Source organism: Chaetodon trifascialis, chromosome 18 (genome assembly GCF_039877785.1).
Source record: "Chaetodon trifascialis isolate fChaTrf1 chromosome 18, fChaTrf1.hap1, whole genome shotgun sequence".
Taxonomy (NCBI): domain Eukaryota; kingdom Metazoa; phylum Chordata; class Actinopteri; order Chaetodontiformes; family Chaetodontidae; genus Chaetodon; species Chaetodon trifascialis.
In genome coordinates this window covers 646,280-934,637 of record NC_092073.1, presented here as the reverse complement: position 1 = coordinate 934,637, position 288,358 = coordinate 646,280, and the positions used below count along the sequence as shown (strand labels likewise).

Below are 288,358 nucleotides of genomic sequence, written 5' to 3'. Positions count from 1 at the left end.
ATGGAACAACTGAGCTCATGTGTTTTGTTAGAACAAAAAGGAAGGATTTACCCATAAAGTATTACAGTTACAATCAGACAGTAAGAAACACACATTCAGAAACTGATAGGACTAATACAATCCAAGTAAATTGAGTATCCAGAAGCATGCAGGTCTACTGTATATACAACAGACCTAGCTTGATATTTGTCTGATAAAGGAACATGTTGCCAAAAATCTTTGATGAAATGAATGAAATGATATTATATGTTATGTAGCATATTTATGTTGACAGTGTCAGATATGCTATACTATCAGTCCAATCGAGACAAACAGACTATTACTGTTATTTCATAACTGTCCGCGCCAGTTCTGCCATTATTTTGTAGTAGTTTGGACATGAATAATAATATTTTTCATGCCGAATCCAGCAGTCACAAATTTGGAATTGCTGCTTAATATTGTTGCTCAATACCAGGTGTGATGTGGAGCAGTAGATTGTGGTGTACAGTTCTTGCATCAGCAGTTGTCTTAAATTCAACATGGTTGCCCTCACTTCCTTCTTTCAAAGTTTTTAGTTTATGTGAGTAAGGTTTAAGTAACAGTGTTTCTGTTTATGGAATAGGCTTAAGGCTTGTCATTGATGAAAGCACAAACCTATATTGACAAATAACCACATCATATAATGACTGATATTAAAATCAGAACATGAGATTGTGTAAAGTGTATTGATTCAAATACTTTCAAAAGTAGATATTTTTGATTATACACAATTACATTTTTTTTTTTATCAATGATTCAATATGTTCAGAATGGGAATTTTAATCTGCTGCCAGTGTATCATAAAGCACTTCAAGTGTTACCAGCTTTCTTGCTATCTTCACAGCATTATATCAAGAAAGAAAGAAAGAAAGAAAGAAAGAAAGACAGACAGACAGACAGACAGACAGACAGACAGACAGACAGACAGACAGACAGAAAATAACAATTGCAACAATTGCATTTAGAATTACCATGAATATATATATATATATATACATGTTTTTTTAATTTGCTTAAATATTGTTTGTTTACAGGAAGCGTACGGCCCTATCAGATTTAGTAGTGAAGGGTCCCTACTGTATGTGTCATTCTGCCCACAGCCTCCAACATGCACACACACAAACTACTCCTTCCCTTCACCTCCATCACTCTGTGACAGCACTACATTAACATAAACACATCAGCTGTACATAATGTGTTTGTGTTGTAATGGTATAAAGAGATATCTGAGCTCATACAATTTCCCCATTTCATTCATGTCATTGTCCAAAGCCACTTGTACTGAAGACAGTGATGATGGCAAATTGGAGAAAATAAAACATCTTATTCATGACGGAAGATTTGTAGAAGGATTGGGCCACGAGGTTTGTAAATAGCTGAAGGCATGAATGTGTTGGTGCCTAGTCAGCATAGATGATGAATCCAGAGAAGGTGCTGTACTTGTTGTTGTTGCCCCCATGAGCTTTGCCCCCATCTAGTTTAATGTAGACCTCATCTCCTGGCTCCAGATGCAGCACAGCACTGTTACTGGCATAGTCATAGTTCTGGTCCGCATCCTGGGCAATGGCACTGGCACGCACCTGCAGGAATGGACATACGTAGACAAACATGCACAAACCATACATGTTAATTACACATCAACCACAAAAAGTCTAAAGCCCAGACAATGGCTATTAGAAGCTGAAATATTCATGACATCCCATATAGGACAGTGTTACACTATGTCTACACCTTGGTTCTTTCCACCACATTTTTTGTAGTCATTCAGCCATCTGTAAGATGTATATACGTATCTATCTAGACTGAAAGATGAGCTATACACGTCAAAATGCTTGATGGACAGCAGGATGTGGCTGAACAGAACCACTGGACCTGGCTGGAGTTGACCAGGGTGCTCAAGGTGATCAACATTCTGACTGATAGTTTTGTCCTCAAGGTGTCACAAGAGGAAGGGCCAACTAATAATTACAATGTAAATGGTTTAACCTCTGAGGAGATTAAATGGGTTCAGTAAATGTCTCCCAAACCATCCACATCCATCAGATTTTGATTTGATTTGATTTTTTGATTTACTGTGTACAAGAAATATGGGAATTTTGGCATGATGGTGGTACAGATATTAGAATTCATTCTGTGGGGCTTGGTGACCTTGTGTTCAAGACACAGTTTTTGTCTGGGGAAGATTGCTGTAGGTCATACCTCTCTTTCTTCCCATGTTCCCTGTCTGATTATTTACTGTCAGTATCAATAACAATAAATACATAAAGAAAATTATCTTGTCAGTAGTTGTCATGATGTCTTGCTTATGATCATTCTGTCGTAAGACGCGAAAAACGCACGAAAATTTCCCATTCAAAGTAAATCGGACGAGGCGAAAAAAGTGAAAAAAAATCGACCTTTTTCAAAGGACTACTGCTCCAGCATACGTTCACCTAGAGACACCATTCCAACTTTAAAATGTAGACACAAGTCTTGTGTATTGGTGTATCACTGTTCAATGACCATGATTGTTTTGGCAGAAATTTTGAGATTATAATGGGTGTGTATTGCACGGAATGTTCGTGCTAGAGTGGAGGAGACCAACTGCCAGAGTGGAGAGATGTTCTGAAAAGTGTCTGAAATTTTGTCTTTCCACGCTCCTCCAAACCACAAATTTCACTCTACGCGTGGAAAATTTTCCAAAGTTGTAGTGCCGCTTGTGCTGATTCTCACAATGTGTCTGGCTAAGCAATAGGACTTACGATGTTTGACTTCTGAGCCTCTGAGTGCGGAGAGTAACTCTGACCTAGCCCATAAGGTCCATTACAAAGCAAAAACAGGAGAGACTAAAATCCACATTTTTGACCCCAGCAAAAAAAATAAAGTGAACAGAGTGTACAGCAAAGCCTTGTAGCTTTGATGCTGAAGAAATTTCGGCAATAGGAGTTTTGTTGTTTGTTCGAGGGGTGCGCAGAGGCCAAATTTAGATGTTTCTCAGACCCTCACAGAGCCAAAAGGGCTCATCACCACGGCAACTGCTGGCCTGACCTCAAGTTGCCGTGGCAACCTCTGAGCCTCAGTGCCTCTCTGAGCACTCCTCTGCCACACACACACAAACACACATATGTAGCTTCAGCTGCAGCCATGCAGCTGATTCAAATGATCAGCTCCTCATCAAGCTCTGCAGTGGCTTGATAACGAGCCAGAGCCGAGCCGATTACTGGTGAGTTTGAAATGTTAGTAATGTAATGAGTGATGTTGGCCTGTTAGAATTAGCCACAATGCTAACATGCTAATGCTAACCTGAGGTCCTATGAACTTGTTGGTGCATACAGGGTTGGATTTTGATATCGGGTTGTTGTGCTAATATGCTAATGATTAGCATGCTAATGTAAACATGCTAACCTAATGTTGTTTGAGATCTATTCAATGTGTTGTTTGACATGCTAATGTTAGCTTAGCATTAGCCACTGTTAGCATTGTGGCTAATGCTAACATGAGGTCCTATGAACAGGTTTGACTTTTGATATCAGGTTGTTGTGCTAATATGCTAGTGCTAGCCACACACCCCGGCGTTTGCGCACTGTATCACTCTCAAAATTTCCCGCCAGGGGGAATTTGTCTAGTTGTATTTATGTATTTAAGTGTAAAACAAATCTTGGCTGATCACCTGCTTCAGCTCATTCACATAAGTGTAGATTCAAGTGTATCATTTAATGTGATCATGTAGCATTACATCCATATACACAATACACAATATTGTAAAGCAACTTCTCGTCTGTGAAATGTTATCCCCTGTACAATAGTGTTTCTTAGTTGTGGCATTTCTTTCATTTGAACATCCAAAAGCAGCACAGAAATCTAGCATTTTGTACAATTTGAACAGGACAAAACAACTCAGACAACTCAAGAGAGTGGTGGATACACATTTCACAAGTCTGAATCTACTGTACAGTATACTTTTTGGCATGTCAATGGCATTACATATACATGCAGGTCAATGTCAATGTGGAGTCATGTCGTGCATAATTAAACTAGAATAATTATAGTAATTCAGGACTTACACAGCTTCTGTCTGATGATTCATCAAGCTAATATAAGATGCGGGTGGTAGAATGTGAGGAGAAGACGAAGGAGGAGCCAGGCCCAGAGTCAACCCACAGTGCCCTGAACCTCCAAGTACCACTGTCTCCACCCCTAAGCACAATGTCAGACTGCTGTCAGATGAAGTAGCCTGCAGCTAGTAAGGAGAGAAAGTGGCTCCAGTTTGATGAGGATATGGACAGGATCCTTTAAGCCTCAGCCAAAGGTGATGTTGACCAATGACTCCAACTCATGTCATCAATCATCATCAGTACGTGATGTGTGGGGATGTGTAAAGCAGTTGTTCATAGATCAGACAGTCAGTGGTTTAATCCCTGGCCCCTACAGTCTACAGGTGTCTTGTCTTTGGCAAGATACTGAACCAAAAACTGCTCCTGATAGTTGTGCCATTGTTTTGTGAGTATGGTTATCACTCCAAATGAGCAGGTTGCACCTTGAGGGCAAGATACTGAACCCCAAATTTCTCCAGATAGCTGTGCCATTAGGGTGTGAGTGGGGTGTGGTTATTGCTCCTGATGAGCAGGCGGCACCTTGAGGATGGAGATGAGGATCCTTATACTCAGGGAAGAGCTAAAATCACATCTACGGTACATCATCAAGAAGAACTTTGTTGCTCCCTGTAGAGCAGAATGACTTAAGAGGAGAACCAGAAATAGGGCCAGGGAGTGGGCAGCCTTTATTACAAACCCATGTGGTTTCACCTAGCAGCTGCAAAAGTTTCCACTTTTCCAGTGGACGTCTAACATGCTCAAAAGAGAAGGTTGATCAGCACCTCAACAACTTCTAAGGAGGAAGGAGCATGAAGTGCTAGTTGTTAGGGGAATGCAAAGCAATGATAACAATAGCAGACCCCGCCACCGAGTTCGACGTCAAGGAGCCTACTCTGCAGGAGGTCCTCAAAAACACAAGAAAAAGCACAGCTCCAGGACCTAGTGAAGTGCCATACAAGGTCTATAAGAGGTGTGCCACGCTCTTCCACCATCTATGGAGGCTCTTCTCGGTGACCTGAAGAAGGAGAAAGGTAGCCTAGCAATGGAGAGTTGCTAGAGTGTCTGGTTCCCAAAAGGGGAGAACTCTACAAACACTGACACTGCATGAAAAACCACATTTTCGACCCGTAAATCCCCGCGAATTTCGTTGATTTTCGGCAATTTACGGCAAGTTTATGGGGAACTTCGCCGGATCGTCGGAAACGAACCATCTGTCGGCGGGGGGCGTGGTTAATCGCGCCTTCGCGGAGGTGTGAATAGCTCTAATTAGCACATGAATGCTACCGACGTTGATCTACTCAGGCTGGCCTGCTGACTTCACAAACAACCATTGAATGATTCCACAGGCATTTTAAAAGAAAACCATCATGTGATTGGATAGCAACTCCAATCACATAAGTGAGTGATCATGTGATTGGATGACAACTCTGCTGCTATTGGTCATCTGTGCACCACAAATAATAATAATATTAATAATAATAATAATAATAAATACATATTAAATTAAATACTCTATAATCAATTAATATATTAAAATTTGTTATTATATTGTTATATATATATATATATAATATAAATGATATATATATTTTATTTGATTGATGATTCATTGATTTATTTGGCGATCCACCTTCTACACTACCACACAGTAGAACACAAAGAACACAGTTGACAGAAACATTTTGAAAAAAGGCTTTAATGAAATCGTGACACACACACACAAAAGCAAGGAACTGTGCAGAGGGGTTCACTGATAAGAGTCTCTGGGCTGGGCCATGCCGCTGGTCCATGGTGCATGAAAAAGAGTCTAAGGCCTCTGGAAATGCTTCTTTGCTGCCTCTGGGTCATACTGAGGTGGCGCCTGTAGCTTTGAAGGGGACTCGATGTGAAGCCTCTTGCGGTGTGTCGCCACATACTTTGGGTCGCTCTCCAGCCGATCTTGCAGTGTCTGGCAGAGTTTGGAGAGCTAGGACACTCCTTCTTGCTTCCAGCAGCTGTATATACAGGTGTTAATATAATATTAGTACTGCTAAGAAACAATAACACATGATAACATATGTGAGCATGTTTGTCAAAAACAATGCAGATAATAAATAAAATTCTGCCCATTTTTACATTGTTGTGAAAATAAAACGGCATTCATGGGACTCTTACCCGCTTCTTTCTTTTTCTGCTGCGAGCTGAACTCTTCACAGCTGCTGCCTGAACTGAAAGAGCTGCCTAGGCTTACCTGAAGCTCCTCTGCACCGTCTCATAATATGTCTTACAGGCCGCTGGAAGAAAATATATATTGGTTTGAAATAATTAAGGCAGGCTTCAGTAAAAACAACAACAAGAAACAACAGAAAGGGTTTAAAAGACTGCTGTCCACACCATCCATGTCTGGACTCCCAGTTAAAGTCGCCATCAAATATGACGTCACCGTTTCGTTGTGGGGCGAGTTTAGTCTGTAAAACACAAAAAGTACAAAGAGGTCATGCAACGTTTACATTTACTTATATTCTGCAGAATATTTCCTGTGCATTTTATTAACTTACCCCTGCTCAGGTTCATATCGCCTGTCCGAAGACCGAAGACGACGTCCGGCCATTGTATGAACAGAGTTAAAGTTTAGCAGGACGCGAAACGTAACTGTTCTAATCCAAGCTCGACTCGCCTTTGCAGACGCGCCAAGGTCATTTTCTGCCGACATCATTGCGTCAGAGGAGGCGTCCAATCATATGCGAGGTCGCGCTCTCGGAATTTCTCATGAGACCATTTTTGTTGCGTAGAATGAAAAACATGCTGTGATTATACTTTGATTTTCTATTTTTGTACCTGAATATTTTATAAAACATGTAAACTTCTTTAAAGTGACATAATCGAAAAAAAGAAAAGTTACTTTGGTGTATTCCCTTTTTATTCCTACTTAAAGAATCATCAGTGGACTTACCCTGCTGGAATTTTGCAAGCTAATCATACAAGCATTGTTCATCTGGTGTTGTGGTGGCAAAATGCGAAAAATTGTGACCAGTGTCCAAGAACTGTAGATGCTTTAATTTTCACAATTTTGATTTAGCAATTTAAGTGGAAAATTAAAGACCTTTGAAAGTCAGGACACTTATCCTGTATGTAACCATCCATCCATCCATCCCTTATCTATACCGCCTATCCCTTTCGGGGTTGCGGGGGGCTGGAGCCTATCCCAGATACAATGGGCGAGAGGCGGGGTACACCCTGAACCGGTCGCCAGCCGATTGCAGGGCCACATGCAAGGACAGACAAACAAACATTCACACTCACACTCACACCTACGGACAATTTAGAGTCCTGTATGTAACCTATAAAATCATTTAAACACACTTTTAAATCCTCATGAAAAAAAAAATCTTTGTATTCTGTAGGCACAGAACACACACACACACACACACACACACACACACATACACACACACACACAAAAAACATTTACATTTGCATTTTAACACCTCATGGTCACAGTGGCTGAGAGAGAACTTCCACGGCAATTTACAATGATGGAAATTCACGGAAATGTGGCTTTTCATGCAGTGTGAGTAATTCAGAACCCTCTCATTCCTCACCACTGAAATCAAGGTATTCTTCAGTATTGTTGCCTGATGTCTAACAAAGCACCTCCTGAAGAACTCCTTTATAGACACAGATCACAATACACATTACCAATTAAACTGTTTAACTGTGAAATGTTTTGTTTTTTTGTTTTTTTTTGGTATTCCACATTTTCCCCAGTTTTTAATTACCCCTGTGCCACCTTGTTTGAAATGTGTTGATGGCAACAAATTCAGAATAAGCACAGTAATTAGTGAAGTTGATGAGGTAAAACATTTATGTACTGTTTTCAATTAAGTGTATGTCACTTTCCCTTTTATTTATTTGTTATACAGTGTCCCAACTTCTCTGGTTTATAGCACCAGCTCTCTGGATTCTGCTGCTGTATTTTTAACTTATGAAATCACCTGCTGACTGTCCTGCTGATAATGGAATGGGAAAGAATGGTTTCATATCCAAAATTGAAGGACAAACTTATCTCCACATTATCTACCATTCTACTTTCAACTTTCTACTTTCACAACATTTTTGGTGTTGAAACCTATGCTTAAGTTTAAAAAGATCCTTCACATCCCTCTTGTGGATACGCTTACATGGAACGCACAGATTTGCACAGCTCCCTGAGTTCCTCGTGGAAAAGTAACATCACCTTTGCTTTAAGTAACGCTGTAACCCTGAGCTGGGTCTTCCAGCTGAATTAATCAGAATTCACTCGTGTTGGGTATTGTAACTCTTAATTATGAGAAGATCCTTCAGCAAGATTTACAAGCAAAATGTTTGAGTATTTTTAGTGTGTCAAATACATTGCTTTATTAGAACTTATTACTTGTTCAGCTATCTAAAAGGTTAAAGTTTAGAAATAGATCAGCCTCCTCCAATATTCCTGTTCAGCTCAGGTGGTTCATTTCAAAACTTTTATACCAAAGTGCTGAAGTGTGGAGAGGGGAGTGAGAACACTGCAGTGTTCACTGCAGTGTTCAGTGTTCACTCATACGCATACGCATGCGTATGCTGTCACTGCCAATGAGTTGAACAGAAGTTCAACAGTAGTTTACTTGACAATTGTAAGTGATGTATCCATTATTACTGTGTTGACTCTTTTGGTTGTTTGGAGGGGTATATTAGTGGCTTATAATAAAGCCACTACTGCAAATCCTGTGAGACATGAAAATTGAGAACTCCCCTTTTAAGACGGATAAAATGTGATGATCCAGAGGAAATGGTGTTCGGATTTTTGAGACCATTTCAATTAAAAATGACAGTTTAGTCAGAGCTCCAGATTAAAAAGAACAAAAGTACTTTACCCTGAGATTCTGGTCCTGTGTAGAAAGATTTTCAAAAATTTATTTTGGTTTGTTATGTGTATATATAGTCACTCCAAAAAAAAAAAAAAAGTACTTCTGAAAATGTAACCTAATAACTGACTATTTATTTTACAAAACTTTACAATTGTTACATTTTAGTGAAGATCAAATCAAATCAAACTTTATTTATATAGCACTTTTCATACATATTAAAATGCAACACAAAGTGCTTCACAGGATTTAAAAACAATATAAATCAAAATAAAGCAACAATAAAAACCCATCCCTCCCACCCTCCGTATGTACAAACACCCACCCTCAACTACATGCATACACACACGCGCGCACACATGTGCACATACACGCACATACACACATACATACACACACACACATACACATTCTTACTGCAGACGATAGCAGGGGTAACGAGACATGGCAGGGCACTAATGACTGAGGAAAATGCCACCTTTGGGGTCGTCCACACCGAGAGACATCTGGGCCCACCCGAGCCCGACAGACTGGTGGACCCCACACCAAGGTAGGGAGTCCCCCAACCAGCCGGGCCAAGAGGGCCCGAGGACAGCGCCCCCTGCAACAGATCAGACACATCTCTCAGTGTGGAGGACCCGCCGAGGAAACACTGGAATTAAAAAAATAATAAATAAATAAATAAATAAAATAAAATAAACATTTAAGAGAAGAAAGGTTCATAAGACAATAAGTAAAGTAAATAAAATAGAGTAAAATAATACAACATGTAAAACATGAACATTGAATGAAATAAGATGAATAAAGAAAATAAATAGATAAACTATAAATAAACTGAGTAAATGAAATAAATAGTAAATAGTCATGTCGTTAAACATACAACTAAAATATGATAAGATAAGAAGCCTGATTAATGGAATGAGATAATCAAACATATCAATTGAAAGCCTGATTAAAAAAGTGAGTCTTGAGCCTCTTTTTAAAAACATCAACAGTCTCTGCAGCCCTGAGGTCTCCAGCAGGCTGTTCCACAGTCGGGGGCCATAATGACTAAAAGCCGCCTCCCCGTGTGTTTTAGTTCTAGGTGTGGTTAAGAGGCCGGAGCCGGAGGACCTCAGGGTCCGCGAGGGTTGATATGGTAAAAGTAGGTCAGATAAATAAGAAGGCCCGAGACCGTTAAGACATTTGAAAACTAATAAAAGAACCTTAAAATCTATCCTGAAACGCATGGGGAGCCAATGCAGCGATTTTAAAACTGGTGTAATGTGCTCCCGCCCTCTGGTCCTCATCAACACATGAGCGGCTGAGTTCTGTAGTAATTGAAAATTTGAGATACTCTTTTTGGGAAGACCAGAGAGCAGGGCATTACAATAATCTAAGCGACAAGAGATAAAAGCATGCATCAGCACCTCCGTGCTGGCCTGAGAGAGAAACAGGCGGACTCTGGCTATATTCTTAAGATGGTAAAAACCTATCTTTGTTATGTTTTTGATGTATGGAATAAAAGTAAGCTCAGAGTCAAAAATCATGCCCAGACTTTTTACAGAATGTGTTGGTTTCAGATCTTGTAGTTTTGGTAAAAGTTTCTCTCTCTGGCCTGTCTGTCAGACCTAGAGGAGGAATCTGTCCTTTTTTGCTCTCCAATGCAATTATGACTTATTTTTTTCCATTCCAAAATCCAAAACCTGTCACGCTCTCCACTTATCACGTGCGTTCTGCACTCAGAAAGATATAACCAGAATTAAGGGATGTCTGTCCACAGAATACATGGAAAAACTTATTCATGCATTCATTTTCAGTAGGTTGGACTATTGCAATGGAGTCTTTACTGGCCTAAACAAAAAATTAATTAGGCAACTACAGCTGATTTAAAATGCTGCTGCACGAGTCCTTGCAAACACCAGAAAAATGGACCATATCACACCAGTCCTCAGATCACTACATTGGCTTCCTGTGAGTCAAAGAATAGACTTTAAAATCTTACTGTTGGTCTACAAAGCATTAAATGGTTTAGGACCAAAATATATTCTAGATTTATTAACTCCATATGAAGTATCCAGACCTCTCAGGTCATCAGGGACAGGTCTATTGTGTGTTCCCAGAATCAAAACCAAACAAAGTGAAGTAGCTTTCAGGTCTGCACCAACTGTCAGCTCATTTAAATCAGGGTTGAAAACACTATTATTTGCTACAGCTTTTACTTAAAGTAAATATATTTGCTCAATGATTTTAATCATTCTAAATGCTAAATTATTGTCTTTTACTGGCTTCTGTTTTTAATTTTCCTTTAATTGTATTTTATTTTGCTTCTGTAAAGCACTTTGAATTGTCTAGTGTATGAATTGTGCTATATAAATAAATTTGCCTTGCCTTGCCTAATGTTCCATGTAAACATTATCCACACCAGGGATAAGACTCATAACCAGGATAGACATAATATGTGTCCAGGGGCACCCAAAACTCCAGCTATGTAACCCAGAGTGACTCTAGAAAGTTCAAAAGATAGCCTGTAAAGATAGATAAGCATCTACAACCTGAAATTAAAGTAAGGGTGTCAAGCCAATCAACAGGATAGAGATCAGGACGAATCCAGCCATTTAAACAGGTACTACCTATAAATCCAGATCTTTGCTCTTGCAGTGACAGCTGTCACAAGTGAAACACTCACAGTCACTCACAAGAATGAGCCACTGAGGCACAAAATATGCAAAAACAGCATTTTTTTTCCTTTTTCTTTTTTGTGGCAATTTTAGTGACATTCTGCAGGTGAACCACATCTCTTCATTGCTGCTGTTTTTTGAAACCTTCAGTATTTTGTTAATGCTTAAGTTTTTGAGTGCCTGTTGTAAATTGTATCCAGACCATCCTGACACAGATCCACACAGACATCCTCTCTGGGACATTGTATAAAATAATAAAAAATAGACTTAAACCAAATAGGCTCTCAAGTCTCACGCATTGGGCATGAGACACACGCATTTCAACCCGCTCACACGTTCACACACCACACCCTGTATTTCTCATGCAAAGAAATTACCAGGATAACGCCCACCAAGTTGCTTTGCTTTCTTTTTACAACAGTGGAACAGGTAGAGGAATTAGTGATGTGTCGGTTGCGAATGAAACGGCTCTTTGAAATGGAAAAAAGGGAACACTAGGAACAGACAGGTCTGGAGGATCGTAACACATACAACACTTACAAGCCTGACTACAGCTAATATATATATAATAACCTACACCGTAATAAACTAAATATAGCCAATGCCACTGATTCAGATCATATTTTTTCTTGAACATATAACCAAGATTTTCTTTAGCAAAAACTGTACATTACACATTTATTCACATGAAACATTTTACAGATATACAATAAAAATCAATTGACCACAGTCATGAATATTTGTACAATGGAAATACGGTGCAAGTGAAGGATTCACTAAATCCAAATTAGAAAAATGTGAATACAGATGTTGACATTATAGAACCTGTGGAGAACATAATGTTTTTTCTCAGGCGTTACAGGCATTATACAAGCTTTATGAGCTGGTGCTGGGGCTTCCTTGGGTGGAAGATACGTGTAGTCATCCCATCATGTGTTGTACTTCAGATACGTCGGGCAAACTGCCCCCCCCCCCCCCCATGGAATTTTCGCACGTAGCTGGTGATGACCTCCTTGTTGTGGGTTATGTTTTTATGTTGATTTTCGGGTTATGTTGTTGTTACTTTTGTTAATCACTCTCTCTCTCTCTCTCTCTCTCTCTCTCTCTCTCTTTCTCTCATTGCCTGCAGTGGAGGTGTGGCCTGGCGGTGCTGCCTCTCATCTCCGCACCTGAGGCTGATCTCCACTCAATTGCCAGTGCTCTTAAGCAGTGTGGCAGCATGAGCACACTGCCAGATTGTGTGTGCTTCTTGCCACGACTTTCCAGCCATTCCATTTTGAATGGAAGACAGCCTTCAACACGCCGCTCGGTCATTTCGAGTACTTAGACATGCCGTTTAGCCTCACAAACGCCCCAGTCGTTTTTCAGGCGCTGATGAACGACGTGTTGAGGGACTGTCTTAACCGATTTGTGTTTGTGTATCTTGATGACATTTTAATTTTTTCTCGGAACACTGAGGATCATGTTCAACATGTGCGACTTGTGCTGCAGAGACTTCTTGAAAACCAACTTTTTGTTAAGCCAGAGAAGTGCTCCTTCCATCAGCCTTCGGTGTGTTTCCTGGCCTTCATCATCGAGGAGGGGCGGATCAGAGCGGACCCGAGTGAGGTGCAGGCGGTGAGTGAATGGCCTACCCCGGCCAATCTTAAACAACTGCAGTGTTTCCTTGGTTTTGCCAATTTTTATCACCGATTTATTAAAGACTTTAGCCGTGTGGTAGCGCCACTCACCCGTCTTGCCTCCACCAAGCTAAGGTTCGCCTGGGCGGACAAGGCGGAACTGACGTTTAACCGTCTTAAGATTTTGTTTACCACTGCCCCTGTTCTTACCCAGCCAGATCCGTCCAAACAATTCATTGTTGAAGTGGATGCCTCGGACACTGGAGTCGGAGCTGTTCTCTCTCAGCGGTCGACCCCTGACCAGCACCTTCACCCCTGCGCCTACTTCTCCCGGAAATTGAGCCCCCGCTGAGAGGAACTACGACGTGGGGAACCAGGAGTTGTTGGCAGTCAAGTTGGTGCTGGAGGAGTGGCGCACTAGCTGGAGGGGGCCGAACAGCCCTTTTTGGTTTGGACAGACCACAAGAACCTGGCGTACATCCAGACTGCCAAAAGACTGAATTCACGCCAGGCCAGGTGGTCTATGTTTTTTGGCTGGTTCAACTTCACCTTAATCTATTGGCCAGGCTCTCGCAATACCAAACCCGATGCCTTTTCCCGGCAATTCACGCTGGCAGAAGACGACAGGGAGGAGGAGCCAGAGACCATCCTGCCAGCTGAGCGAGTTGTGGCGGCAGTCTCCTGGGATGTGGAGGCGGTGGTTCGCAATGCGCTCCAGGCTGAGCCGGATCCAGGTGGCGGACCTCCCCACGCCGCATTCATTCCTGCTGCGGCACGCTCCCAGGTCTTGCAATGGGGGCACTCTTCCCGGTTGGCTTGCCATCCTGGAGCGACCGGGACCCTGTCCTTTCTGAAAAGAAAATTATGGTGGCCGACCATGGAGACCGACGTCCGCGAGTTTGTGGCGGCATGTACGGTGTACGCCCAGGGCATGGCGTCACATAAGGCTCCCTCCGGTCTACTCCAGCCTCTCCCGGCTGGTCACACATCGCAGTGGACTTTGTCACGGGGCTGCCACGGTCTAAAGGTAATGATACCATCCTAACCATAGTGGACCCTTTTTCCAAATCGGTCCATTTTGTTGCCTTAACTGGGTTACCATCAGCTAAAGAAACGGTTGGCCTTTTAATTCAACAGGTTTTCCGCATTCATGGAATCCCTGCTGATATTGTTTCTGACCGAGGCCCTCAGTTTGTCTCTCAGGTGTGGAAGGGGTTTTGTGCTGCTCTCAGGGCTACCTCCAGTCTCTCTTCAGGTTATCATCCGCAGACCAATGGGCAGATGGAGCGTGCCAACCAAGATTTGGAGGCTGCTTTGCGGTGTGTGGCGGCGCTAAATCCAGCAGACTGGGCTGAACAATTGCCGTGGATCAAGTATGCGCACAATTCCCTCACCTCCTCGGTGACCAATCTCTCCCCCTTCGAAGCATCGTTGGGAATCCAGCCTCCACTGTTCTCAGAACAGGAAATAGTGACAGCAGTGCCTTCGGTACAGGAGCACATGCGGCAGTATCTAGTAGACTGGGAGGGTTACGGCCCGGAGGAGTGCTCCTGGGTTCCCAGGAGGTTCATTTTGGACCCTGGGTTGATTCAGGACTTCCACCGGTCTAACCCGGGCAGGACTGTTGGGATGCCGGGAGACGTCCCTTAAGGGGGGGGGGGTACTGTTATGGGTTATGTTTTTATGTTGATTTTCCGGTTATGTTGTTACTTTTGTTAATCACTCTCTCTCTCTCATTGCCTGCAGTGGAGGTGTGGCCTGGCGGTGCTGCCTCTCATCTCCACACCTGAGGCTGATCTGCTCTTAAGCAGCGTGGCAGCATGAGCACGCTGCCAGATTGTCTGTGCTTCTTGCCACGACTTTCCAGCCATTTTTCCTTGTCTCTCGCTATTGCTTAGGTTGACTTTGTTCCTTGTTGTCTTGTGGTTTCTCTTGCTTTTAGTTTTGTATTCTGGTTCTGGTTTTGCCGTTTCTTGTATCTTTTTTTGTTCCTACCCGCTCGCCACGGTGTAGTGATTTTTGAGCTGACTTTGTGTTATTATTATTGGAATCATAACACTCCTCCTCCTCTGGATGCTCATTTTGTGAAGACACCTCCAGCAGGATGTTTATCTTTAGAATCTCAGCTCTGTACAATGATGGGTCGACTAAGATCTTCTCCATGATCATATCCATTAAATCTACCCTGTGCAATACACAGACACACAAACACACACAACAAAAGTGAATCACTTGTATCATTTATTAGATTATTCAACAACTGTTAATTTAGTGACATTTTGCACTTTAAAATTTGTAGTTTCTCAGGTATTTAAGTGTGTATTTTTTTTATTTATTTATTGTGTTAAAAGTAAAGAGTTGCAGTACTTTGTGTCATGTATAATATAAATGTTTATTTTTTTGAGGGAAAAAAAAGAAGTTAACACTTGTGGCCTCAGTCTTCATTGGTTTGGCTCTGCACTCTCCCTTCCTGAACTTTGGAAAGCTCTGTGTTCTGGCTGCTCTGATTTCTGCTTTTGTGTTTCCTCAGGGCTGGAGCGTGGCAGGGGCGGGGCCAATCTTCTCTGAGGTGAGCGGTGGCTGGACACACCTGTATCTAATTGGGCTCATCAGGACTCTGCTTTTTTTAAGCTGACTTCTTCCACCACTCTGGTGCCAGATTATTCTCGCACGTGTCTCCTGTGTCTCGCTACAGACAGTTCTCCTGGTCCCTGCCACGTCTCTCGGAAAGACAAGTTGTGGTCATCTTGTGTTATCTCTTGAGTTCATCTTTTGTGCCAGCCTGAGAGCTTTTTCCCTTAATGGTGATTTTTCGTTCTTTTGCAGCGGTCGCTGAGTCCTCCTTAAGCTGAGGCTTTTGTGTTTGGTCAACCTGAGAGCATTTTTCTCCCTAACGGTGATTTTGGTTTAATTCCTGTGCGCTGTTGAGTTGATTTTTCCCCCAGCTTTGATTTTGGTTTTTTATCTGCCTGAGCTGCAGTTTTTACCTGTTCGGAGAGTTTTTTGTTAGACAATAAACTGCTTTACTACTACTCTGCATCCTGGGCCCTTGCATTCCTTGCTGCCATAACAGCTCTGTTTGAAAAGAGGATCCCCTGATGATGTGGTGGCTTGTCCTCTACCAGTGTTCTTGTTGTAATGCAGTGCACCACAACATTAGTCCTTGCAGGACACAGTAGCCTAGACAGCTGTAACAAAGGTACTGTATATTGTTATGATAACAGGGCATGCATAGGAGTAAAACCTGACAGCACCGTTACAGTGTAAATTCAAGCAAAAAAGGCTGCAACAGCTCACTGCTACACTTCAGTAGCAGTCAACAGCAGGTAACTGTGATGATGCACTGGCCTATATAAAAAGAGAGAAGTGACATCAACTTTATCTGACATGTATAGTTATGCCAACAGCTACAGGCAGCGTAGAAAGGATCACTCATAAATAAACTTCAAGAGAAGAAACTCATTGCACAGAATGGTTGGCTTGGAGTGTAAATTGTGCTGTGATGTAGCAGTCTCAATAAAACACTTGTTTTGCTCTAGGCTATGCTAACATATTCCAGTTTAGAAAATATTTCCAAATACATTATTTCCATAAATTCCTGAAGCTTAGCCTCTTCAGTACCAGGCCTATTTTGTCTGCCTCTTCTCCCAAATGACCTACCCAAAATAAATAGAGTATATCTTCACAACTACAAGGACTGTATGAATAATCTTGGTCTCAAAGAAAGCCAAGACCTGTGAGATTACTACAGAATCAAAATATATGTTACTATGTCAGAGTAAATTCATCTTGAACACCGTAGAAATTATTAATTAAAAAAAAACCCAAACATTATTTTGAGTAAAAACCACCTTTAAATCATGTGATGAAGGCCAAATTCTTCAACAAATCAGTAAAGTCATATCTGATGAGTAATGCCACATTGTTTTGTGTTTCCATTAGGGATAGTACCTGGTACCCGGTACTATTTTTAGTACCTGCTCTGGTGAGGTTCCAAGCGAGTAGAAGCGATACTATATGTCTGACGTTAACAGCCTGTTGGTCACTGATTGGCCAGAGAGTGTCGTCACTGGTCTGCAACGTCCAACACCAGAAAAACAATCCCACCCCCTCCATTGTAACGCCGGGCAACAGCAACCACTGACTTTATTCTTTATTCTCACTCGAGGGAAATGGCTGCTAGTAAAATATCACCGTGGTCCGTCAACGAAGTCCAGACTTTTCTGGGTTTGGTGGCAAATGAAAGAATATAACATCGCCTCGATGTCCTCCGTTGTTTGTCGGCTCTGTTTGCGTCGTGTACAAATTGACGTCATGGCAGTTTCACGCAGCCGTGGTATGACGACCCCGCCTACGTTGAGGAGGTACTATGAAGTACTCAATTGTAATGGAAACTCAACCAAACCAAGTAGAGTAGAGTAGAGTAGAACCGAGTCGAGTAGAGCTGGAACTGTGTAATGGAAATACGCCATAATTGTGCAAAAGTACATGCCAAAATAATGAACCTGAGCAGTTTTATGGAGGTTTTCCCACAGGCGCTCGTGTGAGCGGAGTACTGTTATCTCTCAAGGGTTACGGCCCAGAGGAGTGCTCCTGGGTTCCCAGGAGGTTCATTTTGGACCCTGGGTTGATTCGGGACTTCCACCAGTCTAACCCGGGCAGGACTGTTGGGACGCCGGGAGACGTCCCTTAAGGGGGGGGGTACTGTTATGGGTTATGTTTTTATGTTGATTTTCCGGTTATGTTGTTACTTTTGTTAATCACTCTCTCTCTCTCATTGCCTGCAGTGGAGGTGTGGCCTGGCGGTGCTGCCTCTCATCTCCACACCTGAGGCTGATCTGCTCTTAAGCAGCATGAGCACGCTGCCAGATTGTCTGTGCTTCTTGCCACGACTTTCCAGCCATTTTTCCTTGTCTCTCGCTATTGCTTAGGTTGACTTTGTTCCTTGTTGTCTTGTGGACCAAGTAGAGTAGAACCGAGTCGAGTAGAGCTGGAACTGTGTAGAGCTGGAACTGTGTAATGGAAATGCGCCATAATTGTGCAAAAGTACATGCCAAAATAATGAACCTGAGCAGTTTTATGGAGGTTTTCCCACAGGCGCTCGTGTGAGCGGAGTACCGTTATCTCTCAAGGCTCTCTACCAATCTTCTCTGTGCAGCCGTTTTCTTTTTTCTGTTGTTTTTACCCTTTTTACCCTTTTACCCATCCATCTTTTTACCCTTTTACCCATCCTAACATGATGCTTTTGATAATGAAATGGTGGATCTGTGAGAAGGTAGCAGTATATCTGGTGGGTGGAGAGACACCGCGGAGTTGGGGAGGGGGCTGGTGGCTAGTGGGGGGAATATGCAAATATGCCCACTTGTTACGTAACAGTAGGTGCCAAATTCGATCGGCTCGTTTGGAAGATGCAGGCAGGGTGCTTTCAGAGACCCGTATCTCACTCAAAAAAGCATGGATGGTCTTATTTCACACTTTGTATGCAGTACCAGAGACCCCAAATAACACCCCAAATCCCAGAAAAAGTGAGTTTTTCATAATATGGGACCTTTAACATCAGATCTCTGACCTCTAAAGCTGTTTCACTAAATGAGTTAATATCAGACCATAATATTGATTTATTTTGTCTGACTGAAACCTGGCTGTGTCATGAAGAATATTAGCCGAAATGAAGCTAAACCTCCGAGCCATATTAATACTCACATTCCTTGAGGCAGTGGCTGAGGTGGTGGAGTTGCAGCCATTTTGGACAAAAGTCCTTGTTATACACACACACACACACACACACACACACACACACACACACACACACACACACACACACACATTTTTATAATCTGCTAGAAGGGAACGGTCAATTTTGACTGTTCCGACAAAGGTAGGTAACAGAAAATAAGGACAACAGGACAGTTAAATTTTCTCTATTTTCTGAGGCGACTGAGGTCCTTCAACATCTGCTGGACTATGCTCAGGATTTTCTATGAGTCTGTGGTGACTAGTGCTGTTCTCTATGCTGTTGTGTGCTGGGGCATCAGGGTGAGGATGACGGATGCCAACACCAAACTCACCAAACTGATCCGCAAGGCCAGTGACGTTGCGGGAATGGAGTGTGACTTTGACAGTGGTGTCAGAGAGGAAGATGCTGACTAAGCTACGGACAACGTCTCACACCCACTTCATGATGTGCTGGTTAGGCACAAGAGTACTTTCAGTGAGAGACTTATCCCACCAAAATGCATGACTGAACGCCACAGGAAATCATTTCTGCCTATGGCCATCAAACTGTACAACTCCTCCCTCTGCATGGCCCTTGGACTTTTTCATTCCCTGTCAGATCATTCATATTTATACTGCTGTTCACTGCTGACCTAATATAATAATCATGTGCACATTGTAATTACTCTGTGCAGTAATTCAACTTGTGTAATATCCAGGCCAGCTGACAGTCTTGTCTGGGCCCGGGACAAGATAATGTTAGATGGGCCCTCCCCTCCACCACCGCCGGGTTTTTTTGTCACTAAACATCACCAGTTATGTTTGATATATTGTGATAATGCAATAAATAAGGTATTTTATACGAGGGGAAAATCTTAGCTCTCCATGGCAGCTGAGATTTTTGTTAAATATGACATTTATATACTTGTCACAAAGGACCTGCTAATATTATTAAGAGTTGTGCATACACATTTTCTAATTCTTATACATGCAGGAAAAATAGACCAGGGAAGAATAAATTAGGCATTTTAGGAGCGGACAGCTCCCGCTCTCTCTCTCTGTCTTCTCTGTCACCTGCAGCCTGACTCCGCTCCACCGTGACACTGACACACCCCCTCTCTCTCCTCTCTGTCACCGGTAGCGTCACTCTGCTGCTCCGGACTTGATCCAGAGTGACACAGCCCCTCTCTCTCTTCTCCGTCACCGGCAGCCTCATTCTGCCCCTCGGCTCCACCGTGACACAACCCCCCTCTCTCTTCTCCGTCACCCATAGCCTGACTCCTGACACCTGACTGCTGCTCGCTCTCCCTCCTCTCTGTTTCTGTCAAAGATAACATGTTTTGTCAGGCTTTGTACAAGCTAGGCTAATGGCTGTTAACATTAGAGATAGTCAGTTAGGCTGCGTTACAAGGTTGGCTGCACTACTTACCTTGCTCTATTCCACTCGTCCCAGCTTCACTGTCGGGACATTTTTTAAAATATTTGTTTAGAATATTTCTCAACCCTTTGTTGTCCTCTTCTCTTTTTCTCTTTTCTTTCCTTTTCTGGGCACCGGACTTGTGCTTACCAGACATTTTGATCGTAGACCCGCGTGCCTTCTCAACTTCAAATTAATAACGTCAAAGTTTGATCTAGGCCAAACCATTTTTGTGTTTGGGGTGGGAGGGTTCATGATCACTATTTCTCAAGGACAACTAGGAGAATACAAATAAAAAACTGTAATGTGATTGAAATAATAGTTTTCCACAAATAGGACTATTCTGACATTTTTTTAATTCCACAATTTAATGAGGGCCCAGTTGTGGGCCCCCCTCTCCCTGGGCCCGGGACAGCAGACCCGTTTGTCCCCCCCTATCGGCGGGCCTGGTAATATCCACTGTCATACATTTACTTATTTTTTACACTGTTACATAACTTATTTTTTGTAAATACATGTTAAATCTTTTCTATCTCTTCTATTCTTGTAAGGAGCACCTGTAACGCAATTTCCCCTCTGGGATCAATAAAGTATTTCTGATTCTGATTCTGAAACCTGTCACAGTTGGAGACTGTTTTTTACCTGTCGACTTTCAACAACTAATTTCAATAATTTTGTCATCAGAATCGTCAACCTGTATTTTAGACCCCATCCTAACTAAGCAGCTTAAAAAAGTTTAACCCTTAACTGGCTCTTCTTTATTAGACATGATCAATCTGTCTTTATCAACAGGCTACGTACCATAGTCCTTTAAAGTAGCTGTTATAAAACCTCTTCTTAAAAGCCTACTCTTCATCCAGGGGTTTTAGAAAACTACAGATCTATACACAACCCCCTTTCTCTCAGGAATTCTTGAGAAAGCAGTTGCTATTCAGCTGTGTGACTTTGTACACAACAATATTTTATTTGAGTGCATCATAGCACAGAGACAGCACTGGTTAAAGTTACAAATGACCAACTAATTGCCTCAGAAGGGAGTTATCTTTGATAAGGATATGTTCTTTAACTCCCATGTAAAACAAATTTCAAGGACAGCCTTTTTTCACCTGTGTAACATTGCAAAAAACAGGCACATCCTGTCTCAAAATGATGCAGAATAACTAGTCCATGCATTCATAACTACCAGGTTGGATTATTGCAATTTCTTATCAGGCTGCTTAAATTTGTTGCTGAATATTCTCCAATTGCTCCAGAACACTGCAGCACGTGTTCTGACAAAATGGAGGAGAAATCTCTTCTCCAATAGTAGCCGCTCCCTGTAAACTTTAGAATTGAATTTAAAATCCTCCTCTTTACATACAAAGTCATAAATGGTCAGGCACGATCTTGAAGAGTTCGTAGTACTTTATTACCCCACAAGAACACTGTGTTCCCAGAATGCAGGCTTATTTATGGTTCCTTAAGTCTACAAAAGCAGAATGGGAGCCAGAGCTTTCATCTATCAAGCTCCTATCCTGTGGAACCATCTCCCAGTCTTTGTCCGGGAGGCAGACACCATCTCTACATTTAAGAGTAGGCTTAAAACTAGATGAAGCTTCTTGAAGCCCTGAAGCCTTCCAGGCAAATGGTTCAGAAAAAGGTTCATTTCTCAAGGCTTTGTGTGCACACAAACCCCCCTGCTGGTCAAAGACATACTTAAACATACTATCCATCCATCCATCCATCCATCCATCCATCCATCCATCCATCCATCCATCCATCCATTTTCTCCCGCTTATCCGGGTCCGGGTCGCAGGGGGAGCAGTCTGAGCAGGGACGCCCAGACTTCCCTCTCCCCAGACACTTCCCCCAGCTCTTCCGGGGGGATCCCGAGGCGTTCCCAGGCCAGCCGAGTGACATAGTCACCCCAGCGTGTCCTGGGTCTTCCCCGGGGTCTCCTCCCGGTGGGACATGCCTGGAACACCTCCCTAGGGAGGTGTCCAGGGGGCATCCGATAAAGATGCCTGAGCCACCTCAGCTGACTCCTCTCGATGCGGAGGAGCAGCGCCTCTACTCTGAGCTCCTCCTGGGTGACAGAGCTCCTCACCCTATCTCTAAGGGAGCACCCTGCCACCCTGCAAAGGAAACTCATTTCAGCCACTTGTATCTGGGACCTCGTTCTTTTGGTCATGACCCAAAGTTCGTGACCATAGGTGAGGGTTGGAACGTAGATTGACCGGTAAATCGAGAGCTTCGCCTTTCGGCTCAGCTCCTTCTTCACCACGACAGACCGGTACAGCGACCGCATTACTGCAGCCGCTGCACCGATCCGCCTGTCAATCTCACGCTCCATCCTTCCCTCACTCGTGAACAGGATCCCAAGATCCTGCACTCCTCCACTTGAGGCAGGAACTCTCCCCCAACCTGAAGGGAGCAAGCCACCTATTTCCGGTCAAGATCCATGGCCTCGGACTTGGAGGTGCTGACTCTCATCCCAGCTTCTTCACACTCGGCTGCGAACCGCCCCAGTGCATGCTGAAGGTCCTGGCTCGACGGTGCAAACAAGACAACATCATCCGCAAAAAGCAGAGACGAAATCTGGCGGCTCCCGAACCAAACCCCCTCCGGCCCCTGGCTGTCCATAAAAATGATGAACAGAACCGGTGACAAAGGGCAGCCCTGCCGGAGTCCAACATGCACCGGGAACAGGTCCGACTTACTGCCGGCAATGCGGACCAAGTTCCTGCTCTGGTTGTACAGGGACTGTACAGCCCTGAATAGAGGGCCTCCAACCCCATACTCCCGGAGCACCTCCCACAGAATGACGCGAGGGACACGATCGAATGCCTTCTCCAAGTCCACAAAACACATGCGGACTGTTTGGGCAAACTCCCATGAACCCTCAAGTACCCTGTGGAGGGTATAGAGCTGGTCCAGCGTTCCATGGCCAGCACGAAAACTGCATTGTTCCTCCTGAATCTGAGGTTCGACTATCGGCCGGATTCTCCTCTCCTGTACCCTGGAATAGACTTTACCAGGGAGGCTGAGGAGTGTAATCCCTCGATAGTTGGAACACACCCTCCGGTCCCCTTTTTTCAAAAGAGGGACCACCACCCCAGTCTGCTAGTCCAGAGGCACTGTCCCCATCTGCCACGCGATGTTGCAGAGGCGTGTCAACCAAGACAAACCTACAACATCCAGAGACTTGAGGTACTCAGGGTGGATCTCATCCACCCCCGGTGCTTTGCCACTGAGGAGCTTGCGAACTACCTCAGTGACTTCAGCCCTGGTGATGCATGAATCAACCTCCAAGTCCCCAGTCTCTGCTTCCTCTACGGAAGACATGACAGTGGGATTGAGGAGATCCTCGAAGTATTCCTTCCACCACCCGAAAATATCCCCAGTCAAGGTCAACAGCTCCCCATCTCCACTGTAAACAGTGTTGACAGAAAGCTGCTTCCCCTTCCTGAGGCGCCGAATGGTTTGCCAGAAATTCATCAAGGCCGACCGGTAGTCCTCCTCCATGGCCTCCCCGAACTCCTCCTAGACCCGAGTTTTTGCTTCTACAACCGCCCGAGCTGCCGCGCGCTTGGCCTGCCGGTACCCATCAGCTGCCTCAGGAGTCCTATGAGCCAGCCAGGCCCGATAGGACTTCTTCTTCAGCTTGACATCCCTTACTTCCGGTGTCCACCACCGGGTTCGGGGGTTACCGCCACGACAGGCACCGCCGACTTTACGGCCACAGCTACGGATGGCAGCATCAACAATGGAAGTGGAGAACATGGTCCATTCGGACTCAATGTCTCCAACCTCCCTCGGAATCTGGTCGAAGCTCTCCCGGAGGTGGGAGTTGAAAACCTCCCTGACAGCGGGTTCTGCCAGACGTTCCCAACAAACCCTCACGGTACGTTTGGGTCTGCCAAGTCTGTCCCGCTTCCTCCCCTGCCAGCGAATCCAACTCACCACCAGGTGGTGATCAGTTGACAGCTCAGCCCCTCTCTTTACCTGAGTGTCGAAGACATACCGCCGAAGGTCAGATGATACGACTACAAAGTCGATCATTGACCTCCAGCCTAGGGTGTCCTGGTGCCACGTGCACTGATGGACACCCTTATGCTTGAACATGGTGTTTGTTATGGACAAACTGTGACTAGCACAGAAATCCAACCACTCGGGTTCAGATCGGGGAGGCCGTTCCTCCCAATCACACCCCTCCAGGTATCGCTGTCACTACCCACGTGAGCATTGAAGTCCCCCAGCAGAACAATGGAGTCCCCGGTTGGAGCACTTTCCAGTACCCCTTCTAGGGACTCCAAGAAGGCTGGGTACTCTGCACTGCTGTTCGGCCCATAGGCCGAAACAACAGTGAGAGACCTATCCCCGACCCGAAGGCGCAGGGAAGCGACCCTCTCGCTCAGCGGGGAGAACTCCAACACATGGTGGCTGAGCTGGGGGGCTATAAGCAAGCCCACACCAGCTTGCCGCCTCTCACCGTGGGCAACTCCAGAGTAGAAGAGAGTCCAGCCTCTCTCAAGGAGTTGGGTTCCAGAGCCCAGACTGTGCGTGGAGGTGAGCCCGACTATCTCTAGCCAGTACCGCTCAACCTCCTGCACTAGCTCAGGCTCTTCCCCCACAGTGAGGTGACATTCCATGTCCCAATAGCCAGAGTCGTTGTCCAGGGTTTGGGTCGTCGGGGCCCCCACCCATGACTGCCACCCATATCACATTGCACCGGCCCCTTCTGATCCTTCCTGCGGGTGGTGGGCCTATGGGAAGACGGGCCCACGTCGCTCCTTCGGGCTGTGCCCGGCCGGGTCCCGTGGGCAAAGACCCGGCCACCAGGCACTTGCCAGCGAGCCCCAACCCCAGGCCTGGCTCAAGGGTGGGGCCCCGGTGACGCCAATCCGGGCGACGTACGCTTCCTTTGTTTTTTCTCTGTCATAAGGGGCTTTTGAACCGCTCTTTGTCTGACCCGTCACCTAGAACCTGTTTGCCTTGGGAGACCCTACCAGGGGCATTAAGCCCCAGACAACATAGCCTCTAGGATCATTTGGGTGCTCAAACTCCTCCACCACGATAAGGTGTCGGTTCAAGGAGGAGTAAACATACTATATATACATATTATACGTCATTTTATCTATTTGTAATACACTCTAGACTATATATATATATATATATACCGCAATGGACCCACATTACACCCATTTTACAGTTGCTGCATTGGCTCCCTGTCCACTTCAGGATCGATTTTAAGGTTCTTTTACTAGTTTTTAAATGTCTTAAAGGCCTTGCCACCTCTTACTTATCTGACCTACTTTTACCAAATCAACCCTCACGGACCCGGAGGTCCTCCAGCACCGGCCTTTTATCTACATACAAAAAGCCAAAATTAAAACCCACAGTGAGGCAGCATTTAGCCACTATGTTCCTCACCTGTGGAACAGCCTGCCTGAGAGCCTCTGGTTTTCAGAGACTGTTGATATTTTTAAAAAAAACAAGGTTAAAGACACACCTTTTTAATCAGCCTTTTAACTGACCTTAAAATTCTTCTTACGTTCTTAACATTTGTCTTATGTTGCCTTTTATTTTGTTGTTTTATATTCTGTAGTATTTTATCCTATTTAATCTACTTTATTTATTATCTTATGTACTTTTCTTACTTTAAATTATTAATTTATTTTGATTATCTTATATCATGCCTTTAACTTTTAACTGTAATGTTTCCTGTTTCCTCAGGGGGGTCTTTCACACTGAGAGTTGTGTCTGGTCTGCTGCTGGGTGTGCTGATCCCATGTTCCTTCGGCCCAGCTGGGCGGGGGGCTCCCCACCTTGGTGTGGGGCTCCATCTGTCTGTCGGAGTCGGGGGCGGGGGGGGGGGGGCGACCCCTGTGGTCATAGTCTGCGATGACTCCTCTCAGTGTGTGTGTGTGTGTGTGTGGGTGTAGCCGTGGGTGTGCATATGTACATATGGAGGGTGGGAGGGATGGGTTTTCTCTGTTTTTATGTTTTCCTTTATCATGTTTTTCACTGTTGTAAAGCACTTTGTGTTGCATTTTATCATGTATGAAAAGTGCTATATAAATAGTTTGATTTGATTTTATTTGATAAATCGCGCCGATAGTCGAACCAATTCCTGAACCAGCAGGGCCTCAAACCTCACCAGTGACGTCACTCACTCTAAATGACACAAGCGTGGATCCGCACTTCACTAAACACTTCTGGGATTTCTCGACACATGCTCCGAAGCGTTGGCACGGTACAACCCATCACTTAAAACTTTCCTTTTTGATAAATCTTATAGTTAGGGCTGGCTCAGTTTTGCCCTGGACCAGCCCCTAGTTCTGCTGTTATAGGATTAGACTTGTGGGACCTCCAAAGATGCACCAAGCTCCTCTGTTCTTCTCTCCTCCATCTGCACGCTTTCATGTCCTACCAAGTCGTGTTACTAACGGAAGATGTAGATGAAGAGTTTGTTCTGTACCAGCTCTATATGGAAAGTGTTCTGAGACAACTTCTGTTGTGATTTGGTGCTATATAAATAAAATTGAACTGAATTGAATTGTACTAGTCTTATTAAATCTTAGTGCTGCATTAGACACCATTGACCATGGTGTCATGTTAAAGAGACTGGAACACTTCAGTGGCATTAAGGGAACTGCTCAAAACTAGTTTAAATCATACTTTTCAGATCAATCTCAGTTTGTACAGAGTAATGAGGACTCCTGTGTACGCTAAAGACACTCACAGGGTTCTGTGCTTAGACCAATTGTGTTTACCCTTTATATGTTTTCCTTTCAGGAACATTATCAGGATTCTTATACCCTTCCTCAAATTTTGATGTAAATACCCTCAAATTGAACTGAAAGTCTGCACTTCAATTTCATCTCAATTATTTCATTTCAAATTAATTGTGGTTGCGTACAGGGCCAAAGTTATGAAAACTGTGTCACCATTCAAATATTTCCAGACCTAACTGTATATTACATAATTACGTAATAAATATATCATAATTGTATATACGATCCTATATATACTACATATTGTTAAGAATCTATTATTAGAGCTGTCAATGTTACTGATAGTTGTCACTGCATTTTTGTCCACCCCCTGTCCACACCCAGAGCCTGGTTCTGCTTGAGGCTTCTGCCCATTAAAAGAAAGTTTTTCCTTGCCATTGTCGCCAAGTGCTTGCTCATGAGGGAACTCTTGAGTGTCTGTGGATAAAGAGTGTGGTCTGCACCAGCTCTGTATAGAAAGTGTCCTAAGACAACTTCTGTTGTGATTTGGTGCTCTCTCTCTCTCTCTCTCTCTCTCTCTCTCTCTATATATATATATATATATATATATATATATATATATATATATATTAGTGCTGGCAAACATATCACGTTATTAACACGTTAACGCAAATCAATTAATGTTCATTGTGACCTCAACTCAACTCGACTCAACTCAAACTTTATTTATAGAGCACATTTAAAACAACCGGGGTTGACCAAAGTGCTGTACAGGGTAAAAGGATAAATTATAAAATGACCCAAACAATGCAGCAATTACTATAAATAACACAATAGTAAAAACATAAAAACAATGCAGTAAAATAGGATAAAATAAAATAGAATAGAATTAAAATTAAATTAAAATCAAAATTTTGCCAGGAGTCCACTTAGACTTGATTAAAAGCCAGGGAGAAGAGGTGTGTCTTTAGGGAGGATTTAAAAACCTCAATCGATCCCGCAGAGCGGATGTGCCAGGGCAGGTTGTTCAAGAGCCTAGGGGCTGCCACCACAAAGGCTCGGTCACCTTTAGTTTTTAGCCTCATTTTTGGGGTGGCCAGTAGCAGCTGATTTGAGGATCTCAAAGTTCTGGCAGGGGCGTGGATACGGAGGAGCTCAGTCAGGTACTCAGGAGCTAGGCCATTGAGAGCTTTAAAAACAAACAATAGAATTTTAAAATCAATTCTGAAAGCAACCGGGAGCCAGTGCAGCGAAGCTAGGACAGGGGATTATGTGGTCACACTTGCATTTGCCAGTGAGAAGACGGGCAGCTGCATTTTGTACCAGTTGCAGGCGGTGCAAGGGAGAGTGGTCCAGGCCAAAATACAGAGAGTTACAGTAATCCAATCGTGTGTTGATAAAAGCATGGATTACAGTCTCAAAGTCTTTACGTGGCAGGTACCCTTTTACTTTCAATAAGATCCTCAAATGGAAAAAGCTGTTTTTCACGACCAAACTAACCTGGCGATCAAATTTCAGCCTGTCATCAAATATTACACCAAGATTTTTAACTGATGACCGGATGTTTGTTGTAAGGGGGCACAGAAAGCCAGCTGGAAAGTCTGCTGGACCACCTCCAAACATTATGATTTCAGTCTTGTTTTCATTTAGATTCAAAAAGTTTGCAGTCATCCAGGATTTAACATCGTTTAAACAATCAAGTAATGTCTGTACAGAGTAATTAGATTTTGATGTTAAAGGCAGGTATATCTGGACATCATCGGCATAACAATGAAAAGAAAGATTATAATTCTTGAAAATTGACCCTAATGGTAACATATACAGCAAGAAAAGAATTGGCCCGAGGATGGAGCCTTGGGGGACCCCAGTGGAGAGAGGAGCTGACGATGAGGTGAATTCACCTAGCTGCACAGAAAAACTCTGATCAGTCAGGTAGGACTGGAACTACACTCTAAAAGGTAATAACTATGCTTACTTAAATCATAATAGTGTACTTTACTTATCTGTCCCTATCTTGTTGATTTAACTCATGGAATGTAAGTATGTACTCATTTTTCCTTAAGGAGGTTTAAAACTTAGTTCATTTGAGTAAACTGGACTTGTAACATTCTGTTCCTGGAAAGAACAGGCTCAGCAGAGCACTTGCGCATGAGCAGTAGAAGAGAAGTTTCCAGAAACAGCGGTGGACAAAAACGTGGGAAGAAAACAACATTTTCTGGGTCTTGTGGTAAGTTGTTCAAAGTCTTTCAATTATCAGCTATAATTTCATTACTTACAACTAAATTTTTGGCAGGACATTTTTTTCTGAACATAGGTGTTACAAACATTTAGCGATAACTAGGCTAATGCTATTGTTAGCGAACATTAGCCAAGGCAGCTAACTAAAACCGCCATTATCATGTCATTCACACGATAATTTATAGCACATAAATGATGTGATCATGATGCAAATGCGAATTTGAAGCAAAATGACAAAATAAAAGAGATTATGGTCATTTGGCGGCAGTAGCATGACACTGTGTTTCTCGAGACCTGAAGACCAGGCAGGCTGGCTGACCGACCAATCTCTTCTTGACCGGCCCGAGATGCAAACACCCCGCGGGTGAAAGCGGAGCGGCTGGTTATGCTCCAGCCCAGTCTCTCCTCTCTGGTCTCACACACTCTCCTCTCACACACACACACTCTCTCCTCTCCTCTCCTCTCCTCTCCTCTCCTCTCCTCTCCTCTCCTCTCATACACACGCCGCTCCGCCATTGTGTTTTTTTTTTTTCCGCTTCACCCGCGGGGTTTTTGCAGCCCAGGGCCGATCAGAAACGGCAAAGGACCGACTAACTGGGCGTCTCGGTCCCGCTGACCTGTGACGCACCGCAACTGCGAGAACTACAGTTCGACCGGTGACTCTTTTCTGACAAGAAAGTCAGCGAATTAAAGGCAGAGTAGGTCGGGCTGACAGCCAATCAGAGGCAGAGTAGGGCGGGCCTTCACTGAATAGTGGCGTTGAAAACAGCTGGTACTCTTGTGACAGCAACAGTGACGGGGAAAAGAAATGTAAAGGAGTGAGAAGAGTGAGAGAAAAGCGGCGAAAGTGAGTCAATGTGCCATGGCTTGTGCTAATATATAAATTGTAATGTACAATTAAATTCTAATGAAGCTTAAACAATTGATTACCCCTACTATAACTCTTTCATTTTGTTATTCTGCTTCAAAGTAGCATTTACAAATATTGTAAATGAATTTGGGCAGAGCATGCAGGGCAGAATGACCACAGCCCGACCTGACTTATTGCTCAGAACTGTATAGCTGTGGTCATTCTGGATCTTAGAATGAGCAAAAATGGCAATAAGAGATGTCCTACTTGCTCTGCCAAAATGTATTGACCTCAAATGTCTTCACTTAAAGTATTTGAGCCATTTTTGATGCCATTTTTGTGACCTTTTTTTTTTTTTTTTTTTTACAGCTTGACGACAGATGTGAAAAGACATGTGAAAAGAGAGGGCAGTTACTTAAACATTATAGATTGAAACATGGTGGTTACACAAGAACATCACCATTACCATGTGTTCATAAAGAGTGCCCCTGCACATTCAAGTCCTTTAATGCTCTTAAGGTACATCTATCAAGAGCACACTCCCAGCTTGATGATCATTGTGATGCCACAAAAAATGTGTTCCGATGTCAGCTTTGTGACTTCAATGAGCCATGTGTAGAAAAAGATTTTTTTTCCACACTTAAGGACACATATCTGGATGCACCAAAAAGTACAGTGCCCTTACAGGGATTGTAACTTTGAAACCTGCGTCTACACTACATTTAATGCCCACAAAAGCAGGAACCATGATGGCAGACAGATACATAGCCAGTTGCAGTTCAAACCGGAAATTTTAACACATACAGAAACTTTGGGTGAAGTTGTCCAAACTGAAAATGAAAGTGACATTGAAGACGCAACTGATTTTCAAGAAGAGGATTTGACTGCAGATAATACTGATGACTTGGAAAGGCAGCTTGAGCATAATTTGGCAGCCCTTTTCCTTAGAATGCAGACCATACTTAAGATATCGGAAACTGCTGTGCAAGATGTAATACAGCAAATAAGGCAGATAATGGATCTGTCAAAACCTTTGCATTTTTCTGCTATTCAGAGAGTACTCTTGAACTACTATCCTAATGCAGACATGTCTATTGCAAGAGAAATAATAAGTGCAATCTCAGAGAGTGATGTCATTCTGAAACACACTCCTGCAGAAGAGCCTCTTACATGGTAAAAGAATTTAAAATTGTGGAACCTGTTTATTACAGGTGAACACAAGCAGTCAGTTGTCTACATACCTGTCCTTAAAATGCTTCAGACTTTGTTGAACAAAGATGAAATCTTGGACAAAGCTCTCACAGTTAGCAATGGTGATGTGCAAGGATACAGTACCTTCAGGGATGGTTCACGTTTCAAAGAAAATCCTTTACTAGTGGAGGAAAATTTTCAGATTGCCTTGGCACTTTACATTGACGATTTTGAGGTTGCAAACCCTCTGGGGACCTCTAAAAATAAACACAAAATCTGTGCAGTATATTGGGTTCTAGTAAATCTTGCACCCAAATTCCATTCCTCTCTTAGCTCAATACAGTTAGCTCTTCTTTGTAAGACAAACACTGTCAAAGCATGTGGGTACTCTGAAGTCCTTCATCCACTCCTTCAGGATCTAGTGCTTCTTGAGAAGCATGGTGTATATGTGGAAAAATTAGGCTCAAGTGTCAGAGGAACAGTTTTGTATATTGCAGCAGATAATTTGGCTGCTCATTCATTGGCAGGATTCCATGAAAGTTTTGTCTCTGATAAGATTTGCCGCTTTTGCATGGCTACACGGCAGGACATACAATATAATGAAGTTAGGTCTGGTCACTTCTGCTTGAGAACAAAACAAGACCATGACCGGCATGTGCGGGAAGTCCAGCAGGATGCCCAGATGGCAAAGCAATATGGTGTCAAAGGGAGCTGTCCTTTAAGTGTTCATTTGGAACACTTTCATGTTGTTGATGGATTCCCCCCTGATATCCTCCATGATTTGCTTGAAGGCACTGTTCCTTCTGAGTTGTGTCTTTGCATTCAGGACTTCATAAAAAAGAAGTTCTTCACACTGGAGATGATGAATCGTGCCATAAAGGAATTTCCCTACACACATTCAGACAAAACAAACCAGCCTCAGATAATTTCTAAAACATTCCATGCTAAAGGGACCATTGGTAATGGTCATGAAAACTGGAGCCTGATCGTACTCCTTCCCCTGTTGATTGGCCATTATATCCCTGAAGGAGACAAAGCATGGGAGGTTTTACTGTGCTTGAAAGACGTGGTTGAGTTGGCGATGTGTACAAGGTTTACTGAGGAGTCACTCCACTATCTGGATTTCAAGTTGTCAGAGCATAGAACATTACTTCAAGAGGCATTCCCTCACTACAGACTCCGTCCAAAACATCATTACTTGGAGCATTATCCCCATCTAATTCAAGTATTTGGACCACTTGTAGATGTGTGGACTATGAGATTTGAGGGAAAACACAAATTCTTTAAACAAGTAATTCGTGGAGCCCACAACTTCAGAAATGTTCCTCTGACTTTGGCTGATAGACATCAGAAGATGATGGCTTACCATTTAGATTCTGCTTCATTTTTTAAACCAGCATTGGAATTGGACAAAGCAAAGAATGTCATGATTTCTTCCCTCCCAGACAATGTGCAGCAGCATTTGTTGCCAAGACATGCACCTCAAAACACAGTCCTTACAGCAACATCTGTTAGCATAGATTAAGTATGCAGCTGACATGGTGGTGTCTGTTGGTTCATGCGCAGGCCTTCCAGAATTTAGGCAGATTCAGCAGGTTCTGGTTGTGGATACCAATGTTTTGTTCATTTGTAGACAGTTGTTTGCATGGTATCACGAACACCTTAGAGCTTACGAAGTCTGTAAAAGTAGCTCAAGCTTGCTTGTAACCGAGTTGAAAGACTTCAATGATGTCTTTCCCCTCTCTGCCTACAGAGTGAAAGGCCAGTTGTTTGTGACCCTGAAGCATTACATTTTGTGCTGATGTCATGTTTTATTCTTTCAGAACCATGGACCAGTCCTGGCCAGTGAGGGTAGTGGTTGCTGAAAATGACATTCGAAAAGTAACTTTCCACAAAAGACCGGATACTTTGGAAGAGCTAATAAGCGAGTTGAAAAAACGACTTCATCAGCAATATGACTTCATGCTTCACTATGAAGACCCAGAGTTCAACTATGCTTTTTGCAACCTCACGGATATAACTGAGCTGCCTGATAGACCAACGCTGAAGATTGTCTCTCTGGAAAATGTAGTTGTAACATTGTCTGTAGCCAGTCCATCATCTTCAGCCAGCGCATTGTCTTCAGTATTGACTCTGTCTTCACCTGGGTCGTCTGACACAGAAATACTGCCTCACACTGAAGAGACATCACCAGTGACCTCACGTGAACCATGGCCTTCTACATTTGAGGTGCCATATTTCTCTGTAAATATTGAATATAGACTGAGACAGGGAAACCTAATTTATATGAGAGATGGCACACGCATGTCAGTTTCACGAGACATGAAGCATGACATTCTGCAGAAGCTAGCTGAGGAGATGTACAAGTTCTTGGCTTACCCTCAAGATGAACACTTCACCACTGTTGCTGCAGTACTGATCGCTAAGCACCCGTGCCTTGCTGAGCCAGGGTCAACCACGGGTTGCTATGGATGGAAGAATAGTTTGAAATTCAAAATGGGTAATCTCCGTTCCAAACTTCGCAGATGTGGAATTGCAGATTTGTCAGTCAACAGCAATAAGAGAAAACAGCAGAATCCAGAGGGGGAGCCACCTGGAAAAAGCCTGAAGAGACCCAGAAGAAGTGAGACAAACTTCCTGCCAGATTTTCCACAGGGTCAAGATGCATCAACACTTGAATGCTCTAGACAGCTGCTTGAAAATGAAATGAAGAAAAGGTTCCCAAATGCAGTTCATGTGAATCAGCTGATGAACCAGACCTTCTCATTAAGACGCAAAGAAATTGTGGAAGAGCAGCCCCCTTTGAAACGGATGTTGGAACGATGGCCAGCTCTTTTCAGAAAACAACAGGTAAGCAAGCAAGTATGCTAATAAATACAGGATGTTTCATGCTAGGGGGAATAGGTTCTACATGATGCAAAACTGTCTGTCCCATTCATAGTTTGTATACGATAATATTGTGGTCAACTCTTAACTTGGTACAAAATGTTTTGTTTGTGTTCTGTTTTGTCCTTGAAGGTCTTTGCAGAATTCACAAGAGTGGCAAGTAAAGATCTTGAGCGGGACTTCTTTGAGTCCTTGGACCGCCATACCCCACGTTTCCTTGAGATCTTCAGATCTAAAACTGGAATAATTGGAAGGACACTTAAGGAGATCCTTTCCCAGGTTGAAACAAAGGTAAGCATTCCTTCTCATTTTATATAAGTGCAAGAAATCGTGCAAGTTGTTCCTTTCTGACAATGTTCTAGTTTCCACACACACACAAATACCCTGCTAACCAGCTACTGACTATGGCACATATTTGCCATACAGACATGAAAGTGATATTGACCTTATAATCTAGCTCAGCAAGACAAGCAAATACGTTTCCTAACATGTCAAACTATTCCTTTAAATAACTTAAGTTGGAAAAATATGATGCAGTTTCTTCCGAAAATGCTTTTCCTTATTTCACTGTTTTTCCCTATTGTAGACCCATGATGTCGAAGCCATGAGGACTGCTGTCCTGCGATGTCTTCCAGTTTTCCTCGGGGATGATGGAAGTGATTTTTTCAAAGTCTGTTTTGTAAGTATTGCATATGTAACACTCTGAAATCAGACGCTGTTGTTTCAGGTGTTTTGGGGGGTTTATTTTCATGCAACACACATATCTGTAAACACACAAACAGATAAACACACACTAGTAAAGTTGTAGCGAGTATAAACTGCTAAACTGCAGCGACTCAGACCAGACCCCTTGAAGGTTTTGCACTATGAAGCCAAAATTTTCAAATTAGTTTTTAACCTTCCTTTATATCTGCAGGACACTGATGCCATCGCAGATGTCACACAAGTTCCTGAATGGGTCTTGACTGTTATACCTGAAGACAGACAGCAGCCAGGTCCACATGCCCTGCACCTTGAACCCTCCAGCATTGCTATCATACTGGAAGGTAGTATCGTCATGGATGACATTGGAAGCCACGCACAAGCTTTTTGTGTTACATTTGGACTAATATACGCTCTTCATTTGGATTATCCAAAAAGACTAAGGAACACCTTTGACTTCATTCAGAGGGTGATGCTTAACCTGGGTGTAGGCAACCTGAGGCCAAAACGTCAGAGCTTGAAAAATGCTCTTTTGCAGTAGGTGGGTGTACTGCCGGCAGATCCTTAAAATGGCAAGGGATCCTGAAGCATATTGATTTGAGTGTTAAACTCATATATCTGCAACTAACCTCTGCAAAGTTAAGTTACAGTCAGTCACAGATGGATGATTTTGGTTACTTGTTATACTTTTAAATTTAGTGTCTCAGTCTGTGGGATGGAGGGTTAATCCCATCTTGATTAATCTAACCTAGTTTGTGAAGTCATTTTGAGAAGTCAGACTCAGGGAATGAGTCAGACGATTGCAAAAATTATTGAATTTATTTGTTGAATTGTTTGGATTTGCTTAAATTATCTTGCGTTCTAGATAACTCAGACCATACCAGCATTAATACACCTAGTTTGATAGTGACCCCAAAATCTTTAGGGATACTTCTACTGCAAGTTGTTAATGGCCATGGAGCTTTGGGAAATTCAAATACCTAGATTGCCTGTATAAATCCACCTATTTTTGCATTTTGTTTTGTTTATTGCATTTCAAGCATATGCATTGTTTGTGGTTCATTTAACTTGAAAGCTGGCTGAAGCTTAATTGAGTATTGGTATTGTGATAAAAGGAGCCTTGTTGTAGTCTTAAGTAATGTCAGAGAAGGTTTCTACATCTGTTTAGAAAGATTTGCTTATGAAAGATTATTTTACAAGGCTTACATTTTTGTTTTTATGGTGAAATTTCATTTGTTTCCACAAACAGTGGCCTTGGCTTAAGATGCACAGAATTACATTTTGTTCAAATAATAAAAGCCTGCAGACTTATCATTCTTTGTTCTGCTTACTTGATTTTTTTTAGTGCAATTGGTTTCCTAGATTCTACTGAGTAAACACAACTGTTCAGTTAAGTCAGACTAACAGAGGATATCTGCACAAGTTGAATTAAAATTGCTTAAAAGTTCTTCAGGGTTGAAAGCGTAATTGTCATCCAGAATTCTAAGTACATCACCAGAAATGATATAGTCTGCGAAGCAGTTTGAGGGTTAATTGTGCGGAGACAACGCATAGAAGCACGGGTCTTAGCCCAAAAGCAAGGGACTGAAACAGTGAAAAGCACTGGCAGATGATCAGAGGTACACACCGATTCACAAATTTCAGTTACACACACAGGTAAGTCATATGATAAAACCAAATCTAAAATATGTCCTTTCTCGTGAGTTGGGTCTTTAACACATTGAACAAGATTAAACGATTCAATGAGGTTTAAGAAATCATTGACCTGTGGTCTTGATTCACAGCAGACATGAATATTGAAGTCTCCAGAAATTAAAAAGTGGTCATATTTCACAGTGGCACCTGACAGAAAGTCTGCAAAGTCACGCATGAAGTCCTTATTGAATTTTGGAGGCCGATAAACAACCACAAACATAGTGGAGAAAGAGGAGGGTTGAAGCTCAAAAGTTTGCAGTTCAAAGCTGGAGTAGGTAACAGATGGGATAAGACGGCACTGAAAACTGGATTTGAACACTGAAGCCAGACCACCACCTCTGCCGGTGCTCCGAGGGAAGCTGAGGAATAGACAGCCGGGAGGAAGGAGCTCAGAAAGTGGTGTGCACTCACCATCCCAAAGCCAAGTTTCTGTCAGGAGCATAAAGTCCAAATCCCGTGAGGTGAAGGAGTCATTCAATAAAAAAGTTTTGTTTACTAGTGACCTAGTATTTAGTAAAGCCATGCGAAGATTGAGCTCCTCAGTAGCCGGTGACGCAGCGCGTTTCAGTGGCCGAAGGAGCTCAGGTGTAACGCCGCCTCTGCGGGCCTGGAGCTGGCGGCACCGGTGTGGAACCTCCACGGCCAGGTTAGAGGGAGTAGCAGGAAACTTCACCGGGGCCGGGCACAGGTTGGGCAGCATCGGGAAGCCAGCGATCAGAGGACTCAATCCCGTCAGCGGAGGCAGCAGCTCGGGGAAGATAGGACAGATCCAGCAGCCCCTCATGCGCAGTGAGCGATTCACCGCAGGGAGGTGGCATCCGACATGGAGGAGACGAGGATCAGATCCTCCAGAGGAGGCCGCCAGGTAGGCCTTGAATCTCACGATCACACCACCTCGTTTTCTGCGTCTTCTGAAGTGCTTTTTCCGAGGAGGAGCGCAGGGATATCAGCAAGCTCAGGTGGGAGACTAGTGTGTTGCTTTCCCAGTCCGGACTTGGACAGTAATAGCGACTCACTGAGAGCTTTAATGTTAAAAAGAGCCTGGCGATTATAGACAATCAAAGTGGAGACATCTTGGCAAAATACACAAAGCAGTATGGTAACTGCGAACAATATGCGGAGCAGACGAGGGAGACGAGGCTGACGGCTTGCCACCACAGGCGCCATCTTGCCACCACAGACTCCAGGAGCTAGTGAACTTGTAGTTTTTTATAAGCTGTGGCCACTGCTAGTAACATCAGAGAAACTACAGGATCCGATTGTAAAACGGAAACAAAACAATAGGCACGCCCCACACACGTATTTGGTTTTGCCTGCTGGCTAACTGTGAAAGAATAGGCTACCGGTTTGTGTGGATGTCAAGTGCAAAACGCGGAAATGGATGCGAACAAGATTCTAAATGGAAAGTTTAGTTTCAAAAAGTTGCAAGATGGTTCGACTAACAAAACCAAAGTTATGTGAGTGTATTGTCGGGGTGAACTGAGTTATCACCATAGCACATCCAGTCTGATACCACTTTATGGCCAAACACACAGCGAATGCGAATTCTCCACCGCCTCCTGGTACAAAACCATGCGACAATGGATGCCGCAACTAAGAACAAGCTTACTGCAGCCATAGCCAATTAATGTTCATTCTTTCTGGAGAGAAATAAGAGACTGGCCTCTGGTGAATAAATAGAAGAGCAGTATAGTCTGACTGCTAGTATGTTCAAAGGAAACTTAAGAAAGGAAAGTTTGAGCCATAGTTTAACTGCACTATAGGCTGAGTCCTAGTTTACAATGATGTGCACTTTGTAACTTTATCTTGTATCACCCTGTTTTGATCCCTTAGAAAGGCTTGTTAACGAAGTATTTTTTTTTTTTTTTGTCATCTGTTTATTGACAGTGTTAAATTGTGTGAGATTTTGCTTCAAATGTGAATGACTGCTATATAAACATATATATATATATATAAACTGAACGTGAATTGTGCATTGGAAATGTTCTTAAACTTTTTGACTATTTGCCAATGCAGTTTTTCACAAAGTGGTGAACCTCGCTTCATCCTTGCTTGTGAATGACTGAGCCTTTTCAAGGATGCCTTTTTCATACCCAATCATGATGCTATTATCTGTTACCAGTGAATCTGTTTACCTGTGGAAAGTTCCAAACAGGTGTTTCAACAACAACTTTCCTAGTCTTTTGTTGCCCTTGTCCAAGCTTTTTTGAAATATGTTCTAGGCATCAAATTCAGAATGAGTGTACAGTTAAGAAAAACAATAAAGTTTATGAATTTACACAATAAATATCTTCTTTGTACTGTGTTCAATTGAATTTGGATTGAAAAGGATTTGCAAATGATCACATTCTGTTTTTATTTACGTTTCACACAGCGTCCCAACTTTTTTGGAATTGGGGTTGTGCTATTACTCACATCCAAATTTGAATCGTCTGCAATAAACTGAGATATTAAGGAAAAAATGGTATTTGCTTTCTTATTAGTGATACAGTGTAGACAAATTTGTTCTGTCTCTCATAATGTGCTCAAAAAATCAGAGAAACTTACGGAATTTGAATTAGCAGCCTCTAAGTGCAGCCACGTCTGTCTCTGCTCCTCATTGACTCCAATACAAAGATTTTCTGAGAGAAGCAGAACAGACCCCTGTTTTAAACTCGCAATTGTCTGCAAAATATTTCGTGTAGAAACACCAAAAGCATACCAAAGCGTTCAGGAAGTCCTTACAGCGATGATGGTCTGTGTTTTTTTGCTGACAGGAGCTACTGTTCTCTCAGGATAAGCCCAAACGTGAGAGCAGTGCAGAGGCAGAAAATGGCTCTTTTTCTCCACTTTTCTGACTGCCCCTCTCTGTCTACCTGGGGGGGCCCTGTCGTCAATGGCAACCAGCTCAACTTGCCGTGACAACCTCTGAGCCTCAGTACTTCTCTGAGCACTCCTCTCCCACACACCCAAACACACATATGAAGCTTCATGTGATTACAGATACACACACAGAGAGACACACACAAACACCAACACACATGTAACCAGGGTTAAAATCCTCAAATGTGGCCCAGTATACCTTTATATCATTTACAAGGATCTCATGCAGTGTTGTCTGTGGTGTTTAAGACAAACACAAACACACACAGGTGAAATGTGTGTGTTTCTATGTGTTTTTTTAATAGCACTGCAGTGCTATAGAGGTCAGTGTTCTGTCTTTAGTACTGGACACTGACCTCTATAGCACTAGCCACACACCCCAGCGTTTGCGCACTGTATCACTCTCAAAATTTCCCGCCGGGGGGAAATTTTCTAGTTTTATGTTTGTAATTACAAAATTATTTGTGTGATCAGAGTGCCTGTGTAATGTGTATAATACATAATGTGAGGTAATACAACTTTATTCTGTAATTTCAACATTTAAAATACCTATAGTTATATTTGTAGTTTAGTTTAATGTTTCTGATTTCTGCACTGTATGACAGATACTCCAAAAATATTTAGCTACTAATTCATACTGGTTTACAGATGCAGCAGCCTCGAAATTCCCCTCCAAGCCAGAGGCCATCCAGCTCCCAGCCGGCTCCCAGCCGGCTACCAGTCCCCCCCTTCTCTTGGGGGTGTGCCCAGAATCCACTATAAACACGCCTCTTCATTCAATTGCAGGGTGTCACCAGGAGATGGCGTGTCCCTCACAGGAACACATCTCAAGGGCAAAGATTTTTACTCCACTACATTCATCTGCTTTAGTAGGCTTATTTGTAGTTAGGCAGTCACAGTTACTCAACTATTTTACGTTGATTATTTAAATCAACTTAGAAAAATATTTCTCGAACAAAGTCTTAAAAAAGTCATAAATGTGTGTTTCCATCAGCCTGTTTTAATGCATATTTTCAATTTGCAAACAGGAAATTCCTAAGTTTTTCTCTTACAATATACAGTATGAATTTTTTTGTGATTGTTGCGATCAAAAAAAACTCGTCTAAAAAAGTTGTATATAATCACTTCCTATATGATAATAACCATACTTCACATTACAGAACCAGTCGAAAAGATTCAGTTCCCATCTTAAAAAAAAAAAAAAGTTTTAACTTGAGAATGAGAAGTCATTACGAAATCATGTGGCGGAGATTTGGCGCAGTTGGTAGAGCATCTGCCCCATGTATGAAGTTCTCTGCAGCGGCTACGGAATCGATTCCGTCTTTCAGCCCTTTGCTACATGTCATCTTCCCTCTCCTGAACCACTTTTATGGCTGCTCCTCAGTTGTCTGATACACTAAAGGCCAAAAAGCCCAAAACATAACTTCGAAAAAAAAAAAGTTACAAAATCATTCCTGAGTCATAAAAGTGATGTAGCTTTACAAAACAGCCTGTGACTCCAAGAATAAACAAGCTCCATCTGTTTACATAGAGTTTGCTTTTGATAATTATCAACAAAAATGATGACCTAATTTTACTTTACATGCGCTGGAACAGAGACAGAGCTGCAGGAGCAGAGCGCGTCATCTGGAGATTCCAGGGCTGCCTATGTTTTCCGCAACAGGCGCGCGGCTCTCGGCAAAAATAGACCAGGAAGCGGCCAGTAGACAGTCATATTAGTATTGGTTGAATATGCGCTAATTTTTGCGATCGCAAGATTTCCTGGTCGGACTGATAATATACATTTTGATGCATGAGGGAGGTGGGAAAGTTGGCTTATCCATAAATGTAATTAAGTGTAATGGAAACATTTAGTGAAGTCTATAAAGTAGCCAGCGACACAATATTAATATCTGTGGCACAAATTGGTTTTTAATTACTGGAGGTACGCGCTCCCCTCAGCCCTCCACCTATTTTACTGGCCATAGCTATTCTGTGGGACAGTGGGGGCTGGGAGCCTGTTTGGCTGGCGACCATCCATTGAGTTAGAACAAAGGATACACTGTAATGCAAATAATGACATTTCAGCCAACAACGCGGCAGGCTCGACACTACACATGCCTGACAGAGTGACAGACAGGAGAACATCATGATGCCCGTGGTGATGATGCGCGATGTGTCAGTGAAACTACAGGTTTACTCAGCTCTGAAATGTGCCGGGAGTTAATTGCTTCAAATGCACAAATGCAGTGAAGTTCACAAACCACCAACAGTTTATAGAATAGAATGGACTGTCTATCAGTGGCCATTAGAGCAGCTCTCTAATAATTAAAATAGATGTCACACTGTGCGGAAGAGCTTAATAAGTTAACAAGAGATTTGGCCACGACAGCTGAAACAATGAAACAATTGGATTAATACTTTATCCAAAATCGGGGTGCAATATTGCATGCCACGGATTAGATAGATACAGAAATCATCATCTGAGAAATACTCATGATACTGATTTCACTGTTTATTGGCCGTTGTCATGTGTGTGTGTTAACTGATTGGCCAATAAAAACAAGTAGATTGGCCCATCTACATCGGCCCATTGGCCCTTTATGCCCCACAACATTGTTTTTTTTCATTGGTCTGATTGGCCCATTAGGATTATTCATGATTGAATGTAGGTGTCCGTGCGGGGGATGAGGCTCGCTGGCTGCGGAGGGAGAGTTGATGTTGTAGTAAGAACCTGTCTGCCTGGTCTAACATGATGAAGTCATGTTGAACATTTCCGTTTCCCAAAAAAACATTTATTTGAGGTGCAGCGGCACAATATTAATATCAAACACGTGTGCACAACGCCTGACGTAAAAAAAATGCATTCTTGGTGTGCTTCTGAGTACTATGTTTACCCGCGACTATAACTTTTTTTCAATAGTTACTGTTTATATTCATTGCGTGAACAGTCTGAAAAAAGAGACAGAGACACAGGAGGACACAGACAGTCACACAGACAGAGTGATGAAAAAGATTAGTGATAATTAACTACAGTATATTAAGCCTATGATGTTGAACATCGCAGTGCACAGTGCGAGCCGTCTGCTGTGCTCCACAGCCGCCTGTGAAGGCGAACGAAATCTGGAACCTTTCAGCCCAATGACATGACTTTGAAAGCACCAAGTGATTTGTTTTAACGAATTTCGTTAGATTAAAATATGTAGAACTGTAAAATATCACTTCCGTGAGGCTGTTCAGTCAGACATTAACAGATCACAGGCTGAAATTGGCATTTCATCCTCCCGTCCCTCCCTCTTCAGCGCACTGTAAATGATTTCTGTCCAGTAATATACTGTACACACACATACAGGACTCTGCGTATTGCTGGTCACCGCATCAAATAGCGACCCGCAAATCTAAAATGCGCTGCAAACAGGAAACCCACCAACTGAAAAGCAGAGTGGCTCCGCGAATCAGGCAGAGTATTAAACATTTAACTGTTTAGCAGTTCAGAATGCTAGAAAAACGCGACGCACAACTTCTGTTATTCATGATTAATTTTCTGGGCACAAATCACTCGGCACGCAGAGATGCGCTGGGAGCCTCTCCAAAGGTGGAGAGAGATGTGGAAGAAAAGGCAGGATGGGCAGATGAGCAGATCCAAGAAGTTTGTGAACGAGCACTACAATAATGTGGATGATTAAGCATAATTATATTTAAAAAACTGCACAGGGTGCTCTACTAGACAAGCAGTTTTTCTTACAGCAGTGGAGGCTATGTGCAGATCTAATGAACGACTCAGCAAAGCTGACACGGTAACCAATTATAATGACTGCTCCTCCTGGTGGACTGATCGAGCGAGTGCAGGTAGGGGCGTTACGAGTTGGACTATTGCTGAAAACAAGCTGCCATGTTCATAGTATTATTTCAGTCTAAGCATTCGATATTTCTACGTATGAACATAATTCTAATGTATGTGTATATAAAATATTTCCATTTTAGAAGTACATAATAAGTGTACAGCTGAGATGATAGGGTTTCAGGTAATCACAACCATATTTTGACACAATTCTAGAACTTTTGGAAATGTATCCAGAATGGTTGCACTGAGAAAAACAAATGAAAGAAAAAAGAAAAAGATGAAGTGTAAAAAATGTTTCTGTCATGTCACCTCTTTACGCCACTTTTCTTCCTACTTCAAAACAAAAAAGTTGTTCAACTGAACACATCCCTAGAGGCCTGGAGAACTTCTGTTGTTGTTGTTGATTGGTGTAATTGGAATTCTTATGATTCATCTTCTCTTTTACTCAATCATAAGTATTCACTGTCTTAAAAGCCTAATGAATAACCATGTCATATGATTAGGTGTATGCGTGTGTCATAATCTGCTGACCATGACACCACGAACAGTATGCTATTATGCACTGATTAAGTGAACCTTTTGTCCTGATTGTACAACACATGACATGCCTATTGTGTCACCCTGTTTACAACGGTAATGTATTGTAATCAACTTCTCCTGCTTCTGACACATGAGGACCAACGCCCACTCACTGGAGTGATCCAGAGAGCTTTTCTGGCACACAACCTTGTCTTTCTGGTGAGTACATTCGGAAACGGTAAACGATCCTCACCACCTGGGATGTGTTGTAATGTATTAACAGGGCAGGTTTTGGAAACCGCTGTACGATCAAGGAAGCTTTGGATCTGGGTTCCAGGGGGGCAGGTTTTGGAAACTGTTGTAGAGTCTGGGCCTCTTAGGTACAGCCCCTGTGCACATTAATAAAGCTTTGTATGTTACTGTCAACTATCGTTTAGTTTTCGGTTTGCAGTTCTAAGAACACAGGGGGTTAGAATAATTTTACATTACACTCTCATTAGTAAAAAAAAAAAAAATTATGTATATCTATATATCTATATCTATCTATCTATCTATCTATCTAGATAGATAGATAGATAGATAGATAGATAGATAGATAGATAGATAGATAGATAGATAGATAGATAGATAGATAGATATACATATGGTGGGGAGTTTAGGCCTGACGGCCTTAGTGTCATCTGGGTATGAACAGTATGTTATTATGCACGGATTAAGTGAACCTTTTGTCCTGACTGTACAACACATTATGATGTGCTCATTGTTCTGATGATAGAACAAAGTCATCCTGTCTACAAAGAATGATGCATTGTATATAATCTAACAACTTCTCCTGCTCTGGGCCCTTTCTTGTCATCTCACACTCAAGACTGCAAGAAGGGAGCCCGTCTGCAGGCGTCAGAATAAAGACAACAAACGACTCTGCTCTTTTTCCTACAAAATTGCCAGAACATTGCCAGAGCATGCTGTGTGTTTCTTCTGCATTTGTTTGCAAAGTTTGTTATAGACTTCATATTGTTTTTTGTACTTACGTGTTTGCACTTGAACTAAATTGACTGAATTTGCTGCAGCATGTTTCCGAATGGAAAAGTTATGTTCCATTGCTGCACATTTGCCCTTGTCGGCCACCGTTCTGTTGGCCTTGGTGAAGGTCTAAGCTCAAACACAATGAGGACATGCATTGCGTCTGTTAGTGAGACTGACACTGTTATTCATCGAAAGTGCGTTGACAAAACAAGATAATGGTCATTTACAGCATTTTTTAACGGCAGATCAGTTTGAAATATTGCGGGGAATCAGGGAACTAGAGGGAGCAGCCACAGGGAACCAACTCATTTCATTGTGTCCTGCTGTTCATTCATGCCATGTACAGCATAAAATGAGATGGGTTGCTCATAGAATGATTAGAAAGGCCAATTATTGTCTGACTTCTTCATTAAAATGATACGTTTTTTTTGCTGGCCCCAGTATTGAGACCTGCATGAATAAACTGTATTTAGTGCATTAGTACGTAAGTTACTGACCGTGCGTGCAGCCTGTTGCAGTCGCTCCTGTTTGTTTCTTAGTTTTCCTAACTTTTTTTGCTTTATTCTTTGCTATATCGTTTGTATTTTTATGACTGACATCTTGAAGCTGTGCCCTCTCCAAACATGTTGGCTGAGAGAGTTATGGTCTTGATTGTCAATGATTCCATCAGTGGCTTTCAGACTGTTCGGGCTGACTGGGATTGCACCAAGAGTGGTAAGCATAAAGGAGGGGGCTTGCTGTTCTAGTCAACGACTGATGGTGTATACTGGTCACATTACCATCAAGGAACGTATCTGTTGCCAAGACATTGAACTGTTGGCTGTTGGGTTCAGGCCATATTATTTTCCCAGGGAGTTTTCACATGCCATTACTGTAGCTGTACCATACCCCCCTCTGCCAACCCAGCATGTGACGTCATTCACTCAGCCATAGCCCGTCTGCAAACTCAACGCTGGAGTGCATTCATCGCTATCTCGGGTGACTTCAACCACGTCACCATGGCAACAACATGGCGGGGTCTGTATTTATATCAGGGATGCTTGGTGTCAAGACGCTGTGGTGATTTGTAGACACTGTTCACCCCTCGTGGATTTTATGATCATCAAGTGCCGGCCTCTTTGTTGCATGTCCTGTACATATAGCAGCATTGACAATAAAGTTGACCTGACTTGACTTGACTCATTCATTCAGCTCATTCAGCAACAGACTGATCCATCCCACTGCACCACAGAGTGACAGAATTTATTTTATTTTAGAAATAAGTATCTACATTTGCTCCTTCTAATTCTTAAGTATATATTACATTTCTTGTTTTCCATTTTTATTCAGGGGCTCCTTCTAACAAAACAATATCCATTTTAACTAGTGTAGTAGTTTGAACCATTGTTCAAACTACTACAATAATTTCTGTCCTGTGGGCTAAGACCAAGGACTACAGACCTGTGGCACTGACCTCCCGCATTATGACCTGCGATCTTCAGAGGTTTTCTGATGACTCTGCGATAGTTGGATGCTAGGGACAACTTTGTCACATGGTGTGAGCAGAACCATCTTCAACTAAATGTGACAAAGACTAAGGAACTGGCAGTGGACCTGAGGAGAACCAAGGCACCGGTGACCCCTGTTTCCATCCAGGGGGTCAGTGTGGACATTGTGGAGGATACAAGTACCTTGGGGTACATATTGACAATAAACTGGACTGGGCAAAGAACAGTGATGCTCTCTACAGGAAGGGCCAGAGTCTTCTCTATTTTTTGAGGCGACTGAGGTCCTTCAACATCTGCCGGACTATGCTCAGGATTTTCTATGAGTCTGTGGTGGCTAGTGCTATTCTCTATGCTGTTGCTTGCTGGGGCAGCAGGCTGAGGATGGCGGATGCCAACAGAGTCACCAATCTGATCCACAAGGCCAGTGACGTTGCGGAAATGGAGTGTGACTCTCTTGCAGTGGTGTCAGAGAGGAGGATGCTGACCAAGCTACGGACAACGTCTCACACCCACTTCATGATGTGCTGGTCAGGCACAAGAGTACTTTCAGTGAGAGACTCATCCCACCAAAATGCACGACTGAATGCCACAAGAAATCATTCCTGCCTGTGGCCATCAAACTGTACTGTAACTCCTCCCTCAGAATGGTTCACTGCTGACTTAATACAATAATCATGTGCAATAACCAACAGTGTAATTACTCTGTGCAAAAATTATTCTAATCTATTACAGTATATATGTATAATAACAAGCCTGTACAATATCAGTATACTATAGTTCAAAAACAAAGCACACACATTTACTGTATATACTCTTTTTCTTATCTATTTTTGCCATTTTGTCTATGTTTATATTTGATAGTTTTCAGCATATATATTTTGTTTTTTATATTTTGTTTTGTTTTGTTTTTTGTTTGTTTTTTGTTTTGTTTTGTTTTAATTTTTTTTATCCTTCTGACACCCAGCCTATTCATTTGTGTCCTCTGTAGTGGACATTTGTTTTTGGTCTATATCTTTTCACTCATTTGAGCTAGTAAAGCAAGGTAAAGCAAGGAAAAGCAAATTTATTTGTATAGCATATTCATACACCAGGCAATTCAAAGTGCTTTACAGAAGCATAAAAATACAAAAACAAAAATAAAATACATCCATCCATCCATCCATCCATTTTCTATGCCGATTATTCCTTTCAGGGTCGTGGGGGGGCCAGAGCCTATCTCGGCTGTCAACGGGTGAGAGAGACAGGGTACACCCTGGACCGGTCGCCAGCCGATTGCAGGGCACATACACACAACCATTCACACTCACACTCACACCTAGGGGCAATTTAGAGTCACCAATCAACCTAATGAGCATGTTTTTGGTCTGTGGGAGGAAGCCGGAGTGCCCGGAGAGAACCCATGCATGCACGGGAAGAACATGCAAACTTCACACAGAAAGGCCCGACCCGGGAATCGAACCTGCAACCTTCTTGCTGTGAGGCATGCACACTACCTGCTGCGCCACCGTGCAGCCCAAAATAAAATAAAATACATTTAAAGGAAAATTAAAAACGCCAGTAAAAGACAATAATTTAGCATTTAGAATGATTAAAATCATTGAGCAGATATTTTTACTTTAAGTAATAGCTTTAGCAATTAATAACGTTTTCAACCCTGATTTAAATGGGCTGACAGTTGGTGCAGACCTCAGGTGTGCAGGGAGAATGTTCCACAGGTGAGGAGCATAAGAACTGAGAGCTGCTTCATTTTGTTTGGTTCTGATTTGGTTAACACACAATAGACCTGTCCCTGATGACCTGAGAGGTCTGGATACTTCATCAACTAGTTTTTCCATGTCTTCTTTGGACAGACATCCCTTAATTCTGGTTATATTTTTCAGGTGGTAGTAGGCTGATTTGGTAATGAATAAATAAATGAAATAAATAAATAATGAATAAATACAATCACTTCTGTCTTATCTGCATTAAGCGGAAAAAATTCTGGCACATCCACTCATTGATTTGATGAATACACTCACTCAGTGAAAGTAAGGTACTGTAGTCATGTGACAACACAGAAATATAAAGTTGCGTATCATCTGCATAAGTATGATAAGAAATATTACGATGCTACGGGCAACATGTAGATATTGAAAAGAAGTGGTCCGAGAATGGACCCTTGTGGCACCCCAAACATCATCTTTTTCGTTCAGACACATGCTCACCAATTGACACAAAGTAGTCTCTATCCTGTAAAGAGGATTTGAACCAGTGTAGTACAGTGCCAGTAAGTCCCACCCACTTTTCCAGTCTGTCAAGAAGTATGTCCTGATCAACTGTATCAAAGGCAGCACTGAGATCTAATAATAATAAGACTGAGGTTTTGGAAGCATCAATATTCAGATGTATGCCATTTAAAACTTTTATAAGTACAGTCTCAGTGCTGTGGTGTGGATGAAATCCAGACTGAAATGCATTAAAAAGATTGTTCTGCATCATGAAAGCATGCGTTTGTTGAAAAACAACCCTTTCAATCCTTTTTCTTTCATTTGATATTGGCCTGTAGTTACTTATTACTGAAGCATCCAGATTAGTTTTTTTAGGAGCAGTTTTCAAGGCCTGGGGAAATTGACCGGACTGAAGAGAATTATTTATTATCTGCAACACATCTGGAGCTATGCAATGAAAAACATTTTTAAAAAAGTTTGTTGGCAGAGTATCAAGGCAGCATGTTGTGGATTTTAACTGTGATACAATTTCTGTCAGCCTTGTATTATCTAGAGGGTTAAAATGTGCTAGATTAACTGGAGAACAAGAAGGCACAGATGGACTTATCATTTTGCCTCAGCTGAAGCTGCACACTGTTTGTCTTAACCTTGAAATTTTACCTGTAAAAAAGGCTGCAAAATCATTGCATGACTTGTTGGATAGCAGTTCAGGAGGGACTGATGCTGTGGGGTTTGTCTATCCACAACAGAAAACAAAGTGCGGGCATTATTACAGTTTCTGTTGATCTCTGAGAAGAATCCTTGCCTTGCCTTCTTTAGTTCATGGTTATAGGTGTGGAGACTGTTTTTGTAAATCTCATAATGAACCTGGAGTTTGGTTTTTCGCCACCTGCGCTCTGCCTGTCTGCAGACTCTTTTCTGGACTTTGACCAGTGTAGTGTTTCTCCAAGGTGTCTTTTTCCTTCCTGACAAAACTTTGGTCTTAATCGGGGCAATGGAGTCAATAATAGTCTTAACTTTGGAACTGAAACTATTTACAAAGTCATCAGTTGAAGCTGAGGGCAGTGTCGGTGATGGTATAAAAGACTGAGTGAAGACTGCACAGGTGTTATCATTAATATAACGCTTTTTGATTACCTCTGTTCCACTTTTGTTAAGAATAGCAGTTGTCATTTGAAATGACACAGTAATGATCAGAAAGAGCAACATCCGTCACCACAACCTCAGAGATATTAAGCCCTTTGGAGATAACCAAATCTAATATATGCCCTTTGTTATGTGTTGAATGTGTTACGTGTTGAGATCCAGAATGTTTAAAAGTTCTTTAGCACATCTATCTTTGAGATTATCAACATGAATGTTGAAGTCACCCACTAACACAACACAGTCAAAATCAATACAAACAACAGACAGTAGATTGGCAAACTCATCGGAAAACTTTGCATTGTATTTTGGGGGTTTGTAGATGGTTATGAAGACTGATCGATAGGGAGACTTTGATTGAATGGCAACATATTCAAAAGATTCAAATTGACCATAAGAGACTCTCTTGCATTGAATGCTATCATTAAACAAAATGGCGACTCCACCTCCTCTGATGCATTCTTACTTCGCTTATGAAACTGAAATTTGGAGGGGCTGACTCATTGAGAACTGCTGCGCTGTTATCATGTCCTAACCAAGTTTCAGTTAAAAACATAAAATCAAGCTTGTGCCTGATGATAAAGTCACTGATTAAGAATGATTTGCCTGCCAAAGACCTAACATTCAAAAGAGCTAACTTAAATGTGCAAAAAAGTCCAATATGCCCATGTTTTAGAACATACTGTGGCTGACATGGAATACATGTTAAATTCGAAGATGTGATGTTTCTGGAGAGATGGACCGATCTTCTCCTCCTACCTATTGTGACATGAATCAATGAAGCTTCCGGCACAATGGGCCCTGCCTTTTCCTTGGAAAAGTCAGGCATAACATTTGCCTTAAAAGCTGGACCCAGAACACATCAGTTACCAACACAAATAGGTGGCTGTGCTGGGCTCTTACAAGGGGACTGGAGTAGGTTCAGATCAAGCCATGGAGGGGGTGATGGTGGTGCCCGTCGGCGCTGTGGTGGTGGAGGGGGACAGGGTGGTTGTAGGGGGCGGGGTGGAATTTGGGGGGACAAGATCCCAGATGGGCAAGGAGTAAGCTTGATACCAGCGCTGACAAGCTTGTTCATTTGGTCGGTAAACTCCAGCAGGGGGAGGAGGGTGATGGGATACCGAGTGAAGATGATGAGCTAGATGGAGTTGGGCAGTTGGAGATGGTGACCTTGGGGGAGATTTAGTGGTTTGAGTCGGTGAAACCTCACGAGCAGTGGCCCCTGGTGGAGGACATGAGGCATCCCCTTTTTTTGCTCTGGCACTCCTCATGGTTAGAGCATGCAGGCGGGGGGAGAGTTGGTTCTCCTTCATGTTTTGGTGTTTGCTGCTTTTGTTTGGATTCCTCTTGCCTCTTGTCCTTGGGAGTGAGAACAGTTTGATGCAGGAAGAAAGATAGGTTGGAGGCAAAAAGTTTTACTCCTGACTTGTTTAGGGAAAGTCCATCTCCTTTGAAAAAATGTCTGCAGTCCCAGAAAAAGTTAAAATTGTCAATAAAATGCACTGAGTGGACATCACAGGCAGTTGAAAGCCATCTGTTTACTGCCAACAATCTGCTGAATCTCTCTCCTCCTCCTGTGACTGGTGGTAAGGGCCCACTGAAGAAGACTTTGACATTCAGAGAGCTCACCCTGCTGAAAAAAGTCAGAGAAACCATTAGGCACATTCTATTGGTTTCTAATGGTTCCTGGTGGTTTTGTAATGGTGTCTAATGGTTTCTAATGGCTACTTATGTTTTCCTAATGGTTCGGTTTGTTTTTCTAATGGAATTCTATTATCCCCTACACAAATCTACAGGACTTTAACTGGTCCCTTTAACTGGTTCCTACAGGAGTCTAATGGTTCTTACGGGAGTCTGATGGTTCCTACAGGAGTCTTAATGGTTCCTACAGGAGTCTAATGGTTCCTACAGAAGTCTTTGTGGTTCCTAGAGGGGTTTCTATACCAGTCTAATGGTCACTATACAGTGGTCTAGTGGTCACTACAGGGTGTAGTGGTCTCTAATAGTTCTTAATGTGATGGAGGAACACAGATGTTACAGCCTTCTTTGGCAATCACATCTGTGATTCCCAGTGGGTCCTTGTGTAGGCAATACAGTACACTGCAAAAAAATAAAAAAATAAATCTAATTTTATGACAATTGACTACATTTTTACAGTACTTTCTGTTTTTAAAAAATAGTACAAAAATCTGTAAAATTGCAGACAATATCTGAAAATTAACAATGTGCCTGTTATTTATTTAAGTATTTTGACAATAATAACAAATACATTTATTTCTATTTTTTTTACAAAAAAATGCATACAATTTTATGTAAAATGACAGTAATTATCTGTAATTAAATATGTCGTTTGTTATATAACAGTTTATGTCCATACTAACATTCTAATGTTTTCCTCTGTAATTTTAAGGTAAATCTTACTATTTCTAATATTTAGGCGTAATTTTACATTCAACCTGTAATTAAACATGTAGCTCGTTATATAAAGGTTTATTACCATACTTACAATCAGACATCTTTCTCTGTCATTTTAAGGTAAATCTTGCTAGTTTTATATCTATGTTTACTTTTACATTAAAACTCTGTCATTAAATATATAGCTCCTTATATGAAGGTTTATGACCATACTTTTGGTCTTTAAGGTGTGTCTATCTATCTATCTATCTATCTATCTATCTATCTATCTATCTATCTATCTATCTATCTATCTATCTATCTGTCTGTCTGTCTGTCTGTCTGTCTGTCTGTCTGTCTGTCTGTCTGTCTGTCTGTCTGTGTGTGTGCGTGCGTGCGTGCGTGCGTGCGTGCGTGCGTGCGTGCGTGCGTGCGTGCGTGCGTGCGTGTGTGTGAAAGAAAGAGGGAGAGAGAGAGAGAGAGAGAGAGAGAGAGAGATGCTTATGTAATTAAATGTATCAGCCTACAAATAAAACTAAATCATTCATTTATTTTCTTTATCATCTTTTCTTGATAAAGAAAAAGATACCATGTAACAATTACTATTGGCTGTCTCACCATGTTGCTTTGAACATGAATGGTTAATGTGGCTGTCATCAAAGAAACTGGCCCATGACAACTGTGCACGCCTTCTTTTTGAAAACACGTCGGTTTGAATGGTTCGGGCGCACAATCATCAGCGCTAGTCAGTTGGTCCACTAGTAAGGCTGTCACAACTATGTCGACTATCAAAATCGTCAACGACTAATTTAGTAGTCGAGGCGTCGTTTATTTTATGGAAGCTTTGTTTTTCTCTCAAAACTGCTGCTGTACCCTCCGCTGCCTTGTCTGCCTGTCTGTCCTTGACGCAAATGCACAGTAATGGTAATCAGCGTCAGCCGTGATGTCACCGGAAGTTATGCCAGACCAGTATCATGTCTACCTGGCAACGGAGCTCTAAAGTTTGGCAGCATTCACAAAAGAAAAGCATGTGCAATGCAAATATGCAAGGCAGAACTTGTCTTCCATGGCAGTACGATGGCGATGCATGAGCATCTGAAAAGGAAGCACGTTGTTGTGGCTGGTTCAACTTCTGACAACGAAGAGGGGCAGTTGTCTAGTTAAGCTAACTGGCTACGTAAACACTGAGCTACTTACTTATACTGATAGCTGTAAACGTTAACACTAACGACGACGATTTCATCAGCCTTTCCACACATATGTGTTTGCTGTAACGTTATAACGGTGATATCGTGTTTGAATAGGAAATGTTTTCTAACGCTACCTTACAGTGCTAAGAAAAAAAAAAAAACGTTCCTCTTCAATGGATGCATTTGTTTTGTTCCTTTTTCAGAGCTCATATGGTATTTTCTGCTGTCGACATGTAAAGACTATTTTAATGAATATAAAAAATAGATGCTATTGAATATTATTACATACCCTATCTTTAACTAGTTGAGAACAAATAAATTAGTGGGACAAAGAAATTTGTAAACATGACCTGTCCTGTCTCTGTCCTCTCTGTCTTTGCAAAAGGGAAAATGCAGCATCTGCTGAGATCCAGAACTGCCTTGGGAGTAGCTGTGATGTATTGTGGGGTTGTTGGTTTCAGCAACTCCACTTCAGGCCTTCATTCAACCTGCAGGTAGCACCCCTTTTCTATTTTCACTCACATCCAAACACATGTTGACACATGATATGATTCAGTTACTCAGTGGTGTGAAATATTTTCAGTTTGATCTGAACTTTGATGTGTGCAGGTTAGATGGCAGATAACATGTGATTGTGATTAAATATACAATTCTTAAAGTAAGTGCCTGTATTATACACAAACAGGGCTGCACAATAAGCTGAAAAAATCATATTGCAGTGTTTTTTGACAGATTGATTAGTGGGAATGATTATTTTTACATCATAATGATATGACAGTTGTTGGCATCTGTACCAAACTGACATGTTTTCTAACATCTGGAGAACAAGATTTCTATTCCAGAGCATCTCTGCATCATTTTTGTCACACATTTGACTGTCATGTCATCAATCAAAAGCTTGCAGCTTCTGCAGTTTGAATATTGCACTTGGCTACATTGCGACTTTGATAACATTTTTATCAACTGTGCACCTACCCCTAGTCGCCCCAGTGCTGTGCATCAGTGTGTAAATGTGTGTGTGAATGATTAGGTCTCCCTGATGAGCTGGTTGGCACCCTGCATGGTAGCATGTATGCACTTAATTACACAGAAATACAGTATGTGATGTGGCTTGTGCTTGTCTTGGAGAGATGTTGTAGAGGTGTTATTTGGCCTTTGACTTGTTATGTACGTGTTATGTAGGTTTATTTCTGAATATTTTTTACATTCTCATTTCCAGCACTGATAACTGCTAATGATGAGAAACTTGCTTGTGTTTTTTTTAGATCAAGCATTTGAACAAGGTTTACATGGGGGAACAGGCACCCAGCAGAGAGACAAGTCCTCCATTAGTAAGTATCAACTGCAGTATATAAGACAAGATATTAATCAGTTATTAGTAAGATCAATATAATCCACTATCCCTTACATTGTGACTGAGATCTGTATGTGGAGACAAATCTGTAAAACTTTAGGCTGAAAAAAAAGTCCAAAAAATTTACAATTCACACGGTCTTTTCACACTTGACTTTTGCTACACTTCTGCCATGGTAGATCTGCAAATAAAATGCAAATTGAAATCCTACTAGGACTTTTCAGTGAATCTTACTGTGTCCTTTTTCCCTCCCCCACCCCCAGATGCACCAAAGATCCAGCTGATTACTGGCAATTTGGAGGAGGATTCTTCTTTATCTGCTACATTGCATTGTCACTTCTGGTACAGATTCAATGACCTTTTGTAGTATGTTTTGATTTTACTTAATAATACACTGTATAGTGGGGGTTCTAAATTAAATGACCTCAAGTGATAGTACCACTAACAGACAAGATAGACACATGGAGAAATACAATTTTTAATTTTTAAGTTCTAGTTCCTTGAATAACTGGTTGATATTGTTTACATCTGAAGGAGTTGTAGAATCAATAGTGGTGTACATTTTATTTGTAATTAAGTTTCCAACCTCACTTTAATTGAAACATTGAAAATATTTAGATGTATCTATTCTGTATTTCCTAAGTATGTTTTCAGTTGAGGATTTTTCACAGTAACCTTTAACATGATATTTTTAGTCAGTACAGTAGTTATAATATTAAATGTATTACATTTAAACTGTAATTCTACAAAACTGAATTATTAAATATTGCAGCTTGTACTTCTGCAGGTTTTTAACTTTATTTTATATATTTAAACATTCAATCTAAACACAAAGACTGCAATTTACAGATGATTTTAATCTTTTTTTATGCAGTTTACAATCTTGAGCATGTGCTAACACACTTAATGGAAGGTGTTAGATTGTAATAATTTAGACAAAAAAAATTGTGTACACAATTACACATATGTATAGGCATGTCTCTGGGGCCCAGTATTAGGACTCTGCAATAATTTCTGTTGCAGCGGTAGGTTTCTAATTGTTTCTAAGTAGGTTTCTCAGTGTGTTTTTCTAATAGTTTTTGATCCTAATGGGACCAGTTTTCTTATCGTTTTACCTCCTAATGGAACCAGTAGCTTTCTAATGGTATTACATTCTGATGGGACCAGTAGGTTTCTAATGGTTTAACAGCCTAATGGGACCGTTAAGTCTCTAATGTTTTTATATCCTAATGGTACCATTAGGTCTCTAATGGTTTTACATCCTAATGGGACCATTAGGTTCCTAATGGTTTTACATCCTAAAGGGACCAGTAGGTTCCTAATGGTTTCCTCCAATGGTTCCTAATGGGGTTCCAATTCCCATTAGACCATTAGTAACCTAATGGTTCCTAATGATTTTTTAATGGTATTCTACTGGATTTTTCAGCAGGGCACTGCATTTAGCAGTTTACCTAAATCTCGTTTGAGCACTTCAGATTGTCATTTCGCAGTATCATTTGCCCCTGTGTGCAGTACAAGGTATTTCAAAGTTGGAATTTCTGCAACAATACTGAGGATTCTGTCAGTCATGTTGGAGACTGTATCATCAGGAAAGCACAACACTTTTGTGTTTCCACTGTACATTCTTCCCACATCTTTAATAGCAGAATCACCAACAACCAGAGTCTCAGGACCAGTCAGTAGCTTTCCTTGTAGCTTTCTATCTATGACCTCCTGTCAGGCCTTACCCTTCTCTGTGAGTCCGAGAAGTTATCCAGGTTTTCAGTTGGAGATCCAGGCTCCTGCAGTAGTGGAGCAAACCGATTTTGTAACTGCACACTAGTTGGTTTGGGAGCTTTGTTGCTCATCTTCCCTTTTATCCACAGCTGTGTTTTACTCTGCATAGGTGTTGAGAAGGATGATAACACAGGCCAGCCTGTCGCATCACAGATCTCTGGGTGCTGGGTTCTACCTGTTGGACGTATCCCCATATCAGCTGATTTACTCATGGGCTTTGCCCCGAGAGCATTCCAGGGAGGACTAATACTGGCAGATTCATTGCCCGGTACACAGCCCTTTGGTTTCGTGGGAGCTGTATCACAGCCAATTAGCTGGGTTTTAGCATTCTCCAGTCCGCTGTTTTGAGTCAGCGGCAAAGTGCTGTCATTTCCACAAGGTTGGTTCACTTCTGCATTTATTTCCAGACGCTGAACTTTAGTTTCCAACACTGCAACTTACTGCAGAAGTTTGTAGAGGTCATCTGTGGAGAAAAGAGGCATCTTGGTGCTAGTTAGCTTTAGCTGCCCGGCTTTTTCTGTTGGTAGGTCGAAGCAGGTTTTTTCTGTCGGTAGGCCAGAGCACAGTGTATCCGTGAAATAAACTGAATTGAATTGAAATATCAGAGGTCGCAAGGGTCATCCACAACTTTTAAATATTTGTCCATAAACTATGTCTTTAGATGTCCAATTCAGCCAAAAATTAAAACTTTCAAGTTTAAGGAAAATTAAAATAAATACAAAAAACAAGATGAGAAATCACAAGCCAAGACAGAAACCAGCTACCGGAGGAGGAGTTGTCAAGGTGCTACCCTGCTAACTCCTGGTGGGCTCAGTCGAGGACATCCTGGACTTTCCAATGATATCTCATGTGTTTGGGTGGGATGAGGGGAACTTTGTTTTCATGCTGAGACAAAGTGGAGACTGCAGCAAAATGCAAATGCCAGGAAAAGAGAAAAGATAAGTCAAATATTGTTAAGATATTGTTTTTTAACTATTGTAAACATATATTTTCTTGTTTATGAACATGTCAGGAATCATAAAATTGGAGTCAGAGTTTACTTAAACTTTTTGTTAGGAAAAATAATAGCAATGTTATGAATGTTTAATAATGTAAATTTTGTTCAGTAGTTCAACAAAAGATACAGGCCAAATGGATTGGCATTTTTGTTTTCTTGTCAGCCTATTATGATTTCCTTGTGTTATGATAAAATTGTTCTGTTAGTCCACTACAGTGGACATGCTGTAAAATATAAACTAAAAATATTTTTACAAAATTGTGAGTTGTTGTTTTAGCTCCAAAGAGGCAGGAAATCACACACACAAAAAAAAAAAATTAAAATGAGAGATACTTTTTTTCCTAGGTTCTCAGGAGGATATATACAGGTGCTGGTCATAAAATTAGAATATCATGGAAAAGTTGATTTATTTCAGTAATTCCATTCAAAAAGTGAAACTTGTATATTATATTCATTCATTACACACAGACTGATATATTTCAAATGTTTGGTTCTTTAATTTTGATGATTTTAAACTAATATAACTCCAAATTTCAGTATCTCAGAAAACTAGAATATCACTTAAGACTGATACAAAAAAAAGGATTTCTAAAAATGTTGTCCAACTGAAAAGTATAAACATGAAAAGTATGAGCAGGTACAGCACTTAATACTTAGTTGGGGCTCCTTTTGCCTGAATTACTGCAGCAATGCGGCGTGGCATGGAGTCGATCAGGCTGTGGCACTGCTCAGGTGTTATGAGAGCCCAGGTTGCTTTGATGGTGGCCTTCAGCTCTTCTGCGTTGTTGAGTCTGGCATCTCGCATCTTCCTCTTCACAATACCCCATAGATTTTCTATGGGGTTAAGGTCAGGGGAGTTTGCTGGCCAATCAAGAATTGTTGGTTCTCTGTAGATAAAAGAGCTTGGTCTGTACCAGCTCTATATGGAAAGTGTCCTGAGACAACTTCTGTTGTGATTTGGCGCTATACAAATAAATTGAATTGAATTGAATTGAATTCAAGAACAGGGATACCATGGTCCTTAAACCAGGTACTGGTAGCTTTGGCACTGTGAGCAGGTGCCAAGTCCTGTTGAAAAATGAAATCTGCATCTCCATAAAGTTGATCAGCAGCAGGAAGCATGAAGTGCTCCAAAACTTCCTGATAGACAGCTGCATTGACCTTGGACCTAAGGAACACAGTGGACCAACACCAGCAGATGACATGGCACCCCAAACCATCACTGACTGTGGAAACTTGACACTCGACCTCAGGCAACGTGGATTCTGTGCCTCTCCTCTCTTCCTCCAGACTCTGGGACCTTGATTACCAAAGGACATGCAAAATTTAGACCACTCAGCAGCAGTCCAGTCCTTTTTGTCTTCAGCCCAGGTGAGAAGCTTCTGACGCTGTCTCTTGTTCAGGAGTGGCTTGACACAAGGAATGCGACAGCTGAAACCTGTGTCTTGCATACGTCTGTGAGTGGTGGTTCTTGAAGCACTGACTCCAGCTGCAGTCCACTCTTTGTAAATCTCCCCCACAGTTTTGAATGGGTTTTGTCTCACTATCCTCTCCAGGGTGCAGTTATCCCTATTGCTTGTACACTTTTTTCTACCACATCTTTTCCTTCCCTTTGCCTTTCTACTAATGTGCTTGGACACAGAGCTCTGTGAACATCCAGCCTCTTTAGCAATGACCTTTTGGGACTTGCCCTCCTTGTGCAAGGTGTCAATGATCGTCTTTTGGACAACTGTCAGGTCAGCAGTCTTCCCCATGATTGTGTAGCTTACAGAACTAGACTGAGAGGCCATTTAAAGGCCTTTGCAGGTGTTTTGAGTTAATTAGCTGGTTAGAGTGTGGCACCAGATATCTTCAATATCGACCTTTTCCACAATATTCTAATTTTCTGAGATACTCAATTGGGGGTTTTCATTAGTTGTCAGGTATAATCATCAATATTAAAAGAATACTTGAAATATGTCGGTCTGTGTGAAATGAATGTATACATTATACAAGTTTCACTTTTTGAATGGAATTACTGAAAAAAAAAATTCAACATTTCCATGATATTCTAATTTTATGACCAGCACCTGTATATATATTTCTTTCTTCTATTTTATTCTTGTAAGGAGCACCTGTAACAATAATAAATAAAGTAATAAATAAAGTATTTCTGATTATGATTTTCTGTTATCACTCGTGACCACAGGAGTCGCCAAATCGACCATGACTTAAATCTTAGGGATTACAACTTTACAATTACAATTAGTCATTGTGGTATAATTTTTTTCTATCAGATATGTGATGACTTCAGAAACAGCTGCATTTGTGCTGAGCCCTGAGCAGAGGCATGTTAGGCTTATGCGCATTTCTTACCAGGGTTTTCAGGGACTTCCCTATAACTCATACCCAGGTGTCTTTCTGTGCTGTGAACTCAATCTCAACGTGATCTTACTGTCTCACAGTAGCCTCATGTATTCTTTTGCAACCCATAATTGTGTGTTTTATTATAACTACCAATGAATTGATTATTCTTATAATGTCACCATGGTTTTGATATAATCCTGAAGTGCACTTAATGACAATACTATTCTGTATTATGTTCTTATTACTTTTTATTATGCTTTATTGTTTATTATTTATATGCAGCTAAGACATAATGGTATCTAGAGTTGATAAAACTATTTTTTTAAAGATCAGATAACCTTGAGAAGAAACATAATGGTGAAATTTGGGAGGAGAAAGAGAAAGGAAAAAAAGGCATGTCCTGACATGCCCTGTGGCTGGCCTTTTGCTGAGTCAGCATTAAGATAAAGAAAAAAAGGAAAAACCAAGGCAGATCAGCTGCCAAGAGATTACCTAATGGTGTATCAAATCATAACTATTGGACAATACTTAAGAGGACGCCCCAGAGGCGTGGTTAAAAAACTAAATGTAAGACAACGCCCAGATCATCTCAAACCAGAATATGTCTGGTGCATCTCATGTGCACTCGAACCTGTTCTCCTTTTCTGTCGACATTAAAGTCTTTGCTTCCAGACTCTCTGACTCCTGTTGATTTTTACTGAACACAAGAAGATTTTTCTGAACAATTGAACACAGTTGAAAATGTAATTTTTGGTCCATGTGGCAATACAATACATCATTTGGCAGACCTTTAAGTAAACTTTAAGTAATACACTATCATAAAAATGTTCCATTATCAAAAGAGAACATACTCTTTATGCACTAGAATTGCTACTGTCAGAGTTATTCTATTATATAGTATTGGAATATTTTTACCAATGCATAAACATGGTAGCAACATTTCAATACTGCAGCTGGTCGTGTTGATCATATCTTTTATATGTACAGTTTTAATCTACAAAGTAACTACAGCAGGTAACCATCTGTCAAATGCAGACTGTTACATGTGGCAGCTTGTAACTCAATCAAGTTATCAGTTATCAAAGTTGTATCTCTCTATAATCTTTTCCCAGTGAAGAAATGCCTTTTTGTCACTTTTCTAGCAGAAGACACATTTGCATCCTCTACTCATTTCTTGGAATTTCAGGACAACAGACTGAACATTGTATCCGACTTAAAGGATATCACACAAGCCTCAAACTCGGCATAAGACGAATCAGCATATACACAGACCTCAGTAAAGACATAATTCATCTTAATTGTATTTTCTTTATTTGTTGTTGAACAAAGTGCAGAGTTATGGACCACATGACATCTTGCAGTTTTGGAGGAGGTTGATGGAGCATGCTTTACAGTACCAAGAAAACAAAAGGCCACTGAGCTTCACTTTTATCTGGCAGTCCGGACATAGGTAGTCCGTGACTTCATCATCAATACAGATACCAAATAGTTAATTATTAAAGAACAATTTATGACAGTGGTCCATTTTCAGATTTTAAGGATAAATTAATTTAAAGTGGTGGAGTTCCATTTTCAATCTGATCTGATATTAGCAGATTTTATTATTATTATTTAAAAAAAGAAAAAAAAAAACATGTTAAATGAATGAAGTAAAATTAATTAAACAAGATCCTTTGCTTTTGATTGTTCAAACTCAATAACAGTAAGATGGGCACAACTTGTTTTAATGAAATCAATTGAGGTCACATTTTACAAGTTATTTTAATATGAATCATAAATCAAGTCAATGATGGGTAGTCATGTGTTGAGCACTTACACAGAAATGTGTGCTTACTCCAACATGTTTAAAAGTCTCCCCAGTAGACGTAATTGAAACATGTCTTTCAGCATCTGATTTGTCATGGTGTGCAGGTCTACTGGTTTAATCCCGGAGATGTTTGCTGTGTTCTGTGCAGTCTGCAGCAGCATAGTAGCAGGCTGACAGGGAGAAGGGATGTGCTTGGCAGTGCGACACTGCAACACTGGTTTGCCCCATGGATTAGGTCTGATGTTGACGGCCTGATCACGACAGAGATTCACAGAGAGCAGGACACTGTGATGGAACAGGCACACAAGAGAGGAGACAGGAGGCAGCAAAGGGCCTCTGTAGGTACCCAGACTTTATTATTATTAATACTGTTGTTATTATTATCATGAATACATGAATAGCAGTAATAGTTGTACCAGCAGAAGTAGACCTCAGCCCCATCCTTTTGTTTGTTTGTTTGTTTGTTTGTTTGTTTTTGTTTTTTGAGGCACAAGCATTCTACTTTATATGTGATGACTGTCCTGTGCCATATAGAGAACAAAGTGTAAAGTGTAAACTAATTTTCAGATATCCAGTCCAGGTAATATTCAAAAACCTAAACTATCTAAACTGGAATGGAGCTGTAACTCATTTAACAGGAAGCTTAGCTACACACATTCAACAGAAAGCTTGCAACAATAACATGGGGTGTTTACCACAGTGTAACTTTGCAAAATGTATATTTGTGTATATATTCATTTCTAATAATCATCATCATCATAAGAAGAAGAATCATAATAATAAACAACGCAGATTTCTATGTTATGTGATAGCCCTTGACCCGATATGTAACTGAACATGCAACCATCCACCGTAGCTTTGTAAATATGATGGAAGTAGACACAACGTTGCTTGGCACAATGAAGGGAAAAATGTACTATTAAACAACATCCAGATGGAATTGTTGATGGGAGCATTCTGTACAGTTTCAGAAATTAGGAATTTTGATATCATACCATTCATACTTTACTTTTAGCCTGAAATATCACCTCAACCCAAAGCACTGGCTACCTTTGATAACCAGCTCAATCATGAAATAGATTGCAGGCCAATTTTGGTGGGAGAGGACATGGGGTTAATAGAGGTTTTACAGATTGCCTCCTCTTTTGGATTGCATCTAAAACTTATAAACCGTCATTGAGAAATACAATTGTGTCCAAAATCCAGCAGCTTTATGAGACTGACAAGAGAGCAAATTATGTGTTGGCGGAAGCCAAATATGTTGGGATCATGGGACCTCCATAAACAATTACCTTGGTGTGACTGCACACATTATTGACAATGATTAGAAACTTCAGTCATTTGCATTAACCATGCTGACAACAGTCACCAGGCATTTTGTTGATCCTTGAGCTGAACAGTTTCTGTCTGTAGCAGAGGCATGGGGAGTTCAACATAAGGTTAACTCAGTTGGAACAGACAGTGCTCAAACATGGGAGCTGCAGCAAGAAAGCTTCCCTTTGAACATATGTCTTGTATTGCTCACATTACAGAGAACGATCACTCTTTTGCCTTGGTGACAAACAGGTTTGTTGACACGTTGGCAAAGTGCCACAAGATACTGTAGTGGATTTTAAACACAGCCCTATCAATACGGAGGAATTACACCAGCAGTAAACTGAACTTGGGCAACAGAGAGATGAACTGATACAGGATGTTTCAATAAGATCGTATTTGTCGCCAGCCATGATCACTCATCTCCTGAAGAACCAGAGTCTCTATAGAGTAGAATCCATCAGCATGGAAGCATGCCCACTGCAGTGGTGGTCAACTCATGCAGGGGCCCATCTACAGCTGTCTGCCCTGGCTCGCAAATATCTGAGAGACACTTTTCTCTCTTGCAGGTAACATATTTCAAACAAGGAAGGCAGCGTTGAACTCTGAGAATATAAACAAGCTAGAACTCAGTGATTTGCTGAAAGAAAAGTAAGAAGCATTGTGAGGCCAATGATAACAATATAGTAATAAATCAAACTGTTATGGCCTGTGTTGCCACAGAGATTCTTACTTGGTTGGGTTTATTTTGTCAAATAAATAAATAAATGGAATTGAGGTCAGGACTGTTATTTTTAGATGATCTTTATGTTCAAAGATGAAATGAAAATGTCATGCCCTGGATCTGAAATTGAACACTATATATATATATATATATATATATATATATATATATATATATATATATATATATATATATATATATATATATATATATATATATATATATATATATATATACAAATTAACACATAAACAAACATAAAGTAATTTCAGTTGTTGTTGTTTTTTTTGTTTTCTTTTTTTTGGGGGGTGGCATTTAAAATATAACATATTGACAGGCATTACAATGTCAAGGATAAAGTGAGAATCTTATGGACTTATTTCCATCATGGGTCTTGCTGAATCATTCCTCCATTAAAATGCAGAAGGTCATGTTTTTTATTGTAATGGCCTTTATTGCATATGAAAAGTTTAAAAAAAAGTTCTGATAGTATAGGAAATACAAGAGATATTGACCTTAAAAGTTTATAATGTATATTCACTGATCCACTCACCTAAAATCCATTTGAATTGAAATATTTTTGAAATGCTTCTCTCGGCAAATATTGATGCATGCATCTATCTATCTATCTATCTATCTATCTATCTATCTATCTATCTATCTATCTATCTATCTATCTATCTATCTATCTATATGTTTATTGGATGAGAAAGAGAATGAAATGATGGAGAAATATAAATTCAAACCCATTAAAATCACAGGGAAATTGCCACTCTTGTTCTGATTTGATGAAATTTGAAAATGGCTCAAGAGAAACAAGATTTAATGAAGATCAAAGTAATGAAGTATCAAAGATACAAACGCTGACAGGCTCTTTAGCATTGCTGTTCAGTGGAAATCATTTTAAAGGTTTACAAACAGGTCAGGGGAACTCTAATCATTCACTGTCAAGTTTCAAGCCGCACGCTTCAAGTTTCAAATTATTATCATATGCACAAAATAGTGAAGCAGTTGTTGGCAATGAAATTGATTCTCTGGCATCCCTTCAACAATGGCCCAAGTGCACAACTTAAAATATAGGAATAAAATAAAATGTATTATTTTCTACACTTTTCAGAGGTTAATGAGTGCATAGAGGGAGAAATATTTCCACCCTCTCCTAAGAATGACAGTAACTTCCCAGATTCTGACCTCTGACAAATTAAGCTTGAGCTTTGGTCCATGTTCTCATTGTTAGGGTTTAGTTTGTTTGTTTGTTTGTTTGTTTGTTTGTTTGTTTGTTTGTTTGTTTGTTTGTTTGTAAATCAAGCTTATAACCTGTTCAAAGTGATGTCCCTAGATGCCTCCCTTATTTATTACTGAATTAATAATAGCAGTTGGTACATGCCTAAAGTGTAACTGCAGAATTAACTGTTCCATTATTATCAGTTTCTGTCTGATCAGAGATATGTAGAGACTTCATGTGAATTAAACTGTCGGTGTCAATTCCATGAACTAAAACAAACACTGTAGTCTCCTACAGCTAACCATGGAAGCGCGTGCAAAATGTTAGACTGTGTCATCAGTGTTTGCTCGGAACATTTTGTGTTACCTGGTTGTTTTTGCACAGATCAGCCCACATGCTGGTGCCGTCCCCTCCGCGCATCAGGACGTGGTATGTGAAGAAATAAATCCCAGGGATGGAGCAGGTGAACTTCCCGGTGGTCGGGTCATAGTGGTTTCCCAGATTGGTCACCACGTCGTCGAATTTGAGCACCTCGTAGCCCTCGTGCTGCTTTTTCAGTCCTGCGTAAAAGGCAATCTTGGGCACGGTGCTGTAGGTGGCCGCGCTTATTGCGCCGGCAGCTGCACTGGGTCCCGGGGGTCCTGGTAAACCAGGTCTTCCCTGTTCACCCTTCTCTCCAGGTGGCCCGACTGGACCGACCGGTCCCGGCTCCCCGGGAGGTCCCCTCGGACCCGCCTTACCTGGACGACCTGGTTCGCCTTTCGGACCTTGAATAAAAGTTGGTAAAGACTGCACGAGGCTGTTGTCTCGGACCGTGTCCGCCGTGGCGGTGCTGGTCGGAGATTTGGTGCCATACGGGTCGCACACCATCCTACAGGTACCGATCATCTCGTAGTGCGCCGCCGTTCCCGCTGAGTTGACCAGAACCGGGATGAGGATGACCAAAACCAGAACCATAACGACCCCCAGGACCCCCGCCGCCACCAGTCGTTTCCTGCCGACCAGCCGCGTCAGGGCAGGACGATCCTGTTGTCTGCTTTTGGGTGAAATTTTGCCGCCTGGAGAGGTAACCCTTTCAATATTAAAAAAAAAATGTAGCGGAGCTACACTTTGTTAGTAATCTTTCTAAACTTTTCAAAGCAGTGTCCCCCTCCCCCGGCGTCCACGTCCCTCTCCTTTTCACACTTTTCACTTTTTCTGCTGATGCGCAGCTTCTTCAAGTCTCTCTGAACGTTAAGGACTTCACTGCGCCGTGATTTCCAAAGCCACTGGATTCAGCATCTTTGAGACCGTGTCAAATCGAGATATGGGGTCCGGCCCCTATTTGATCCACAGGTCCCGAACCACAGTATTTGTAATGGGGGGGGGGGGGGGGGGGGGGGATGATAACGGTGAGGATCCTGATGCTGTGCTGTCCAATAGAAACAGGGCATGTCCCCCTAATATGGGGATGGGGAGCCTGTCTAATCTTGCGCTTATCTGCTATATATATATTTAAGAAGATTAGTTTCTGTTTGTTTTTGTGGGAATCAAGATATATCTTAGTTAAAAAAAAAAAAAAAACTCTTCTTTTTTTCTGCCGTTTCTGTGTATAGTTGTCGCTAACTTCAGTCAGCTCAGTCAGTCTGAATGAAAGGATGAAAGATTGGATAATTTGGTGCCCGCGGAGTTAAACAAATCTGAATAGGATATTTGGAACCGGATCTAAATTGGAACCTGCTGGTACCCATCTGTACCTAAATCTAGTCCACAGGCAGACCGACGTTCAAATTAAGAATCATTTAAAGCTGGAGACTAGAGACTTACGAAATTGCAGAAAGTTACGAAATTATGCCACAAGGAGAAAGCAGCCTCATTTAACAGGCCTCATGCCCACGGCAATCAGGCGTAGAAAAATATTGTTCAGGTGACCTGTAAATAGATGTATGTCAGATATTTGAGTCATTATTTAAAAATGAAGAACAGTCAAGGGTGTAAGTTTGGTTTTCACTTCGGTCACTATGCTCATTGTTCTAATTCTTTGTCCATATGTGTGCATACATATGCACAAATAGCTTGGTTTTGCAAAAGTTTACTTCATTCAGTATGTATCTGCCTGTATAACTTACTTAAAACAGGACGTGTTTCATATGAATTTTTGTCTAATTTGAATCAGATTTTACAAATTGTGTACAATTATATAAGTATCTATAATTTAAATATACATTGCCTATACACGTTTACACTTAATTGTGTAATAATTGATATTACTAATAAAGTCAAACATGCTAATCTGATTTACAAGTCACAAGTATTTTTACTTCAGACAAACATTTTGCAGATAATAATTCTGGACATGTACTTATTTATTATTATTATTATGATTATTATTATTATTAGTAGTAGTAGTAGTAGTATCAATTTATTTATTTAATTGCATTATGACTGAGGTAAAGGTTTTGGGCACTTATATCAGTCTTCATTAAAGAAGGGCCCTTTTTGCAGTCAACACTCAAACCTGGTAACTCTGTATAGACCTTACACATGTAGACTTAAAATGACAAATTCCTTTGAGACTAAAAATAGTGGTACAGTACCGACAATTCAGTAGTGCTTCATTTTGTCCTATACCATCCACAAATAAATCTATAAAAAGATCATTTGTATTATACACGAGGAGAGCACTGAGGTGATGACAGTGTATTTATGGCACTTTAAATAAAACTAACCTTGTCTTCTCTGGATTCATTAGGCCTCCAAACATCCACTTATTGAGAGTCCCTGAAAATGAGCTGTGGAGGTAACGGAGGATCATTGGATTGGCATCTCACTCAATATCAGCAGGGTAAATGATGAATTGCTGAGGAGGACTTAAAGGAGGCACAAAAAGGCAAGAGACTTGACAAAGTAATAATGATAATAATAACAACCAGGGGGCTATAGTGCACCGCCCTCCTTAGCCACACGAGAAAAAGACAGAGAAAAGAGTTTATTTTGCCGGTCTAAGTCTTAATATTATTTTCCAATCAGCAGCCTGAATATCACTTTCCTACCAGAAGCCCCACCCCCTCAGGGCGATTTCAGTCAGATTGAAAATCGCCCCAGGTGCTATCATAGACTTACATGTTGACATTCTTTTTTTCAATTTTTGGACCCTACAATTCATTTCTATGGGCTCCAGGAGGGCTTGCCCCAGCGTGATTTCGTCATACACACTGATGTGTGCTCAGACGATACACACAGCGCGCGCACGTGTCGGGACTCAGGAGACTACAAGATCAACATGGCTTGCAACTGTAACATTGGCCTTGCTTTCCATGGAGAGAAAACTTGTCAGGAACATGCTAAGAGTACTGTAATACTGTACTGTAATACTGTAAGAGGGTAATTGATCACTGCCCTACTATCGGCTGGCGACCGGTTCAGGGTGTACCCCGCCTCTCGCCCGTTGACAGCTGGGATAGGCTCCAGCCTCCCCGCAACCCCGAAAAGGGATAGTCGGGTATAGACAATGGATGGAGGGTAATTGATCACTTTGCCTGCTTGAAAGAGAGGCGAACAAAACTTCAGTAGCGAGTGTGTTATTTATTATCATTTATTATTATTTTTATTATTATGTAAATAGTTGTATTGATTGCATATTGCCAGCCAAATACTGTATATACTGAATATGTTCTGGAAAGATTTGATTAATTACAGTTTTGATGATAGCATAATTTGATTTGATTAGATAATTGCTATGGCATCCATGGTGCCTATAAATTGTAGACTGTGTTAAACAGTGATTTCATGGGCAAACTAGTAGATGACAGTGTATCTCTTGATGCCACGGTGGAAGTGTTTTATTGTGGAACCTCATTTATTGTATTTGAGACATTTAACTTGATATAGCTATACAAAAATACTCAACAGTATGTACAACTCATGTCTGGTGTTGCCATCTTTTGGTTGAACAGGTAAACCAAATTAAACAATACAATGTAACACTGTAAAGTTAGCTATCGAACTTTTATTTATTATTATTTTGCTCATTGAACGGGGCATCTTAGCCATCATTGCAACAGTTTCCCCCCTTGAGAAATTTGTCAGGAGCCGCCACTGATAACAACGATAAACTTTACTTATTGAGCACTTTTGAAAAATATGTGCTTCACAGGCAAATAAAGCAAGATAGATAAAAAAAAAGAAAGTAAAACTAAATAAACTATTAAAAGAGAGCCACGCTAAAAAAGATTAAATATTTAAGTGGTAATGCAAGATGATAAAAACAAGTATGTATATTCAGATATGCATAAGTAAATACTTGCAGACACGCAGGCTCATACACATCTCTGCATACATGATGCATCAAACATACAGAGTGTATATATATATATATATATATATATATATATATATATATATATATATATATATATTAGATCTGTCAAAAATATCACGTTATTAACGCGTTAACACAAATCAGTTTTAACGGCATGATTTTTCTTAATCGCGCGATTAACGCTCTTTGTGACCTAGTGAACTTGGAGTTTTTTTTAAAAGCTGTGGCCACTGCTAGTAACGTTACAAAAACTACAGGATCCGATTGTAAAATGAAAACAAAACAATAGGCACGCCCTACGCACGTGTTTGGTCTTGCCTGCTCGCTAGAGTGTAAAAGAGTAGCCTGCCAGTTTGTGTGGATGTCAAGCGCCAAACGCTGAAATGGATGTGAGCAAGATTCTGAATGGAAAGCTTAGTTTCAAAAAGTTGCCAGATGGGTCGACTGACAAGACCAAAGTTATCTGTGTGTATTGTCGGTGTGAACTAAATTATCACCACGGCACAACCAGTCTGAAATACCACTTGATGGCCAAACACATGGTGAATGCGAATTCCCCGCCACCTCCTTGTCAAAACAAGGCAACAATGGATGTCTTTCGACAGAGACACTAGCGGAACAAATCAGTGCCGGGCTGGGGGTGGGGCACATGACCGGGCCCTTTAAACCCAATAAAGCTCAAGTTAGCATCACTTTACAACATACACATGCCCGCAACAGCAGGGCTTACAAGCACAGATACTGCATTTTTGACACAAGGCTGAAAGCCTTCAGTAAGGCCAAGGCCACATAGCACACCTGCGCAGAGCGTGAGCGTGGCGTTACAGCATGGTTTTCATTTTGGCGTCCATACAAACAGGTTACACTGTCCACACTGCCAACATGAGCAGCATGAGAGTCGCGCAAGTCCTGCGTGGCTGCTGCGGTGCATCAACTAGAGATTCCAAGGCTCGCCGCAGTCAAATCAGTATCATGTGAGTATTTCACAGCGATTACAATGTCTGTATCTGCATATGTGACACACATGACGAGAAAATACACAGTATGAGAGGGACAGAAGTTCTCCATCATCTCTACTCCTTTCCCTCTCTCTCACTCTCTCCTCCTGAAGCTCAGTCCCTGTTCCAGCGCATGTAAAGTAAAATTACGTCATCATTTTTGTTGTCGATAATTATCAAACGCAAACTCCATGTAAACAGATGGAGCCGACAGTTGCTGCGCCGCTGCAGACACGCAGATGAGACGCAGGATATGTGAACAGGAACACGCACGCGAGACGCAGCAGCTCAGCAATGCCATGCACAAGCTCTAGGCGTGCTGTGTATGAACTGCCACTCATGTTTAGCTTAGTCCGTAAAAATGCTCCACCTAGCTTGCACTCTGTTGACAAATGACTAATGATTACGTGGTGGACAGTTGATGACGATTTTACCCAAAATACACTTAGAGACAATATCGGTGATCCACTTGTAAATTTGTACATAATGAAGTTAAATGTGAGAGTGAAAATAAAGCCAGTCATGTAGCACGTCATTTTATTCAAATTTTACACCTATGTGACTATGTGACTATACTTCTACAATTTGAGCTATGACCAAAGCTGATATCTTCAGTATGGTATAGGGGGTTGTATAGAGGTATGACACAGCTGTTAAAATAAATCACTAAAGCTCAATTTTGCTGGCCTGGGAAATGAGGCTGCCGCTGTACTCATACAATCTGAGCTGTCACACCACTTTCAGCAGGTGAATTTATGCACTCTTGACAGCCTGACACAATCTGCAAGGAACTAATCACCTCACAAAGACTGTGTATGAGCTTGTTTTGTAAAAACAATCATACACAAAGTATTTCTCTGAATTTCTGCAGTGGTGATTTAAACTGCTCAGAACATCACATACGCATCTACCGAGCATCATTGATGTCAGTTAAGCAGATTTTCTTCACAGCGCTTACTATGTAGGTATCACGTAGTTTGTTTTGCTTTTGTTAAGTCTTATTATTGCAAAATACAGTTTTTTGTGGTGTTTTATTTCATATAAGGATTTTTCTCAGTGGCATTCATTTCATAATGTCACTTTTAGTGTTGTGGCAAACCTTATAAGGCTTACTGTATTTGTTTATGTCACTGTTTATTTAAAGAGGATTTACATCGCTCTAATCATGTCTCCTGTCTATATTAACCATGTGAGAATTCTTTCTCATGCAAGCGCAAAATATGAGATAAGTGACAGTCCTTGGTGTTTTATAGTCTTGTTTTGATTTTCCTTCAGGTGTGAGGAAATAAAATAAAAGCCTCAGCCACATTGGACATTTAGTTTGAAGAGATGTCGGCAGGGATGGGGTCATGATCAGAGGTGCCTGTCACCTGATCGGCCAACCCAGGTGTCACCCCACTACCCTAAACTATGATTGGCTATCTGCCTTATCAGATGTGGGACCTTAGTTTAAACCAGTTGTTTGGTTAGTAAGCCAGACTTTTGTTTATTGTAGTTTACTGAAGTGTTTGCAAGCCAATGCAAGGACAGGCAAATAATTTCAACAAAAATTGTTTCTGCACTGACGGCCCTTCATATTCAGTGCACAATTGCTGGTAAATCAATGAAATTACTGCACATTTTGGCATTTTAATCTTTGGTTACTACATTTGTTACTAAAGTTAGCAACACCTATCAGACCCTATCAGCACTCCTGATTTTAATGAATGTTTAGCTTGCTCAAATTAGGTAATGTGGCTATCTTGTATCAAGCAAGGTTGTTCCTTGGTTAATTCAGTCATTGCACAGATCGTTTTTTAGACAGTGCAGGTGAATAATCACTGCAAAAAGAAGATATTAAGATATTACTGCAAATAGCCCATTACCACAGATATTTTTCTCATGAAGAGTTGTCATGTGTTGACAAATAATTAATTTGAGCTACAGAGGCATTTACACATTCTTTCCTTCAGCCACTCATCTTCACTCTCTCTGTTTGTGTGTGTGTGTGTGTGTGTGTGTGTGTGTGTGTGTGTGTGTCTGTCTGTCTGTCTGTCTGTCTGTCTGTCAAGGAACAGTCCTAATACAGTAGAAGAGGTAGAAAATGGCTCCCAAGACTGCACAGCCTTGTAGTGGGACCAGCTCTAGGGACAGAGGGACTGTTACTGAAAACAACCAAGACACATGAAATTGTATTTATTATCCTTTGCACTCAAAACTGTTTCTTAGGCCAGCTGCTTCTGTACGACCACAAAACTATGGTCATTTTAATAGCTGTTATAATACAGTGATGAATAACCTAAATTTGTTTCCCAGAAAACATGGCCTGTAGACTTGTGAGTATGTCCCAGAAATGATGATCATTGACACAATAACCACCTGGTCTGTTCACAGTAACACATGTTAATGATAACATGAGTGTTTAACAGCTCTGTCGGTCTCTGAACTACATCATATTGACAGGTGTTCCTAATTTTCTGTCCTCCCTATGTACATACAAGACGGGAATAAAATATTGGAAGCAACTCTGAATATAATGCAGCTCAGTACAGCACCACTGACAGCTCAGTACAGCACCATCTTATAATATAAATCGAATTAAAATTAAATAGAACTGAATTAACATTAAATTGATTATTAACCTTCAGTACAATGCATTTCAAATTAAATAATTTTTAGGATTTTAGAGTGCTGACTTCCAGTTTTCATCTGAGGTTACTTATTATTTGGTAATCAAATTCAAAGAATCTGCAATCAAGTCCGACCACTTTATTTAGGTTTATGGTAGTGCTGTCAATAATCTTGCGTTATTAACGCGTTAATGCAAATCAATTTTAATGGCGTAATTTTTTTTATTGTGAGATTAAGACTATTTGTGACCTAGTGAACTTGGAGTTTTTTATAAGCTGTGGTCACTGCTAGTAACGTTACAAAAACTACAGGATCCGGTTGTAAACTGGAAGCAAAACAATAGGCACGCCCTACGCACATGTTTGGTCTTGTCTGCTCGCTAGCTGTAAAGGACTAGGCTACTGGTTTGTGTGGATGTCAAGTGTGAAACACTGAATTGGATGCGAACAACATTCTGAATGGAAAGTTTAGTTTCAAAAAGTTGCCAGATTGGTCAACTGACAAGACCAAAGTTATCTGTGTGTATTGTCGGTGTGAACTGAATTATCACCGTAGCACATCCAGTCTGAAATATCACTTGATGGCCAAACACACAGCAAATGCGAATTCTCCGCCGCCTCCTTGTCAAAGCCAGGCAACAATGGATGGCTTTCAACAGAGGCATATGGATGGTATTATGTTAAAAGGAAACTTAACAAAGGAAAGTTTAAGCCATGGTTTAACTGCACTGTAGCCTGAGCCCTAGTTTACAATGATGTGCACTTTGTAACTTTATTTTGGATCACCCTGTTTTGATCCCTTAGAAAGGGTTGTTGAAGGGGCTTTTTTATAACCAAGTATTTATTTTTTTGTCATCTGTTTATTGACAGTGTTAAATTGTGTGAGATTTGATTCATTCAAATGTGAATGACTGCTCAAAGTGAGAATGTTGGTGTGAAATATAACACTACACGTTGTTGTTTTCAATTAAAAACATGTGCACAAAGCAAGCCACTTTTCCATTTTGATAACAGTATTAAAATGATAATTCGAGAGATTTCAAGGGACATTTAGAATAGAAAAAAATGTGCGATTAATTTGCGATTAATCGCAAGTTAACTATGACATTCTGAGATTAATTCAATTCAATATTCCTTTATTAGTCCCACAAGGGGAAATTCCAATTTACAGCAGCATCAATAAAGTGTATAGAGTATTGAACAAGTGCAATGCAAATTCAAAACAAGTATACACACAAAAGAGTGGGATAAAAGAATAATCTAATCCTAAGAAATTGTAAATAGTATTTACAGATTGTTATGCACTGATTATTGCACAGGTTATTGCACAGATTGTTATACATATTATTGTGCTGATTACTTGGAGCAGTTTCTGTTGTACACTCTGACGGCTGCAGGAAGGAATGACCTGCGATACTGCTCCTTCACACACTTTGGACACTTTTTAATCGCGATTAAATATTTTAATCGATTGACAGCACTAGTTAATAGGAACTTGTCCATTTACAATTACAATAGTCATTTGGCAGATGCTTTTATCCAAAGTGGTGTACAGACACCACTAATGACACAGCATCGGGGGCAGTTCACGGGTTCAGTATCTTGCCCATGGATACTTCGGCATGTAGACTGCCAAGGGCAGGGATCGAAACACCGTCCTTCTGATAGGCGGACAACTGCTCTACCTCCCTAGCCAAGGACCCAATAAATTGTGGTCCTCTGTAGTCTCCTAAACAGTTACAATTAATACATCGTTCATTTGATATTTTACATCTGAAAATATTCACGAATTGAAGATGAGAATTTGCATTTGAAATCTTAGTTACTATTTAATTTCTGATTTTGTACTGGAGTAAGGAGCCAAATTAACAGAATTCATACCAGTGGCCATGTATGTATGTATGTATGTATGTATGCATGTAAGTAAATGTGGGTGTGCATTCTCACTTCACCAATCTCTAGCTCGTGAAAACGTTTGGGAAACATTGGCTTTTGGTGTGTATTTATGTCCTTCATTGTATTAACCTATTAATCTTTCTTTACCTCTCCCAGTTCTCTTGACAAAACAGTGAAAAACAATAGACCATGATATCTTAATCACTTGTCTTGACTAGTTGGCTGGTCCTTCTGGCTGTGTGTTAAACTGGTTTTTAATTTACATCAAAGGGAGAAAGTTTTAGTCAGTCTTGGAGATCATGTGCCTGAGAAACATGACATCTGTTTTGTGGTTGTACAAGGGAGGTGCCTAGGTCCATTACTGTTCTCACTATATGCGCTGCCAATGGGGAGGATGTGCCATGCAACTTTCCAGCAAGTCCTTAGATGGATCGACAAAGCATGGACTTCAGTGACAACCGAAACCATCCTGTCGGGATTCAGAAAGGCTGGAATAACTGGAACTGATGCAGAGTCTGACGATATCCTTGCAGAAGAGGAGACGGTGCTTCATCCTCCTCCGGAGTTGGCGGAGTTGTTCAGGAGCTCTGATCTAATAAATGACATAAATTCGCAATCAAAAAGATGTTGATGATGAAAAACTGATTCATGCCTTTATTTCAAGCGATTCCCTGCGCTAGAGCTGCAGCTATCCCCTGAGCCAGAGCTGCCTCCAGGTTCTGAGCCACAGCAATTCACTGACCCAGAGCTGTAACTGTGTTCAGATACTGCTGACCTGCAGTATCCCTCAGCAGTGGGGGTTCATCAGCGACCAGTTCCCCTGGCCTCGCCATGTGCATTGCCGGCCCCAGCCCTGCTGCCCTGTCTTCAGCCTTCAGTCCTGCTGTCCCTTCACCAGCGTCCAGTCTTACTGTCCCGTCGCTGGCTTGCTGCTTGGGTTCCCTGCTACTGGTTGTTAAGACACCTCACTAGCCTTTAAAGGGATTTGCCTTCACCACCAGACTCCAGAAGGGTCTGCCTTTGCCTCCGGTCTCCAGAGGGGCTCCGCCTTTGCCGCTGGCCTACAGAGGGGGAGCCCCCATGCTATCCGCCTGTTACATGCACGGCCCCCACCCTGTCTTCGGGCTGCTTACCTGAAGTTTCCTGCTCCATCCATGTTTAGCCCCTAGGCTACCTGCCTGAGGTTCAAAGCTCCACTCGTATCCAGCCCCCCATTCTTCAACTCCTTGACCACTTTCCTCCAGAATTTTGGTGCTTTTTGGTGCACTCTTTCAATAATTCTGATCCTGATGAAATTCATGAGTACTATAGATTCTCAGCTGAGAGAATTTTTTTTGTGTGTGTGTCTCTTTCAGATCATTTTTACACTTGAAATGTTACACAGCATACCATCCATATACTCAAAGAATGATGAAGGCACATAAATCGTAGACCGCTTTGGATTAAGTTTTTAATGCCTGGTCCTGATTTGCTGCCAGGTTCATTTTATACTGCTGGTATTGAAACTATCGATTAGAATAGTACAGATTTTCCCCATTGCTTGAACACTATTGACATATACTTAGGCCAAAGTAACAAGCTTGAAGTTTATGTTACTTTACCTGAAACACAGTGTAACCAAAGTGCTGCTTTGCACTTTAGTTGCAATTCTGCAACACACTTGCTCCTTTATGAAACACACTTGCTCCTGCACACTACACACTATTTCATTAACAAGACACTTCGTTCATAAATGAAATCTCAGAGTACCATTGGGAAAACACATCCATTCAAAACACAAAACACATTGGGTAATTGGAAATACTTAGACAAACACCTGAAAATACTTACTTACAAAACTGAACACCAATCAGCCAGCCACAAATATGCCTCAGCTAAGCAATAGTTGGCTAACGCTCCTTTTGCAACAAAAAGGTCTTTCTTCATTCTACTGCTCGTGTGATGATTGACCTTTTCTTTGCAAAGACAATAAAACCTTGTCGGCCGGCAGAAGTCTCTATTTCATTCTTCACTAGCAGCAGAGAATTTCCACAACAATTTGGTGTCAGAAGTGGGACCCCTGAGTGATCGTCTGGGACGGAACACGGACAATGACCGGCCATCCTGGAAGAAAAAGACTTTCCAGTCTCCAACCTCAAATCCTCTTCTGAGAAGGGAGGATTGTCTGTGTTCGCCCCGGATTGTTACCGCTGGTATTCCATGAACGTAATTAAGCGAAATTCATCTGGTGAGCACTGAAATATTGACATTTTAATTTGTTTTCTTCACCAAAAAAACAAAAAAAAGAGGGGAAACTTTTTATCTGGTTTTTAATTTTGGGATGTTTGTATTGACTTTTAAATTTAGGGTTTTAATTTGGCTAAATATTTCTTATTTTCATTTTATCCACAAGTCGTGTCTGAGTCCAGAGTAGACTCAGAGGTCAAAGTATAAAAACTTTGAGGGCTTTTTACTGCTTGTGGCAAGAGATGAAGCAGTCCTTACAGAGACGTCTGTATTGTAATTGTCGTGCATGACCTCCGCAGCTGGTATGGGGAGTAATGGCTCCGTCAAGATTGGATCTCCGGAGGGTCCGATTGTGTATCCACAATCATGAGAAGGAAATATGGGGATAAAAATTTGAAATATTAAATGTCTGGACAGTTGAGTTTGGATTCCCAATAGGGGGATCCTTCAGTTTGAAAAACATACTAACGGTAGAAGTAAAACTGAGAGAAAAAGAACAATAAATGAGAAAGAAACTTTATGTAGAGAAAAAAAAAATCTAGAAATTATAGATAGTCAAAAGAATGTTTACAAATGTGGACAGGGGAAACAGAAGCATGAAACAGGAAAATAATGCAGAAACAATTACCCTTTTCATGCGAAAAAGTTGAAAACTGATGAAGAACAAAATTTACGCACAAAAATAACACCAGACTTGCAGATCTCTTCTTTTTTGTTTCCACAAATGGCGGTTTTGAAGCTGTATCCAGACGTCAACGGCAACCCACCAACTCATACTTCAACTCCACCACCATACAACCCTGCGATGTCAAACGAAAGAAGATAAACAGACTCCACCATGCGACAACAAAACACAAGCTGGAGCAGAAGGTGCAACGCTTGTTTTCCATCCATGGACTTCTGCTGATTTCAAATCAGCCTTTCAACATCCAGCCAACCCTACAGCATCAAGCAAAAGGATGGTGAAAAACCCTAACGAATATCTCACTCGCCTGACAGAGGTATTCACCACCTACAGTGGCCTTCAACTGCCTGATGAATTGAGCAACAATTCAGATGTGTGGGAAATTCATCAACCAGATATTGCATCAACTGTTACAATGTGATGTGTACACCATGGATCATTCGGTACCACACATCACACTTGCAAAACACACATCAGATAACTGGGAAGATTTGGGCCCATTTATGAAATCATGTCTGCAAGAAACATCTGATCAATATATTTTATTTTATTTTATTTTATTTTTGCCAACACTGCAGTGCTACTCTAAGAGTTTAACATCTGTTGTGTACACTCAAAGAACAACCCAGCTGGTACCAAAAAGTGCTTCCAAACCTTTTTCTTTTTTGTAGAATTTCTATTACAGCCCTACAGCAGGTCCTAAGACACTGTGGGCTGTCAGTAAGTATGATGTTGGCCTCATCAAAACTGTGAACCTGTTGTCATCACTCCAAAATCAGAATTTAGACCTTGCAAGGCGCAATATCCATTCAAACGAGAAGCCATCGATGGCATAACACTGGTTTTTGAGTCTCTTAAAACAGCAGGAGTAATTGTTCCCTGTGATGACTCTCCAGTACGTACACCTTTGTTCCCTGTCAAAAAAAAAAAAAGAGAGAGATAAAGATCAACCAACAGAATGGTGTTTTCCTCAGGATCTGCAAGCAGTAAATGCAGCAATCCAACCCAGAGCCCCAAAGATTCCAAATCCTTATACCACCTTGTCTCAGGTTCCACCCAATGCCAAATTCTTTTCAGTGGTGGACCTTTCAAATGCTTTCTTTAGTGTTCCAGTACATCCAGACAGTCAATTTTGCTTTGCTTTCAACTTCAATGGGCAAGGCTACACATTCACTCGCCTGTGCCAAGGCTGCTCTGAAAGTCCCACCATTCACAATGAAGTTCTCAGACAAAGTCTTGAATCTCTTGTTCTCTCTCCAGGCACTGCTTTGTCACAGTATGTTGATGACCTTATGATCTGCAGTTCAACCGAAAAGCAGAGTGAAGTCGACACGGTGAAACTCTTGAAACATCTGGCAAATAGTGGTCACAAAGCCAGCTTGTCTAAACTTCAATTTGTCCAGGAAAAAGTTGTTTTCTTGTTTCGCCTCCCTCATTCATGGCAAAGGTCTACAACCACAAGACAAGATCACAGGGACTCTTGAAGTGACACAATCTTTTGACAAACTAAAACTTGCCTTACAGACCACTCCAACCTTGGGTCAACCTGACCCTTCCAGACCTTTCACTCAAACGGTAAATGAGAAAAATGGAAACATGACTTCTGTTTTGTTGCAAGATCATGGAAATAAACTACGCCCTGTAGCTTATTTTTCTTCAAAACTGGATCCCGTGGCTGCAGGCCTCCTAAGATGTCTCAGAGCTGTGGCTGATGCTGAAAAGGCAGTTATGGCCTCCAGAGACATAGAGGGTTACTCTGATGTAACTCTACTGGTTCCACATGCTGTGTTCATGATTTTACTTGAACAAAAAAAAAAACTTCTAACCTCTCCACAGCACGATGGCTAAGATACAACACTGTTTAGAAATGTCAAATATCATTGTCAAAAGATGCAATGATTTAAACCCTGTCACTCTCCTTCCCACACCAGACGATGGACAAGAACACAACTGTGTTGCTGCCCTCCAACAGGTTTCCTCCCCACGATGGATCTCCAAGAAACACCATTAACTAACCCTGATTTGGTTGTTTTTTGTAGATGGATCTGCTTCACGTGACCCACAAACTTGTCGCAACAGAGTTGGATTTGCTGTTGTAACTAATCATGAAACTCTTGTCTCAGGTTCACTCCCCTCTCACTATTCTGCACAAGCGGCAGAACTGACATTATTTGACAGAGGCATGCAAACTGGCAAGCAACAAGACTGTAACTATCTACACTGATTCTAGAGACGCATTTGGTGCTGTGCATGATTTTGGCACTCTATGGAAATACAGACAATTCTTCAGATCTGGCGGAAAACCCATTCTCCATCATGACAAGGTTGCAGCTTTCCTAGATGCCAGTTTGCTACCAAAGTCAATTGCTGTTTGTAAATGCCTTGCTCATACTAACAACTCAGATTCTGTCTCCTCAGGAAGCACAAGAACTGATGGTGCTGCAAAAAGAACTGCAACCCAACCCACTATCCTTGAGTCACTGTTTGTTTCAACTCCAGTCTCTATTTCTAGCTTCCTTACAGCAATACAGTCCTTTGCCACACCACAAGGAAAGATGCAATGTGGTGGGGACCTGATGACAAACCTTGCCTCCCTAAACATTTCTTTCCTCACTTTGCAAAATTGACACACGGGTTGGACCATGTGTCAAAAGGGGGGTTGTTGGACGCCGATCATGTATGGTTTGTGCAACACATAACGCACGTAAAACCAAAACACTCACACACACCGCTCACCCACCACCAGACAGACCAAACATTTGATGGTGGATTTCATAGAATTGTCACCAGCAGAAGGAAAGAAATACAGCTTAGTAATGGTTGACATGTGGTCAAAATGGGTTGACATATTTCCCGCAAAACACCAAAACAGCCAAGTAGCAGCAAAGGCTCTGTTAACGGAAATTATTCCTAGATGGGGAATACCAACTAAACTGAGCAGCGATAATGGCTCTCATTTTGTCAATTCTGCAATAACCCAAATTAGTGAATTTCTTGCCATTGACCTCAAACAACATTGTGCATATCACCTTGCCAATGGAGGTGCTGTCAAACGAGAGAATGGCACACATGAAAGCAAAATTGGCAAAATGTTGTGAGGAAACAGGACTGCCTTGCACAAAAGCTCTGCCCATTGTTCTGATGCACAAGCACATGAGAATGAGAAAAAGATCCAGAGTGAATATGAGTCTCTTTGAAATTCTTTTTGGCAGACCTGTAACCAGGCCACTCCCCTCCACTGGCCTATGTGAAAATGACATGTTACAATATTGCAAAAACCTATCTTCCACTCTGTCTCTCATCTCTCAGCAGGTAAAATCAGCCCTTCCAACACCAGCTTCCACACTACTCCATGACTTCCAACCTGGCGACTGGGTAGTGATAAAGGACCTAAGAAGGAGGCACTGGCACTCCAAACACTGGCAAGGTCCATTCCAGGTGCTCCTGACAACACATACTGCTGTAAAGATCACTGAGAGCAACGTGGGTTCACGCCAACCACTGCAAGAAAGTCCCAGAGCCAACAGAGGGACTCAGCTGCCAACACAGTCAATGCAAGGACAATCAACGCGAGGACGGACAATGCGAAGATGGACAACGTGAAGACAAAACAAGAAATAACTCTATCATGTTGAGCGATGCTGATAGAGGCCTGCACTTCCTTGTCTTTGCAACTGCCATGATGATGCATTTTAAAATCTGTGTGAATTAATGTATCGGATAATTATGTTGTGACTTTTTTTTTTCTTTTTATTTTACCTTTCTTCTTCCTTCTTGTTGTTTTTCTGTTTTTTGTTTTTTTGGGTTTTTTTAGTGATTAATTAATAATCAAAAGGGAGGAATTGTAAAGATTTCAGGTCCTTTTGTGCTTTAAATTGTGATGTCTAGACCTCTTAACACCAACATACAAAATCCTGAGGGATGCCTCCGGTGTTAGCCACCCCCTAGGGTGTCGGCTGCGATACCTCCAGCAGACCCAAAAGACGTGTAATCACACTTTGGGTAGGGGAGGTGCTCCTAAGGTATAAATGATTAGCTCTCCCCAGGCTCGGGGTCTTTCTTCATTCTACCGCTCGTGTGATGATCAACCTTTTATTTGCAAAGAAAATAAAACCTTGTCGGCCGGCAGAAGTCTCTATTTCATTATTCATCAGCAGCAGAGAATTTCCACAACAACTCTCAAAAGCCTTTCGTTTTCCACTTATTCAGAATTTTTTGCGCATCTGGCAGTGTTGGTTTGAAGAGCCAGCTTCTTGTCTCACAGTTTCTCTGCACCTCCTTTTCGTTTTCTCTCCATTTTCGAAGATCCTAACAGATTACTTTATCGACGCAAAAGAGGGAAAGTATTTCGTGATATGATTGGGCGAGATGAGCCCTGTCACGTGTCAGTGAAGAAAATAATCTATGGGCCGCAGACCAGCGCGTGTCGAGGGCCGGCTGGTGGTTATGAACAAACTCTTGCGCTGACTTTTTTTTTACCGAATGCATTACGCCGGCAGGACCAAAGCGAAAGCAGTTGGTGTTTAACGATGTGAGTGGGCCAGCTCAATGTCAATCAGGCTGCTGATCAACTGTCTTGTATTATGGACCGGTAAGACCAATCTTTAAAATAAAAAAAAAGTGGCTGAGTATTGGCCCAAATGGCACGTCGGCCCACCGGGAAAATGCCCGGTATGCCAGATGGTCAGTCCGTCCCTGCTTGAACACTATTGACACATGCTTAGACCAAAGTAACAAAACTTTAAGCAACACACTTGCTCCTGCACACTACACACTATTTCAGCTACTGTAAGTAATATCTGGCTAATGCTCCTTTTGCAAAAAAAAATATGGAAGTTCTGTGAAACATACAGTACAGCATAGTACATAATACTGTAACATTGAGATGTTACCCTAAACCCTAAACAGACGAGACACGTGGGATGGTGTATTGGCGCAGTTGGATTAAGTCAGGTGGCACAGCAAGCAGTCTGCAATTCTGCAGTTATTATATTTGCATTCAAATTGTTGTTCACACAGACTGTATTCAAGATCGCAAGGAGCGGGTGACTTAATAAGGTGCATTTATTGCATACAAATGGAACATGCTTGATTACACATTGGCCTTCAACCACACAGTGTGCATTGTTCTGTGCTGCACTTGATTTTCTCGGTTTAGAGAAGAATTTCACCAAGCCATTGTGGTAGGGGAATTTCCTACACATAATTGAGATTCTCTCAGTTATAAATAATTTAAACATTTAACAAACATTAAACAGAGAAGTTTTTTATTCGTTTTATTATAACAGAGATACATTCATTTGACAATGTCTAGGGAAAAATGAGCCCCTAGTGGTTCTAGTGGAAAACTAGCCTAGTGTCTGTGCCTGTGTTATTCTCATCATTATTGCTTACCAAAAAAAAGAAGCTCAATCAGAGCAAAAATAAAAACTTACCATGGGGAGTGTGGTGAGACCAAGGGCTGTATTTATGGTTATTAAGCCATTCGGGATCCCAGCAAGATGTTCTGTGTTTAGCTGTATTATTTTTTTTGACTGGGTCACCAGTCGGACCGGGCCCGCGGTCACCCGTCGGATGGGGGTTGGCAATCGGAGGCAGTAGGCACAAGGCAGGTCCTCGAGCAGCCCCCCTCTCTACTGCAATCTGCCCCCTTTTCTTCCGTCTCACCTGCACCTGTCATTTTTTTAGAGTTGACTCTCCCTTCATTTATTTTCCTTGGCTCCGAAGTCTGGCAGAAAAACTACTTTATATTAAGACCCTGTTTACACTTAAGGAAAACGCATATGTTTTCATGCAGTCTGGCCTCTCGTTTAGACGCAAACAGAGTTTTTTTCACGGAAAATGATCATTTTTAAAAACTCCGGCCAAGGTGAAGATTTGGGCGTTCAAACTGGGTTAAACAGCGCTTTAGGTTCCGAAATGTCACAACATGTGACTGAATACTTAACGTCATGTGAGCAACCTATGTTTACACTCGCACTCATAGGTTTGGCATAGTTATGATGCGCTCAATGTAAACGACAACATTTTTGAAAATGAAGTTGTGTGCACGATGTTATTTTTGAAAACGGAGGGGCCAAAATGTGCATTTTCCAAAATACCCTGTAATGTGTAAATGTAGGGTAAGTTGTCTGTTATGGTGTAAGATTGCTGTCAAAAAGACATGTCCATAATTAAAGTTAACAATTTGTGTGTCATAAAAGTTGTTTTACACAAAATTCTGCTATCATATACGTGAAGCTGTGAAATTGGGTTCGGGTTGCGATTGTTTTTATATGAGTCTAAAAGCTGTGAGTGCAAAGTCTTGAGAATACAACTCATTTTTCTACGAAGTCCTCACTGTGAATACGAATTCAAGTTTACGGGTACGACTCGAAAAGTGCTGAAATGACGTCACTGAGGTCACAGTCAAGTTGCAGGGGAAAGTAATCGATCGGCAATTCCTCCAACTGCACATGCGCATGTCCCCGGCGCAAACATGCAGGGCAACATCGCCAGCCCCGGAGAGACTTCACTGGCAAAGCTACCGGTTTTTAACTTTATTTTACATATTTAAACATTAAATCTAAACACAAAGACTGCAAGTTACAGATGATTTTAATCTTTTTTATGCAGTTAAAATCTTGAGCATGTGTTAACACACTTTATTGAAGACGTTTGATTGTAATAATTTAGGAAAAATCTGTAAAATAATGGTATTTTTCTGCAGAACCTTTTTATTAACCATTTTATTTGAATTAGATATATTATTTTGGATATTTTATTTTAATTTTGGGGTTTTTGTTTGTCATTTGACTGTTTTTATAAGGTGTTTTAAGGTTTATTAAAGGTGTTTGATTGTGAAAAAATAAATAAATAAAAAAAAAATGAAAAACCTGTAGAATAATGGTATTTTTCTGTATAACTTTAAGCATTGTCACTTTATTAAAAGTGTTTGATTATAATCATTTAGGGGAAAACGTAGAATTACGTTATTTTTCTGTAGAACTTTTAGCGTTGTCACTTTATTAAAAGTTTCTGATCATAATAATTCAGGAAAAATCTGTAGAATAACGATATTTTTCTGCAAAACTATTAGCATTGTCACTTTATGAAAAGTGTTGAACTTAGGAAAAATCTGTAGAATAACGGTATTTTTTTGCAGAAAAATTAATGAGAATTTCAGTGTAATTTTACAGTGTATCCAGATTAATTAAGAACTCCACAATGTGCAGTTGTCACATAAGAAATAAGCAAGAGAAACTGGGAGTGCATATGATGCATCACTGTTGCTGTAATAGTTGTTTTATATTCTTGATAGCTCTTTATTACAACTACCCATTCCTCTTGGCTGAATTAGGCAACATTCAATCAATTTTTTTGAGGAAAAAAGTCAAAGACACACAAAGCACCCCTTTATAGGGGAACGTGCACAAAGCGTGATGAAGAAAACTTGGGTTAACACATAAAGTTGATTGTGATTCCCAATGTTTTTGACTGGGATTTTAGATTTTGTTGAACCAACTCATGAAAAGGAAGTCTGGCTATGTTGAACTTGCTTTGTAGTATACCCCCACAAATACAAGAAACACTGACATAAGCACAAATTTACAAATCTCATGGGCACAAATAAACACATAGGCTAAGGCACAAGTAGAAAATCAATGCCATCAGAAAGACTCAAAGGCTAGGGAATAAAAGTAAGTTTTTAGTCTGGACTTAAAAAGAAGAGTGCGGGAGTAGATTGGATAGGTAGGGGGCTGCAACAGCAAAGGTGTGGTCACCCCTGAGCTTAGGTATCATAGCCCCTAGTCACATGACCTGAGGGCCCATTTAGGACTTTGTAAACAAACAAGAGAATCTTAACAGATTTGAACAGTACACTTAAAAAAAAAAAAAAAGTTGGGTGAACTCTGCTTCAAGGCAACAAACTTTGATAAAATTTTAAGTTGGGCAATTACACAAAATATTTTGTTTTCCTTTTGAGTTTGCTAAACTCTGAATTCTGATTAACTAAAATCTTAAGTTGTACTAATTTATAATTTTACATTGTATTAACTTTTAATCCTTACTTCTACTAACCGTCCTGTAAGTTGTAATAACTTAGAATTTTACATTATAATAACTGAATTCTTACACAGAGATTCCACTTTAAAATTCCGCACTACAGTAGTTAATAATGTAACAACTTTATCATTTAGAACCAATAATTTCTAATCAAATGTATAAATAACTGCAGATGCAACATATACATTCAAAACATTTCTTTTATTTTTAACAGTACCCTCATCAAATCCCTTCCAACAGGGCCAAGTAAATGCAAACTAATGAGACCCAATTATGCCAGTCCTAGCAGTCAATTTGTGCTACATTGTATACTTGTGAACTTTGAGATTGAGTAATCTACCCCAAGATAAAAGATCAAACATGAGTCATGTATAAGACCATACAGAACAAGTATGATACACAGCTATGAATCTAATAAATCTGTTAACAAGGTAACTGAGCGCTTCCGGTCTTAAAATAATCAACAATCTGTAACACTGCTCAATACTATGTGTCAGTTTACAAACAGTGAATCTTAATATGTAATGGGTTCAAGAAAAACCCAATAATGTGCAAAATAAATGCGAGAGTGAGAGTTCAAGGTACAGTCATGGAAAAAATGATTAGACCACCCTTGTTTTCTTCAGTTTCTTGTTCATTTTAATGCCTGGTACAACTAAAGGTACATTTGTTTGGACAAATATAATGATAACAACAAAAACAGCTCATAAGAGTTTAATTTAAGAGCTGATATCTAGCCATTTTACATGGTTTACTTGATAATAACCAAAATCATTTAAGTTCTTACATCAATAGCTATGGCATTGTACTGCCAAAAACAGTGCTTTTAGGCATTCCATGTTTTCTTTCCTGTCCGTTAGTCACATGATATACACATTGGCATGCTCTACACCAGCTTCTGACATTGTTCTGCTGTCACTGCAGCCCATCCCTGTTGCAAAAATTCAAACAAATTTGCTTTGTTTTTGGGGTTGTGGTTCTCCATTTTGAGTTTGATGATGTTCCACAGGTTTTCAATTGGATTTAGATCTGGTGATTGAGCAGGCCTCCTCCTTGAACTGCCACCTTATCATGGTGGAGGAGTTTGAGTACCCGAATGATCCTAGAGGCTATGTTGGGTAGGGTCTCCCAAGGCAAACAGGTTCTAGGTGACGGGTCAGACTAAGAGCAGTTCAAAAAGCCCCTTATGAAAGACATTCAATCAAGGAAGCGTACATCACCCGGATTGGCGTCACCGGGGCCCCGCCCTGGAGCCAGGCCTGGGGTTGGGGCTTGCAGGCGAGCGCCTGGTGGCCGGGTTGCCCACGTGACCTGGCCGGGCACAGCCCGAAGGAGCGACGTGGGCCCGCCTTCCCATAGGCCCACCACCCGCAGGAAGGATCAGAAGGGGCCGGTGCTATGTGATATGGGTAGCAGTCGTGGGCGGGGGCCCCGACGACCCAAACCCTGGACAACGACTCTGGCTATGGGGACATGGAATGTCACCTCACTGTGGGGGAAAGAGCCTGAGCTAGTGCGGGAGGTTGAGTGGTACCGGCTAGAGATAGTCGGGCTCACCTCCACGCACAGTCTGGGCTCTGGAACCCAACTCTTTGAGAGAGGCTGGACTCTCTTCTACTCTGGAGTTGCCCGTGGTGAGAGGCGGCGAGCTGGTGTGGGCTTGCTTACAGCCCCCCAGCTCAGCCGCCATGTGTTGGAGTTCTCCCCGCTGAGCGAGAGGGTCGCTTCCCTGCGCCTTCGGGTTGGGCATAGGTCTCTCACTGTTGTTTCGGCCTATGGGCCGAACAGTAGAGTAGAGTACCCGGCCTTCTTGGAGTCCCTGGGAGGGGTACTGGAAAGTGCTCCAACCGGAGACTCCATTGTTCTGCTGGGGGACTTCAATGCTCACGTGGGTAGCGACAGTGATACCTGGAGGGGTGTGATTGGGAGGAACAGCCTCCCCAATCTGAACCCGAGTGGTGTTCTGTTATTGGATTTCTGTGCTAGTCACAGTTTGTCCATAACGAACACCATGTTCAAGCATAAGGGTGTCCATCAGTGCACGTGGCACCAGGACACCCTAGGCCGGAGGTCAATGATCGACTTTGTAGTCGTATCATCTGACCTTCGGCGGTATGTCTTGGACACTCGGGTAAAGAGAGGGGCTGAGCTGTCAACTGATCACTACCTGGTGGCGAGTTGGATTCGCTGGCAGGGGAAAAAGCGGGACAGATCCCGAGGGAGGTTGGAGACATTGAGTCCAAATAGACCATGTTCTCCACTTCCATTGTTGATGCAGCCGTCCGTAGCTGTGGCCGTAAAGTCGACGGTGCCTGTCGTGGCGGCAACCCCCAAACCCGGTGGTGGACACCGGAAGTAAGGGATGCCGTCAAGCTGAAGAAGGAGTCCTATCGGGCCTGGTTGGCTCATAGAACTCCTGAGGCAGCTGATGGGTACCGGCAGGCCAAGCGTGCGGCAGCTCGGGCGGTTGTAGAAGGAAAAACTCGGGTCTGGGAGGAGTTCGGGGAGGCCATGGAGGAGGACTACCAGTCGGCCTCGAGGAAATTCTGGCAAACCGTTCGGCGCCTCAGGAGGGGGAAGCAGCTTTCTGTCAACACTGTTTATGGTGGAGGTGGGGAGCTGTTGGCCTCGACTGGGGATATTGTCGGGCGGTGGAAGGAATACTTCGAGGATCTCCTCAATCCCTCTGTCATGTCTTCCGTAGAGGAAGCAGAGACTGGGGACTTGGAGGTCGATTCGTTCATCACCGGGGCTGAAGTCACTGAGGCAGTTCGCAAGCTCCTCGGTGGCAAAGCGCCAGGGGTGGATGAGATCCGCCCTGAGTACCTCAAGTCTCGTCGCGGTGCGGTCACTGTACCGGTCTGTCGTGGTGAAGAAGGAGCTGAGCCGGAAAGCGAAGCTCTCGATTTACCGGTCAATCTACGTTCCAACCCTCACCTATGGTCACGAACTTTGGGTCATGACCAAAAGAACGAGGTCCCAGATACAAGTGGCTGAAATGAGTTTCCTTTGCAGGGTGGCAGGGTGCTCCCTTAGAGATAGGGTGAGGAGCTCTGTCACCCAGGAGGAGCTCAGAGTAGAGGCGCTGCTCCTCCACATCGAGAGGAGTCAGCTGAGGTGGCTCGGGCATCTTTATCGGATGCCCCCTGGACGCCACCCTAGGGAGGTGTTCCAGGCATGTCCCTCCGGGAAGAGGCCCCGGGGAAGACCCAGGACACGCTGGAGTGACTATGTCACTCGGCTGGCCTGGGAATGCCTCGGGGTCCCCCTGGAAGAGCTGGGAGAAGTGTCTGGGGAGAGGGAAGTTTGGGCGTCCCTGCTCAGACTGCTGCCCCCGCGACCCGGCCCCGGATGAAGCAGGTGAAAATGGATGGATGGATGGATGAATGAAGAGTTAACTTCCAGCGCCGTACGAGCAGCAGCCTTTTACAGTAGCTAGACTCTTAGGAGTTTTTCTTATATTTTCTCTTTTTACGTGCATCTTTTTTTATTCTTTTAGTTCTACGAATTTGTAAATATCTGGCACATCAGAGATGCTAAACATGTTAACTCTGGTGCTACTTCGGAAAGGAGGAGGGCTGGCAGTGTTTGTGAACAATAGATGGTGTAACTCCAGGCACATCACTATCAAAGAGCAGCACTGCTGCCCGGGCATTGAACTGTTCGCTGTATGGTCTGAGACCATATTATCTGCCGCAAGAGTTCTCACACGCCATAGTGGTGGCTGTGTATATTCCTCCCTCCGATGCAGCCTGTGATGTCATCAACACCGTGATCAGCAGGCTGCAGACTCAGAAACCACAGGCCTTCTTACTGATCTCTGAGGATTTTAATCATGCCTCTCTGTCCTCCACTCAAACTCCATCCAGCATGTCACTTGTGACACCAGAGACAATAAAACACTGGACTTATTCTATGCCAACACCAAGGAGGAATACAAATCATCACCCCTCCCTCCTCTGGGAAGAGCTGATCACAACCTGGTTCATCTCCTCTACAAGGCCCTTGTTAACAGTCAACCAGCTGTGTCCCGCACAGTGAAGAGGTGGTCTGACGAGGCTGAAGAGGCTCTGAAGGACTGCTTCAAGACAACCGTGTGGGATATATTCAGTGACTCTCATGAGGAGGACATCGACAGCTTGACAGACAGCATCACGGACTACATAAACTTTTATGTGGAGAACACTGTACCCACCAGGACTGTACGGTGTCACTCAAACAACAAACCCTGGATTAACCCTGACATTAAGGCTCTTTTAAAGGAGAAGAAGAGGGCTTTTAAGTCAGGAAACAAAGAGGAGCTGAAAACTGTTCAGAGGGAGCTCAGAAAGAAAATCAGGGAGGGGAAGAACAGATACAGGAGGAGAATGGAGCTGCAGGAGAACAACACCAGGGGAGTCTGGAGAAGCCTGAAAACAATTTCAGGCCACCAGAAGACAAACTCTCAGGCAGCTGGGGATTCAAAGTGGGCAGATGAGCTGAACACCTACTTCTGCAGGTTTGAGGATGCATCTGCCCCTCCCCCAGCGACAACAATCCTGCAGCAGCCCTCCTTTGATCTGTCAACAATCTACCCAAGTACCCCACTGACCGCCGCCCCCCACCACAGTATTCAGCTCACCACCACCAACGCCACCCCCCACTGCCCCTCCAAGCCCCTCATCCATATCACAAGACACTCAGTTCCCCTGCTCCAACTTGTCTCTCACACCTCTCCAGCGGGATCATTGGACATCTGTTCAACCTGAGTCTGAGGCTGGGAAGGGTGCCGCGACTCTGGAAGACGTCCTGCGTGGATGCGGATAAAACCAAGGAGCTGGTTGTGGACTTCCGTCGGCGCCCGCACTCTCCCTCATCACCAGTGAACATCCAGGGAAGGGACATTGAGATGGTGACATCTTATAAGTACCTGGGTGTTCATCTGATCAACAAACTGGACTGCATTCATATGATCACTGCACTTTATAAAAAAGGACAGAGCAGACTTATCTGCTCAGGAGGCTGAGGTCTTTTGGGGTGCTTGGGGCACTCCTGAAGACCTTCTATGATCCTGTTGTGGCCTCTGCCTTGTTCTACGGTGTAGTCTGCTGGGGGAATAGCATCACAGCAGCTGTCAGGAAGAGGCTGGACAAACTCATCAGGAGGGCCAGCTCTGTCCTGGGATGCCCTCTGGAACAGGTGGAGGAGGTGGGGGAGAGGAGGATGACAACCAAGCTGTCCTCCATGACAGACAATCACTGCCACCCACTCCAACACACACTCACTGCACTGAGGAGCTCCATCAGTGATAGGATGCTACATCCAAAGTGTGTGAAGGAGCGGTATCGCAGGTCTTTCCTTCCTGCAGCTGTCAGACTACACAACAAGACCTGCTGAAAGTAATTTTTTGATAATTTATCTGTAAATCATCTGTAAATTACCTGTGCAATAATCTGGGCAATAACTGGTGCAATAATCTGTGCATTTATCTGTAATTTATCTGTACAATAATCTGGGCAATAACTGGTGCAATAATCTGTGCAATTCATCCTGTACATAACAGTCCGCAAATCCAATTTATAATTTAAGATAATGCTTATTTTTATTACACTCTTTTGTATTGCTGTTTTTTACCTAATTCTATCTTTTACTGGTGCTGCTGTAAATTGGAATTTCCCCTTGCGGGACAAATAAAGGTATATTGAATTGAATTGAATTGAATTGAATTGAATTGAATTGAATTGAATTGAATTGAATTGAACTGAATTGAATTGAATTGAACTGAATTGAATTGAATTGAATTGAACCTTAGCCCAGTCATCAACAGTCCAATTCTTGTGATCCCTCGAAAAGAGTAACTGGGCCTTCCTCTGCCTTTCGTTGATGAAGGGCTTCTTCCGTGCCCTGTGTGACTTCGAACAACAGTTGCTGAACAAGTCACATTTCTCGACAGTGCCCACTCATTTTTAAGGTCCCTGGAGGTCTGACAACGATTCCCGACACAGGAACTGATGAGTGCACAGTCCTCATGGGGTAGAAAGACGTTTCCTGCCTCGACCAGCTAGCAATTTGGTAGTACCATGTTCGGCTTGCTTTTTCTTGGTGTAATGAACGGCTGTCTTGGAGATCTTCAGTTTTTTGGCTACCTGTCTCTAACTCATGCCAATTTCCAGCAGTGCCTAGATGGCTGCTTTTGTGGCTTCACATAATTCTTTTGTTTTAGGCATTATGTGAAAGCTGACAACTTCTGAGTTGTGCTATGGCATGAATGTAATTTGGAAACCACTCTAGGTCTTTGCATGTGCAGTGCTGCTTATGACATGAAATGGCCTCTTATATACCCTGGGAATACAATTAAGCTTAAGCATGTCAAATAAGACATACAGTATTATGGAATCAGTTGCATTTTTTTTGTTGTGTTCATTGTATTCTTCAGGTAATATACCTTTAGTGGTATCAGGCATTAAAATGAACAAGAAATTGAAGAAAACAAGGGTGGTCTAATAATTTTTTCCATGACTGTACTGAGAGTGCATAATAGGAAGAGTAAATTAACATGGTGTTGGCTGGACAGAAGGGATTTTTTAGAGGTCAACAATTCCAGATCCAACATTATCAGCTGACTTGTGGATTCACTGAAGGAGTTTGTTTTTGAGGGATCTGACCCTTGCAGAGAGGTCTGTACCAAGTTCCATGAAAACCTTCTAAACAGTTTCAAATGTATACCTGAGATCTTTTGGGTGCTTAAGGTTTAAAGCATAGATCAGTCCAAAGAGGTAAGCAAAAGCAGTTGGTGGGTCAGGGGCATCTTGAAGGACAATCTCCTCTTCCACAACAACAGCAACACTCGTGACACTTTGAAGAGCTGTGCTGTTATCCTCCAACAGAGTGAGGCCCTTCGTCTGCTCCTCTTCTGGGTCAGTGTCTAGTGTTCACCACAAGACATAAGTCATTAAAATACTGCGAATCAGAATAAGCTATTACTCTAAAAAAATAATTCCAAATTACTGGATAAACATTTTTTCCAAATAGAATTAATTATGAGTTTGACATATTACATCTATTATATCTATTCTGTACCTCATAACCAAAAATTGAACACCATATACACATCAACTGACATCAATTAGGCTAATTAAGCAGTAAATTGGACATTGGGAAAGATGAAGGGAACAACGACAGAGAGGTAATGGTTGAAGTCAATGTTAAATACAGCATTATAAATACATTGTAATAACATATTTACAATTTTTATTCATAACCATTCACAAGACAGTTCATGAAGAGCTTTTCCTGATTGTCACGGAGATACAAGGGAAGGCCCTTGTTTGCCGATTTGCAGTGATGTCAGATGTCTGAAACAAAGAGTTGCATGAAACATTACAAGACATACAAAGTAAGGTAAACATGCAAGCAGCTGTCCTCTTCCATATCCAGAAAATTCCTGTTGATTGCATGTCAAAGGTTTACTCCTTTTAAATGGGACAGGAAACACTTAACTGGGACAGGAAAAACTTAACTGATCAAACTGTAGTCATACATTTAGGTCATTAAAACTGAAACTGACGGCAGTGGCTACAGCATGCACTGTCTTGTGTGCTTGGGGTCTGTGCGCGGACAACACCATCTATTAGTCAGAACCGTTACATCGTCAGCCATAGAGCCGGCGCGTTTATGGGGCATGGCTAAAAAAAAAAAGCTTGCTTAAAAAATATTGTGGCATAGATATTACATAATAACTACAATGATAATTTCAGTTCACTTTCACATTTTCTACAATAATAAACATCAAACAATCAATTAATATAATTAATAAAACACTCATTCAATTCTAGAATACCAGTCAAAAACTATTTTCAATCCATGTTAAATCTCTTGTGAAATTCACAAGAATTTCTTATGGTGCATTTCCATTACACAGTTCCAGCTCTACTCAACTCGGTTCTACTCTACTCTACTTGGTTTGGTTAAGTTTCCATTACAATTGAGTGCTTCATAGTACCTCCTCAACGTAGGCAGGGTCGTCATACCACGGCTGCCATGACGTCAATTTGTACGCGATGCAAACAGAGCCGACAAACAATGGAGGACATTGAGGCCATAGATATACATAGAAAGGCTAGATGGCTGATGGGACTTTCACCGGCGCCATCACCGGTCGGCCATCTTACCCAGGGGGACTTTTCCGGAGCACTCTCTCGTAGTTGATGGAAGGTGAGCGACCTACACAAACAAAAATACCCTTAACTTGCTGAATCCTTGACGGATTTACAAACGGTTTGGTTTATTAAAAACCTTATTAACGTGGCTATGATTCAGGCCGCGCAGACCTGTTGAAATTGCAGTTTTTCTTTTCGAAAATCGCTGCATAGTTGTGTGTTTGTTACAGCCATTTGCAAGGCTGCAATCTGGGAGTTTCAATTATTATATAGGTTTCCGTGAGACCAATAATAATTGTATGACAACAACATATTTTGTCTAAATGACAATTTGTGTGGATGCAGTTGGGTATTAGCTAGCAAAGAAACAAGAGGTTGTGAATGAGACATGTGAGCCACTTGGACTAAGTAACCTGGACTTAATTCTATACAGGTGGGAAAGGCATAATTACTCCTTCGTTTTAACATGATTTCCAAGCTGTTTCATTAGTGAAATATATCCTCGATTTAGATTTATTGTGATTCAGTAACTGGCTGGCTTTGTGTTTGCAGAAATATCCCCCTACAGTACAAGATGCCACACTTTTGTGCAGCATATGGATGCTCAAACGAACATTCCTTCAAAACAAGAGCCCGTGGAATCACTTTTTACTCGTAAGAAATGACTTGAGGGACATATTTAGGATAATTGTTGCTAACTTAGTGGATTTGTACTTGTATAATACAAGTTATTTTGACCCTGACGTTTTAGAAATGTTTCTACCATTTGTTTACATAATAATCATTGAATATTTCTTTTTCACATTTCTTTTAACGTGTTACTGTTATTTAGGTTTTCATAACGGCATTCAAGCATAGGCTACATGAATTACCCCAACAATATCATAATTTAGCTCAGTATTTTTGTCCTTACCATTAATGCTAAAGGTAAGAAGGGTGTAAAATGTTGTCAATAATTCATATATCTTGGTATCTTCTCATGTTTTTAAGGTTTCCCCAAAACGCAGAGAAGAGGAGGCAATGGGAACTTGCTCTAAGAAGGGACGGTTTTGAAAACCTGCCCATGGACCTGCACCAGGATGAGCCTCCACCTGATGTGAGTATTTGTACACAACTAAGAGCATCGTATGGCTTATCATTAAATCATTTATCTCAGTGGTGCCCAGGAAGGGATATGATGGTGTTACTTGAAGAACCCGATATTATTTGAGATGGTAATCTGTTTAAAAGGATTGAGAACCACAGGCTGTCACTTGCTCATGTCACTCATACACTTTTATGAATAAGCATGCACAAACTATAACAAGGTGAAGGGAACCTTTACAATCAAAACTGGCAATTTTGTCTAGAGACCCAAAACATAATTTCGCCTTTAGCCAAGCCAATTTATTAAAATCAATTTATTAGAAGAGCACTGATTTGGGTTTTATTTTGTAGATTTAAAGAACACAGCATTGTCTTGAACTCAGCACTGATAGGTGAACATGAATTGTTAAAAAGTTACCGTTAATACTGTCCTTATTATTATTATTATTATTATTATTATTATTATTATTATTATTATTATTATTATTATTTATATATTTTTCCAAAGCCTCAGGCAGCCACTGGAGAGAGGAGAAAGAGCCTGAAGAGGAAGGCCCTTGACCACCTGTACGCATTGCCTTCCTGCCCCAAGGCTATAAAGGCCAAACTCAATGCAGCCTTGTGACAGATGCTGAATCTGCCCGTAAGGACCAGAGCTACCACCTGCTGACTCTGAAGAACAATGGAGGTCTGGTCATTCCATCTGAAGGCACAGTGAAAGTCGTCAGGGCAGCAGAGTGGATCGTTCGCCAGGCAGCAGCAGATTCTAAACGATCACAGCCCATCAAAGTGTTGGAGGTCCTCTACATGGTGCGGAAGGATAGGCTCAGAGGATGTGTTTTTGCTCGGGGAGCATATCAACGATACACGCTATGGCATCAACAGTCACCACAACACACTGTTGACATTAGTTGTGTCCCTGTTTTTTAAACTAAGGCTGCACCACATTGCTAAAATGACTACGCTTAGCCTACAGCAAGACAATGTGAGACAGAAGCTCACCAAGACAGTCCTTTTTAAGGGGCAGTAGCTCAAACTGTCCATGCACTTGTATATATGTTGGTTTTGTATATATGTTGGTTTTTGGTGCATGTTGATTTGGAGTGAATGTTGAATGGTTTAGAGTGACTGTTTATTTGGAGTGAATGTTGCATGGTTTAGTGTTACTGTTGGTTTGGAGTGAATCTTGAATTGTTTTGTAATTGTGCGCACCTGTTAATAAAAGAAACCTTGATGTCATGTTACTGAATGTGTGTTTTTAAAAATTTATAATAAAATATATGTAGGGTAGAACAGGTAAGATGAACAAACCATCCCCATGATCTTTAAAACTATACACATGAGTTGTCACGAGACCCTAAAATAAGAACACAAACATCATTTCCAACTGGCTGTGGAATTCTTTGACTTCTGTGGTATAATTATTTTTTATGCTAAAGCAAATGGAACCAGGTCTAAACTTATACATTATGCATGTTAGTGATATTCAATGTATAGAACTATGTGAATCATTAAGCAAAAGATCATTCTGAATCATTAAATTAATTAGGTTTTATCAAAACGATGGTCATGGGGCAAGATGAACCAAAAGGTTGGGGTAAATTGCCAATATGAATCACAATTCATATAATGTACATACATTATTCAGGTTAAGTTTGAAATATCATGTGGGTCAACTTACCCCTTTATATTTAATATATGTATTAATTAGAAATATAAAATATCAAACTATTAAATGTTTAACATAAACACTGACGATTTAATTTCACTGTATATGTGTGCAGCTATGGCAGGTAATGGTCTACTATCTACTTTTTTAATTTAATATGAAAGTCCATGGTTATAATTATCCGTAAATATGCAATAACATAACTACATCTCTGGCGTTAATAACAAATTAAACCGTTTAAAAATTGGTTGAAAATTGAGCAAGTTACGGTTAATTAAATAGTACATGCTCCATAGGCATTAATGTTATCAGTGAGCCAGCAGCCCCTAGGTAAGATGGCCGCCGCGTAGCGACGTCAGCCCTCATTGGCTCACAGCGTCTGTAAGCTATCTAGCCTTTCTATGTATATCTATGATTGAGGCGATGTTGTATTTTCTGCTCGGTTTGTGGCTTTTTAGTCTGGACCTTGTCGAGAGACCACGTTGATATTTTACGAGCAGCCATTTCCCTCGAGTGAGAGTAAAGAATAAAGTCAGTGGTTGCTGTTGCCCGGTGTTACAATGGAGGGGGCGGGATTGTTTTTCCGGTGTTGGACGTCGCAGACCAGTGACGACACTCTCCGGCCAATCAGTGGCCGACAGGCTGTTGACGTCACACATATAGTATAGCTTCTACTCGCTTGGAACCTCAATGTGGCAATAGTCTCCTCACAGCATCCTCTTTTATCGGACCATCATTTAATAACTTTTGAATTCATTTTACCAGACTACCAGCCAGTAGGCAAAAATTCTTAAACCAGACTCCTGTTTGATAGTACTGTAGCTAAATTTAAGGATATGATCCCACCAGTATTTAATTCAATGCCATGTCTCAATACAACAGAGGATTTCTATGCTAACGTTAGTCCCTCCCAGATTGACGGCCTGGTTGATAGTGCTACAGGTTTCGTTGCGAATGACACTTGACTCTATTGCTCCCCTAAAAAAGAAGGAAATTAAACAGGAGGATAGCTCCATGGTATACTCCTCAAACCCGCAAATTAAAGCAAACTTCACGGAAAATAGAAAGGAAATGGCGTTCTACCAATTTGGAAAAATTTCGGTTCGCCTGGCAAGACAGTCTTAAAATATACGAAAGCCCTCCGCAGTGCCAGGGAAGCCTATTACTCTGCACTAACAGAGGAAAATGAGAGCAATTCCAGGTTTCTCTTCAGCACTGTAGCCAGGCTGACAGAGAGCCATAATTCTGTTGAACCATGTATTCCTTTAGCTCTGAAGAGAAATGACTTCATGAGCTTTAATGATAAAACTCTAACTATTAGAGACAGAATTCATCGGCTCCTGCCATCAACAGGTACTGTTTTGTCTTCAAACACAGAAACCGTAGAAACTGTTACTCAGTCTATCGCAGTTTTAGACTGTTTTACTCCTGTCGACCTTCACCAACTAATTTCAATAATTTCATCATCAAAATCATCAACCTGTATTTTAGATCCTATCCCGACTAAGCTGCTTAAAGAAGTATTACCTCTAATTGACTCTTCAGTATTAGACATGATCAATCTGTCTTTATCAACAGGCTACGTACCACAGTCCTTTAAAGTAGCTGTGATAAAACCGTTACTTAAAAGCCTACTCTTGATCCAGGGGTTTTAGCCAACTATAGACCAATATCCAACGTTCCCTTTCTCTCAAAAACTCTTGAGAAAGCAGTTGCCAATCAGCTGTGCGACCTTCTAAAAAAATAATAGTTTATTTGAGGATTTCCAGTCAGGATTTAGAGTGCATCATAGCACAGAGACAGCACTGGTTAAAGTTACAAATGACCTTCTAATTGCATCTGATAAAGGATTTGTCTTTGCACTAGTCTTACTGGATCTTCGTGCTGCATTTGACACCATTGACCATGGCATCCTATTGCAGAGACTGGAACACTTGCGTGCGTGCGTGCGTGCGTGCGTGCGTGCGTGCGTGCGTGCGTGCGTGCGTGCGTGCGTGCGTGCTGACTAATACCTTAAATGTGTTTTTCCCACAGAGGCACATGGTAACATGTGGTACCATATAGAGCACATTTGGAAAATGTGTTTCCACATGTAGTTAATATGTGTGGTAATGTGGAGTGCATGTAGAAAACATTTTACCATGTTGCAACATATGGAGCACATGCGAAAATCATGTTACCATACCATACCCTACCATCGCCACACCCCCAACTAGGACCAACAATTTCCCAAATTCAAATACAAAGTTTATGGTTTTAAGGCCCCCAATACTGTTACTTGAAACATGGAGTGGCTTCTTCATGTTTTCAACTTACGTATTCTGCAAAAAAACAAAAATCACCAATTGTTTACACAACTTGCACTGGGCCAACTTGTTGCTGGTTTTCTCCTGGCAGGTCACATATGTGAGAAATACTGCACATTTTCAAGGTTTCACCATAACATTTTAAACAAGTGCAGTAATTTGAGTACTGACAAACACAAAGGTTCGGCATTATTGAAAAATGATAAATACATATAGAATCTGTATAACGGCAATACATACACTACAAAGATGGTAGGCATTTAAAAGTATTTTATTGACTGAATGAGTTAGTGAAGCTGGACTAAAGTATGACATAATGACACCAGATGTAGTCTTGAAAGTAATACAGTACTGTATGTATTGAAAGAACTCTCCAAGATTAAGAGTCTCTTGGACATGTTTCAGTTGGCCAACAAGGGATAAGGTAAAGACAAAGTTAGCATTTTTCATTAGTTCATTTTTGTCAAATACCTAATGGCAAGTCTTGCATGCATTGTTTTCCAAAGCACAAAAGCAGTTGGGCCAATATACATGAAAATCATATTTCCCTGTTTTGAAAAGTTTTTTGAGCAGATATTTGGTGGATGGCAAGAGGAAAGTTTGTGGTAGAAGAAGTATCACAATTTGGAGAAGTGTTTGCAGACCATCTTGTGTCAATCCCACTGCTCCAGCAAAAGCCATCAAAAGTGGGATGGTTTGTCCAAGAGTAACAGATGCTCCTCTGTACAGTGGGGACCTCATCATGTCATCATTAACCTGGAATAAAAAACAGGATCCCTATTAGTTACAGCTCCTGTAATGTGGTTAAAGTAGGAGATGTGATCGAACCATTTGGCCTCTTGGCAGCAGAGTCACTCCCACCCTCTTTCAGAGGCAGTATGAAATGTTGTGACATCATAAATTAAACTGCTTGCTATTGGCAGAAGAACCAAGAATCTGGATTCCAGCTGTGAAGTGTCAGGGGGCTGCTGTAAAATATTGACTAAATATTGACCCTTGGCTCTATGATGGCACGATATTCAGAACCAGTGGTTGTTATGAGTGTTATGAGTTATTAGTGCATTATCAGAAGTTGTCATTATTTGGAATCCTGCTCAGCCATTCCCAGTGCCCATTCCAAGCTAACTATGGTACAAGGACAAAATGTCTGATGGCTCTACTGTGCAAATTTGGAATATATTATAATAAAGATTATCCAACTGCATGTAGTGTGAACCACAACAGCTCATATTTTACAGGAAGTGATTGAACTTCAACAAGGATTTGATTCATATCTCTAATCAGACTGGTTTGTATCAAAAATGATCCTACCATGTGTTCAGAGTCAGAAGTTGAGCCGTTATCACCACCATCATCACCATCACCACCATCATCGTCATCCATGCTGTTGAGGAGGTGCTACAGAGAGGAGAGACACCTATAGCTATTATTAGTTAAGTGAAACACTGGATTTAAATTGTTGTGTTGAATCAGTTTCTGTGAAAGGGAAAGGATTTAGAAGTTGATATGCAGTATTTATACAAAATCATCATATTGATAATCATGATGATGATGATGATGATGATGATGAATAAATACTGTAAATCAATTTCTAGCCTCGTAAGCACAACTACTAGTCATGTTTTCTGTCCTTGGTTCTGAGAGGTCCCCCAGAACATCATGTTTGATTACTCCGCTTTGAAAGTGAAAACTTAAAATGCAAACTCACCTCGAAGTCAGAGTCCAAACTTGCACCCGTGCCATTGCTGTTTCTGTCTGTGTGGTCATCAAGGGACTACTAGGAGGAGACAATTATTTCAAAGTGGGGCTAAGTCTTAATCATTATGAGAATACACATGAAATAAAGAATGAGTGAACCCACTTTTTCAGGTTCATTGTTCATCCTCCCCTGTTCCTCATCGCTGTCATCATGGGTTGCATTAAAAAAAAAGAAAAATAAACAATTTAAAATAGTTAACTAACTACTTGGCTTCATAAGCACCCCTCATGTCGTATGTTAGATAACATGACTAGGCTGACCTCTCAGAGCAATGGCAGAAGACATGACGTGTGCTTATGAGGCCAAAGTGATTTCTGAGCTGTTAAGCTGTTTAAAATGCAAATTCACCTCGAAGTCAGAGTCCAAACTTGCGCCTGTCCCATCGCTGTCAGTGTTGTCATCAAAGGACTGCTGAAAAAGAGGGGAAACAATTCTGTTAAATCACCACATGGCCATCTTGCTAGAAGCTATAGATGACACACATGGAGACTTTGCAAGCCCGCTGAAAAATCTGATTGGCTTTGCTTTTACTGTCAGTTGCTGAGGCAAAGCTAAGTAGACCAGAGGTATAAGCTACGTTAGCAAAGGGACAAGAAAGCTATATATGCGCTAATAAAGTGGATAGAAGAAAACAAAGTAAGTGTGGGATTGGAGAGAAATGTGAAAGACAAAAAAATGTTAAGTGACCCAAAGAGGATTGGCCTGGTGGGGGCGGTTGGAGTAAAGCCACCTAAAGGCGGCTGGAAAGCTTTTCCGGCCCAGATACTCAGTGTAAAAGGTAAGTGAATCAATTATGAATAATTCAACGTTAGTGCTATAAGTATTTATGATCAATTGCACCCATCTTATTATTACTTCAATTCAATTCAATTCAATTCAATTTTATTTGTATAGCGCCAAATCACAACAGAAGTTGTCAGGACACTTTCCATATAGAGCTGGTACAGACCAAGCTCTTTTATCTCCAAAGAAACCAACAATTCCCCCATGAGCAAGCACTTGGCGACAGTGGCGAGGAAAAACTTCCTTTTAACAGGCAGAAACCTCAAGCAGAACCAGACTCTGGGTGGGCGGCCATCTGCCTCGACCGGTTGGGTGAGAGAGGAAGAGCAAGAGAGGGAGAGTGAGACAGACAGAGACAGACAGACAGACAGACAGACAGACAGACAGACAGACAGACAGACAGACAGACAGAAATGCAGTCAGAGAGAGAGAGAGAGAGAGAGACAGACTTAACTTACTGTTAAGTCAAGCAACAAAATGGTAACGTAAAGTATGGGTCTGTAGGGAACTCGTTAATGTTGCATCTCCATTAGGTTGGCTAACAAACTTAGCTAGCAAGATACTGTGACCGCTAACCTAGCTACAACGTACAGATTACATTATAACCTCACACTATCATATTACTAACAGCTAGTTAGGCATTATTGAATGTGTTAGCTAACTTCGCAATAAAATAACCCCTAACATTGCAATTTTCTGATTCATTACTTTGTTATTGTGTTCAACGTTGAACAACATTTTCTGATTCATTATTTTGTTATTGTGTTCAACCTTGAACACAATAACGAAATAATGAATAGGAAAATTGCAATGTTTGGGGTAAAGTACTTTATCCTTTATTATGGCTAACGCCGAATTTAATAAAACACCCTATCAGTTATATATATATATATATATATATATATATATATATATATATATATGTGTGTGTGTGTGTGTGTGTGTGTGTATACACACACACACACACACACGTATATACACACACACACACACACACACACACACACATATATATATAATCTTTCAAACAGCTCGAATTTCTACGTACCTCCTGGTTTAAGAGAGGCCAAGTGGTCGTTTGTTTGTTTTTTTTCCTTTTTTGTTCTTTTTTTTTAGAGTGAACTCTTCTGATATACAAAAAAGTGATTCCTTACCTTCCATATGTTGTAGAAATCCAGACTGGGATAGTTGAAGTTGAAGTCAGTTTCCTAATATGGAGAAGTTCCTCTCGAGCAAAAAATACATCAACAGGACTTGTCCAGGACGGGGAACGAGCATGTTGAGGGCGATTATAAATGTATGCGAAATGGGAAAAAAACCTCCTCGCACAGGTGATCGCTCAGATTGCAGGCGATGCTACCACAACGTTATATCAATATTCTTCGTTCTTTAAGAAAACTGTTTCGTTTTATTTCATGGCTTTCAGGCAATGGGCTGCACGGTGGAGCAGCAGGTAGTGCACGTGCGTTCGATTCCTGGGTCGGGCGGGGCCTTTCTGTGTGAAGTTTGCATGTTCTTCCCGTGCATGTGTGGGTTTTCTCCGGGCACTCCGACTTCCTCCCATAGACAAAAACATGCTCATTAGGTTAATTGGTGACTGTAAAATTGCCCCTAGGTGTGAGTGTGTGTGTGAATGGTTGTGTGTTTGTGCCCTGCGATCGACTGGCGACCGGTCCAGGGTGTACCCCGCCTCTCGCCTGTTGACAGCTGGGATAGGCTCCAGCACCCCCGCAACCCCGAAAGTGATACGCGGTATAGAAAATGGATGGATGGATGGATGGATGGCTTTCAGGCATGCAAAAAAAAAAAAAACTACTACAATGCGAAGCTCTAGGCACCAATCACAGCCCAGCTGTTATCGCGTTGATAGCTGTGGGCTGAGCTGTCTCTGTGAGCTGTCAGTCGAGTGGTGCTGTGAGTTGATTTGAGAGAATTTAGAGAAATAAAGTCGATTAGCTAGTAAGCAATAGTAACGTTAGTGTTACTAGTAACGTTACTCGGGACACGTTGGTGGATGATGTTGACGTGGAAGCTGTCCAGGACGTACGTGTAACGTCAATGGCAGTTGTCGACTCACGGGCCAGCTAACCTTAGCATAACGTGAGCGTTAGCAAAAGTTCGCAGAAGTTAGCAATAGTAACGTGAGTGTTACTACTAAAGTTACTCCGTACACGTTGGTGGACGATGTTGACGTGGAAGCCGTCCAGGACGTACGTGTAACGTCAACGCCAGAAGTTGTCTACCCACGGGCCGGCTAACATTCGCATAACGTGAGCGTTAGCCAAACCGCGGCCTCAGAATCGAATGACTGGGAATCCACCGCTCCCGCAATGTTAGAATCTGCCCCCCCCCCGAGGAGGCACAATGACTTGAGTGGCCAGATGGTCAATCCCTGCTGCAATTACTGTTATGGTGCTTTATTGTAAAACAGAGCCTTGAGGAAATAAGAAAGGCAGAGTGTCAGTGGATAGAGAGACACAATATGTGGACTCCAGAAAAACCAAAGGTATATTGTTACACTATTGTTGAAATAGTCAGATCTAATATTTAAATTACTTACTCAATAATGAAGGTGTTATTGCAGGATGTTCAAGCTCATTTATACTCCCTCCTGTCCTCTCCTTTCCCTTGCAATTTGCTTGCTGTTTTGTCAGACTACAGTTGCCACTGAGGAAAGTGGTTACTCTGATGATGAGGATGACACACCTCAACGCCAGAAGGTACAGAAATGCTGTCCAAACATATGTTCATGTTCTTGTTACTTTTTTTTTCAGTTACCTTTTATTTAAATTATTTGGATTGCTTCAGTTGTGACATAATTTACTGATGATTTGTTGTCTATGTCATACATTCATCATTATGCTTTTACAAACCTGAGTATGGATACAACTTTTGGGCAGTACACATGTTACTATTCAGTCTTATACTCATCACCGTAACTGCTGACCTTTTACACCCTTCCCCCACACTTGTTTTTCAGACTTTTCAGGAGGACCTATACAGGACTCCAAAACGACCAAAGGTAAATGTAACCGTTCATCTTATTAAGAGTACAACTAAGGTTCTGTTTTGTGTGTAGTTGTTTATTTTATTCATTTATTTTTTAAGACAGTAGAAACAGTGTGTAAAATAGGCCGCAGCACCCAACTGATTGTTGTCAGAGATCTCAGTCATGCTGTGGCTAGGCAGCAAACTAGGCAGCAAATAAAAGCAGAAAACTAGGCAGCAAATAAAGGCAGAATCAGCAATTAAGGAAAAACCAAAAACTGTTTACTTACTGATTTTCTGCCTGTTATCGTCAGTACTTATTAAATTAATTGGTAGTGCCATAAGTGGTCCCAGCCCAACACAAATCATGTTGCACATCCTCTGAAGTCTGCGGATTCCAAAAATATTAGTATATTCACTCAATGATCTTCCTGTCATCAGTAATGTTTGCCAAAGTTCAGGTTTCCATTCAGTTTGAATGAACAAGTGTGCAATTTTTCAGACCTGATTTTGGTGTTGCACTTGTTTGTTTAATGACATAGAGAAAGCACTTTGCTTGAAAACATTTCAGCAGGATTATAGCACACTTTCTCCACTTGTACCAACCAGAGCATCAGATAACAGAGAATCACAGATTTTGGGCTTACAGTATATCACGAGATACTACCAAAGTTCTCCATCCATTTAAGCCTCTTCTTTCTTTATCTTCTCTTTCTCACCTGATCGAGGGACTACAAAAATGACCTAAAGGAGCTTGAGGAGAGGATAAATGACAAGGATAAGGAGATCAGGCGGTTGCGAAGGTTGAATCTTCAACTGCAAGAGCATAAGTATGGAGGGGATCCCTTGCAGTAACCTTGAACCTGTTTCCATGACATTATAATACTAATGCTACAACTATAATAACTGACAACTCAATTAGTGATTTTGAATAGGTAAGTGTTCACTCTTTGATTTAATTGTAGGGCTAGCAGACACAATCACAAAAACTGTGAAAGACACTATACAGGCAGCTCAGCCTGCCCCCAGCCACCCTGTGCCTTCTAGCAGCCACAAAGGTATCACTTACATAGTCAGGAGAAGTAATTTCATTTGTGGACCATGCAGTGTTTCCCATACATTCATTATTTTTGGCCTGCCCAAATCCTCTTGTAAGCAATGAATTGATCATCTATACTTAAACTCTGTGTCTTTTCATTTCTTCTAATTAATGTTTGGTGATGGCACGCTAGTTGCCAGCTCCTCTCCCCCCCAGAACTGAACACCAAAGAGCCAGAGGTGACTTTAGTGTCAAAGGAACAGTATGGCGGTTGTCTGGACCTGTTTTGTCACGTATTGTGTAGAACGACCCTTTCTACTGTCGCTTTAAAAAGTATCACAAGGCCATGTGTGACGATTGCATCGCTAAAAACCCATCTTGACAGAAATGTTACAGAGCAGAACTCCTTTTGAGTGAGGTTCAAAACGACACCGTGAGATGACCCCGGCGACGGCAGAGTTCATAGTGAAATATACGATGCCCTTCAATCCACATATTTACAAATTACATGTTTACAATGAGGCTTTGCGTTATCTCAATATGCTGTTTTAACTTTTAACTTGTTGTAAATGTTACTGTTGCTGCTCTCGAAACAATTAGTTATAGTTAAAATTGTAGCAGAACTGGCCTCTAACTGACCTTCTCTTACCCTTTCTGCATTCCTTCAGAAGAAATGGAGTTGTAAAGCATCCCAACTTTCAAGAGCTATTGACCAGTTGAACTGTTTACAGGGAAGGTGTTAATTTCAGAGACAAGATGTCTGGACAAGAGACATCTCCTCCATGTTATCTTTTCAGGGAAGCCAGGGACACAGACACCTCAACATCAAAGGTGGCCTTCTCCTCACCTTCTCCTCACTACGCTAATTCGCTCCTGATAGCCCCATGGGAGATCAAGACAATAAAACCGTCTGGAGAGACAAATGCCAGGCTCCAGAGGAACCTCCAAAAATCAGATAATGCTGATGGGTTGTAAATTGGACATTCTTGAAGCAACTGTGGTATATGTTTGCTTTTTCTCAATACTCCAGGATAACCAAACTTCTATGTTAAACTTAACTTTTGATGTTTTCACCCTACAGGACTCATTGTACGCATAATATTAGTGTTTTCCCAGTATCTCTAACCTGAAGTATGACAAAGTTGTGATTTTAACTGTTTTATAAAGTTTGTCTGAATTGTCACCGTAAAACCATACTGCCATCCAGAGGTTCCTAACCGTCAGACTGAATATGCTTGACTTGACACATTTATCGATAAGTAACCGTAATCGTGATAATCATTTTTTGATTTTCAGTCTTAGTTCTTTATTTCTTTATCTTTATTTTTGTGTTGGTTATACCGTGAGTCATCATACATATTAGGATGAAATTGTTACCATGATTATCTTTAATGTTGTCATACAATCATTGGAATTGCCTAATGCATGTTGTGAACAATGTTGAGTCATTGAATGTCATTGAAAATCGTCCATTCAAAATATATATGATTGCCCATAGTGAGAAGCAGATGAGCCCCTTGTATGAATCATTGATTAATTCCAGCTCCATGAGGCGAGATTACATTGTGCGTCACAAACCGTCTCACGTGTGTGATGGCCTGCCCATTAGACACGCCCGGGAGCGAGATTTAAATGTCTGCAGCTGCAGCATGAATTCAGTGCGTGTTACTCTGTCTTGTCAAGTTATGTTCTAGTTTAGTGCGCGTTACTCTGTCTTGTCAAGTGATGTTCTACAGATGTAGCGGCCTCGGAATTCCCCTAATCTCGTGCTGGGGCCCTGGTGGGTCCGAGACCGGTCCCTGCTCTGCAGTAGGCAGGTTTGTGACTGTAATGAGATCCCCCGCAATGACGTCATCGGCGCGGGGCCAACTCGTAACGCCCCTAAGCTCCATTTGCGGAAACTACCTGCACTCGCTCGATCAGTCCACCAGGAGGAGCAGTCATTATAATTGGTTACCGTGTCAGCTTTGCTGAGTCGTTCATTAGATCTGCACATAGCCTCCACTGCTGTAAGAAAAACTGCTTGTCTAGTAGAGCACCCTGTGCAGTTTTTTAAGTATAATTATGCTTAATCATCCACATTATTGTAGTGCTTGTTCACAGACTTCTTGGATCTGCTCACCTGCCCATCCTGCCTTTTCCTCCACATCTCTCTCCACCTTTGGAGAGGCTCCCAGCGCATCTCTGCGTGCCGAGTGATTTGTGCCCAGAAAATTAATCATGAATAACAGAAGTTGTGCGTCGCGTTTTTCTAGCATTTTGAACTGCTAAACAGTTAAATGTTTAATACTCTGCCTGATTCGCGGAGCCACTCTGCTTTTCAGTTGGTGGGTTTCCTGTTTGTAGCACATTTTAGATTTGCGGGTCGCTATTTGATGCGGTTACCAGCAATACGCAGAGTCCTGTATGTGTGTGTACTGTATATTACTGGACAGAAATCGTTTACAGTGCGCTGAAGAGGGAGGGACGGGAGGATGAAATGCCAATTTCAGTAGTATAGTATACATAGTACCCAGGAGCACACCAAGAATGCATTTTTTTACGTCAGGCGTTGTGCACGCGTGTTTGATATTAATATTGTGCCGCTGCACCTCAAATAAATGTTTTTTTGGGAAACGGAAATGTTCAACATGACTTCATCATGTTAGACCAGGCAGACAGGTTCTTACTACAACATCAACTCTCCCTCCGCTGTCAGCGAGCCTCATTCCCCGCACGGACACCTACATTCAATCATGAATAATCCTAATGGGCCAATCAGACCAATGAAAAAAAACAATGTTGTGGGGCATAAAGGGCCAATGAGCCGATGTAGATGGGCCAATCTACTTGTTTTTATTGACCAATCAGTTAACACACACACATGAAAACGGCCAATAAACAGTGAAATCAGTATCATGAGTATTTCTCAGATGATGATCTCTGTATCTATCTAATCCGTGGCATGCAATATTTCACCCCGATTTTGGATAAAGTATAAATCCAATTGTTTCATTGTTTCATATTTTAAAGTATTTCCACACAAAGCTGGTGGCAGACAGCACGTTATGCACGTAAATAAATAAATATAAAGGCGACTAGTAAATTGACAATAGACATTGAAAAGTTTGTGATCCTTCTCTAGGCTGTGATATTTTGTTGATTCTTCATAATTTCCGGAGTAAAAAATGCATTCTTGATGTGCTTCTGAGTACAAAAAAGATGCACATGATTTAAAACGCTTCACACTTAGACATCAGAAGCAAACACAGTTTTGCATCACAGAAGTTTACATTTCAGCTGTCGTGGCCAAATCTCTTGTTAACTTATTAAGCTCTTCCGCACAGTGTGACATCTATTTTAATTATTAGAGAGCTGCTCTAATGGCCACTGATAGACAGTCCATCCTATTCTATAAACTGTTGGTGGTTTGTGAACTTCACTGCATTTGTGCATTTGAAGCGATTAACTCCCGGCACATTTCAGAGCTGAGTAAACCTGTAGTTTCACTGACACATTGCGCATCATCACCATGGGCGTCATGATGTTCTCCTGTCTGTCACTCTGTCAGGCATGTGTAGTGTCGAGCCGGCCGCGTTGTTGGATGAAAAGTCATTATTTGCATTACAGTGTATCCTTTGTTATAACTCAATGGATGGTCGCCAGCCAAACAGGCTCCCAGCCCCCACTGTCCCACAGACTAGCTATGGCCAGTAAAATAGGAGGAGGGCTGAGGGGAGCGCGTACTTCCAGTAATTAAAAATCAATTTGTGCCACAGATATTAATATTGTGTTGCTGGCTACTTTATAGACTTCACTAAATGTTTCCATTACACTTAATTACATTTATGGATAAGCCAACTTTCCCACCTCCTTCATGCATCAAAATGTATATTATCAGTCCGACCAGGAAATCTTGCGATTGCAAAAATTAGTGCATATTCAACCAATACTAATATGACTGTCTACTGGCTACTTCCTGGTCTATTTTTGCCGAGAGCCACGCGCCTGTTGCGGAAAACATTGGCGAGCCCTGGAATCTCCAGATGACGCGCTCTGCTCCTGCAGCTCTGTCTCTGTTCCAGCGCATGTACAGTAAAATTAGGTCATCATTTTTGTTGATAATTATCAAAAGCAAACTCTATGTAAACAGATGGAGCTTGTTTATTCTTGGAGTCACAGGCTGTTTTGTAAAGCTACATCACTTTTATGACTCAGGAATGATTTTGTAACTTTTTTTTTTCGAAGTTATGTTTTGGGCTTTTTGGCCTTTAGTGTATAGGACAGCTGAGGAGCAGCCATAAAAGTGGTTCAGGAGAGGGGCGATGACGTGCAGCAAAGGGCTGCAAGAGTGAATCGAACCCGTAGCCGCTGCAGAAACTTCATACATGGGGCGGACGCTCTACCAACTGCACCAAATCTCCACCACATGATTTCGTAACTTTGGGCTGATGCTTCTCATTCTCAAGTAAAAACTTTTTCTTTTTTTTTTAGGAAATTCCTAAGTTTTTAAAAACTTAGGAATTTCCTGTTTGCAAATCGAAAATATGCATTAAAACAGGCTGATGGAAACACACATTTATGACTTTTTTAAGACTTTGTGCGAGAAATGTTTTTCTAAGTTGATTTAAATAATCAATGTAAAATAGTTGAGTAACTGTGACTGCCTAACTACAAATAAGCCTACTAAAGCAGATGAATGTAGTGGAGTAAAAATCTTTGCCCTTGAGATGTGTTCCTGTGAGGGACACGCCATCTCCTGGTAACACCCTGCAATTGAATGAAGAGGTGTGTTTATAGTGGATTCTGGGCACACCCCCAAGAGGAGGGGGGGACTGGTAGCTGGCTGGCAGCCGGCTGGGAGCCGGCTGGGAGCTGGATGGCCTCTGGCTGGGAGGGGAATTTCGAGGCTGCTGCATCTGTAGTTTAGTGCGCGTTACTCAGTTCTGTTTTTTTTGTTTTTCTTCTTTCTACGTCTAGTTACTCTCAGCTGAGTTCTTTTTCTTACTTCTTTGTCTTAAGTTTTGCACAGTCGTTTTGCTCTTTAAGTTTTTCATCTTCGAGCTACTCAAAGCCATTCCGAGTAGCGTAAGTTATCTTCAGAAGACGTATTCTTATAATTCGCCGCAAGTTTTCAAGTTAACCTTTTTGTTTAGCCAAACATTTTGTTTAAACATCAGTAAATTTAGGCAAGTAATACTAATTTTGTAGCCTTCTTCGACCGGCCATCGAAGAGACTCTTAATTTGTACTATCAGTCTAAAATAATCCGTCACGGACTCAACCGAACCAAACCCTGCAGCCAGCTGTTGATCCTTGGTCCGGCTAACAACCATCCGGAGCCATCCCGCATCTGTAACCGACACCGCAGAACCAGTTCCAGAGACGCCCCCGTTCCACATCGGCTCGTCACCTTGGTGCCTGGGCCTTCCACCAGACCACCAAGCAGATCGAGCCACGGACGAACATCTGGAACGTCTTTGAGTCAGTTCGGAGCAGAGCACAATGGGACGCCAGCAATCAAGTAGGCACGCTAAGCGGGTTTGAATAAGAGTTGGTCCGTGAGGTTAAGAGACGGTCAATTTGTCCAAATTCTCTCCATTAATCATTTATTCCCTTAACTCTACGTTCGCGTCCCCATTATTCCCTTTCAACTACCTCACACTATCACCAATCTATTTACCATTGTGTTGCCATAAGTTTCTTGTGTATTCTGTCATATCACCTCACATCTTCTGTCGTATTATTCATGGTACATCACCCATTATCCACAATTCTGCTTAATAAATGATATTTTGATTTAAGTCCTGGTTAGACGGTGTCTTTTTGAACTGAATATCTACGATCCCTGTATCCAGAATTTACACTTCAGGTTATCAGACTGGTTTACTGTTAGTCCATTCGTTAGTATTTTATCAGCGTTATAGGAGTTAATTTCTGCAGTCCTTCTTAGCTGAGGAAGGTGGTGCCCCAACATTTTATCAACGAATGCAACATCAAATTAAGGTAGTACACACTACAAAATAGAAATAAATCCTAACCCTGTTTTGGATAGACTGAGCACACACTCATTCATCACCACGCAGTAATACTACATAGATTATTTGTGATGATTTCAAATAATTCCTATATTTTTAAGACTGCTTATTACAAACTCAGTACTAGCTAGCTGCTAATTTAGGCCTTACACCTACACATTGCACATGTGGGATGCAAATATAAGCTTCGCCACACAACCTGAACCCCAGTAAAAAAAAAAAGTTCAGTCAAATCTTTTTTTTCTCACCAGCACCCATGCCAATGCCACACCTTTGAGAACTGGACTTTTTTGCATTCCGGGAGTACATGGATGTATTCTAATATTTCTTCATCTTTGCAGAAGGAGTCTGTAATGGATTTTCAAACCACCTTGGACTATGCTCAAAGGTGTGATGGCTACAAGAAGCAGGACTGTGATGGACTCCATCTTCACTGTGGAAGAGATGGCGACGTGCTCCATCACAGGAAAAAAGGGGATTATAGGGGAGAAAAAACAGAGCCTTGACAAAGGCAAAGTGAAGCTAGTAATTGGTAAGCATGCCTAAATATTGTTTGGGTTGGGCAAAATGCTATTGTATCAGCTTGTTAACACACAAAAATGTTGCTCTTTTTCAATGATTTTCATTAGCATCCTCATTGACACCTATCTTACACAACATGAATTAATTGGTGAACCCTGAGTAAATTTAGTAGCATTTCATTTCTTACAGACCATGTCAAAAAAGTTCACGGAGCCATCGGACACACTGAAATCAAAGCCTGCGTGGCACAAAAATTAAAAGACACCAGGAGACGAGCTGAGAGGGAAACTGGGTAACCTATTTATACTGTATATGGCACTGTTGATGATACTTTGATTCATAGAATCCAGTTTTGGATGGCTTCTAAGGGGTCTGCTGTGGGTCTGCACAGGATCTGTGCTTGTATATATATTTGACTACATAGACCAGTCATCACTTGAAAATAACAGAACCAATCCTGTAATCCAGATAAAAAAGAAATTAACCTTTGCTTTGATAGAATAGACTGGTGTTTGTACTGCCCTAATCTTTGATTTTGTCTTTCAATCCCAAAACAGGGAGCCTGCTGGAGGATACCCAGAGGACTGAGACAACACAAACACACAATACACACACACTCTTTCCCCAGAAGACATTTTTTTAGGGGCATTTTGATCCTTTTTTATGGACAGTTCTGTTCTCACTTTTCATTGCATGTTTGCAAATAAACAGTATTTGTATCACTTATTATTTGTCTTAACTACTTTATTTCTTGTAAAATTATTAAACTGAATATTAAACACTGGTTTGAAGTCTGCCTTTGTATGGATGGACAGATCACATCATGCACCCTCATTTTCCTCTTAGATGACATCTGCCAGGCACGTCCAAGACTGCTTGAATTCCTAGTTTAGATTTGTGTTTTGTTGGTTTAAATTTTATATAGAAAATGTAAGTTTTGAAAACCCACTTGGTTTCACATGGGTATTTGAATCGGTTTCACATGGGAGTCTATTTTCATGTTTTCACACATTACACCATGAAAAATGTTCCAAAACCACGTTTCCCATGTTTAACATGTGCAAATTACATGTGTTCCACATTTTTCACATGTGGATTTAACATGTTTTCACATATGAAATTTCACATGTGCAAAATCACATGTCCATATAATCACGTGACCACATGTGATTTGCACATGTGACATTCATGTGGTTTTTCTGTAAGGGCTGGCCTCCAGCACCACTATAAAGAATCTGGGAGTTATCTTTGACCAGGACATGTCCTTTCACTCCCATGTAAAACAAATTTCAAGGACTGCCATTTTTCACCTACGTAATATTGCAAAAATCAGGCATATTTTGTCTCAAAATGATGCAGAAAAACTAGTCCATGCATATGTCTATGCATAGTCCATGCATAGTTAAAACAGCATATTTAGATAATGCAAAGCCTCATTGTAAACATGTAATTTGTAAATATGTGGATTGAAGGGCATCGTATATTTCATTATGAACTCTGCCATCGCCGGGGTCATCTCACGGTGTTGTTTTGAATCTCACTCAAAAGGAGTTCTGCTCTGTAACATTTCTGTCAAGATGGGTTTTTAGCGATGCAATCGTCACACATGGCCTTGTGATACTTTTTAAAGCTACAGTAGAAAGGGTCGTTCTACACAATATGTGACAAAACAGGTCCTGACAACCGCCATACTGTTCCTTTGACACTAAAGTCACCTCTGGCTCTTTGGTGTTCAGTTCTGGGGGGGAGAGGAGCTGGCAACTAGCGTGCCATCACCAAACATTAATTAGAAGAAATGAAAAGACGCAGTATAGATGATCAATTCATTGCTTACAAGAGGATTTGGGCAGGCCAAAAATAATGAATGTATGGGAAACACTGCATGATCCACAAATGAAATTACTTCTCCTGACTATGTAAGTGATACCTTTGTGGCTGCTAGAAGGCACAGGGTGGCTGGGGGCAGGCTGAGCTGCCAATATAGTGTCTTTCACAGTTTTTGTGATTGTATCTGCTAGCCTTACAATTAAATCAAAGAGGGAACACTTACCTATTCAAAATCACTAATTGAGTTGTCAGTTATTATAGTTGTAGCATTAGTATTATAATATTGTCATGGAAACAGGTTCAAGGTTACTACAAGGGCTCCCCTCCATACTTACGCTCTTGCAGTTGAAGATTCAACCTTCGCAACCGCCTGATCTCCTTATCCTTGTCATTTATCCTCTCCTCAAGCTCCTTTAGGTCATTTTTGTAGTCCCTCGATCAGGTGAGAAAGAGAAGATAAAGAAAGAAGAGGCTTAAATGGATGGAGAACTTTGATAGTATCTTGTGATATACTGTAAGCCCAAAATCTGTGATTCTCTGTTATCTGATGCTCTGGTTGGTACAAGTGGAGAAAGTGTGCTATAATCCTGCTGAAATGTTTTCAAGCAAAGTGCTTTCTCTATGTCATTAAACAAACAAGTGCAACACCAAAATCAGGTCTGAAAAATTGCACACTTGTTCATTCAAACTGAATGGAAACCTGAACTTTGGCAAACATTACTGATGACAGGAAGTTCATTGAGTGAATATACTAATATTTTTGGAATCCGCAGACTTCAGAGGATGTGCAACATGATTTGTGTTGGGCTGGGACCACTTATGGCACTACCAATTAATTTAATAAGTACTGACGATAACAGGCAGAAAATCAGTAAGTAAACATTTTTTGGTTTTTCCTTAATTGCTGATTCTGCCTTTATTTGCTGCCTAGTTTTCTGCTTTTATTTGCTGCCTAGTTTGCTGCCTAGCCACAGCATGACTGAGATCTCTGACAACAATCAGTTGGGTGCTGCGGCCTATTTTACACACTGTTTCTACTGTCTTAAAAAATAAATGAATAAAATAAACAACTACACACAAAACAAAACCTTAGTTGTACTCTTAATAAGATGAACGGTTACATTTACCTTTGGTCGTTTTGGAGTCCTGTATGGGTCCTCCTGAAAAGTCTGAAAAACAAGTGTGGGGGAAGGGTGTAAAAGGTCAGCAGTTACGGTGATGAGTATGAGACTGAATAGTAACATGTGTACTGCCCAAAAGTTGTATCCATACTCAGGTTTGTAAAAGCATAATGATGAATGTATGACATAGACAACAAATCATCAGAAAATTATGTCACAACTGAAGCAATCCAAATAATCTAAATAAAAGGTAACTGAAAAAAAAAGTAACAAGAACATGAACATATGTTTGGACAGCATTTCTGTACCTTCTGGCATTGAGGTGTGTCATCCTCATCATCAGAGTAACCACTTTCCTCAGTGGCAACTGTAGTCTGACAAAACAGTAAGCAAATTGCAAGGGAAAGGAGAGGACAGGAGGGAGTACAAATGAGCTTGAACATCCTGCAATAACACCTTCATTATTGAGTAAGTAATTTAAATATTAGATCTGACTATTTCAACAATAGTATAACAATATACCTTTGGTTTTTCTGGAGTCCACATATTGTGTCTCTCTATCCACTGACACTCTGCCTTTCTTATTTCCTCAAGGCTCTGTTTTACAATAAAGCACCATAACAGTAAATGCAGCAGGGATTGACCATCTGGCCACTCAAGTCATTGTGCCTCCTCGGGGGGGGGGGGCAGATTCTAACATTGCGGGAGCGGTGGATTCCCAGTCATTCGATTCTGAGGCCGCGGTTTGGCTAACGCTCACGTTATGCGAATGTTAGCCGGCCCGTGGGTAGACAACTTCTGGCGTTGACGTTACACGTACGTCCTGGACAGCTTCCACGTCAACATCGTCCACCAACGTGTACGGAGTAACGTTAGTAGTAACACTCACGTTACTATTGCTAACTTCTGCGAACTTTTGCTAACGCTCACGTTATGCTAATGTTTGCCGGCCCGTGAGTCGACAACTGCCGTTGACGTTACACGTACGTCTTGGACAGCTTCCACGTCAACATCATCCACCAACGTGTCCCGAGTAACGTTACTAGTAACACTAACGTTACTATTGCTAACTAGCTAATCGACTTTATTTCTCTAAATTCTCTCGAATCAACTCACAGCACTACTCGACTGACAGCTCACAGAGACAGCTCAGCCCACAGCTATCAACGCGATAACAGCTGGGCTGTGATTGGTGCCTAGAGCTTCGCATTGCATGTGGGGAGTAGTAGTTGTTTTTTTTTTTGCATGCCTGAAAGCCATCCATCCATCCATCCATTTTCTATACCGCGTATCACTTTCGGGTTGCGGGGGTGCTGGAGCCTATCCCAGCTGTCAACAGGCGAGAGGCGGGGTACACCCTGGACCGGTCGCCGGTCGATCGCAGGGCACAAACACACAACCATTCACACACAAACTCACACCTAGGGGCAATTTTACAATCACCAATTAACCTAATGAGCATGTTTTTGGTCTGTGGGAGGAAGCCGGAGTGCCCGGAGAAAACCCACGCATGCACGGGAAGAACATGCAAACTTCACACAGGCCGGCCGTTTCTCAATATGCATTCTTCTTTGTACTTGTGTTCTTGTGTACTTGAGAAACGTCATCACTCTGAGTCCAAGTACTGTTCCAATTCTCAAGTCCGCATCTCGACAAGTACACTCAAATACCCGGATGTGTTCTTGCCCCTCCCACTTTATCAAGGATGCATCGGATGGTGACTTGTGCGGACTTGGGGCAACCACGTATCCCAGAATGCATTTTGTCGCAACGATGCCGGAGGAGAGGACTCACAACTATAAGTTACAAGTTTGGAAATACTGTTGTTTTAGTAGTACGGAATGTGGTTTTAAGATTATTTTATGTGAGAAAGTGGATGTTAAAACTTAAAATCTGTGGTTGATTCATCACGATAGCGCGTAGTTTAAAATTTGCTCCAAAGTTTTCGGAGATGTGTCGTCCTGCTAACGTCATCAAGTACGCTGCTGTCCCAATTGCAGAATGACGGTCCTGCGTCCTCCCGTCCTGGAGAGACTGTACTCCCAAGTCGAACTTGCTAAGTCCGAACTGCCAAGTTCGTAAGTCCGAACTTGGCGTACTTGGTATTGAGAAACGGCCGCCGTTTCTCAATATGCGTTCTTCTTTGTACTTGTGTTCTTGTGTACTTGAGAAACGTCATCACTCTGAGTCCAAGTACTGTTCCAATTCTCAAGTCCGCATCTCGACAAGTACACTCAAATACCCGGATGTGTTCTTGCCCCTCCCACTTTATCAAGGATGCATCGGATGGTGACTTGTGCGGACTTGGGGCAACCACGTATCCCAGAATGCATTTTGTCGCAACGATGCCGGAGGAGAGGACTCACAACTATAAGTTACAAGTTTGGAAATACTGTTGTTTTAGTAGTACGGAATGTGGTTTTAAGATTATTTTATGTGAGAAAGTGGATGTTAAAACTTAAAATCTGTGGTTGATTCATCACGATAGCGCGTAGTTTAAAATTTGCTCCAAAGTTTTCGGAGATGTGTCGTCCTGCTAACGTCATCAAGTACGCTGCTGTCCCAATTGCAGAATGACGGTCCTGCGTCCTCCCGTCCTGGAGAGACTGTACTCCCAAGTCGAACTTGCTAAGTCCGAACTGCCAAGTTCGTAAGTCCGAACTTGGCGTACTTGGTATTGAGAAACGGCCACAGAAAGGCCCTGCCTGACCCGGGAATCGAACCGGCAACACGCACGCGCACTACCTGCTGCTCCACCGTGCAGCCCATTGCCTGAAAGCCATGAAATAAAACGATACAGTTTTCTTAAAGAACGAGGAATATTGATATAACGTTGTGGTAGCATCGCCTGCAATCTGAGCGATCACCTGTGCAGGAGTTTTTTTTCCCCATTTCGCATACATTTATAATCACCCTCAACATGTTCGTTCCCCGTCCTGTTGATGTATTTTTTGCTCGAGAGGAACTTCTCCATATTAGGAAACTGACTTCAACTTCAACTATCCCAGTCTGGATTTCTACAACATATGGAAGGTAAGGAATCACTTTTTTGTATATCAGAAGAGTTCACTCTAAAAAAAAAAAAAAGGAAAAAAAACGACCACTCCACTTCGCCTCTCTTAAACCAGGAGGTACATAGAAATTCGAGCTGTTTGAAAGATTACATATATATGTGTGTGTGTGTGTGTGTATTTTGTTATTGTGTTCAATATTGAACACAATAACAAAATAATGAATCAGAAAATGTTGTTCAACGTTGAACACAATAGCAAAATAATGAATCAGAAAATTGCAATGTTAGGGGTTATCTTATTGCGAAGTTAGCTAACACATTCAATAATGCCTAACTAGCTGTTAGTAATATGATAGTGTAAGGTTATGCTGTGATCTGTACGTTGTAGCTAGGTTAGCGGTCACAGTATCTTGCTAGCTAAGTTTGTTAGCCAACCTAATGGAGATGCAACATTAACCAGTTCCCTACAGACCCATACTTTACGTTACCATTTTGTTGCTTGACTTAACAGTAAGTAATAATAAGATGGGTGCAATTGATCATAAATACTTATAGCACTAACGTTGAATTATTCATAATTGATTCACTTACCTTTTACACTGAGTATCTGGGCCGGAAAAGCTTTCCAGCTGCCTTTAGGTGGCTTTACTCCAACCGCTCCCACCAGGCCAATCCTCTTTGGGACACTTAACATTTTTTTGTCTTTCACATTTCTCTCCAATCCCACACTTACTTTGTTTTCTTCTATCCACATTGTTAGCGCATACATAGCTTTCTTGTCCCTTTGCTAACGTAGCTTATACCTCTGGTCTCCTTAGCTTTGCCTCAGCAACTGACAGTAAAAGCAAAGCCAATCAGATTTTTCAGCGGGCTTGCAAAGTCTCCACGTGTGTCATCTATAGCTTCTAGCAAGATGGCCATGTGGTGATTTAACGGAATTGTTTCCCCTCTTTTTCAGCAGTCCTTTGTTGACAACACTGACAGCGATGGGACAGGCGCAAGTTTGGACTCTGACTTCGAGGTGAATTTGCATTTTAAACAGCTTAACAGCTCAGAAATCACTTTGGCCTCATAAGCACACCTCATGTCTTCTGCCATTGCTCTGAGAGGTCAGCCTAGTCATGTTATCTAACATGAGACATGAGGGGTGCTTATGAAGCCAAGTAGTTAGTTATCTATTTTAAACTGTTTATGTTTCTTTTTTTTTTTAATGCAACCCATGATGACAGCGATGAGGAACAGGGGAGGATGAACAATGAACCTGAAAAAGTAGGTTCACTCATTCTTTATTTCATGTGTATTCTCATAATGATTAAGACTTAGCCCCACTTTGAAATAATTGTCTCCTCCTAGTAGTCCCTTGATGACCACACAGACAGAAACAGCAATGGCACGGGCGCAAGTTTGGCTCTGACATCGAGGTGAGTTTGCATTTTAAGTTTTCACTTTCAAAGCGGAGTAATCAAACATGATGTTCTGGGGGACCTCTCAGAACCAAGGACAGAAAACATGACTAGTAGTTGTGCTTACGTGGCTAGAAATTGATTTACAGTATTTATTCATCATCATCATTATCATCATCATCATGATCATCAATATGATGATTTTGTATAAATACTGTATATCAACTTCTAAATTCAATTTCAATTCAATTCAATTCAATTCAATTTTATTTGTATAGCGCCAAATCACAACAGAAGTTGTCTCAGGACACTTTCCATATAGAGCTGGTACAGACCAAGCTCTTTTATCTACAAAGAAACCAACAATTCCCCCATGAGCAAGCACTTGGCGACAGTGGCGAGGAAAAACTTCCTTTTAACAGGCAGAAACCTCGAGCAGAACCAGACTCTGGGTGGGCGGCCATCTGCCTCGACCGGTTGGGTGAGAGAGGAAGAGCAAGAGAGAGAGAGTGAGACAGACAGACAGAAAGAAAAGCAGTCAGAGAGAGAGAGAGAGAGAGAGAGAGACAGAGACAGAGACAGAGAGACAGACATGCAGTCACAGTAACAGTGACAGTGGATGTAATAACAGCAGTAGCAGTTGCAGTGGATGTCAGGCAGGGCCAAGGCAGGAGACGCAGCTGAAATCCACAATCCAGATTCAGCCACTGTCCATGGGAACCTGCAAGACGACAAAGCACAGAGACTCCGGGGAAGGAGCTAAGTTAGTAACACGCCGTGGTAGGACATGAGAGCGTGCGGATGGAGAGGGACAGAAGGACGGAGGAGCTCGGTGTATGAAATCCTTTCCCTTTCACAGAAACTGATTCAACACAACAATTTAAATCCAGCGTTTCTTTTAACTAATAATAGCTATAGGTGTCTCTCCTCTCTGTAGCACCTCCTCAACAGCATGGATGACGATGATGGTGGTGATGGTGATGATGGTGGTGATAACGGCTCAACTTCTGACTCTGAACACATGGTAGGATCATTTTTGATACAAACCAGTCTGATTAGAGATATGAATCAAATCCTTGTTGAAGTTCAATCACTTCCTGTAAAATATGAGCTGTTGTGGTTCACACTACATGCAGTTGGATAATCTTTATTATAATATATCCCAAATTTGCACAGTAGAGCCATCAAACATTTTGTCCTTGTACCATAGTTAGCTTGGAATGGGCACTGGGAATGGCTGAGCAGGATTCCAAATAATGACAATTTCTGACAATGCACTAATAACTCATAACACTCATAACAACCACTGGTTCTGAATATCGTGCCATCATAGAGCCAATGGTCAATATTTAGTCAATATTTTACAGCAGCCCCCTGATACTTCACAGCTGGAATCCAGATTTTTGATTCTTCTGCCAATAGCAAGCAGTTTAATTTATGATGTCACAACATTTCATACTGCCTCTGAAAGAGGGTGGGAGTGACTCTGCTGCCAAGAGGCCAAATGGTTCAATCACATACTACTTTAACCACATTACAGGAGCTGTAACTAATAGGGATCCTGTTTTTTATTCCAGGTTAATGATGACATGATGAGGTCCCCACTGTACAGAGGAGCATCTGTTACTCTTGGACAAACCATCCCACTTTTGATGGCTTTTGCTGGAGCAGTGGGATTGACACAAGATGGTCTGCAAACACTTCTCCAAATTGTGATACTTCTTCTACCACAAACTTTCAATTCAATTCAATTCAATTCAATTCAATTTTATTTGTATAGCGCCAAATCACAACAGAAGTTGTCTCAGGACACTTTCCATATAGAGCTGGTACAGACCAAGCTCTTTTATCTACCAAGAAACCAACAATTCCTCTTGCCATCCACCAAATATCTGCTCAAAAAACTTTTCAAAACAGGGAAATATGATTTTCATGTATATTGGCCCAACTGTTTTTGTGCTTTGGAAAACAATGCATGCAAGACTTGCCATTAGGTATTTGACAAAAATGAACTAATGAAAAATGCTAACTTTGTCTTTACCTTATCCCTTGTTGGCCAACTGAAACATGTCCTAGAGACTCTTAATCTTGGAGAGTTCTTTCAATACATACAGTACTGTATTACTTTCAAGACTACATCTGGTGTCACTATGTCATACTTTAGTCCAGCTTCACTAACTCATTCAGTCAATAAAATACTTTTAAATGCCTACCATCTTTGTAGTGTATGTATTGCCGTTACGCAGATTCTATATGTCTTAATCATTTTTCAATAATGCTGAACCTTTGTGTTTGTCAGTACTCAAATTACTGCACTTGTTTAAAATGTTATGGTGAAACCTTGAAAATGTGCAGTATTTCTCACATATGTGGCCTGCCAGGAGAAAACCAGCAACAAGTCGGCCCGGTGCAAGTTGTGTAAACAATTAGTGATTTTTGTTTTTTTGCAGAATACGTAAGTTGAAAACATGAAGAAGCCACTCCATGTTTCAAGTAACAGTATTGGGGGCCTTAAAACCATAAACTTTGTATTTGAATTTGGGTTGTTTTAGAGGAAACTGTTGGTCCTAGTTGGGGGTGTGGCGATGGTAGGGTATGGTATGGTAACATGATTTCCGCATGTGCTCCATATGTTGCAACATGGTAAAATATTTGCTACATGCACTCCACATTACCACATATTAACTACATGTGGAAACACATTTTCCAAATGTGCTCTAGATGGTACCACATTTTACCATGTGCCTCTGTGGGAAAAACACATTTAAGGTATTAGTCAGCATCTCATCAAGCTCACGTCTGCATTTTGACGCACGCATGCACGCACGTTTCACATGTGTCCAACATGTGGTACCACATGTTATCACATGTGGACACAAGTGGACACGTGGTAACACATATTTTACCTGTGGTCACATGTGGACACAGGTGAAACACATGGGAAATTCGTGTGGTCTTTCTGTAAGTGTCGGCACGGACATCTTTCAATAAAAGCATGGCCACTTCCAACACTTCCCTCTCACAGCAGAGCATCTGGTAGGTACAGGATAAAGTGATGCAGGGAAGATCCCCCAGAAGATGACCGACGTTCGCCTCCAACCAACAAATACACTCTGTTGGGGTGGGCATTTCCCTGCAGTTGCCACACCCGCACCACGCTGTGTTGCCCACTCTCTCAGCACCTGCAGAAACCATCAACTGCTCTTCCTCCAAAACAACCCGTGGCTGTATTTGAGGTGTTTGTCTCCTCAGTAGCTCAAAGGTGTATGCCATCGGGTGTAATGGCATCGCTTTGAAATTCCACTCAATTTCGTCCTCTTCCATTCTTTCTTCATACTGCCAAGCTAGCTACGTATCCAACCTGATCCAACCAACCAAACTCGTGATGTAGCTGATGACGCAAGAACAAGATGGCGGCACACTATTGCTGAAGCAGTTGATCAGCACAAATAAAAAAACCTCTTCCAATTTTATGTAAATGCACTTTCCATCTTAAAAAAATCACAGACGTATTCCCACACACTTAATTCGGTGTGAAATAAATAAGAGTGCTTCATGTCCTCTTTAGAGGACCTGCCATATCCCAAGATGCGTTGCACACGATTGTTTTTTTTTTAACAATAGAGACCAACAGCACCAGCAGCACCATTATTATTGTTATTGTCATTATTATATCGAACAATAATTTTATCTGTTGACATAACAGAAAATATGCTTTACATGTCATTTTGTGAGCAAGGAGCAGACGGACGAGTTTATTAAATTCCGTGGTCAAAACGACCATCTGTTTACAGGGGGCAAAAACACAGCCACACTCAGAAGGAGGTAACTGTTGAGGCATAAATGAATAGCCCATTTGTTCTCTATACATACTGTATTTGTATGTGAAAGTTACATAAAGGAACAAATATAATCTTTGGATCACATCAAATGAATGTTGTTTTTGGATGGGGGTGGGAATTTTATGTCTGTCCTGATGTCACTTTTTGTGAATCTGTACATATCTGTGATAATGTGATCTTGTGTGTTTAGCTTTTGTCATGCTTCACTCATGTTTAGAACAATCCTGCAAAAAATGGGATTGACAAAAAATGATTGACAGGTGCTGATTTTTTTTTGTGTTGTTAGATTTAAATTGTTAAAAATATTGTGTTCTAAATTAAAATCTTATAACCTTGTTACATTATCTTTTCCATTTCTTATTTACAATATAAGTAGACTTTTGAACTACTTTTCAGTGACAACACAATTAGTTCATTTTTTCTGTGATATTTACAGATATTTACAAAGATACAATATGAATATTTCTATTTACAAGTGGGCATTCTTAAAATGTACAACTATTTACAAAAGATCAGCAGAATTGACTATTTACAGAGATTTGCAGATTTACAGAGAACATATATACAGTTGAGGCTGAGCAGGAGTCCCTGGTGGTGCTGCTGCAAGATTATTGAAGCAAACAGTTTCCTGTTCTGATAGTGACCATCAGGACCGCTTGGAGGCTTGATCCTCACATGGCAGCCGTCGATTGCTCCAGCAGCTTTTCGAAAAGCTCTGTGCCAGCCCTGCAAACCCCTGAGTTACTGTCGCAAGGTCTTCTGTGGTCTTGGGGAGGTAGATGACCCTGTGGTGAATGGCCACCAACTCCTCAGTAACTCAATGGACGATGCGGTGGAGCAAGGCATCCCAAACACCCTTGCCACCACAACTGGAGGATGTCCCACTCCCCAGCCAGAAGAGGAAGACCAAGGTCTCTATTGTGGCACCCCATCCGTGTCGCCTTTCCTGGTGGAGAAGCTCCAGCAGCACCGCCAGGGACTCTCTGCTTAGCCTAAAATCTTGTCTGGTGTCATGATCATTGAAAAATAATAGCAGAACAGGAACACTGATGTTTATGCAGCAGTACATCGCCCTTGCCTGGATGGAGAAAGGAGGGTAAGAACAAAATTAAACAAGAGCAACTGAATTTTAGTTGATATGACACCTCTAGTGAATGTTAAAGCTTAGACCAATAATGCTTAATTTCTCCATCTATTACACTTTGGCTTCTCGATATGGTTCTGATGTTTAATAACACAATATTTTAATAGGCTATTGAATTAAGTCAGGGTTATTTACAGGGTTCGTACACATTTAACTATTTAATTCAAGCACTTTTCAGATCTTGAAAACATAGCATTAAAATTACAGCATACCGAACTCATTACTGACTAATGGTTAAATGACATGTATGTCAGTCCATAGTTTATATGGCAAGCGTTTGTCACTAAACAGTATCGTTTATTAACGGGTAATGTATGAACATTAATATGGGTTGAAATAGCCGATTACTGTTACCTCCCCACAGCACTCTCCCAGCCGGAGATAAACGAGCCGCCAGTGTCGCAAAACCCCAAAACGATCATGGTCATTGAACAGCGACTGATCAAAAACTGTACAACCTATCAAAACGTGGATTAATACACCAATACACAAGACTTGTGTCTACATTTTAAAGTTAGAATTTTAAAGTTGGAATGGCGTCTCTATTGCATAGCTGTAGGGGCAATAGGCCTCAGTGCGATTGCCCCGTGGCCCTAATTATACACTCTAATCTATCAAAATGGACATGTTCATTATCAGTCTTCAAGTGTGTCAAACATTTTTTTTGGAACTGAACAAAAAATAGTCCCCACTTGTATTGTAAAGAACAAAATGATACAGGTCCCCACTTAAATGATGTGAAACGACACTCACATTCCTGCATGTATGTACATTAGGACAGAAAAAGACGTGGTCACTGTGACAGAAATGTTTGACTTGTGAATGTTTGGTTGGTTTTGCTTTTGCAATGATAGTGTTTCCTGTTCTGTCTCCGCAGAGACTACAATGCCTTTAGAGAGTATTCCATTGTTTGCAAGTAGAAATACAAGTACACCTGGCTTTGAATAGAATAAGACCAAATTATCCAAATGAAAAATGAATGGGTTTTTTTTATATAGGAATTGTGTTATTCTTGATGCAAACACCCATACCACTGGCATCTGATCATTATTAATGTTGATACAACAATTCTCTCTCTGTGTTGGTGCATGCGTGCTTGCATTATTAAAATGGACTGAGATTTTTCAACAAATGGCAGACATTAAGAGGCAATAATCACCGGTAAGGTCAGAAGCAGCAGGAATGTCACAGAGACAGGGTGTAACTGTAATCCAAAGGACTGCAATCAAAATTTAAACACAAGCCAATGTCCTTGTTTTTGAGACTCAAATGTAAAACTCACTTCATGAGACTAAAGACAGTAAAGCTACAATGTGCAGCAATATCCCCTCATTTATGTCAACACATCAGATGTGGTCCTTAAAGCTATTGGTGTGGAATAGGCACTTTGCTATGAATGTTTAGCCCGGGTAAATCTGGCTTTGGATATGATAATTACAGTTTCCTTCAATTGAGCAACTTGTTTTTGTCTTTCTTCTTTAACCTGAATAGTAAAGTTAATCTCCAATAGTTACATACACCTTTTAAGAATCAGTGCAACAAGATACAGACCTGTTCTTCATATAATATAAAATGACAATCATTAGCTGAAGGTTTAGGTTTTGTAAAACCAGTATAGACTAGTGCACCAATGCAAGCACTCCATGACTTTCTTCAAGACCTTCTGAAAAAATGCTATCAATTTATATATTATACTATGAGTTATTTTGTTTATTTTCTGCAGCTCTCTAATTAAGAACAGATTCAAACAGAGATATGTACTTTATATCATGGAGAGCATGGTCATAAGTAGTAGTATCATAGTATTACTATGAACATACAGCCAGGGTAAATTATAGTTTCCTTCACTTGAACATCTTCGAACATCAACTTTTTAGCAAGCTTGAAGCCCATTGTGGCCTAATGACCATCGTCAGCTTCCTGGAAACTGCTCTGCAGATAAAAGAGAGTAAGGCTGTTCAAACATGCTAATAGGAAAAGCAATGACATAGAATCATACAGTATAGGTACTTAAAACCACTACATGTGTATGGGAAATCATGAGTACACCTTATTGGTAATCTTCTGATGAATTTATGAACACTTTTAAAAGGCACAGCATTCTTAGTTTGGCCCATCCTTTGCTAATGACCATGGTGAGACCTTGAGAGACATGCCACACACTTATACACACCTAAATTCGATCATATTCCCATGGCACAATTGGCAGTTTTAGTGGAGATTGCCTAGCACTAGGCAGGAGTGACGGAGGGAGATAGGGGTGAGTTGTGTTCAAGTGTACCTCAGAGAAAACTAACTTTTTTTTAAATTCTGCTAAATCCGGGACTACAGCCGCATAGCGGCCCCCTAAATCAGCTCACTTCCCCCAAGGTCAGTTTTGTTTGGTCTGCTGTGCACCTGTCAGAAATACGCCACATTTGGTCGCGTTTCAACTGCATTACAGCGCAAAAATGCAGCTTTTTTCAGATTTTTTACGCCATAATGAAGTCCTCCAAAAACGCGCGTAAAAAACGCTGTTTTGTACATCACAACGTGCGTAAAAAATGGCGTTTTTCTAGTATGATAATAATCTCCACCCTTCTTTTCTCTCAGCCACTCAACTTGAAGTTTCTGCGCCCAATCGCTGATCAAGACAAGCAGACCAAATCAGTTGAGCACAGATCTCTGTTGTGGCAAAGTTTGCCCTAACTTACCTTGTAGTTTCTCGTAGGTAAATATTTTGGATGATAGGCAGGAAAATATCCCATAAATTAACTTCATCATTATTTGAAATTCCTCTTCCATGCATCGTTTATTTATTTCTTTTTGTGGTTAATGCTTCTATGTCATTGTTGATTCTGACTGGTGTAGCCACTAAGGAATGAAGCAAGGAAGTGGTGCAGTGGTTAGAGCTCTAGTGTTGTGTCGTTCGCGAACGATTCGTTCAAAAGAACGGCGAGCCGCTGCAGGCAGGGAGGGACCGCGCGCACCGACTGCGCCGTGTCACCAACGCCTGAATCACTCAGTGAACTACACTCTCCTGAATCATTTTCCTCTGAGGGATACACTTTCATGGCGACCGTTGTTACCCGTTGTTTTAACAGATTTAGTTTCCATATAAACAAACTTAAAACGTTAGGCTGGCAGTAATGAGAAGAGAGTGAGACTCACCAGCTGTAGCAGGCACTAGGCAGGAGCGACGGAGGGAGATAGGGTTGAGTTGTGTTTAAGTGTACCTCGGAGAAAACCTTTTTTTAAACTCTGCTAAATCCGGGACTACAGCCGCATAGTGGCCCCCCTAAATCAGCTCACTTCCCCCAAGTCTTCTGCAGCTAACGCAGCTTTTAACAAGCTGAAGAACATGTTTATTAATGCGCCTGTCCTTACCCATCCAGATCCTGCGAAGCAGTTTGTGGTAGAAGTTGATGCCTCAGACACCGGGGTCGGGGCCGTGCTCTCTCAACGCCTGCCTTCAGACAACAAGCTTCATCCCTGTGCATTCTTCTCCAGACATCTCTCTCCAGCCGAGAGGAACTACGACGTGGGAAACCGGGAGTTGTTGGCGGTGGTTCTGGACCTGCAAGAGTGGAGGCATTGGCTGGAGGGGGCGGCCAAGCCGTTTGTAGTATGGACGGATCATAAGAACCTCTCTTACCTCCGCACTGCCAAACGACTGAACTCACACCAGGCCTGGTGGGCCCTTTTTCTGGGCAGCTTCCAGTTCACCCTCACCTACCACCCTGGCTCCAGAAACGTCAAGCCTGGCGCTCTCTCCCGACAGGGGCGGCCCGCTGGCAGGTGGAGCGGGAGGTGTAGGATGCTCTTCAGGGCCAAACGGTGCCGGATGGCTGTCCACGAAACCGACTGTTCGTTCCCCAGGGGGTGAGGTCCTCTGAGCCCACATGGGGGCACACGTCATGGGTGGCCTGTCACCCAGGAGTCCACCGAACACTAGCCCTACTCCAACAGAGATTCTGGTGGCCCACCATGGCTGCGGACGTGCGGGCCTTCGTGGCAGCCTGCACTACTTGCGCCAGGAATAAGGCCTCTCACCGGCCCCCAGCGGGACTCCTCCAGCCTCTTCCTATTCCCTCACGCCCCTGGTCCCACATCGCCGTGGACTTTGTTACTGGACTCCTGCCGTCAGAAGGTAATGACACTATATTGACAATCATTGATCGGTTCTCCAAGGCAGTGCATTTTGTCCCTCTCCCCAAACTCCCCTCCGCCTTGGAGACCACAAACCTACTTGTGACTCATGTGTTCAGGCTCCACGGCATCCCCACAGATATAGTGTCAGACAGAGGCCCTCAGTTCAGGTCTCAGGTCTGGAAGGCGTTCTGTCGGGCTCTGGGCGCCACCACCAGTCTCACGTCTGGTTACCACCCACAATCTAATGGGCAGACGGAGCGTGCCAATCAAGACCTGGAGACCGCCCTGCGCTGCATCGCCGCCCGTCTGCCCTCCTCAGATACATCGGCCCTTTCCTAGTGGAGAAAATAATGAACCCCAGCGCCATCAGACTCCGCCTCCCGGCCTCCCTCAATGTCTACCCTGTTTTCCACGTCTCCCTCCTCAAACCGTCGCCGAGAGTCCCCTTCAGCCGGCTGCTCCAACGCCTCACACATTTTCGACCCGTAAATCCCCGCGAAGTTCATTGATTTTCGGCGATTTACGGCAAGTTTACGGGGAACTTCGCCGGCTCCGAAAATCGTCGGAAAGGTGAAGGTGCGAATAGCTCCAATTAGCACATGAATGCTACCGACGTTGATCTACTCAGGCTGGCCTGCTGACTTCACAAACAACCATTGGATGATTCCACAGGCATTTTAAAAGGAAACCATCATGTGATTGGATAGCAACTCCAATCACATGAGTGAGTGATCATGCGATTGGATGACAACTCTGCTGCTATTGGTCATCTGTGCGCCACAAATAATAATAATAATAATAATGAATACGTATTAAATTCATATATTATATAATAAATTAATATATTAAAAATAGTTATTATATTGTTATATTTATGTATATATAAAATATAAATTACATATATATTTTATTTGACTGATGATTCATTGATTTATTTGGTGATCCACCTTCTACACTACCACACAGTAGAACACAAAGAACACAGTTGACAGAAACATTTTGAAAGAAAGGCTTTAATGAAATCATGACACACACATTAACAAGGATCAACCAAGGAAATTCAGTGACTACTGGGGAAAAAAAGCAAGGAAATGTGCAGAGGGGTTCACTGATAAGAGTCTCTGGGTTGGGCCATGCCACTGGTCCATGGTGCATGAAAAAGAGTCTAAGGCCTTTGGAAATGCTTCTTTGCTGCCTCTGGGTCATACTGAGGTGGCGCCTGTCGCTTTGAAGAGGACTTGATGCGAAGCCTCTTGCGGTGTGTCGCCACATACTTTGGGTCCCTCTCCAGCCGATTTTGCAGAGTCTGGCAGAGTCTGGAGAGCTAGGACACTCCTTCTTGCTTCCAGCAGCTGTAAATACAGGTATTAATATAATATTAGTACTGCTAAGAAACAATAACACATGATAACATATGTGAGCATGTTTGTCAAAAACAGTGCAGATAATAAATAAAATTCAGCCCATTTTTACATTGTTGTGAAAATAAAGCGGCATTCATGGGACTCTTACCCGCTTCCTTCTCTGTCTGCTGCGAGCTGAAATCTTCACAGTTGCTGCCTGAACTGAAAGAACTGCCTGAGCATACCTGAAGCTCCTCCACACCATCTCATAATATGTCTTACAGGCCGCTGGAAGAAAATATATGTTGGTTTGAAATAATTAAGACAGGCTTCAGTAAAAGCAACAACAAGAAACAACAGAAAGGGTTTAAAAGACTGCTGTCCACACCATCCATGTCTGGACTGCCAGTTAAAGTCGCCATCAAATATGACGTCACCGTTTCGTTGTGGGGTGAGTTTAGTCTGTAAAACACAAAAAGTACAGGTCATGCAACGTTTACGTTTGCTTATATTCTGCAGAATATTTCCTGTGTATTTTATTAACTTACCCCTGCTCAGGTTCATATCGCCTGTCGTTTCCGTCACTATTGTGCAGACGTCGCACCTTTTCCTTTAAAATACAAAATACATTGTAATGTTAAATGTAACGTGAACGATTACCAAACGTTCGGAACGTAGTGCAATAAAAATAATAAAGGTTTGGCGCCCTAAAAACTGCACAATGTGGTACTAAATGCTAACGTTACTTACGTAACTTACGCACCCGTCTCTTCGTCTCCGCAGCTGCAGTTCGGTCGGGGCTGCTCCTCCAGAGCGAGCAGTCTGGCTTTTATCACGGTCATTCTCCTCGCCAACTGCGCGATCAGCTGTGTTAGCAGCCAAGACAATCCACTAAAGACGCTCAGCAGTTTCTTCTCTAAATTGTTTGGACTTTCTGAATATGGTCGCTCTGCAGCCAGACCGTCCACTCGTCGCAGAGGAATGCCTTCTTGGATGAACTGAAGACGACGTCCGGCCATTGTATGAACAGAGTTTAGTTTAGCAGGACCCGAAACGTAACTGTTCTAATCCAAGCTCGATTCGCCTTCACAGACGCGCCAAGGTCGTTTTCTGCCGACGTCATTGCGTCAGAGGAGGCGTCCAATCATATGCGAGGTTGCACTCTCGGAATTTCTCGCGAGACCATTTTTGTTGCGTAAATGAAAAACATGCTGTGATTTTGTTAGGTACTTTGATTTTCTATTTTTGTACCTGAATATTTTATAAAACATGTAAACTTCTTTAAAGTGACATCATCGAAAAAAAAAAAAAAAAAGAAAAGTTACTTTGTTGTATTCCCTTTTTATTCCTACTTAAAGAATCATCAGTGGACTTACTCTGCTGGAATTTTGCAAGCTAATCACACAAGCATTGTTCATCTGGTGTTGTGGTGGCAAAATGCGAAAAATTGTGACCAGTGTCCAAGAACTGTAGATGCTTTAATTTTCACAATTTTGATTTAGCAATTTAAGTGGAAAATTAAAGACCTCTGAGAGTCAGGACACTTATCCTGTATGTAACCTATAAAATTATTTAAACACACTTTTAAATCCTCATGAAAAAAAAAAATCTTTGTATTCTGTAGGCACAGAACACACACACACACACACACACACACACACACACACACACACACACACAAAATCCCAATTTGCATTTGTATAGCTTTGCAGCGTTTACATTTGCATTTTAACACCTCATGGTCGCAGTGGCTGAGGGAGAACTTCCATGGCAATTTACAGTGACGGAAATTGACGGAAATGTGACTTTTCATGCAGTGCACCGTGACGCGCATCCTGGACGTCCGCAGGCGGGGCAGAGGCTTCCGATATCTGGTTGATTGGGAGGGGTAGGGCCCCGAGGAGCGCTCCTGGATTGGGCACTCCCTCATCCTCGACCCACAGCTGCTCCGGGATTTCTACAACAGGTATCCGGGTAAGCCAGATAGGACGCCAGGTGGCGTCCCTTAGGGGGGAGGTACTGTCATGTGTCACTCTTGTGCTCTGATCTCAGCAGTAACCCTTTTTCTCTCTCTCTGCTCCTAGAGTGAGTGCACAGAGGCGGGGCGATCGGCTCGGCAGCAGGGTTGATTAGACTCACCTGCTTCTCATACCACAATCAAGCCGGCTACTTAAGCCGGCTCCAAACTTGCCTCTGTGCCAGAGTATTGCGTTTGCTTTGTCTCATGTGCCCTGTTGTTGAGCTGATCTCCTGCCTCTCGTTATTTCGCTCCAGTCTTTATAAATTTTCTTTGTACTTTGTCATTCTCCAGGCTGAGCATTCTCCTGGACGTTTTTCTGTTTTTGTAAATAGTTTGTCTTGTGTTCTATTTTGACTTTTATTGCTACTTTTTCCCGTCAAGGTGATTTTCAGTTTGCTATCCTCGGATCGAGTGTTTTCCCTTCATGGTGATTTTTTGTTGTTACTTTTGGAAAAATAAACTCATTCTTTTGGTACTCTGCATTTGGGTCCTGGCAAATTCCTTACACGAACCATGACAGGTTTGTCACTACAAAGATTACTTAACATTGTAACAATTGCTACCAAAGAAAAAAATAAAACTCTTATCTTTTGAAAAATGTGAACAGGAAATTTAAATCCTCAATACAAAGTAAATACATTTTCAATTCCAACATCATGTTAAAATATGCATTGTAATCAACATACACAACTCTTCCACTCTCATTTTAAAAAGACTGAATCATAAACACAACATAATACAGCCATGGCCAAAAGTTTTGAAAATGACACAAATATTAGACCAGTCAGATAATCTGAAGCGTAAATTCTCGATACAGGGATTGCTTATTTCAAGCTCAAAAGGACCACGACCACGACTTGAATGAAAAGTCTTATTTATTAAACACAATAATGGAAATGAATATGAATGAGGCCATGGGGGCTACTGCCAGAGTGTGTACATTATGATGAGATTCTTCAGACATTTCAAACAATTAATACTAGTAACATTATGAAATTATATATAAGGAGCACACCTACAACAAACAACAATGTCAGTTTGTGCTGACATTGAGGGCGTATGTGTGTGTGTGTGTGTGTGTGTGTGTGTGTGTGTGTGTGTGTGTGTGTGTGTGTGTGTGTGTGTGGGTGTGGGTGTGTGTGTGTTTGTCTGAAACTGATAAAGTTACCTGTGAGGTGATGTTTGTATGTGTCTGTGTGTGTGTATCTGTAATCATATGAAGCTACATATGTGCATTTGTGTGTGTGAGAGTGTGGAAGAGGAGCGCTCAGAGACGTACTGAGGCTCAGAGGTTGCCATGGCAACTTGAGGTGGTTGCCATTGACGATAGGGGCCCCCCAGGTAGAGAGACAGAGGCAGACAGAAACGTGGAAAAAAAGAGCCATTTTCTGCCTCTGCACTGGTGTCACATTTGGGTTTATGCTGACAAAACAGTAGCTCCTAGGGATGAGCGAGTACACCACTATCTGTATCTGTATCTGTATCTGTATCTGTTCAACCATCTAAATAATCTGTATCCGTATCTGTACTCGGACAGTCTCAAAATTGAGATTCAAATCAATGTTTTTGATCACAAAAGTAAGAGTGTCAGATACTGCATGCAGCCACATACAATAAAAATATATAGGCTACTTTGTGTGTTCAGCTATATGTGTGTATGTGTGTAAGTGGTCTGTAAGACTGTTTATTTTTGAATGATCTGTGCAAACATTGGTGATTCATGCAAACATCCAGTGATGGCAAACAGGGAAATAATATGTCAGCCTTGTTCACTGTATTCTTCTCAAAAGCACCGCGTTAGCGTGAGCAAAGTTTTCCAACTGACTTTATATCACCAGCCAAACTAAGAGCAAGCAGACCCCGACCAGAGTGGAGGCAGTTACTGATGCGACACGAGCCGTTTTCAGCTCTGTCTTACGAAACAAGTTCACCAAGTAACTTTAAATATCATACAAACTGAAACAGAGGCGAGCTGAAGAAAACCTAAGGAGTACTGAAGAAAGTAACGTGAGCTAGAGTCAAGCCAAGCACAGAGAGATAAGTCACTGTCTGTGTGTGTGCGAGAGTGGGGCACATTTCTGGCTGCAGAGACGTGTCTGTGTAGGGAGGGGTGGGCGCTGTGTGTGACTGGCCAATCACAGAGCGTGAAGACAGTCAGTTGCCCAATGAGGATTCTCCTTCAGCACGAGCATGGATATTGACGAGTTTTACTCGTATCATGCTTGTACTCGTCAAAGCGGACGAAACGAGTATCCAGCTCAACCCTAGTAGCTCCTATCAGAAAAAAACACAGACCATCATTGCTGTAAGGACTTCCTGAATGATTTGGTATGATTTTGGTGTTTCTACAGAAAATGTTTTGCAGACACTTGCGAGTTTGAAACAAGAGTCCATTCTGCCTCTCTCAGAAAATCTTTGTATTGGAGTCAATGAGGGGCAGAGACAGACGTGGCCGCAGTCTGCTAAGTCAAATTCTGTAAGTCTCTCTGATTTTTTGAGCACATTGTGAAAGACAGAACAAATTTGTCTACAAATTTGGAAAAAATCATGTGTGTGGCGTGTAAATTGTGGCTAGGAGGAGTGTGGAAAGAGAAAAAAATCTGAAAATTTTTAGGTTCTCTCCCACTCTGACACGAACATTCCGTGCAATACACACCCATTATAATCTCAAAATTTCTCCAAAAACGATCATGGTCATTGAACAGTGATTGATCAAAAACTATATGACCTATCAAAACGTGGAATAATACACAGATACATAAGACTTGTGTCAACAGTTTAAAGTTTAAATGGAGTCTCTAGGTGAAAGTATGCCAGAGCAGTAGGCAATAGGGAAAGTCCAATAATTTGTTTGATGATTTTTGACCTCCTCCCATTCATTCTCTCTGGGAAATCGATCCCGATCAAGACACACGTTTTGATATCTTTTCACCTGGGTGCTCTCAAAGCTGTAGGTACGATTGCCCCTTGGCCTTAATAATACAACAAATAATATGGGTGATATGACGTAACACAGACAACTGTATGGAGACACTTATGGCAAAATAATTGCAGAATGAGATTGGCAATAGTGAGAAATAGTTTTGAGAAAAAAATGGGGATGTGAATGTAGGGTTAATTTCTTGAATGAGAGAGAATCTAAGAAGAATTGAGAGTATTATAAACTTATGGCACCGACTTGTTACTCAAACCCGCATAAGCATGCCTACTTTGCCAGTGACGCTCCAGCAGACGTCTGCTCTGAACTGACACAAAGGTGCCCCAGGCGTTGTTTTCTGTCTCTGGTCTGCTCGGCAGTGCAACGGGGGAGCTTGGTCTAACCGCTGGGATGAGTCAATCTTGGACAGAGATGTTTCAGGGTCTGGATCTCTGGTGTCGGTAACAGGCACAGAGCGGTTTCTGATGTTAATTTAACCAAGACAGGTGGGTCAAGGCTGGCTACAGGTCTTCGGTGAGGAGAGTTGGCGGCCGTATGGCAAAAACTTAGGGTTAATAATAAAATTTTTTGGTAACCCTTCCTTTTACAGTCTGGTAATTACCAGGTAATTACCTGGTAATAAGATGTATTGATGAAGTAACAACCAAGTAATTAAACGGAAATACCTGGTAATTACAAGTATTTTCCATGTAATTACACAGTACTTACCATTTAAATACCCAGCATTTACAAGATATTTTTCTGACTACTACCAGGCATTTACCCAATAATTACCTGGTAGATACGCAGTAATTGTATATTGTAGATTTTATACCCGGTAGTTAAAAATATTTACTAGGGCTGTCAGTATAACACGTTAATTAGATTAATTAATTACGCTGCAAATTAACGCGCTAAACGCAATTAATCATGAGAGGCAAGTCAATGCGCAAGCATTTTAAATTTGGCCCTTTGAGTGACCCGTATAGGCTGCAGTGGCAGGTCGCATCCTACCTGTGCTACTAGTCCAAAGCAGGGTGACAACCATAGACATAATATATGTAGACGCCTCATTACGTGCTGGAACATAATCCAGCGTCGCCGCCATATTGGGTGGGTCTCCGCTAGTACCAGAGCCAACCGAAGTCAACGTAAAGAGCGCAACAATGCCCCTATTTTATTTATTTATTTTATTTTATTTAGCTTCCCAGCCCCAGTTACAAGCTTAACAGGGTAGTGTAAGACGCTGGAAATGACCTGGACTTTTAAAGCTTACTTTTCCAGGCCTTAAAAACAAAGAAAGAAGGAAAAAATGTACTGAGCAGGTATATATGGGAGCTTTGTATGTATGTATGTATGTGTTAAAATCAGTATATATCACAAACATCAGCAGTTTCAGTCCAGACTATTATGGAATCTTTGTCATCCTAAAGCTGTGAACAGTTGTTTAAATTTAGACACGTCAGGCCAGACGGTGTGTGTGTGTGTGTGTGTGTGTGTGTGTGTGTGTGTGTGTGTGTGTGTGTGTGTGTGTGTGTGTGTGTGTGTGTGTGTGTGTTTGAAAGCAGCAGTGGACTGTGGGCCGACACACATGATGAGTTGGCCAAAAAGAAAAAACCTTCCTCTTTTCGACAGTTTGTTTTGGTGAAGTTTTATTCCAACACAAATGAGTATAAAAACTTACTCCAAGTTTAATGCGCATGTCAACAGGTTATGCGAGATGTCTGGTTTTTGTGCGTGTGTTGTGTGCGCGTGCACGCGTGCATGTGCCTGTGCTTAACTTTACATTAAATAAACTCAGCGCACAAAAACAAAAATGAAGAAATTCTTGTGTTATTGGTGTGTACAGAAGGGCCATGATTTTGTGTGTGTGTGTGTGTGTGTGTGTGAGAGAGAGAGAGAGAGAGAGAGAGAGAGAGAGAGAGAGAGAGAAATCAAATGAACAATCAAACTGTTTCTTTATTAAAATCTAAAAATAATTCATTCATACCATATGTCTGTATTATGCTCTTTAACAAAGACAAAGTATTTCGGCATGAAAGCATTTGTTTTTAATGTGTGACAGCGTCCTGTATCATAACTACATCTCTGACGTTTGTAACAAACCAAACCGTGTGAAAATCGGGTAAAAATTAAAGGAGTTATGATGATAATTGTAGCTGGACATACACCTTCCTCCGTAGAAATAAATGCACTGGGGGCGCATGGGAGACCCATCCAAGATGGCGGCCGGGCTGAACGTCAGCTCCAATAGGAAGCAGCAGTCAATGAGGCGTCTACGTATATTATGTCTATGGGTGACAACAGACATGGATGCGACACCGGAGAGCGAGGCAAGCCTACTTGGACCTTTGAACGGCAAGTTTATTTATAAAAAGAACAAAGACGGGACTATTAACAAGAACGCAGTGATTTGTACCTTGTGTAAAAAAGAATTTTCCTATCACCGTAGCAGCTCCAGCCTGAATTATCATTTAAACGCTAAACATGTAGTTGCTGCTAGTGCCGCTAGTGCTACCGTGAGCTCACTCCGCCAACCCACACTTGCTGAGTTAGGAAAACGAATGAGCAAAGCCACGACAGAAAAACTGACAAACTCAATCGCAAAGTGGGTTGCTGCTGATTGCAGGCCGATTTCAATCGTGGAAGACGAGGGCCTAAAAGAGGCATTTCAGATAGGGTCATGTGACTCTAATTTCCAGCTACCGTCGAGAACTACAGTGATGAAAAGAATTCACCAGCTGTAATGTGAATGTCAGTGAATTGTAATGTCCTAGAATTCAAATTCTTTATTTGTGGACCTTTAGCAGATATGAGATTAAAATGCGATTAATTAGATTAATTAATTACAAATCCTGTAATTAATTAGATTAATTAATTACAAATCCTGTAATTAATTAGATTAATTTTTTTAATCGCCTGACAGCACTAATATTTACCTGATATTTATCTGGTAAATACCAACAAGTTACCTGGTATTTACTAGATATTTTCCTCACAACTACCAGGTATTTACCCAATAATTACCTGGTAGATATCCTGCAATTGCATATTGTAGACTATAAACCCACTGAATGTGTCTAATAACTGAGATATTTACCTGGTAATTACCAGGTATTTACTCAAAAATGATCACATATTTACCTGGTAACTACCACTTATTTGCCTGGTAGTTACCTGATATTTACCTGGTAAATACTAGAACTAGTTACCTGGTATTTACTAGATATATACTGAAAACTACCAGGTATTTATCCAGGAATTATAGATTATGTATTACCAATCAACCTGTGAAGTGACAGTGAGGGTAGCAATGACTCTGATATTTACCCACTAATTACCCAGTATTTACCTGATAACTTGCAACTATTTACTAAGTAATACTTTCTAATTACCCAGTAGTTACAATTTACCCATTAACCCCCATGTATTTATGCAGATATTAACTGGTATTTACCCAGTAATTTAAAATGTGTACCACGTACATTGCAAAACATTACCAGGTAAAACCTTGTGAATTACCCTGTAAGGAAGGTGGAACTGTACTGTAAGAGGAAGCGTGGTTTGTTTCAATGATAATACCATGTACTTTCCTGGTAACTATAGATTATAATCCTCTACCACCCATCAAGGTGTGTAGTTTTGAACATGGTACCTGGCAAAAACTCTCATATCTCCCTGATAATTATCAGTTATATATCAGGGTGATATCGGCATTTTACAGAGAAGTTACCCTGTAAGAAAGGTGGAACTGTACTGTAAAAGGAAGCGTGGTTTGTTTCCATGATATTACCATGTACTTTCCTGGTAATTGTAGATTATAATCATCTTCCACCCATCAGGGTGTGTAGTTTTGAACATGGTATTTGGCAAAAACTCCCACATCTCCCTGATAATTATCAGGTAAATATCGGGGTGATATCGGAGTTTTACAGAGAAGTTACCCTGTAAGAAAGGTGGAACTGTACTGTAAAAGGAAGCATGGTTTGTTTCAATGATATTACCTTGTACTTTCCTGGTAATTAGTAGTGATGTTACAGGTACAGTAGTTTTTACTGTGTCAGTGTTACCTGGCAATAATTCATACTTCCCCAGTAATTACCAGGTATTTACCCAGTATTTAGTAGATTTTTGGTATTTACCCAGTAATTAGGAACTTGTACCACAGACATTCCAAAACATTATCAAGTAAAACCTTGCAAGTTACCCAGTAAGTAAGGTGTAGCTGTACTGTAAAAGGAAGCCTTGTTTGTTTCAGTGCTATTACCATGTTCTTACAATGTCCTTTACAATAAATCTGCTTTTTGAAAATGTTCTGCAAACTTACCAGGTAAGACCAGGAAAGTCTACAATTTATTGAGTAAGTAGAAGCTGTACCATAAAAGAAAGCCTTTGAGCCTTTGCACCATAAAGAATATACAAATTTCCCCACGGGATCAATAAAGTAAACTTAACAACTTAACTAGTGTTTTATTCAATCGGTAAACGATGACAACAGAGGTGAACACAATGCAGTACAGTACTTCATCACCGGTTACACTTTGTAAAATGCTCTTATGTCTTTAAATAAGCGTCCAAGAATGCCCTTCCTATGCTCTTTCCCGAGCCAGTGGTTCCACTCAATGAATCTTAAGTTCATCTTCAAGGCCTTCTCTGTCAGGTTCCCCCTGTACCTGTAGATGTCCTCCTTATAAGTCCGCCATGCCCGTTCAATGTGCTGCGTATGAGCACCAGTCCCAGGGTGGACAAAATACCTCTGGTGATTTACCTTGTAGTGTATGTAGCCATCATGGGACAACCGGTTGTAGGAACGCCAGCAATCACTAATGATTTCACTTCCAGGTCTAACATATTTTCTAATGATTGAGAGCAATCTCCTCCTGGATCGAGTTTCAACCAGTTTTAAAACAGGGCGTCTACGGGACCGCCTGACTTCCATCATCCCAAAGACCCACGAGCGACGTTGCCAGGTCTTTCCAAATCGTCCAAGTCCATACTGAAAATAAACAAAATGTCATGCTTAAAGGCAGTCCGACTTAAATGCATCATTTGAGAATGTTAAAGTCGCAATCACTTTGGTGCTTGTTGATCAACCTCCATGATCATGTTAATACTGCCTGGCATATGACCAATTCATAGGGCTAGCTCATGAACCAACACTTTTCACACCTAAATCAATTTCAAGGACCTTTCGGGGACTTTCAAGGGCCTTTTCTCCAAATTCACTACCCCGCATGGCATAGTTTGAGACATAGATAAGGTAAAGGTAAGGTGTCTTTATTGTCATTGTACAGTGGAATGTATAATGAAATTGCGAGGATCAAGGCAGTATTAACAATTTAGCCAGTGGTCAAAAAAAGCTTTCAAGAAATCCCAGAATGGCCATGAACATTTTTTTTGGAAAACAATCTGTGCAATAACCTGGGCAATAATCTGTGCAATATCTCAGTACATAAAAGCCTGTAATCTGTGCAATATTTTATTCTGTAAACTGTGCAATATTTTAGGTTTGTAAATACTATTCCCGGTACACCCTTTTGTATATACTTTGTGTTAACTGCATGCACTTTGTCTTTTAATATTCTATTCTGTTATTGATGCTGCTGTGAAATTCGGAATTTCCCCTCAAGGGACGAATAAAGGAATATTGAATTGAATTGAATTGAATTGAATTGAATTGAATTGAATTGAATTGAATTGAATTGAATTGAATTGAATAAAGTCATCATCCAGGGACAAAAAATGTCCCCAATATTTTTAGAATTTTATTTTCATTAAAACAATTAATTTCCGTCTCTAACACACACTCAGCACCTGCAAATTGTTTTCCAGAAGAAAACACTAAAGACCAGGCTTGCACAAAAAATATTGTTGTTCGTTTCAGCAACTTAATGCACTAATTAATATTTTTTAACATGCTACCCAGGTTTTAGACAGTGGGTCCAAAAGTTATCCCCTAAATGTATATATTTTTTAATTTCCTCACGACATATTAATCTCGCGAGATCTCATCCCATCCCTAAATTTAACCTCTTATAGATTGTAGATGTTTTTGAGTGGACTATCCCTTTCATTTCTTTAAAACCTATTGTCCTTGTTTTAATAGCTACTTAATACTGCACTGTACAACACAAAACAGAAATTGACATTTTCTGAACAAAATACAAGCTTACCTTTCTTTTGTGTTTGAACTTGCTCTCAACTTGCTCTACGAAAGCTCTTCTCCCTCCAATTTGCTTTTCCCTTCTTCTCTCCAGTCCTCTGACTGCTGCACACCAAATTTCACGTAGAAGTGTAGTCACCCTAGTCAGTGATTTGCTGCTCCCACATACTCCATCCTCTAGCATATCCACATGTCTTCTCCTCAAACCCTGTGACAAACGGAGCCAAAAAAGAGGACAACTACATATTAGCAACGAGGATGGGAGAGTTTTGGAGTCAGGGAGGGGTTAAGGGAGGGATTTTAATTATAGTTAGGTTGGTGCCTATGATAGCCATGCAGCCGTTGTATATGTTGGGATGGATGAACATGTGTGATTTCTTGGATTTTTTGGATTGACTATGTAATGTGTGTGTATGCATTTGGCTATTTATATTAAGACACACTGTGTACGTGTGGTATCTGCATGTACAGTATCAGGTCAGTCTGATTGGAATAGTCTTTAAGATAAAATGAAATTAACTAAGATGCAAAAAAAAGCCAATGTTGATTTAATCAGCTCTCACTGGGCATTATTATTGTGTAACAAAACACATTTATGCATCTTGAGAGACAGCATAAGAGATAAATGTCTCGTGAGCTGACATATTGTCAAAATATGTAGTGTTACATCATGCCTACAAAGCCATTTAAATTGAAGTGAGAGGGAGAGAGACCAACCAACAACCAACCTGTGCATAATTTTTTATCCATGCTGATAATGACAGGTGAGAGCAGGAGAATGTCTCTGATGGACCTTGTGATACTCCTGCCCCTGTGAATTGATTTTCTGCAGCTCCTGTAACATAACATACATTACCACCATACTTTAATTGAAACAAGCCCCATTCAGCATTTCAGGTATGCACTGTAAAGATACTTAGGAGTAACATGCATTATGATAGTACATTATGGTCATTTTTTAGGGGGAAAACACATGCAACTTGCCATTGACTTCAATGTAAAATAATAATAATAATAATAATAATAATAATAATAATAATAATAATAATAATGAGGATGTGTGGCAATGATGCTCATCCCTTACCACCAATAGCCATCCTTGGTCGTGTTCGTTCTTTTAAATTTCATTTTGTTGTTGCAAACAGGGCATCTTTTTTTCTTTGCCAATAGCCTCTCCTCCTCAACTGTTTACCTCCTTGCGCTGTCCTCTCCAGTAATCTTCTTATCAAAGTCATATTACACTTTGTAGAGTAGTCTGTCTCAAACTCCACAGAGCATCTCTGAGGAAGTTGTGCTCTTTGCGGGCATTCAACGGAGCATACGTAATGAAGCAATGACGCATGATACGACACGGAATAACGTGAGGGGGCAGGGGAAAAAACACTTGGCTGCAAGTTGGAGTCGGACGACCACCCACAGATCTTCAGCAATACCTCCACCTTGGTAAGAAAGACATGCGACCCCCTTGTGGTGGTGGTCAGCTCTGGGGCCGAAGCTAAGTAGTCCGGGCGAGGCGCCGAGGCCACCGCTGTCAGCAGCTAATGGGGCTAGCGTTAGCCGCCGAGCCGCGTTATCAGGGCTAGTAGAGACTCGTGAGCTGACGGCAGTGGCCCCAGCGCCTCACCGGACTTATGTACTTCCCCTCACTGCTAAGTGTTTATCTGAAATATTCACAATCAGAGAGGGACTCAGACTCTGAGACTCAAACCCGCAGTGGTGGAAGAGTACTGAAAATGTGTACTCAAGTACAAGTACTGTTACATTGCTAAAATATTACTCAATTACAAGTAAAAGTACTGTACTACACTGTACAAGTACTGTACAAATACTAAAAAGTATTTGTCAAAAAAGTACTCAGAGCATTAGTTACTTTTAACCGGTGATGTCACCATGACTTCTCCAGACTAGGGTTACAAACTTTGTGTATTTTACTTTACCAATAGTTAAAAAGCTGACAATCAATTAATCATTAATAATTGATAAGATACAAAACAAGTGTTTTTTCCCTCATTTTGAATGGTTGTTTTTGTTTGTTTGTTTTTTTCTAATTTTAAGTTTTTAGTTCCTTATTCAATAAATGTCTCCACCAGACAAAACAAAGTGAGATGAGGTGCAGTTACTGCCACAATTATTGATTATATTATAGACTTAATTATATACTTAATATATAGTTTACTTGATATCCATAAGTACATTTTTAACTGGTTAAATTCTTAATGCAAAATCAACTGAAGATCAATCATTGGCATCCTTTTTTTGTTTTGTTTAGTTTTTCGTCCATATATCCTGGTTTTCATTGGTCAGTTTGTGATCAGATCACCTTTTTTGCTACAAAAATGCAGATGAAAGGTTTGGATATTAATTAAAATTGTACTCAATACTCAACCATGATTTTAAAAGTAACTAAGTAGATTACATGGATTACTGAGTACTTAAGCACAAGTAAAAGTACAGACTTGAAAATCTACTCATAAAAGTACAAGTACCCCAAACTACTTAATTACAGTAATTTGAGTATTTGTAATTAATTACTTCCACCCCTGCAAACCCGTTACTCCTCGGGTGCGATGTTAGCATTAGCGTCGTTATTTGATTGACAGTTGAAACTTGTTGAAGCTCAGCTAGTGGCTGGGGCTTTGGTGCCTGCAGCAGACACCCCCAGCTTCCAGAGCTGGGAGAACTGCTTCATTTTGTCATGAACAACCTCCAAACTAGACATTATCCCTTACATATTATTACATTCTAGAGATATATTAAACCTATGACTTCTCAGAGAGACTTTTTTTTTATCATAGCTGAGAATTTTCTATTCATACTGAAGAGACATTAAATACACACATGCGCTGTGAACTTGTAGATTGGCTATTTTCACTACTACTTAAAAGTGGAGGTTTTTTGATGAAATTCTCTTGACAATGTTTACAAATGTCTTTTTACTTTCTGAAAAATGTATAACTTCACTTCTTGCTGTTTTTAGGCTAACGTTAACGTTACTGCTAGATAGCTCCGCCATGTTTGTTGTGGTAAGAGTCGCGCAGTGTAGTGACGTTATCATCCAGGGCTTTGCACCAGTCGGTCCCTGATTGGCCAACGTGCTGTGTCAATCACGGAAATCTGAGCGGTGACGCTAATTGGCTCGGCCTTCTGAGGGTTTCAGACCATGAATGAGGTCAGACTCTCCCTGTGAAGTGAAATGAAATGAAATGTATTTCTGGGAGAGGCTGGTTTACAAGGCTAAACTCATACTCAAACTCATAGATTTGCTAACTTCTAACATTTTGTTTTTTAAATTTAAGGGCAACGCAAAATGAGGAATAGAGATTCCTCTGACTCTTCTGACTCAGACCACTCTTATGAGGATCGGAAGAGGAAGTGTAAGAAGAAACACAAAAAACATCGGCCTTCAGACTCCTCTGACGATGACTGGAAGAAGTACAAATCCAAAAAACCCTCATCATTTGGAAAGAGAGGTAACCCATCATCTGGAAAAAGATGGCTCACATTTCTATTGCTTCTGGAACAATGCACATTCAAACAGCACTGTTGTTTGCATTACACTTCAGCAATATTATGCACCATTTATTTATTTATTTTTCTTTTTTAAATGCCCCCAAAATTTGGTAAATGCACCCTGTTTTATACATTGAAGGCAAAAGTTTAATTTTTTTTATTTATTTTGATCACATTACATTGAAGCTAGATGACCTAGTAGCTAATGGCTTTTTGCATAGAGCTTTCAGACTCCTGTCACATGGACCTAGCAAGGTTACAGAAGATGTTCATGTTAGTGGAAGCATCTTTTATTGTGACACTGCAGTCATATTTCCATCATAATTTCAGTGTAGCATGCTCATGTATTGATTTTTTTTTTTTTTTGATGTGGCATAATGCTAAGGTAATACTCTCCCCTCCACCCAAACACAATCTTATATAGGCTATATTTACCAGAGTCAAGGCTGGCCCTATTACCAAACAGCTATGTAGAGAGTATCCACAACTGTATCAATTTAACCATGGAGTGACAAAGAGTACTGCACTGCAAACACAAGATGACTGGTTTAACCCCTGATCTTCATGTCATGTCAGGATTATAAATATATTTGGAATTATGACACAGTGTTAATTTATATTTTCTTTTGATGATCTGTTTTGTAGTTCTGAGCCCAGAGGACGTTGTCCACCGCTACAAAGCGGTCCTTAACGTCTTCAGGCGAAACCGCAGCATGACCAACACCTGTGAAGAACTCGGAGTGGACAGGAACACCATTGCAGGGACTGCGGTCATTGCAGATGTCATGATAGCCACAGAGGGCACAGACTTTGGGGAGCTGCCCCTCTTCAAAGAAAAACAGACTTTAGCGAACTACGCAAAATTATGCAAGGCATTTGTAGATGCCAACAAACCCCTGCAGGAAAAAATCTAAAAAATGAGGAAGGCCACAGAGCTGCTCCCTATCAAATATAAAATGCCAAAGTGAGGGATCAAGCTCTAAAGTGCAGTAATTTCAATGTCGTTAAAAAAAAAAAAAACATTTATTTTAATGTATTACTGCACTGTCTTTTTGTTTTATCTGGTGGGGATTCAACCAAATTTCTTGTATCCAAAAACCTTTTAGTGGGTAGTTGGACCCTGGTTTCTTTTCTCCAAAGATCTTTTATCTTTGCCCTTAGAGATTGATATTGTTCAATAACTGTTGACTAGCCACTCCCTGCCATTTCCACTAGGATGTTGTCAACCTTACTCGTTTTATTTTGTAGTAGGCATTGTCAGTTTGCACTTTGGATCAGCAAAGTTTTATTTTGTTACGATTATTTCTACCTCTTCTGACCCTGACACTTTTTTTGGTGTTAGATTCCATACAAGATGCAACTGTTATATTGTTATAACTTATAAATACAACTTTTTTGCATTTTTTTATAACATGTCCAACTTGTTTGAAATATAAGTACACTTGAAAGCTGTGCCACTGATTTGCACTTCAAGAGTATTGAAGTTACTCTCTTCATGTTCACTGTTTTGCAGATTAAGAGGATTAAAGTTAGTCTCTTTGACAGTTCACCTGTTTTTGCGTATTTGTCGCAGGTTGTGTGAAGGAGTGTGCATTGTATCTTTATGTAAAGGAAAGTTCAGGGTAATACCATGGAAACAAACCACGCTTCCTTTTACAGTACAGTTCCACCTTTCTTACAGGGTAATGTCTCTGTAAAACTCCGATATCACCCCGATATTTACCTGATAATTATCAGGGAGATATGGGAGTTTTTGCCAGGTACCATGTTCAAAACTACACACCCTGATGGGTGGTAGAGGATTATAATCTATAGTTACCAGGAAAGTACATGGTAATATCATTGAAACAAACAGTACAGTTCCACCTTCCTTACAGGGTAATTCACAAAGTTTTACCTGGTAATGTTTTGCATTGTACGTGGTACACATTTTAAATTACTAAGTAAATACCAGTTAATATCTGCATAAATACATGGGGGTTAATGGGTAAATTGTAACTACTGGGTAATTAGAAAGTATCCATCCATCCATCCATTGTCTTCCGCTTATCCGGGGCCGGGTTGCGGGGGGAGCAGTCTGAGCAGGGATGCCCAGACTTCCCTCTCCCCGGACACTTCCTCCAGCTCTTCCGGGGGGATCCCGAGGTGTTCCCAGGCCAGCCGAGTGACATAGTCACCCCAGCGTGTCCTGGGTCTTCCCCGGGGCCTCCTCCCGGTGGGACATGCCTGGAACACCTCCCTAGGGAGGCGTCCAGGGGGCATCCGATAGAGATGCCCGAGCCACCTCATCTGACTCCTCTCGATGTGGAGGAGCAGCGACTCTACTCTGAGCTCCTCCCGGGTGACAGAGCTCCTCACCCTATCTCTAAGGGAGTGCCCTGCCACCCTGCGGAGGAAACTCATTTCAGCCGCTTGTATCCGGGACCTCGTTCTTTCGGTCATGACCCAAAGTTCATGACCATAGGTGAGGGTAGGAACGTAGATTGACCGGTAAATCGAGAGCTTCGCCTTTCGGCTCAGCTCCTTCTTTACCACGACAGACCGGTACAGCGACCGCATTACTGCAGCCGCTGCACCGATCCGCCTATCAATCTCACTCAATCTCACGTTCCATCCTTCCCTCACTCGAGAACAGGATCCCAAGATACTTAAACTCCTCCACTTGAGGCAGGAACTCTCCCCCAACCTGAAGGGAGCAAGCCACCTTTTTCCGGTCAAGAACCATGGCCTCGGACTTGGAGGTGCTGACTCTCATCCCAGCTGCTTCACACTCGGCTGTGAACCGCCCCAGCGCATGCTGAAGATACTGGCTCGAGGTAGCCAACAAGACAACATCATCCGCGAAAAGCAGAGACGAAATCTGCCGGCCCCCGAACCGAACCCCCTCCGGCTCCTGGCTGCGCCTAGAAATCCTGTCCATAAAAATGATGAACAGAACCGGTGACAAAGAGCAGCCCTGCCGGAGTCCAACATGCAACGGGAACAGGTCCGACTTACTGCCGGCAATGCGGACCAAGCTCCTGCTCCGGTTGTACAGGGACTGTACAGCCCTCAACAGAGGGCCTCCAACCCCATACTCCTGGAGCACCTCCCACAGAACGACGCGAGGGATACGGTCGAATGCCTTCTCCAAGTCCACGAAGCACATGTGGACTGGTTGGGCAAACTCCCATGAACCCTCAAGCACCCTGTGGAGGGTATAGAGCTGGTCCAGTGTTCCACGGCCAGGACGAAAACCGCATTGTTCCTCTTGAATCCGGGGTTCGACTATCGGCCGGATTCTCCTCTCCAGTACCCTGGAATAGACTTTACCAGGGAGGCTGAGGAGTGTGATCCCCCGATAGTTGGAACACGCCCTCCGGTCCCCCTTTTTAAAAAGAGGGACCACCACCCCAGTCTGCCAGTCCAGAGGCACTGTCCCCATCTGCCACGCGATGCTGCAGAGGCGTGTCAACCAAGAGCGCCCTACAACATCCAGAGACTTGAGGTACTCAGGGCGGATCTCATCCACCCCCGGCGCTTTGCCACCAAGGAGCTTGCGAACTGCCTCAGTGACTTCAGCCCTGGTGATGAATGAATCGACCTCTAAGTCCCCAGTCTCTGCTTCCTCTACGGAAGACATGACAGAGGGATTGAGGAGATCCTCGAAGTATTCCTTCCACCGCCCGAAAATATCCCCAGTCGAGGTCAACAGCTCCCCACCTCCACTGTAAACAGTGTTGACAGAAAGCTGCTTCCCCCTCCTGAGGCGCCGAACGGTTTGCCAGAATTTCCTCGAGGCCGACCGGTAGTCCTCCTCCATGGCCTCCCCGAACTCCTCCCAGACCCGAGTTTTTGCTTCTACAACCGCCCGAGCTGCCGCACGCTTGGCCTGCCGGTACCCGTCAGCTGCCTCAGGAGTCCTATGAGCCAACCAGGCCCGATAGGACTCCTTCTTCAGCTTGACGGCATCCCTTACTTCCGGTGTCCACCACCGGGTTCGGGGGTTGCCGCCATGACAGGCACCCCCGACTTTACGGCCACAGCTACGGACGGCTGCATCAACAATGGAAGTGGAGAACATGGTCCATTCGAAATCAATGTCTCCAACCTCCCTCGGGATCTGGTTGAAGCTCTCCCGGAGGTGGGAGTTGAAAACTTCCCTGACAGCGGGTTCCGCCAGACGTTCCCAACAGACCCTCACGGTACGTTTGGGTCTGCCAAGTCTGTCCTGGTTCTTTCCCTGCCAGCGAATCCAACTCGCCACCAGGTGGTAATCAGTTGACAGCTCAGCCCCTCTCTTTACCCGAGTGTCCAAGACATACCGCCGAAGGTCAGATGATACGACCACAAAGTCGATCATTGACCTCCGGCCTAGGGTGTCCTGGTGCCACGTGCACTGATGGACACCCTTATTAATTAGAAATTAATTACTTAGTAAATAGTTGCAAGTTATCAGGTAAATACTGGGTAATTACTGGGTAATTATCAGAGTCATTGCTACCCTCACTGTCACTTCACAGGTTGATTGGTAATACATAATCTATAATTCCTGGATAAATACCTGGTAGTTTTCAGTATATATCTAGTAAATACCAGGTAACTAGTTCTAGTATTTACCAGGTAAATATCAGGTAACTACCAGGCAAATAAGTGGTAGTTACCAGGTAAATACGTGATCATTTTTGAGTAAATACCTGGTAATTACCAGGTAAATATCTCAGTTATTATCACCCTAACAAAGTCAGATATAGACACATTCAGTGGGTTTATAGTCTACAATATGCAATTGCAGGATATCTACCAGGTAATTATTGGGTAAATACCTGGTAGTTGTGAGGAAAATATCTAGTAAATACCAGGTAACTTGTTGGTATTTACCGGATAAATATCAGGTAAATATTTTTAACTACCGGGTTTAAAATCTACAATATACAATTACTGCGTATCTACCCGGTAATTATTGGGTAAATGCCTGGTAGTAGTCAAAAATATCTTGTAAATGCTGGGTATTAAAATGGTAAATACTGGGTAATTACATGGAAAATACTTGTCATTACCAGGTAATTACATTTAATGACTTGATTATTACTTCGTAAATACATCTTATTACCAGGTAATTACCGGACTGTAAAAGGAAGGGTTACCAATTTAGAGTCTCTTCGATGGCCGGTCGAAAATGTCTCCAAACTTATTATTACGTGACTAGAATTTAACTTTGGAAAAGTTATGCAGCTTAATGTGGCAAGCAAAATTAAAGTTAAAATAAGCTAAAAAAAAAAAAAAAAATAGAAAAATAATATTTTTCTGAAAAAAGAAATCAAGCTACTAGGCATAACTATGAACAGCAACTAAAGAACTGAGAGGACAACGAGACAAGACGAAAACAAGACTAACATGAAATCAAGACTGAACGACGACAAGAAGGGATGAGAAGTAATGAGAGAAGTATGAAGAAGAAGAATGAATGTCTGCTGCATACTGCAGACAGTATATTTGCTCCAGGGCATGTCTAATGACAAATAGACCATTCCGCATGTGTAGATGAGCTGGAAGCGCAGTGCACGAAGATACCAAAGTCTGTGCCTCCACGCCCCATCAGCAAAGCGGACCTGACTTTGGGCCGTGCCTGCGTGAGGAATATGTGAGGAATTGAAAATAGAGCCCAATGACTAAAATGCCATGGCACAGAGGACAAACATAGGAGAGCTGTTTAACGGTTTTATTCAGTAAACAAAAAAATGAATAACCAAAATCTCTCCCACAGGAGGAAAAAACATTACACACAAAAGCACACGATAACTAAGAGTGTCCCAAAAACAAAATACTACAAAACTAAGGAGGCAGACAGGCAGGAATATTAATATACAAACAGTCACAGAAATAAGCAGCTGCTGCATGGCAGCGCAAACCTCACCAGGAACAATGACACAGCATACAGAGATCACAAGCTGAATTCAGGATACCAAGACGATCTGACAACCAGGAACAAAAAAAACACGGAGCTTAAAAACTGGTGGAGATAATTGCAGGATGCCGATCAGCTATGTTGCCTGCTGCTTAACACACCTGCCAGCGTGTACAAAATAAAGAGACAATGAGACACCAGAAACTCAAAAAACAATATTAAAAAAAACCCTGAACTCACACAGGAAGAATGGATTCAATTGAATATCAGCAAATGCTGGAATCAAACATCATACTGTCTGTAAAAAAGCTGAAGATGAAAAGAAGATGCCTTCTATAACAGGACAATGATCCTAAACACTCTTCAAAATCAACAATGTACTCCTTCAAGAGACACAAAGTGAAAGCCTTGCTGTCGTCCTCAAAGTCCCCCTACATAAATATCACAGAAAATCTGTGGATAGACCTCAAAAGAGCAGTGCATGAAAAATGCTCCAATAATTTCACAGAACTAGAAGCCATTTGACAAGAAGAATGGTTGACAATCTCCCAAACAAGACCTCAAAGACTCCTAGCTATTGTGTGTAGTCAGCAATTATTGTGTGTAGTCATTTATAAAGAACTTGCTTATGTGAGTTAGTGTGTATGGAATATTACAGTCACTGTAAGCAAGCAAGAACTCTGTAGCAATCTTCAGATTGAGACTAAATTAATAAATTGGCTATCGATTTTTACCTCTTGAACAGTGGTGCCCCGAATTGAATTTAATCAATGTTAAATTCTGTTATTTAATACGAATACTATTTCTCATGGCCAGAAGTGAGTGTGCATCCCCCTCTTCCTCTGAGAAAAATAAAGTTATTTGCTGTAATAATTTAGTATCTCTAGTGTAAAATATGCTACATCATAGTTGTTTTAACCTCTCTGATCATCAGACTGCTATGTTTCTTGTGATGTCCGACTTCGAAAAAAACAAAGTGTCGTGTTTCAAATCTTTTCTAGTATCAAGTGACATTTATAATTCCAGTGCAGTGATCATTCTCATATTTTTTTAAAAATATAAACATTTTAAAATATAAATTTCTCCCTAGGAAAATATTTTAAGAAAGATGAAATGTAACAGCTGAATATTGGACCCAATGTTTGAAGACAGTATATGCTGTGTATAAATGCTTTGGTTATTAAGTACAGCAGCAGGTGTATATTAGCTGTCCATTCTGTGGTGGGCAGGGTGCTTGTTGCTCTTCCCTGTGTCACTGCCCTCATTAAAGTGGCACAGTGCAGCCCCCCTTAGACAATCAAGCTTGCCCGAACACACACGCCACCTATAAATCACCTCTTGAAAATCAATGGGCTTTAGTTAGCCTGGGACTCATTGTGTCCTTGGAAAGGTGTGCAATGAATTGAGATGAAGTAAGAACAAAACAGCAAGAGCATCCTCTGAAAGAGGGGGAAAAAAAAAAAAAAAACTCCACAGTGTAGCTGTGATTATAGTTAGACTGAGTTTTAGGGTGGAAGTATTAGTCAAAGCTGACAAATATTAATTTTGCATAATGAAACAATCCATGATGCTGTTTATTTTCCAACCCATATTTTGCCTTTCTAATAGAAGGAAATGTTACCTTAATTAAAGAAGCACCTTGAGATGATCATAAATAAATGTAGCATGTTAAGGGAAAAAAGTCAGAATAGCTGCAAGAGGAACTACAAACTACATGTCTAAGGTGTTTTTTGTTCATTTTATTGAATTTTTAATCATAATATCACTGTTATGTGACTGTTATAGTGAGTCACTCCCCATAGACCCCCAATTAAAATGTAATAACAGAAACAAATATGTTGACAGCCTGATACAAACAACTGCAAGAGGGGTGAATTTTTACATAACTCACTTGATTTAATCATTAAGGCTTAAAGTTGTGTATAATTATGTCTGCTTTAAATGACAGCTAGCTACCAGATTTCAGAAACCATTCAGGCTTTATTTGGCCCACCACAACTGAACCTATTTGTTAATTTTTCGATTAGGCAGGAGTCTGGTGGAGTCAGGCACTTTCAAGTTGGCGGGCGATGGCTGGAACCACTGTCACTGAGCTTTACAATGTCTATGTCGAAACCTATGGCTGACATCACAGAGACTACCTCCATGTATAATACAGTCTATGACAAGGGTCCTCAAATACAAATCATGAAGGTCCACAATTGTTTTTTTCATACAAGCATGGGTCCATTTATTAATGTCGGCCAAGTACAAGGCAGGTCGAAGGTGGTAAAGGTGGTTTTCTTTTGTCCAAACAAAAATACAATGCACATTCTGATTAAATAAAACTAAATTAACAAAACATTTTCTTGACTTAAAATAAAAATACAAAAAAAACAAAAAAAAAACAACAACAACAACGTGCAAGTACAATGTCTACACATGTACACTAAATAATTGACAAGATCTGTCATTAAGGTGCAAACAATAACTAATGACAGTACATTTTGTAACTGTAAAACACTGCTGGACAAAAAAGAAAACATGTGCAAGTAGTACAGTACATGTTCACATGTACAGAACATAAATGACAAGCTCTGTCATTAAGGTGCAAACACAATAATTATTAACAGTAACTTTAACTGTAAAACACTGCTCAATGAGAGAAATGGCATTTGGGGTTTGAAGCCATGGATTTGAACTTTGGCACATTTTCACTTTTTATCAGAGCAACTGTCTTTAAGCATATTAAGCACATAGGTTTGGTACTTGCAGGTGGTAAAATGGACGCATATTTGTCAGTCCATTCCTCATTGAACATTAGTAGATGGAACTGTAGTCAGTGTGACAGACACAGTGAAATACTCTACAGTTAAAAATGATCATGGAAATGTGGAGAACTGGAGATCTCAGGTTAGCTATAGCAAACATATGCACCCAATTTATGAAAGTCTCTGATAGAACTATCATCCTTGGAGGTGATTTAAATACAATTCGGGACTTGAACCTTGACCACTTGAATGCTACAAAAATTCTCTGGAATTAAATATGAGCACAGAAATTAGGTTTTAGATAAATTAAATTTTAGAGGCGAGCACTTATCGGGTAACATGTGATGCCTATTCACTCCAACCAGTATTGCCACAAAAAAATAAATAAATAAATAAAAACCCATCTTGTTTGATCCACATTCACAATCATCTTGTCATTAAATTCTGAAAAGGCATTCCGCATTAGAAATATTTGGTTTCAGGGAGCAATTTAATCAATGAATCAAAACATTGTAAACTCATTCACAGCATCAGTAATCACAAACAATATAATTTCACAATGTTTTGCACTTCACACAGGTACATGACAAGGATGAACTCTCTCACCACTTCTGTTTGCTCTGTTAATTGAACCTCACGCAGCTGCCACCTGCCAAGACACCCAAATCATTTGTATAACCACCCCGTACACAACCCATATGCTCAGTCCATATGCAGATGACCTCTTACTATATACACATCTTCTAATCCATTTTCAATCCGAGTGGAACATTTTCTAGCATCTTGGAATATTCGAATAACTCGTTCAAATCCACTACTCTCCCAGTTAACCAGGACCAGTGGAATGTAGTGACACCACCAATCCCTCACTTAATATACCTACAGATAACATTAGATACCTTGGCATTGACATTTCCTGCAACATTTTAGAGCTGTTCGATGTTCATGCTAATTCTTAAAACCACTGAAAATCAGTCCAACTATTGGAAAAACTTACCAATCACACTTGCTGACCACATAGCTGCAGTGAAGATGTCAGTCCTACCTAGAATCAATTATCTTTTGTCAATGACTCATCTTTCCAATATCCAATTGGTTACCAATTCTAAACTCAATAATCACAAAATTTTACTAGAAAAATAAACAACCAAAAATTAAACTCTTAATAATTTTTTATAATTTTTTTTTTTTTTTAGCTCAGTTACAATACATAATGGCAATTATATATGGCTTGAAATTGAACAGAAAATATGTGAGGAAATCCACACTAAAGATCTACCATTCTTGTCCCAATCAATAAAAAAGCATAATTGCCATCACCATTTCAATAGGAAATCAATAGGATCACCAACCACCCACTTTATTCCTGTAAACTCAGACTGATTTGGAGCAACCCAAGTTTCTGAATCAATGAGACCAGCCTCACATTTAATTAATGGAAAAGTAAAGGAATTGGCCATGTACACCACTTGTTTAAAAATGATTCATTCTTAATCACCCATGAACTAACAGAAATATGACATCACCTAAGAAATCTTTTCTCCAACTTAAGAATGCAGTTAAAAAAAATAAAACATTCCAACAATAATTTGCAACCACTGCCATTAAATGAAAACACAGCATCCATTGCAACATGTAAGAAAACTATGTACACATACATTTTAGCAAAAGAAAAAAGCACTGTCCATTCCACTTACAGACGGAAAAAGATCTAACAATCAAGACTGATCTCAATTTCTGGAAACAAATATGAAGCTTTGGGCACCTGTGGCTCAGGAGGTAAAGAGGCCGTCCACCGATCAGCAGGTTGGTGATCCCTGGACTGCCGACTGGCCTCGGCAGTCCACATACCGAAGTATCCTTGGGCAAGATACTGAACCCCAAAACTGCCCCATATGCTGTGCCACTGGTGTGTGAATTCATATGTACGTCGCTTTGGATAAAAGCGTCTGCCAAATGACTATTTGAAATTGTAAACTACTCCTGGACAACCATCTTTTTCAATTACAGCAAATCCAGTATAACATTATGTAAAGAACACTCATCACCAATCACAGAATGCATCTCATGGGTTTCATTGATACAGATACATTATATTGCCATAATTATTGGCTCACCTGCCTTGACTTGCATATGAACTTAAGTGACATCCCATTCTTAGTCCATAGGGTTTAATATGACATCGGTCCTACCTTTGCAGCTATAACGGTTTCAACTCTTCTGGGGCATGCCTGGGTGCTTGATTTTATACACCTGTGGCCATGGAAGTGATTGGAACACCTGATTTTAAATATTTGGATGGGTGAGTAAATACTTTTTGCAATATACTGTATGTGTCTACAATACACTCACAACACAAAATGTCTGGGAAATTGTAATAGATGAATACTCTGTCCTCATCTCTTTGCCTTCTGGGAGATCTCATACTCATCAGTTCTTTCCACAAATGTCTCAAAACCTTACTTATCATCATGACCATAGTCAAAAAAACCATACTTCTTAAGTGAAAATATAGACCCAAACTCTCAATGTCGTACTCGTACTCGTTGTCTTCCGCTTATCCGGGTCGCGGGGGCAGCAGCCTCAGGAAGGAAGTCCAGACAACCCTCTCCTCAGCCACTTCCTCCAGCCCTTGCTGAGGGATCCTGAGATGTTCCCAGGCCATCTGAGAGACATAATCCATCCAGCATATCCTGGGTCGGCCCCGAGATCTCCCTGAGATGTCCCCTGGGGAGATGTCCAGGAAGCATCCTCACCAGATGCCCAAACCACCTCAACTGGTTCCTCTTGACATGGAGGAGCAGCAGTTCTACTCCGAGCTCCTCCTGGATGTCTAAGCTCCTCACCCTATTTCTAAGGCTGAACCCAGCCACCCTGCAAAACTCATTTCGACTCATCCAAAAAATTCAGTGAAAATTTAGTGGAACCTGTCCTTGTAAGCCTCAACTTGCAGACAGGTTGACCCCCCTGGATTCCTTCCTTATTTATCTATTTATTTTTTGTTTGTTATACATTACCATGATTCATCTGTTGTGATTATTGTTAATCTTATTATGATCTAGGATTCGAGCATTCACAATTATTATTCCGTTATTATTGCTAATGCTATTATTACTGTCATCACCACCAAATGGTAGTTCTGAAGTCATTTGAACTCATGAAATCCATCCATCCATCCATTATCTATACCGCCTATCCCTTTTGGGGTTGCGGGGGGCTCGAGCCTATCCCAGCTACAATGGGCGAGAGGCGGGGTACACCCTGAACCGGTTGCCAGCCGATTGCAGGGCCACATGCAAAGACAGACAAACATTCACACTCACACTCACACCTACGGACAATTTAGAGTCATCAATTAACCTAATGAGCATGTTTTTTGGTCTGTGGGAGGAAGCCAGAGTACCCGGAGAGAACCCACGCATGCACGGGAAGAACATGCAAACTTCACGCAGAAAGGCCCCGCCTGACCCGGGGATCGAACCGGCAACCTTCTTGCTGTGAGGCACCCGCACTACCTGCTGCGCCACCGTGCACCCCAACTCATGAAATCAAAGTAATGTTTTGTGTTGTATGTCATGTTGTGTACGTGTTTATCTATCAATTCATAAAATAACAATTGAGAATACTTAGCAGTAGGTTATTCAAGACACAACAGAGAATTTAATGCTTATAGGACTGTATATTTATCGGACATGAAAGATAGAAGACAGAACATTGTGATTGTTTTTTCGTTTACTTTCTGAAACATTTAATACAGACAGCCTGTGATAAAATTGAAGCATGAATTTAAAAAATTGAAGTCACAATTTTTTGCAGCAGGCTGAAAAGCAATGGACACTTAAAACTTAAAACTTAACAAGAACATAGAATTGGTGGCACACTGAGGTTTGAGCACAAGAACAACTGAACTGAGTCTCAGAGTGCTTTTTGAGTGTAGTGGAATGAACACAGATGGGGGGGGGGTAAATACAGATATATATATAGATAGAAAACATGAAAAATAACTCTAAACTAATTACATTACAGATATGGCTTCCAGACTGGAACTGTGATGAAGATGTGCCTGAGTTGAAGTGCAACCGTAACGTGACACAGCTGCATCAAGTGGACATCTGAAGTCTATCATTGGGGAGTTGAGGTTGGACTATCAATTTATAACAACGTGGGTGAGTTGGAGTTGCTGTCCATCCTAACTCTTTCAAAGTTGTCTCCTCAACATCTGTGTGGGCTCAATGGCAAACACTGTATTCAGTGTTTGCCATTGTTATCACAGCAGTGTCACCTTGTAGGACTTCTTGATACTGATGTCATCAAAATTTGAAGTGACCGGGCCATCAAGCAACTGTCTTTAGCAGCTATGACAACATGGCTGGTATTGTATTCACCATGTGAGTCTGTGTGTTTGTGTGTCATTATGGAAAATGTGGCCCTGAAGACAACCACTGTAAGGGGAACTACCAATGATGTGGTTTTGAGTCATTCTGTCTTTCTGTTGGTGGACATATTTTGTCAAAGCAAAGGCATCACAACTGTGCAAGATAGTCATGAAACTGCACAGGGGTTTAGCTGAGATCAAAATGAAGGCTAAGTTAGAAGACTGGTGTAGTCTGAGCAAGGGCGGAAGACGTAGGGGGTAGGAAATAAGGTCTAATCTGACCAATAATCACTTCTATGTCCAAGCACTGTAGATCCAAGGTGTAAATCGTTAAAAAGAATTGGAAAAAAAACAAAAAAAACCCATTCATATAGATTCAGGCACAATGGAATACAGTCGAAACCGTGTTGAACACTAGATATTTAGAAACATAATTGACACAAAAAATACAGAAGAAAAAAGGCACATGCAGTGAGTCTGGCTGGCTGAGCGAGTTTTCATCTCCATCCTTGGTCTTTATTTATTCTTGGCAGCAAGCGGTTTGCGGCTAATCTTCTTACTCTTATCATTGCTCTTCTTTGGAGGTTCTGGGTTGGCCTGCATATGTCTGCCATAGAGACTGAGGAAGAGAGGAGAGAAGATGAGGAAAAAGCAGAGCAGAGGGGAGGACAGCATAGGAGAGGAGAGAACAGAGGAGATGAAAGGAGAGAAAAGACTTCATTCAGTATGCACAGATAAAATAACTACTGAATTCTCTCAGACAAATAGGTGTGTCTGCATAGCTATGCACTGTGTATGTTTCAGAGGAGAAAATTGTTAAACTACTCATACTGTACTATCCTCTTCTCTGCTGTCCATCTGTACGCTGAGCAAAAGATGCTGCTTCTCTGGGCCCATGTATGCATTTTGCTAAGGAATCCATTTTCACTGGAACATTCATCCATGTATCAATTTCTCTGTCTAATGTAGCAATAGAAATAACACTAAATGACTGCTTCTGTGCTTATATGTGATCAGACAGAGGCAAAACAACATCAAAATTACTGCTACTTATTTCTAGTGACTCTTCTCTCTAGTGGCCCCATTGCCATAGATTTAGCTAAACAGCTGAAGGTGGATAAATTACAATTACAATTAGTCATTTGGCAGACACTTTTATCCAAAGCGACATACAAGTTCACACACCACCGGCGCAGCATTGGGGGCAGTTTGGGGGTTCACTATAGTTTGGTATGTGGACTGGCTATGGATCGAACCACCAACTTCCTGATTGGTGGACGACTGCTCTACCTCATGAGCCACAGCCGCCCCAGCTGTATAAATGTCAAGGTCTGGTTAAAAAAATACTTGCACACAATCACTGTGATCCTTGCTATTCTTATGTTCACACAGACAGACAGACAGACAGACAGACAGACAGACACACACACACACACAAACACACACACACACACACACACACACACACACACACACACACACACACACACACTCTCACTTCTGTCTGTCACTTCTTCTCTCCCATGGGTGTCTCTTGTAGGCAAAGAAGGGAGTGAAAGAGCTCAGTGGAGTGGAAAAGACTTTTTCTTCAGCTCCGTGTCTCTGTCCTCCTGCCTACAGCTTGTTTCACATAGAATTGTGTCTTCATTTTTCCTCCTCTCATTGCATTCAACAAATTTACTAACAACAGTGAATTGTTGGAGTGTGCAGTGAAGTGAATGATCCACCAGTGGTCATCAGATAATACAATAATGACCAAGAAGATTGTGCAGTATTTGTATAGAGTTCATTAAAACGGTTAAAATATACGTGACTTGACCCTGCCTCTCGCCCGTTGACAGGATAGGGATAGGGATAGGCTCCAGCACTCCCAACAACCCCGAAAGGGATATGCGGTATAGAAAATGGATGGATGGATGGATGGATGGATGGATGGATGGATGGATGGATGGATGGTGACTTGACTGACTGTCTGCTTGTTGAATAGAATGAACGTGAGTGTCAACACAATCACACTGTTAGAATATGTTACAAATTTAAAAACGTGAACATCTTCGTACTAATTAAGAAAGTACTAATGTGTCTGTAGGCGTTAGAATGATTTTTGTGGCTTTGAAGGCACACTGCGAAAATAACCATGATGCTCTCATAATGATGTCATCAGGGACAGAGCTTCATCACATGGTGCAACGACAATCACCTGAAGCTCAATATCAGCAAAACCAATGAGATTGTGGTGGACTACAATACTTCAAATATGAATGTTGCTGCAAAGAAGCAACAAATTGACAAGTGTCGATGCGTGGGCACCTTCAACCCAGCAGTACAGAAGATCTACACAATGATCAGTTTCAAGGTGGGCACCAAAGATGTGAAATGTGAAACATGGTAACAGTCTCCCCTTCCCTTTCATCATCGATTCAATATTGATCATGCTTTTATAAATCTGTCTCCCAAGTCCTCCAACTTCACAGAAGAGAAATATTAAACTGCCCATTCATTTAGCACTCCATCCAAAGTCTCACTTTCACATTCACTTTCTCCAGACTTGCAAGGTTGCTTTAAACTTTGTACTTTGTACTCTTGCTACCTGGTTGCTAGTCACTTAGTTGAGTGAAGTGACTAGCCTGGATTGATGGTGGTCACAATGGATGTCAGTTGTCACCTTTCAAATTTCAAAGTCAGTTAAAATCAAAACCTGTGTCTGCAAAAGAACTTCAGCAAGATACTCTGGAGTGGTGGTGCACTATTCTACTGTGCAGTGACATCTGCACGAATATGATCTTCATGGAAGAGTCATGAGAAAAAAACCTGTTCTGTATCCTCACCATAAACTTGTGTCAAAGGTTTGCAAAGGGCCATCTAAACATGACTGATGCATTTTGGAAAGAAGTCATGTGGACTGATGAAATAACTGAAATTAAAAGAGAACATTTTGGCCACAGTGAGCAAAGGTATGTTTGGAGAAAAAGTGTGTTGAATGTCATGAAAAAAACACTGTCCAACTGTTAGGCACAGGGGTAGATTGATCATGCTTTGGGCTCGTGTTGCAGCTAGTGGTACGAGGAACATTTCACTGGTAGAGGGAAGAATGGATTAAACTGAATACCAGCAAATGCTGGAAGCAAACATAACACCATCTGTAATAATGCTGAGGATGAAAAGAAGATGGCTTCTACAACAGGATAATGATCTTAAACATACCTCAAAATCCACAATGGACTACCTCAAGAGGCACAAGCTTAAAGTTTTGCTTTGGTCCTCACAGTGCCCTGACCTACACATCATCAAAAATCTGTGAATAGACCTCAAAAGAGCAGTGCATACAAGGCTGAACCAAATTACTCTTATTTGGCAACAAAAAGTAAAACAAAGGACAGAAGTAAAAAGTAATCTTGCTTAGAATATTAAAGAAATGTGTCATATTTAACTTTATGCAATTTGTAAATAAAGTCCTCTTTTTCTTGCTTAGTTATTCACAGAAAGTTTGACATGGGATGTCCAAACTTCTGCATGCCTGCACTGCACTGTGGCTTGGGGCAAGCTTCTTTCATGATCAGGTGTCTCAGAATATCACCTGTTTAGGTTGCAATTTGCTTATTTTTAGCTTCACCAAAACTTCTCTGGCCAAATAAATATTTTCTGGCCTACAGTAACTCCTGGTACCACAAAGACGGTGGCAAGAGGAAAGCTACTTTAAAAACTTCATAACATCCCTTTCAGAACCGTATAGCCATACTTTGTGTAAAGTTAACATGGAAAGAGGGAGAAGGTTGATATGGAGAAATAAACCCGGACATGATGAATCATCCTGCTTATTGCACGGTTTACGCGTGAAATTATAAATTTGAGACAATAAGTTACTGGTTCACATTAACTCATCCCAAATCTGGCTTGATTGTTAATGCTCTGGTCGAAAATTATGAGGACAGTGCATTTTTTGAGGGGTAACATTATATGTTTTATAGCTGTTTAGTGCTAACTAATTAGCACTGGCCCACTTCTAATCCTCCTTCTTCATTGGCATGTAAATATCTTTATCTTGCAAGCTAAAGCAATAAGTATGTGAGTTCAAGAAATGTATATTGTATAAAATGGTTCGATTTTATGAAATAAATAATGGCTATGCACGTTATTATTTACGTTACCTGTGCAGGGCTCTCAAGTTTTGAACTGAGTTCAGAGTGAGATTTGGCAGTGGCAGTGAGGGTTGGGGTGGGGACGGGGGTCTGATCTGATAAATGACACATAAATTGGTACAAATAAAAATATTTATTTAATTCAGCATTTCTTAGTGCAACTGCTCAGTGCGTAAAAAAAACACAAAGTGGCTCCCAGGCAGAAGACGGCTCTGATCGTTCACTTCAAAGAGCGGCTCTACGAGCCGTTTCGTCTGCGACCGATACATCACCGATTCCTCTATCTGTTCCACTGTTTTATAAAATAGTGGCGCAACTTGGTGGGCGTTATCCTGATAATTTCTCTGCGTGAGAAATACAAGATATGGCGTGTGAGCATGTGAATGGGTTGAAATGCCTGTGTCAACGGGTGAGACTTAAGAGCTTTGCCAGTGAAGTCTCTCCGGGGATGGTGGCTTTGCCCTGCATGTTTGCGTCTGGGGCATGCACATGCGCAGTTGGAGGAATCGCCGATCGATTACTTTCCCCTGCGGCTTGACTGTGACCTCAGTTGTAGAAAAATTAGTTGTATTCATAAGAATTTGCACTCACAGCTTTTAGACTCATACTCATATAAAAACACTTGTAACCCGAACCCAATTTCACAGACTCACATATATGACAGCGGAATTTTGTGACTTTTATGACACAGAAATTGTTAAGTTTACAAATACGAAAGTTTAATTATGGACACGTCTTTTTGACAGCGATCTTACACCATACAGGCTGTGCAAAGATGCCCCTGTGACAATCCAGCACATAACAGCTGGGTGTAAGATGCTGGCAGAAAAGGCATACATGGAGCATCATAACCAGGTGGCTAGCATTGTACACAGGAACATCTGTACCGAGTATGGGCTGGAGGTCCCAGGATCAAGGTGGAAGACGCTTCATGAGTTGCTGAGTTGGTAAGTCACCTGCTATTTGGCCCGAAACACAGTCACTGTAATTATGCACATGAAATGCAAGAAAACTTCTTGAGTTAAATAGGCTAATTTTGAAATTTATGATTGTTGTTTTACCCGAAAGATCCTAGAGGCTATGTTGTCCAGGGCTTAATGCCCATGGTAGGGTCTCCCAAGGCAAACAGGTTCTAGGTGACGGGTCAGACTAATGCCACATTTCCACTAGCGCGGCTCGACTCGACTCTACCCGGTTGTTTTGTGTTTCCATTCGGGATAGTACCTGGTACCCGATACTATTTTTAGTACCAGACCAGAAAATGCTCTGGCGAGGTTGCAAGCAAGTAGAAGTGATACTATATGTGTGACGTCAACAGCCTGTCGGCCACTTATTGGCCGGAGAGTGTCGTCACTGGTCTGCGACGTTCAACACCGGAAAAACAATCCTGCCCCCTCCATTGTAACGCCGTGCAACAGCAACCGCTGACTTTATTCTTTATTCTCACTCGAGGGAAATGGCTGCTCGTAAAATATCACTGTGGTCCGTTGACGAGGTCCAGACTTTTCCAGACCACAAACCGAGCAGCAAATACAACATCGTCTCGATGTCCTCCATTGTTTGTCAGCTCTGTTTGCGTCGCGTACAAATTGACGTCATGGCAGTTTTGCGCAGCCGTGGTATGACGACCCCGCTTACGTTGAGGAGGTACTATGAAGTACTCAATTGTAATGGAAACTCAACCAAACCAAGCAGAGTAGAGTAGAACAGAGTCGAGTAGAGCTGGAACTGTGTAATGGAAATGCGCCATAAGAGTGGTTCAAAAGCCCCTTATGAAACAGAAAAAATCAAGGAAGCGTACGTCGCCCGGATTGGCGCCACCGGGGCCCCACCCTGGAGCCAGGCCTGGGGTTGGGGCTCGCAGGCGAGCACCTGGTGGCCGGGTCTTTGCCCACGGGGCCCACCACCCACAGGAAGGATCAGAAGGGGCCGGTGCTATGTGATAAGGGTGGCAGTCGTGGGCGGGGGCCCTGACGACCCAAACCCTGGACAACGACTCTGGCTATGGGGACATGGAATGTCACCTCACTGCGGGGAAAAGAGCCTGAGCTAGTGCGGGAGGTTGAGCGGTACCGGCTAGAGATAGTCAGGCTCACCTCCACGCACAGTCTGGGCTCTGCAACCCAACTCCTTGAGAGAGGCTGGACTCTCTTCTACTCTGGAGTTGCCCGCGGTGAGAGGCGGCGAGCTAGTGTGGGCTTGCTTATAGCCCCCCAGCTCAGCCGCCATGTGTTGGAGTTCTCCCCGCTGAGCAAGAGGGTCACTTCCCGACGCCTTCGGGTCTCTCACTGTTGTTTCGGCCTATGGGCTGAACAGTAGTGCAGAGTACCCAGCCTTCTTCGAGTCTCTGGGAGGGGTACTGGAAAGTGCTCCAACCGCGGACGGCCTCCCCGATCTGAACACGAGTGGTGTTCTGTTATTGGATTTCTGTGCTAGTCACAGTTTGTCCATAACAAACACCATGTTCAAGCATAAGGGTGTCCATCAGTGCACGTGGCACCAGGACACCCTAGGCCAGAGGACTACTTTGTAGTCATATCATCTGACCTTCAGCGGTATGTCTTGGACACTCGGGTAAAGAAAGGGGCAGAGCTGTCAACTGATCACCACTTGGTGGTGAGTTGGATTCGCTGGCAGGGGAGGAAGCAGGACAGACTTGGCAGACCCAAACGTACCGTGAGGGTCTGTTGGGAACGTCTGGCGGAACCCGCTGTCAGGGAGGTTTTCAACTCACACCTCTGGGAGAGCTTCGACCAGATTGCGAGGGAGGTTGGAGGTTGGAGACATTGAGTTCGAATGGACCATGTTCTCCACTTCCATTGTTGATGCAGCCGTCCGTAGCTGTAGCCGTAAAGTCGGCGGTGCCTGTAGTGGCGGCAACCCCTGAACCCGGTGGTGGACACCAGAAGTAAGGGATGCCGTCAAGCTGAAGAAGGAGTCCTATCGGGCCTGGCTGGCTCATAGGATTCCTGAGGCAGCTCACGGGTAGCGGCAGGCCAAGCGTGCTGCAGCTCGGGCAGTTGTAGAAGCAAAAACTCGGATCTGGGAGGAGTTCGGGGAGGCCACGGAAGAGGACTACCGGTCGGTCTCAAGGAAATTCTGGCAAACCATTTGGCGCCTCAGGAAGGGGAAGCAGCTTTCTGTCAACACTGTTTACAGTGGAGATGGGGAGCTTTTGACCTCGACTGGGGATATTGTTGGGCAGTGGAAGGAATACTTCTAGGATCTCCTCAATCCCACCGTCATGTCTTCCGTAGAGGAAGCAGAGACTGGGGACTTGGAGGTCGATTCATCCATCACCGGGGCTGAAGTCACTGAGGCAGTTCGCAAGCTCCTCGGTGGCAAAGCGCCGGGGGTGGATGAGATCCGCCCTGAGTACTTCAAGTCTCTGGATGTTGTAGGACTGTCTTGGTTGACACGCCTCTGCAACATTGCGTGGCAGACGGGGACAGTGCCTCTGGACTGGCAGACTGGGGTGGTGGTCCCTCTTTTGAAAAAGGGGGACCGGAGGGTGTGTTCCAACTATCAGGGGATCACACTCCTCAGCCTCCCTGGTAAAGTCTATTCCAGGGTACTGGAGAGGAGAATCCGGCCGATAGTCGAACCTCGGATTCAGGAGGAACAATGCGGTTTTCGTCCTGGCTGTGGAACACTGGACCAGTTCTATAACCTCCACAGGGTGCTTGCGGGTTCATGGGAGTTTGCCCAACCAGTCCACATGTGCTTTGTGGACTTGGAGAAGGCATTCGACCGTGTCCCTCGCCTCATTCTGTGGGAGGTGCTCCGGGAGTATGGGGTTGGAGGCCCTCTATTCAGGGCTGTACAGTCCCTGTACAACCGGAGCAGGAGCTTGGTCCACATTGCCGGCAGTAAGTCGGACCTGTTCCCGGTGCATGTTGGACTCCGGCAGGGCTGCCCTTTGTCACCGATTCTGTTCATCATTTTTATGGACAGGATTTCTAGGCGCAGCCAGGGGCCGGAGGGGGTTCGGTTTGGGAGCCGCCAGATTTCATCTCTGCTTTTTGCGGATGATGTTGTCTTGTTGGCTCCCTCGAGCCAGGACCTTCAGCATGCACTGGGGCGGTGAAGCAGCTGGGATGAGAGTCAGCACCTCCAAGTCCGAGGCCATGGTTCTCGACCGGAAAAAGGTGGCTTGCTCCCTTCAGGTTGGGGGAGAGTTTCTGCCTCAAGTGGAGGAGTTTAAGTATCTTGGGATCCTGTTCACGAGTGAGGGAAGGATGGAGCGCGAGATTTATAGGGGGATCGGTGCAGCGGCCGCAGTAATGCGGTCGCTGTACTGGTCTGTCGTGGTGAAGAAGGAGCTGAGCCGAAAGGTGAAGCTCTCGATTTACCAGTCAGTCTACGTTCCTACCCTCACCTATGGTCATGAACTTTGGGTCATGACCGAAAGAACGGGGTCCTGGATACAAGCGGCTGAAATGAGTTTCCTCCGCAGGGTGGCAGGGCACTCCCTTAGAGGTGGGGTGAGGAACTCTGTCACCCGGGAGGAGTTCAGAGTAGAGTCGCTGCTCCTCCACATCGAGAGGAGTCAGCTGAGGTGGCTCGGGCATCTCTATCGGATGCCCCCTGGACGCCTCCCTAGGGAGGTGTTCCAGGCATGTCCCACTGGGAGGAGCCCCCGGGGAAGACCCAGGACACGCTGGAGTGACTATGTCACTCGGGTGGCCTGGGAACGCCTTGGGATCCCCCCAGAAGAGCTGGAGGAAGTGTCTGGGGAGAGGGAAGTCTGGGCGTCCCTGCTCAGACTGCTCCCCCCACGACGCCGCCCCGGATAAGCGGGAGAAAATGGAAAAACAACAACAAAAACAACAACAACAACAACAATAAGAAGAAGAAGAAGAAGAAGAAGAAGAAGAAGAAACTTTATTTGTACAGCACCTTTCATACAGGACTTGCAGCTCAAAGTGCGTTACAAGAAAGAAATCGTATGCACCAAGTGAGTGCTTCACATAGAAAAGACAGAATGTACATAAAAACAGAAAAATGAATGTAAAATAAGATGGAGAAAAAAAACTCTTGACAATAAAGACTGCATAAAACCACAGGATAAAATATTAAAATTACATAGAATGCATAAAAACAACTAAAATACAATTTAAACGAAGAGCAACAATGCATAAGTGCAAGGCAAAGCACAAAATTTTCAGAGTTGTATCAGGAAGTTGGCATGCTGTAATGTTAGCAGCCAGGATGTGAGATTCTGTACCGTTACCATAGAATTTTTTTTGGGAATTTCCCCTCATGGGACTAATGAAGGAATATTGAATTAAAGTCAGTTTGAAAACATGGTTGCAGGATGATCTGGTCTGCAGTCAGTCAGCCGTAAGACACAACATAGCTACTATTGGTACTGAGTGTTTGGTGTGTAATTTTTTTGTACTGAAATGTACTGGGATTGTTGAATGTTTAGTGTGTACCATAGGTGGAATTTGGTATTGTTTTTCAGTTATATGTTTCAGGGTAGTTGTTCTTTCTTACTTTTTCATATGGTGTTTTTCTTTATGCCTGCACCAGGGACAGCCATGGCCGGGGGGAATGTTGTCAGTTGTCCATCTGTCCCGTGCATACATCCCAATCTGGGTAACATGATATTGCAGGAACGCCTTGAGGGAATTTTCTTCAAATTTGGCGCAAACATTCACCTGGACTCAAGGATAACTGATTTGATTTTGGTGGTCAAGGTCACTGTGATCTCAAAAACAAATTTTTGACCATAACTCAAGAATTCATATCCTAATTATGACAAAATTTCACACAGATGTCTCCCAGGATAAAGTCTTCACAACATACATAGTCTTGACAGACTTGGATGTGAACTACAACTTGACTGGTTGGCGGAGGCATGAAATCTTAGTAAGGTGAATCGAATTATGTGTGTTTTGTATGTTTTGATTTACTAAAACTCTTCCTTTTCTCTTTAACCTGTGCATCAGTGGTGGCATCCGCCCAGGGACTACAGATTAAAACTTACTTATAACTATAAATGGTACAATACATGCATTGTGCATTGTCCTCACTCTGAGACTCTCTATTTCAGCTCCTGTCTCTTTAAGACCCTCTGCTTTGATTGGCAGCCCCCACATACCTGAGCAGGCAATGAATGTTTTCAGCTCTGCTGGGGTTTTTGCAACCAGGGAATCACTGTAACCCACTTCTGCCATGGATATTGCCGCAACAATTGCTTCTGAACAAAAGACTCCACCATGCTTGCACATGTTTGAGACTTATTGAACAGGGAGCCACTAACATTACACCTTCATGGTCTAAGAAAGCTAGCTGCTGGGTGCTAATCAAAGTTACACAACATTGCCAAGCAAATGATTTCCTCCAGTTCGACCATTTCTTTTTCACATGTAGTTGTATTTTTATTAGTGCTGTCAATTGATTAAAATGTTTAATTGCGATTAATCCCATGAATGTCATAGTTAACTCGCGAGTAATGGCAGATTTTTATCTATTCTAAATGTCCCTTGAATTATCATTTTAATACTGTTGTCAACATGGAAAAGATAGGCTTGCTTTGTGCAAATCTTCTTTAATTGAAAACAACACAGTGTTATATTTCACACTAACATTGCACATCATTGTTAACATGCACTTCCTCTAAGGGATTTTAAAGTTCTAATTGTTGTCATTTTTAATAACTATGAATATGTCACATTGTGACTGCATTGTCTTGTTTTGATGCCGAATACTGTACACTGAATGTCATTTAACGGGTATCTCTTGCAAAAGAGATCTTGATCTCAGTGAAACATCCTGAAAAGCACTGAGATTACTAACCCTATTTTCAACATTTCTGAAGGCAAATGGAACTTCAAAAAATTGCAGACAATTAAAGACTTGTGTGCAATGGCAGAGACACTCAAATTCTTCTGTTTTCCTGTTCCATGTATGGTGACATTCATTCTTTTCTTTATTTAAATTATCAGTGCGCCACCTCTGCCTTCTCTCATTTCTTTTAAACAGCTCCATTCATCTCAGGAGAGCAGGACAACTGTTGAGCAATACGCAAAAAATCACATTAACAAATAAGGGGGAAAAGTGAATATTAGTCATTTTCTCTATCTTGATATCATTAATACCTTGTTTTTATATGGTGATTTTCTTTTAGATTTTTTTGTCTTCATATAATGAGAAAGGAGGGGATTCAATTTCCCCGTTAATTTAATTCCTGTAGGTAAGACATAATAACATCAACAAAGATATTTACTTTTTGTCAATATATGTCATGTGATTACAGGCGGAAGGAAAAAGAGAGAACAAAAGAATATGGTATAATGAACAGACAGTGGAGCTGCTAAAGGAGATCAGGTCTTTGTTGACTGATTGTGCGTGCTCCTTTCAGAAAAGCAAGATTATCTATTTAGTCAATAAGTGGCCAGTGCAGCACACTTGGTGCTGTCATAACAAGCCAGTATTAGCATAATTGTGGGTTTGCAGCATTGATGGATGAGTCAAGGAAAAGAAGGATGTGGAGGAAAGTGGAGGGGAATGATCAGTCAATGTGTCATAAAAGAAAAAATAAATCAATTTGAATAGGAGAGAATAATGCAGCCTAATTGATGATTAAGTATTCACTCAAAAAAAAGGGGGGGGGGGCTGAAGTTGCTGTTTATTAATGGTTTTTGCTAATCTCTTTTCACTACAAGTATGTGGAGCATGTATTGCTCTGTTAAGTCACACAGACATACATTTCTTGTCTGACAGTTGAGGACTGACATGGAGCTGAACATGAACAGAATACTGATGACGATAAGAGAAAAGGGAGTGCCACTGTGACGTGTCTTATTCCAATACTGAACATGACCAGAAAAAAGAATAAAGTTTACAGTCTTATGGGTCTGGCTGGTGTCACCTGAGAGAGGCTGGTCTAGCTAGAGCAATCTGGTATACAGATTTTGGTGTTTCTAAGTCACTAATCACCATTTGTCTCTCACAGGCATACTTCAGGGATCACAACTGCTATGCAGTTTTGTAGGTCCCCAATGTGTGTGTGTGTGTGTGTGTGTGTGTGTGTGTGTGTGTGTGTGTGTGTGTGTGTGTGTGTGTGTGTGTGTGTGTGTGTGTGTGTGTGACAGATCTCTTTCAACAGTGTTACTGCTGGAAAAAATATTAAACCAGGTGCAGCCAGGCGCAACGTGGAAGAGAGGCAGAATACATTATTAGTAGGAAGAATACAGAATACAGAATCAGCAAGTGGAACTGAGGCAAGCTTCAGTAATGACCAATCACATGAGTTCCTCAAATACTATTTAAAAGCAGCAACAGGTGATATCAGGGAGAGAGAGGGTGAGGTCTCTGAGAAAGAAGTTCACCTCCATGAAGCACTTCAAGTTCCAAAATACAAATGCACAAACCTCACATAAGAATAAACATCACTGACTTCACATATTTTTTACTTTACCTTATAAACCCCTGGGGGAAAAAAAAAAAGGTATCCCAAGAGGGAACTTGCATTTGCTGGAACCTTTGTGCTCTTTGTACCTACTAAATTAGTCACGGTGCATTTACATACACTACATGGTGGCACGGCGGGACACTGGCACAGGTGGTAACACTGTCGCCTCACAGCTAGAAGGTCCCGTTTCAAATTCTGCTGCGGGCACTGGTGGCGTGTCCTCCACCATGCCTTCAGTACCTGCTGCTCGAGGAAAAAGGGAGCCTTTCTGTGTGGAGTTTGCATGTTCTCCCTGTGCTCACTTGGGGTATCCTCCATAAAAATACCCCCACTAAAAACATGCAAGAAGATCACCACCTGACCAATGGTGACAACAAGGAACTGGTTCCCGGGCGCCGGTCGGCTGGCAGCCCACCGCTCCTGGTCCACCGCGGAGGAAGGATGGTCCAAGGATGTGTTAAAGGCGGAGAATAAATTTCACATATGCATGGCATGTGAAGTTTCCCCTCCTAACTTTGCATGTTGTGTGTAAAAAATGTGACTAATAAAGGGATTTCTTCTTCTTCTTACACCTGACTTAAATTTAGTCATTGCATTTAATGTAAGAGTCTGGCCTACACCAGACATACTTTTTTATATACTTATATTTTGTGTACTTTAATAGGTTAATAGATAATGCTTTTATTATTATGCTGTGTTAAATGCACAATGACAACTCCCCATTAATGCATGTCTATACAACAGGTGTGTGCACGTGTGTATTTGGGGCGTATGTAAATTAAAAATGAATTTCCCCATGGACCTAAGTAATCAGTCTTGTTCTTCTTCTAAATGATTGCCCTGTGTCCTATTAACTTCTTTCTTGTAATGACATTACAGTATCTTAACTACAGTGACAGAAGTAAAATAATCCTTTTTTATTTTCATTATATTTGTACGTCACTTATACTTGTACGACAAGCCAGTCAACTTATATATATGCTCAAAATGATAGCATTTATCATTTTTCACATCTAAAATACATTTTAATGAGCCTTATTTTCTATAGCCTGCTTACTGCAGTGAAAATTGTGATATTCATATCACATTACTCTGCATTGCACGATCTTGAGTATGATAGTATAACCTTGTAACACATATTGTGTCCTGCCTGTGAATATTCTCATTCATCCAGGTCATTGTAAGCTTCAGGGCATTCAATCGATCGCAACTGGACTTTGTCAGTTTGTCTTGGAAGACGTTTCGCCTCTCATCCGAGCAGGCTTCATCAGTTCATGCGCACCGGACTAGATAGGACAGCTCTAGTCCAATGAAATGGTGTTAGGTTCAAGTATTTATCCTCTGAGTGAGGCCAATCCCCAAAAACCAAGGATGGTATCACTCTATTGTGAGGCAAACGATCCCCCATTAAGGCGGGGTAAGGTGCGACCCTTGGGTGCCAACGACAGTCCTCTGCCTCGTTAGTGTCCCATTCTTGTCATTGGGAGGCTCCTTGAGCCATGTGTGAATGGCTTTGTTGTTTGTTTTCAGAGGCTAAGTTTTTGAATCTCTTTGGAAGAGATGAAAAGACAGCATTGTATGTGGGAGATAGGTGGTGTCTCAGACCTCCCCCTCTGTTCAGAGATGGTTTTTCAACCTTGACATGGATGGCTTCTCTCACTCCTCTTTCAAACCATCTGTCTTCTCTTACCTGGATGAATGAGAATATTCACAGGCATGTTTCTGAACATTTTGGGTTGGCTACCCTAAAAATGGTGCGGGAATATGAAAGGATGGCTCGGAAAATGGCGGATTACAGGAACCATCTCAGGTTTAACCTGAGATGCAGACAAAACAGCCTCACACCAGTAAGCCTACGCCTACGATCCACCATGAAAGGCTACAGGACTGACAAAATCCTGGAAAAGGCTCAAAAACAACTGCTGAATGAGAGAGTAAGGCAGGTCAATTTCACAATTGAAAGCCTGAAAGTGAAATTTGACAACCTACAGCACAAACTTATGTCATCACTACCTGAAGATATCTGTAAGAAAGTCATAGAATTCACTTTGAAAGCCCAACTTGCCCAGCACAACAAAACTAAAGACAGACAAACAAAGAAATTTCAGAACTTGCAGTCAAGACATAAAACTTCCAACATACCATTGCTCACCTGGAGGCAAAAAAGTGAAGACTCAACACAAAATGAGTTACAGAATAGATGGGTTAAGAATCTGTCTGACAGAGTACTTACCCAGCCGGAGAAGGAGGTTTTAGCTAAAGGGTTGAATTTTGCCATGACACCACAACAAGTCCCAATAGTTGATCTGATCACGGCAACAGAATCAGCTATAAAGAAAAACAACCTAACAGAAACAGAAGGTGAACAGCTCAGGTTGAAAGTGTCGGCAGCTCTCTCCAATGCTAAACCTCCCCCTTCAAACCTCACCTATGAGGAAAGAAAAGCCGTGGCATCATTGAGCAAGGACGAAAACATCACAATCTTGCCAGCAGACAAAGGGAGATGCACAGTAATTTTAAACACAAACGACTACCAAGACAAGATTCTTTCACTACTCAATAACAGTAACACATATGAATGCCTGAAACGAGACCCAACCAGTGGGTACAAGAGAACAATAATAGAATATCTGCAAAGTTTACAGAAAGACGGAGCCATTGACCGTTTACAATATCACAGGTTATACCCACAAGAGTCCATCCCAGGCATCTATGGACTCCCAAAAATGCACAAAGAAGGAGCGCCTCTCAGACCTATTGTCAGCAGCATCAACTCTGTGACATACAACATTGCTAAGTTTGTGGCCAACATCTTAGCACCACTGGTTGGCAATATGCCACACCACATCCAGAACTCTATGGACTTTGTAAATAAGGTCCAGGACTTAAAACTAGACCCATCAGAAACAATGGTTTCCTTCAATGTCACATCGTTGTTCACATGCATTCCAACTCAGGATGCAGTGGAAACAGTGAGACGGCAGTTGTTACAAGACAACACTTTGCAAAACAGAACTACCCTTAACCCAGAGCAAATATGCAATTTACTGGAACTCTGCTTAAAAACCACCAGTATCCCCCCATTGTGGCTAATCTGTACATGGAGAACATGGAAAGAACTGCCCTGAACTCTTTCAAAGGAACAACACCAAGTCATTGGTACAGATATGTGGATGACACATGGGTAAAAATCCAAAGCCAAGAAGTGCAAGCCTTCACCGAGCACATTAACTCAGTGGACAAGAACATCAAATTCACTTGAGAGGATGTCAAGGACATGAGTTTGCCTTTTTTTGACTGTGATGTCCACATTGGAGAGAACAGGAGCCTCCATATTGGGGTTTACAGAAAACCTACTCACACAGACCAGTACCTCCTTTTTGACTCACATCACCCACTGGAACACAAACTAGGTGTTATCAGAAGTCTCCAGCACAGAGCTGATAATGTTCCAACCAACCAACAGGCCAGAGACAAGGAACACAAACACCTGAGGGATGCTCTCAAAACTTGTAGTTATCCCAGCTGGTCTTTTGTGAAAAGTTCAGCCGCTTCCAGAAAGAACAGGGTGACAGAGAAAGAAAAGAGAGACAGACGGCATAACATTGTCATTCCATATGTGTCTGGTGTATCAGAGAAACTCAGGCGAATCTTTAACAAACACAACATCCCGGTACATGTCAAACCTGGGAACACTCTCAGACAAAGGCTGGTGCACCCCAAAGACCGGACACCTCATACTCAGAAGAACAATCTGGTGTACGCAGTCCAGTGCAGTGAGGAATGCACAGACTTATATATTGGGGAAACAAAACAGCCACTGAGCAGACGCATGGCACAACACAGAAGGGCTAACTCTTCAGGTCTAGACTCAGCTGTTTACCTGCATCTCAAGGAGGAAGCACACTCCTTTGAGGATAAAAATGTGCATATTCTGGACAGAGAAGACAGATGGTTTGAAAGAGGAGTGAGAGAAGCCATCCATGTCAAGGTTGAAAAAAAAAAAAACCCATCTCTGAACAGAGGGGGAGGTCTGAGACACCACCTATCTCCCACATACAATGCTGTCCTTTCATCTCTTCCAAAGAGATTCAAAAACTTAGCCTCTAAAAATAAACAACAAAGCCATTCACACATGGCTCAAGGAGCCTCCCAATGAAAGAATGGGACACTAACGAGGCAGAGGACTGTCGTTGACACCCAAGGGTCGCACCCTACCCCGCCTTAATGGGGGATCGTTTGCCTCACAATAGAGTGATACCATCCTTGGTTTTTGGGGGTTGGCCTCACTCAGAGGATAAATACTTGAACCTAACACCATTTCATTGGACTAGAGCTGTCCTATCTAGTCCGGTGCGCATGAACTGATGAAGCCTGCTCGGATGAGAGGCGAAACGTCTTCCAAGACAAACTGACAAAGTCCAGTTGCGATCGATTGAATGCCCTGAAGCATATTGTGTCCTGTTCTTCTGTACTATTGTCCCAATATCATCCTACTTACTATGTACACAGTCTGAGATCTGGAATAAGTAAAGGCTTTTTCCTATCTTCATTGTATTTTAAATTTATGACATTGTAAAGTCAAACACACAAGACATTTAGTCCCACTGGTCATCTACTCCCTTTCTTTGTGTATCTAATCACCCACAACCAATCAAAACATATGCACACACACAAGCAGATACATGCACACACAATTAGAAAAACTGATTCATTATGCTTTTATATGAGCAATACAGAGTACTAACAGTTCCAGCTACAGATCAACATAAAGATTTCCCATTTCTTTTAAGTGTGTGTGTGTGTGTGTGTGTGTGTGTGTGTGTGTGTGTGTGTGTGTGTGTGTGTGTGTGTGTGTGTGTGTCGCTCCAGTGATGAACTGTTATGGCCAATTAAATGCAGAAGAAGAGAGGCGAATGGATTCAGATTCCTGATGATGTCTTTATGGAGCTCTGCTATTCCACACGGCTTAATTAATCATGGCAAAGTTCTGTGTGTGCATGTGTGCGTGTGTGTGCAAAGAGACTAAAAGTTGGTATTTGCTTTCTTTTACCCATGTGTGCATGTGTGCGTGTTACAAAGTTAAAAATATGTATGAGTGCTTGTGTGATAAATGCACAGGGAGGCCAAAGGCCATTGATCTGATGGGGCAGCCACCTCATATTCACAAGAGCTGCCGAGCAATTTAGCAGATTCCTTTACAAGAAGAGAAGAAGAGAAACATTAGTAGGAAGGAGAAGGAGGAGAGAAGGAGCAGTGAAGATAAGGAAGGGGGAGCAGGGACAGGGATGTAAAGGCAGAGGAAAGGTATGGGGACAGAGAGGAAAGGAGTAGAAAAGATGCTAATTAAGATTCATGACAAAAAACTGTGTCTTTTAGCCAAAGGTGGCAAAGCTTTCTGCCCTCATCATTAGTTACATTTCTTGCTGACTCACCAGCACTAGGGATGTGTACATGTATATGTGAGTACTAGGGTTGCTACCTGTCCCTTAGAATATGGAATCATCCTGTATAATACGGTATTGTCCCATATAACACGGAATCATCTCGTGTAATATGGAATTGTTCCCTATTAGAGCATTGAATGTTGCGTCACTTATTGATTCAATACATTCCCAACATACAATACTGTTCAATGTCATTAAGAATTTGTCAGCACACACCTTCCATCTAGCTTACAGCAGCTGAGTTAACACAGGTGTACCTCAGGGTTAAGCATGACCTCAGCTGAAACTATGTTATGCTTACACAATGTTCACAGATGTCCTTGCTTTTACAGAAGAGAAAGTCACACAAGAATGTAAAAGTTAACCAAACCCGGTCTGAACAGGACATAACTCACATTACTCCCCCTCAACATGTTGGACGGCAATCCCCCCCCCCCACCCCCCCACCCCCCCACCCCCCCACCCAAAAAAAATACAAATACAAATGCAAGTGCAAGATCACTGCTACTTCAATGCTACTTTCGCTAAACCACAGAGACACTAATATTCTTCTACATGCAAGCAGCGTCGTAAAAGCAATTATGTTTTTATAACTTTTCCTGAATGTTGTATGTCTTCTATCTGTGGTACCAAATATGGCCATAACTACGTTGGGTTGAAGATTAATATTCAACGCTTCTGACAACATTTTAAAAATGTTAGACCAATAGGTTGCTAGGGCTGGACATGACCAAAACATGTGTTTTAAGTCAGCAGGAGTGTTTTGACACCTGTCGCAGCTTGCATCCATGTTGCTTTGGAGAAATGGGTGCGATGTAGGATCTTGAATTGTATAATGTTTAATTTGGCACAGGAAGTGGTGTTGTTTACTCTAGTAGAGTAGAGCGTTCTCCCAAATGACCTGATTCTGATTCTGATTCTTGCCACAGCCAGGCCACACCTGGAAATGCACAGAAGTCAACAGTCAAAGATCTCAGCTAACCTGCCATTAAATAAAAAAAGAAAGTTTTGAATGTGCAAATCACATTATAAGGAGAAAAGAATGTCTCTCTCTCTAACTCTCTCTCTCTCTATAACCCAAATGGTTGGTCTGTACCAGCTCTATATGGACACACACACAAGGGAAATTTGCAGAAGACTGCAGTCCTATAGTGGACATCATGCATTTCCAACCACGGGGAGGCAGCTATGGATATAATAATCAATCGGCCACGCATCATTATTTGCTGATGTTTGAGATATATCTTTGTGATTGGCTGCTCATTATTCATGCTTTTGTGTCACTTCGCAGTGACTAAATATGGCCTGCTCATTATTTTTTAATAGCAAATGGACTGTTTGCATTATATTGGTTTATTAACTGATTTGGGGCTATACAGTTACATTATTTTACTAATTGCTCAGCAGCTAAAGTAATTTGTTGCATTCCGCATTACTTAGAGACATTACTTAGAGAATAGAGAGAGAAAACAAGGCCTTGCAGTTTTACCAAACTGATACATACATCTAACTCCCAGAAAGACAGTGAACAAGCCAGCTCCCAAGTGACAATTAACAGATAGTAATGTAATTTAAGTATATGGAATTGTAATCCACTTGCATTGCATTGCTAATAAAGAGAGCCTGCAGAAGTTGGCCTGGTGTTGTCGCTGTGTATCACCTGAGCTTGTGATTATTTTGTTTTTGTGTGTGTGTGTGGGGGGGGGGGGGGGGGGGGGTAAACAAACCAGAATGAGTCTGATGTATTAAATTTCAGGAAATTCAGTCATAACATGAAAGAATCATAAGAAGTCATGCTGTTAGTATTAAATTAATGTACATATGTGGCTAAATAATAATTATAAAGAATTCTGTTTTATTGTTGTGGGCCTAATGCAAAAATGCAAAATGTGAAAATTAGTTTAGTTTTTTGAAATAGCATTTTCAAATATCAACTGATAAAAAAAGTGAAAGTTTTATGCTTTAATAGCCATCATCATAACATGAGGGATAAAAAAAAGATACGTGGAGTACTCATATCTCAGTGTTGCTTTGTGGAAAAATCCAGGGCTTAATCAATGAAATCAGTTCCTTAGCAGCTGCTTGTCCTCTGTGTTTTACAGCTGAGCAGAGAAGCCAGTACAGAAGGGTGGGAGAAGGAAATGATGGGGGTGGGGTTGGGCATATGAGAGAGGTTGCAGTATCAGTCCTCCAACTGTGAGACCTTCTCACTGCAGGGCTCTGGTGCAGCAGTCTCTGTAAGGCATTACTGTGTGAATATAATTAGACAGCAACTGAGAGGGAGGGACTGCTCATTGCATCCAGCAGAATTAATCAGGCCTAGCTGAGCAGAAAAGGCAGAGAATGACATGAAATGAGAAGAAACAGTGTCGGACTATGGTAGCATGCTACTATGAGGATGATGCAAACTGTAGAAAGATTGTAGCCATTTTTATAAACAATGTCAGAAGTTTCAAGAATGATTTCCAATCTTCTAGGTGACCACCAGTTTGCATTCATTCCAGTCAACTGTGGAATTAGCTTTGAAACTCAAGTAGTAAAATGGTGGTAGTGTTCCTGTGTGGGAGGGCAAAACATGGAAGGACAGAATTCACATTCCTACAGACAGCTGCTACAGCAGATATATAATTGCTGACTAACTGATGCAGCAGTGGAAATTACATTAAAATAGGGTATTCCAAAAACTCTTTGGAATGGGTGATGATTGTTTTATTGGGTGCAGACAACAGTTTAGTACAGCCGGACTGATACATTGACCGGGCCAATATATCAGCTCAGTTTAGCTTAATACAGATATAATTTAACAAAATGTCAGTAGAGAAATTTCAAAAGATATGTTTAAAATCTCTCTCCTTCCAAGGCATGTTATGAACTTGGATACTTCCCTGCTACTACTATTAGTCATACTTCCATCCATAGTGATGTATTACATGCATAATCTATCTGTTCCCAATATGTACATATATCACATACATAAATAGACTATGTTATACACACTACATATAGTTAAAAGTCTATTATTAGAACTGTCACTGTTACTGTGATTGCATATTTCTCTCACTCACTCACTCACTCACTCACTCACTCACTCACTCACTCACTCACTCACTCACTCACTCACTCACTCACTCACTCACTCACTCACTCACTCACAAATGGGGCCATATTTTCAATTATGATCAGCTGAGGAAGACAAAATTGCTGATACGTCATCAGTAAGTTATCTGTATTAATATGACAGTAGTTGATGTCACCATAAAATACTGGCTGGACCATTACTGGGCTCAAACTAGAAAAACTAGACATTGTAAGATGTCAGTTGTTCTTCAAACAACAAACAAATGCTGTGCAGTAAGTGCTGACAATGTTAGCATTTTTTTCATTTCATGTTTTCATGCTTCTTACACAAAGTCTACACATCCCACATAGTGAAAGCAGTATGTTACGAAAGCAGCAGCTTCAGTCCTCTACCTGTGTTTACAGAGGATGGATTTAGGCACAGTATTGAGTGTGGGCCACCCCTGTTTTAGCAGCACACAGAGCCCAACACACAATCACTGTAGTTTAGCATGAAAAAAGTAGACTTGAAGCGTAACTTGCAAAGTGTAAATGTGTTAGATGGTGGTTATGTGTGCATAGCACAACAAAAGCTGGAATTGCACTTCTCCAGGTTGCACATAGGCAAATGTGCATGGGGGTGGCTTAGATTTGTTCCCATGGTTTCTTTATGTGGTACGTTTATGTTTATTTATGTCTTAGCTTTGAATCCACCTTCTAATAGGAGTTGAATCAACCAATCAACTTGCTTGACACACAAGAAACCACAGCACATTGTTGACATTCGGGAGGTGTGCATTGGCTCCTTTGAGAACTTTCAGTGCACACATTGGTTACTCATATGACCCATAAGGTATCCATACAGCTACCCATATTTATCATACTATGCATAGATTCACAGAGATGTTCACATGGATTTTTGGAGAGGTGTAATTCTACCCTAAAACATGAGCCAACGCGTAGCCTATGTAGACAGCTGTATTGATAAAGATAAGTCCTTTCAAGAACACACAGTAGGACAAAATGTTGAAATCTTTTTCATAGAACTTAAATGCTATGAAATGTAAGATGTGAGAGATATGGAAAGAGAAAGGGAGGCAGGATGAAAGGGAAAGGATCCTTTCTTTATTTTTCTTTTTTTCTGTCAGAGGGTGCTGAGCGGTATACTTGACCTGCACCTCTGACCTCTCTGAGAAGGCATGAGAAAATATACTTTCTCCACTAAGAAAAATGGGAGAGCACACCATTACTACTTTCGCTTTCACGTTCAAGATTCAACCCACTCAATTAGACTGAAACTGGAGGTGCAGACAGAGGTGTGTGTGTTTGTGTTGACAGAGTTGGAAGATGAAGGACATTTATTCAGGTGTGAATGAAGCTGTGAGGACTCAAAGATCTCTTTGGGAAATTGTTTAACACCTGCTTGAGAACAGGCTGCTGCTGCTTCTTGTGTGTGTGTGTGTGTGTGTGTGTGTGTGTGTGTGTGTGTGTGTGTGTGTGTGTGTGTGTGTGCTCTTTTATTGTTGCACTTCTTCACATGTACTTACACATCTTTCACACATGTCCTCACATTGTGTGCTTCCACAGATTGAGTGGATCTTCAGTGTAATGGTCATTAAAATCAGGACAACAAACTGTAACTAGAAAATTTCCCCCCGGTGGGAAATTTTGAGAGTGATACAGTGCGCAAACGCACTGTATCACTCTGTGTGGCTAGTGCTATAGAGGTCAGTGTCCATTACTAAAGACAGAACACTAACCTCTATAGCACTGTAGTGCTATTAAAAACACACACAGAAACACACACATCTCAGCTGTGTGTGTTTCTGTTTGTGTTAGTAAACACCACAGACAACACTGCATGAGATCCCGGTAAATGCTATAGAGGTCAGTGTTCTGTGCAGCTTCGCCCTGCCCATATTCATTGCGAAGCACTGGATCACTAATACTAAGAACACACAAAATATGTATTCTGCTATTGCCCCCACCCTTGGGCTCGCTCTCCTAGGCCAGCGGTCGCCATGGTGATGGGCCCCTTTGGCTCTGTGAGGGTCTGAGAAACGTCTGAATTTGGCCTTGGCACACCCCTCGAGCAAACGCTTCTCATGCAAACAACAAAAGTCCTATTGCCGAAATTTCTTCACCATCAAAGCTACAAGGCTTTGCTGAACAAGCTGATCACTTTATTTTTTTGCTGGGGTCAAAAATGTGGATTTTGCCCAGTGGTTTCGAGTTAAAAAATGGGTGGCTTCTGTCTGTCTGTCTCTCTGTCTGTTCTGTATCACTAATGATATGAAAAAACACGCAGTATAACAAATAAACACCCACCATACATATCTACGTCCAAGTGGAACATTATCCAAGTGATGAGGCCAGACCGCTCCTTGTTTTGGGCTTTTTTTTTTCAATATTATCTCAAGGGAGCAACCCAAGCCCAGCCCTAGGAGACAGGGCCATGACATGCAAACTAAGGCCCCAAGTCAGAATCAAATCATGGACAGTGCTGCCATTTAGCAGCAGTCTAACCACCAGGCCAACAGAGTGCCACTCATTTTAGCCTATGAACTTAGTGGACAGTGTGTGGTGTTTGTTTCCCAGTGCACTGATGCGAGTTATTGATAAATTATGGATGCGTTACTTTTATGAGTAGTGATATTAGTGTTGACAATGATTGATCACAAAGATAGTCCATGCAGTCCATGATACAGATTAAGTAAGCTCTCTATCATCCAGCCTGACAGGCATAGGTAACTGGTCAATTTGATCTGCTTGTCACTAAATATAATGTATAACCTTTTATTCCCAAGTGAAAGCTGGAATTTCCTGGCTAGCATCATCAAGTGAGTTCCAGTGCTCCAGTGGGGAAAAAAATATATTGATAAAAGATGCCATGCTTGATGGCTAACAGCAGGGTGCGAACTAATCAGACATGAGCTCCCCTGAAAACATTATTTGCAAAATTTTGGGGGGTCTCTAAAATATTGGCAATATACTATTGTAATGCTGGTAGTTTTTGTGACTTTAATAGTTCTTACTTAAATGACTCTCTTTCAGGTCCTGGCTAAGAAAGAGACAGCTTCTATGTCTGAACATGTATCTTTTTAATCTCGACCACAAACAACTTCTTCAGACCAACAATGCACCGCTACAACAACTCAATGATCATCCCTCAGGTATGATGTGTCACTCCCCTGATTTTTAACAATCTTAAACACAGCGTGAAAAGAATATGGGTCAACATAAAATTTAGAACAATAAACAAATAACATTAAAGTTAATCATTAAAATAAAACATAAAGTCCTTCAATAAATCCCCCGATAGCCATGGCATAGTTTGCACCCTGGCTAACAGTTTTGGTAACACCACTTTTAAAAGTAACTTTGAAACTGAGAATGTTTTCCAAAATATAAATAATAATTGTTTATTTTTATCAGTTTACAAAATGCAAAGTGATCAAACTAAAGAAAAGTCTAAATCAAATTAATATTTGGTGTTATTACCCTTTGCCTTCAAACCAGCATCAATTCTTATAGGTACACTCACACAAAGTCAGGGATTTTGTAGGATTATAGTCAGGTGTATGATGAACCAATTATACCAAACAAGTGCTAATGATCATCAATTTCATATGTAGGTTGAAACAGTCATTAACTGAAACAGAAGCAGCTGTGTAGGAGGCTTAAAACTAGGTGAGGAACAGCCAAACTCTGCTACCAAGGTGGAGTTAGTGGAAGATAGTTTCATGTCACAGGTCAAACACCATGACAAGACTGAGCACAGCAACAAGATACAAGGTGGTTATACTGCATCAAAAGGAAGAGTTGCAGCCAAAACCTCCAACATGGAAACAAGGCCAAGCGACTCAACTATGCATGAAAACATAAGAACTGGGGCACAGAAAAATGGCAGCAGCTGCTCTGGACTGATGAGTCAAAATTTGAAATATGTGGCTGCAGCAGAAGGCAGTTTGTTTGCCAAAAGGCTGGAGAGCAGTACAATAATGTGTGTGTATATGTGAGTGTCTACAGACAACAGTGAAGCATGGTGGAGGTTTGTGGCTGCATTTCTGCAAATAGAGTTGGAGATTTTGTCAGGATTAATGGTGTCCTCAATGCTGAGAAATACAGGCAGATACTTATCCATCACGAAATACCATCAGGTATGATTGGCCCCAAATTTATTCTGCAGCAGGACAACAACCCCATGGGTTAAATGCGGAGAAACGAATTTCACAAATGCATGGTGTGTGCAGTTCCCCCTCTGTAACTCTGTGTGTGACTGTGACTAATAAAGGGATGTCTTTCTTGAAACAGCCAATGTCATTAAGAATTATCTTCAGCCTAAAGAAGAACAAGAAGTCCTGGAAGTGACGATAAGGCCACCACAGAGCCCTGATCTCCACATCATCGAGTCTGTCTGGGATTACATGAAGAGACACAAGAATTTGAGGAAGCCCACATCCACAGAAGATCTGTGGTTAGTTCTGCAAGATGTTTGGAGCAACCTACAACGCAAGTTTCTTAAAAAACTGTGTATACGTGTACCTCGAACAATTGATGCTGTTTTGAAGGTAAAGGGTGGTCACCCAGTAATGATTTGATTTAGATTTCTCTTCTGTTCATTCAATGCATTTTGTTAATTGATGAAAAATTATTAACACTTACATTTTTGAAAGCATTCTTAGTATACAGGACTTTATTCATACCTGCTTAAATATTTTGCACAGTACTGTACATACAGGGGTGCACAGAACTCTTTTAGTTAAGGTCTCATGTGAGTACCAGATGGTGTTTGGTACTGACACAATACATACAGTGGTCTTAACAGACTTAAAACTTAAAAAGGACTTGCTTGCATGAAGAAGAAGAATTTCCTTTATTTGTCACATTTTACACACAACATGCAGTTGAGGAGGAAACTGTACATCCATGCATATGTGAAATTCCATCCCGCTATTTGACCCATCCATGGTCAGTCCTTCCTCCACGGAAGACCAGGAGCGGTGGGCTGCCAGTCGACCAGCGCCCGGGGACCAGTTCCTTTTCATCACCATTGGTCAGGTGGTGATCTTCTTGCATGTTTTTAGTGGGGGTATTTCTATGGAGGATACCCCTGGTGAACACAGGGAGAACATGCAAACGCCACACAGAAAGGCCCCTTATTTTTCCTCAAGCAGCAGGCACCAAAGGCATGGTGGAGGACACGCCCAGCGCCCACAGCGAGATTCAAACCGGGGACCTTCTAGCTGTGAGGTGACAGTGTTACCACCAAGCCACCATGCACCCTGGACACTTGCATAAGTTTGGATTTTCTCAACTTTCCTATGATGCTGAGTGTCATTTAAATATCTATGGCTCATTATTGCTAGATTTTGAAAGGCAACAAATTCTTGAATTCAAAAGCCATGAATATATCTATGTGCAGCAAGCATCTGATACATTATACCAGCATTTTCTGAAGCAGGGAAAAGTTGTGGTTGGTATGTGCTGAAGTGCTGAGGTAAGCATATTGTCTCATTTCCTGTTTCTGGTTGCGTTAATCGTAGGATATATCTATTGCTCTTGCTCATCTGAGTTTAAATTGCTCTGTCTTTTTGTACAGCAGCTTTTTACCCACTATTAAAAGTAACATTAGTGCTGCTCAAGAACTCATAAGTCTGTTTTTTTAGTGGCCTCTAATTTTACTCGTCTACACGCTTGTCTGCTCTGGTAGCTATACCAGTTTAGCCTAGCAGCCAGTGATGGTCCCTCTCTCTCTCTCTCTCTCTCTCCCTCCCCCTTGCCTGGTGTGTAAAATTTTTAGCTACTCCTCCACTTTCTTTAAGGTTACTGGTACATGTAATAAATGCAATTTTAGTTTAGTTGGAGTCTAGGCTTAGTGAATTGGAAGCACGGCTCCACACCATGGAAACCAAGTCATTAGCCAAGTAAACGTAAAAATACAGACAAGAGGAGTTAAACAAAAACCTAATAAAAAAAAACCCCAATAAAATAACCACTGCAATAGTACATGAGATGTAGGAAATAGGAAAATTAAATGCGGACTCCTTAACATCAGATCTCTGTACTCTAAAGCTGTACTAGTAAATGAGTTAATATCAGACCATACTATTGATTTATTTTCTTTGACTGAAACCTGGCTGTGTAATGAACAGTATGTTAGCCTAAATGAAGCTACTCCTCTGAGCCATATTAATACTCACATTCCTGTAGTGGCAGAGGAAGTGCGGTTGCAGTCATTTTTGACTCAAGCCTATTAATCAACCCTAAACCTAAACTCAATTGTAACTAATTTGAAAGCCTCGTTCTAAGTCTTTCACATCAAACCTGAAAACAGTTCAGCCAGTTTTATTTGTTATAGGGTACTGCTCTACTGTTCCTTATTCTGAATTTATATCTGAGTTCTCTGAGTTTCTATCAGGTTTAAGGTTTAAGGTTTTTCAATCGGGCTTAAAACAGATAAGGTAATTATTGTAAGTGATTTTCATGTACATGCTTGCACAACATCATAAAAACTGGCTCCAAGATAACTGGAGTAAAACTGAGGGATCTGGCAAGTTTTTGTGACCAACAGACTTTGAGGAAGGCAGTACTTATCCTCTCATCTCCTGGTCATGTGCTGGCCAGTGAATTTTCTCTGTTGCCCTCAGGCCGTCGCTATGTTTCACCAGTCTGTAGGACCAACCGCTTTTTGAAGTCTTTTATCCCCTCTGCCATTCGTCTTTTAAATTCTTTATAAGGTCTTCTCTTATTCCTTTACTATGTTATTCTTACATAAGGAATATTTGACTTGATTTTATTGATTACTGACCCTCCCATTGTTGATTCCACTGTATTCCTTGGTATTCTATTTGAATTGTTTTTTTGTTTTCTTTTTGCCCCTTTTACCTGTCCTTGTGTGCACTTGTATTCTGTATCGTTGCAAGATGTTCATAACAATTGCCCCTGGTGGGATTAATAAAGTTGTCCGTAACTGTAACATGTCGAGGTTAATAATGACAGCCTTAGTACTGTGTTTATCTCATTATTTGACTCAGTTGGCTTGCCTCAGAATGTACACGAACCTACTCACTGTTTAAAAGATACTCTCGACCTTGTTCTGACATATGTCATCCTCTTTTATCAGACCATCATTTCATAACCATAATCATTTCATTTCAATTCATATTACCAGACTACCTGCCAGTGGGCAAAAATTCCTACACCAGACTCCTGTTTGATAGTGCTGATCCCATCAACATTTAATTCAATGCCATGTCTCAATACAACAGAGGACTTTAGTCCCTCCCAAATTGACTACCTGTGTGTAGTGCTACAGGTTCATTGCCTATGACACTTGATCCAGGGGTTTTAGCCAACTTAAGACCTATATCTAATCTCCCCTTTCTCTCAAAAAGTCTTGAGAAAGCAGATTAATCTGATAAAGATTAATCTGTCTTTATCAACAGGCTATATACCACAGTTCCTTACAGTACTGTAGCTGTAATAAAACCTCTACTTAAAAAGCCTACTCTTCATCCAGGGGTTTCGGCCAATTGTAGATCTATATCTAACCTCCCCTTTCTCTCAAAAAGTCTTGAGAAAGCAGTTGCTAATCAGCTGTGTGACTTTCTACACAAAAATTATTTGTGGATTTACAGTCCACCATAGCACAGAGACAGCACTGGTTTACGTTACAAATGACCTTCTATTTGCATCAGACAAAGGACTTGTCTCTGTACTAGTCTTATTAGATCTTAGTGCTGTATTCAACACCATTGACCATGGTATCCTGCTGCAGAGACTGGAACATTAATTGGCATTAAGGGAACTGCAATAAGTTGGTTTAAATACTACTTTTCAGATCACTCTCAGTTTGTATACGTTAGTGACGACTCTGAAAGCCAGTTATGGAGTTCCGCAGGGTTCTGTGCTTGGACCAATTCTATTTATCCTATATATGCTGACTTTAGGGAACATTATCAGGAAACACTTTTCATTGCTATGCAGATGATACTTATATTCATCAATAAAGCCAAAAGAAACCAATCAGTTAACTAGAATACAAGCGTGTCTTCAGGAAATAAAGACCTGGATGACCTGCAATTATGTATTGCTAAACTTGGACAAAACTGAAGTTATAGTACTAGGCCCTAAACGCCTTAGAAACTCACTTTCTGATGATATAGCAGTTATGGATTCCACTGCACTGGCCTCCAGCACCATAATCAATCTGGGAGTTATCTTTGATCAGGATATGTCCTTTAACTCCCATGTAAAACAAATTTCAGGGACTGCCTTTTTTCCCCCTATGCAACATTGTAAAAATCAGGCACATCCTGTCTCAAAATGATGCAGAAAAACTAGTCCATGCATTCATAAATTCCAGGTTGGATGATTGCAATTCGTTACTATCAGGCTGCCCAAATTTGTTGCTAAATATTCTCCAGTTGCTCCAGATATGCTGCCGCATGTGTTCTGACAAAAATGAGGAAGAGAGATCATACTTCTTCGATGACTGCACCGGCTCCCTATAAAATTCGGAATAGAATTTAAAATCCTACTCTTTACTTGCATAGTCATAAATAGTCAGGAACCATCTTATCTTAAAGAGCTCATAGTATCTTATTACCCAACTAGAACGCTGCATTCACAGAATACATGCTTATTTATGGTTCCTAAAGTCTCCAAAAGCATAATGGGAGTCAGAGCCTTTAGCTATCAAGCTTGTCTCTTGTGGAACCATCTTCCAGTCTTTGTCCAGGAGGCAGACACCGTCTCTACATTTAAGAGTAGGCTTAAGACTTTCCTTTTTGAAAAAGCTTATAGTTAGGGCTGGCTCAAGTTTTCCTTGGACAGGCTCTTAGTTATGCTGCTATAGGATTAGACTGTCGGGGGACCTCCAAAGATACACGAGCCCCTCTGTTCTTCTCTCCCTCTCCATCTGCACGCATTCATGTCCTACCAAAGCACGTTACTAACTTAGCTTCTTCCCCAGAGTCTTTGTGCTTTGTCGTCTTGCAGATTCCCATGAATAATGGCTGAACCTGGATTGTGGATTATAACCATGTCTCCTCCCATGGCCCTTCCTGACATTCACTGCACCTGCTACTACTATTAGTCATACTTCCATCCATAGTGCTGTATTATTACTTATATCACACACATAAATATATCATATTTATATATATTCTATATGTACTACATATGTACTACATATTGTTAAGAGTCCATTATTTGAACTGTCACTGTTACTGTGATTTTATTTCTTTTTGTCTCTCTCTGTTTCCCTCTGTCTCTCCCTGTCTCTCTCGGTCTCTCTCTCTCTAACCCAAACGGTCGAGGCAGATGGCTGCCTGCCCAGAGCATGGTTCTGCCTGAGGTTTCTACCTGTTAAAAGGAAGTTTTTCCTCACCACTGTCGCCAAGAGCTTGCTCATGAGGGAATTGTTGGGTCTCTGTAGATAAAGTGTATGGTCTGTACCAGCTCTATATGAAAAGTGTCCTGAGACAACTTCTATTGTGATTTGGCGCTATAGAAATCAAAATTGAGTTGAACTGAATTTTTTTTAATGTACATGTTGATCCAAATACCTGTTTATGATTGGTTGCAACATAATATTATAATAGTATCTATATTTTTTTAATGAATACTTTTAGGATTTCAAAGAGTTCAACATGTGACCAGTGCACTGTCAGCTGTTACATACTTACATTGGTAACTGTGTGACTGAATAATTCCTATTGGTTCAACAGCATTGTTCGGAAAGACTTACTCCAACACAATGCACATAGAAGAATGCAAACATAATACTGAATGGAATATGGCTGTGGCCTAACACACACAGTCACACAGTGCAGGGATCCGTTCCAGAGCATGCCTCAGAGCAGCAGTTAGAAGTATTCACAACAGAGGATTTACAGCATCTCCTGCCCGGAACAAAGAATTAATGGCAGCCTTCACAGTGCGACCTCTGACACTCTCCATCGGAGAGAAGAGAGAAGTCTGTTTAAACTTACATTTTTGTGCAATTACATACACATATGTATATTTGACATAATATCAGCCATTATATATCATACGTATTACATCCCAAATCACATGCAAATGTTTGGTTAGCTTTTGAAACAGATCCTCACTGTCTTTCTGTAGGTTTTCAGGGTAGAAAACTGCTCTTTTTTCAAATCTGCAGATTTTTCTTCCTTCTTTTCCTCTTTATTAATTCATCATTAATCAATACTTGCATTTAATACACATTTTGTATGGTCGGCTGGTGGAAAGCTTTAAAAGTAAAGCAGCAACGAGAAGAGTTATGGTTGCATTAAACACAGCTCTAAGTATGAGAAAACTGAGGTTGCTACCAACAAATTATTGCCTGCCTATTAACAGAAATCAGTCATTATGTCTCTGTGTATTGCAGTAGTATAAATGGTTCATTTGCAATTAAAAGATTCAACTTTTTTTTGAATGTATAACCTGAAATGGGAATGCATTTACTGAAATTACATGCAGATTATGATCCCCTAAAAAAATTGAGGTTAGCTCCATGGTATATCCCCAAACCTACAAATTGAAGCAAATACCAGACTCCTGTCTGATAGTGACGTAGCTAAATTTAAGGATATGATCCCATCAACATTTAATTCAATACCATGTCTCAATACAACAGAGGACTTTAGTCCCTCCCAAATTGACTACCTGTGTGTAGTGCTATAGGTTCATTGCCTATGACACTTGATCCAGGGGTTTTAGCCAACTTAAGACCTATATCTAACCTCCCCTTTCTCTCAAAAAGTCTTGAGAAAGCAGTTGCTAATTAGCTGTGACTTTTCACAAAACAATTATTTGTGGATTTACAGTCAGGATTTAGAATGGATCATACCACAGAGACAGCACTGGTTAAAGTTACAAATGACCTTCTAATTGCATCAGACAAAGGACTTGTCTCTGTACTAGTCTTATTCTATCTTAGTGCTGCATTCAACACCATCATTACATATGTCTGGAACATCTAAGAAACACAAACGAGGATATTCAACAAACTCCACACCTTTGAGTTATTGATACCCAGCAACACCCTAGGCAGCAACACAGACACAGCAAGACAGAAATGGTTCCACCTGAAAGATTGCCCACCCAAACACAAGAAAAGCCATCTAGTGTATGCAGTCCAATTCAGTGGTGAATGCACCGACTTGCACAAGGGAAACCATTAATCCAAAAACTCCTAAGGTCAAGACCCAGCAGTTTACCTACACGTGAAAGATATGGGACACTCATTCGAGCACAAGTTTTGAACAGGGAGGAAAGATGCATTGAAAGAGGAGTGAAGGAGGCTATTTTTCTGAAAATAGATAAACAAATCCTGAATTGTGGGGGACTACAACGCCTCTTATCCCTCATCAACAATGCTGCCCTTTCAATTATATCTAATATTTCAGACTCAAAGATCCACCCTATCAGTAGCTAACTCTAATGCCCCTGTAGCACTTGGAATGGAACACAAGGCACTTTAACATATGACACCCTGACTTTGACAATTCTTTTAAAAAGGGGCACCTGTTCTAGAAATAAATGATTCCCCAAAGTCATCATAAAAGATAATCGGTGCCTGACTCCCTTCCCTCAGCATTGTAGTTGACTCAATCCATCCCTCACACAGCCTCTTCAGCCTCCAGCCACCTGGGAGAAGGTATTGGGGCCTCTATGCATGTTCCACCACAAGTCTAGTCTACTGTCTACTGTCTAACATATTTTCTACTGTGCAACAGTGCAAAACATTGTATTCTATAATCAGGGGCGGACTGGGACAAGAAATCAGCCCTGGCATTTTGGACCTGCCTGGCCCACCACATTTGATAACGCACACCTCTTCGGTCTTTTCGGTCTCTTGAATGTGTATACCAACTGTGCAACTCTTTAAAACCACGTACCTTAAGCCATGCAATGAGTTAACGAGAATCCGTGAGAGTGGACACATTAAATACTTCCAAAAAGTCAAATTTATTAACACTACAAGCTTGATCTTTAAGCAGAATTCATCCTATTTAGTGAAAAAAGATAAAAGAAAGAATAGAGATGAGAAATGATAGATCACATGCTAACTCTTCCAAGAGTAGTATTCAATAAATTGTGAAGTGACCCAGTCCAAAAGGATGAATGTCGCTGAACTCCTGAATGAACTTTGAACTCTGTGTGTGTATGTTTGAGAGAGAAAAAGAGAGAGATTTAATTATTATCAAATCTTCAAGATAAAAATAGCAGCTTAGAAACCGAAAACTTAAGAGGGATGATGACACATGAATGAGGGAGAGGGCTACATACACAAGGTCTTAAAAATACTTGCGAATACAGGTATTATAAACTAATTACAACACAAACTAACCTGGCCATAGAACATTAGCCAAAAATTTGTGTCAGATTTACCAAGGGGGTGGACTGCTTTTGTCATTACAAGTGTTCTGAAAGCAGTCCAGCTTACTGCAGGTTTTACTGCATGTCGCTGTGCAATGTCACCACCACCACCAGTGTCATTGGCCATGGGAGCTGATGAAAGCCCTGCCGTGGCAAACATAGCAGAAATTTTGGTGCATTTTACAACACTGGCTTGAAGAGCCAGCTTCTTTTTCTCTTGCAGTTTCTCTGCACCTCCTTTTCGTTTTCTCTCCATTCTCGCAGATCCTAACACAGTACATTACCGACGTAAAAGAGGGGAAGTGTTTCATGATATGATTGGGCGAGATGAGCCCCGTCAAGTGTCAGTGAAGAAAATAAACTTCACAATCAGCCACAGAACTGCATGTGTCGAGGGGCGTTTTGGGGTTTACGAACAAACTCTTGTGCTGACTTTTTTTTTTTTTTGCCGAATGACCCATTCCTGAAATAATGGGCCCACCACATCTTTCCACTTTCTCATTATTATCTGTTTGCCAATCATGATGCTTGTCTGGACCCAGTTAGCTACAGGTTTTACCATGTGGTTGATGGCTTTAGGGTTCCCTAGTATGTATAGTTCAGGAGAGAATTTCTATCCCTGCTATCTCTGAGATATAATTATGAATCCTGGTCCAGAAAGCCTGTACCTTTGGACATGACCACAGTGCATGTACTAGATCCCCTGTCACCCTGCTACATCTCTAGCATTCTGGGGTATCTTTTAGCCCTAATCTAAATAACCTGCTAAGGTACCAGTAATATCGGTGGAGAATTTTTGAACTGCATTAGTCTTATTCTAATGTCTCTGGAGACATGTTTAGTAATACCAATAATTTTAATCCAATCTTGTTCTCCGATAAAAATGTCCAAATCTTTTTCCCATGTTGCTTTCAGGCCTGTGGTGTTAGGACCAGAATTATTTATAAGCATAGAATAATAGTGGGAAGCCTCATGTCCTGCCTCTGCAGTGCGTAAAATCTCTTTCAAGAGGTCCAGACCCTGGGGAGAGGCATGTGGAGAGCCAAAAATGGTAACCAGGAGGTGTCTTAATTGGAGGTATCGCCAAAATTGATTATTAGCCAAATCAAACTGCTCAACCAGGTTGCCAAAAGACTTAGGTACGTTTCCTTCATATAACTGACCCAGAGTATGGATCCCTTTATTCACCCACTCTTTTCATATTACTGGGGATTTGCCAATTAGGAGTTTAGGATTGTCCCATAATCCGGAAGACTTACTTAAATATGGGTTTATTTTAGCAATACAGGCCACTTTCCTCCAGATATCCTGTAAATGAGAAATGATGGGATGGGATCGAGCATTTGGTGACATTCTGGCAGACAAAAACAACAATGGGGGAAATGAGATGTAAAGTGATTGTTCTATTATGGGGGAGCTCTTTCTGGGGGAAGTGCCCAGTGTGCCAGGTGTCTCAAGCTAAATGCATAATAATAATACAGCATATGTGGAAGTCCCAAACCTCCTTTTTCTATTGGTTTTTGTAGTTTCCCTAGACATATTCTTGGCTTTTTGCCATTCCAAAAATTTTTTTTGCAAAGTGAATCGAATTGTTTAAAGTACTTGGTAGGGATATTCAGAACCTCCAATCACGACACCGGGTATATCAGAGTCCTTGCGAATTGCCGCAGCGAGGGGTTCTACTTCTAGGCAAAATAACAGAGGAGAAAGCGGTGAACCTTGCTGGGTCCCGTGGCCAAGCCTGAAATAAGAAGAGGTCACCCCATTAGTTTGAACTGCTGCCTGAGGTGCATTATATAATAGTTTCACCCATTTCATAAATGTTTGTCCAAAGCCAAAAGTCTCCAGGATCTGAAAAAGATAGCGCCATTCTACACAGTCAAATGCTTTTTCTGCATCGAGGGAAAAAGCTGCTATTGGAGAGTTGTTGTTCCTGACTGACCACATCACATTTATCAGATGTCGAATATTGTCAGAGGCAAATCTATTGCAAATAAATCCTGCCTGGTCAGGGTTTATTGGGGTGGATATGACTCTGTTATGGCGATTTGCAAGGATTTTGGAAAGTATTTTTATATCGAGTGATATCACAGAGATTGGTCGATAGCTTCTACAGTCAGTAGGTTCCTTGCCTTTTTTCAGTTTAAGGGTTATCGGGGCCTGGCATAAGGTGGGGGGCAGTGTTCCCAGACTGAAAGCTTTATTATACATTTGTAGCAGTAGTGGAGTGACTTCCTCTGGAAAGCATTTAAAAAATTCGGCCGTGAGACCATCAGGTCCTGGTGCTTTGCCTACCTTCAAAGTCCTAATGACCTCAAATTTTTCATTGGCTGTAATTGGGGCATCTAATCTATCTCTCTGATCAGAGCTTAGTGTAGGGAGATCCAGCCTTTCCAAAAATTTGATAATTTCGTCTTGTGTACTGAGTGATGATGATGTGTACAGTTTCATGTAGAATTTTTTAAGTGTTTTGTTTATATCAGCTGACTTTGTCATGAGAGCCCATTCCTCAGACTGAACAGCAGTTATTGTGGCCATGGACTCTTGTTGCTTAATATAACGGGCTAGTAACTTCCCTGCCTTGTCCCCAGATTCGAAATACTTTTGTCTGACTCTGAAAAGGCCAAATTCGACCTTCTGTGAAGGTATGTGATTGTATTCATATTTCAGCTTTGTAAGGACTCTCAGATTATGTGGAGAGAAGTCCTGTTTCAATTGTTGATCATCCTCTTCCACTTTTTTTTCCAAAGCTGCTAGCCTTATCAACTTGACTTGAATTACGTGACCCCTTATAAATGCTTTAAAGGCTTCCCATGTTGTACCTGCTGATGGAGAGGAGGGAACATTTGTTTCAATAAAAAGATCAATTTGAGTTTTTAACACTGCTTTGAAGGCATCATCTTGCAGGAGGGAGGAGTTGAATCTCCATGCAGTAGATGTTTTTATATTATCAGCAGGAACCAAATTAAGCGAAACCATAGCATGGTCTGATACCATTATGTTCCCGATAGTGCATGACACTGTGAATGGAAGTATTTCCTTAGAAATAAAAAAATAATCAATCCTTGTGAACTTGCCATGCATCGCATACAAAAATGTATAGTCCCTTCCTGCAGGGTTAAATAGACGTCATACATCTACGAGACCCTGGGCAGAGCACAATTTCTTAACTACAGTCAGCGACTTAGGTGGTTTAGCTTTGCTAGGACTACTCCTGTCTAGGACTGTGTCCATTATCATGTTCATGTCACCTGCCCATATAATTGGGTGGCTGCCCAAATCAGTCAGTTTACTCTCCAAATTGGTGAAAAACACAGGATCATCATTGTTTGGAGCATAGGTGTTTGCTAATATTAATGTTCTCCCCTGTACATCAGCCAGGATAAGAAGCATCCTTCCTTCTCTATCCTTAATTTCATTTAAACATCTAAATTGTAACTGTTTATTTACTAACGTAATGACCTCTACTTTAACTTGTGCCAGCGCTACAAAAAAATCTTCCCCACCCATCCTTTGCATAGTTTATTTGCATCTTTAAGAGACAGATGGCACTTCTGTAGGCAAACAATATCATATCTGACTGCTTTCAAACTGTGAAGTATCTTATTCCTCTTAATGGGGGTTCCCCAGACCATTCACATTCCACGTGGCTAGGCGCAGCTGATTATCAGCAACAGACATAGCAGTAAAGTGCAGACATATATGTCAGTGGTACCAGAACTATGATATGCCTTGGGTGAAACGCATAACAACAAAACCTTATAAACATAAATCTTGAATTAAATAATAAAAACTGCGCAGAACTCTGAACGCAGCACAACTTAACACATTTCAGGTCCGTAGACTCTCAGTAAAGTGACTCTGACCGACCAAGTCCATTAGCAGTGTCTTAAGGAAAAATGCGGCACTTTAATGTGCAGCCGAATTTTTATCTTACTGTCAGATAAACAGCCGGTGAACCCGAGGTGGGCAGGCAGAAGAGGAAAGTTCAAAAATACCCCTTGGCAACAGTTGTCCGTTCACCATATTGAAGAAAGAAGAAAAAAAAAAAAAAAAGGATAGCATCCGTAATAAGATGATGATCAATCAGCGACTTCAGGTGGTGAGAGTAGTTCGTTCCTGATGAAATCCATGGCTTTCCTCAGGTTCACAATGCAGCGCGGACCCTCTTTCGTAAGTGTGGCTGGGTACTGCAGGGCAAACTTCATCCCGCGTTGGTGCAGCATTTTTTTGCACTCCTTGAAGGCATCACGTTTGGCCACAGTTCCCCTGGAGAAGTCCGGGAAAATCATAACTCATTTTCCTTCGCAGTGGATTTCACCTTTCTCTTGGGATGCACATAGGATGCGGTCTCTGTCCCCTGTTCGCATAAATCTTGCAATCAAAGTCCGACCATTAACTCTCCGGTCAGCAGCGGTCCGGGGGCCGAGTCTGTGCGCACGTTCAATCAACCAACCCCGCGATGGTGTAGTTATATCCAACATTTCAGGCAAAGCTTTCTCCAAGAATGCAATTGTATCCTCAGCCTCACAGCCTTCAGGGAAGCCGACAAAACGCAGATTATTACGCCTGCTTCTGTCTTCCATGTCGTCCACCTTTTCACGAAGAGCTTCAAGTTCGGATTTCGTAGTGGGCGGGTTAGCCCTTCGTTCAGCTTCAGCATCCTCCAGGAAGCCGAGTCTTTTTGCACGTCGCCAATTCTTGTCATGAGTGTTGTTAGTTTCTCCTCCATTGATGAAGTTGCTTTGCGTATTTCTCCCAGACTTTGCATCTCCCCCGAAATCTGTTTCACAATTGTAAAAATGTTTGCGATGTCCTCCGCTACATTTCCTGACAGTTTGTCGCCATCTTCACTCTGGCGTGTTGGTGAACTGCCCTTAGCACCTTTGCTAGCACGTACAAGGCCCCCGGCCACGAGCCTTGTGTTTGGCCGATTTGTACTCTTCTGCGTGCCCGACATTACAGACTAGGGTATCGCCTGTCGTCTGACTTGTGTTTGAAGGAATTGTGCCAACTCCAATATCGAATAAATGTCAGAATATCGGATAAAAATATCAGACACTGCAGCGCAGAACTCGGCTAGGCAGCCATCTTCTCCACCGCGTCACGTGATGCCAATGTCTCCTTTTTTATTTTTGCTATTATTGCTGTCTGTACCAATGTAATTTTCCCAGCGTGTATCTTATCTTTCTCTTATGAGATCAAATAATGAGGTAGCAATGTTTGAATGACTAGTGCGCTAATTGTGGACACCGCTTGCTGAGAGTGAATGTGTACAAAGCTGCTGGGCCTATAGAACTGTAGCAACAACTTCATGAGCTTCTTTAATTATAGAATTCTAATAATTAGACACAAAATCCATCAGGAACCTTAGAAACAGTGGTTAAGACTGCTTTTCTCCCATCAACCTCTACCAACTAACTTCAGCGACTTCTTCAACCAAAACTTAGAATTCATCAACCTGTTTCTCAGAACCTATTGCAGCTAGGTTGCTTAAAGAAGTTTTTCACTTAATGGACAATTCTTTACCAAATGTGATCAACCTGTCTTTATCAACAGGCTACGTACCCAGGTCCTTTAAAGTAGCTTTGATATTACAACAATATATTTGATGATTTTCAGTCAGGATTTAAAGAGCATTACAGCACAAAGACAGCAATAGTCAAAGTTGCAAATAACCTTCGAATTGCATCAAGGACTTGTCTCTGTACTCGTCTTGTTAGATCTCAGTGCTGCATTCAACACCACTGACCATCACATCCAATTACAGGGGCCGGAACACTGGACACAAAGCTGGTTTAAGTCCTGCTTATCAGATTGATTACAGTTTGTACATGTTATTGATGATTCCTCTCTGCATGCCAAAGTTAGTCATAGAGTACCACAAGGTTCTCTGCTTGGACTGATACTGTTCACCCAACATGTGTTTCCTTTAGGTAGTATTATCTGGAAACAAGCAAATTTTCATTGCTATGGAGATGATACCCAGTTAAATTTATCGATGAAACTGGATGAAACCAATAAGCGTAAAGCATGGATGAATCTGCAGCTTTCTGTTATTAGCCCTAACCACTATTTGCCTATTCCTACCCTAAACCTAACCTAACCTTACCTAACCCGTAACCCTATCCTCAGTCTTCACCCTAAAATTTAATGATTTACATTAAGGGGACCTGCATTTTGTCCCCATAAGGGAGGTGAGTCCCCACAATGTGACTGTGTAAACAGATTTTTGTCCCCACAATGTGATAAATACCAGGTCTCACACACACACACACACACACATTCCTTCAAGAGAGCTGGGGAGGGAAGACATGTTCATGGAGATGCTGATCCTTTCTTCCAGCTCCACACCAGAAAAGACATTTTAACTACAAAGGGTTACCTATCATTTAAATTGTTTTCATGGAGATGCTAATCCTTTCCTCTAGCTCCACACGTCTACCACGGCGTCTTACTAACTTAGCTCCTTCCCCGGAGTCTCTGTGTCGTCCTGCAGGTTCCCATGGACAGTGGCTGAATCTGGATTGTGGATTTCAGCTGCATCTCCTGCCTTGGCCCTGCCTGACATCCACTGCAACTGCTACTGCTGTTATTACATCCACTGTCACTGTTACTGTGACTGCATGTCTGTCTCTCTGTCTCTGTCTCTCTCTCTGACTGCTTTTCTGTCTGTCTGTCTGTCTGTCTGTCTGTCTGTCTGTCTGTCTGTCTGTCTGTCTGTCTGTCTGACTCTCCCTCTCTTGCTCTTCCTCTCTCACCCAACCGGTCGAGGCAGATGGCCGCCCACCCAGAGTCTGGTTCTGCTCGAGGTTTCTGCCTGTTAAAAGGAAGTTTTTCCTCGCCACTGTCGCCAAGTGCTTGCTCATGGGGGAATTGTTGGTTTCTTTGTAGATAAAAGAGCTTGGTCCGTACCAGCTCTATATGGAAAGTGTCCTGAGACAACTTCTGTTGTGATTTGGCGCTATACAAATAAAATTGAATTAAAAAAAATTGAATAAAGGCATTAAAACCTTCAGGATTGATGGTTAACAAGTGTCAAGAACTGGATAACAACTGACAAGTTGTAAAACAGACATTCCTGGAGCTTTGTCTTGTGTGTCTGTGTGCTTTCTTTTCTACCACATCAGGATAATGCAAACAATATGTTTGATTCAACTTGGGATGCTCCCACAGCACTAAACTCATAATTTGTATGGTATCATTGTTTTTCCCATGTTTCCAACTTGTAAAATGACAAAACTATGAGCTTGAGTCTCATAAGTGTTTTTGTCCATGGAACCATACTGCCATCTAGAGACTTGTAGTGGTTAGGTTTTAGATACGTGACATGACATTATAATCAATAGTGCTTAATTCACCAAATATAATCTGCCTTTCCTTGTTTCTTTGTTCTATTAGTTAGTTATACTATTAGTTATCATCTAGGTTAGCACTAGTATTGAAGGATGTTGCCGTTAATCAACGAAGAGTGTCTGATGCACACAACCGTTTGTTAATGTTTTTTTTTTTAATAGGATGAAATGACAGCATTCAACTGTAAATCATTCTAAAGTGCGCATCGTAGACTATGACAATCTCAATTCTCATCGGACTTGCTTAGTCATTAATTCAAGAAATTAACGGTATATTTGCATCCTCATTCTCTTCAAAACTACTTTTCACTATTGCCAAACTCGTTAATTTCATTATCCTGTTATAGCTTCTTCATTCAGTTGTTTGTATTACATCATATAATCCATATCATTCATCGTATTATTCATTATTCATATCTATTGTCATTATTATGCCAAATAAATACTTTTCACTCAAGTTGTCAGACAGTGTCCTTTTGAGCTGGAAATAGACGATCACTGTATCGGGACTTTACGCTACAGATGATGAGACTGATCTACCATTAATTCATTAATTATTATTAAATAAGCATTAAAAAAAAGAATAAATACAATCCTTCTGATCTGATTAAGGTTGGTGCCCCTTTCTATATTAACGAGTGGAAACATTACACACAAAGGTTTAATGACTTAATTCCCCTACACATAGTTAAAAAATATCAGCTACTAGACACCAACCAGCTTTTACAAGTGGTTGCAGATACACTTGTCTTTGTCTAACTTTTCGACTTGATGTTATAGCTCAGACTTAAAATGTTTGAAACATGACTCACTCATTTTGTTTTGAACAGAATGTACAAGTAGATCTGCAACTAAATCCATTTTGTGAATAAACCTAATATATTTACGAAATAGAATATCCATGCTGATATTGTACAGAATGATAAAGGTCCTCTCTTTGCTTGCACTTAATAACATAGGTGGTCTTTCAGATAACATGAAGTGATATCCACATTCCAATATTAATACTTAAAGACAGAAGATCAAATCAACATTGTGAAAAGTCCTAATTGGAGAAAGAATCATTCAGAAAACTTGATATTGAACCATTGATACCATAAAAAAGCTTTAAAATTAATGCTCTGAAGATACTTATACAACCATAAAAAACTGTCAAAGAATGATTCAGAACAGAGTCTGACTTTATGGAAAGACTTTTCTCGTCACTCGAAGAATGAATTTAAGAACAAATATAAAATTAGATGCAAACCACAGGGTGATGGACGTATTCTATTTTAAAGAGAGAGTGAGTGAGAGTGTGTGTGTGTGTGTGTGTGTGTGTGTGTGTGTGTGTGAGCGTTATTACTTACTACTTATAGGTCTCTGACCGAACGTATTCAAAAACATGGGAGACGCCCAGCTGGAACTGGTCTGCAATGGGAGTGACCCAGGGATTATTCTCTGCTTTGAACACCTGCTTGGGACCAGTCAGATCCAAATTACCTGCAGACAAAGAGACAATTGAACTGATCATGCTCATCACCTGTTAATATGTGTAATACTACCCTGTTCAAATTCACACAGTTACACACATTCACAACTGAAGCTACTCAGTGTAATCACAGTCTGATCTGTTGGCCACTGGGCAGCATAACAGAAATCCCAGGATAAGTGCCTTCCAGTAGTCGTAATGCTGATGTCACAGATCTATCATGCTCGATAAGGGCTTGATATAAGCATGAGGAGATGCAATTTGTTAACTTAAAGGTCATACACACACACACACACACACACACACACACACACACACACACACACACACACACACACACACACACACACACACACACACACACACACACACACACAATCTGGAATCTGGGCTTCTTTGTTCATTGTTTTCGTTTGACTGACATAGGCCATGCCTATATGCACTATTAAAATATGACTCCTTCCCTACCACATCAATCATGAAGAAGCCACTCCATGTTTCAAATAATAGTATTGGGAGCCTTAAAACCTTAAACTTTGAATTTGGGTTGTTTTAGCGGAAATTCACGGTCCTAGTTGGGGGTGTGGTGATTCAACAGTATATTAGCATACTGGCTTTCTTTGGCTATTCACACGCTTGTGTTCCTTTTTTGGCCAATCAGCTGCACGTTAAAAGGGAACCACATGGCTACTTATGCAGGTTCTGGTTATGCCGACACCAATAATGTGGTGTCTACATGTTTGTCTTCATCGGTGTGTTCGAGTGATTTCATTTGTTGTGTTTTCGTTGCGCTTGTCTGTCCCAGTGCGCACATACAGCCGTGGGACTCTTTTTGACATTGGCAACATAGCAATCTGCATATTAAACCCGGCACACACTGGCGGCCTGTTTCGACACCGACCCCCACTACTGCAGCACACCTGCAAAGGAAGCGCCACAGGCGGTGCGAGAGGAGGCGGAAGTGGGGAAAGCGCAGGGGTATCCGGGTTAGGCTAGTGGCGAATCCACACAAGCCGGCTATACCATCTATTGTACTCACCAATGTATGCTCCTTGGACAACAAACTGGACTATATACACCTTCTGAAATCGACCCAGCAGACTGTGAGAGAGTGCTGTGTTTTTGTTTTTATGGAGACATGGCTCAGTAACAGCATACCGGACTCCACCATCCAGCTGGACCGGCTAACATGCTACCGAGCAGACAGAGCCCTCACTGAGGGAGGTAAGACCCGCGGCGCTGTGGTGATTTGTAGACACTGATCACCCCTCGTGGAGTTAATGAATGTCCCGTACATATAGCAGCATTGACAATAAAGTTGACTTGACTTGACTTGAGAATCCCTCAGCCTCACAGCGGAGGAGCTGGCGTGTAAGATATCAATGTGCTGATCAGCTCAGGAGCTCATTCAGCAGCAGACTGATCCATCCCACTGCACCACAGAGTGACAGAATTTATTTTATTTTATTTAATATTAGAAATAAGTATCTACATTTGTTCCTTCTAACTCTTAAGTATATTACCTTTCTTGTTTTTTATTTTTATTCAGGAGCTTTTTGTAACAAAAGAATTTCCATTTCCATTTGATAACCGTTGTTCAAACTACTACAATAGTTTGAACAATGGTTAGGGGGTTGGACTTGAGATGCAATGAGCAGCACTGTTACCTGGCTCCCCTGGTAGGTGAGAATCTTTCAGGCTGGATTTCTCAAAGTGTCTACATTCAAATGGCCACATCTTCTTCAAATATTTTCAGAAACTAAACTTTCAGAATCTGTAAATAACTCAAAATGCCCCCCGGGAGACTTGTTGCTGGTTTTCTCATGGCTGGTCACATTTTTTTATTATTATTATTCGGCCATTTTTTTTACATCTATCTACTTCTGTACTGATTTTACAGGCAAAGGCACAGATTCAAAGACCTTGGCTAGTGGGTTTATCCTTCACGCAGCTGCTCAGCATAGACAAATGTTAATCCGCAGCCCCACACAGCCAGTGCGATAGCTGCTGTGCAGACAGTGGAAACCCCAGAGAATGTGCAAGGCAGCTGTACATGCAACAAAGCTGGACAGCTCATGCACTAGGCTGGGGAAAAAAACATCCAATGTTATCACCCTTGACCTGAAGGTGTGGGTGATATTTATTCTGGAGAACACCTGGGCTGCCTTCTCCTTAGGTCCTAAGACATGACAGAGCCACAATAAGGGTGCATAAGTCACCACCTCTTTTTGTAGACATCAGAGGCAAAAATAAATCAGTGTTAAATCCTACTAAGGGGCAAGGGAGTGTGACACTGGCCTGCATTTCTGCATGCCTTTCAGCAGCTGCTGCAGGCATGGAGACTATGACGCACTCATGCACTCCAGAGATATCAGAATCAACTGGTCTTCCTGCATTTGGTCCAAGAGTTGATGGATCAGCGGACAGGAGGAAGGATGTACAAAGTATCACACACGCTGCCACAAAGATTAACGTTTTAAATTCAGTGATGAATATTGTCTGAATTGTATAAAACTGAAGGTACATTGGATAAGACAAACATAAAGCAAATAAAACCAAAATAGACATAGTGAACAGAAAGCCATTACCACCCCCAGAAAAACTCAACTTCCACGGGTCAGCAGCACTTGCTGATCCCATTTCTGGCTCACCGACTGACTTGCCCTTCCCCATCATCAAAAAATAAAGTTGAATAGCTCAAACTTGCAACTGCAAGTATAAAGTTAAATAACTTTAAATTACTCCCAATGAAAGTAAATTGCGGAAGAACTAATGAATACCTATGCCTAAATTCAGCTGGTAATATTTTAGTGGAATATGTAGAAAAAGATTGTGTGGAATCACTATGACAACCCCAGCCAGTTCATTTTAAAACACAAAATTTCCAAAATGATCCCACTTTAACTTGTCATATTTCTTGCATTTTCCTGTAGATCTTGGGCCTAAATTGGACACAGACTACACAGGTGAACGACAATAAATATCATGTCAGTAGTTAGTTTTCTCATAAGATTACTAGCAACAGTACTTTTTTTATGACAGTAGGATTCTTTGGCATTTACTATTTTTTTATACTCTGTAGAAATGTACATATACATAGTTGTTTTTTCTATTCTGTATCTTGTATACTTTTATATTTATATTTTGACCTCTTTATACCACTGTGCTTGCTTTTTGTAACTTGCTTGGTGTAACAACTAAATTTCCCCAGTGTGGGATCAATTAAGTCCTATCTTATCTTAAATTATCTATCTTATTCAGGGTTTGGACATTGAGACTGTGGGTGAGCACAGTGTGGAGAAGATCACCACCTGACAAATGAGAGTTGGGTCCCCGGGCGCTGGTCAACTGGCAGCCCACCGCTCCTGGTCTGCTGTGGAGGAAGGACTGACCATGGATGGGTCAAAAAGTGGGATTTCACAATTGCATGCCATGTACAGTTTCCCTCCTCAACTATGCATGTTGTGTGTAATGTGACAAATAAAGGAATTCTTAATCTTAAAGCCTTTTTATTCACCCCGTGAGTTTGCTTCATTCATTCTGGTCGGCGGTTACATCCCGCCGCAGGCCAACATGCAGGACGCACAGCGCATGCTCGCCGACCAGACACTGCGTGTGGACCAACCCAGACTCTTTAGTTATTGTCCTTGGTGACTTTAACAAAGGTAACCTCACTCACGAACACCCTAAATACAGACAGTTTATTAAATGCCTGACCAGAGAGGAGAATATTCTGGATCACTGTTACACCACAGTCAGGGATGCTTATCACGCCCATGCTACACTGGGCCACTCTGACCCCGTCATGGTCCACCTGATTCCTGCATACAGACAGAAACTAAAGCTCTGCAAACCTGTAGTGAGGACATCTAGGAAGTGGACCAGTGAGGCTCTGGAGGATCTCCAGGTGTGTTTGGACTCTACTGACTGGGATGTGTACAGGACTGCTACCAATCATCGATAACCTTTGTGTCTTGTGCTGTCTCTGTCTGATCTATTGGAGCCTCTCTTTGCATTTGTCTCCAAAACCTAAAAACATGGATTTGATCAGCTGGTCTCTCAACGCAATCGACCAAATTTTCTCAACAAAGAGACTGGGTCAAGGAGAGCCCGCCTGCCCTGATAGAGAAGTAGAGGATCATGTGCCTGTCGATCCTTTCCTTTGAGGATGTTGAAGATGTCTACATAATTGGAATTATGATAACAGGCATTCTGCTGTTTGGAGTTAGCAGCCCCCTGATCTATCGCAAAGTTCAGAAGATGTTGGCAGCACTTTTGGCAATCGAGAAGCTGCACGTCATGACTGAGGGAATGTGCAGGGCTGTCAACACTCAAGCAATATGTGAGCTCGGTTGCAAGCAGAATGCGATTCTTGATCAAAATCGCAGGCTGGATGCAATTCCTGAACTCCTTTGCAGGGTGGATGCCAACTTGGAGAAGTTGTCAGCTCAGCTCGGCTGAAATTGGCCACCGAAATTGGATAGATTTGAAGCACAGCCACTGGGAGACTCAGAGAGACTCAAAGGCAGAGGAAAATTACAGTGTTGGCCTGTCCCAAAACAATTGTTATCTTCATTGGTGGCCTTTCCAAGGTCGATATCTCTCCACTCTCCTGGATGTTATGCAGACAAGATGCTCTGGCCCTATCTCGCAGCCCCCACCACCCCCTACTCCTGTGAACTTTGTTTCTGGATCAGAACTCTCCGAGGTCGTCTCCACGGCTAAGGCTGTGTCTTCGTCATCAGTTATCAGACCGCAGAGACAATGGGTTGGGACTGAGTGGAAAAGAAGTACACAGGCTGACACATACACAAACACGAAGACACATATAACACGCACACCCCCTCCAACTCAGTGCCTTCGTGGCTCCCACCCCCCTCCCCTTTTATTCTGTATCCTTTTTCTATTGTCTTTTTGTTCTTTTTCTTTGGCTCTTTTATTCTTGCTGTCTGTCACAAGTTAATTTCCACGGAGTGGGATTAATAAAGTGTTATCTTATTTTGTCTGTTTCACATTATTAACATCTTTATCAAGGATGGTTGGGATGTTGGTCAACTCAGCCACCACATTCTAATTAGGAGGAATATCTGATGCAGCAGGAGTTCTGGGTATCTTAAGTATTTCCTCAGAGTCAGGTGGTGGCTTACCTCATAGACTATGAGGCAGGCTGTGAGTGAAATAATGACTTTTCTGACTCATCCTGAGTTGCAAAATCCTCTTACATCAATATTTCACTAAAATTACAACTAAAACCCAAATTCCAAAGGAATTTTGAGGAAAAGCAAGGCTCTCCTAGGCAGCCATCTTGTGGAGGTGTCCACATAATTTCCTTTTGTGCTGTTAAAATTATAAAGCCGCTTTCAAAAATTCTCTTTCACTGTCTCTGTCCCTCAACTCTGTCTGTTTCTGTCTCTTTCCCTCTCTATTCCTTAAATGTTGTTGTTTGATGTTTAGCTCTTCTTGGCAGTTGGACCTCTCTCTCCTTTAACTGCTACGACCTACAGTTTCTGAATGCTGGCGTCTTCTTTGAGTAGAAATGTATTCTTTATAATTATAATTACTTCACCATTTTCTGGCATCTACTATACATGGTTTGTTTTTTTTGTTTTTTTTTCAGGTATTTTGGGTAGGGCGGCATGGTGGGGCAGCAGGTAGTGTGGGTGCCTCATAGCAAGAAGTTTGCTGGTTCGATCCCCGGGTCGGGCAGGGTCTTTCTGTGTGAAGTTTGCATGTTCTTCCCGTACGTTTTTATCCTTTATAATTTTGTATACAAGTCTTTAGAGGTGCCTAACTCAATCTCGCCAAGGGAAGCCAAAGGGCTAGAGCCAGCCCTGATAATACATATTATATAACTATATACTTTTTTTAAGAACATTGTTTTGTCTTAGTTTTTTTTCTCATCCTTATTCTTCTTTATTGTATATATTTTATGTTTATGTGTATGTTTAACCTGCTGCTGCAACAAAAGAATTCAGGAAATTGAGATCAAAAGAGTCTAAGTCTAAATCTAATCTCTGCAATTGTGCTGACTTGGATTTCCATGAGCATGTGTACGACATACTGAAGCATGGTACCAATAGCCCAAACGTGTGGCCATTAGTATGACACCACCATACTATATATTAACTGTTATATCTCTATAATGTAAGATTTCATGGTAAGGCAATTCAGCAAAGTTATACAGATAGGGATGCTGAACACATCTGTAGCATTTGATACAATTTATCCCATTAGGTGGTGCTAAAAAATTAGAATAACCGCAGTTGAAGCAGCTTGCAGCTAGAAGCAGTTGCAGCTGGGCACAGCAGCAGCAGCTACCAGCTTTCAGCTTCTAGCTCTTACACACATTTTCTTAGTTACATTAACGCTCTACAGTGGAAGTCGGCACCTCTCCTGCCGGTAAACCGCTCTGGATTAGAACATAATCCAGTGCACTACACATATTGAAAGTAAGAGTATGTGAGAAATAAATCTTTAAACCTGCTTTTTCATTTTAACTACTGCAGCCAGTTGCCACTGGTATACAGATACTGAAAAAACAATGCTGTAAAAGCAACGGCCATAGTGTAATTCTAGGTTTTAATAAATTAGGTAGGTATTTCAGATTTAGACTCCTTCAAGACTCATGTGAGGGTGTGAGGCTGTGAGGCTGTGAGTGTGTGTGTGTGTGTGTGTGTGTGTGTGTGTGTGTGTGTGTGTGTGTGTGTGTGTGTGTGTGTGTGTCTCTAAGAGAGAGAGTGTGATTTAGCGTATATAGTATGCATGTGTGTGTATGCATGGTCAGTACCAAGTTCAGGGGGCAGGACAGTCAGTCTATTGCCTTGGATGTGAAGCTCTTTGAGGTGAGCCAACTCTCCTATCTCTTTAGGCAATGAGATCAGATCATTATCCCTCAGACTCAACTGGACAGGAGGAAAGAAAAGAAGAAAAACAGAACATATTGTTTAAACACACAAGATAAGACACAACAGCACAACAGCAGCAATGATAAATTGTTTTAAGCAAAAGCCTCTGAGCAAATTCAGCCAGCTGTTTTAATTCAGCTGTTCCTAAAATATGTTACAATGATAAAGCCTAAATCCACAATCTTCCCTGTTTGGCTGCATCTACATTATCATGTAACACACCAAACATGAGACTTATTTTCTTTTTCTCCAGTTGTGGTATGTACTCACTTCACTGACAATCCACTCTCAAAAATGCTCAGTCCACTGAAACAATTTAGTTTCTCAACCTTAGAGTCAAGACCCCAGAGAGATTTCCTTGATAATCTGAAGGACACCTTGACTATTGAAAACCTCATTGTGAATTTAAATTTCATAATTACAAAAGTCTATAGCCTTAACAGTATGCAGTTATAAGTTTTTCTCTTAAAGCTTCAAGATTTGTGCCTTTTGTGGCTCTTAGTTTTTGTCTCAACCAAGACACCAGCAGAGACATGAAACATTCAAAGAAAGAATAATCTGACCAGGTAACAGCTGGATGAGTGGGCAGCACATAAACTACATCAATATCAATTTTGACCTGAATTATGACATGTCTCTACAAACACAATCAGCTCTGTTAGAATAGATTGAAAGATATTTCACAAATTCTGTACAGACAGGTTTAAAAAATATAAGTAGCGTATATCTCTTGGTTTCCTTTGTTATACTGTTAACAATTTCCATTTCAAGTACTTTGACTTATTGAAACAAAAAGTTCCTGTGAAAACTGATCTGTGAAGTAACACTAATCATGTTGACATTTGTTTTTATATTTAATTTTCAATAATGAGGAAGTCAAAACACAAAACATGATAAGATAAGAAAGGACTTTATTGATCCCACACAAGGGAAATTTAGTAAGTTTAGCAAGTCACAGAAAGCAAGCACAGTGGCATAAATAGGTCAAAATAAAAATAGAAAAGTATACTAGATACAGAATAGGAAAAACAACTACATATATGTACATTTGTACAGATCATAAAAAAAATATAGTAAATTCCAATCCTACTACCATAAAAAAAGTATTGTTGCTTGTAGCCTTATGAGAAAACTAACTACTGACATGCACGACGTATTGTATTGCACTTGAATATGATGATGATGATACCACCTGCCACCTGGCTGTGTGGACCAGCGACTACTTCACCAACAGGCCACAGTACGTGAGGCTTCGCAACTGCGTGTCTGATCTAGTAGTTTGCAGCATGGGGGCTCCACAGGGGACAGTGCTCTCCCCTTTCCTCTTCACCCTCTAAGCATCGGACCTCAGACACAAGACCAACAGCTGCCACATCCAGAAGTTCTCCGATGATATAGCCATCGTTAGATGTGTATCACAGATTGGAATACAGGGAAGTTGTCACCAACTTCGTCAACTGGTGTGGACTGAACCGCCTGCACATAAACACCAGCAAGACCAAGGAGATGGTAATTGATTTCTGAAGGAATGTACCACCGACTACAACAGTGAACATCCAGGGCTCGGATATTGAGATTGTGGGGGATTACAAATACCTGGGTGTTCACCTCAACAACAAATTGGACTGGACAAATTCGGAATTCGGAATTTCCCCTCGTTTTGGAATTTCCCCTCGTGGGACGAATAAAGGAATATTAAATTGAATTGAAATGACACAGATGCCCTGTACAGTAGGGGCCAAAGTCAGCTGCACCTGCTCAGAAGATCGGGGTCCTTTGGAGTTTGTGGGACACTGTTAAAAACATTTTACAACTCTGTGGTGGCATCTGCAGTTTTCTATGCAGTTGTCTGCTGGGGCTGTGGGAGCTCTGAGAGGGACAGGAAAAGACCTTACAGGAGAGCTGGCTCTGTCCTGGACTGACGTCTGGACACCATCGAGGAAGTGGGTGAGAGGAGGATGTTAGCCAAGCTGACATGAATCAAGGAGAACCCATCCCACCCCCTGCATGAGTCAGTGGGGGACTTAAGCAGCTCCTTCAGTAACAGATTGCTTCATCCAGTCTGTAAAAAGAAACGCTACCGTAGGTCCTTCATTCCTACATTGTCAGACTGTTTAACTCCAGCATCATGTGATGTAGCACTGTGTTGATGCTGTCCTTTCTTAATTTCTACATCATAAACCTGTTTCTGATTTTGCACTACTATTCAAGGCTAATATATGCTCTATTGCTAATATCTGCACACATTAATCCATTTTACCTGGTGCAATCTCTAAATTTCTAAAGTTGGATACTTCACTCAGCTGTGCAATAACACTATTTATTATCCATATTGGCAACTGTATTCTAATAAACTGTATATATTGTGCATATACATAGACCCAGTATTTCCCAAGTGCAATAGTATTTTCTTCGAGTGCGATAGTATTCTCAGTACTTTTTTATGGCAGTAGGATTCTTTGGCAGTTACTATTTTTAATAATCTGTACAAATGTATATAGACATAGTTGTTTTTTCTATCCTGTATCATGTGAACTTTTGTCTTTTTATTTTTGTGACCTCTCATGGCACTGGGCCTGCTTTTTGTAACCTGCTTGCTGTAATGACTAAATTTCTACGGTGTGGGATCAGTAAAGTCCTATCTATCTATCTATCTATCTATCTATCTATCTATCTATCTATCTATCTATCTATCTATCTATCTATCTATCTATCTATCTATCTATCTATCTATCTATAAAAAAGCATAAATAAAAAGCATAAAAGCAGGGGAAAATAAAACCGACATCAGAATGCTGTATGCTTATTTCAGCTTAGCATTCAACACAGCCCCCCTGAGCCTGAATACTATACCATGCAAATGGATACTGGACTTCCTCACAAACTGACATTGATAAATGAACATTGAACCTTGAGAGGGGTTTGAACTATGGGGTTTGAACTGTAGTACCAAAAACAGACTACTGAGCCTACAAGGATGAAGCCAGAGACTGATCTAGTCACTGATAAACTGCTGTTGGTACTGTAAATGTACGAACTGGATTACCAACTGACTTTGATCGGTGTGTTGGTTGCATTGATATTGACTTACTATTTGCAGCTTGGTCAGCTTTCCAATGTCAGCGGGCAGAACCTCAAAGTCATTGTCACTCAAATAGAGGGCACGGAGAGTGGCTGGAAAACATAAAACACAATTTATACAAACTCAACAGAAACTTCTTGTTTTGTCTTTCCACTGTTCCAATAATCACCACCAACTGGGGAGCAGGGGCAAACAGCATGTTGAGGCAGAAAATTTTTACATGAAATTTGTGAATGAGTTTCACTGGATCTCATAACTGAAGAGATTTAAATGTATTGGACTTCAACAGATTTTCTGTTTTTTTCGTGTGTGTGTGTGTGTGTGTGTGTGTGTGTGTGTGTGTGTGTGTGTGTGTGTGTGTGTGTGTGTGTGTGTGTGTGTGCGTGTGTGCTTGTACATGTTAGCGTATACTTACTGAGGTAGAAGAAGTTTCCAGGCAGAGAGTTCTGGTTCAGGTTGTTGTATGTGAGGTCCAACACTTCAAGAGCTGGCAACGAACCAAATCCTCTGGGCAAGCCACTCAGACGGTTCATACTGTGCTCATAAACATACACACAAAAATATATTACACACACAAATCCATCACTTTACAAATGCACATCATGCGAAGCTTTTGAATTCAAATTCAGGGAATGTTTGAGGACAAAGTAACATTTTCTTGAAAGTTTAATTTATATCAGCACACTGTTATGGCTGGGTTTTGGTTTCTGCTATGACTCTGTTTTTGTGTCTGTCCAGGGCAGATACGTGGCAGGGGCGGGGCTGATCTCACCTGAGACTAAAGCATCGGCCAGACGCACCTGCGATTAATTCTCACTGATCAGAGCTCCCTCTCTTAAGCACGCCCTTCTCACTCTCAGGCGCCAGAAGATTGTGGTTCTTCCCCAAGTGTGTGTCGAAGGGTTGATGGTCTCTGGTCCCTACCACGTATCTCCCGACGTTGAGTCAAGCCGAGTATTGTTTCTCTCGAGTGTTTGCCTGAGTGCCTTTTTTCCCTTATGGTGATTCTTTGTTTCTATTAGTGCTGTCGAGTAATTCCTCCAGTACGTGTTTATTTTTGTGTGCCTGAGTGCCTTTTCCCTAACAGAGTTTTTTGTTTCAGCTGTCGAGTTTTTTCCTCCAGCTTCGTTCCTGCCTTTGCCTGTCTGAGAGCCTTTTTTCCCAATAACGGAGTTTTGTGTTCCAGCTGTCGAGTTTCCCTCCAGCAGAGACTGCCTTCCTCAGTTGAGCATCGTTTTTCAGCCGCTGAGAGTTTTTTGTTGTGACTTTTGTTTAATAAACTGTTAAATCTTTACCACTCCGCATTTGGGTCCTGTCTTCCTTGAACTGTCATCACACACACACTACTCATTTACTTAAAGCTTGATAGGGCTGGGTGGTGATACAATATCCCAGGGTATTTGAAAATAGCAAGGATGTTTGTTGCATTACCATCATGAGAAAATTCTGCTGTGCAATGTGTGCGTTTATATAGTAAGCATAGAGTATTTGTTTCGTGCCACTGTCTGTGTGGTTGAAGATGCTAAGAAAATGATGACAACTGTAAACGATGTAATTTGTTAAAAAAAATAAATAAATAACCTGTCAAAAAATAACCTCTCAAAAAAGACTTCATTTAGAAGTGATCATAATTGTGCATCATGTGACAGCTTCTCCTCAGACAGGAGAATTAGAAAAAAACAGATGATGATTACAAGCAAGTCGGTCTCCAAAAAATGCAACTGCTTCAGAGATGAAGATCCCCTTCTGTGTTGGAAATCACATCCCAGCCACTTTCCACTGATGTCAAAGGTGGCCTGGAAGTACAATTGCACCATCAGAACTGCACTGCTAAGCTTGAGTCTGCAAAGTCTGTTGTGTACTCAAGCCTGGAAAAGTAGATACGATTGTTATTTTCTGGTGAAAAACTTAGAATAGGCTTAAAGAATAGCCAAACGTCACGGTGTGTAGGACATACTTTTATGGCCATTTCTGTTATCATTGTTATATTGTTAATATTTAATAAGCCTACTGGATGTTATAGGCTGTGGTTTGAATTTAATGTATTTACAATGGATTATAGCCATAGACAAATTTGTTGTTAATTTAATTACATTGGATCACAGATGAAGAATTAATGTCATGTCCTTGCACTATTCTTTATTTACACAAGGCCATCGGCTGTATTTGCAATTAGGTTTTGGATTTGTTGTTAAGAGATGGTATTAATATTAGAAAACTGGAACATGTCGATGTGTGAAGTTATTATTTGTGTAGCACCTTTCATACAAGAAATGCAGCTAAAAATGCTTTACAACAAAAATTCTATGCAGTGAGCGCTTCACATGAAAATAACATAAAATCAACATAAAAATATGTTAAAAGCTCTCTCAAACTCCTCCAGTGTGATTTCTAATCAGCTTGTACAATTGTATACCGTGGGAATATTTCGAGAAGGTTTAAGAATCATTGTTTTGTTATAGGGGCTGCACGGTGGCACAACAGGTAGTGCGCGTGCCTCACAGCAAGAAGGTCGCCGGTTCAATTCCCGGGTCGTGCCTTTCTGTGTGAAGTCTGCATGTTCTTCCCGTGCATGCGTGGGTTCTCCCCGGGTACTCCAGCTTCCTCCCACAGACCAAAAAACATGCTCATTAGGTTGATTGGTGACTCTAAATTGCCCCTAGGTGTGAGTGTGAGTGTGAATGGTTGTGTGCTTGTGCCCTGCGATCGGCTGGCGACCGGTCCAGGGTGTACCCCGCCTCCTGCCCGTTGACAGCCGGGATAGGCTCTGGCCCCCCACAACCCCAAAAGGGATAAGCGGCTGGATGGATGGATGGATGGATGGATGGATGGATGGATGGATGGATGGATGGATGGATGGATGGATGTTTTGTTGAAATTTTCTTTACAAACAGCAATTAATAAATCAAATGCTCTGACCAAAAAAGGCTGTTGCAGGCCTGTAATAAACCAGGCCATTAAGGTGCCTGTCTATATACATAGCCGCATACCTGCATGCTCTCTGCCCTTGCACTCATTGCACATGATGAGAGTCATTCACAAGGCCATGTAGATTAGTGGCAGAGAAAATAGAGCCTAAATTCCTCAGTACAAACAGTACAGCTGAGAGTACCAACAATAGCCACGCTCCTTGTTTACACTGATTATAATAATGGTTTTCAGTTATATACTTTCAAAATGTAGCTTACTCTTGCTGGAGAAACCAGACAAAGCAATGATAAAATCCAACTGGATTATTTATTTATTGCATGCCTTTTACTCTAAATGTGTAGAATATGCTAGAATTTGTGAATTTCCCTTGGGGATGAATAAAGTATCTATCTATCTATCTATCTATCTATCTATCTATCTATCTATCTATCTATCTATCTATCTATCTATCTATCTATCTATCTATCTATCTATCTTAGATTAGATTGAACTTCACTGATCCCTTTGGGAGGACCCCTCAGGGAAATTCCAGTAGTTCCAGCAGACTGTTGATGTCGCACTGTGTTGATGCTGTCCTTCTTTCTTAATTTCTACATCATAAACCTGTTTCTGATTTTGCACTACTGTTCAAGGCTAATATATGCTCTATTGCTAATATCTACACACATTAATCCATTTTACCTGGTGCAATCTCTAAATTTCTAAAGTTGGATACTTCACTCAGCTGTGCAATAACACTATTTACTATCCATATTGGCAATTGTATTCTAATAAACTGTATATATTGTGCATATACATAGACCCAGTATTTCCCAAGTGCAATAGTATTTTCTTCGACTGCGATAGAATTCTCAGTACTTTTTTATGGCAGTAGGATTCTTTGGCAGTTACTATTTTTAATAATCTGTACAAATGTATATAGACATAGTTGTTTTTTCTATCCTGTATCATGTGAACCTTTGTCTTTTTATTTTTATAACCTGCTTGCTGTAATGACTAAATTAAAAATTAAAAACATAAATCTATCTTAGATTAGATTGAACTTCACTGATCCCTTTGGGAGGACCCCTCAAGGAAATTCCAGTAGGTCCAACAGCTCAAAGCGATACGGATAAAAAGCTAATAAAATACAATAAAATACAAGAGAAATAGAGTTAAGGTTAGGGTAACAATTTAGGTTTAGGTTTAGAGATCCCATAATATAATGCTTTTTCAACAAGTTAACATAGGTCTATGAATTTCAGAAAGCATGTTGTTGTTTTTTTTATTCTCTTTTTTTATTGCCTTTTCAACGAGTAACAGCAGCAACAATTACATTAAAAAAAGTAAGAGAAGAAAAAATAAAAAAAACAGGAAAAAAATAAATAAATAATAAAAAAGTGAAAAAAAAGGTACTCGCAAACATCAAAACTGGATTCCTAAATGGGATTTCTCCCCCTGTTTGTGAGATAAAGGCCTGTATTGGGAGAGGTTGAACAAGTTCTTTTTCAATTGAGACCCATCCTGGAGCTTGATTTTCTACCATATAACTTTCAGACAACTGAAAAGGCATAGTGGTACCAATCTACTCTTGGCAGGCTAAGACCCCCAACCTCTCTCGCAGCCCATAATTTTGTTCTGTTGAAAAAAGGTCTTTTGCCTGCCCATAAAAAAGTATGTACAGCCTTATTATACCTTTTCAATAACAAAGGGGGGAAGCTCAATAGCAACAAATATGTCCATCCATCCATCCATCCATTTTCTCCCGCTTATCCGGGGCCGGGTCGCGGGGGGAGCAGTCTGACCAGGGACGCCCAGACTTCCCTCTCCCCAGACACTTCCCCCAGCTCTTCCAGGGAGATCCCGAGGCGTTCCCAGGCCAGCTGAGTGACATAGTCACCCCAGCGTGTCCTGGGTCTTCCTCCGGGGTCTCCTCCCGGTGGGACATGCCTGGAACACCTCCCTAGGGAGGCATCCAGGGGACATCCAAGAAAGATGCCCGAGCCACCTCAGCTGACTCCTCTCGATGTGGAGGAGCAGCGACTGCTCCCGGGTGACAGAGCTCCTCACCCTATCTCTAAGGGAGCACCCCGCCACCCTGCGGAGGAAACTCATTTCAGCCGCTTGTATCCGGGACCTTGTTTTTTCGGTCATGACCCAAAGTTCATGACCATAGGTGAGGGTAGGAACGTAGATTGACCGGTAAATCGAGAGCTTCGCCTTTCGGCTCAGCTCCTTCTTCACCACGACAGACCGGTACAGCGACCGCATTACTGCAGCCGCTGCAACGATCCGCCTGTCAATCTCACGCTCCATCCTTCCCTCACTCGTAAACAGGATCCCAAGATACTTAAACTCCTCCACTTGAGGCAGGAACTCTCCCCCAACCTGAAGGGAGCAAGCCACCTTTTTCCAGTCAAGAACCATGGCCTCAGACTTGGAGGTGCTGACTCTCATCCCAGCTGTTTCACACTCGGCTGTGAACCACCCCAGTGCATGCTGAGGTTCCTGGCTCAAGGGAGCCAACAAGACAACATCATCTGCAAAAAGCAGAGACGAAATCTGGCGGCTCCCGAACCGAACCCCCTCCGGCCCCTGGCTGCGCCTAGAAATCCTGTCCATAAAAATGATGAACAGAACCGGTGACAAAGGGCAGCCCTGCTGGAGTCCAACATGCACCGGGAACAGGTCCGACATACTGCCGGCAATGTGGACCAAGCTCCTGCTCCAGTTGTACAGGGACTGTACAGTCCTGAATAGAGGGCCTCCAACCTCATACTCCCGGAGCACCTCCCACAGAATGAGGCGAGGGACACGGTCGAATGCCTTCTCCAAGTCCACAAAACACATGTGGACTGTTTGGGCAAACTCCCATGAACCCTCAAGCACCCTGAAGAGGGTATAGAACTGGTCCAGTGTTCCACGGCCAGGACGAAAACCGCATTGTTCCTCCTGAATCCAAGGTTCGACTATCGACCGGATTCTCCTCTCCAGTACCCTGGAATAGACTTTCCCAGGGAGGCTGAGGAGTGTGATCCCCTGATAGTTGGAACACACCCTCCGGTCCCCCTTTTTCAAAAGAGGGACCACCACCCCAGTCTGCCAGTCCAGAGGCACTGTCCCCGTCTGCCACGCAATGTTGCAGAGGCGTGTCAACCAAGCCAAACCTACAACATCCAGAGACTTGAGATACTCAGGGCGGATCTCATCCACACCCGGTGCTTTGCCACCGAGGAGCTTGCGAACTACCTCATTGACTTCAGCCCCGGTGATGGATGAATCGACCTCCAAGTCCCCAGTCTCTGCTTCCTCTATGGAAGACATGACAGTGGGATTGAGGAGATCCTCGAAGTATTCCTTCCACCGGCCGACAATATCCCCAGTCGAGGTCAACAGCTCCCCATCTCCACTGTAAACAGTGTTGACAGAAAGCTGCTTCCCCTTCCTGAGGCACCGAATGGTTTGCCAGAATTTCCTTGAGGCCGACTGGTAGTCCTCCTCCATGGCCTCCCCGAACTCCTCCTAGACCCGAGTTTTTGCTTCTACAACTGCCTGAGCTGCCGCACGCTTGGCCTGCCGGTACCCGTCAGCTGCCTCAGGAGTCCTATGAGCCAGCCAGGCCTGATAGGACTCCTTCTTCAGCTTGACAGCATCCCTCACTTCCGGTGTCCACCTCCAGGTTCGGGGGTTGCCGCCACGACAGGCACCGCCGACTTTACGGCCACAGCTATGGACGGCTGCATCAACAATGGAAGAGGAGAACATGGTCCATTCGGACTCAATGTCTCCAACCTCCCTCAGAATCTAATCAAAGCTCTCCCGGAGGTGGGAGTTGAAAACTTCCCTGACAGCGGGTTCCGCCAGACGTTCCCTTCCCAACAGGCCCTTACAGTATGTTTGGGTCTGCCAAGTCTGTCCCGCTTCCTCCCCTGCCAGCAAATCCAACTCACCACCAGGTGGTGATCAGTTGACAGCTTAGCCCCTCTCTTTACCTGAGTGTCCAAGACATACCGCCGAAGGTCAGATGATACAACTACAAACTCGATCATTGACCTCCGGCCTAGGGTGTCCTGGCGCCACGTGCACTGATGGACACCCTTATGCTTGAACATGGTGTTCGTTATGGACAAACTGTGACTAGCACAGAAATCCAATAACAGAACACCACTTGGGTTCAGATCGGGGAGGCCGTTCCTCCCAATCACACCCCTCCAGGTATCACTGTCGCTACCCACGTGAGCATTGAAGTCCCCCAGCAGAACAACGGAGTCCCCAGTTGGAGCACTTTCCAGTACCCCTCCCAGGGACTCCAAGAAGGCCGGGTACTCTGCACTACTGTTCGGCCCATAAGCCGAAACAACAGTGAGAGACCTATCCCTGACCCGAAGGCGCAGGGAAGCGACCCTCTCGCTCAGCGACCCTCTCGCTCAGCGAGGAGAACTCCAACACATGGTGGCTGAGCTGGGGGGCTATAAGCAAGCCTACACCAGCTCGCCACCTCTCACTGCAGGTAACTCCAGAGTAGAAGAGAGTCCAACCTCTCTCAAGGAGTTGGGTTCCAGAGCCCAGACTGTGCGTGGAGGTGAGCCCGACTATCTCTAGCCGGTACCGCTCAACCTCCCGCACTAGCTCAGGCTCTTTCCCCTACAGTGAGGTGACAATCCATGTCCCCATAGCCAGAGTCATTGTCCACGGTTTGGGTCGTCGGGACCCCCGCCCACGACTGCCACCCATGCAACAAATATGTGATATATTTCATTTGAGGAACAATTATCATTTTTAGGATGTTTATTTTACCCAACAGAGACAGCCCTACTTTGGCCCAGTTTTGTAGGGTGCTCTCAATTTTCTGAATGAGATGAAGAAGATTTTCTGTCATCATGTTTTTTACCCCTGTGGTAAGCTTGATGCCTAAATATACCAGACCTAAAGGAAGCCATTTAAATTGCCAATTTTCCCTAATATTTGGTGAAGACAGGCTAGACAATGGCAATGCCTCTGACTTCCCCCAATTTACTTTGTACCCTGAGATAAGAGAGAAGGAATCAATCAGTGATAACACATGAGGTACAGCGGTTTCTGGATTTGTGGTTATCAACAAAACATCAAATATCTGCCTTCTTTTGTTTTAAATACAGAAGAAGCTTCTTGCTTATAATAGCAAGATTTGTTCCCTTTATATTCCAAGACAGCACTTCAAGCATTTCTGCCATAATATTCTGTTATTTCCAATTTTCACCTTTAACCATCAAGTCTGATCTTTTTCAAAAATAGAATAAAAAAACCCAAATGCAGTAACCATCGAAGAACAAGATGGTTCTCCACAACCTTCACTCTCGAGCAGAACAACAGAATAGTACGTCCGTGAAACTTGTGAAAGTCCCTGACCGGCCGCCCCCCCACCCCCCCAAATCGATATCCAGTGCTTCAGTGAGAAGCTTCTGTACAAACCACTGCATGTCTCGTCCTTCGGCTCCTTCCACTACTCCGACTATCAGGACATTGTTACTGCAACCGGCATCTTCAAGATACATTATTTTCTCCTGGAGCTGCGTAATGGTTTTTACCGCTGTGTCCAGCGTCACTCCTTGGGTTTGGCCTTGATCTTCCAAGGTTGAAATTCGGGCTTCAGCGTCATTCTTTTGAGCCCCCAGCGTCTCAACTGCATTTTGGACTGCATCCATGCCTGATTTCAGACCACTCATGCCTGACGCGATACCCTGTAGCAACATTTTAATGTTTGCTATTTCTGCTGTTGTATCGGTCTGGGTTCCCGACGTTGGAGCCGCCACCATGTTTTCTTCCAATCTTCGTGATTCGGTCGCTCACCTAGGCTTCTCAAACCGTACTGTGTAATAGTTTTCTGAACTGTCTGTATTCCAATCTGCTGTTACGCTCCCCCACGCACCTATTTTTAAGTATTTAGAATAATAAAATAAGTATTTTAAGGGGGGTAAGGAGGACGGCTTCACAGAGCTCTCCCCTACGCAGCCATCTTGGGTGCCCACTCCACTGGAAGTCCAGAAAACATGTTTTTGAAGCTGTTTGCTGGAAATAGCTTTTAGGATAATATTCTCACCTATGTCTATTTCCCTCTGTTTCAGTCCCTTTCAGAATGTGATGTTTCTGGTGTCTGTAGCTTTAAATGCAAATGGACTGCTAGCCATTACATACAATATATAATAATTACATACTGCTGCTCATTTGCCCACACCCCACTCATAAACTGTTACCATGCTAGCGGGGAGAGTGTAGACTCTAGCGTAGCACTAGCCGTGTGAAAGTAGCGGACATGGTGGCGATGAGCAGACCTAGTTATTCAGTAGAACTAGGTCTACTGAAACTAGAACTGTACATGTTTGAACGTCAATCGAAGGAGGGGAGGCTCCTGCAGAACCTCAGACTCAGAGTATTCAGCAGAACGCTTCTGAATGGTTAGTCAAAAAATGTGTTACTACAAGCAACTAGAAGCTAGCGGTTAGCCTTTAATTGTTCTCAATGGCAAAACACATGCTATAACACGCAAGGGTTCAAGCTAATCCACAAAAGAAACACACAGCTAATTATTTGTACAATTACATGCCCCTCATCTGCAGGTATTCCAAGCAACATTGGAAATTACCTTGAATTGGTTGCCTAGGTCCAGCTTGTGTAAGCTATTTTGGGATGGTTAAGAATGTAAATGTTTGTATTTTTTCTGATTGTCATCTCCCATTAGCTTTTTTTTTTCCAAAGTCAAAGTCAGCTTTATTGTCAATTCTTCACGTGTACCAGACATACAAAGGAATTGAAATTATGTTTCCCACTATCCCACAGTGAGACAAGACATTTCTGACAAAAAAAGTATATAGTAAAGTTCACAAGCACAAAGAATAAAGACAGATGTATCCTAACAACTACAGTAAACAATAAACTGAAAATAAATACTAAAAATAAACAGCAGAGAATAGGGGTTCACAGTGTAAATGTAGAAGTAGCAGCAAAAAGTTTAAGTTAGAGGATCGTAATAGTGCAAAGACAATCAGTAACAGCAGCAGAAGTTTTCTGTTTGATAGAAGTGTGCAAGTGGCATAGTAGTGCAAAGACAGTCATTTATGTGGATGAGAGAGTTCAGAGTCCAGAGTGGGCAGTTTTTAGCTTTCTGACAGCCTGTTGGATGGAGCTGAGGGGAGAGAGGGGAGAGAATTTAGCATCCTAACAGCCTGGTGGATAAGGCTGTTGGTGAGTCTGGTGGTACGGGAACAAAGGCTCCTATACCTCCTCCCAGAGAGCAGGAGGCTGAACAGATTATGTGCGGGGTGGCTTGCATCGCTCACTATTGTGATCGCTTTGCGGGTGAGGCGGGTGGTGTATATGTCTTGCAGGGTGGGGAGTGGGGCACCAATGATCCTTTCAGCTGTGTTCACTATGTGCTGCAGGGCTTTCCTGTTGTGGTCAGTGCAGCTCCCGCAGTCAGTGCAATCCACGCGGCTCTTCTGTCCTCTGCAGCTGAGACACAATGGAGTGATTTGTGCTTGTCTTAACAGCCAACAACAGAACACTTCACGTGGCGCCTTGACATTCCTAAACCGGTGCTTTGGATAGCAAAATGGCAGATCTCTGAGAAGGTAGCGCCGTATCTGGTCGGTGGAAAGACACTGTATGTATGCTCTGATGGGAGGGGGGTGGAAATATTCAAATGTACCGGCCAATGATGTCCTTGTCTCTCAAAAAAGCATGGACAGTCTTATTTCACAGTTTGTATGTGTGTGGCAGCACTATTAAGACCCATAATAACACCCCAAATCCCAGAAAAAGTGAGTTTTTCATAATATGGGACCTTTAAGGTTAGAGTTAGGTGCTGACATGCTTATCGTGTCACTTCCTGTTTCTGGTTGCTGCCTTAGGAGTAGCGTGCGTTTGTCGCTCTTGTTCCTCTGAGTGTAATTTGCTCTGTGTTTTTACAGCAGCCTTTTATCCGTGCTCTAAAGTAACATTAGTTCTGCTCAAGCACCCATAAGACTGTTTATTTAGCGAAACGTCAATTTTATTTGTCTACGCGCTTGTCTGCTCTGTTAGCTACACCAGCTTAGCCTAGCAGCTAGCGATGGCTTCTCTCTGTCCCTCTCCAGCTCTCTCCTGCTTGGTGTGTCACATGTTTAGCTACTCCTCTGCCTCCTTTAGTGATACTGGTACGTGTAATAAATGTAGTTTATTTGGTGAGTTGGAGGCGAGGCTTAGTGAATTGGAAGCTCGGCTCCGCACTATGGAAACCAAACCATTAGCTGTAGTTAGCCAGGCCCCCATAGCCGGTGCGGACCGACCAAGTGCAGCTCCTGCTAGCCGTCCCTCGATAGCTCCCGAGCAGCCGGGAAACCAGGGAGGCTGGGTGACTGTTTGAAGGAAGCATAGTCCCAAGCTGAAGCCCACCGGTCACCACCAACCGCTTCATGTTTCTAACAGGTTCTCCCCACTCGGCGACACACCCGCTGAGAAACCAACTCTGATCATTGGAAGCTCCATTTTGAGAAACGTGAAGTTAGCGACACCAGCGACCATAGTCAAATGCCTGCCGGGGGCCAGAGTGGGCGATGTCGAATCAAATTTGAAACTGCTGGCTAAGGATAAGCGTAAATACCGTAAGATTGTTATTCACGTCGGCGGTAATGACACCCGGTTACGCCAATCGGAGGTCACTAAAATTAATGTGGAATCGGTGTGCACATATGCTAAAACGATGTTGGATTCCGTAGTTTTCTCTGGACCCCTGCCAAATCTGACCAGTGATGACATGTTTAGCCGCATGTCATCATTCAATCGCTGGCTGTCGAGGTGGTGTCCAGCAAACGGTGTGGGCTTCATTGATAATTGGCAGACTTTCTGGGGAAGACCTGGTCTGATTAGGAGAGATGGCATCCATCCCACTTTGGAGGGAGCAGCTCTCATCTCTAGAAATCTGACCGATTTTATTTATGAACCTAACCCCTGACAACTCAGAGTTGAGACCAGGAGGCAGAGCTGCAGTCCTACACGCTTCTCTGCGCCTCCATTAGAGTGGTTACCCACCCAACACTCCATAGAGACTGTGTCTGCCCCCCGACCACGTAAACTAAGTAAACCAAAAGCACCGAGAAGAGGAGTTAAACATAAGCATCTAATTAAAATTAAAACAACCTCTGCAATAGTACAACAAGATAGGAGAATTAAATTAAATGCGGACTCCTCAACATCAGATCTCTGTCCTCTAAAGCTGTTCTGGTAAATGAGTTAATATCAGACCATAATATTGATTTATTTTGTCTGACTGAAACCTGGCTGTGTCCTGAAGCGTATGTGAGCCTGAATGAAGCTACTCCTCCGAGCCATATTAATACTCGCATTCCTCGAGGCAGTGCCGGAGGAGGTGGAGTTGCAGCCATTTTTGACTCAAGCCTTTTGATCAACCCTAAACCTAAACTTGACTATAACTCATTTGAAAGCCTTGTTCTCACTCTTTCTCATGAAAAATGGAAAACAGTGCAGCCAGTTTTATTTGTGATAGTATACCGCTCTCCTGGTCCTTACTCCGAATTTATAGCTAGGTTCTCAGAGTTTCTATCAGGCTTAGTCCTTAAAGTAGATAAAGTAATTATTGTAGGTGACTTTAATGTATATGTCGACGTTGATAATGACAGCCTTAGCACTGCGTTTATCTCAGTATTAGACTCAGTTGGCTTCCGTAAGAATGTACATGAAACGACTCACTGTTTTAACCACACCCTTGACCTTGTTCTGACATATGGCATTGAAATCGAAGACTTAATAGTCTCCTCAAAGAATCCTCTTTTGTCAGACCATCATTTAATAACTTTTGAATTCATATTACCAGACTACCAGCCAGTAGGCAAAAATTCTTACACCAGACTCCTGTCTGATAGTGCTGTAGCTAAATTTAAGGATATGATCCCATCAGTATTTAATTCAATGCTATGTTTCAATACAACAAAGGATTCCTATGCTAACGTTAGTCCCTCCCAGATTGACTACCTGGTTGATCGTGCTACAGGTTCATTGCGTATGACACTTGACTCTGTTGCTCCCCTAAAAAAGAAGAAAATTAAACAGAGGAGGTTAGCTCCATGGTATACTCCTCAAACCCGCAAATTAAAGCAAACTTCACGGAAAATAGAAAGGAAATGGCGTTGTACCAATTTGAAAGAATTTCGGTCCCCCTGGTAAGACAGTCTTAAAATATACAGGAAAGCCCTCCGCAGTGCCAGGGCAGCCTATTACTCTGCAATAATAGAGGAAAATAAGAACAATCCCAGGTTTCTCTTCAGCACTGTAGCCAGGCTGACAGAGAGCCATAATTCTGTTGAACCATGTATTCCTTTAGCTCTGAACAGTAATGACTTCATGAGCTTCTTTAATGATAAAATTCTAACTATTAGAGACAGAATTCATCGGCTCCTGCCGTCAACAGGTACTGTTTTGTCTTCAAACACAGAAACCGTAGAAACTGTTACTCAATCTGTCGCAGTTTTAGACTGTTTTACTCCTGTTGACCTTCACCAACTAATTTCAATAATTTCATCAGCAAAATCATCAACCTGTATTTTAGATCCAATCCCGACTAAGCTGTTTAAAGAACTATTACCTCTAATTGACTCTTCAGTATTAGACATGATCAATCTGTCTTTATCAACAGGCTACGTACCAAGGTCCTTTAAAGTAGCTGTGATAAAACCGCTACTTAAAAAGCCTACACTTGATCCAGGGGTTTTAGCCAACTACAGACCGATATCCAACCTTCCCTTTCTCTCAAAAACTCTTGAGAAAGCAGTTGCCAATCAGCTGTGCGACTTTCTAAACAATAGTAGTTTATTTGAGGATTTCCAGTCAGGATTTAGAGTACATCATAGCACAGAGACAGCACTGGTTAAAGTTACAAATGACCTTCTAATTGCATCTGATAAAGGCAAGGGCAAGGCAAGGCAAATTTATTTGTATAGCACAATTCATACACTAGGCAATTCAAAGTGCTTTACAGAAGAATAAAAATCATACATTTTGATTATAAGAGAACAAAAAAATAAAAATAAAATACAATTAAAGGAAAATTAAAAACAGACACCAGTAAAAGACAATAATTTAGCATTTAAAATGATTAAAACCATTGAGCAAATACATTTAAGTAAAAGCTGTAGCAAATAATAATGTTTTCAACTCTGATTTAAATGAGCTGACACTTGGTGCAGACCTCAGGTGTGCAGGGAGAATGTTCCACAGGTGAGGAGCATAATAACTGAAAGCTGCTTCACTTTGTTTGGTTCTGATTCTGGGAACACACAATAGACCTGTCCCTGATGACCTGAGAGGTCTGGATACTTCATATGGAGTCAATAAATCTAGAATATATTTTGGTCCTAGATCATTTAATGCTTTATAGACCAACAGTAAGATTTTAAAGTCTATTCTTTGACTCAAAGGAAGCCAATGTAGTGATCTGAGGACTGGTGTGATATGGTCCATTTTTCTGGTGTTTGTAAGGACTCGTGCAGCCGCATTTTGGATCAGCTGTAGTTGCCTAATTGATTTTTTTGTTTAGGCCAGTAAAGACTCCATTGCAATAGTCCAACCTACTGAAAATGAATGCATGAACAAGTTTTTCCATGTCTTCTTTGGACAGACAACCCTTGATTCTGGTTATATTTTTCAGGTGGTAGTAGGCTGATTTGGTAATCAGCTTTAAATGGTTGTTAAAATTCAGGTCCGAATCAATAATTACACCAAGATTTCTGGCTTTATCTGTTGTTGTCAGTGACATGGAGTTAAGTTGAGCACTGATCTTTGACCTTTCATTTTTGGGGCCAAAAACAATCACTTCTGTCTTATCTGCATTAAGCTGAAGAAAATTCTGGCACATCCACTCATTGATTTGATGAATACACTCACTCAGTGAAAGTAAGGAACTGTAGTCATGTGATGACACAGAAATATAAAGTTGTGTATCGTCTGCGTAAGTATGATAAGAAATATTATGATGCTCCATAATCTGAGCTAGGGGCAACATGTAGATATTGAAAAGAAGTGGTCCGAGAATGGACCCTTGTGGCACCCCACACATCATCTTTTTTCATTCAGACACATGCTCACCAATTGACACAAAGTAGTCTCTATCTTGTAAATAGGATTTGAACCAGTGTAGTACAGTGCCAGTAAGTCCCACCCACTTTTCCAGTCTGTCAAGAAGTATGTCATGATCAACCGTGTCAAAGGCAGCACTGAGATCTAATAATACTAAGACTAGGGTTTTGGAAGCATCATTATTCAGATGTATGTCATTTAAAACTTTGATAAGTACAGTCTCAGTGCTGTGGTGTGGACGAAATCCAGACTGAAATGCATTAAAACGATTGTTCTGCATCATGAAAGCATGCGTTTGTTGAAAAACAACCCTTTCAATAATTTTTCCTAGAAAGGGAAGATTTGATATTGGCCTGTAGTTACTTATTACTGAAGCATCCAGATTAGTCTTTTTTAGCAGAGGTTTTATTACTACAGTTTTCAAGGCCTGGGGAAACTGACCGGAATGAAGAGAATTATTTATTATCTGCAACACATCTGGAGCTATGCAATTAAAAACATTTTTTAAAAAGTTTGTTGGCAGAGTATCAAGGCAGCATGTTGTGGATTTTAACTGTGATACAGCTTCTGTCAGCCTTGTATGATCTAGAAGGTTAAAATGTGCTAGATTAACTGGAGAACAAGAAGGCACAGATGGACTTATCATTTTGCCTGAGCTGGTGCTGTACACTGTTTGTCTTATCCTTGAAATTTTATCTGTAAAAAAGGCTGCAAAATCATTGCATGACTTGTTGGACAGCAGCTCAGGAGGGACTGATACTGTGGGGTTTGTCAGTCTGTCCACAACAGAAAATAAAGTGCGGGCATTATTACAGTTTCTGTTGATAATCTCTGAGAAGAATGCTTGCCTTGCCTTCTTTAGTTCATAGTTATAGGTGTGGAGACTGTTTTTGTAAATCTCATAATGAACCTGGAGTTTGGTTTTTTGCCACCTGCGCTCTGCCTGTCTGCAGACTCTTTTCTGGACTTTGACCAGTGTGGTGTTTCTCCAAGGTGCCTTTTTCCTTCCTGACAAAACTTTGGTCTTAATTGGAGCAATGGAGTCAATAATAGTCATAACTTTGGAACTGAAATCATTTACAAGGTCATCAGTTGACGCTGAGGGCAGTGTTGGTGATGGTGTAAAAGACTGAGTGAAGACTGCACAGGTGTTATCAACGCTTTTTGATTACCTCTGTTCCACTTTTGTTACGAATAGCAGGTGTGGCCATTTTAAATGACACACAGTAATGATCAGAAAGAGCAACATCAGTCACCATAACCTCAGAGATATTAAGCCCTTTGGAGATAACCAAATCTAATATATGCCCTTTGTTATGTGTTGAATGTGTTATGTGCTGAGCCAAAATGTTCCAGGATGTTTAGAAGTTCTTTAGCACATCCATCTTTGAGATTATCAACATGAATGTTGAAGTCACCCACTAACACAACACAGTCAAAATCAATACAAACAACAGACAGTAGATTGGCAAACTCATCAGAAAACTTTGCATTGTATTTTGGGGGCTTGTAGATGGTTATGAAGACTGATCGACAGGGAGACTTTGAGTGGCAACATATTCAAAAGATTCAAAATGACCATAAGAGACTCTCTTGCATTGAATGCTATCATTAAACAAAATGGCGACTGCACCTCCTCTCTTATGCATTCTTACTTCACTTATGAAACTGAAATTCGGAGGGGCTGACTCATTGAGAACTGCTGTGCTGTTATCTTGTCCTAACCAAGTTTCAGTTAAAAACATAAAATCAAGCTTATGCTTGATGATAAAGTCATTGATTAAGAATGATTTGCCTGCCAAAGACCTAACATTTAAAAGAGCTAAGTTAAATGTGCTAAAAAGTCCAACATCCCCATGTTTTAGAACATACTGTGGCTGACATGGAATACATGTTAAATTCGATGATGTGATGTTTCTGGAGAGATGGACCGATCTTCTCCTCCTACCTAAGGAGACATGAATCAATGAAGCTTCCGGCACAATGGGCCCTGGCTTTTCCTTGGAAAAGTCAGGCATAACATTTGCCTTAAAAGCTGGACCCAGAACACATCAGTTACCAACACAAATAGGTGGCTGTGCTGGGCTCTTACTAGGGGACTGGAGTAGGTTCAGATCAAGCCGTGGAAGGGGTGGAGGTGGTGCCCGTCGGCGCTGTGGTGGTGGAGGGGGACAGGGTGGTTGTAGGGGGCGGGGTGGAATTTGGGGGGACAGGATCCCAGATGGGCGAGGAGTAAGCCTGATACCAGCACTGACAAGTTTGTTCATTTGGTCAGTAAACTCCAGTAGGGGGGATGAGGGTGATGGGATACCCAGTGAAGATGATGAGTTGGATGGAGTTTGGGCAAAGGATTTGTCTCCGTACTAGTCTTATTGGATCTTAGTGCTGCATTTGACACCACTGACCATGGCATCCTATTGCAGACACTGGAACACTTCATTGGCATTAAGGGAACTGCGCTAAGCTGGTTTAAATCCTACTTGTCAGATCACTCTCAGTTTGTACACGTTAATGACGACTCCTCTGTGCTCACTAAAGTCAGCTATGGAGTTCCGCAGGGTTATGTGCTTGGACCAATTCTATTCACCTTATATATGCTTCCTTTAGGTAAGATTATCAGGAAGCACTCAATAAATTTTCATTGCTATGCAGATGATACCCAGCTATATTTATCAATGAAGCCGGAAGAAACCAGTCAGTTAACTAGACTACAAGCATGTCTTCATGGCATAAAGACCTGGATGACCTGCAATTTTTTGATGCTAAACTCAGACAAAACTGAAGTTATAGTACTAGGCCCTAAACATCTTAGAAAGTCACTTTCTGATGACATAGCAGCTATGGATGGCATTGCGCTGGCCTCCAGCACCACTGTAAAGAATCTGGGAGTCAACTTTGACCAAGACATGTCCTTTCACTCCCATGTAAAACAAATTTCAAGGACGGCCTTTTTTCACCTACGTAATATCGCAAAAATCAGGCATATTTTGTCTCAAAATGATGCAGAAAAACTAGTCCATGCATTCGTAACTTACTATCAGGCTGCCCAAATTCGTTGCTGAATATTCTCCAGTTGCTCCAGAACGCTGCAGCACGTGTCCTGACAAAAACCAGGAAGAGAGATCATATTTCTCCAGTACTAGCCGCTCTGCACTGGCTCTCTGCAAAGTTTAAAATAGAGTTTAAAATTCTCCTCCTTACTTACAAAGCCATAAATGGCCAGGCACCTTCTTATCTTAAAGAGCTCATAGTACCTTATTGCCCCACTCGAACACTGCGTTCCCAGAATGCAGGTCTACTTATGGTTCCTAAAGTCTCAAAAAGCAGAACAGGAGTCAGAGCATTTAGCTATCAAGCTCCTCTCCTGTGGAACCATCTTCCAGTCTTTGTCCGGGAGGCAGACACTGTCTCTACATTTAAGAGTAGGCTTAAAACTTTCCTTTTTGATAAAGCTTATAGTTAGTGCTGGCTCAGGCTTGTCCTGGACCAGCCCCTAGTTATGCTGCTATAGGATAAGACTGTCGGGGGACCTCCAAAGATACACCGAGCTCCTCTGTCCTTCTGTCCCTCTCCATCTGCACGCTTTCATGTCCTACCACGGCGTGTTACTAACTTAGCTCCTTCCCCGGAGTCTCTGTGCTTTGTCATCTTGCAGGTTACACAGTGGCTGAATCTGGATTGTGGATTTCAGCGTCTCCCGCCTTGGCCCTGCCTGACATCCACTGCAACTGCTACTACTGTTACTACATCCACTGTCACTGTTACTGTGATTGCATGTCTGTCTCTCTGTCTCTCTGTCTCTCTCTCTCTCTCTCTGACTGCATTTCTGTCTGTCTGTGTGTCTGTCTGTGTCTGCCTGTCTCACTCTCCCTCTCTTGCTCTCCCTCTCTCACCCAACCGGTCGAGGCAGATGGCCGCCCACCCAGAGTCTGGTTCTGCCCGAGGTTTCTGCCTGTTAAAAGGAAGTTTTTCCTCGTCACTGTCGCCAAGTGCTTGCTCATGGGGGAATTGTTTGTTTTCTGTAGATAAAAGAGCTTGGTTTGTACCAGCTCTATATGGAAAGTGTCCTGAGACAACTTCTGTTGTGATTTGGCACTATACAAATAAAATTGAAAATTGAATTGAATACCAGCACTGCAGCAGCCCTCCCTTGATCTGCACTCTGCCCAAGTACCCCCCCCCCCACAGTATTCAGCTCACCACCTCCAACGCCACCCCCCACTGTTCCTACCAACCCCCCATCCACTTCACAAGACACTCAGCCCTCAGCCCCTATGCTCCAACTTGTCTCTCACACCTCTCAAGGTAAGAGTCAGCTGAGGAGGTTAAAGATCAGCTGAGCGGGATCATTGGACATCTGTTCAACCTGAGTCTGAGGCTGGGAAAGGTGCCGCGACTCTGGAAGACGTCCTGCGTGGTACCTGTGCCAAAGACCCCACATCCCAAGGACCCTAGCTACTACAGGCCAGTGGCACTAACATCGCACCTCATGAAGGCCCTGGAGCGGCTGGTCCTTGCCCACCTGCGTCCCCTGGTGAGCTCGTCCATGGACCCGCTGCAGTTTGCGTACCAGCCTGGCATCGGAGTGGACGATGCCCTCATCTTCCTCCTCCATCGAGCCCTGGCTCACCTGGAGTTGCCGGGGAGCTCTGTTCGGGTCCTTTTCCTGGATCTCAGCAGTGCTTTCAACACCATCAGACCAGCCATCCTGAGGAACAAGCTGGAGCTTTCAGGAGTGGACCAAGATCTCACATGCTGGATAGTGGACTACCTTTCCAACCGCCCACAGTATGTGAGGACACAGGACTGTGTGTCAGGGACTGTCCTCTGCAGTGTGAGGGCCCCCCAGGGAACGGTGCTGGCACCGTTCCTCTTCACCCTCTACACAGCTGACTTTTCCCACCTGTCACCCAGTTGCCACCTGCAGAAGTTCTCTGATGACTCTGCCATTGTCGGCCTCATCACAGATGGGGACGATAGGTCATACAGAGGACTCATTCAGGATTTTGTGGACTGGTGTCAGCAAAACCACCTGCTGATTAATGCGGATAAAACCAAGGAGCTGGTTGTGGACTTCCACCACCGCCCGCACTCTCCCCCATCACCAGTGAACATCCAGGGAAGGGACATTGAGATGGTGACATCTTAGAAGTACCTGGTTGTTCATCTGAACAACAAACTAGACTGGACTCATAACACCACAGCACTTTATAAAAAAGGCCAGAGCAGACTCTATCTGCTCGGGAGGCTGAGGTCTTTTGGGGTGCGGGGGACACTCCTGAAGACCTTCTATGACTCTGTTGTGGCCTCTGCCTTGTTCTATGGAGTAGTCTGCTGGGGGAGCAGCATCACAGCAGCTGACAGGAAGAGGCTGGACAAACTCATCAGGAAGGCCAGCTCTGTCCTGGGATGCCCTCTGGAACAAGTAGAGGAGGTGGGGGAGAGGAGGATGACAGCCAAGCTGTCCTCCATGACAGACAATGACTCCCACCCCCTCCAACACACACTCACTGCACTGAGGAGTTCCATCAGTGATAGGATGCTACATCCAAAGTGTGTGAAGGAGTGGTATCACAGGTCATTCCTTCCTGCAGCTGTCAGACTTTACAACAGAAACTGCTCCAAGTAGAGGGTACAATAATTTGTATTACAATCTGTGCAATAACTTAACTGAACATGGGAAACAATCTGTGCAATAACTGAACTGAATATGAATATGTGAGACAATCTGTGCATCTGGGCAATAACTTGTGCAATATTTTTGGTACATTTTCTTGGGATGATGTTGTTTCTCTTTCTCTTTCTATTATACCCCTTTGTATATACTGTGTTAATTGCACGCACTTGTTTTCTTTTTGAATATTCTATTCGCTTATTGATGCTGCTGTGAAATTTGGAATTTCCCCTCAAGGGACGAATAAAGGAATATTGAATTGAATTGAATTGAAAGAGTTGACAGACATGATGTGACTTAATCAAATCAGAAATAAACATCCAACACATTTATCAGGCTCCACACTCATTCAGATCCTGACCACACAACTGTGTCATGCTGATTATCTGATTCAATTAGATCACAATTAATCATGCTGGTGTTTCCTTTGATTGTGGTAGATATTCTGACGATGGGTGAAACAATTCAGTATTTTTTAAAATTTGTATTAAGAACTATGTGTATTTGTGTGTGCAACCAACTGATGCTTCACGGGGACGACTATTCTAGTTCAATTCTATTGTGTCTTTGACAAATGAGATTAAACATTTGCAGGGTTCAAACACACAGACACATGATTGCTGACAAATACACAGACACATCCACAGCCAAGAGAAAAGTAAACAGACGATGAAAAGTAAATGCACAGCCTGAATAGCAGTGTGAGGCTTATACTATACAGATGATGTTGTCTGTGGATCAATACACTCCAAGGCTCCTCCTGATCTTCCTGTCGCTGACACCCTGTCTGTGTGAGTCTGCACTCATATCTAAACACACACTGAAAGCATTTCTTGTCAGCTTTCTAGCAAACACACTTTTTTCTTTTACAAAGAAAAAATTGATTGTTATATATGTTTGAGTACTGTTTATGTTAAAATTGCTGGTGATACAACACTGTAAAGGCAAATGAAGTGTGTTTTAACCCGAGTCTGTCAAATCTGCAGTCATACTACGTTTGAACCTTACAAACCAAATCAAGTAGAAAGGCTGAAAGGGTTCAGAATAACTGTGATGCCCAAAGTTGAGTTGGAACAGCCTGAGGGATCAATTGAGGTTTCATGGAGACTACAGGAATGGAAAGGGGAATCTAGTGACCTCGATAGAACATAAGTGCGTATGTGGCTGTGGTGGTTATGGTTATGGTTAAGGTAAGTCTCCAGGAAATTAATGTAAGTCTATGTTAAGTCTCTGAAAAATGATGGAGACACAACTTTGTGTGTGTGTGTGTGTGTGTGTGTGTGTGTGTGTGTGTGTGTGTGTGTGTGTGTGTGTGTGTGTGTGTGTGTGTGTGTCTTTGTGTGTGAGTAGGACATACCCGAGGTTGAGGTGTTTCAGCTTCTGAAGACTGCTGATCTGAGTGGGCAGCTCTTCAATCTGGTTGTTGAACATGTTTAGGACCTCCACGTTCTTCAGCTCAGAGATGTTAGCAGGCACGGCTGGAAAAACAGAGGAGAGAAATGACAACCACATCAAACGCATGCACAAGGACTTCTCATGAAGCACTTCTCCTCAGCTGCCCAATCCCTGACAACCAATTCATCATCATTAGCTGTAGGGCCCTAACAAACCTCAGGCAATTAATAACTCAATTAGATAATGTGTTGGTCATAACTCTACACACTGACATTGGAAAAGCCAACATATTGCAGTTTCTCTCTTCACTTGTGTTTACAGTTTTATTCCCCCACAGTCTGCAGCCACACGGGCTGACACAGATCACTGGGCTGGTAACAAAGAGCAGAAAGTTTATCAGATTATCAGTCTGATCGATGGAAGAAGAGAAATGGAAGAAGAGGGAAGAAAGAGTAAACCATTCAGGCCCTGACCTGAATGCTGTCAGGAGAATGAGTGTCGAGAGGTGAGGTCTGTGCATACTGATACTATATCAGCTGGACCTGTGTATATGTGTGTGTGTGTGTGTGTGTGTGTGTGCGGCATCACAAAACAGTTTTTTTTTTTAAACCCTTTACTTATGATGTAAAAAGTGGGTGCCACTCAGATGAGGACTGCCAAATGAAAAGTGAAAGTAAAAATATCTGGCAGTATGTGCTTTCTGTTTGTTTTTATCTCTTTGTTAAATAACCATATATTGGTGGTTCCGAAACTGACATTTGACGGACAGCTAGGCTGTGTCCCAAGAGAATTCATAAGTTTAGGGTTTAGACCAGTGGCTTTCTGTGGGCACACACATGCATCAAGGGCAAAATCTCCAACCCTCCTGAATAATCTTGTGTCTGGGACCCAGGAGAGAGAAACGAGTGAAGGAAGAGAGTGATAATTCTTTCGTAAAAGCGACTTCTTCGTTCCATTTTTGTCCTTGGCAAGGCAAATCTATGAAGAAGTAATTAATCTGTGGAAGCAAGTATAACAACACAACAAAATCCTGAGTCAAAACTGACCATGGATCAGCGTCCTTTATCAACATTCATCATTAACACTTTGTCACATGATTTTTGTAAGCAACAGCAGATGAGTGACAGAGCTGCATCAAAGCAGATTCATTTAGACCTAAGACTCAGGTCCAACAGTTCAAAACTAAGCTTAAAGAGAAAGTATGAGGAAAATTTTAACAACACAACAAAAACAAAAACAGAAGATGAGTAAACTAGACGTTTAATGGCACATGTATTCATCCAGGACGATTCGGTACAGGACAATCAGTTTGTTACGCCCTGGGATCCAAAGTCTTATTAAGTTTATATACTTACTAGGGCTGTCAGTTTAACGCCTTAATTAGATTAATTAATTACGTTGCAAATTAACGCGCTAAAAAAATTAACGCAATTAATCATGAGTGGCAAGTCAATGCGCAAGCACTTTAAATTTGGCCCTTTGAGTGACCCGTAGGCTGCAGTGAGGTCGCATCCTACCTGCGCCACTAGTCAAAAGCAGGGTGACAACAGACGTGGATGCGACACCGGAGAGCGAGGCAAGCCTACTTGGACCTTTGAACGGCAAGTTTATTTATAAAAAGAACAAAGACGGGACTATTAACAAGAACGCAGTGATTTGTAGCCTGTGTAAAAAAGAATTTTCCTATCACCGTAGCAGCTCCAGCCTGAATTATCATTTAAACGCTAAACATGTAGCTGCTGCTAGTGCCGCTAGTGCTACCGTGAGCTCACTCCGCCAACCCACACTTGCTGAGTTAGGAAAACGAATGAGCAAAGCCACGACAGAAAAACTGACAAACTCAATCGCAAAGTGGGTTGCTGCTGATTGCAGGCCAATTTCAATCGTGGAAGACGAGGGCCTAAAAGAGGCGTTTCAGATAGCATCATCTGACTCTAATTTCCAGCTACCGTCGAGAACTACAGTGATGAAAAGAATTCACCAGCTGTATGTTCGGTGTAAATGATTGATTTTTGAACAAAATTGAATCTAAACTTCCACAAGCTGAGGTTGGGTGTATGGATGCTATGAGATGAACTGATAATAGGTGTGGTGATTTTGAGACAAACATATATTATGACTGGAGATACCCTTTTAAAAGAAATGCCTGTTGGCATCTTGCTATTGATGTTGCCTTATTTAGAGGCATGTCATACTATTATTCATTTTGAATTGCTGTATTGAGTCAGCTTTAGTATTCATTTTGATTGAGAGTCTGCTTATGTGCCTATTTGAGACTTAGCCTTATTTTATTTCTGATTTTTATTTATTTTATTTAACTGTATTTTTATTGCATTTTTGAATAATGCACCTGGCCTAATTGGTTTGCTGATGTGCTTGACCTTTTTTCTTTTGAATTTCATTTATGAAGCACACTTCACCAATAAAAATGTGGATATCAAATCTTCTCTTCTTGGTGTATTCAATTGATTAGTCATGCACTACAATTTTGTAATGTCCTAGAATTCAAATTCTTTATTTGGGGACCTTTAGCAGATATGAGATTAAAATGCGATTAATTAGATTAATTAATTACAAATCCTGTAATTAATTAGATTAATTTTTTTAATCGCCTGACAGCACTAATACTTAAATGAGGAGAGCAGAATTTTTAGAGCATGAGTGTTACCCAGAAAGTTTTGGCAATGCACCAGTTGTTGTAAGCCCAGCAAAGCGCACTCCAGCATCAGCTGTACCATGATAGTGGGCTTAGCCTGTAGTCAAGCTCAAGCAGTGCTGCTGCCATCTGAATGACAAAGAAATATGAGAGACTAGAGCACAAAATGCATAGTGCAATTTTTTTTTCTGGAAGTACTTTAAAATAATGAGGAAACAGTTGATTAATCAAACAACAGAAAAATGATTATCAGCAGTTTTAATGATTATTTATTTCAATTATTTAGCAAGTAAGGCTGTTGAAGATATGTCAATTGAAGACATCAACCTAGGCCCAGGCTATTCAAATGGCGGACTGCTGGCCACATGCGGCCCAGAAGCAATACCCGAGTGGCCAACTCGTGGTTCAGTCAAAAAAGCGGAGACAAAATGAACTCAAAATTCCTACAGTAGATCAGAAAATAAATGCAACACTCCGCGTAGCCTAGCAACACACAACCAAACCACAATGCAGCGCGTTGTTTTGAAAGTTGCAGATAGAATCCCAACTCCAGCAGATAAAAGTATGTCTCTCTCAACTCTTAAATGAAAAATTGACAATGAAAACCATCGTTTTAACCCTGCCTGGACGGACAAATACTGTTTTATTTTACCGCCAACTCCAAACGTCAAACCTATGTGTTTACTTTGCAATGACTGTCTTGCGGTACTTAAGGAGTATAATGTCTGGAGACACCACCTGGAAAAACACTCGACTTTCCGAGTAAACTTTCCCGAAGGATCCCAACAGAGGACTTCAAAAGTGCAATGTTTAATTGCTTCGTACAACAGGAGTAGTACAACTCTGGTGCGGACAGTTACAGCTCAAGAGAGAGCCACAGCAGCTTCCCTCCGTTTTTCATGGATTTTAGCAAAGAAGAAAAGGCCATTCACAGACTCTGATACCATTAAAGACTGCATGCTTGCAGTTGCGGATGAAGTGATAAGTGACAACACAGTTAAAACAAGTGTAACATCTGCTATTAAAAATGTGCCCCTGTCGGACACTTCAAACATTTGCAGGGTTGAAATTCTTGCTACAGATGTGTTTGAAACGCTGTTGGAAGATCTGAAGAACGCTGAAACCGTGTCTATAGCAGTAGATGAGTCCACAGACAGAGGTGATACTGCACAATTGTGCATATGTCCGTTTTTTTGATGGTAAAATCTACCGAGAGGAATTGCTCAGCTTACTGCCATTAGACGGGCACACAACTGGCGAGGTAATCTTTGAGAAAATCTCAGCTTTTTTTAAATACTGTGGTCTGGATATGGAGCGTGTGTGCACGCTCGTGACAGACGGGGCCCCATCCATGATGGCGAAAGTAAATGGTTTGGTAGCACGTTGGTAGCTGTCATCGATCTTGTGGGACAGATGCAAGCATTCCAAATCAAACTGGACATTTTCGCTGACCTGACCGCAGGTAGAATGCTGCATTTTCCGACGCTCTGCAAATGCATCTCATCCCCGGCGCAAATCACAGATGGGATGATGGATTACATTGCAAGGTTGAAAGAGAATTTTGCGGATAGATTGGGTGGACTTGTCTTGCCCACGGAGGTGATGGGCTTTGCCAGAGACCCCTTCATTGTTGCAACAGAAGGGAACCTTAATAAAAAATGTCACTTCTCCCACTAAGTACAACAAACTGTAGCATACATGGCAACAAAAAGCGGGATGGGTAAAGAAGAGATGCATATTCACACGTGATGATTTAAAACTCATAAAGAACTCATAAAGAATGTGGTGACGGAGACATGTGCTTGTTTTTCTTGAGAGGTCCACTGCGCTTTAACAGTTTTTCTTGTATGTTTGTTTGTTTGTTTATTTGTTTAATATGTCGAATCTGTTGCATTTTAATATGTTCTGACTGGCTGCTACCTTGGCCAGGTCTCTCTTGTAAAATAAAGGTAATAATAATATTAATAAAACAGTGTGGTGTAGTATTCATTGTTGATTGTTAATTACTGTTATGACTTGTAATGGGTTTGTGCACTAAAAGCCTTGATGGTTCTTTTTTATTCAGGTAAATGCACCTTGTGATGTGCCTCGGTCAGACATAACTGAATGTTACTTTGATTTCATTTCAAAAGGAACAATATTTTGTGACCAAAATATTCTTTTTAGTTATTTAAAGTGGCATTGCTGCTACTTCAGGTTCTCAGGTTTATTTAGAGAAGGTTTTCATGCACTTTTTGATGTTCATATGTCAGATATGTTTATTTTATTTCAAAGGGGAAAACAATTTCATCACTATTGATGTGCACTTTTTTTAATGCCTGGGTCATTATTTCATGATTGAGAATATACTACCTCTGTTCAATTCAAAGTTTTGAACTGTTTTTATGCACTTTTTGAAGTGGCTGCTTTTTACAAAAAATGACTAATAAACATCACTTGTAATTTCATTATATTAATTTGTGTTGGTTTAACCAACACAAATTACCTCCTATTACTGACCGCTGTCTGGCCCAGCTTAAGGTCTCGAGTCTGCCCCAACTGAATTTGTAATTGAATAGCCCTGCCCTAGGCTCTGGGAAACTGTGGCAGACATTTTAAACAAATTTCTAACATTTTACAGACTAAATGATTAAACAAAGAACAATTACAATTCAGCGTGCGTGTTAGTAATAGGTGCCAGTGTATCAACAGACTGCAGCAGGACAAGTGTTACAGCTAGTGCAGCCAGAGTGCAATGGGTCACATTTAACAAAGCTCGTCATTTCAAGATGCACTGTCCTGCCAAAAAATGGAGTGAAGGGGACACAGCAGTCATGCAAGCCAGGCCACAATGCCAAGTATTTACAGTACAACAGCCAACAGATTTTCTGTTGTGTTTGAGAGTCAGTGAAGAGCTGCTGGTTCTTAAAGGTCCCACTAGTTCATGGAGTATGCCAGAAATCAATTTCATTTATCTGACCTCTTTCTCTAGGGGCCACTGACCAATGCTAAGTCAATGGAACTCCACAATCTTCAATACAGATGGACAAACCAACAGTATTCATAAGGTCTTCCGCACAATATATGCTATTGATTTACAAATGGGCTGCTTGGCCCTGTTGTGTGTTACTGTGACCTGAGGAGCTGCTGGATTATCAGTATGTATGTTTGTGTTTTTAAGGAGGAAAATCCCTGCAGCCCTGTGTGAAGGTAATGACACAAGAGGTGATTTTTAATATTGGTATGAAATGTTCGCCTGTAATCAAATGACCACAATAGAGGCATGTTAGCATTGAACAGCAGCCAGCAGAGGTTCTCTTTCTCTCCCTTCTAATGGAGGGCTTCCCAAATGTCACTGTAACTCGTGACTACCTTCATACAGCAGCAGCATCACCTCCATCCTGTCTGACACAGTGCAGCTGTATTTGTACAATCCCAGAATTATAGTGGATAAGACAGCGGAGAAGAAGAGATACAAAACACTTAGTGACATTTCCTGCTACTTTCAGAGGCTGCTGGCAGGGTGGGACAGCTGAGAGTTACTTTACAAAGCTGGAGTTACTGAGGATACCTTGAGAGTGCCTGCAGGAGAGTAACCACATGAATTATGTTGTCCCCATTTCTGCCTGATCTGGGCTATAAATAACCTCGCAAAGTGAGATGTGTTTTATCTTTTGATCTCCAGCAGCAGATTAGAAAACACACCAGAAGGTGAACATGTCAGTGAGCACTGACGAAAATGTGCATTTCAAAAAGGTTATCTGATGCCAATAAAATAGAAAATAAATGGAAAATAATATCAGTGTGAATTACACACTATTACAGACGGATCCAAATATTTTATAACTATGAAAATATTTTTACCCTTATACCATTCTGTCAAAATTTCAGACGAGGAAAAGCAGATTAAACTGACCAAAAAACAAGTGAAATTGTGTTACTTTTATTGCTCCAACTGACAAAAGAATGGCTTTAAGACTGAAGTCTCGGTGGAGAGTGCAGAGGAAAACTGGTTTATCACTCTGCAGTAAACCTACTGTATTAGTTTCAATGGTAAAATTTCCAAAGTGCATTGATGGTAGGTTCACACCTCACCATAAGGTCTTGTTTTTACTCATGCTTCCAAATTAATAAGGGAAGCATGAGAGTAAAAACAAGAGCTAAATTTACACATTCCCAGTATTATAGTTTTGTGATAACATAACCTTTAAAATTTCATTACCATTCATGTTCAATTCAAATGGCCCTGATAATATAATAATAATATACAACCAAAACTTGATTTGGTTACTCAGTTATTTAATCGGTGTTTCATAACACCATGACTGTAATAGCTAAATACAGCTTGGTGTGAGCATGTTGATGGGTCTGTGGTGACATCTGCTGGTGCAAAACACCATTACATCACTTCAGTCCAGTCAGTGGTTATTTAAGATGCCCACTCAATACATACATAGTTGCTGTTTCACAGGATATATTAGAACTGACAAAAGCACATAAGTGGCTGCACTATCAGATGATCTGAGCAGGAGTCAGCCCTTAGCAAAAAGCATTCAACACTGTAAGATCTCTGCTGGTACACACAGAGCACTGGTCTCCCTCCATATATGTCCCCCTGTATCATGTGACCACAGCACCAGATTTAGGTTACCTAATGACACCTGATACGACCCCATTCATTGAAGAAGACTGTGAGATGTGACTGAAAGCTGCAAATGCTAATAAATGGATCTTTGACCCTCGATTATTTTGGTTATATATATTACTCAAAAGGTCAAGAATGAACTTCTATGCTCAATTAACATGGGAGATTTTCACAGCACAACACAGCATTCATGTCTGAATAGTAAATGACAGTGCTGTCATAACTTAGAGTGTTGTCTTACTGTTGGGGCCAATTATTCTATTTTGTTCTGTTTTTTTAACACATTGGGTTGGTTGCAATATTGTGCCTTTGTTTGTTTCTCCCTGTTTTGTGTTGTTTGTTTGCAGATGCTGCCGTACCGTACCGTACCGCACGCACGCACGCATGCACGCACTCACTTTGTCCTGTGTAAACAGATTTATGTCCCCACAACGGAAGGGGAAAACTTGGTAGACACACTCACTCACTCGCCTCAATTTGTGCCTATTGAGGTAGTCCATTTTGGATCATCAACCTGCTGCAGAAGCCATCATCTTTCCAACTTAAGCTTTGTTACAGTGTGACAATTACAATTAAGTCATTTGGCAGACACTTTTATCCAAACTGACATACATGTGAATTCACACACCGATGGCACAGCATCGGGGGCAGTTTTTGGGGTTTAGTATCTTGCCCAAGGATACTTGGCATTTGAACTGCTGTGGCCAGGGATCGAACCACAGACCTCCTGATTGGTGGACGACTACTCAACCTCCTGAGCCACAACCGCCCTGAGTGACAATTGATTGCAGAATTGGGTATTTAATTGAATCCATTCTTCCCTCTACCACTGCAATGTTCCCAGTGTGTTCTGTCTGTCTTGATAGCTGAGGGGATTTTAATCAGAGGAAGGTTAAATTTAAAATAAAAATGTTTAAATTGAATGTATTTTTTTCCTGGTCCTTATTTTAAAAAGGTCATTAAAAAATATCAATAATTATCGATATCGACCAGTATAAAACCCTTTTATCGTGATACAGTTTTCAGCCATATCGCCCAGACTTAGTTCAGAGTGGATCCAGTGAAGTCGATCCAAACATAGTCAAGGTTTGCAGTGCTACTTTGGTTAGGCCAGGGAACATACTCTCAGACACAGCTACCAGAAAGTAGCATGGTTAGTTGCCTCAAAATGCTCTTTTGATGCAGCATGTCCTTGCAGATCAACGAGCTCAAGCTGCAGAGATCCTGCTTGAAGGTCTGTATCACCTCCTTCAAAAATCCTCTGACTTCTCTGATGAGCAAGGATTCTCGATTAGCAGGAGGAGCTGCTGTCCAAGGCTGAAGCTGTTGAACCTTTTACTGAAAGAAACATCTCTCTCACCCCGTATCTGTTCCTGCAGTTTTTGGAAGTGTTCACACTTTCCTTCAAGATCTTCTTTGAAAACATCCAGCTTCCTCTGGAAAGAGTGAACAGCTGTCATCAAATCAGGAACTGATCATCACCATGTTCATTACTTCAGCAAAATGCTCTGATAGAGTGGCACACAGAACAGTCTGATGGATGAGACAGTGGTAAACGATAAAATTTGGGTTGTCCTCTTTTATCCGAGGCACAGCTCCCCCTCTCTTTTCCCACCATGGTAGGGGCACCATCTGTGGTGGTGACAGAGACAATCCACTTCAGATCTATGCCCTTCTTTCTCAGTATCTCTTTTATTGCTGCATATATCCCCTCCTCCTGTGTGTGTTTCAAGTGGTGTTACACCCTGCAGGTCCTCACAGAGCTCCTTCTTGTCCTTGTGAAAAATCTCACATACACCCAGTGGCAGATGCAGAACGTGACAGATGGGCGGGCATGGATCAAGTCTGGGTGGGCCTGATCACCTCTTCGCCAAAATTGATAAGGTGTGTGTGTGTGTGTGTGTGCGCGCTCATGCACGTGCACGCACACATACTGAAGCCACCACACATCAAGTATTTGACCAATTACGTGCGGCTTGAACAGAAAAAAAGTCGAGAAAAAAAAAAAAGCCCAAAGTGGCTCGCTCTCTGGCTCCAATCGTTTACTTCAAACCAACACACGACTGACACATCACTACTGTGTTACAGTAGAAAGTGTTCAGCACCTACCTAATAGGGGGGTTGGGGATTAATCCCCGATTATTCTTATTATTAAACTGGGCTGTTAAACATGCAGTTTAAATGGAGTTTGAGGGAAGGAAGAGAAATCGTCTTGTCTGACATGAACGAAGTGGATGGCTGGAGTGGAGGAAACACATGTGAACGCAGTTTATGCACCTTTATTATTAATGAATCTCTATATTTTAAACTCCAAAAAGAGTTCATGGCATGCACCTCCATGCCTTGAAAAATGAATTCAATCCACGGTGCTCTTCTGTCGGCTGGGAGCCAATGGAGTGATTTGTGCTCCTCTTTACAGCCAATAACAGAACGCCTGGACAAGATTCATAGCACAGTGCTTTCGATGACCTAACATACACACACATATATACATACACACACATACATACACACACATTCATACACACACACACACACACACACACACACACACACACACACACACACACACACACAGATACATACATACACACACACACATATATATATATGTGTGTGTGTGTATGTATATATATGTATATATGTCTGTACATATATATATATACACATATACAGATATACACACACACACACACACACACATATATATATATATTTTGGGCATGATTCCAAATGCGGAGATATATGCCCACTTAGTTTCCCCACAGCTAAATTTGGCCGCTATTCTGCTGTCAGGAAACATGGTCCTGAAAAGCTCAGCTCTGTTAGCACACGAGCAGTATGAATGGTGCGAGTCCACACTTTTCATTGTCCACATCACCTCAACCGATAACAGATCTTTGGATACGGCGACAAATTGGTCCAACGTCGGCTGTTGTCTCCCAGCTACACCAATGCTAGTTGCTGCACTTGTAGCAGCGTCATCTGCCCTGGTTCTAGCTGGTGTGAAAAATGCGTTGACGCCGACAGTCTGTTGAGCCGCCTTAAGGTTGTCCTGGTGTTTTTTTCCTTTAGCGTGGCTAACCAATGCTGCTTCCCCCATGTTGCTAACATCAAATGTCTTGCAGCAGAGCTTACATCCAGCACAGCTATAGTCTGCGTCCCTCTTGAGCCACGTCGCATATTTTTCATTTGCCATCCACACATTATTAAAAACACATTTACCTGCCATGCTACACTTAACCTGCACTTTCCCGCTGCCAACTCCTCTATTTTTCGTTGCCAACTAGCGGCGTACTTGTGTATAATGTGACAAGTGAGTGACGTTCACACAGCCCGTCTTACCCCCGTATTCCACTAGAGGCGTGTCTGTTGCGGAATACGGCTGCGCTGCACGTCCGCTCTGTGCTCCACCATCCATCAACACCCACCGGCTGCATTTGTAGTGCGCAGCTGGTGCAGCTCCACCACACAGCGGGAATCACGTCGAGGACCCACGAGATCAATATAGCAGGATGTAGTTTCTATATGGAGAACCACAAAAACCTCTGACCTGTTGATTTCAGGCCTGCTTCCGCCCATTATAACGTTTTCAAGGTGTAGTGCAGCAAAACATGATCCACTGTGTATTTTATTTTGAAAATGAACTGGATGTTTTATTTTGTTTCTGGGCACGACTTCCTGTCCCGCTCTATCTGCTCTGTGCTGAATTGCTGGCTCTGCAGCGCCTCAGCTGTGACGGAGCCGAAACGCAGCACAGCCTTTGGAATTTAGGGGTTAAAGAACGGAAAGGAAAGTTTTGGGGGTTTTTTTAATCTTTGATATTGGATTGAGTCATCCATAATTCAAAACTTTTCTAAAACATTCACCAAATTCCAAACCTTTTCCAGGTCGGGAAAACATTATGATCCTGACCCCTTTAAGGGCCAATATTATGATCTCTGTTTTCCATCAAGGACTCATAGAGGAATATGAAATCAAAGAAACTATTGTAATTAAGAATTGACATGTACAAGTACATTGACACATGATGTTTAATTAACAATATAGGAAGAACATGAAGTTTTGGTTCAACAGAAATTGAACAGAGTAACAGATTACACAAATCCACTAATCCATAAAAGCTTAGAAAGGGTATCTGGCAGATAATGAGGCAAAAACTTTTAATATGTACACATCTAACCAGTAAGTTGATCACTGCTTGTAATGAGACTAAATGCAAGCTGAGGACCAATTTTGATGGACATGCCCCCACAGACTAATTTCACTTGTGTCTGGCAGTTTGAGTTGGTGTGACAGAACAGAGGATGGAGGGAGCAGCTTACCTGTGAGCTTGTTGTGGCTGAGGACCAGCTGAGTGATGTTAGACAGAGTGACTGAAACGACATGGAAAATGAAGTCAACACAACACCGCAACTAACTGAGCAGTTTCTTTACTCATGCATCTTACTAGTTCATAACATTTAAACAGGAATGCAACAAATAATATTAGAGCACTGAACTGATTATATTCTATCTAATGTAAAAAGTGTAACATGTATACAGCAGGATTCCCTACCTATGTAATTGCAAAAAAAATTACTATATACATGTAGAAGAAAAAAAGATTATCATAATGCCATATGGCAGTTAAAGCTGCAGTAGGAAAGATCTATGAAAGAGCAGACTTAGCCTGAAAATTTGAACCAACACAAGTTCCACGTCACTACCCCTCCCTCTCCACTGCACTCATACCCTGCCTCCAAGCCCCTCCTCCCCGCGGCATCTGTGTGGCTGCCGTGACAACTAGTAACGTTAGCCTTAGCATCAGCAACAAGCTAACTCTGCCAAGCCGCTACATCACAGTCGCTAACATACCGTACGTGCTGCAGAGTGTTACTGTAACAATCACCATATTGTCTTTATGGTTATTTGTTGTCTAAGCCGTATATGCTGTTGCTGGGAGTGGCTATACGGGTAATTTCTCCTTTGCTGGTGGCTGTTGCTCCGCCACACCTTTCACTAGCCTCCTGACACCGCTCACAGAGCTGTTTGACTGAGCAACAGCCGGCAAGCATGAGCGGAGGGAGGGGGCAATTCACAGCGTTTGTGAGTAGTGATTGACAGCTGTCAAACACTCCCTCAGACGCTCCTCTGGCTCTGATTGGTTGTTTTGTGTCGGGCACGGTGGATTCTTGAAAATTTCAGTAGGAGCAGTAGGTGGGACCAATGGAGCTGGGTTTTTTTTTTCACAGATTACATGTTTCATGTACTGCTGTCTGGGCATAGGGACTATTTTAGCACTTATGAGGATTATTATTGTACATTTGGATCATGCAAATAGCCAGTAAATCAGAGGAATGGAATAGAAGTAATATAATTCCTATATCTACATTTTATTGTTCCTTGTTAAAGATGGCGCCATGCGAGTGGCAGCTCGCTACAGCTATAGCAGCCATTTTCCTTTGTTTCTATTTTCCTTTCCAGTTTTTTTTTTTCCACCACTAGTCTGAGTCGATCATGCGTACAAATGGATGTACAACTGGTGAGACTAGGGATTTGCTTTTTTCTACTTTGTGGATTACTTTAATCAACTTCAGGAGATCCACTGAACTTCGGGTCCATTGTTTACACTCTGGAACAGCTGATCGTGCTGAGCAATACAAGCGTAATCCCAGTGGAAAGACCGGAGATCCCCAAAGAAATAAGGAGAAGGAGAAGGGGATGCAAAGCTGGGGCAAAGTGCAGGGACAAGAAAAGACAGTATAAACCATTCATACCATCTGTTATTATGGGAAACGTGAGATGGAGGAGCTAACAGCGCAAACCAGACTGCAGAGAGAGTACCTGGAGTGTAGCCTCATATGTTTTACTTAAAGTTGGCGGACTCGCATTTTAAACTGGACAATTTTCGACTGCTGAGAGCAGACAGGAGAGCGAAGGAGAACAGTAAGAGGAAAGGTGGGGGCATAGTGATGTTTGTGAACAACAGATGGCATAACCCAGGGCACATCAGGGTAAAAGAGCAGCACTGCACCAAAGACACTGAGCTGATAGCCGTTAGCATTAGGCCATATTACCCCCGGAGGGAGTTCTTACACATTATCATGATATCTGTGTACATCCCCGTCGGCTAATGCGGCAGCAGCATGCAAGCTTCTGCACACAGTAGTCTCACAGCTGCAGACATCGCACCCCCAGGCCCTCCTCCTCATCTCTGGAGACTTCCCTGTCCTCTACTCTCCCCACTTTCACACGCAATATGTAGAATGCCCCACCAGCGACAACAGAATACTGGACTTCATGTATGCAAGCACTAAGGACGCTCTCCCCCCGTTGGGCTGTTCCAATCCCAACCTAGTTTATCTGCCTCCTGCATACATGCCTTTGGTGAATAAAAAACCACAAACCATCAGGCATGTAAGCAGGCATGTGATGGTATGGTCAGAGGAATCCAGCATGGCACTGAGGGACTGCTTGACAACACTGACTGGGATGTGTTATGCAGTCCACACGGGGAGGACATTGATAGTTTAACAACCTGCATTACGGACTATATTAACTTCTATGTGGAAAACACTGTTCCTACAAAGAAGGTATGGCAGAGAGCTTTGGAGGGGCCTGAAAAGCATCTCAGGTCACAGTAATAACAGAGGGGGGGGCTGAATCTGGAGACCAGGAATGGGCAAATTAACTGAACCTGTTTTTCAATATATTTCATTGTACCGGCATTCCTTCCTCCACCCACCTGACGCCATGACCTCTCCACACCCCCTCCCTCCCCTCAGAGCACCCCTGACACCAGCAGAACCCTCTTCACACCACTTAACCCCCCTCCGCTCCACTTCAAAGACTTTCAGTGTTGCACTTCTAAACAGGCATGGTACGGGGCGTGGTGAGGGTAAACTGTAGTGCTCTGGTGTCACGAGAGGGAGAGGAAAAGACTTGGCCATGACAGCTGGCTCTGTCCTGCACTGCCCTCTGGACACTATAAAGGATTTTGGTGAGGGAAGGATGTTAGCCAAGATGACATCAATCATGGACAACCCATCCCACCCCTTGCATGAGACAGCAGGGGGCTTAAGCAGCTCCTTCAGCAAGACGGCGCAGACGAGTGCATCCAGTGTGTAAGAAAGAATGCTACTGCAGGTCCTTCATCCCAACAGCTGTCAGACTGTTTAACTCCAGCATCATGTAATGTAGCATTGTGTTGATGCCGTCTTTCTCAATTCTACATCATAAGCCTACTTCTGTTTTGCACTACTGTTATCAGTGCTAATATCTGCTCACATTATCCATTTCATCTGAGTTGTATATTTCTCTCAACTGTGCAATAATACTATATATTATCCATATTGGCAACAGTACTTTTATAAACTGTATATACTGTGGATGTACATAAACCTATTATTTCTCAAGTGCAATAGTATTTCTCAGGTGCAATTATTTCAACAGTACTTTTTTATGGCAGTAGAATTTTCATGGAATTTACTATTGTTTTAAAGATCTGTACTATTGTACTTTTATACATTTATTTATTTATACATTTTATTTTGAACTCTTTATGCCACTGTGCTTGCTTTTTGTAACACTTGCTGGCTGTAATTACTAAATTTCCCAGTGTAGGATAATTATTATCTTATCTTCAATCTTCATCTTCAAGGGAGTTTCACTGAAACTCAGATGTAAAGAAAAACTGGAACTGGAATTTAGCACCATGAACACAAGTCAAGTTTTCCAGAAAGTTAAAACACTCACTGGCCATGATCCACAACCCACAAGTTAGCTTCAATAACTGGCCCCACCTGTTTTACTGAAAACTTGAACACTTTTTACACCCGGTTTGACACCATGGACTGCTCAGAGGAATGCAAGGTGTTAGTGGATACCCTCCCCATCCCTGAATCAACACACTTGTTCCCCTTATTGTGGAGGATGTGCGCCGGCAGCTGAGCCGCTGCAAACCGGGTAAGGATCCAGGACCAGAAGGTATCCAGGCACAGGCGCTGACGGAATATGTCATGGAGCTCCCTCCCATTATGCACTCCCTCTTCTGGGAGTCCTACAGGACTGCCTCAGTGCCCACCTTACAGAAAACATCCACTTTTCATACCGTTACCCAAGAAACCCCACCCACCAGAACCCTAACCCTAGTAAAGAGGTTATTAGTTTGTCTTTAAATAATTTATATATATCTATTGGCAGCCTGTCGGGCCCTGCAGCTTTTCCATTTTTCATGTTACAAATGGCATTACCGATATCTGTAGCATCCAATTCTTTATCCAACCAAAGTCTTGTCTCTTCTGTAATAGTGGGAATTTCTAACCCATCTAGGAAAATATTCTAATGTATAGACGCCGCTGGATATTTTGATTGGTAAAGAGACTTGTAAAATGAGACAAAAGTATGATTAATTTCCAATGGGTCTGTAGTAATAATGCCTTTTTCATTTCTAATTGCATTTATGGCTCTTTCTGTATTGAGTTTTTTTGATTTGCCAGGCAAGCAACCTACTGGGTTTTTCCCCTTGTTCATAAAATGTCTGTTTAGGTCTTAATAGGCCATCTTCAGCCTTTTGTGTGGAGAGCTCTTCATACTCAGCCTTAAGGGCCAATAGTTTTTGTTTAGTTGGCACCGAATTGTAAAAGCACACCACTCTCTCCATCTGTCTCACTTCTGTGTCCAATTCGTTCATTTTCTGTTTAAATTTATTGAATACGGAACTAGTAAAACTTATCATTTGGCCTCGGATATATGCTTTAAAGGCCTCCAACCTGGTGGTCCCAGATGTCTGATCTGTATTTGTAGTAAAATATACATCTATATGCTCACCAACAAACTGGATAAACTCAGAATTCTGCAGCCATCCTGGATGCAATCGCCATCTATTGGTCCTTCTGGGTAGCTGGGATTCACTGTAGAACAACAAGATGGGGGACTGGACTGACAGAGCAGTGCTATTATACTGACATCCAGATATATTGGGCAGCAGGGATCTGAAAACTAAAAAATTATATGAGATTGGGTTTTAAATGATGATGAGAAGCATGAAAATTCTCTTTTTGTGGGGTTTTGCACTCTCCAGGGATCACAGAGATTCAGATCGTCTACAAAGTGTTGTAACTTCTTCCTACTGTGTAGACGATCTGAAGTGTCCACCCCAGAGGAGCGATCAAGTTTTGGGTCCAGAGTGCAGTTACAATCTCCTGCTATCAAAACTGTACCAGGAAGGATGGCAATTAACAGAAATAAATTCTCAAAAAATGGAGGATTATCATCATTGGGGCCATACACATTTTGCACATGCTCAAGAACACTGCCCCTGCACAGTCCCCTTTGTCAACCCGTGCCTGCATGATCGCATGCATTCATTTTCCTCGCCTCATGTTGGAACTCCATGTGCTGGACTAAGGAGTATATTTTTCTTCATGAAAACTGAAGCGGTAGGAGGACTTTAGTTGGTTTAAAAGGTGAGTTCATAATTCTATTTTTACCATATGATTGTTCAAATGCTTGGTTAAACCTAAAAAGGGTGGCCGTCTTCCCTCTGTCTTGTGCAATGCAAGCTTATTAGCATAGTTACCTAACTTAAATGGCATATTTCCTCTCAAAAGCTTCGTCGTCCATCGTTTTGGTACGTTGACTCCCAGTTCAACTTACGGATGAACAGATGAAAACTACTGCTTAACGTTTGTTTGCTGCATGTGTACAAGAGAAATGAGTTGCGTGAAGTTGGCTAACATTAGTAATGTTGCTAACGATTTGTATCTCGCTAGTTTGCTGGCAAGTGAATTCAGTCGATGCAGGGTTAGGGAACAGAAGCTTGGTGTAGTTTGCTGCATAAAACTTTTGCTACTTGTTTTTATTTGTGTTGTGGCCTGGGAAAACTGTTGCATAGTGGAATTTTGATATTTGAATTTTTTGATAGGTCTATTTCCATGAATTAGAAGTTCTCTGCTATTCATAACTGTTTGAATGTTATGAGCATTTTAATCTACCATGTCAAAAAGAGAGAAAAATGACTTAGAACATTTGCTGTCTCTGAACGTCTCTCAACGTCCTCAGTAGTAGTAACTGTTCAATGCGAGTGCCCCCTGTACAGGGAGCAACCTGGGATGCGTGTGCACGTCAATGATCGATTGTCACACTCACGAGCACCAATCCTAACTTGTAGCATACTAAAATGAGGGGAGAAGCTCAGCTAAAAGCCTCTACCAAGCATTGCCACCAAAACGAAACCTAATTCATACTGCAATAAATTATATGGGCATATAAGGAAAACACGAAAACAGTGTACATCCATTTTAGAGTGTCTGCTGTATTCACCACTTTATACAAACGACAAAAGCCTGATATCATATGAAAGCAGAGAGTCTGATGATCACGACAATATCTGCCTCCTCACTGTGCGACCGAAACTCGGTGAGCCAGAAGCCAAACAGTAGCAGAAAAATATTTCTCACAAGCATACAGTATGTCTTACCTTTGCCTTTTTATGGTCCAAAGTTATATTCCAGCCCGAAAAAACGCTGCCACTATCTGCTCCTATGACTCCTGTTAGTTTGAGATCGACCGCAAGGGTCCTGGTTGTTTACATAAAGAGGAGGGGGTTTCTATAGTGGGGGCAGCACTCACATGAAATACCCTATTTTTGGGCTTACTTCCTTCTGTATCGTCATTGGTGTTTCTATGGTGAAGGGGGGTTGCACAGTTAGTTTCACTTCTCCATGTCATTTACACATGAATGGGCATAGTGCTCACAGAGGCTCACAGAGGCTGACAGACGACCCTGCTGAGCAGCCCGAGGTGTTATTTTACTGTTTTATTTACATTTCGTCCTTTTACAAGGCTGCTACAGAGAAGATTGGTAGAGAGCCTTCAGAGAGATAATGGTCCTCTGCGCAGATTACTCATTTAATTACTCATCAGATATTACTTTACTAATTCGTAGAAGAATTTGGTCATTATCAATGAGCAACTGTCGTCCTGCGTCACTGATTTCTGTGTCATATTTCCAATATTTCCACGTCTTTTGTCTAACAGCGGTGTCGTAATGCATGCGCGCATGCGTAGTGGCAGACTCCCGGTGCAAAAAAAGAGTGTTCTGAGGTAAAGTTGATGGGGGTTTTTTTGATCGATTTGTATCTAACTTCACTATTTCACCTGTAAATATGTCTGGCTGCAGCTTACAGTAAACACTCGGAAGGCTGTGGCCAGAGCCTGTTGGCTGTGACTTGGCTATGCATGAATGTCAACTTAACTAAATCTTTTTTTCACGGAAAGGGAGAGAATTCCATTGCATATGCAATCATATGAAGTGGACATGTAAGTTTTGCATATTTTTCACAGCTAACCAGTGCAGTATAATTAGTCACTATAAGTTGAAACACGGACATTATAGCAGGTCTTGTCCCTTGCCTTGCATCTACAGTGACTGTATTTGCTCTTTTAAGACACAAGTAGCTCTCAAGAATCATTTACTTAAGCATGAAACAGTGACTGGTCGACCTCAAGATGCTGTGGCTCATGGAAGTAGCATTGTGACATATAGACTGCATTGTGAATAATGTGAGTTTTCAGAGTCATATACACTTAAGGAAACTTTGAAGTGCCCTTTTCAGCGCTGTCTTTAAGTCAGATGTGTATTCCACATATACAGCACATATCATAGTGGTTGTGTGTTGAAGGATTTAAGACCTGAGTTGATTCGTGATCTGCCAGCAACACAGAGTAAGGAATGTGATGTGACAGCACCAATAGACATTGATGTCTCTCAAGATGACGTCTTGGAAGAAGAGGAATTTGAAGATGTTAATGGAGAGTCAATCAAGTATAGACTTGCGTCCTTATTCCTGCGTATGCAGACAATCCTGCATGTATCTGCATCATGTATCGGACGGAGACACGGAACTTTCCGGCAAAACTAAAGGTGGAGGAATCTGTTTCTACATCAACAGTGGTTGGTGCAAGGACTTGACAGTGATCCAGCAGCACTGTTCTCCTGACCTGGAATCTTTCTTCATAAACTGTAAGCCTTTTTATTCACCCTGTGAGTTTGCTTCATTCATTCTGGTTGGCGTTTACATCCCACCGCAGGCCAACGTGCAAGACGCACAGCGCGCCCTCGCAGACCAGATACTGCGTGTGGAGGAGACAGACCCGGACTCTTTAGTTATTGTCCTTGGCGACTTTAACAAAGGTAACCTCACTCACGAACTCCCCAAATACAGACAGTTTATTAAATGCCTGACCAAGGCAGTGAAAGAGGCTAAACGACTGTACTTTGAGAATCTCCAACACCACTTCTCAGCTAATGACTCTGCGTCTGTCTGGAAAGGGCTTTGGCAAATTACCAACTATAAGCCTAAAGCCCCCCCACTCCATCAATGATCGACACCTAGCCAACGACCTGAACGAGTTCTACTGCCGCTTTGTAAGACAAAGGGACAGTCCAGTAACCATCCCAACAGCTCCAGCTCCGGTCACCTCCACCAATTCCCACCTTAAAGGACCCCCTCCACCCCCCACCCCCCCCCCCCATCTCAGTGACGACTCTTTCCATTCATGAGAGGGACGTCAACAAACTCTTCAGGAGACAGAACCACCGGAAAGCAGCTGGACCAGATTCTGTCTCCCCATCTGCCTTGAAGCACTGCGCTGATCAGCTGTCACGTGACATGTCACGTGCCAACCTGCTTCAAGTCTTAAACCATCATCCCAGTTCCCAAGAAGCCAAGGAGAAGCTCTCCCAGCTGAACGTGCCTGACTCCACCTGAAGGTGGATTAGAGACTTCCTGTCTGAGAGGAGACAGTGTGTGAAGCTGGGGAAACACTTCTCCGACGCTAAGACCATCAGTACCGGATCCCCTCAGGACTGCGTTCTTTCTCCTCTGCTCTTCTCCCTGTACATGAACAGCTGCACCTCCAGTCACCAGTCTGTCAAGCTCCTGAAGGTTGCAGACAACACCACCCTCATCGGACTCATCTGTGATGGCGACGAGTCTGCCTACAGGTGGGAGGTTGATCATCTGGTGACCTGGTGCAACCAGAACAACCTAGAGCTCAACGCTCTAAAGACAGTGGAGATGGTTGTGGACTTCAGGAAAAACTCAGCATCACCTGCCCCCATCACCCTCTGTGACTCCACTATTGACACTGTGGAGTCTTTTCGCTTCTTGGGAACCATCATATCCCAGGACCTCAAGTGGGAGCCAAACATCAGCTCCCTCATCAAGAAAGCACAGCAGAGGACGTACTTCCTATGGCAGCAGAAGAAATTCAGTCTGCCAAAGACAATGATGGTGCACTTCTACACAGCCATCATTGAGTCCATCCTCAGCTCCTCCATCACCATCTGGTACGCTGCTGCCACTGCCAAGGACAAGGGCAGACTGCAGTGTGTCATTCGGTCTGCAGAGAAGGTGACCGGCTGCAATATTCCGTCTCTTCAGGACCTGTACACCTCCAGGACCCTGAGGCATGCAGGAGAGATTGTGGCTGATCCCTCCCACCCCGGACATAAACTCTTTGAGACATTCCCCTCTGGCAGGAGGCTGCGGTCCATCAGGACCAAAACCTCACGCCACAAGAACAGTTTTTTCCCTTCTGCTGTCAGCCTTATTAACAAGGCCCGGAACCCCCCTGACACTCTTCACACTCCATCTCTGACTCTACTTGTCATTGACATTGCCATAATCATATACAGTACATTAACGCTCTGCTTAGACTTCCTTTGAAAAAACAGACTGTGCCTCTGTTAAAAAAAAAACTGACTTGTGTACATATATTTATATTGTTAGATTTTTTTACTTACTGTTACAGTTTCTAATATTGTTATATCTTTTATTTATTTTTATATTATTTACTTACTGTTATTTATTTTTTTTTACCTTTCTAATAGCTTCTTTTTAATAGATGTGTCTTGCACCAACCTCACCAAAGCAAATTCCTCGTATGTGTATATTATCACCTAGCAGCCACCCATCCAGAGGGGTGTCCCCCTGAAAGACTGTAGGGATGCTAGAATTCGCCGGGTGAACGAGTCATGTGCCGACCCAGGGAAAGTAGCATACACGTTTGTCACCAGGCAATTTGAGTCACAGATCACCAAACATCCCTGTTTTACCTGTGTACATTCAGTCATGGTGAGTGACCATTACGCGTGCCGATCGCGCTTTCGATGCTGTCAGATGAGATACCGATCAAAATATAGAAATTTAGGTCTGACTGTATGTGCTGACACAGATAGTTGCATTGAATTGCGGCTGTTGCTAATAATTGATCGCAGTGAAATGCCAGACACTGTGGAAACCTAACTGTGAGGTGTGGGTGACGTGAGCGCACGACCCCGCAGGTTTCTGAAAATCCACTTGCGCCGTCGGCGCATAGAGTTGACCAGGTCTGAGGTGGCGAGCTTTCAGCGCACTTTTACGCCGCCGGTGCAGACCGAAATGGTCGAAAATTCCAATGCGCCGACTCATTATGCCGACACCTCCCCCCTACTGCGCCGCTGCCGGCAGCGGAGTCGAAAATAGAGCCCTTAGTGTATTTTTTTTTGATTGATTGACAAAACACACATACATAAAAGGGAAGTTTAGTATTTCTGACATCTACCCCTATTTGTAGTATGTCTAAAATTTTACATGTTTGCCATAGCAATCCCTCATCATGCAATTGAAATATTGTGTCAATTTTATATCTAACTAGTAATAATGCAATACTGAGACATGAACCGGAGCCAGGTTCATAGTCGATCCCAAACACGTGCAAACATCCAGTTCCAGATCCAGTTTAGGTCATACCTGATTGATTACTACGTGGAAAAACTCAGCCTTATTGTTCTTAAGTTTTTATGACATCAACGTCATGGACTGCATTCAGAACTCCGTCAAATTTAGTGGCAAAGTCACTTCTCATCAGGTCCAGTCTTTAGATAACATCCAGGTTTGGGGCTGGTGCGGTAGCTGGCTGGGAAGACGGACTAACATTTTCTGTCAAGCTAGTCATGCTGTTAACATCCCACTCGTCGTCATCCACGGCTGGAGCGAAGTCTGTTGTGTTTTTACTCTTATTGTTATTTTTCCTCGTCGGCATTTTAAAACGTGGCATAGACTACAAGGTTGTTAGCACTGTTTGACCGCGGTGTCCATGTATTTTTCAGGATATTGAAGGATTTTAGCTGAATATCGCCGGGAGCTCACAAAAAGACGTGTGCTCAGTTCAGTGGCATGGCCATGCCCCCCAAATTAGCTCTTTTTAATGTCACCATCATCTCATGTCTTGGCCCTGTACCTATAGCATTTTTAAAGCAGGTATTTGACAGCGTTTCAAGTCATGTCCTGAATCTGCAAACAAGCATCTTCCCAGATACTTACAAAACAGCTGTTGAAAAACCCTTATTAAAAAAAACCCAACCTAGATAGTAATGCACTCACCAACTATAGGCTTATATCCAACCTTCCATTCATCAATGAGATACTGAGATACGTTTTAACTTCTTTGTTAGAAACAACAACAACATCATTCTGGTGGAATTTCAGTCTGGTTTTAGAACATACCACAGCACTGAAACTGCTCTGACTAAGATAATCTGCAACCTCAGACTAAATTATGATGACAATACGGTCTCAGTTTTCTGTCCTGTAAGACCTAAACACAGCATTTGAAACTACCTTAAAAATGTAACGATGTATGGCCATTTGTTAATCAAAAGATAGTGAAAAACTGATTAATGCCTTTATTTCAAGGTAACTTGATTACCGCAATGCACTATTTACTGGCCTCATGAAAAAGAAAGAAAAAAAAAAACCCTGAAAGACTTCAGTTCATTCAAAACTCAGCTTGAGTATTTAACAGAACCAATGGAAGGCAGCCCATTATTCCAGTTTTAGCTGCTCTGCACTGGCTTCCTGTAACATTTACAATTGATTTTGAGGTCCTCCTCCTTGTATACAAGCTATTTCAGGGAAGCAGCCCACTAAACATTCTTAAAAGAAAGTTAAAAAATATATCTCTTCACTTCAGCCTTTAACTAGCTATGACTTCCTGATACAGGTCTGAAACTTTTGTGCTTTGTCTCTCACTTATGCACTGCTGCACTTCCTTTCAAAATATTGTATTTTACTTGATTTTTAGCATTCTATGTTCGCTATGTTGAACTTCATTTTATGACTGTTATCTAGTGGTTTTATTTTTTAATCACATGTTGTGCATTGTCTTTATTTTAATCCTTATTCCAACTTATTTTTACTGTTATTATCATACCTGTTTTATTCTCCTCCATATTTTACATTAATTTTCTATCCTTCTCTTTAAGTTTATTCTATGTCTTCTTATGGTAAGTTCGGGTGATTTCTTTGTTGTTAAGCACTTTGAGCTGCATGTCTTGTATGAGAGGTGCTGTACAAATAAAGGTCAGTGTTATCACTACTATTGTGTCTGCCGTTACTATCTTCTTACACGTATGTGAGGATTCCTCAAGTCAAACTAACGCGAATGGCGGATGGCACAGCGAGCAAGCTTGGGAGTAATTCTCTTACATAATCCTGGGATGTCCAGCATGTTCGAAATGCCCCTGTCGCACATCTCCACTTCTGAAAGGTTCTTGTCCCGACTTTCCTCCACTATCTTCTTCAAAGACTTCGACATGGTTCTGAAAACACGGATCCAAAAAAAGTACAGCGTGCAGTTAGAAAAGTCGGCATTCGTAAATATCGTGTAACATTAACTACGACCGTCCAGCAACTGCAATAACAACACTTCACCTAAGATGCTTACCGTTTGAAAAGGAGGATGGGAAAAAATACAGATTTACTTCTGATTCCTGATAAAGACTTCGCTTCAAGCTCACACCCTACCGGAAGTTTGTGTGGAATCTACTATTCCATAATAGGATACTTCCTGTTCCTGGATATGTTCAGCCACGCCCCCGGGTCAACTCCTGGTCCGCGGTCTGGCAACTGTGCCAAACTGTGCTGACATTCAGCTGCTGGCGAAGGATGACACATAAAGCCGAGAAATTGCTTCGTCTGAGCGCTCCTTTTTTTCAGATGGATCGTTAATTTTAGAGATGGCGAGATGAAGCTTCTTGAAGCCTTGAAGCCTTCCAGCCAAATGGATGACAAAAAGGTTCATTTCTCGAGGCTTCGTGTGAACAGAACCCCCCCTGCTGGACTGGACTGTTAAACAGCCAGATATATTATAGGTAATTTTACAAATCTATTTGTAATACCTCTAAGACTGTCCTGCTACAGTGCAGCCTTGGGAATGACTGCCAAGTAAAATAAATTAATTCATCTTAATAAATGCATTTCCGGTATCATTCATGTATTAATTCATATAAACAAAATTAAGATTTTTGTTTAGTTTATTATGGGTATGTAGCAGGACAATACAATGGAATCTAATATTACTTCAAACGTTGTCAAATGTTTATCAATAAATAACTTTGTCAACGTTTGAATAACTCATATTGACAGGAGAACAATTGTTTTCGAACTGTTGCAGTGTTTTGGGGGTTTTTTGTTTTGTTTTGTTTTGTTTTGTTTCTTTATTGGACATGTTTATGTTGCTTGGTCAACACTGAAACACGTTTTTTGATAACTTTAATGTGGTATAAAGGTTTGAATTTGACTTTTTTTGTATGATAAAAAAATAGATGGATATTACTCTTTCTTTGTATTGTTACTCTGCGATCGGCTGGCGACCGGTCCAGGGTGTACCCCACCTCCCGCCCGTTGACAGCCGAGATAGGCTCTGGCCCCCCCGCGACCCCGAAAGGGGTAAGCGGCATAGAAAAATGCTGATATGGACGTAAATACTTCGGGTTTAAATGCCTACCCTTCAAAACAAAGTATAAAAGTTTACAATAGAAATACATGGTTGGTTTTGAACGGATCTCAATATGGCAACGAAGGCCTGTTCTCATTTCTCTGTTTCTGTGCCCATGTCTCCTCTCTCCTCCGTCCTCCTGCCTGTGACCCAGAAATCGATCTCAGTGGCCATGTTGAAGCATGCGTCAATTTCTTAGGTGAGAGTGGAGTGAGGATACTTGTCGAAGGAGCTACAAGCAAGGATCCACAGATGTATTTGTGTTTTTGGGACCTGTGACATTAAAAGAGGCGTGACACACAGCTGGAATATACAAAGCAAGGCAAGAGCAGAACTGTTCCTTTTTGTTCGTTATTTTAGTTACTTAAGATGATCAAATGTGTCATCAAACTTTCTATATTTCACCAGGGATGGGGCTTGTGGACAGGCAAGCCAGGCAGGTGCTTGGAGCCCCCGGCCACTTATTTACAACAACGAATATTGATAGGCCTGGGCTTTCAGGGACCTCTGTTGGTTCCTGGACCTCACCTCGAGAACCACTAATCTATTTTTTCAGTATTCATCTCAAATGTCCCAGAATTTGTGCATTTATGTGTACAAAAAAAAAAAAAAATTGTGGCGTGCATGGGTGGGGAGAGGGCCCCAGGGATTTCTTGCTCAGAGCCCCAAACGCCACTGGACATTGTTGACACTGTTTGTGTAAGGCCCACCTAAGGCACTGTTCTAACCCCATTCCTTAATGATATTAACCTTGATATTACTTGTGTTTTTATTGTTTAAAAGTTATGCTGCACCCAGTTTAATTGTTCTAATCATGATATGATGAAGTGCAAACACCTGCTAATGTCAAATTACTATATCCACAAGAACATTTCATTGCATTCAGTGCAAATTTGCTGTCTTTCATGCTGTCATGTACTCATCAGTTGCTCATTATGTATTCTGCAAATGTCATTCCAAGTATAGTCCTGTGACAACAGTTGAACTGGGGCTATTGCTACAACATTTGATTTTAACATTACATTTGATTTAATCTGTTTGACTTCATCTGATTTCTTAGAGGCACTGATGATGGAATGTTCACCCTTATCACACTTAGGGCTGAGGAAAAAAAATAATGTGTGTGTGTGTGTGTGTGTGTGTGTGTGTGTGTGTGTGTGTGTGTGTGTGTGTGTGTGTGTGTGTGTGTATCAACTATATATAAAATATGTGCCACTCTCTATTTGTATAGTAGCCTGCTTTTCATAAATATTTGTAGTGCTTCACACATTGAAATATATAAAGGCTGTGTGTGTGTGTGTGTGTGTGTGTGTGTGTGTGTGTGTGTGTGTGTGTGTGTGTGTGTGTGTGTGTGTGTGTGTGTGTGTGTTAAAAGATCAAAATGTATGATATCTGTACATTCTTGTCACATTTTGCCACGTTGTGAATTGAATTAAAAGTAAATATATAAGTTGGCATGAGAACTGTTATGATCATCTGACAGAAATCATAAAATACAGCAGTAGGCTTAAGCAACAAAACAATGGACAGGCGATTAAGATGTGCCGCATTCCATGTTTAATTAACATCAGTTTAACATGTTGGCTCCAGAACAAGGGTGTCTCATTTTGTTAAATGCCTATTTTGCATCAACCCCTTTCTTCTCGTGTCTCTTCCTTACCTCCTCAGCTCACATCAGGTGGGACAGACTAAGATGCAAGGAGAGGAGACAAGGAAAGGATGTACAAAGTGAAAAATGAGAAGAGGAGCCCCGTGTTTGGCAGTGCACGTCATACCACATTGGAACCCTGCTATTACTGAATTCCACTGTCACATATTACCAAAACAAAGAAACAAAAACTGAAAAGTCAGCAAAAGTCTGCTAGTTGTCCAAACTACAGAAAACAGATGTTTGTGGTCTGTCCAATGCTACCAGCAATGCAAAGAGATTTCCTTAATTATTTCTTCAGAGTACGTGTCCTCTCCACAATCTAGACTGACTAAAAATGTGGCTTTTGTAGAAACTATATGTTTATGAGTACATGAGTATTTATGTGGAACTGTTTTGTGGATTCACATTTTTAAACCCTGGAGGTGTAGGGGAAAAAATTTGCAGTTGGCATACACAATTGATTAATGGCACATTATACATACACAATGTATAATGATTATTAACCAGAGAACAGACTTAAAAATACTATATTAAATAATTCACAGACATCTGTGATTCAACATAGTGACCACCACTTTCTGAATGAGTTGTTCCTATTATTCAACATGGGGAAAAGTTCCAAAGTAATCTGTTATTACTACATGAGTTTTTATGGAGGAATTCACAGTCAGTTCCTTAATCAGGGGAAAACAAACTTTGCATTTGACCCATCCTTGGTCAGTCCTTCCTCCGCAGCAGACCAGGAGCGGTGGGCTGCCACGGACCCAGTTTCTTTTATCACCATTGGTCAGGTGGTGATCTTATTGCATGTTTTTAGTGTTTTTTTTTTTTTTTTTTAAGGAGGAAACCCCAGGTGAACACGGGGAGAACATGCAAACTCCACACAGAAAGAAAACTCCACACCTTTCCTCGAGCAGCGGGCACCGAGGGCATGGTGGAGGACACACCCCGACGCCCACGGTGGGAATTGAACCCAGGACCTTCAAGCTGTGAGGTGACAGTGTTGCAACGGTGCCACCCAAGTGTAGTGGGTTTTTACATATTTTGAAAACTTTTTCAACATACGGGAAAGTGATAAGTAGTTTAAGAACAAATTATGACTTGAAGAGAAACTTAAAAAAGCAGTGAAAATAGGAATATCAGACCGTCTTTCACTGTATACAGCGGGACGGTGTGTCCAGTAGGTGGCGGTAGTGCACCTATAAGATGGTTTGCTAACCGACATTAAACTCGAAGAAAAAGAAGAAGAAGAAGAAAAAGAAGAAGAGGAAGAAGAAGAAGAAAAAGAAGAAGAAGCAGCAGCAACAGCGAGAGGTATAAGTCGGCTATGGACAATCTGCGGGTGCTCGAGCTTTACAGTGGGATCGGAGGGATGCATTACGCTCTACAGGGTAAGCTTATCGTTATTAGACACCGATTTCTCCTTGTTTTAGACAATCTAAAGCGCTAAACCTTACCAGTTAAACATGTATTCTCTCTGACACGTTGTCCGTCTCTGGAGCGGGTTATGATGCGGAAAACTCCATTCACAAGTCAGCCTGTGTTTCGGATCATCCAGTTTACCTGTTAACCGATGAATGGCTTATCTCTCCCAATTAGTTTGTTTGAGATGATCCAGACGGCCCAGACCTGCGCATTTTTGTTATGGAGTATTGGCAATAACTGCGTAGGACATGGAAAATGTCGTGGGGGAAAGCAGCGCGTAGTTATGAGGCATGTGACTGCAAGCACTGAATTAAACACTATTTTTCGTGTTATAACATTGATTTTTGCCATTGAACAAGCATTTCCATTTCCCTTTTACACTTTACTGCCACCGATGCTTTATTTAACACCCCTGTCTTTACATCATGAACATGATCATGAATGTGTGTCACAACAACTATAAGAACAGACACATCTTAAACCGTCCTGATGATTCTGTTCTTGGTAGCTTTCTTGAGAGGGTGAAATAGGAACATTGGCTGATGGTCCTATTTCACCCTTTCTTTGAGCAGTCATTCATATTTGAATGAGTCAAATCTCACACAATTTAACACTGTCAATAAACAGATGACAAAAAAATAAATATTTGGTTATGAAAAAAGCCCCTTCATCATCCCTTTCTAAGGGATCAAAACACGGTGATCCAAAATAAAGTTACAAAGTGCACATCATTGTAAACTAGGACTCAGGCTATAGTGCAGTTAAACCATGGCTTAAGTTTCCTTTTAACATAATAGCATCCATATGCCTCTGTTGAAAGCCATCCATTGTCGCCTGGTTTTGACAAGGAGGCGGCAGAGAATTCGCATTCGCTGTGTGTTTGGCCATCAAGTGGTATTTCAGACTGGATGTGCTACGTTGATAATTCAGTTTACACCGACAATGCACACAGATGACTTTGGTCTTGTTAGTCGACGCCATCTGGCAACTTTTTGAAACTAAACTTTCCATTCAGAATCTTGTTCGCATCCATTTCGGCTTTCGCACCTGACGTCCACACAAACCAGTAGCCTACTCTTTTACAGCTAGAGAGCAGGCAAGACCAAAGACGCGCGTGGGGCGTGCCTCTTGTTTTTTTTTTCAGGTTTACAACCGGATCCTGTAGTTTTTCTTACGTTACTAGCAGTGGCCACAGCGTATAAAACATTACAAGTTCACTAGGTCACAAAGAGCATTAATCTCACGATAAAAAAAATGATGCCGTTAAATTGATTTGCGTTAACGCTTTAATAGTGCAATATTTTTGACAGCACTATTAAAAATCCATTTAGAGACCAATAAACAAATAATTCCATGCAAATTTTATATTTAAACCAGATTTTATTAACATAAACATGAGCAACATGAACACAAACATTTCATTTCATAACATTGTCATTTCATAACATACTAACCGTGTTTTTGTGTGTGTGTGCATGTGCATATGTGCCACTAACCCCAGGCCTTTTTGAACTTTGCCCAATCTTTGCCCAATCCTCGCATGAACAACATGAACACAAACAATTCATTTCATTTCATGAACAGATAAAAATCTAACCCTGTGTGTGTGTGTGTGTGTGTGTGTGTGTGTGTGCATGCGTGCGTGTGTGTAGGCATATGTGCTGCTAACCCCAGGCCTTTTTGAACTTTGCCCAATCTTGGCTGGTCAACTTAAGAGTAGCGTGAGGTTGCTGGCTCAGGTTCTGCAATGACAGAGAGAGAGAACAAGAGAACATCTTTCTTTTAGTAATATATAATGTCTGGCACTTGTGGCCACAGGAACAAGTTATTTTCTCCTGACTGCCGCATGGAGGTAACTTGTACTTCCTCTCCCACAACCTGAAGGACCTGGCCTACATAGGGAAGATCATCATAGGTGACAATGACAAACTTCCCACTCAAGTCTTGAAGAGGTTGTTTCTTTGGTGGCTCAGGAGTGCTTAAGTGAAAGTGAAATGGCATGCTTTTAATTTTTTTTTTCTTATATTGTGCAAAGATGAACAAACCATTGTTTCTGAAATATTAGCAAAATGACTCAAATATCAAAAAATATTTCAAATAATACTAAAAATTAAGCACTTAAAGTTTATTAATCATCAATTGAATATAAAAAGCACAAAAACTGCCAATCTAGGACATATGATGGAAAACAGTCTTTAGTGGTTGCACCACATGATCATTGGTCGCACCACATGATATTTTCAAGTTCAGTTAAATCTTACTGAGACAGGATTAGCCACATAAGCAAAGCTAGCTAGCTTCCCACAAAAGGTCACTCTGAAATTTGTAATAAAAATACATATTTGTGGAAATAACTTAAATGTATTGTTTTTTTTGTTTTGTTTTTTGAGGTCATACCACATGTGGCAACTCCATTACAGCAGTTAAAAACATTCTTTAAAAAAAAAAAAAAAAAAATTTGAAAGAGTCACAAACCTTCTTTCAGCTCCCATAGCTCTATGACAAAATGGTGGATGATGCAGCTTCCTGTCTTTGAGTAGATTCCAAAATAAAAGTTCCAAAAGTGGTCATTTCTTGATGGTCGCACCACATGATATTTGATGAAATGGACATCATCGGACAAAGTTTGTTTGTATATTATGAGAGAAATATAACTGCAAAAGCTTTGCAATTTTGTACAGGAATACAAAACACTTTGTAAATCATGCCAAATAGGGCAGAAAATAAATTGTAATTGATGTAGAGTAATTTAAAAGAAGTTTTCAAAACAGCAGTCATGGCTGGACGGTTGCGCCACATGATATTTTGACACTTTAAATTACAGAAAAATTACAAATAACTCCTGATTTTTGAAAAGTTGAAGTGACTACATATATAGGAGAGATACCCCATATAGATTGTATATTTTTGTACATTTAAGCCTTTTTTAACTTTAAAAAAAATACAGCCAGACAGAATATTTAGGCGTCACGTCATTGACCCTTTAACGATTTTCCCTTTTTGTTTATTTTTGTGTATTTTAAATTCTGTTTTAACATCGTGAATCTCATCGCTAATTCTACCGAGCCCTGAATGCATTGTTACTGTTAATGGAATGCTCTTGCTGTCTTTCTCCTGCTCCAAGCTGTCTTCTATCTTGCCTCCTTTTTGTAATCTTTTTTTTTTTTAACCATCTTGTTTTGTTTGGTGCTTATATGAATTACAAGCAGTTTGTGTTAGCATGTTACTACCTTTTTATCCACCTCACCATGATGGATTTGATGTGGTGTTGAAAATTCATGTAGTGGCACAGTTAAATCAAGTTTACAAAATCTTTATCTGTAGCTTATAATATGTTTTTCTTCCTCCAGAGAGCGGCATACCTGGCCAGATAGTGGCTGCCATCGACATAAACACCACAGCTAATCAAATCTACAGACACAATTTCCCTGACACTCCCATCTGGAATAAGACCATTGAGGTAAGTGACAGTGGAGGGTTTAGGCACGACTGCAAGCATTTGAACAAGACAGTGATTGAAACCTCTAAGCACTTCAGTTTGTCTGTTGCTCGGCGACTGGCAACCTTTTCAGGGTGTTGCCCTACTTTTCTGCTAAGACAGGATGTAGCCTCCGGATGGGGATGGGTGTAGGGCTGGGCGATAAAACGATAGCGATATGTCTCGCGATAGACATAAATGCGTTCGATAAAACATTCAATAATTTTTTTTTCTTTGTCGGAAGAAACCTGAAGTTGCGAAGCGAGGTTGGTTGCATGAACAAAGGCACTCGCTCTCAGGTAACCGAGCAATGTAGGGAGTAATCGCTAATCAGTGAGAGAGACACGCTAACACGCCAATCATGTAACATTATCAAGTTTGGTTGCACCATCTCGTCTCATGTTTGATGCTTCGCGAGGAGTGAGATGAGAAATAGAAAGTGAGCGCCGCAGCGAGCAAAGAAATTGTCGATAAAACAGGAAAGTCAGCTCGCCGGTATGGCAGTTTTTTGGATTTTATAAGTTGGACCATAGTCAGACCAATGTGGTTTGTAACTTATGCAAGACTGTCGTCCCCACCAAGACCGGTAATACCACAAACTTATTTAACCACCTTAGCCGCGCTCACTCTTTGGAGCGCAGCCGTATTCGCCAACATCCGCCAACCGCAGCACCACCACACAAGCAGCTGATGCAGAGGTACTCTGCTTCAGTGCCTGATGACAAATCATCTAAAAGGCACGAAGACATAACGGAGGCAGCGGCATATCCTATAGCTAAAGACATGCTTCCGCTGAGCACTGTGGAGAAGCCAGGTTATAAACATCTCTTAAACTTTTTTTTTTTTTTTTTTTTTAAACACACTTGCAATAAAAATATAATTGAATAGTTCATGTATGTTTAGAGTAAGAAGAGTGACTAAAGTTGTTCATATGTCTAGGCTGGTTTTATAGTTCAGTCAATCTTACTGTACTGTCTATTTGTTTGTATGTTACAGATGTCAAATCTACCTCAGTTTCTGCTATGTTTCCAAAACACTTCATATATCTGAAAACATTTTATTCAGCAGAAGTTGAATCAGCTTGTGAACTTCCTGCACTAAATCTGCAGAAAAAAAGTTCTCAGGTTTCTCTCTGTTTACATTTTTACACTTCTTTTTACATTTATTATTTGAGTGTTTTCCATGGTTGTGTTGACAATTCCTTTCCTTTCTTCCTTGATAGCTGAGGGGATAATAATCAGAGGAAGGTTCAATTTAAAATAATAATGTTTAAAATGAATGTATTTTTCTCCCGGTCCTTATTTTAAATAGGTCATAAAAAATATCAATAATTATTGATATCGACCAATATAAAACACTTATATCGCATCAGCCGTATCGCCCAGCCCTAGATGGATGACCAACAAAATTAAAATACACAAATGTATAGATGTTATGATACACAGCTCCAAACCAGAGTTGTGGGGTGGATTGTTTACTTTCCATTGTTATTACTTTTTAAAACTTTTTCTGTCTTTTTTATGACATTTTTTAGGGCATTACACTAGATGACTTCAATAAATTATCTTTTGACATGATTTTGATGAGCCCTCCTTGCCAGCCTTTCACCAGGTAGGTCTTATTTTATATTAGAGACTGGTGATATAACCTAAAATTTATATCACGTTATTTCATGTTTTTGCTTGTTTGTTTTGTTTTGTAAAGAATTATTCTATCTTGTTTCACTTTATCAGCAGTATAAAGAATCATATCTTAAAGAAAAAGCAAACAGGTGTGTTTATTGGCTCCAAATAGGTAACAAACCATAATAACAAAACCAGCTGAGCTTGTGTTGCAGTATGAAGTCTGCAGGTCTGTAGGTCTGGCTATGTGAGATGAAATAAAAAGCAACGTGAAAAAACTGTTTCCCACATCCAAGTTACTACTCTGGTGAATTAAATGGCTTCAAATAAGGCTTAATGCTGACATAGTTTCTCTTGCCTGTCCCTCAATATTAAATACTCAATATTGCTCCTGTTTGTGGGTCTACAATAGATGCTACTAACCACATTCGCCAGCTTCTCTCCTCAGGCTGAGACTCCACAATCCGCAGTCAGCCCTAAAAAGAATTTTTTTAAACTTTTTTTTTTTCATTTCTTTGTATTATTTTTGGCTTGTGAGTAGCATAAATTGGCTACAACTTGTACTTGTACTACTTGCACCATAACTAATTAAAAATCACATTGCAGGGCAGCATGACATGCGCGCAGTTCAGGCGGTCAATGCTCATACTACGAAGCACCAGTCGTAACTTGTAGCATACCAGAATGACAGGGAGAAACTCAGCTAAAAGCCTCTGCCAAGCATTGCCACCCAAACGAAACTATAATATTCTAATAACTAACTAATTCATACCCAAAGTGGGGGTGGTGGCACCAAGGAACAAGTGGTGACACTGTCGCCTCAGAGCTAGAAGGTCCCGGGTTCGATTCTCACTGTGGGCGCCAGGGGTGTGTCCTCCACCATGGCTTCGGTGCCTGCTGCTCCAGGAAAGGGGCCTTTCCATGTGGAGTTTGCATGTTCTCCCCGTGTTCACCTGGGGTTTCCTCCTTAAAAAAACCCCACTAAAAACATGCTGACCAGTGGTGACGAACAGGAACTGGGTCCCCGGGCGCCAGTCAGATGGCAGCCCACCGCTCCTGGGGCCTCATGTACAAAGGGTGCGTACGCACAAAAACGTGGTGTACACTCTTTCTCACAGCAAATTTCAGATGTATCAAGAGTGAAATGACTGTGGAAATGTGCGGTGCCTCACGCCAACTTCATGGCTGGCGTACGCACCTTTCTACAGCTGTTGATCCTTTGGTGACATTAGAGGTGATGCTGGAATGTGCACATCAGAGACACATGAACAATTAACACTGATGAACAATTAACACACCCACGTGTCTGCAATTACATGAGTGGATATAAAAGTATGCGCAAAGTGGTGCAAAAAAGCAGTATTCGAAGATATTGCAAATGGTGCAATGTGAAGAAAGCGTGTGTTCAGAGACAGAGAGGATTTACTGGCACTTATTTCACATTTTTTGAAGAAGATGGATGGATGGATGGATGGATGGATGGATGGATGGATGGATGGATGGATGGATTTCACATTGTATTTATCACAATGGCAAGACAGTAGACAATGTGAGTGATTTTCCTTTAACCTATTTGGTGAATTTGATAATTTTGAAGACACACACAAGCGGTCAGAGGTGCACTTGCCCTCTGAAATGATACTTTGTATCACGTGACATAACTTTAAGTGTAAACGTAAATTTATTTGTGTAATTGTCCTAATATTTATCCCCGTGATGCGCATTCAGCGTGTCTGTCCCCAAATTCTATCCCGTCTTCACAGCATCATTACTAGTCAGTGGTTAAAGTTAGTGACTTGCTGTTTGTTGCTGGTTAAACTACAGCTTAAAGGTCCCATATTATGAAAAACCAACTTTTTCTGGGTTTTGGGGTGTTATTTTGGGTCTCTGGTGCTGCCACACACATACAAAGTGTGAAATAAGACCGTTCGCGCTATTTCCAGTGAGATACGGATTTCTGAAAACACCCTTCCACACGAGCCATTCGCAATTGTCGGTCGCTAATACGCAATAAGGGAACATGTTCCCGCCCACCAGCCAGCGCTCCCTCCCCATCTCCCTGGTGTCTCTCCACCCACCAGATACAGCGCTACCACAGATAGGCCATTTCGTTATCGAAAGCACCGTGTAGGTAGGTGCGCTACACGCATGGTTCTGTTGTTGGCTGTAAAGAGCAGCACAAATCGCTCCATCGGCTCCCAGCCGCAGTGGACAAAAGAGCGGCATGGATTGAATTCATTTTTGAAGGCAACGTCCCATCTACAGTTGGCAAAAACCTGCTGGTGTGTGCTAACCACTTCAAGGCTGACTGTTTTTCCAACCTCGGTCAGTACGAGGCAGGATTAGCTGAGAGACTTCATCTAAAGGAGGGCTCACTTCCAACTTCGCGTAGAATACCTGCAGAGGAAGGACATGTAAGTATACAAATAATTAGCTGTGTGTTTCTTTTGTAGATTAGCGCGAACTCTTGCGTGTTGTAGCGTGCTTGTTTTGCCATTGAGAACGACGTAAGGCTAACCGCTAGCTTCGAGACTACGGCTTCAGCCGTCAAACGTTAGCTCGCTGCTACCGTAGCTTCTGGTACATCACACCACGTTTCTGGTCTTGTAAATGATTTAGTGCATGTCCGAGGGAGATGCCAGCATTTACAAATGTTTAGCTGTCCTCATTTTTCAGTTCTACACGAACTAACAAAGTAGCGTTTTGCCATATAGCACAAGCTAACGCTAACCGCTAGCTTCTAGTTAGCAATCAGCACGGTCTTCATATGCAACCCCAGTGACCAGGTCGGTCAAGCGATACATACACGGTGGCTTCATCGGGTCTAAGCTTTGGAATTTGTGAAAATAATGCATTTGGAAATATCTTCTAAACTGGTGTATGTTAGAAAAGCCCAGGGCAAAGCGAGTGTATGGTTGAGACTGCTGCATCCCAGCACAATTTACACTCCAAGCATTTTTTCTCTGGATTTTATTTATGAGTGATCCTTTTTTACGCTGCATGCAGCTGTTGGCATAGCTATACACGTAAGATAAAGCTGATGTCACTTCTCTCTTTTTACATAGGCCAGTGCATCATTACAGTTACCTGCTGTTGATCAAGTGTAGCAGTGAGCTGTTGCAGCCTTTAGTGCTTGAATTGACACTGTAAAAATATACTTTTGCACTGCATTACAGCGAGAATGCTGTTAGAGGACAAACCACCACATCATCAGGGGATCCTCTTTTCAAATTGAGCTTTCCAAAGTTCATGAAGAGAGAGTGCAGTGAAGACTGAGGCCACATTCGTGTTAACTTTTTTTTTTTACTCAAGAAACAAACATTTATATTGTACATGTCACACAATAAATAAACCAAAAACTACACACTTAACCACAGAATTCAAAGTGCAAAATGTCACTATATTAACAGTTGTTGAATAATCCAATAAATGATACTAATGATTTATGTTTTCTGTGTGTCTGTGTATTGCACAGGGTATATTGATGATTTGATGGACATGCACGTGATGGGATGACTACACAAATCTTCTGGCCAAGGAAGCTCCAGCACCAGCTCACAAAACTCATATAGGCTAGATACCTGTAACAACTGAGAAAATTGAACATTATGTTAGTCAAAAGGTTCTATAATGTCAACATCTGTATTCACATTTTTCTAATATGGATTCAGTGATTCCTTCACTTGTACTGTATTTCCATGTACAAATATTCATGTCAATAAATATGTATTCTATATCTATAAAATGTTTCATGTGAATAAATGTGTAATATACAGTATTTGCTAAGAAAAAACTTGGCTATATGTTCAAGAAAAGATATAACTGACTTTATTTAGTTTATTATGGTGTATGAACAATGAAGTTAGTTAAGATGAAACTCGCTGCTCTGTCCCCCATAGCTGTAAAGGACCGTAGTCAACCCTGTAAGTGTTGTATGCACATTTAGGCAAACAGGTTCGAAACCTGGATGGTCAATCATGCCTGGAGGCCTTTCATCCAGCTGCTGCAGCCGTCTTGTAACCTGTTATGCATAACATAAGGTCAGTATCTACAGTGGCATGTTTTCTGCAATCATACACTGCAATCATACTGTAAGTGCAGGTAAAGATACTGTGACCTGTGGCACCTCCTGGCAGCATATATGTTCTCAGGCTCTGAAAGCATTGTTGCACAATTTCCACATGTGTACTGATACAATCAAATAAAAAAAAAAAAGACAATTCATGCACGTATAAAGCTAAAGAAATAAGAAACGTTGCATACCAGCATTTTCAGCCAATAACAGCACCCCTTTTTTTTTACATTTGAATGTGTGTGCTCTAGCTAGCTACTTTTCCTCAGCCTGAAGTGAATGGTCAGTAGTGCTGCTCAGCAGTGTCGTCTGTGTGCTCTGCCCCTGCATGTGTAAATGAGACGGAGCGCTGAAACTAACAGCGCAGTTAGACTGGTCAATGTCTCAGCAACCCAGTGACTACTAGAAACCCCCTCCTCTTTATGTAAACAACCAGGACCTTCGGACTCTCTGCTTTCATATGATACCAGGCTTGTGTGGTTTGTGTGACGTGGTGAAATCAGCAGACGCGCTGAAGTGGACATAAGCTATTTCAGTGTTTTCGTCACATGCCCATATGATTTATTGCTGTATGAATTATGTTTCGTTTGGGTGCAAATGCTTGGTAGAGGCTTTTAGCTGAGTTTCTCCCCGTCATTCTGGTATGCTACAAGTTAGGATTGGTGCTTCCTAGCGTGAGCGTTGACAGTCTGAACTGCGGGCCTCTCATGCTGCCTCCTGTACAGGCGGTGCTCATACTGAAGAGAAAAAAATAGAAAGACGTTTTTAGACTAACCTTTCAGAAGCGTCCTGCTGAATTCTCTGAGGTTCTGTAGGAGCCTCCCCTCCCTCAGGATCCGATTCAGGTTCGAACACGTACGTTCAACTACTGACGAACTCGGTCTGATTACTGCCGCCATGTCCGCTACTTTCACATGCATAGTGCAACGTGAGCCTACGCTCTCCCCGTTACCATGGTAACATGGGTGGGACAGCAAAATAAGTAAAATATACAACAATAGAACTGTAACAGTAGTAAAATAAAAAATCTCACAATATACATATATGTACACAAGTCTTTTTTTTTTTTAATTAACAGAGGCACAGATTGTTTTTTCAAGGGAGTCCAAGTAGAGCGTTAATGTAACGCATATGGTTGTGGCAATGTCACTGACAAGTAGAGTCAGAGGTGAAGTGTGAAGTGTCAGGGGGGGTTCCGGGCCTTGTTAATAAGGCTGACAGCAGACGGGAAAAAACTGTTCTTGTGGCGTGAGGTTTTGGTCCTGATGGACCGCAGCCTCCTGCCAGAGGGGAGTGTCTCAAAGAGTTTATGTCCAGGGTGGGAGGGATTAGCCACAATCTTTCCTGCACGCCTCAGGGTTCTGGAGGTGTACAGGTCCTGGAGAGACGGGAGATTGCAGCCGGTCACCTTCTCTGCAGACCGAATGACATGCTGCAGTCTGCCCTTGTCCTTGGCAGTGGCAGCAGCGTACCAGATGGTGATGGAGGAGCTGAGGATGGACTCAATGATGGCTGTGTAGAAGTGCACCATCATTGTCTTTGGCAGACTGAATTTCTTCAGTTGCCGTAGGAAGTACATCCTCTGCTGTGCTTTCTTGATGGGGGAGCTGATGTTCGGCTCCCACTTGAGGTCCTGGGAGATGATAGTTCCCAGGAAGCGGAAGGACTCCACAGTGTCAATAGTAGAGTCACAGAGGGTGATGGGGGCAGGTGATGCTGAGTTTTTCCTAAAGTCCACAACCATCTCCACTGTCTTTAGAGCATTGAGCTCTAGGTTGTTCTGGTTGCACCAGGTCACCAGATGGTCAACCTCCCACCTGTAGGCAGACTCGTCGCCATCAGAGATGAGTCCGATGAGAGTGGTGTCGTCCGCAAACTTCAGCAGCTTGACAGACTGATGACTGGAGGTGCAGCTGTTGGTGTACAGGGAGAAGAGCAGAGGAGAAAGAATGCAGCCCTGAGGGGATCCGGTGCTGATGGTCTTTGAGTCGGAGAAGTGTTTCCCCAGCTTCACGCACTGTTTCCTGTCAGACAGGAAGTCTCTAATCCATCTGCAGGTGGAGTCAGGCACGCTCAGCTGGGAGAGCTTCTCCTGGAACAGGGTTGGAATGATGGTGTTAAAGGCAGAGCTGAAATCCACAAACAGGATCCTGGCGTAGGTTCCTGCGGAGTCCAGGTGCTGGAGGATGAGGTGGAGGGCCAGGTTGACCGCGTCGTCTACAGACCTGTTGGCTCTGTAGGCAAACTGCAGGGGGTCCAGGAGAGGGTCGGTGATGTCTTTGAGGTGTGAGAGCACAAGGCGCTCGAAGGACTTCATGACCACAGAGGTCAGGGCAACAGGTCTGAAGTCATTAAGTCCTGTAGTCCTTGGCTTCTTGGGAACTGGGATGATGGTTGAGGACTTGAAGCAGGCTGGCACGTGACATGTCTCCAGTGAGGTGTTAAAAATGTCTGTGAACACTGGAGACAGATGATCAGCACAGTGCTTTAAGGCGGATGGGGAGATAGAATCTGGTCCAGCTGCTTTCCGGTGGTTCTGTCTCCTGAAGAGTTTGTTGACATCTCTCTCATGAATGGAAAGAGTCGTCACTGAGGTGGGTGGGGTGGGGTGGGGCGGGGTCCTTTAAGGTGGGAATTGGTGGAGGTGACTGGAGCTGGAGCTGTTGGGAGGTGTCTTGGGGGAGATGGTTGCTGGACTGTCCCTTTGCCTTTCAAAGCGGCAGTAGAACTCATTCAGGTCGTTGGCTAGGCGTCGATTGTTGATTGACTGGGGGGCTTTAGGCTTGTAGTTGGTGATTTGCCTAAGCCCTTTCCAGACAGACGCAGAGTCATTAGCTGAGAAGTGGTGTTGGAGCTTCTCAGAGTACAGCCGTTTAGCCTCTTTCACCGCCTTGCTAAACCTGTACTTCGCCTCTCTGAATCTGTCTTTGTCCCCACTCCTGAAGGCCTCTTCCTTTGCCAACCTTAGCTGTCTGAGTTTGGCTGTGAACCAGGGTTTGTCATTGTTGTAACTCACCCTGGTGCGTGATGGAACACAGCAGTCCTCACAGAAGCTGATGTAGGACGTCACAGCCTCCGTGTACTCATCCAGACTGTTGGTAGCAGTCCTGAACACATCCCAGTCAGTAGAGTCCAAACACGCCTGGAGATCCTCCACAGCCTCACTCGTCCACTTCCTTGATGTCCTCACTACGGGTTTGCAGAGCTTTAGTTTCTGCCTGTACGTAGGAATCAGGTGGACCATGACATGGTCGGAGTGGCCGAGTGCGGCGCGGGTGACTGCGTGATAAGCATCCCTGACAGTGGTGTAACAGTGATCCAGAATATTCTCCTCTCTGGTCGGGCATTTAATAAACTGTCTGTATTTGGGGAGTTCGTGAGTGAGGTTACCTTTGTTAAAGTCGCCAAGGACAATAACTAAAGAGTCTGGGTCTGTCTCCTGCACACGCAGTATCTGGTCTGCGAGGGCACGCTGTGCGTCTTGCACGTTGGCCTGCGGTGGGATGTAAACGCCAACCAGAATGAATGAAGCAAACTCACAGGGTGAATAAAAAGGCTTACAGTTTATGAAGAAAGATTCCAGGTCAGGAGAACAGTGCTGCTGGATCATTGTCAAGTCCTTGCACCAACCACTGTTGATGTAGAAACAGATTCCTCCACCTTTAGTTTTGCCGGAAAGTGTTATGCCCCTATAGACCTATATACACAGCATTTTTGTAATGACGGTAATGAAACCGTTGCTATTTTTAGATACCGTTGGATACCTTATTACCGGATTACTGGATTACCGCCCAACCCTACCTGACACTAAATAAGATGCATTTGTTTTGTACCGAACCTTACTTGACAACATTTGACTATAATGACATGACCTGAAAAGAGGTGGACAACAGCTACATTGTGTTCCACAAACGTAACTGTTTGTGGAACACTACTAACTAAGAAAACAGACAGTGGTGTGCAGAGAGCATATTAATCAGAAAATAGCTGGACTTTGTTTCTTGTTGTTTTACCCAATGGGTTCACAGTTATCATTATAGCAAATGAAATTACTGGTCACTGGGTGAAACTTTCAGTTGCTGCAGTGAAAGATTAAGTTAATTATGTAGGTTAGAATTAAAATTGTGGCTCTTGCAATTTGGAAAATATGCTCTTTCAACTTTTGATTTCAATAAAAAGTAGTAGTAACTGTAACTGCAGCATCCTGAAGCCAGACTCTGAAGGGTAAATTAGTGTGTCCAGCTGGTGACAGTCAAACCAAGTTCAGTCTGGTGTTGGTGGGCGTTTCACTCTTGCTTGATTTGCACATTTTTATAGCTCTTTTGTCCCTTTTCTATTCAATTCAGTTTTATTTATATAGCACCAAATCACAACAGGAGATGTCTCAGAACACTTTCCTATGGAGCTGTTATACACCAAACTCTTTTATCTACAGAGACCCAACAATTCCCCCATGAGCAGGCTCTGGGTGGGTGGCCATTTGCCTCGACTGGTTGGATGAGAGAAAGCGAGAGAGAGACATAATTGGAATAGACTTAGACTTTACTTTATTGATCCCAATTTGGGAAATTATTTTGTTGCAGCAGCAGTTTAAACATACACATACACATAAACATAAAATATATACAATAAGAAGAATAAGGATGAGTAATGAAAACTAAGAGGAAAAGAATGTTCTCAAAAAATATAACTAAGAGTATAAACATGGAATAACAGCAACTCTTAAAATATAACTAAGTATATAAACATAGAATCACAGTAACAGTGACAGTGGATGTAATAATGGAAGTATGACTAATAGTAGTAGCAGTTGCAGCTGATGTTGGGCAGGGCCATGGCTGGAGCTATAATCCACAATCTAGATTCAGCCACTCCATGGGAACCTGCAAGACCATAAAGCACTAAGACTCTGGGGGAAAAAGCTCAGTTAGTGACATGCCTAGGTAGGACATGAAAGCGTGTAGATGGAGAGGGAGAGAAGAACAGAGGAGCTCAATGTATCTTTGGAGGTTCCCCGACAGTCTAATCCTGTAGCAAAAAGGAAAGTTTTAAGACTACTCTTAAATGTAGAGACAGTGTCAGCCTCCCGGACAAAGACTGGAAGATGGTTCCTCAGGAGAGAAGCTTGACAGCTAAAGGTTCTGTCTGCATGTAAGCCTGCATTCTGGGAATGCAGTGTTCTAGTGGGGTAATAAGGTACTATGAGCTCTTTAAGATAAGATGGTGCCTGACCATTTATGGCTTTGTGTGTAAGAGGGAGGATTTTAAATTCTATTCTAAATTTTACAAGGAGCCAGTGCAGAGTAGCTAATATGTGGATGATCTCTCTGACTCATTTTTGTCAGAACACATGCTGTATTGTTCTGGAGCAACTGAAGAATATTCAACAACAGTTTTGGGCAGCCTGATAGTAAGGAATTACAATAATCCAACCTGGAAGTTACGATTGCATGGACTAGTTTTTCCTGCATCGTTTACCTGATTTTTGCAATGTTAGGTAGGTTAAAAAAAAGGCAGTCCTTGAAATTAGTTTTACATGGGAGTGAAAGGACATGTCCTGATCAAAGATAACTCCCAGATTCTTTACAGTGGTGCTGAAGGCCAGTGCAATGGCATCCATAACTGCTATGTCATCAGAAAGTGAGTTTCTAAGGCGTTTAGGGCCTAATAATATAACTTCAGTTAAGTCCGAGTTTAGCAACAGAAAATTGCAGGTCATCCAGGTCTTCATTTCCTGAAGACACGCTTGTAGTCTACGTAACTAATTGATTACCAGAGGTCACAGGAGGTTTGCACAATTTTGTCTGCCGTGAGGTTGTGAGGTTACCAAAATTATATTTGTGTCTCTGTGTCCAGTCTCTGCAATAGGATACCATGGTCAGTGTTCTCAAATACAGCACTAAGATCTAATAAGACTTGTACAGAGACAAGTCTGATGGAAATTGAAGGTCATTTGTAACTTTAACCAGTGCTGTCCCTGTGCTATGATGCACTCTTAATCCTGACTGGAAATCCTCAGATAAGCTATTGTTGTGTAGAAAGTCACACAGCTGATTAGCAATTGGTTTCTCAAGAATTTTTGAGAGAAAGGGAAGATTGGATCTAGGTCTATAGTTGGCTAACCCTAAGCCTGACCCCTGGATCAAGAGTAGGCTTTTTAAAAAGAGGATTTATTGCAGCTCCTTTAAATGACTGTGGTATGTAGCCCGTTGATAAAGACAGATTGATCATGTCTAATAAAGAAGAGCCAACAATTATTGAAATTAGTTGGCGAAGGTCAACAGGTAAAAAACAGTCTAAAACTGCGACAGGTTTAGTACAATTTCTGTAGTTTCTGTGTATGAAAATAAATCAGTACCTGTTGACGGCAGGAGCTGATGAATTCTGTCTCTAAAAGTAAGAATTTTATTATTGAAGAAGTTCATGAAATAATTGCTACTGAGGGCTAAGGGAATGCATGGTTCAATGACTCTCGGCCTGGCTACAGTGCTGAAGAGAAACCTGGGATTGTTCTTATTTTCCTCTATTAGTGCAGAGTAATAGGCTGCTCCAGCACTGTGGAGGGCTTTCCTGTATGTTTTAAGACTGTCTTGCCAGGCAAAACAAAATTCTTCCAAATTGGTGGAATGTCATTTTGTTTCTACTTTTTGCAAAGCTTGCTTGAATTTGTGTGTTTGGGGGGTATACCAGCCGATTTGACTTGTTATAGTATACCGCTCTCCAAATTTATATCTGAGTTCTCTGAGTTTCTATCAAGTTTAGTCCTTAAAACAGAAAGAGTAATTATTGTAGGCGACTTTAATGTACATGTCAACGTTGATAATGACAGCCTGAGCACTGTGTTTATCTCATTAGTGGACTCAGTTTCTGTCAGAATGTACATGAACCTCACAGAATCCTCTTTTATCGGGCCATCATTTAATAACTTTTGAATTCATATTACCAGACTACCTGCCAGTGGGCAGGTATTCCTAGATTGGACTCCTGTCTGTCTGCCTGTCTGTAGGTAAATTTAAGGATATGATCCCATCAGCATCAATGCCATGTCTCAATACAACAGAGGACTCCTATACTAACTTCAGTCCCTCCCAAATTGACTGCCTCGTTGATGGGGCTACGGGTTTGTTGCGTATGACACTTGACTCTGTTGCTTCTCTCAAAAAGAAGATAAAATAACAGGAGGTTAGCTCTATGCACTGTTTTCCAGGTTTGATGTGAAAGAGTAAGAACAAGGCTTTCAAATGAGTTATAATTGAGTTTAAGTTTAGGGTTGATTAATAGGCTTCAGTCAAAAATGGCTGCAACTCCCCCTCCTCGGCCGCGGCCTCAAGAATGTGAGTATTAATATGGCTCAGAGGAGTAGCTTCATTTAGGCTAACATACTCTTCATGACACAACCACAATGGTCTGATATCAACTCATTTACTAAAACAGCTTTAGAGGACAGAGATCTGATGTTAAGGAGTCCAAATTTGATTCTCCTGTCACGTTGTACTATTGCAGTGGTTGTTTATTTTTGTTTTAATTTTTATTATATTTTTATGTTTAAGTCGTCTTTTCTGTACTTTTGGTCTCTTTCTGTTTTTACTAATATAGTATTTAGTATTTATTTTATTTTATCATCGTAACCTTTTTCTAAATCATCACATTAAATGTCTTACCAATTTAAAACTACTTTGCCACTGAAGTCTTTGTTTCTTTCTATGTGCAGGATAGGACTTCAAGGTGACATTGCTGACCTCAGAACCAAGAGCTTCCTGTACATCCTTGATCTTTTTCCAAGGTCTTCAATCTCCAGATTTAGCTTTTTGTTGTCCTTTGTTCAGTTTCAATGAATAAGTGTTTTGATATCAGAGCTGCTTATAATAACTTATATTAATAACAATGGTTTAACTACTTGGCTTTGTGAACAGTTATTCAACAACTGTTTGAAAATTGACAGTTATGTCATGAGTTGGCCAAAATGCGAAATGAAATCCTTTGAGAAAGAAACACCACTCTGTAGCATTTTGGTGTTTTAAAAGAGAGACAGTGGACTCATTGCAATTCCAAAAGACCAACAGAGTCGTCTTTTTTTTTTTTTTTTTTTTTTTTTTAATAAACAATGTAGGAACAAGTCTGACCTATGATTCCGTTAAACTTCTAAGCATATCATATTGTTGTTTCAGGGTTCTGGCAATGCTTATCCTCAGTTTGTAAAGCTAACTCAAGTAGCCAAACCTGTAGAGCAAGTGAGCTGGGTGTGGTCTGTCACAGTGCGGTGTTCCTCAGAGCCTCTCAGAAACTACCAGTCAGTGTATTCCATGCTGTCCGGAAACATGTCAGTTGCAGCTGGACCATCACCTCACCATAGTCTTTGATAGTTGAGCACTCTTCAATACCATCTGTATTGATTTGAGTGTCCCAGGGCCCACGGGGATTGGAGCGATATGCATTTGTTATGGTGGTGCAAAAGTGATCCAGTGTATCAGCTCTGTGTGTGGCACGCATAACAAGCTGCTTGTAGCTCTCTTCTTCACAAGAATTAGAGTTTGGCTCGGAGTTTTCCACACAGGAAATTTGGCTTAGCCAGTGAGCATTGTGCTTGTTGGCAGGCAGCTTGGAGGGGAATGTAAACACCTGCAAGGATGAGAGACAAGGCTTCTCTGTGGGAGTATAATATGATCAACACTATTTAAAAAATGATTCCAGGATACTGGAACAATGTTGATATGCTTTTACTGCATCCACACCAGCTGCTATTGATGTAAAAACACATACTTTGATTTCCCACAAGTTGCATTGTCCCAGTCAGTTCCAATAAGATGGAATCCAGGTAAACCCAAAGCAGTGTTGGTCTCCAGTCTCCCATGCGGAAAACATACTAATGGATTTCCTTCAATAAACTCAAAAAGTTGGAGATGAAGCAGCTGGCATTAATTCTCTGACATTTAGAATCATATTCTGATTGTAGCTGTAATGCATAATGAAGAGGAAACAAGATATAAATACACAAAGAATTGGGAGTGTGAAACGTCATGGTTTCCAACACAGAAGTTAGGAGCCAATTTAAGTATCTAATTATTATCCACAATCACTTTGATATCACAACCAGGCAGCAATATTGGTCAGAAAACATTCAAATATGTTGAGGAGATTTATGTGATATTTTAGTGCTCTAACGCATTAAATAACAGCATAACAACACAGACAATTCTCCACCTTAGTGGACAATTGTATTCTACTAAAGCTGCTTTACAAGAGAGTGTACCCTCTTGTAGTGAAATCACTGACCCCTGCATGCATGCATACATACATACATACATACACTTGGAAAAAGTGAAGATTGGAAACATAGATGGCGTGAATGGAACTCATCTTTCTCACACATTTGCTATGTCTGAAATGAAAAGATTAATTTATCTAGATTCCACTTGTCATAAACATTCAGATTAACAGTGTTCTATCCTTGCAGTAACCCATATATTTCATAAGCCGCTCTCCATTTTCAGAGAGCTGCTTATGAATTCTTAATCACATAGGTCTATGGTGTATCACAGAACTGTTGTTTAAAAGATAGGATTACTTCTACATTCATTGTTTCTTTCAATATCTTAAGAAAGAACTGTCACAACAGCACATTATTCACAAAATATTTTAATACTTGCCAAATGGAATTGTAGTTTCCGTTTTTTTAAACTAGAGTTCAAAACCTGTGTTTTTCCCCCACCATTCCATACTCTGAAGGTGTGCAGCAATGCTTTTTTTGTTACCCACCTTCATGTCTGACCGCTTTGTTTAAATGCTGCAGACACAGTGCCATAAGTTCTTTTACACTGAGCCTTTATTAGGTTAGATTAGATCAACTTTACTGTCATCACACAGAGTACAAACACTGAGACAATGAAATGCAGTTTACCATCTAACCAGAAGTAAAGTGCAGAGTAATAAATAGTGGTAATATATAGAAATATAGTAATGGTTAGATATGGATAGACTAAGATATTTACAGTATGAACAGTATGGATTGTAGGAGCGTAGCGTGGAAGGTATGAGTTGTGGATTCCACACGCAAATTTCTAATCTTTATAATAATTTATAATCTGTCCTCTCTGTAGTGGACCAAGGACGGATATGTTTGCAATGTTTCTGTCAGTAAAGCCTCTCATCCTCTCTTTCATATTGCAATATGTCGCCAGGCTGTGCAGGTTGCCCCGCTTCATCTTGTTGGAGAATGTGAAAGGCTTTGAGAAATCCTCCACCAGGTAATGGTGGAGTCTAATAGTGTCCAATAGAAAAAAAATACTATTTCACATTTTCTAGCATTTGCATGCATACCCTGTGTGTACCTTGTGATCTATGATTTTTACCAATGAGGGAAGTAGACTGACAGACTGATCATCTATTAATGGTATAAATGCAAATGCAATTGAGAAATCTGTAGCGGTGCGTCTGTCTACAAGGTACTCACTTTTAGGATGTACTGCTGATCTTTTCCTCCTTATCAGCGAATACAATAAAGTAACTCACATTGTTAACAGATTAAAAAGTGTCTCTTAAATTACCTTTGCCCAGATCTTTACCCTTGTGTAATCAGTGACTCAGATTAGGTCCGCTACTTCTCGACTAACTATTTTGGAATAATTCAGCTATGACTCTGGTGATAATTGGCTCTTATTGCCCACAGTAATGATGTTCTAGATCTTTCCTCATATTACTGTATACTACTATTCTCCAGGGATCATTTGGTGAAAACACTGAAGGAATGTGGATACACTTTCCAGGAGATCATGGTCTCACCCACAAGTGTAAGAAAGACACACTGTATGACTGCTTTCATTAAATATATCTGCACTGTGGAAGTTATGTATACAAAGTTATATTTGTATCACTGTTGTATGCTTAATCCAGGTTGGGATCCCAAATTCAAGGTTGCGTTATTTCCTGATTGCTAAGATTTCAACAGAAAAGGTAAGGCTCACTGAAGGTAATCATGGTATCATGAAATATATCAAAGAAATGTTTTAGACACACAAGGAGAATTAATTAAGGGAGGACTATTGTGACTCACAGGAAGTGGACTTGAAATTTGAGTCCTTCTCTCACATTTTCTGTGGTCAGTTGCTCAGCAGCTCCAGTGAGACAGCTTCTGTTCATAAACGGTTTGGGAACCCCAAGTGATTTGAGCTAGATATCTCCAAATGTAAAGGGTTCCAAATGTAAGGCTTTCACTGCTGAATATGACAAGAAATGGATTTGAATTGGTAGTACTTTTGCTAATTACATACCTGTAAAATATGCTGGATCTTGTTTTTGTACGATTAGCTAGTTAGATCTTACTGGGGAATAGTCAGTTGAGACTGTGTAAAGTGTAGACAGATGTAGGATCTGATGCAGATTCACAATTCTGATACAGACACACAAGGTACCCGTGAGCATTTGTATGAAACTCACCAGGCTTTCAACTAACTCCACTGTAAACCCATCCTGCAATTTCCTGAATCAAGCTTTTCTTAATCCTAGTAGTAACAAGTAACTGGTAGTTTTGATGCCTAAACCTAATCAAACTGCAACATGTTAAAAAGACCTTCTGGCAATAAGGCTTTGCAAGGCTTACATGAGACGGCAAAGAGTATGAGTGTGAAGAGGTGTTGGTATTTGACAGAATGTATTGTCTTAAACCTGGTATTACTGCAGTTGCAAATAAATATGAGGCTACGCTACTATTATTATTATTATCATACTATTTGTAAAATCATATTCGAGTGGAGGTTGTGTAGGATTGTTTCTGACTTGCATGATCCAGTTTCCAATGCCTCCAGAGCATTGTAAAGTCTCAACTCAAAGTTTATTGAAAAAGATAGTGTCATTATCAAAAATCACAACATGTTTTTATCGTATTTTAACGTAGTATTTTGCTTCAAAACATTGCTGCTGCCGATTAGCCCTTCAGAGACAACATTTCACTATAGTCAAAAACCTGTTTGCTCTCCCGCTTTCTGGACACAAGTGAGGCAGGCACCTCTATTAAGGGGCCTTTCTGTGTGGAGTTTGCATGTTCTCCCCGTGTTGACCCGGGGTTTCCTCCGTAATAACCCCCACTAACAACATGCAAGAAGATCACCGCCTGACCAATGGTGACGATAAGGGATGGGTCCCCGGGCGCGGGCACCGGCATCGGCTGGCAGCTGGCAGCCCACCGCTCCTGGTCTGCCACGGAGGATCGACAGACCGAGGATGGGTCAAATGCGGAAAAATAATTTCATGGAAGCATGGCGTGTGTGCATGTAGTGTGCAACTAACTATGTGTGATAAATGAAAGTACATTTCTTCTTCTTCTTCTTCTTCTTCTTCTTCTTCTTCTTCTTCTTCTTCTTCTTCTATTAGCAATTATCTAGCAATAGGTCACCAACCTAGAAGGTTCAGACACACACGATCCATTGATGGATGTCAAGCTAGCTGATCAGGGTGGCTGTTTCTCAGGAGGTAGAGCGGTCGTCCACCTATCAGGAGGTTGGTGGTTCAATCCCGGGCCTCGGCAGCCCACTTGCCGAAGTATCCTTCGGCAAGATACTGAACCCCAAAACTGCCCCCGATACTGTGCCATTGATGTGTTGATTCATATGTACGTTGCTTTGGATAAAAGCATCTGCCAAATGACTAATTGTAGTTGATCATACTCATTTTCTATGGAGTGCAGGAGATCCGCCTGTGTGGTGTGTGATGGATACAGCACAGCAAAATAATGGACCAGTCGCTGTATCTAAATTTACACAATTATCATCAACCTTCTGCAAATGAGCCCATCTGGCACAATGCACCAGGATTGCGAAAATCAGATCAGTCATTCTAGTACTCTCTTCCTGCTTTGCCTACTTCTCACCTAAAATGGCAGTTCAGTATATTTGTATTTTAGTGTACTTTTTAGCTGTTATATATGAGAAAGCTTGTGAATCATGGGGGATTTCTTGGGTCTCTCTAGATTAAAAGTATAGTCTGTACCTGCTCTATGCAGGAATTGTCCTGAGACAACTTCTGTTGTGATTTGGCAATATATATATAAAATTTAGTTGAATTGAACATGCCCATTCTCCATACCTGGGGCGGCCATGTTGGAAAAAGGATGGGCCAAAACTTAGCACTGCCCAGGCATGATGTCTCGCTCCAGCCAGAGCTTTCAGTGGCCAGGTGAGTTCAGACGTATTCTCATTGGATTCTGTGTGTCTTTACCTAAAGGCGGTGATTATTATTTTCTCATTATTTTATGGTTTATTGGATTAACCTGCTGTGTACATGTATTTGTAATGATGAGACTGATTAGTTAAATTCATTTAAGACAGGTGATTTAATAAAAAAAAGCTAATTTATTTAATCCCATGAATCACTTGATTTGGGACAGTCAGATGACTTCAAGGACTACATATTTTTGAATGGTCTTTCATGGTTTTAAATTGTAGAAGGTCCTCTTTTCAACTACATTATATTTTGTTTAAATGTTTTCCAGAAAAGTCACATTTTGTTTGTGGAGAACAAATTGCTGTATACTGCTTCATCCAGACTGACAAGTGAAAGGATAGAAAGAGACAAAGTTATCACTTAGCAACCAATAAATAAGAATATAAGAAATCAGTCATTGGTAAAACACATTAGACATTTAGCATCAAACTCTGTGCAGATTTTAATTGGAACAGGTTCCTGTTTCAGTGTCAAGTGCATAATGATACATATGCATGTTTTTTTGTTTGTTTGTTTTTACAAAATATGTAATTTTAGATTTTAGATGCTTCTCCACATCCTACCAAGAGCAATTCCCCTGAGCAGTCCACAGCCTTGTGTCCTCCCCACCCTGGTACCTGCCAGCCAGAGGAGGAAATGCAGGAGGGTCATATCCTCTATAAACTAGAGACAGTAATGGATGCCCAGAGGAAGAGAAATCAGAACAATGATCTGTCTATCAGGCAGATCCAAGACTTCTTGGAGCCACGGATGGAAGTAAACATGGAACATTATCTCCTTCCTCCTAAAATACTGCTGCGATATGCTCTGCTCTTGGACATTGTTCAGCCCACATGCAGGAGGTCTATTTGCTTTACCAAAGGGTGGGTACAGTAACTGTCTTCATCTAACTGTCACTGTCTTCACTTATTTCATTGTTATGTCTTACTAGTAACTGCCACCACGTGTGCATGCATTTGTGTGTTTGTGTGTGGGGCTGGAATCGTTTATTTTGAGTTTTTAAGCAACAGAATGGGGACTTTTTGAAAAATTAGGGCATTTTGCCCAGTTCTCACAATTTCAGAGTGCTGTTTGAAGGTCCAGACTTGGTTTTAAGGGTTGGGTTAGGATTAGGCTTAAGTTAGCGTTAGGTTGTGATGGTTAAGCTTAAATTGAGGGGAATGCATTATGTCACCGAGGGTCCTCGCAAGGGTAGAATTAGAAGTGTGTATGCCTGTGAATATTCTCATTCATCCAGGTCATTGTAAGCTTCAGGGCATTCAATCGATCGCAATTGGACTTGGTCAGTTTGTCTTGGAAGACATTTTGCCTCTCATCTGAGCAGGCTTCATCAGTTCATGCGCACCAGACTAGATAGGACAGCTCTAGTCTAATGAAATGGTGTTAGGTTCAAGTATTTATCCTCTGAGTGAGGCCAACCCCCAAAACCAAGGATGGTATCACACTATTGTGAGGCAAACGATCCCCCATTAAGGCGGGTAAGAGTGCTACCCTCGTTAGTGTCCCATTCTTGACATTGGGAGGCTCAACACATGGCTCAAGGAGCCTCCCAATGACAAGAATAAGACACTAACGAGGCAGACGACTGTCGTTGACACCCAAGGGTCGCACTCTACCCCGCCTTAATGGGGGGTCAACAACAACATTATGTTGTGAACTGAATGAAAATAATAACAACACATGAAGCGAAATCCAATTTTGACATATTGACACAGACCCAAGGATTTTGGTAGTAAAAAGAGATTGTACCTGACCGATTAGATGGATAGTATATAATTTGGGCTGGTCCACTTTGGATCATAGGTTGGGTCTACCTCTAATCTGAATGATTTAAGAGTGAAAAAGAGGTCTTAAAAACTTGATAGTGTATCTCATCTCTACTGTTTTTTGTCTAGTTGGTCGATCAGTGCTGAAAAGATAATTTAGTGATGTGGCTATTTGACTGTGTCTTTTATCCATAGCTATGGACGGTATGTGGAGGGAACCGGCTCAGTACTACAGTGCTGCATGGAAACAGAGGTAGGTTTTGGCTTTTTTTTTTTTCTTTCTTTTTGGCTGTACTTGAATATTGCTCCTTCCTTCTGTGTCATCACTCAATTCCAAATTTGGTATAGCCATATTATTTATGAGTCACAGTCACATTTAATATTCTACTTTAAGTTTCTACTCTGACAATAGAAACAAAAGTATGTACATGAGCTATATACAACAGCTGTATCGGCAGGTGCACTGAAACAGTGACTGCAATCACAGAGAGCAGGAGGGAATAGAATGCAGGTTTAACCATCTTCCTCCCTCCCTCACTTTTGTTTTCTATACAGGAAGGAAGACCTTAAAATGTCCAGTTTCGTGCATTGCAACTAAAACTGGACTAATGTGGTCTTTCATCTTGGTTCTGGTTCTCAGCTGAGCTGCAGAGTTTTGAATGAGTTGAAAGTCTCTCACTGTTTTTTTTTTTTGTTTTGTTTTGTTTTTTGTTTTTAATGAAGCCAGTAAATAGCGTGTTACAGTAACTGAATCAGTTTGAAATAAGGCATGAATCAGTTTTTCAGCATCTTTATTTATAAATGGTTGCACTCAAGCAATGTTTCTAAGGTGGAAAGATTATGTTTCCGCCACCCCGTTAAATTGGGACTTGAGCCTTCGATCTCAATCTAGAATAACACCAAGACCCGTGACCTCAGATTTAATTCAAGGAGTTCCTCAGATTATTAAATTGTATTTCTCTTTTTGTTTTAGGTCTATAGATCAATACAATTATTAACACATCTCAGCTTGCCTTACCCAAGTCCTACTGAGCATCAGAGCAACAGACATTTTTATGCTCGTGTGATGAATTCTTTTGTTTTGTGTGCTCTGCAGTTGGAGAGTGTGTTTAGAGGTCTGGACCAGTATTCTGAAGAGGAGAAACTCCAGAGGCTGTTGAAATTGAAACTTCGTTATTTTACTCCCAGAGAAGTTGCCAACTTCATGGGTTTCCCTCAAAGCTTCTGTAAGTGAAAAACCTTTGTCTCTTCTAGGCCTCTTTTCAGATTACACTTTGTATCCCTCAAAATGATTTGCAGCCGGTCATGCTGAGTGGGCTGTAGTATCCCCTGCTACCAGGTATTCTGAAAATTTGTTTAGAATAAAAGTTCAATCCGGCCAGATGCATGTAGAGTGGAAATCTATCTTTGGAGTGTTACTGTTCACATAAGGTGACATTAATATGATTCTACTGTATTTTTTATAAAATGAAAAATCACTTATATGTGCAACATGCCACATTTTATTCATATATAGTGATTTTGCTCTTGGTTGTAAAATACAACCAGTAGCTCGATTGCCCTGAAGTTTGGAGATTTGGCAAAGAACTTATTTCATGATATTTATGCTTAAACGTCATCTAACTAACTCCTGGAGGAGAGAGGGAGGAATAGAAAGCATGCACATGTTGGTGAGCGAGAGAGAGGGAGCATGAGTACATGCATGTAAAAGTCATTAAAAAAAAACTTTCTCTGATAATCATGTAATGCCATTCTGTATAATTATCTTATTTATCAGTGAAAATACAGAATATAAATTGCACAGTAGTTTGGAAGGCTGACAGTCACAACCAGAGATTAAACCATGACAGCTGTCTCATATAAGTATTGTAAATCCATGTCATACACTTCTCTCCTGTCTGAAATGGCTGTATTCAGTCCACTACATTCATATGGGCTATGATATCCTGATCATGGGCCCCATCGCTCTCTTTCATGCAATGTCAGTCCCTCTTCATTCTCTTTCAGTTTTCATGCTTGACAAATTGCTGAGGCTGTTTTGTGTTCTGCTTCGTTTTCTGTTTTCATTTGTCTTTGCGGTTCATCCAGTTTAGAATGTATTAGAGTTGTAATGATGCTGGAGAATAGCCTTTTTCATCGCTGTGACCACTTCCCGACAAACTAACAGGCACAGTGCCTTGCCTGTTACTTCATCAAAAAACAATCTAAACATTTCTCTTGGAAAGCGTGACACCTCGCATCTACTTATGTTTTGTTGACAGGTGCATTTATGTACCAACATGATATCAACACTGTGTGTGATGAAACTGATTTTTGTATTTATGACCAGCCTCAAGGGCCAGATCTAGCTGTCCCGCACACCGTATATGGCCTGGAGGCTGGAGGTTCCCCACCCCTGATATAAATTATCCCTGCCATTCAAATGAATGTAAAAACAATTAACATTGTACAGAGTTTTTCTCTTTTTCAGAGAGGCAATATGTTTGGGGCGGCTGTGGCTCAGGGAGGTAGAACGGTCGTCCACCAATCAGAAGTTCGGTGGTTCAATCCCTGGCCTCGGCAGTCCACATGCCGAAGTATCCTTGGGCAAGATACTGAACCCCAAAACTGCCCCCGATGCTGTGGCATCGGTGTGTGAATCCATATGTACGTCGCTTTGATTAAAAGCGTCTCCCAAATGACTAATTGTAATTTTAAGTGTTCGTCAATATTCCCTCTCAAAACTGAATGGCAGTAGAATTTAAAAATGAGTGACATCAATGTGTCCAAGTGAAGAATTGTTTTTTTAGCCTGCTACATTACTTTTTAAGTACATTAGTCTTTTTTTTGCAAATCCTTGTCTAAATTATATTGAGCCTTTTTATAGTGTTGGGTGGATTGCATGTCCAAGTGATCCTTACTTTTGAATTTTATTTTATGTTATATATTTTTAAAATATTTTTCTGAATTTATTTTGCAGCCTTTCCAGAGCAGATTGCTATCAAGCAGCAATACAGAGTCCTTGGAAACAGCCTAAATGTTGTGGTGGTGGCCAAACTCCTACAGCTACTGGTTTTCTAGCTCTTGAGACACACTGGAGAAGGAAACCATCTTTTTTGTCACTGTACATTACAATATAGATTGGTTTCTACCCAATGGCTGTGTCTGAAAATGTACTGTCTGGTTTTTATTAGGGATGTTTAATGTGTACGTTACTTACTTACAAACAGTATGTGTCTTTTGGCTGAACTTGAATGTTTGTTTTCAGTGAGTACAGATTTTCTAATAATCAAAAAAAACAAAACACTGAAATGTAAAGCATTTTTTGTTTTGATTTGTTTTTTAATCCAATTGATCATTGATGCATTTTCCCTGGGGTATTCTTATTAATGCTACCTGGCAATATTTATTTAAAAATCAAAATCATTTCAATATATGTTTTTACATTTGCTAGTATGTATCAATAAATATCCTTTCTCTGTTTACTTAGATTTTTATATTTTCCTTCAATTCCATACACACCGGTGGTCACGTTTAGGAGAAACTGGACTGATCTCCAAAAGGCATAAAGTTAAAGCTGAAACATCCACTTTTGAATCATCTATTTTAAGCAAGACTGTGCATTAGATTTAGACTTAGACTTTGTTGCAGCAGCAGGTGTTGCAGCAGGTTAAATATACACATAAACATTAAATATATACAATAAAGGGGGACTTCCGGTGGGCGCATCCACGAGATGGCAGGCTGACCTAACGCTCTCCCCAAAACACGGATTATTTCCCCAGATTTAAGTGCATTATTGCGATACTATAATTGTTATAAGATGGAAGGGGACAAAAACACCAAAGCTAAAGGCAAAGCGAATACAAGATTGACAAAACAAGAAAAAATAGCCGCGGAGAACGATGACGATGCTAATGCTAGCTCGCCTAGCCCAACTGAATCGTATCCGACCGAAGCTAATCTGCTAGCTAATATCCACACTGAGGTCAAAGCTATGCACGCCGAAGTAAAGAGAGAGCTGCACTCGTTCCGGTCAACATTGAGAGAGGACGTGAAGAAGGAGCTGACTGAACTCCGAGACGAGATCAACCAGGCCCTGGGAGATATCAGGGGGGACTTGAAAAATACAACAACACGAGTCAAGGAAGCCGAGCAACGTGTGGCCGAGTTGGAGGAGTGCAACCTCGACATCGAGGATCTGCTCCGACAAATGCAGCAAAAACAGGAATCCCTGCAAACCAAAATGACACACTTGGAGGCACGGTCACGGCGAAATAATATTCGTGTCTATGGAATACCTGAAGGCGAGGAAGGAAATAACATGATGGAGTTTGTGACCAAACTGTTAAAGTC

General features: G+C 41.7%; 3 protein-coding genes and 1 long non-coding RNA gene across 7 annotated transcripts; 2 read left to right on the top strand and 2 right to left on the bottom strand.

Annotated features, from left to right (window-relative positions):
- Positions 1-1,385: 1,385 nt before the first annotated feature.
- On the bottom strand, positions 1,386-65,820 carry c1ql3a (complement component 1, q subcomponent-like 3a). Its single transcript, XM_070986346.1, has 2 exons — positions 65,206-65,820; positions 1,386-1,601 (listed from the first exon to the last, which is right to left on the bottom strand). Exons 1-2 carry the CDS (start codon positions 65,794-65,796, stop codon positions 1,422-1,424), a joined length of 771 nt encoding a protein of 256 aa, XP_070842447.1. The 5' UTR covers positions 65,797-65,820; the 3' UTR covers positions 1,386-1,421.
- Positions 65,821-156,519: 90,699 nt separating this feature from the next.
- Positions 156,520-255,827, bottom strand: rsu1 (Ras suppressor protein 1). 2 transcript variants are annotated; one of them, XM_070986344.1, is made up of 9 exons: positions 255,743-255,827; positions 255,504-255,632; positions 243,312-243,362; positions 231,669-231,789; positions 210,038-210,156; positions 209,632-209,714; positions 206,423-206,537; positions 199,514-199,646; positions 156,520-157,970 (listed from the first exon to the last, which is right to left on the bottom strand). In XM_070986344.1, the coding sequence occupies exons 2-9, from the start codon at positions 255,610-255,612 to the stop codon at positions 157,868-157,870; spliced, it is 834 nt and encodes a 277-aa protein (XP_070842445.1). In that variant the 5' UTR covers positions 255,613-255,632; positions 255,743-255,827; the 3' UTR covers positions 156,520-157,867. The 2 variants fall into 2 exon arrangements, with proteins under 2 accessions (XP_070842445.1, XP_070842446.1); XM_070986345.1 differs by having other exon boundaries at positions 255,504-255,616; positions 255,742-255,760.
- Positions 255,828-259,698: 3,871 nt separating this feature from the next.
- On the top strand, positions 259,699-287,608 carry trdmt1 (tRNA aspartic acid methyltransferase 1). 3 transcript variants are annotated; one of them, XM_070986342.1, is made up of 12 exons: positions 259,716-259,836; positions 260,045-260,158; positions 263,221-263,330; positions 264,883-264,959; positions 276,754-276,825; positions 279,221-279,286; positions 279,760-279,829; positions 279,933-279,992; positions 282,795-283,120; positions 284,219-284,276; positions 285,120-285,249; positions 286,983-287,599. In XM_070986342.1, the coding sequence occupies exons 4-12, from the start codon at positions 264,922-264,924 to the stop codon at positions 287,081-287,083; spliced, it is 921 nt and encodes a 306-aa protein (XP_070842443.1). In that variant the 5' UTR covers positions 259,716-259,836; positions 260,045-260,158; positions 263,221-263,330; positions 264,883-264,921; the 3' UTR covers positions 287,084-287,599. The 3 variants fall into 3 exon arrangements, 2 of the variants coding, with proteins under 2 accessions (XP_070842442.1, XP_070842443.1); XM_070986341.1 differs by lacking the exon at positions 260,045-260,158 and having other exon boundaries at positions 259,699-259,836; positions 286,983-287,601; XR_011603292.1 differs by lacking the exons at positions 260,045-260,158; positions 282,795-283,120 and having other exon boundaries at positions 259,699-259,836; positions 286,983-287,608.
- LOC139346960 (uncharacterized) lies at positions 277,166-278,157 on the top strand. Its single transcript, XR_011603293.1, has 2 exons — positions 277,166-277,252; positions 277,648-278,157. It is a non-coding gene; the product is annotated as an uncharacterized lncRNA (long non-coding RNA).
- Positions 287,609-288,358: the final 750 nt, after the last annotated feature.

Bases quoted from the DNA above. Each gene is read 5' to 3' on its own strand.
- c1ql3a (XM_070986346.1), bottom strand. From the start codon at position 65,796: ATGGTTCTGGTTTTGGTCATCCTCATCCCGGTTCTGGTCAACTCAGCG. The intron at 1,602-65,205 runs GTAACACAAAAT...CCATTCCTGCAG, and splicing joins ATCTGTGCAAAAACAACCAG to GTGCGTGCCAGTGCCATTGC.
- rsu1 (XM_070986344.1), bottom strand. From the start codon at position 255,612: ATGTCGAAGTCTTTGAAGAAGATAGTGGAGGAAAGTCGGGACAAGAAC. The intron at 231,790-243,311 runs GTAAGCTGCTCC...CTGTTTTTCCAG, and splicing joins CAGCCACAACAAGCTCACAG to CCGTGCCTGCTAACATCTCT. The intron at 199,647-206,422 runs GTACTGACCATG...CTTTGTCTGCAG, and splicing joins TGTCCTGCCCCCTGAACTTG to GTAATTTGGATCTGACTGGT.
- trdmt1 (XM_070986341.1), top strand. From the start codon at position 259,773: ATGGACAATCTGCGGGTGCTCGAGCTTTACAGTGGGATCGGAGGGATG. The intron at 264,960-276,753 runs GTAGGTCTTATT...TTCTATGTGCAG, and splicing joins CCTTGCCAGCCTTTCACCAG to GATAGGACTTCAAGGTGACA. The intron at 279,830-279,932 runs GTAAGAAAGACA...TGCTTAATCCAG, and splicing joins TCATGGTCTCACCCACAAGT to GTTGGGATCCCAAATTCAAG.